Below are 246,644 nucleotides of genomic sequence, written 5' to 3'. Positions count from 1 at the left end.
GAACATGTCTACCAATCAATACTGCTTATTTTTTGTGAACTTATTTACACTATCAAATATGAGGCCTTTAGGTTTGAATCAATATAGGTAATATCTTGGTGGAAAGATTCTTGGAACAATACATAAAACTGTTCATCACAAAACAAGTTGACCATACATAATCTGCATCCATTTATGTGTAGATGAACATCTTTGCAGTGTGTTACGTTGGAATACAGTAGATTTGTCATACTGCACTCCTCATACTGCAGTGCTGTCACAGTGTCTTAGATGTGCTTGTGAAGGCTATTGGTCATGATGTTATGCTGGTGCTCTTAAGACAGGATAGAGCCAGTTGTCTGTAAACATGATATTGCAATTGGGATGAGTGCACATAGGCAATAACTTCCCTTCCCATGTGTTTTACTCCATTCCCTTTTCTGTATCTCTCCTTACCAAATGACATACCTTGTATATGCCCCAGATATGAAATCTAGAAAGACGTTTCGAGAGAACAGGGAAGAACAGCACAAGAAGCATCATTAGTGTATGGGAAGCTGTCATGCATGTATCTGTGGACCATGACTATTACATATTACTTGGCTAGCACAGCAGTGGTATGTGTATTAATGGAATATTCCAACAGAATATGGTATAGGTACACAATGAATAATATATACCAATAACAAAAATCAGTATAATGAAGTTACTAATGGGATTTTGAAAAGCCAAACATGTTTCTGTACCTAGAATTGGTGTTAGAGCCACAGCATCTGATTGTGAACTTCTGTTAATATTCTTTACTGATCAGAATTAGTCAAACCAAAGGCAGGGGGGGGGTAACTCCTTCAGATGTTAGGGTCTTGTGTGCATTTACATTCTTTCCTATTAACATTTTATTACAAAGCTGTTTGAAAGCATGATGGACAGAAAAAACCAATAACATGATAAATCTAAGCAATTGTTCACTGTTCCTTCTGAGCTGAGAAATATTTCTTAATACCTAATCAAAATGCTTAGTTTTTCCATTGGGGGACATCAGGGAAAACTTGGTTTCTAGTTTTTCAAATCTCTTATATTGGACTAGAAAAAAGAAGAATAATTCACTTTAACTTTCTTTTCCCCATGAATTACTCATATATAACAAATACTTTCTCTTAGATGATATTGTTTATGGTCTGTAGTAGGTTTCCAGGCATATATGCTATATACATTGCTATGTATAAATTTTAGAATTAATTGCAGAATGAAATTAAATTCCCTAAATTTTGGTGTAAATCCTGGTGGCTTCTGCAGCAGCAGAAGAGACAGATGTGCAATAGAAGTGTGGGAGGGACAGGGTTGTAAATGTATGCTGCTGTGCAGGTATTCACATCCTGTCACTAGGAAGAATGAAGAACAGATTATCTCTTAAATTTGTGTTGGAAAAAGTAAATTTAAGGCAAAAAAATTGCACATGGGTTAATCATTGTGCAGTGCTGTTGGCTGAGAAGCCACATGTACCATGACATTTTAATTTTAGAGTATTGCAATCTGTATAACAGATTTAATAAAAACAAAACAAACATGGTTCATGTCCATTTCCACTGTCATTTTTGAAGCACTACCCTTACATTCTGTTGGAAATGCCACTTATGCTAGAGTTCATGATATCATGATTTGTCTCTCTTCCAAACCCTTTCCACCACAGAAGCATGGTAACATTCATGCCAGTACTACCTTATGGCTCCATGCAGCAACCATTCCTTTCCCTCCTTCAGCCCATCTTCCACACTGATAAGCATGAAGTATTCTGAGCTCTATGTGGTATCAAGAATAAAAGTTTGCAACTATTTTTATTCATAAATTCAAAACATTTTATTCTCTTTTGTGGGGAGGAAGGAATTCTGAATATCCCTGCTATACTGGGCACATTTGCAGCATGTCTCTGTGCTGTGTTCAGAGTATAGAACTAAGTGTTTTTGCTTTTACATAACATCCACAATCCAGAGAGTATTTTTCATTCACAACAGGCTTTGAGACTTTTTAAGAGACTCTACACATTGGCCTCGAATATCCTTTGCAGAAATGCTGGACTTCCATCAACTCAACTGTTAAGAGAATATTCAAGTGTATGGTAATGTCAAATATATGTGTGTATATTATTTGTTACAGTTAACATTCTGCAGCTCAAGTTGCAAATTGCTTGCCAGTGACATCTGTTAATATTCATAGGGTTTTTTATACAGGAGTAAATTGGCTTCTTTTTTTGGGGCATATGCATTTTTTTCCACTGCTGCTTGGGATTTGTTCTGCAGTAGGTAGGAAGGAGGTTGCTTTAGATGGAATACCAATTGCTAAATTGATTGGTTTGTTCAGGAAGCAAGGCCTTTTTGGCAAATGGTCAGACTATTAATTTCTTTTTTTAAGGTCACAATTATATCAATTTTACATTTCCTGTGCTTAGGGGGACACGTAAAATCCCAGGTCACATTGATTACTTGAATCACGATTTGCAGGCACCAAGAACAATTCTGTAAATTAAATAAACATGTTAAAAGTTCAAGACAGTTTCAGCAGTCAATGAACGTGTGCCAGCACAGCACCATGCGTCCTCATGCCTTGAGGAATGCAGCGCATACCAGTGTGAAATCAGCTCAGAACATTCTCTGTTTCAAATTATGAAGACCATTTTTAGAGGCAAAACAATTCATTTTAAAATACAATCTAGTACTGCAAGATGTATATCACATGCATTATTTTTGAACTTCAGCACTATCACTAGAAATTACTATATTTGATTAATGTTACTTTAAACTATATTTTTCCCAACCCCAAACAGGTATATTCTGTGAAAGCATCTTGTTCTCAAAAATCTACTGACCCTAGAAACAAAGGGAAACACTTAAGATATGCTTGGCGTTTAGTACTGCCCGATACATGGCTCTCACTCCTTCTTTACTTTGCCATGCCTCCAGTGTGTGCTCCATCAAGCCTCACTTTTGCCATTGTGGGGGAAATTGCCCCAATGTGCAAAATGGTACTGTGCTCCTGTGGTGTATTTCTGCCTATCAATGTAAATGAAAAATAAGCTTAGAAATAAATGGGAATTGGACTTGCAGATTTTTTGTGAATTCCTACTACTTCAACAGGCTAGTATTGTGATCCTGGTAATTTTCTCCTGGGCGTTATAGTTTGAAAGAGCACAAAAATGTCTGTGGTTCTCTACCTGCTATGGTAATCAGGTTGTATGTACAAGCTGCACTATAATGTACCTTTTTGTAAAGTGATGTAAGTAGACAAGACGATTGTATAACCTGTAGAATTTCAAAATGTAAGAGAAACATGTTTTATACGCTCAAAAACATTCATGTTGTATGTCCAACACAAAAAACACCAAAGTATAAACTTTAGAATGATTTCCATTTAAGATTTAAGTCTACAATCCTGAAATTATTTACAGTGGTGTAAAGAACTTGAGGATAACCTTAGTATTAACAATATCCTCAAAACCAAGCTGGAATTAAAACTGTTCCCTATCAACTCAATAGGGAATAACCCTGGGGTGACTGAGCTACGGTTGACCACTGTATATGGAACTTAGAAATATGTTTGGGTTTTTTAAGTATCTGTTCTGGTTTAGACAATGTCTAAACTTTTATTGCTCTCAAGTATATAACACAATGCAGTTGTTTTAAGTAGATATATTATCCTTGAAATAATTTAAATACAATGTGTGTTGTATGACAGCTCTACCATCCCCCAATGACACCTTGTTGATATGGTAACTATCATGCAGTCATTTTATGCATTTTTTCATTTGTGCATATCACACTTAGTGTTTTCCACCTTTATAGAAATCTCTGGAGTTATAAGAGATCAAAATGCTTAATTTTTAAGAACTATATTTGTTAAAAAAAATCTCTATTGTGAATAAAGCCTTTTAATACATCTCTTTATTTTGGCAGTTAATTTTTTTATCAAGGTCACTGTGAATATAACGAAGTTGGATCATTGTTCCAATATAGCTGTCAGACTCAGGCGTCTGTCCCTAGCATCCCAAAAAGCACACACGCCCAGGCAGATGATCCTAAGCAATGCTACTTTATTAGGAGCAAAAAGACAGATTAAAAGAAGTTGACTGCCTCACACGCAGGTGAGGCTGCTAATAACTCTAGGTATGCGAAGTACAGGTTGTGTGTGTGTGTAAAGTGCCTTCAAGTCACAACCGACTTATGGCGACCCCTTTTTGGGGTTTTCATGGCAAGAGACTAACAGAGGTGGTTTGCCAGTGCCTTCCTCTGCACAGCAGCCCTGGTATTCCTTGGTGGTCTCCCATCCAAATACTACGAAGTACAAGTTAAAAGCATTCTAAGCAGAGAAAGCAAAACGGCGGTTCCCAGGGAGGGAAGCCATAACATCAAACATCTGAGATAACCAGAGGAACCGAAACTGTACACATGATTTGTGAGCAAGAGAAGCAGACCTTGGGAAGCAGCCAGGCTCTGGCCTTGAATGGAAGCCAGATCCTGGCCCACATGTGTCCAGAGCCTGTATTCCCGTAGGTAGCACGGGCCTGACATTAGCTCATATTGGCTTCACTAGCAGCAGCTCTGTTTCTGCTGCCTGCAATCATTTAATGGGAGTTGGCATGGAGGGAGGATTTGGTGGACAACCGGGAATGGGAGCTTCTGAATCTTGTACTTCACCCTCTGAGAAAGAACAAGGTGAAAAGCTACCCAATGGGGATGGCATTCTTGGAATGGAGGTTGCCTCCTTGAACAGTTCCAGCAGTGGTTTGTTTGGAACCGAGTCCTTAAATCGGTGCTGGGAAAGGGTGGACAACAATTTCAATTTTGGCTATGTGTCCAGGTGTTTGTGGCAAGCCTTCTTATGAGGCAGTTCTGAAGGACATGGGAGAAGAGCTTGTAGTCCTCCCTGACTTTCGTGTCTGACCCGGAGTGGTCAGGTTCAGCCTCAGAGCCATAGGAACCAATGAAGCTTGGATCTGGCCACCAGCAACAGAAGGTAGCGTATCGCTCAGGTTTTTCTCACAGGAAGCTCCAGACAAAGCCTTTTCCCAGAATGCTGCTTTTAAGCAGGAAGCTCTATCATGCCTAACTTTTGGAGCAAACTGGCAAGCAGCACGAGAAGCTTTGCTCTTCGCCAAGGCAAAGGAAGCATTTGTCATGGTTGGGAAGTTTTGACCCACAGGACCTGAAGAGCACTTCTTGTGCCATATTCTGGGCACTTGGCTCTAAGGAGGCAGAGTTTAAGGTAGAGTGCCACTAGGCATTTTTGAGCTTTTAAACATTCTTCACGGCAGGCCTGCGTGGTTGCAGTATGACTGCACAGGTGACCACTCAATGAATAACATTTACAGGTAAGTTCAACCCTGTTAAATGTATGCCCTCAGTGGCCATTGGTAGGCAACCACACAGTATTGCTGGCCTTCACACATTGGTTTTGGTAGTAAAAGGGCTGGGGAAGGGAGAGGGCTATTTCCAAGGGTGTCTTGGCCTTTGAGGGAGGAGGCAGGAACAGATTGGGAGTGAAAAAACAGCCTTGGAAAACACCCCCCAAGGGAGGAGGAGGAGGAGAAGATGATGCAGGGCGAAAATGCATGGTCGCTTTAGCCTCCTTTAGTCCCTGTTTCAGCCAGGATTGAACGCATGTGTTTTGCCGAACGTGCGTTGAATCCTGGCTGAATCCTGGCTGAAACGGAATAAAGGAGGCTAAAGCGACCATGTGTTTTCGCCTGCAGTCTGCCTCCCCCCGCCCAGGCCTGGAGCCCTTCAGTAGCCAGGCATCAGCTCCCCCACTTTGCCTCACATGGGGATTGAGTTCGACACACCATGTGGAGCTGGGGCTAGCCAGATGCAGCTCTTCTGCCAAAGGCCTGTCCCAGCCCAGGTGAGGTAGAGGCCATTGTAAGCACCACCCTGGTGCTTATAATGGCCTATCCGCCTCTGGGAGGCATTGTAGCCAGACCTGGCATCAGCAACTGAGCAACTTGCTACCGCACAACTTGGGTGACTTACCCAGGGCCAGCCGGTTGCTACCAATAGCAGCTACCCTGCAAAAGCCTATGTGGTATAGTGGTTAAAGGTTCATATCAGAATCTGGGAGACCCAGGTTCAAATCTCCATTCTGCCACAGAAGCTCATTCAGTGACTTTAGGCCAATCTCTCTCAGTCTAATCTACCTCACAAGGTCATTGTAAGGGTAAAACTGAAGAGAGGAGAATAAGCTGCTTTAGGTCCCTGTTGTGGAGAATGGGCATAAATCAAGAAAGATAGCTGAAGATGGGGAGCAAATAAAAGAGGAAATATTGTATGGAAGGGGATACACGGGAAATGAGGTGCCCTCTGCTAGTCCTTTAAGTTTCCCCACTTGCTTACTACTATAACATTACTAGTCTGAAACTAAATGCTACACTGGTTAGAGTAGGCTTTTGTGGGGTGGCTGCTGTTGAACAGTAGCAAACAGCCAGCCCTGGGTGTGTCATGCAAGTTGCACAATAGTTGGTGCTGGGCCTAGCCCTGATGAGTCCCCATGTATACACTTCCAGTGCTTAGGGATGCTGCTTCCTGAATGTTGATGAACACAGGGAGGGGAAATGCATGGATATTGCCTCCACATTTGAAAACACTTCCAGCAAGTGATTTTCAGGCCAAATGAAAGGTCTGATCGTGCCTCTGCAATCTCTTTTCCCTGGAATGGTCATTGAGCAGCTTGCCCCTATGGCACTTGGGGAAACAGACTGGATTTTGCATTACTTGCTTTCTCAAAAACTGCTTTTTTGCCAGCAGTTCCTTCCCAGGTCAAAGCGAGCAGTTCTGTTTCACACAACAGCATGCAGAAATGTCATGCACCTACTGGAAATGCAATGGCAGACACCAAGGCCTACTTTCACCAGTCTAGAGGATACATTATTTGGAGGGTATGTGTGAAAAAGATAAAAAGCAAACATTTTGCATATACCAATATGTCCTTTTTATGAGCCTGCTGTCTTATTTCATATGAACTCTACTCCAGATTCAAATCTAGATGGAGCATCTATGGATCCTTAAAGCGCAAACGTATCTGCAATATATGTAAGCCAAAAAAAAAGTTCTGGAAAATAGTGGGGTGCTCCTGGAGAAAGTAGCCACACATGCTTACTGGTTAGATTCAAGTCCAGTCGCACCTCAGAGACCAGCAAGATTTGGGGGGTGTAAGCTTTCCAGAGTCAAAGCCCCCTTTGTCAGATACTTGTGTTTACTAAGGTTTCTTCCCAGCTTTAAAAGAATGCATGCATGCTCCCAGAGAAATGCAGCAGAAATGACAGGTGGTGCAGGTAGTCCAGTAGTCTAGTGGTCTCCATTTCTTTGCCTAGCTACTTGTTCTGTCTGTGGTAAACAAAGCAGGACAAAAGATGCAATTATATTTCACATCATTTTTGCTGGTCGCAGAACAGAGGTGTCAGGGGAGATGCTCATTATGAACCCTTTACCTATGGCTACTTAATAGTGCACAAGCTTTGTACAGGCAAATTCAGATCTCTCCCTATGGACCAATTGAGATGAAACAAACTTGTGCTCTCAGCCAATCATTCAATGTAACTGCATGGTACAGTTTCTGGGTTTGTTCCGGACACCTCTCAATCAGACATGTGCTAGGAATTCCAGGGTGAAGCTTAGACTACCAGGCACGTTGAGGCCAATTCAGATTGGGACTGTTCCAACCTTATAGGCTCTTGTTAACTGCTATTTGCCCCACTGAGGAAATTTCCGTGTAACTCATTTATATGGGTATTATTATTTCATTTATACCCCACTTTTCTCTCCAGTCAGGACCCAAAGCGGCTTACTGATGTACCACACATTCTCTATTTTTTATTCTCACAACAACCATGTGTGGTAGGTTTGAAGGCAACAGCTCTCAAACTTTAGCAACCATTCAACTCCTGCTTTGTTTTAAACATTTTCAGACCCCAAAACACCTCCTTCCTAACTGGTAAGCACTTTTGACTAAGAACTGGTAGAGATAGAGGTTGACTGCTAGGTGGAAGGCAAAGGAGTCTTGACCAACTCCAAGCCATTTTCATAGTGCCTGAAGCAATCTGCAGTCACTTCATGGTGGCTTCTGTCTTCTCACAATAAGTTGGAGGTAATGTCTGCCACTAAAGATCGGGGGTCCCTTCCCCCCCCCCACATCTGCTCACTGGCTAGTTGTCTATGTGGAGAGAGAACAGCAGCAGCTAGCTTGGGTCAGAGAATGGCAGGGGGGTAATTTAGGTGTAAGTCGCTGGACCCCTCTCGCTAAAGGGTGCCATGAGGGCCCAGGGCCAAAGGCTGGCATGAAGAGCAAGACACTGCTCCAAACAAAATGGAGGCCTCTTACAGGAGTTTGGGATCCATCTTGTGTCTGACTTTGGCAGGAAGGCAGTTAGCATCTGTGCATTTTCCCTGGCTCAGGGTATGCCTGGCTGGACAATGGGGCTAGCTAATCTCCATTTCCTAACCTTAATGTGATTTAATCAGTATTCTGAGCAGACCATTAATTATCCCATCAGCACCCAACTCAGCAATAAATTAGTATTCGGGAGAATAGCACAGACATTCTCTTGGATCCTGATGACCTATCAAGCCTCTCCTTTCTTTTTGTTCGAACTCCAGAAAATCAATCAATTCTTTGTCTTTGGCCGGTTTTCCTGCCAGATTACCTCATATCGCCTCAGGACCCTTTTTAGGTATAGATATTGCTCCTTTGGCCATTCATAGTGTGTGTGTGTGTGTCCTGGATCCATGCATACCCCCACCCTTGCGTGTGGGCTCCTTCTTCACTTCTGGAAACTCTGGTCATTCCCCTCCTCAGCGCTGCTTTCTCTGGACATCTGAAATGGTAAATATCACCCATCCCTAAACTCTATCCAGCTTTCCACCCTTGTTTCCTTACATTTCTATAATTTGTGTGTTTTCCCCATTGCTTGAAAGGTGTATTCTTTATTATTTTATTCTTTAATAAAACTCATGTAATTGTACAACTGTCTGATTATTTGAGAGTTTCCCCCAGGATTTATCCTGGTATACATAGATTACAGATCCCATTTACCCCCTCTCGCTAGCTCTGTCTTGGCCGCTAATTCCCCCAACTAAAAGCGGAGACTGCCTAATTCGGGTAACATAGGCCTCTCTCCCTGTGTGCCGTGATCCAGACTGCTAACTGGTTTACTTTCTTTTCTTTTAGGCAATATTTAAAGCCACCTATTTTCTTCTCAGATATCAAAATTTCAAAACCTCTGAAACACTTAGAATAGAGAGTTCTCTTTAATGCAATCCATAACGAATTATGTGCATGTATTAAATTTCCTCCTCCAGCAGTCAAGAGCACTTGTCAAAAATGGTCAGCTGAAGCAGCATTCCTTTGCTTCATGCTACACAGCAAGCCAGTTGTCATAGCCCTGAACATAAAAGATCATATAGCAAAGTTTGTAGAATTTTTATATTTAAAGTCCATAAGCACAGCCATTTAGAGGCTTGTCTTTTCATTTAAAAGTAAACAAGCCTAAACATTCTCTTGCCAAGGACTTGTACTGTTGTACTCTTGTGCCAGAATTACGTTCTGCACTCTCTGTCCTTGAATGTTTCCCCTTTCTGAAATATTTTTTCCTTTGACCTTTTCACACTCCCAGGAACATATTTTGCTTATGACCTTATCCTTGTACTTAGTAATATTTTTGCTAACTGTGACCTAATAATGTAATGTAATAATGTAATGTGATTTTATATTGAGTTTTAAGGTTTTAATATGAAAGAATGGTCTTAGAAGATTAAGGAAAGATTCATTCTTATCGTGTTCTCCAGAGAATGAGAATGCTGGTAAAATCAAACATTATAGAAACATAACAAAGACACAAACTGTTTAGTTTGTGTGGCTGTGGTCAGAAAATGACCTGATGTGGACAGGAACTCCTTATATGGTAAGTTCAGAAAAACTGCTACCCCAAGGAACATACAGTTCATGTGCAGTTTTGCACAAACTCAGAGTATATCTCTCAAGGTCAGATAAAGCTGTAAAACTAAATCCTGCCAAGGGCAGAAGGATACTGATCTTGAAGGATATAAAAGGTGGAGCTTTCTAGCCAAGAGTTAGAGAGCCCCTTACAGGTTAGAACCCTCTGGCCTAGATGGATCTCTCCATCCCTTGCATGGGATGTAAGCTCTCAGACTTTGATCCTTCCGTGGATTGAGGCTCTTAGAGCTTTTCAGTCCTCATGGACTGGAGGAGCTTAGATCTTTCCAAGTCTTCCTTTACATATACTAGAGATTCTCAGAGACTCCAACAACAAATGGAGAGTCAGATCTCTCTGATAGACTGGGGAGGTTCACAGATGACATGATTGGGTAAAGTATGCCTATTTATTTTATGATATTCTAGATACTTTGAATTAAGATACTTTTAACTAAATCAGATCTTATTTATTGAACTAACCATTTTTACAAGATTTCTTTAACTGTTATATTTTCTGAATGAAATATTATTACTGAGTTAAGGTTTGAAACTCATATAGAGGTATAGAGATTGTTTAAGATTGCTTGCATACATGAACATGTTTAAGACTCATAATGTCTGAACTTTGTAACATTTTAAAGACTTTGTAACCATCTACATGCATACATACATATGATGTTAAGACTGTACATACATATACATATTTTACATATATTTTTGAGGCAATTCAATAAAAAGCTTACTCCGGTAAGAAAGCAGTTGAGTCCTGCTTATTAGCATCTAACTGAATAAGAAAACATACTTCTTCTCAGGAAGGGGTAGATTCTAAGAGCATAGGCACTGAAACGCACTGCCCTGCTTCACAGTGGCAAAGCCAACAACTGAGTCCAATCACCTCTTTTCCAGTCAGAATGCAATCTGATATTCTCATAACAACCCTCCAATGAGTGTCTCTGAGTGCTTTCAAAAGCAAGCTCTTTCTGTGAAACTTATGTAAAATGCAGGTCCTACACAGTGCAGTCCTAAGCAGAGATGCACCTTTCTAAATGCACTGAAGCCAGGAGAGTGAGAAGGATGTAACTCTGCTTAGGACGACACTAACAAAAGGGGAACTTGCAAACCTTTTGTGAAAGGCATGGCCCTGCAGTCACCCTGCCCCCTTTGCACACTAATTCCCCCCCCTTATTCCATGGTTTAAGGATGATATTGGCACTAGTGCTAAATTGCCTCTTGATTCCCTTGTAGCCATTGTCTGTAACACCCTCTTCAAATAATGTTGACCACTACTTTGTATCGGTGCTGTTCACATATCGGGTTGGAAAATGATGAAGTCTCGGCCTCCCGAGACTGTGGAGGGGCTGTGTCCCCTGAGCCAGTTTATTCCCAACACCACAGCGTAACGAATATTGGGGGCTATAGTGAAGTCAATTTGCTCCCAATGGTGGCCGATTCCCCTCGCCATTCCCCAAGTGTGACGATCCACTGGCCCACCCTTGAAATCACTGCCATCCATCTGGGCGAACTGAACGGGTGCCGGTAAAGGCACTGACTTAACTTTGAGTGCCTGAAACGTGGCCTCATTGATCAAAGAGCGGGCACATCCAGAGTCTATTAAAGCTTTAACTTGTAACTGGGGGCCCTTTCTATAATGTTGCAATATTACATCCACATTAAGGCTCACCATTAAGGGAGCCTTGGGTTTTGCAGAAGCATCTGCGGAGGACTGCGGTGTTGCTCCATTCACCGCAGACCCAGTCCATTTTTTGATTGATCCAGGGGAGACTCCAAGTTCAGAGCAGGGGGGTCCCAGTGGCTGCCTCCGACGAAGCAGAGCTGTCCCCTCCCAGGGCAATTGTAATCCGGGACCCCGGCGGGTCTGCTGGCGAAGGCTCGTTTGGAGACTCCTCGATGTGGAGGGCTGGGGGCGCTTTCTGTCCTGGAGCGATGCTGTGCTCAGCCACGGCACCTCTTCTACGAGCGCTTCCTCTCCCTCGAGGCGTCCCCTCCGGCCAGGGACTTGGAGCCAGTCATTCCGGACGCAATGGGCAGGCCGCAGTGAAGTGACCCATGGCACCACAAATGAGACAGGCTCCCCTTTGAAACCACAACGTTCGGTCTTGCAAGGGTTGAGCCGGTCTCCGCGGGGCAGGAGCTGTGGTCTTGGGAGGGTTTTTCTGGCCTCCCCCCTCCTTGGCCCGACTTCAGGCAAGAGAAATGAACTGGCGGCAGCTTTCTACTTCCTCCGCCAGTAGGATCCACTCCTCCAGGGTGGCTGGATCCCATTGCATATAAGCCCAGTTCAAAATCTCAGGGTGCAAGGCTTCTCGGAAGTAATGCACCTGGGTAGCCTCCGTCCAATTGACGATTTTACTAGCGAGTCTTTGAAACTCATCAGCAAACTCCCTGACTGACGACAATCCTTGCCGGAGTTGCAAAAGGGCAGCCTTGGCTTTCTCCCCCTGGAACGGGTCCTCGAAACATCTCCTTAACACTCGCATAAAGTCATTGAGCGAGCGAACGGATCGGGCCCAGGTATCAAACTGCAGGATCATCAACTCTGCAGCCTTCCCAGTCAGAAGAGAAGAAACGAACCTTACCCGGCTATCTTCCGTGGGGAATGCATGACCTTGTTCTCTCATATAGCTGTCCACTTGGTGTAGAAAACAGGGCAGCGCGTCTGCGGAGCAGTCGAAAGTTACACGTAGTCAGGGCTGCTGCCAAGGTACCACCGGTACCACCGGTTGAAGTGGGGCCCCTGGTTGAGCAGGCAGACCTGGGGGCAGCGCTGGTGGCGGTTGTCCCGGAGCCGGCTGCTGTCCCGGTACCGGCTGCTTTCCGGGTATTGGTTGCTGCCCCTGAACTGGCTGTTGTCCTGGGGGCGGTGGCTGTTGTACCGGAACCGGCACAGGCGGAGGCACGGTTTGGGCCTGATGCAAGCTTCCATACTCGCGCACTAGCACGTCCATCTGGTCTTGCATTTGGGCCATACGCTCTAACAGTTCCCAGTTTTGATACTTCAAAACGCATATCTCCTCCTCAGCCCCCCCAGTCCATCGGGCTTGGATAACACTGAGGTTTGTATTCCAATCTTCTGAGTCCTCCTCGTCAGGCTCCACATCCTCAAGATAATCCTGCATGTCAGAGGCGAAGGCGAGCCGCTATCGACGGGCCACATCCCGGGGCGGACAGGGTTCCGGGGAGAACAGGGGCCATTCTAGTCCCCCCCCCGCCTTTCGGTCATGCTCCGGTTGCCAAGGCCGCCCGCTCCAGGGCGGCCTTTAGGGCTGTTGATTTGTTTCGGCCCGAACTGAAAAACAGCCGAATTTCCCCTGATTCGGTGGTTTTTAGTTCAGGACGAACCGAACTCAAAAATGGAGGGCAACCAGGGGAGCCGAATTCAGCGAGTTCAGGAGTTCACGAATAAATCCGGCCAATTCGGGGCGGCAGTAAGCAGCATTTTCCTTCCCCGGCCAATCGGTGGCCAAGCTGGGTCTTCTTCTGGCCAATCAGTCAGGATTGAGTACTGGAGGAATCAGCTGATGTGCGGCCCGGCCGGGGAGAGAGAGAGAGAGAGGGAAATCCTCGTGTGTGTGTGTGTGTGGGTGGGTGCTTGTGCACATTCGCTCCTTTCTGTGGCTGCAGGGGGTGTATTTTTGGGGTACAGACCCCAAACTTTCAGCAGAGATTCAGACAAGCCTTCTTAAAAGACCAGCCAAGTTTTGTAAACATTGGGTCAGGGGGTCTCGAGATATGGGCTCCACCCCTTTTCCCTCCCCCCCTTTTCCATCTATGTGGCTGCAGGGGGCGCTTTTGTGGGGATACAGCCCCCAAACTTTCAGCATAGCTTCAGACAATCCTTCTTAAGATACCACCCAAGTTTTGTAAAGATGGGTTCAGTGGGGGCAGAAATATTGGCTCCCCCCTTTTCTCTTTCCGTGGCTGCAGGGGGCGCATTTATGGGGGTGCAGATCCCAAACTTTGAGCGGAGCTTCAGACAAGCCTTCTTAAGAGACCACCCAAGTTTTGTAAACATTGGGTCAGGGGGTCCCGAGATATGGGCTTTCCCCTTTCCCCTTTTCCCTATTGGGATGAATGGATCAGCTGATCCTGTATGCATCTCCAGAGCAAAACTTGGAATCTTCTTGGATTACAAGTCCTCCCCAGCCCCTCTTGATGGAACAGAAGACAGCCACAGTAAGACCCCTTTGGGGGCTTTAATCTATAATTTTTCTCCTGTGTGTGTGTGGGGGGGAAGCAGAGTCTGTGTGTGTGTGGGGAGGGAGCAGTTTCTGTGGGTGGGGGGGAAGCCAAAGGGGGCTTTTGCCAGTTCTGCCTGGGGGTGTGTTCCCCCTCGAGTCTCTCTCTCCCTGGTTTGAGGGGGGGTTTCAGTTGTGTGTCTTCAGGTTTTCCCTCATTCATAAGAGCGGTTAGGTCTATTTGGATGCTTGCTCAAAACTGGTTTTCAAATGGTGACTTAAAGAATGCATTTGGAGTCCCATGCAAAAGGGGAAATTCCACCCCTCCTGCTCATTATGCATAGCTAGCTGCCTCTGTCCCTTTCCATGGTTTGCAAACTCCCAGGTGTCAGGTGTTGCTTTGCACAGTTGCAAAGGTGTTGCTTACAAGGTTGTGTTGCTTTGCAGTCATGTTGCAATGCTTTGCAAACTTCTCAGCTGTTTGTCGGGGCTGGGAGCTTTGTGCGTGGGCGGCAAGGTCTGCTCAGACATGCACATTAAGGGTGGGGGGGTCCCTTACGGGGCCCATATCTCAGCCCCCCCTGACCCAATCTTTACAAAACTTGGGGGGTCTTTCAAGAAACGTCCTTTGAAGCTCTGCTGAAAGTTTGGGACCTCTACCCCCAAAAATGCCCCCCCAGAGCCACGGAAAGGCGCGGTTGTGTTTTTAATGGCTTTATTCGGCTAAATTTTTTTCCTGAACTTTGAATTCCCACCGAATTGCACAGACCCGAAGCGGGGGAGTTCGGACTTCGGCATATCCCGAATCTAAACGGGCCGAATTCAGCCGAATCCGAACTATACTGAATTTTTTAAAATTCAACAGCCCTAGCGGCCTTGTTCCGAGCAGCGGCCGCCTTGGCTAACAGCTGCTCTGCCACCCGTTGTTGAGCAGCCTGAGCCACTTCCGCCGCCACCAGCGGCTCAGCCGCTTGCTCCAGTACCAACTGAATTTCCTTATGCTTGCCCAGTAGTGGTAAAACCTTCCAGGCAAGCTCCATGGAGGTAGAACCAAACTCTGGATGTAGCACCCTAACCACATCGTCCTCCGACGCCATGTCTGGTGGTAAATCCATAAGGCAAATGATGAGAGAGAGGGCATCTTGGCCATCTTCTGGTCACTAGGGGTGTGGGGGGGAGGTAGTTGTGAATTTCCTGCACTGTGCAGGGGGTTGCTTGATGGCCCTGGTGGTCCCTTCCAACTCTATGATTCTATGATTCTATAAAGACGTGGAGCACAGGCAGGATGGTGCTGCTGCAGTCGTCTTGTTTGGGGGCTTCCTAGAGGTTGGCCACTGTGTGAACAGACTGCTGGACTTGATGGGCCTTGTTCTGATCCAGCAGGGCTTTTCTTATGTTCTTAAATGAAGTAAATAAATAAAATAATTAACCGCGATACAGGAAAGTTCTTACAGTACTCAAAAATAAATGCAGACTGTAAACAACCCCTTATGAAAGGCTCCTAATACAAGTTTTATTAATACCAAATGTAACAGTCCTGCAGTTACCTAAAAATCCAATTATAAGAAGGAGCAGATACAGAGAAAAACTAATGAAAAACTCCTGAATTGCCATGGTTAACCTCTGTGTCCGGAAGACCTTGTGTTGCAACAACTGAATGAATATTTATCCATTAAATTTTTGGGAATAGGTCTTTTCTATAATGAATAAACTTTTCTGTAATGAATACACACACACACACACACACACACACACACACACTAATATATATTTACACAAGAAAGGTATGGTTCTTTCAGATGGTATGGCTAAATTCACTTCAGGATGCAAGATCTTTGTTTTCACTAAGAGGCTTATTTTTGTTTGTCAGTTTCTTGTTTAGATTTCACTTGAGTTGACTTTAAAACACACTCCAGTTTCAGTTTCTAGAACTACACGGCACTCTTCACCAGTTTAACATCTAAACTGGACTGGGATTACTCAGGACTTTAGAGACTAATTCTCCTCAGCCTTACTTAGGGAATCACTCAATAAACCCAAGATGACTTCCCTCGCTCTGTTTTTTGAGAACTCTCTTTCCTTAGAGCTAACTCCCAATGTCAAAACCCAGGCACACTCTGTTCACTCAGAGTTATCATCCTTATGACCCAGTTGCTGAATCTGTATTAACCAAACAACTTAAAATCGTTCACAGTGGGTAGCCGTGCTAGTCTGTTTGCAGTAGTCAGAAAGCTCATACCCTACCAGAAAATATTTTTGTTAGTCTTTAAGGTGCTACTGGACTCTGGCCCTTTTTAACTTAAAATCGTGTTCCTTTATGTTTCTCCGTAGCCACTCCCAGGACTCCCTTTAGCTGTCAATCAACTGCCTCTAAGGCAAGAACAGCTTCCTGGTTTCTATTGCCTTCTTCACAGCTTCAGTCAGTGGAACAAAGCATGGGAGAGGGCAGGGATTAATTTTCCTTGCTCACGTGCTCCAGAAAATATAGGACCACCACCACTCACTTTCTTTACACATGAATGGGAGACTAATTGTAGCTAGAGGAAAATTTCTTTGGGGGAAGAAGGGGTGGGTGGCTGCTCAGTGCTTTTACATGAAACGAAAGGAAAGGTGGTGAGACGCCTCTGATTTTAAATTAGAATTTCACTCTCATATAGACCTTCTGATCCTGCCTCATGTTTATTTATTTATTAAAACATTTATATCCTTCCTTTCCTCGTGGTTCAAGGTGGCTGACAATAATCGTTTTAAAATCATTTTGTTAAAAACAAACATAATAAAGCAAGCCCCAAATCACTACCACCACCCCGAGATGCCTGCCATTCAAACCCTCAAAAGCCCTGACAGACAGACAGACCTTGTAGGGCCTTCTGAAGATCTCCAAGGAGGGGGGGCTCCCTCACCTCTTCAGGGAGCCAGAGCCGGAGCCACAATGGAAAAGGTTCCAATTCTGGTTGATGCCACCCTAAGTGGTGGGATAGTCAACAGATGGCTGCCTGATGACCTTAGCTGGCACACAGGGATATATGGAGGTAGATGATCTTTCAAATTACTTCTGATTACTTCTGCCTCACATGGTTTAGTATAGGCATTTAAATTGTTGGGGAAGGCACCCCCAAGCAGGAGGACTATCTAATTGAGGGAAGAAACACAGGATAGGGGGAGAGGGGCTAATTAACTTTCATGGTTGTCGTTTTTTCCTGCCAGAATTCACCATCATCCAGCCCAAGCTTTTATACCATCTGGGGAAATCTTACAAGTAGGGTTGCCAACCTCCAGGTGGTGGCTGGAGGTCTCCCACTATTACAAGAATAAGGAGCCCAAAAGGTAAGAAATCAACATGAAACTACGGGCTAATATTGATACAAGTGATTTTGTGAATAATATATATTTAATTTATTAATTTACTATATATTAGTCACAAAATCACTTGTGTCAATATTAGCCCATGGTTTCATGTTGATTCCTTACCTTTTGGGTACCTTATTCTAGTTTCATAAGCTTAAGGTTTTCCCCTTTGTTTTGTTGCGATCTCCTGCTATTACAACTGATGTCCAGGCAACAGAGATCAGTTCACCTGGAGAAAATGGCCATTTTGGCAATTGGATTCTATGGCATTGAAGTCCCTCCCATCTCCAAACCCCACCCTCCTCATGCCCCACCCTCAAAATCTCCAGGTATTTCCTAACCTGGAGCTGGCAACTCTACTTACAAGTATTCTTGAGCTGGCTCAAATGTTTTTGGGGATGTATGATTGTTATGATAAACTCTGAAATCATCTTTTCAAGGAAAAAAGCCCAAATGAACCTGAAAGGGGGGGGGGGTGAATCTATAACCAAATCTAACAGCCTGTGTCTAGACAATTAACAGAGCTTTCTAGAAATAGTAACCTAACAGGCCTGTTGTAAACATTGCAGAGATTTTGAACATGGAATATTCCATTTCTATATAAATTCTAAGTAGTAGTATTTGATTTCCTAAGCTGCGGGTTGCTTCTATTATGATTCCAATAAGGTTTAATCTTTTAAAAAACTGAAAAATATGTCCAGCAGATCAGTTTATTACTGTTTTCCTTTCACTGAAGACTAACCATCTTTATCTGTTTGATGGGGATGGAATCTTGGTAGACTTAAATACTTTTAAAAAACAAAATGCTTAGAAATATTGCCTCTTTCAGCTGTTGGCTAGAAAGGCTGAGTTTAATCAAGAATCCGGAGCAACCAGAGGATGCTGCTTGTTTTTCAAAAGAAAATCATTCATGAGGCCCACAAGGGAATAGAAAGCTTCAGAGTTCTCCTCTACCAGCTGGTCCATGAAGTTGCTTTTATTTCACTGCATGAGAAATCAACAAAGGTGTCGGGAGGACAGATGCTGAAAGGACAGGAGGGAAGGATGTGGCTTCGTAAGAATAATGGAATTAATTTAAAAATGTAAATTGAACAAATAGAGGAACAGATGTGAAGGGACTTAGAGTTCCTCTTTGGGTCATATCTTCTAACTTTTCTGTGTTCTCATTCAGTTTGAAATGCCACTATACTTCCATGTCGAAAATGTTATTAAGTGAGCAATAAAACACTACATGCATTCTATTCTTAACACTTATTTGCACAGTGTATGTGTTTGTGTTATTAAGGGTGGCACCACTTTAAGCTACCCTGAGGGTACTGTATAATCTACAGAAACAATTCCTTATATTTCTGTTTAATAGAACTATACAAGTGGGAACCTGCAAGGACTTGTGGGAGGCCTCTCATTTCCCTTCCCCCACTATTTCCTCTTTCCCTTTCCTGAAAGTCGTATAATGTCTTCCATTTTCCTGTTTCTTTCTCTCCTTCTAGGGTTGACAACCTTCAGGTGGGGCCTGAAGATCTTCTGGAATCAAAACAGGTCTCCCAACTACAGGGATCAGTTCCCCTTAAGTTTGGCAGCTCCAGGTTGGGCAGTTCCTGGAGATTTGGGGGTGGAGTCTTGGGAGGGTGAGGTTTGGGGAGGGAAGTGACCTCAGCAAGGTATAATGCTATATAGTCCATGCTCCAAAGCAGCTATTTTCTCCAGGAGAACTGATCTCTGTTATTTGGAGATCAGTTGTAATTTCAGGTGATCTCCAGCCCCCACCTGCAGTTTGGCAACCCTAGTTCCCCTGGAAGTAATGGCTGCTTTGGAGGGAAGAGTCTATTGCATTCTGTTCTTCTGAGGTCCCTCCTCTTCTCAAACGCCACCCTCCCTAGGCTCTACCCCTCAAATTTCCAGATATTTCCTAACCTGGAGTTGGCAACCCTATCTCCTTCCCACCAGACACCCAACCTACCTTTATCTGCCCCTCCATCTTCAGCTCTCCTCCACCACCACCACCCAGCAGCCTCTACCTAGGAAAACTGTGGCCCAGTTGTGTGGTGCCAGCTACTGGGCCAGGCCCACTTGCATGGTAGGGAACCCTCAAGGATTTGTGGGGTAGCACCTCACTTTCCCCTGTATCCCCCTCCCTGCACTATTTCCTCTTTCCTTCCTGCTGGCAACTGCCATATCCTCTCCCATTTTCCTGCCTCATTCTCTCCTTGTCAGCCATTCACCAATCTGGCACCTATCTTCAGCTATATTTATTATTTATTGACTTCATGAGACTTTAACTACTACACCACACTAGCTTTCATAGGGTGGCTGATGTGGAACAGTAGCAAGAAACCAGGTCTAGTTGAGTCATGGAAACCAGGACCATCAAGTCACCCAGAGGTTGCTTCCAGGCCTAGGGTGGCCAACCTTCAGGTGGGAATGTCAGGCACGGCCTGATGCCCGCCAACAGGGGAAACGGTGGACAGGCCACATGGCATTTTCAAGGTTGTTCTGTTTTTCTGTTTCACTTTGTTTTGACTCGCTGTTCTCTGAGAACGGAATCGTATGTTATCTTATGCTGTCGTTATCTTATGTTGCCATAGCAGCTAGAAGTCGTTCAGAAAGTTCTTTGTAACTATATATCTATTGTACTCTGCTTTTTACCCCCATTAGTCTCATTGCATTTTCCCAGTTGGATTCTGTAGCTGCTGTGTATTTTCCCATTAAACTAACTTTCTATGGAGAACATGCCTTGAGGTCGTTTGTGGGATTTATCTGGCAAACCCAGAGCTGATACTATCCCACATTCCCCTAGGCTGTTTCTGACCTGCTGAGCCTTCCACCTGCTCCAGGCAGTTTCCAGAGGTCACCCTTCTTTTTCCCTGTTTCCCATTGCCATCCAGATTGCCCCTGTCTGGCACCTTCTCTCCCCTACTCTGGCAGCCAAGGATGGTAACCTGTGGCTCCTGCTGCCACAGGAGGCTGCCCAGCACCACCACGGCAGGCTCTCTGGACTCCTCAGGAAGAGGGAAGTGTGAGGGCAGGAGGGACTCCATCCTCAGGTTAGCGTTGCCAACCTCCAGGTGATGGCTGGAGATCTCCTGGGATTACAACTGATCTTTAGGTGATAGAGATCAGTACACCGGGAGAAAAAGGCTACTTTGGAAGGTATGGCATTATGCCCCATCGAAGCTCCTCCCCTCCCCAAGCCCTGCCCACTTCAGCCTCCACTCCTAAAATCTCCAGGTATTTCCCCGGCAATGAACAGGCAACCCTGTTCATCATCATGGTACCTGTGAGGTCCCACATGGATTACTGTGCATGCACAGGACTGGCATGGAGAAATTTTGTGGCTCAAAATCTCTACAGGGCTCTCCTTTCCCCTCCCCATGCTGTTTTCTTGCCTTTTCCAGCAGGGGTTGGAGCCTCCCTCAGTTCCCTATACCACTGTGGAGAGGTTCTTCCTTTCAAAATTCCATTTGGAAGAACTACTGCCTTCAGGCCTTTCTTACTTCTGGCAAGTTCAGCTCTACTCATTATAAGGAAGATTTTAGAGCAAACAGCCTTAAATAATACATGGCCCCAAAAGTGCTCTTTAAGAAATGTATGTCTTGTGGGGCACAAATTCCCCATAGAGGCAATCATACGGTATGTCTACTATGCCTCAGTGAACAGCACAATGTCTCAAGTTGCACAGTATGTAGATAATTTACTCCCAAGGCGACACATGGCAGAGCATCGCACCTAAAAGCCACTCTATGGGCGAAAGCTTTGTCTGGTGCTGCTCTTGACAATCGTTCAGCCATGATACTGAGACCAGAGCCAGAGAGGCAGATCCAAACCTCATCAGTTCTGATGGATCTGAGACCAGTTGCAGACTCTCCAGCTCTGGCTACAATATCTAAAAGACTACCCCGGCATCTAGCAGTGTTACGCCAAATAAAGGGTCTCCTTTTATTGGGATAAATTAGCTAGGAGACTGGTACAGCTTTGTGAGAGGTTGTCGTAGGGAATCTTTGGACCTATTTTACAGGGATGAGTGCATCAGTGGAAAAGGTTCCCAATAAAGAAGCTTTTATTTAAAAAAATTAATTTTTTTTATTATTTTTCAAAATATATAATCAAACAGTTCAACAATTAATAAGTCATCAAAGAAAGGTAATAAACAATGAATTATTGTTGAAAATACAAATATAATTAAATGAAATATAAAGACTTCCCCTCCATCTCCTATCTTGTTATAAATTTATGTACTCTTTTGTATAAAATTCTAATCCTAATATTGTCACATATATGTAAATGATTTTTTTTCAAAATCAAATAAAATAGATTCATAATATCAAATCTTATATTCATCTTTACCTGTCTTAAAATCAATCTTGTTATAGTGACTATATATTTTAATATAAAAACATCCCTAATAATAGTAAAAATTGATTAGATCAATGAATAACCCTTAAATTCTCCCATTTGAAGTTCATTTTCACAATAAATTCTCCATGCCTCCCATTCACCCACAAATTGCGTATTGTCTTTTTGATTTATCAGTGCCATAAATTTAGCCATTTCCACCAGTTCCAACATTTTTTGTATCCAATCTTTTTTGTCTGGAATGTCTGTTGATTTCCATTTAGCTGCATAAATCAATCTTCCAGCAGTGGTGGCATAAATTAAGAATGGTATCTCAGTTAAAATAGAGTCTGGTATCATACTAAGTAACATCATCTCAGGTGTTTTAGGTATATTGTTCTGTATAATCAATCTTATTTTATTATAGATCATGTCCCAAAAATATTTTGCTTTATCACAAGTCAACCACATATGATGAAGATAATTCACAGTGGTATGATGAAATGTGCCTATTTCTATATTACACTTCCAGCACTTTGGGGACATTGATTTGTAGATCGTTGCCATCTTTTTAGGTGTTAAATACCACCTATACATCATTTTGTAAATATTTTCTCTTAATTATTGGGCATGTCTCTAGACCAAAGTCTTTCCCATTTATCCAATAATATATCATGGCCCAACGTTTGGGCCCAGGTAATCATAGTAGGTTTTATCCGTTCTTGCTCACAATAAATTTCTAATAATAATTTATACATCTTGGATATTAGGTGATCATTTGTATCCAATAAAAGTCTTTGAAAAGTTTATTTGTTTTTAGAAAACCCTGTTTTTAAGTCCTGAATATAAACAGAGTTAATCTGATGGTATTGAAACCAGGTCAAAAGATCCTTTACTTCCTCATAATCTTTCAGTGAGCATTTTTTACCTTCCCACTTTAAAAGATCTTGATACGTGATGAACTGTGCGGGCCTAAGTGGTCATAATGTCAACATTTCTTGTGATGATATCCACATCGGTGTCTTTGGTTCAAGAAAATGTTTATATTTCTGCCATGTTCTAAATAAAGAAGATTTGATTCTATGTTGCTGAAATGATGTATGCGTTTTAATTTTATCATACCACAAATAACCATGCCAACCACTTCTATTATCGAAACCCTCTAAGTCAAGTAAACGTGCATTAGAAAGTTCAATCCAGTCTTTTAGCCATACTAAAGCAGCCGCTTCAGTATACAGTTGAAAATTAGGAAGTGCAAAACCTCCTCTATCCTTGGAGTCCACTAAATATTGTAAGCAATTCTTTGGTTTTTCCCTTGCCAGATGAAATTCAGTAAATCTTTCCTCCAGACATTGAAATACTTTGCTTGGGAGGTAATAGGTAGATTCTGGAATAAAAATAATATCCTCGGTAAATGTTCATTTGAGTTGTCGAAATACGTCCCATAAAAGAAAGTTTTTTGTTGGACCAACTTAATATGTCTTTTTTAATTGTTTCCCATAGTTTAAGGTAATTATTAGTAATCAAATCTTTGTTCTTTATAGAAATCCAAACACCCAAGTATTTCACTTTATTTGTTTTCTCCCATCCTGTAGAAGAAGCTTTTATAAATTTTAAGGGTTTTATTTAAAATAATCAAATTTGTATACACATTCACTGGAAAACACACAAGTCCTGATACATACAAGAACTAGGAAAATAAAAGTAGGAGGGGTGGACACAAGGATTAGAGGTTCCCAGGGGAAAGTATATTTACCGATCCGGGGAGCAAGGTCCAGATAGAAGCAGCTGCGTGGAGACAAGTAACAACCAGGTTTCTTGTAAGGAAAGCGAAGGAAAACTGTACAGGCAAGTACAGGACTCACGTTTTTGGATCCAAGGAAAAATGATAACCATTTGCCATGGTGAATGGGGAGATATTCATACCCAAAAGAGGAGCTGGAGATATGGTCTCACTGTGCCTGGCAATGTCTGGTAATGGCCTGTCATTGCCAGTGAACAAAAGGTGTGGTTGTTCTTGATAAAATAAGGAGTAGGAGAGAGAAAAGGAGCAGGAGGTGAGGTAGATCAGAAACAATGCCTATGTACTTTTGGCTAACTACCCCTGAACATTGGCTATAGAGTTTTAGATGAAGACGAGGTCTGGGAAACTATCTGTGAGGGTGAGTCAGAGGGCTTGGCTAGCAACATGATGACTTTATTTGTGTCCATCTGGATTCTCTGAATGGAGTTCTGTCCCTGCAGAGATTTAGTGAGGTGTGCCCTATCTGCTGCAAGAGAGAGCTAAAAAAAATGCTGAAGAAGTCTGTCTTTTGTCCTTTTGTTTCCAAGTTATGGCAGATGTCATCTCCAGGGGGAAACAGATAAACAAGCCTGAGCTTGCTCATCAGCTCCGCAGTGTGGCACACAAGATGAATGCCAGGAGACCCCTTTTGCCTCTGGCTATACAGCAGTGTTCCATCCTTACACATTTACTTCAGTCCTCAACACCTTGCCTTGTGTACCAGGTACTCTAGGACTGTCAGGATGCCATAACAGCAGGAATAGTGCTTCAGAGCCTCCACCTAAAAAGGCTTGCAAAACACAAGCATGCTGACAAAGCTTCTTTGAAGTTATCCCAAGTCATCTTCTTCTCATAATTATGTTCAGGCATCTTCCTCTCACAGTTCGGGCACAGCCATTGATCGAACCTGTTGCCACTACTACACCAATTCCAAGAACTCCCTCACCATTGGGTCACTCCCCTTTGTCAGCTCTGTCAGTGGCAGAAGGTGAACTCATTGATTCCGGACCTCCGATTCTCTGTCATCATTGTCTCATCATTCAGATCTGATATGTCAGTCAGATCTGATGCCTCAGCCCCCTGCCTCTCCTCCAAGGCCCCATCCAGAAGACCATACAATGCATGCTATGATGACCACAATTGGGATCCATATGCCTCTCTCGGTTCTGATCCCATCAATTTTGATGGGGATCCTCCAATACCATCAAATTCCTCTGGTCCTAACTTTCCTCTCCAGAAGCAACACTCTGCCTCCCTCTGCCCCCTCTTTGGCATTGTGCTACTTTCTTCCTCCCTGGCCTGTCTGTGAAGCTCACCTTTTATTTCTCTCCTGGTTTCAGTCCCACCTCCTCTGTCCTTGAAGAGCCAGTAATCCACCCCTCCCTATTCACCCAATAGCCTCTACACCTGGATCTGCCCCAGCCTCACACTGTCTCCCTGGTCCAGATATCCTTCTTCAATCAGTTCCAGGACCTGTGGGGGGGGGGTTGAGTCTGAGTACAGGCTTGTGTCCAGACACCATGAAAGATGCAACAGTTGGAAAGGCAGTACTCCGACCGATATTCAACTAGGAGCCCATGCCCACTCCTCTCCTGTATGGGAAAAATATGGGGGAGTGGGATTCCTTCTGTGATTGCTCTTGGACCCCCAGCTTGTACTTCCTTACTAAGAGAGCCCTACATCCAACCTTTTTCTTTCACTGGAGGATGATAGGTATGTATCATATCACCCACAGTTCTGATAGACCCTTGGGATTTTGTATGTAGAGGAACTAGTGTGTGATTTAGGCCTTGTTCTCATAAATAGCAGATAAAGTTGAATCTATTTCCTGATTGTACCACTTCATGCTGTAAGTGGTGGATTCCGGTTATTGGATGGTCTTACATTGAAGTCATTCCACTGAATCTCTGGAGCATCTCCTTGGTCACTGTGGGACACTGGATGCCAGAACAGATGGGCCATTCTTCTGATCCAGCAGAGCCTACTCCGGAGCAAACATGCATAAGATCAGCTTCCTTTGATACTTCTGTCAATGGGGAACAGGAATAGTACCATTGACTCACAGATCAGGTTTGGGCTAGGGTTGTTTTTTGTTTGTTTTTACCCTTAACATCACAATTAAGTGCACTAATATATGCAAGACTGCAACATGGGCCAGTTATGCATGGCTGTTTCCTCACAGTAACCCAGTCGGCTACTTCAGGTCTTTGCCTTGATTATGCATGCATTTTTCGATCATTACAGGTCTCCTCGATCTCCTCTTGCATTTCCACACATTTTGTCTGCGTTTTCTGGATTCGTGTTTAGCCAGCATCCAGAATAGGGCCCACTCAAAATGGCTGAATAGTGCCCACTCAAAACGGCTGCCCACTCAAAATATTGAATCTTGCTAAAAAGACAGCACTTGCGTAAACTGGGATGGATAAGAAATCAATGCACGGGCAATGAGAATTTGAATATGTAAACCCAAAAAAAGCAGGAGAGCACACAGCGAGCACGGAAAGTAGTGCTGTTTAGGTCCCACTGGAACAATCCTTTTTTCGCTAGAGAGCAGGCTGTATAAAAAGACATAGTTAACAAAAGGGTATTTTCTAATCCTAGCCTCTGACATTTAGTATCTACATACCCACATCAGGGATTCAGATATGAATCCTTGGATAAGAAACTTAGAGGGCTACCCTCAGGAAGAGCAAAGAGAAATTTTAATCAACAGCTGAAAATTAAAGCCCATGCTTTTGCCTCCAGGGAATGAATCCCCAACTCTGCTCCAATAGCAATCCCTGCCACACAGTAAGGAGCACCCAGTAACTTTCTTAGAAACCTATGCAGAATAGCATCAAGATAAAGTGGCTCTCAAAGCAACACCATAAAGAAGCTGGGTAACTATTGTAGCTTCAAAGAGTGTAATAGCAGAAGGAATATACTGTCCACCTCTAGAAAAGATACTAATCATGCATATGCATACACACACACACAGACACATAATCTGGAAATCCCCGCCTTCCACATCTCCCTCTAGTTTCATGGTAGAGGGTGCAGTTGAACTCAAACCTCCACTACCCTCTTCTGAACCTAGCTCTGTTAACCTGTTACAGTGAATGTACATGTACATCAGTATATCTCTTTGTTTAAAAAAAAAAAGTAGTCTACATATATAGACTACTTTACAAATGAATTTAGGAACAAGCATAAATCTGGGGTTTAAATCATGCATTGAATGGAACATGAAAATTACTGAAAGCAACCCTAACAACCCTAGCACCAAAAGAAAATGACCTCTAAAAAAAACTACAGTATTAATTTATTTCATTTATGGTATGTATTTATTTACTTCATTTGGGGTCCCCATTGGGGACCCAAAGTGGCTTACATCATCTTCCTCTCCTCCATTTTATCCTCACAACAACCCTGTGAGGTAGGTTAGGCTAAGAGTGTGTGACTATCACAAGGTCACCCAGTAAGCTTCCATGGCAAAGTGGGGATTCAAACCTATGACCATCAGTTCTGATATAAAAAGAGATTCGGTGGAAGACTATTGGGAAGTGCAAAATGGAGGGACAAACTGAAAATCCCACACTATTCCTCTCTATAAATGTCCTTCTCCTCTGAGATTCTTTAAGCTTTTGGGAGGTTGATCAGGCTAATTTCCTCTCCTTTTTTCCCCTTCAACCAACTTACAACTGCTGTCATATTGATACTTCATCAGGCTATTTAGGTTCTTCCTTTTTCTTTTAGTTAATTTGCAAAGTCATGTTTTTTTTCTCAACTACCAAATTTACTATTAGATAGAATGATGATCTTGTCTCTCTGCCTTTGTTTTATCGCTCTCTCCAGGGGTTAGAATTGTAAAAATAGCTAAACACAAGTAAAGTGGTACAATTGATTTCAGAAGGTGAGAATTAAGCACAGGATGATACTACTAAAATCAATGAGACTTAAAAGGAACCCAGTTTTCTGGACCATGCTCAGACACAGCACACTTCAGAAAAGAAAAACGTTCTCAGATAAAGCACACTTTTTTTCAGGTTCAGCTATTCGCCTTTGCTCAGATGCATGGCTCTGTGCTTTCTCCCATTTTTCTATCTTTTTTTAATTGGTTTTGTTAGGGTCCCAACTATGGGCCCCAACTATGGGCCCAACTTTTGAGATCAGGGACGTGTTCTCACAGGTTATATAAATTCTCACAGGTTGTATCTGGTCATTTTATTCTGGCTTTTGCCATAAATAAATTAATTCATTCATTCAGGTCAGGGACGTGTAATCAGAGCCAACTTGGTCTGACCAACTATTCAGTGGGTTGATCTGGATCAAGCATAAGGTTTTTTTTTTTAAAGACGGGGCTCACCAAGTCCCATACAGAGGGATATACCCTCCAACTAAAAAGGACCGGCTTCAACAGCTGCTCACACCCCCAGGTGTTGGGCAATTGCAATTAGATTAAGTCATAATTTGGTCAATTTTAGTCTATTATAAATTATTTGGAAATTTTAATTAGGAATGTTTTTGGTTGAACTACTATAATTTTTTACCTTTTGTATAAATGACACCTGTGTTTTTACTGGCTTATGCTGTATTAATAATAAATTGGAATCGGAATCACCACTAGGCTTCCAAAGGAGACTCCCTCACCTGCGTAGAGGAGCAATCTCCTTCAGACAGCCCCCATGGTCAAGACTTCAACTTGCTCCAATATCACCCCCCCTGAAAGCCTGCTTTCAAACTGAAGGTCACCCCGAGTACAGGCTTTGTTTTCCTGCACCGTGACCATCTCTTGAAATCAGATTTTTGATGACCACAATAAAGGACTGTTCATAGGATGTCATTTGCCACCAAAAGAAATGTTTTCTGTGCCTTATTTTTTCTTGCATTTAAGCCTTTCCCCTCAGTTTGGAAGCTAATTTGCATGGACATCACACTATGTGCCCCAGATATGAAGGGAGCCCCCAGACTTTGAGATGCCAGCCTGCCAATCACCTCTTTCCTCCAGTCCTTGGCAATGCTGAACTCCTGAACCTGAAAACCGATGGACAGCTCAGCTCGCAAATGACTGACGGTTGGGGCGACCCCTTTGCAGGCCCATAAAACTGTCCCAAAGTTGCAGGCCCTGTCCCAAAGTTCACCAAACTTTGGTGACCGTCTAAGGAGAGTCCCTTGCAGCCACACTGCAAATTTGGCGACTCTACCTCCAAAAATGTCCCCACAGGAGCTTTGAAAAAATCCCCATAGACTATAATGGACCCAAATTTTTCGGTAAAGCCAAATACTAATATTTTCCAGAATGGGTATTCAGCTTATTCTGGGTTACTGAAAAAAACAAAACCAGGCTCAACAAACTCAATTTTTTTTTGGGGGGGGGGAGGACAACCCTAATCACAGAATACAATGTTCACTGTACTAGGTAAATTAACAGCTCTATGCTGCCACCTCCTGGCCTTGGAGCTTCAGCGCTACACTGATGATGAATTGATTCATATCAACAACCCCACATTCACAGCATCTATTAGGATTAAATCTATTTGATAAAAATGATGAATGACTTCCATAATTTGACTTAAATATACAGGGTCTTTTCCTAACATCCAATTACTATTGTGTTCGCACATGCAGTCCCTACTTTTTACAGTAAGAGTTGTTCGACAGTGGAATCAGCTAGGGAGGTGGTGAGGCTCCCCCTCACTGGCAGTCTTTAAGCAGAGGCTGGACAAACACTTGTCAGGGATGCTCTAGGCTGATCCTGCATCGAGCAGGGGGTTGGACTAGGTGGCCTGTATGGCCCCTTCCCACTCAATGATTCTATGATTCTACTTCGGATTCAGGTCTGTCATATATGGACAGGCAGTGGCATAGCATAAAAATACCCTTGCTGGTGATGTGGAAGGCCTGAAGGGAATTGAAAAGAGATGCAGATAGGTGGGAAATTGCCTGTCTGCTTAATTGGGGATGGGGGGTGGGAGTCAGAGAGCTGCCATTATCAGCTTTCCTCCACTAAGCAGTCCCTTCTGCCTCCAAAGATGGCAGAATGAAAAAAATTAAGTTTAGAAAGGGGAGATAACTGGCTTCTTGCCCCTGCAGGCCTTCCCTGCCATCCATTTTGATTCAGAAAATGATAAGAGTTGGGGGTTTTTTACCACTTTTCTCTACCAAAAGCAGCCTCAAAGCGTCTTACAATCACACCCCTGCCCCAACAGGCACCTTGTGAGATAGATGAGGCTGAGAGAGTTCTGAGAGAAGTGTGACTAGCCCAAGGTCACCCAGCAGGCTTTATGTGGAGGAGCAGGGAATCAAACCTGGTTCTCCAGATTAGAGCCAGCTGTTCTTAACCACTACACCATGCTGGCTCTCAGATGAAGGTGAGCCTTAAACTGAATACCAAACTGAGGATTTCTCAAGATTTTGGAAATTTTCCACTGAGGAAACTGCAAATGTTTCTTGAAATGATTTCACACTGCGTAAACCAAAGCAGCAGAGTACTTCATTATGTCACTGGCATGTTACAAAAACTCTAAGAACACATTTATAAAGTACCATTTAAAAATTACTTTGCAGTTGGAAATGGAGGCAAGAGATCATTGTAGGCCATCCATAATCCCTTTGCCCTTTTTGGTTACATTTTACCACCCCCTTTTCTCCTTGTGATTTGTCTATTTTTTCCCCTCACTCACTTTTTAAAAATTTGCCTGGCTTCCGCATTGCACTTATCTTGCCTTACGATGTTTGCAAGTCTTAAATTGCCCTTTCGCACTCATTCAGCTCTCAGTAGAAAATTGCTGTAAGTATAAAATGACTCATACTGCCAAAGCATCTAGTGTGACAGAAGAAAACGGCAGAAGTGCTTCGTGCCAGGGAAAACAGGAGGACATATGCTGACCCTTCCTTCACAGCACACAGGCAGTGTCAATTATTGGGCTGGACATCACCACAGAAGGCAAATGCAAAATTCCTTCAGGCCAACCCCATTGCTCTCGATCACAGGGAACAGGAAAAAAAGCTTTGCTTTTCTATGCTTCTCAGCTACCGTGGCCACATAAATTGATGCTATATTTTGGAAAGGGGTGGAACGGGGAGTCGTTTTTTGGATGTCTGAAGGGCATTTGCTCTGACAGGTCTGGTCAGCCCACAGTGAAACCATGTTCCGTTCATGAACACAGTGAAGCCGCTTCCCTCTTTCTGCTCTGGAAATCCTTCTCCCTAATCCAGGTCTTTGGGACCAGGCTGTTGCTGCTGCTGGATGGTGGACAAATATTTTGTACCTGAAGGCATTCTGTTATTATTTTTCATATAAGGTTGAGTACTGAAAACGGTTTCAAGCAGCTAAGCATAGGGAGCCTGGACTCAAATTAAACTCTGGAAGATGGACCGGCAAGCTCAGCAAGCTCTTTGAAAGGCAGCAAGAAAGCATGATTGGGAGAGGCTGTGGCTCAATGAAAAACCTCTGCTTTGCATGCAGAAAGTCCCAGGTTCAGTCCTCGGCATCTCCAGTTAAAGTGACCAAGATTTAACTTGGTTAAAGCCATGTAGAGTGGCTGCCAGTCTGAGTAGACAATACTGACTTTGATGGACCAATGGGTTGATTTAGTATAAAGCAGCTTCATGTGTGTTCGTGTGATGAAGGCTACTGACCTGCATGGCAGGCCTAATGGAACCACACAGTGCTTCCCTAGGCACTTTCACACATGCACACATTCACATAATGCACTTTCAATCCACTTTCAGTGCACTTTGCAGCTGGATTTTACTGTGTGAAATGGCAAAATCCACTTGAAAACTATTGTTAAAGTGCATTGAAAGTGGATTGAAAGTGCATTATTCAGCATGTGTGAAAGCACACCTATTCTCTACAATGTTGGAAACAGTTTTACATGCAGTTCCTTGTTATGGGATTCTGATACCTGGTGAGCCATCCCCCCTTTCAGTCCCCCTTTAAGCTACAAAATGACTCTGATCTTGCTATTAGAAGCCTGGATAAAACATTCTGCTCAATATGTAAAGAGAAGAAAGGTACCTTCTATCATGCCTGGTGGATGTGCGGAAAAATTAAAATTTTTTGGAAAAGGGTAATTATGGAAACGGGAATTTGATACAGAGTAAGATAAAGAAGAAACCAGAAACTTGTTTACTAGGTTTATTCCCGAAAGATTTTAAACAGGAAGATAAAGCAGTTTGTCAGTATAGTTTTGCAGCAGCGCGAATGATAATTGCTAAATCCTGGAAAGGGAAAAAAAACTATATGAAAGATTGGAGAGATAAATTGATTTACTGTATACAAATGGATAAAATTACATAGAGTTTGAAAGAAAAATATATAGAAGTATTTAAGAAACAATGGCAAAAACATTTAGATATTGGGCAAAAACAGCAAAGGTAGATTTTACAAAAATGAAGAAGGGGTTGTAAGCAAAATAAATAAATACAGGGTAAATTAAGTTAAAGTATAAATCTAAGAGATTAATCAACGGGAGTCGTTCATGGGTGAAGGGGGGTGATGGGAGATGGAGGGTTACAAAGTGGAGGTAATGGGTTAGCTGAGCATTACTATTTTCATTTCTTTTCTTGTTGTAATAATGAAATAATGTAATCCATCTTCTATGAAAACAATTTAAAAAAAAAACCACCATTCTGCTCAATATCAAACTGGAGGTTCCTGGAAGCAGCAGAAACACTCCAGGGTGCTCCCAGATGGCTTGTCTAACTGCTAGACAGTCCCCTTTTTCCAGGTTCCCCCCATAAACAACAGCTCATAGACAGGTAGCTTTACATAAAGGTTTTGCATTTGTTTATTGTACTGTCTCATTCTGCTATTCTGGCCTTTCACTTTTTCTATGTTGTATCTTGTTGGTGGGATAATGATATTCCTTATTTAAGAGCTATTTTCTCCCTCATTCATTTAGAGTGCTGCCCGATGTTGGGATCTGGTATTTATAGGCAGAAGATCTCAATGTCAATTTGCCCAGGTGATGTGTGTTGGTCTCACATTCATTCATACATTCATAAACCTTTAATGGCATATAAATTGTTACAATTATTATGAACAATGGTCATAAATCTTAAAACCGATAAGATAAAATCATAGCCAGTAACATCAGATATCAGAAGTTATACGTTTTTGGACATTTAGCACTTCTACTAAAAAATTGGCGACATCCACAGTAACCTCTGGAACTGAATCATTCATTAAAAATTGACATTTAACTTTATTAGACAGGTAAAACTTGGGATGTAACCAGTTTTTTAACCATTTTCTACGAGGTGTTTCATATAGAGGGCAATCACATAAAATATGTTCAATTGTATCCAAGGAATTTTAATTACAGGGGCAAGTCCGTTCATGAATTGGGATTTGATGGGACCTTCCATACAGTATCCTAGATGGGAAGGCATTGACCGTGTTGGTCTCACATATGTAAAGGGCACTTTGCATGTTATAGCCCCTGCATGGATACCTATTTGGGTAACAATTCTATGAATACAGCAATGGGCACAAATGGCAAAGTCCACGATAAGCAGAAGTTCCATGTGGAGAATGTTGTTGTTGTGGGTAGACAAATACCTTCTGAAGAAAGTTGGGTGGCTATCAGAGGCAGGGTCTTCTCTAGCAGCCCATTCCTGAAGGGGGGGCAGTTAGGCAGCAGCTGGGAGTGGCACAGCCATACCACCTCCACAGAGGCTTCCTGGCCACTGCAAAGAAAATAACAGGCATTTTGAAAAGAAAATAGGGGAAATGCCCGCATAGAGTTTAGTGAGGCTACGCCACCAAAAAAGGTAGCGTAGCAATGCCGCAGCTTGAGGGGGCATTCCCGAGGGGAAAGGGATTTGGAAGCTGATTAACTTCTGTTCCTCCCCTTGGAACACCCTGGGAATGCCCCCCCACCAAACACCAGCAGGGGCTTTCCCTTCTGGGAATTCCCTGCCGGTGTGGCTGCGCTGGTGGCGGGGGCCAATGCAGCTCTGCAGCTCACCGACACAAGCGTTTTTTGCCCCTGGGACAATGTAGGTGCCACTTTATTCCTTCATAAGATGGCATCTATGCTGGTGCAGGCTCACACCAGCTCCTCAGGAGCTTCTCCCCCCCCCCTTCAGGAATGCATGGTAAAATGGCACTCTTGACGCTGAAACTCTGTCCCCATAGCTGATTGCCTGGTGTAAGCGTACACTCCTTTTGGTACAGTGTCAAAAGTTCTCTTCAAGCTTTTGTTGAATTTTTTTGTTTTCCCTTCCCTTCACAGAAATGGGTCATTCGTTGCTTTTTAATTGCCAGTTTTTATAGAAACTTTTCAATCTTGTTCTATTTTTTCCCCACAACATCATTCTACTATTGTATGATGTCTAGTGTTTCTGTGTGTGTGTAAAGTGCCGTCAAGTCGCAGCCGACTTATGGTGACCCCTTTGGGGGTTTTCATGGCAAGAGACTAACAGAGGTGGTTTGCCAGTACCTTCCTTTGCACAGCAACCCTGGTATTTCTTGGTGGTCTCCCATCCAAATACTAACCAGGGCTGCCCCTGCTTAGCTTCTGAGATCTGACGAGATCAGGCTAGCCTGGGCCATCCAGGTCTAGTGTTTCTAGTAGAGGACTTCTACTAGTTTCTGGTTTCTAGTAGTTTACTAGAAGCCGCCACTGGATTATTTATACTGAAAGACAGGGTAATAAGAAGGGGGGAAAAGTCTCCCAGCTTCTTCAGCGGCTCTCTAGAGCATTCTGCATGCTACATGAGAATATTCAGCCAACAGGACATCATATGCCTGACAGCTTTATGGGCAAAGTCTCTATTTTTAGAAACAATAATCTAAATATCTTGTCAGAGAAAGCAGAGTTGGGTTCCAATCCCTATAATTTGTCTGCCTCCTGTCCCTTGTGAGAAGGTGGCCATTGAAGCAAGATTTCACTGTTATTAACAGACTACATGTCAATGCTGTTACACATTTAAAGACCGGAAAAAGAAAGGATGACAGAAGCAGCAGGAAGTGATGACTAAGGCAGCTAAATTGTATTTTGTGTGTTGCAGTGTATTGTTTAGCAACTAATAAGCAGCTTCCTAAATCAAATGTGGATTCCCCCAGCAACTGAATTAACACAATTTCATCTGAGGCTACAAGGAGAAAAATAGTTGTACATAGTATTTTCATTGGACTGTTAGATCTCGTTAGCAATCCTGTCAGACGCATGAATGCTTTTGCCATTCTGGACCACTGGAGAGATTCTGTAGTTTTTATCCATCCTTTTTGGTTGGCTTTGACAAATGTATTTTAGAACAACTTGGCTGAACTACACAGTTTGGTCACAACTTGGCAAAGAGATGGAAGCAAAAGATTTCAGCTTTTATAGTTATATTTAGTTTAAGCTTATAATTACCAAAAATATCCCTGATTATGATGGCCAAACCAACACTGAGGATATATCATACAAGTGGAAGTATGTTTTTCAAAGTTTATGAAAATGATGTTTTCTTTTGCTCTAAGGGTATTCCTTTCCTCATTTAGTGAATCCTAGCTGCACCTTTTCAGCTTGTTGCAGTCACTTACCATTGATCTGACTACCACATCTCTGGAAAGGTCAAGTACCACAAGGGATGTCTCTAGTGCTCTTTGAAAACACTCTTATTTCTATGCAGAAAAGACAATAACTCAGGTGGCAGGCTAATTAATTCAGTCTTTTTCAGATGGGATGAACCATTTGACATGTATACTTTGCAGAGGAAAATAAATGTAATATAATTCAGTCCTGTCTAAAAAGGTTACCATTTTCCCAGCCAAAAATCATGTATCACTACAGTATATTCAGTGTTATGTTGTATGTGTGTGTGTTAAGTGCCCTTAAGGAATCAAATGTTGTTGGCAGATTTGGGCTAGGAGCACGGAATGAAGCAGGAGAATGCTTCGTAGAATTCTGTGAAGACAACAATCTGTTCATTGCAAACACATGTTTCAGGCAACCAAATAGACGATTGTAAACATGGACATCACCAGACGGCCAGTATAGAAATCAAATAGATTACATAACTGGAAGCAGAAGATGAAGAAGGTCTATTCTCTCGGCCAAAACAAGACCAGGAGCCGACTGCGGTGCAGATCATGAATTGTTTATATTGAAAATCAAGATAAAGCTTAAGAAAAACACCAAAACATTCATAGCACCAAAATACAATTTAAGCAAAATTCCTGAAGAGTTTAAAGACCATGTAAGGAACAGATTTGCATTACTGAGTTCAAGTGACTGTAAACCTGAAGAACTATGGGTGGAAACTAGAGATATTATCAAGGAAGAATGTGCAAAGACTATTCCTGTAGCCAAAAGAAATGAAAAACCTCGATGGATGTCTGAGGAAACTCTTAAAATTGCCAAAGATAGACGAGAAGCAAAAGTAGAAGGTGACAAAAACAGAATCAAAAGTCTAAGTGCAACATTCCAGTGACTCACATGTAGAGACAAAGAGACCTATTATAATAACCAGTGTAAAAAAGTGTTATGTTAGCACTCACAAACTGTGTGTTTTTTATGCCCGTCTCACTTCATAAAACCAAAGATTGCAAGTGAATTTGAAAATATTATAAAATGAAAAGTAGAAAATGCTGCCGTGTCCTATAGAGACAGCTTCTGGGAAAACCACAACACTACTAGAATATAAGTGAAATCTCAGGGGGAAGAGGATTTACAATGTGTAGTCAAGAACATAAAGACAGCATTGCTGAATCAGACGAACTGTCCATATAGTGCAGAATCCTGTATCACACAATGGCCAGCCTGTTCCCCCAAAAGGCCTATTAGCAGACTCAGAGTCCAAAGTCTCCCTTTGTCATTGCCTCCCAGCTCTGATATTCAGAGGTTTACTGCCCTTGAACATGGAGGTGCCATGTCACAGGAAGCTGCCTTATACTGAATCAGACTATTGGTCCATCCAAGTCAGAATTGTCTACACAGACAATTCTCCAGGGACTCAGGCAGAGGTCTTTCAGATCATCTACTGCCAGATCTTTTAATTGGAGATGCCGGGGATCGAACCTGGGTCCTCTTGCATGCCAAGCAAATGTTCTACCACTGAGCCACAGTCCCGCCCATTTAGTCTTTGTGGCTAATGGCCATTGATGGACCTATTCTTTCATGAATTTGGATTGGTTTAGCCATCCATAATGAGGACTGATTATCCATCTGCACACTAACTACACTTTTAAGAAGGAAAAAGGTTTAACTCCTGTGCACTATCCTGAAGCAAATGTTACACGCCTAACACAAATATAATCCAAGCTTCTTACAGGCTTAACATCCATCTATATTGTTTTCCATCAATATATCTAATTCTCAACATGACCAAATCAGTGGAAACAAGACAAATCTTTCTGCAAACCTAAGAAACATCTGAAATATATATATAAAAAATTAAAATTATATTGTAGCTTAAAAGACCCTGAAATAACAGAAGCAGCACTATTTTATTTTTATTTTAAAATTTCTAACCCACCCTCCATTCCCGGCTGAAGCTGGGCTTAGGGGGGTGAACACCATCAAATACATAATAATATAATACTATGATAAAACCATAAAACATAGCAGCCTAATATCATTAAAATAACTTTTAAATCAATCCACTTCAGTGGATAAACAATTGGTGCAGCAAGAATAGGGCCATGGTAAGCCCAGGGACACTGTCAGGACCCCCACTTCAAATCAGTTATAACCCATTGGGTGGGCGACGGAGGCCAGATTTGATTAAACTGTTGCTGCCCTCAACTATAGGCCTGGCGGAATATCTCCATTTTGCAGGCCCTGTGGAATTCTTTGCAAAGAGATTTCCACCAGGCCGGGGCCATGGCCAAAAAAGCCTTGGCCCTAGTTGAGGTCAGCGGGATGCTCTTTGGGCCGGGACCACCAGTAGATTTCTGTTAGTAGAGCTTAATGCTCTCTGGGGGGTGTACCAGGAGAGGCAGTCCCACAAGTACAATGATGTAATAATATCAGCAGCCCCAACCTGCCTCAAGCCAGTTGTCATCGGAGATCATTTGTGAGGGTGGCCAATTCCAATGGCTTTTGCAACCCGGGAGGAACCGGGAGATCTCTGCTGAAGTGATTAACGTTCTGGAACAATAGGCGTGATCTCTGCAAACGCTGCTGCTGCTGCTGGGGATCGCTGCTGCATAGCTGGAGGAACGACTCATTGCTGATATCAGGATCGCTGCTGGTTGTCCATTAAGCTGCTGATGTTGCAATGGGAAAGGGAGGTGTTGACACTGACTACGTGACTGTCTGTTTTCCACGACATGGCTGCGGCTGGAGCAGAGTTTGCACAGGAACATGGAGTCTCTCAGGTTCACTGGAGGTTGCCCTTGCTTCTGCTTCTTAGCTGCCGGCTGCACGGAGGTCGCAGGAGCGGCTGTGTCAGTTTCAACAGAACACGCAGCGGCCATCCCAGTAGCATTTGGGGCGGGCGCATGGCTGGAACAGTAGTCGTGTGCCTGCATATCGGGTTGCCAGGTCCAGTCCGGGAGTTTAGGCGGCCCATATGCTTTCACTGTTCACAAGTTACTTTGAACGCATGTACAATCTAGCCCTGTTCACAAGTTACAATGAATGCATGTATAATCCATGTACACTGTAGTTTTTTGTTCTTTGTAATGTTCATATTATAGTTAATGAATATACACAAACCCCATATTTTTCGGATCCCCAGTTTTATTTATAAAGTGAACATGTAATGGCTCTTTCTTACAAACAGAAGCATGCACATACATGCAAGATGTGCATGCATGTGAACAAGAATTCTACAACTTAAATGAAGTTAGAGAGATGTTATTCTGTTTTGAATTGCACTGCATGACTCTTACAGAAGCCTGAAAAAGGCAATGTGACAGGGTTACAAAAAAGATTTTCTGCTTCTTTCTTCTGACAGATGCCAAAAATCAAAATCAGAGTAATTTTTCCATTGAAGACTAATCCAGATGGACATTTATATTTAGGATAGTGTACCTTTCATTCATGTACTTTTTACCAATTTCCTACGGGACTTGTTATGTCAGGAGGTCATGTCAGCTATACTGATGTAGAAAACTTCCAATTAAATGCCTGTCCTTTAAATACATATCCTAATATATTTGTGTGTCATTTCTGAAGAGTCTGGCACATGGAAATTTTGAGATAGCAGCAACTTCAGAAAACACACACCAAATCCCATTCTTTTTGTACATGACGTTATTCCAGAAAAGAGTATACTCTCTTCATTCAGAGTCACAAATAGTGATTGTACTTCCCATTCTAAACATTATGTCATGGAAAAAATATGAGGAAAATAACATCTGACTCTTTTAGTTTTCAATACAAGATACAAAATGGTGTGTCAAAGAGTAATTAATCTACATTAACCAGTCTTAACCATTAGTTGGTTACTGTAGCTGGAAATGAAATCGATCATTGAATAGGTGAGGCTTTTATGACACTGACTTTTTGATTATAATTTTTAAAAATTATAATGTAACTGTATTTCTTATATGGTTGATATATGTATTCAAATAAAACAGCCATACCAGTCACAGGAAATAAAAAATAAGGCCAAAGCCGATGGTGCAAAATATATTTTATTACTCAGATAAAATTCCCTATGCATTTCTCCCAAGAGACTTCTTCGGGGGAGCCTGTTAGTTTTGGGTTTTTGCCCCATTTTTAAAGGGTACAGAAAAGAAAGGGAAGGGAAAAAAACAAATAGGGAAAAAGAAATATCATTTCATTCCTTGTCCGTGCCCATAGTAATCTGTTTTCCCATTCTTACCCCCAGCTGTAATCTCTTATGAAAATACAAAATGCAGATAAAAACTCTTAACACATATTACTTCATTGGTTCTTGTAGGTTATCCGGGCTGTGTGACCGTGGTCTTGGTATTTTCTTTCCTGACATTTCGCTAGCAGCTGTGGCAGGCATCTTCAGAGGAGTAACACTGAAGGACAGTGAAGGACACTGAAGGAGACACTGTCCTTCAGTGTTACTACTCTGAAGATGCCTGCCACAGCTGCTGATGAAACGTCAGGAAAGAAAATACCAAGACCACAGTCACACAGCCCGGATAACCTACAAGAGCCAATGAACTCTGACCGTGAAAGCCGTCGACAACATATTACTTCATTTCTGTTCTGTGCCTCATCATTTATCAACCCATTTTACTTGAAATCTATTGTGTACTTGAACTATTCTATATTTAAACTTCAACTAAAGCCCGCCCCTATATTATACATACAGTCGTCAATTCTATATTATGTAACTTTTCAACTCTTATTTAAATCTGACATATTCATTCATTTCATAAACATATTTTATCATGCGTATCTATCAAAAATCAATTGCCATCTCTTCTTGTAATTGTCAATCGGCTTTCTTAGAAGCAAATTTGTTAAATTCAACATAGTAGCAAACTCGTGCATTTTTGTAATCCACTGGGGAGTCTGTTAGTTTTGCAGTGGTTTTTCAAAGAAGAGTGTAAGTTCAGTAGTATAAGTTCAGTAGTAGCTATATATATCAGAATCATCAGCAAATATCCACTCACAGTATTTTTCTAATATACATAGTTCATATGGTCAGCAGAGGGCAGCAAACCCCCAAGAATTAACTAGCCTTATTCTTGAAATGTCATCGATAAGCAGAAATTCACAAACTATAAATGGTTCCTAGCATTAGATGATAATGTAGCACTGGTAAAAATCACTCTCCCTCTTTGTAAAATAAGAAGTGGTCATGGTTACCTCAGCTGATCTGTAGTCATAAACAAACAAACAAATAAAATGAGTTATTGCAAGGAAAACATCCACATTCTAAAGCTTTCCATCTCTCTTCCACAGAAATCCAAAGTCATACACAGCTGGGAGACAGCAAAATGACAGTTTGAAAATCCTGATTGTTGGCATGTCTTTGCCTAATGCAATCATTTCATAGAATCATAGAATCATAGAGTTGGAAAGGACCACCAGGGTCATCAAGTCCAAGCCCCTGCACAATGCAGGAAATTCACAACTACCTCCCCCCTCCACACCCCTAGTGACCAGAAGATGGACAAGATGCCCTCCCTCTCATCATCTGCCTAAGGTCACAGAATCAGCATTGCTGACAGATGGCCATCTAACCTCTTCTTAAAAACCTCCAGGGAAGGAGAGCTTACCACCTCCCGAGGAAGCCTGTTCCACTGAGGAACCGCTCTGTTAGAAAATTCTTCCTAATGTCTAGACGGAAACTCTTTTGATTTAATTTCAACCCGTTGGTTCTGGTCCGACCTTCTTGAGCAACAGAAAACAACTCGGCACCCTCCTCTATATGACAGCCCTTCAGGTACTTGAACTTGGTTATCATATCCCCTCTCAGTCTTCTCGTCTTCAGGCTAAACATACCCAGCTCCTTCAACCTTTCCTCATAGGACTTGGTCTCCAGACCCCTTACCATCTTTGTTGCCCTTCTCTGGACATGTTCCAGCTTGTCTACATCTTTCTTAAATTGTGGTGTCCAAAACTGAACACAATACTCTAGCTGAGGTCTAACCAGAGCAGAGTAAAGCGATACCATCACTTTGCGTGATCTGGACACTATACTTCTGTTGATGCAACTTAAGACTGCATTTGCCTTTTTAGCTACTGCATCACACTGCTGACATGTTCAGTGTTTGGTCTACTAAGACCCGAAGATCCTTTTCACACACACTACTGCTCAAACAAGTCTCCCCCATCCTATAATTATGCATTTCATTTTTCCTACCTAAATGTAGAACTTTACATTTGTCTTTGTTGAAGTGCATTTTATTTGTTCTAGCCCATTTCTCCAGCCTGTCAAGATCATCCTGCATCTTGGTTCTGTCTTCTACCATATTTGCTACCCCTCCCAATTTAGTATCATCTGCAAATTTAATAAGCATCCCCTCTATTCCTTCATCCAAATCATTTATAAAGATGTTGAACAACACAGGGCCCAGCACAGATCCCTGAGGAACTCTACTAGTCACTAGTCTCCAAGTGGACGAGGAACCATTAACTAGCACTCTTTGGGTACGATCTGTCAACCAGTTGCAGATCCATCTAACAATAATAGGATTTAACCCACATTTTCCCAATTTGTCTACTAGAATACTATGTGGAACCTTGTCAACAGCCTTACTGAAATCTAGATAAACTATTTCTACAGCATTCCCCTGATCCAGCAAGGTAGTAACTTTCTCAAAAAAGGAGATAAGGTTAGTCTGACATGACTTATTCTTGAGAAACCCGTGCTAGCTCTTAGTGATCATATCCATCCTTTCTAAATGCTCAAGGACTGACTGCTTGATGATTTGTTCTAACACTTTTCCTGGTATAGAAGTCAAGCTGATGGGTCAGTAGTTACCCTGATCCTCCTTTTTCCCCTTCTTGAAGATGAGGACAACATTTGCCCGCCTCCAATCTTCTGGTACCTCACCTGTTTGCAAAGACTTTTCAAAAATAATGGACAGAGGTTCCAAAATTACATCTGCAAGTTCTTTGAGTACCCTTGGGTGCAATTCATCTGGCCCAGAGGATTTTGTTCCATTTAAATAAACCAGGTGTTTGTGCACTACCCCAATGCCAATTCTAGGCTGCAAATCCCTTCCCTCATCACATGTTCTGTTTATGCCATGTTGAGCACCACTTCCCTCACGAGAAAAGACTGAGGAAAAGTAGGAATTGAGGAGTTCTGCCCTCTCTTCATCTCCTGTTACAATTTCACTTTCCGGTCCATGCAATGGGCTTATCTTGTCCTTGTTCTTACTCTTACTCTGTACATAGGAAAAGAACCCTTTTTTGTTTGTTTAGCATCTCTCGCTAGCCTACGTTCATACTGAGCTTTAGCTTTCCTAACACTCTCCCTACAAGCACTAGTTATTTGTTTATATTCCTCTTTGGTTATAAGGCCCTCCTTCCACTTCCTAAATGAGTCTTTTTTATTTCTCAACTCTTTAAAAAGCTGTTTATGGAGCCGCCCTGGCCTCTTTAGGCTCCTCCCATTTTTCCTTCTCATAGGAATGGTTTGGGATTGTGCCTTCAGTATTTTATTTTTAAGAAACACCCACCCTTCTTGAACTCCCTTCTCCTTAAGTATTTCTGACCATGGGATTCTACCTAGCATAAGGTTAAGTTTGTTACAATTTGCTCTTTTGAAGTCCAACCTACATGTCTGACTACGTACAGGTTTTCCTCTCCCCAAGATTGTAAATTCCAAGAGTACGTGGTCACTACTACCCAGGATGCCTACTACTTTAACCTCATCAACCAGTTCTTCCCTGTTGGTGAGAATCAAGTCTAAGATAGCAGATCCCCTTGTTTCCCTGTCCACTTTCTGAAATCAGAAGTTGTCAGCAAGACAAGTCAGGAATTTATTGGATCTTGCATTTTTAGCAGGGTTGGACTTCCAATAGATATCCGGGTAATTAAAATCTCCCATGACCACCATGTCCCGTCTCTTTGAGAACTTTGTGATCTGGTCTAGGAGCGTCCCATCCAAGTCCTCTGCCTGGTTTGGTGGTCGATAGCAGACCCCCATGAGAATATCACAATTATTTCTTATTCCTCTTATGTTTACCCATAGTCTCTCGACTGCACTACCATGCTCAGATTCATGTACTTCTTCACAAGTGTACACATCTTTGACATACAGTACTACTCCTCCCCCCTTCCTTATCAGTCTATCCCTTTTAAACAAGTTGTACCCCTCAATCTTAATATTCCAATCATGAGTGACAACCCACCAAGTTTCAGAAATGCCGATTAGGTCAAAATCCCCTTCCGGTATTAGGGCTTCGGGTTCTTCCTGCTTGTTTCCCATACTCTGCGTATTAGTGTACAAGCATCGTAATCCGTGGTTTATGTGCCCTGAGGTTTTCGTTTCTGTACTTACCTGGAGGAGCATTGGAGTAATCTTAGCTATGTACACAAGTGCTGATCTGAGAGCCTACTTGTAGGTAATATGATCGTGGGTTCTTCAAACATCTTCTGTTTTCCATATATCTCAGCTTCATAAAGAGCAGGTAATGCCAAAAACTGGTGAATTTTACCACCACTGTACCAAAGGCTTACTGTCTTAAGTGGAAAGGAAATGCAGAGGGGGAGCAACACTTGTTTACTTTTTTGCAAAGAAGGAAGGTGGAAATTCCTTCACCAATATAGCCAGCAGAGAAAAGATCCTTCCCCACTGCAGGTCATTCAAAGCTTCAAAAGCTACACCACAGGAGAATTGAGTCTGGGTTTACATTTGCCGAAAGTATATTTCTTCAGTGACTCAAGGTCAGAGCAGGGGGGGGGAAGGCAGGGAGCGGGGATAGTTTGAACAGCTCAGGGAAACAAAACCGAAAGATGCTCTTGAACAGAAACGGGCCTAACTCATGTCAAGAGCCTGCCTGGACCGCACAACTGCTGACTCCTGACAATGATAATATCACCAGTCAATTGAACTAGGTGGCCCCTGTTCTAGTAATATGAGAAAGGGATAAAAGTTTATTTCTATCCACTCTCAATTCTCTTTTACAAACCTTTATATGCCCATGTTCAGTAGGTGTCTATCAGCGCATTCCTCAAATGCGCTGGCGGCCATGGCGAAAGGCCTCAGGAGGTCGATGAAGGCCTTCGCTGGCGCAGGGGCCCACACCGCCGGTGCCCAGATGGTGCACACCGGCATGAGTGGCCTCAGCACCGCCGTGCAGGCCTGGGCGCTGGTCCCCGGCCGCCGCCGCCGCAGCGCTGGACCCGGCCGCTGTTGCAGCCTCCCGCCAGCCTACGGCCACTGGCACAGGCTGCGGCGGCGAGCCAGGAGGTGTTTCAGCTCCCCAGGAGGCGTTCCCAGGGCGTTCCGGTGCCGGCCAGGGGGCGGGGCCGACGTTAGTCAGCCTCCTGAACCATTTTGGCTCCGGAACGCCCCTTTTTGTTTTTCACAAGATATGCCAGCTTTTTGCTGGCATATCTCCTGTGCAACTCTATGACTGGCATATCCCGTGCAACCCTTTTTGCTGGTGTATCTCCCATGCAATGTTACTACTCTGAAGATGCCTGCCACAGTTGCTGGCGAAACGTCAGGAAAGAAAATTCCAAGACCACGGTTACACAGCCCGGATAACCTACAAGAACCAATGAACTCTGACCGTGAAAGCCTTCAGCACTACAAAATGTTTACAGCTCAAAATACAACTGTAAATATCTGCTGGCCATATTTATAGGAGAGACATTACTGTGGTAGAGCATCAATTTAAATGGTAATCATAAGAAATGCCATAGATAGGAAATTTACTGTGGATCAATTAACAATAACATTTACCTTTGCAGGTTTATTTGGGAGTCAATAATGAGACATTTAAAAAACAATTTTGGCACAATAAAGATTTAATATGCATACTGGGACATACATTTCATAACCTACAGCCTGTTGCTTAGATGCATGAAATGGGTTGAAAATTTGATAAATTCATTGACACAGAAGTCTGCACCTGCTGGCAGAAAATGGCAACAGAAGGGAACAGATGAGACTCCCTGGAGAAAGAGTTCCAGAGTTTTAGGTGCCACTACAAAGAAGGCCCTCTCCTGGGTTGCCACCCGCCTAATCTCAGAAGGCAGGGGAGCCCAAAGCAGAGCCTCAGAAGATGACCCAAGTGGTCAGGTAAGTTCATAAGGGAGTAGGCAGCCCCATTCTTAAAGTACAAATAGGTATTTTGGAAATAAAATGGAGATGTGATTAAATAAATTTTCTTTTTGCATTGTCACTATAGATGTGATTGTGCATTTTAAGTCTTTGTAAACATCCTTTAGGATAATTAGCATCAATATAGTAAACAACTTTCTTTTTAAAATAACTGATAACTAACACTGTCTTTCCCCGGCTTTCCTCAGACCATCTAACACCTGGCAGGTTTTTTCCCCTTCAACTGCCATACCCTCAATATTTCAAATTCACAGCCCCTCCCCATCAGGGCAGCTGCCCACACAAGCTTGCAGTACCTTACATCTATATCATGCTATTGGATCATAAGCACTAGTACTTGTTCTAGCCCAAACTGACTGGACAAACAATTGGCTTTCATGCTGATAAAATCATTAAAAATATTCTATGTTTTCCACAGTCATATTTTGATAGGGACTGCAAGCCAGCCATTCTGGAGCTGCCTTGTCGACTTCCCATGGACTATTGTTCATAAAGAAGTTGTTAATTGTAGCATAATTTATCAGCTTTTGCCTGTAGAGTTTACTTATATGGCTTAGCACCATTTTGCTGTTCATTATCTGCTATGTCATTATGCTGTTTGTGCCCCCCCCCCCAAAAAAAGAGTTGATTTCTATTAAAAGTCCACAGTATGCTTCCGATTTTCAGGCAAATGTAGGTCACCTGAAACTGCAGCTAAGCCAACTGCACAGTTCCCTGCTTTTTCTCCTGGACATTACCTAAGGGAGTCTGTGATGCTAATGGAAAAGACATGTTATAGAGGAAATGGTGGTGAAACATACATTTTAAACCTTTGATCTCTGCATAAAAAACCACCAAGGTATAGTAGGAGTTAAACACAATAAAGGACATTATCTGCCAAAGGTATGGACTTAGCAGTCAGGGTATGTGTAGCCCCACAGAGGAGCAAATAGACCATCACACACACACACACACAACCAATTCAGCTCAGGGAAACAGTGTGGGATGCAAGGCTAAAGCCCATCCTCCTCCAATGTCACATTTCTGAGCTGAATAGGGTCCTGGCACAATTGGGAATGTTCGTTCCCCCAAGCAAAATGGAGATGCCAACTCCAGTTTAGGAAATTCCTGGATATTGGGGAGGTGGAGCCTAGGGGGTGGGGTTTGAGGAGGGGAGGAACCTCAGTGGGATATAATGCCATACCATCTACCCTCCCAAGCAGCCATTTTCTTCAGGGGAACTGATCTCTGCAGTCAGAAGATCAGTTGTAATTCCAAGACATCATCAGGCCCCACCTGGAGGTTGGCAACCCTATGTAAAAAAAACATCTAGTTTGGGCCTGAGGCTGTGATGAGTCCTATACTTAGGGTTGCCAACCTCCATGTACTAGCTGGAGATCTCCTGCTATTACAACTGATCTCCAGTCGATAGAGATCAATTCACCTGGAGAAAATGGCTGCTTTGGCAATTGGCCTCTATTGCATTGAAGTCCCTCCCCTCCCCAAACACCGCCCTCCTCAGGCTCTGCCCCTAAAACCTCCTGCCGATTGCCAAGCGGGATCTGGCAACCCTACCTATACTTCTTTAAACATTATCTTCATTACAAGTAAAATAGCTAAGCAGCTACACAATAAATCAACAACATGACAGTCCTTATCTTCTATAGTATCTCTTAACATCTCTGCACAACAAAAGCCAGGTATGTCGGGGATTGTAATAGGGAGGCGAAATGGATGAGATTGAGCTAAAAGATTGGCTGGATCCAATCCAAGGGTTACATTAGTTTCTCTGCCAAGTTTCAAGGACTACCATAATTCAGGGCAGTGATTCAACACAAAGGATGTCTGGAATGGCTCCTGTGCCTTCGTGAGCCTCTCCCAGGGGCCATGGAGAGACATGTCCCTAGCACAGCATTGATGTGAGTGGGTGGACTTGCCAGTTGGAAGCTGCCTGAGGCAGGATGCTCCAGAGGCCAGGCTGCAACTGGAGACTGAGCAGAGTGGCAGACACTGCACTGGTCATGCTCCGAGGTCTCTCTTGTGGAAGTAGCACCTGTAGAGATGCTGAACACTGTGCCTGCTGCAGTGCCATACCTGTGCCATACCTGTGGCGCATTGGCGGGGCCTGCAGTTCCACCCCTATAGGGGGGCTCCAGTTGCCATGGGACTCTCCCCAAGGCACTGCAGTAATAATCCAAATGACTTTAACTGATCCTGTGAGGAAGTGCTCTTCAATTGCAACGGCTCCATCAGCTCCTGCTGCTGCTGCATAGGGCTCCAATCCTGCAAGGCAGTGGGCCCCATGGTTGCTTGGCCAGCTGATCCAAAGAGCACAGTGGGGCAGATACTATGCACCCCAAACCACACTTGTGCCCTCTCCCTCACCTGGGAAGGAGTGCTAACAGCCCAGTACAGGTCTGCCAGAATCCTTGCACCCACCCTCATAGACAGCTCTTCTGGGTACACTTTCCTGGGAGTATGTCCATTGTATGACATGGGGCATGGGGCCAGCTGGCTGTGGCTTGGTTGCCTACACACACCACTAGCCTCAGGTGATGGAGCCAGCATTATCAAGGTGGTGCTCATGGGGTGGGGATGGAGGAGGGGAGTGCGGATTCCTAGCCGGAGCCACCTGGATTCCTACCCCTGCATACCTGTCAATAGATGATCGTCCCTTCAGATTGTGTCCCTGGAGATCAGGTAATTGTAATGGTTCTGAAGTGAAACATGTTAGCCACACAGCATGTTGTCCCCCTTGGGCGTTAATGCTCCCTCAGTGGTACTGTGCCTTTTCTGTGCCTCTCCTGTCACCAAAGTGCCATGCTGTGTGCTCTATGTATTCATTTCACAGACTCTGACACAGGCCCTTACTATGTGCCCAACCTACTGAACTTTGGGGTGTCCTGGCCAAGGTTTATGTCGTGCTGGGAGAGCTGTGATTTGGGGAGGCGGGCTGGCCACCACTGGGAGGGAGGTGATTGGCTGTGATACACCAGGATGTGTTATTGGGGATGCGCCTCTAGGGAGCATTTTGCTTTTTCATTGTATGGGCACCTATGAGCTATGCCGTGGCTTTGGCTGGCGTAATTTTCCACTGGTTCTGGGGAGGCTTAGGCAGATAATTGGAAGAGAAACCCCATTTAGACAAATGTTTCAAAAGAATGTATAATATATAAATGAAGAGAACTTTCCTGGAAAGCAAATGTGTTACACACTACAGCTGGTTTAAAGCGTCAGTGGCTAAATTGGATAAATGCTCAAGGAAAAATACAGCTTCTGTTGTACCAGGCTGCACAAATTGATACATATCAGTAACTGCATGGCTGTTGACTTCAAAGAGTCAGGATTGTATGCCAACTACATTATATCACACATTCACAGAATAGTCTCAAAAGAAAGAAAGAAAGAAAGAAAGCAGGAAAGGCCATTTGTGCGTGGTTACTTTGCCTTGCATTCTCTGCCAGACTTCTTTGGGGCTTTGCTGGAGTTATGCATGATTTTTCCGACCTTCAGAAGTCACTTTGCTCCCACCTCGTGCTTTTCCTGGGGTTTCAGAATGCTATTTTTATATTTCAGAGGTTTCTCAGGTTTGTAGAAAATCTGCCTTGTCTCCACTGATCTGGTCATGTTGAGAATTAAATATATTGATAGAAGACAGTATAGGTGGATGTTCAGCCTGTAAGAAACAATCATGTGAACATCACTTCACATAAAAATAGGATTTCACTTGATGAGGTGCTAATCTGTTAAAGCCCTATGACCTCTTTATAAGAGATTAATAATCAAATTGATCTTTTTAGTTATTTTTCATGATACAAACTCAATAATCAAAAAACCAAGATGATTCTATATAATGTGCCAAAGGATGAGAAACAAGAAATAACAAATACACTGCAATGTTCTCTAGCCAAGAAAAGTGTGACATATCTCGGAATTAATATTCCATCGGAAGGAGACACGTTCTATGACTTGAACTACAAAGTTTTATGGGACAGAATTGAACAGGCTGCAAATATCGTGGCTTGGTCAGATTGCAACCATTAAAATGAATATATTGCCTGGGATACAGCCCTGCCTTCTGAGTCAGACTTGGACCTTGAACCCTCTACCCCAGAGCCTGCTGCTAGATCTCTCATCCACTGGCATCTCAAAACCCTGAACCACCTCAGCCCCACCGTGGTACTCACCCCCCATAACAGGGGAAGGCATCTTTAAGTACCGGTAGCCTAATCCAGGAGGGGAGGGGCCTGTATCCCCACCTCCTTAAAAAAAGGGTTGAAGGCCACAGTTCACCTTCAGCCTATGCTGGAACAACAACCATGCTATAGTGTGGTTGACACCAGCACCCCACCTAGACTCCTGGAAATTAGCTTCAAGCAGGACATTGTTCCTAAAATGGTGCAACAAGTTAATACACCTAAGTATAAATCTATAGATATGACCAGCAAAGTATATATTATATCATGAAGATTTTGTGATTTCAAGACCTATACAGGCATAAATCTCAGCTGAAGGGATTAACTTCCAAACAGTCCAATGCAGCATCAGCAACAAGGTTGTTGGGTTTAAAAAAAAAATACAGGGCATGGTGAGTTCATTCCATAATAATGTTTCATCAGGGATTTTTAAGGATTATTGTATTAAAGCATGCTGAGTAGATATGTTTAAAATGTACTAGCATTTTAATGGTTTTAGGTTGTTCCTTTAAATAAAAAAGGTAAGCATAGCCACATGTGCTTTCTTAACAATGGGTGCTATCTTTTTAATGAATGATCAGGATAAATGTTTGTTTTTATACATTTTATATGGAGATTTATGGTGATCTGAAAAGACAAAAAACATAGGAAGCCAATTTACAGAATGAGTGATAATAATAATTTTTATTATTCAATTTGTCCTAGTAAAAATAAACTATAATAAATTCACCATCAATCTCTGCCTCAAACAATTTTTTTCCCAATGCATGCAATACAACTGCAAAATAGGCACACTCCAGCAAAGATCAGTCTTGGCAAAGACCCCTTAATACAATGGAATCACAGTTGGGTACAACTAATGTGCCCGACATTGAGTTCAACAGGAATTAGTCATAATTGGATTGATATTTAGTGTTATTTTCTGAACCTTGTGTAAATAGTTAATCATGTCAAGCTTATACTTCCATAGCAATACACACATGTGTACGTGGACAGACACAAAATGTTATTCTGTCAAAGATATTATAGATATTTAAAGGCCATTTCAAGTATCACAGAGGCAACTTCAAGTTTGCCATCAAACTCATAATCAACTGGGAGCAGCAGCAGACAATCATGGCTCCCTTTTGAATACCGTATTTTCCGGCGTATAAGACGACTTTTTAACCCAGGAAAATCTTCTCAAAAGTCGGGGGTCGTCTTATACGCCGGGTGTCGTCTTATAGGGCGGGTGCTGAAACCTCCGAGCCGGACTGGAGAATCTGCCTGGGGAGCCCCATCCGCTCTGTCCATGTCCACCAGAAGAGGGAGGGGAGGCGAGGCCGGCGAGGGAGCTCGCTGCCTGGCTGGGAGTCGGAGCCAGGCGCACCGGGGCGCACGGAGGGAAGAGCTCAGCCGCGCTCCGGCGGCGGCGCAAGGCAGGCAGGCAGCTGCTCTCCCCGCGTCCTTCTCTACCTCCTGGCTCCTGCCCACCAGCTCCAGCGTCGTGACTGCAGCCGCGCCGCGCTCCAGCCCAGACTGAGGGTGGTTCGGGGCTGAGCGAATGCGGGCGGGCGGCCTGCGTGCTCCTTCTCCTCCTCCTTGGCCCTCCCTGCCTCCCTCCCCGCCTGCGCGTTGGTGCGTCTGGCTCCGCTCTTTCAGCGCGGCCAAGAATGTGACCAACTCCCCAGGCGGGGCTCTTCCAGGAACAGGCCGTTTTTTTTAATTTTTATTTGGTGTGCGTTAGAAGAGGGGTAGTCTTATACAGCGAGTATATCCCAAACTCTGTATTTTAACTGGAAAAGTTGGGGGTCGTCTTATACGCCCAGTCATCTTATACGCCGGAAAATACGGTACATATGAGATTTAACTTGCATTTTAGCTTACTGCAGTGGTCGCCTTTTTCCTTGATAGGAGAAGGCTGCTGCCAAGGGTAAGGAAATGATGATGTCAGAGATACAGCAAGGAAGTGAGACCACAACTTGCCCCGGGACGCAACAGTCTTGAGTTTAACTTATAACCTGTGGCACAGGCTAACAGAGCTCTAGTGAAGATGGCTAAGGACACTGTTCTTCAAATAACAAGAACTGTGCCTTTTTAGGAGCTAAGAGATCTCTCCTAATTAAGGAATCTTGGTTGAACCCCAGACATCTGCTGATTGTAAGCCTGAGATAGGAGTTCCTCTAGGGAGCACCTCCCCAAAGTCACCTAAGGCATATAAGGCCCTTTGGTAATGTTAGTAGTGATCTGCTTGCCAGGGGTTTTTCCCCATCGGCCTTGACCAGTGACTCAGACATGTTGGGAGTGGTACTAGTTTGACTGAGGCTATTCATATGTGAAAACCTTAGAGCCCTAGGCTAAGATGCCTTGCTCTGGTTCCTCCCAAGTGAAGTAGTCAATCACTGTACTTTTGTGGCTAAGTTTTTAGATTTTGAGATTCACTAAAAACCGTGTTACCTTATATAACCAGCAACTGCAAGTGATGATACAACGTATTTTGAATTGAAAATCAATTCCTTTTTATTGTAAATACTTCAGAAAATAGTAAAATGGAAAGATATATGCACAATATATACAAGTTACAACAGAAGAATATAGATCTAAATAGAACACAGTTACAAATTAGTTACCAACCCAGTCACCAACCCATTAATGATCATGCCAGGAAGAATTCTCAAGACAGACAGCATGCAAGCATGCCTGGCAGAGAATTTCCCATTCAGACTGTTAGCAACAAGTCTGGGGGATAATGTCCCAATTTCTCTCAATTTTCAAGCCCTTTTTATACAATATTGGAGACTGGTGTTCCGGGAACCAATGAGATATCATTATGGGAATATTATAATTTTTCCAGACTTCAAAGGACTTGTGATACATGGAATCAGATTAAATGTCTGTTCTCAATCATATACTTTAACCTTGATGTCATAAATTGATGGATGGCATCAGGAAATATCATATAAACAACACTTTTCTCATAACATTCTCAAGTTTCACACGTATGTCTGCTCATTGTCTAGCTACTAAGTCTAAACATCCTCTAACCTTAAAGTTATATATAATTGCATCTTGATTACACTTCTAAAGCAAAATAATATCTTATAAATCTGTCTAGCCAGATAAAAAGGCAGAAAAGCCAAATGCAAAAGGTGTTTCATTTTTTCTTCTGTACTCTGTTATCTAGTCTGGCTTGCAGCCTAGACTCTCAGCTGTCCACTGATCTAGCTTTCTGTGGTTCCGTTTTCCCACAGACGCTTCATTATGTAGTCTAAACATGAATGAGAACTGAGAACAATGAACAAACTCTCCCAGTTTGATGTTCTATTTTTTACAGGAGAACAATTAATTAAAAGCCGTAATATGTCAGTATCTATAATCAATATATGAAAACCTACAATACAAGTCTAGAGTTTTCAACCAGATCTGTGCCTTAAGGGTTCTTCCCCAAGTCCAGCAGGGAATAATACTCTTCTACATAGAGAGACCGATTATTACACCTCAATTTGTCAGTTCGTCCCTTTGAAGGAACTTTTGTTTCCTCCTTTATCCCATCATGAGGGGGAAGGGGTCATACTGCACCACGTGGCTGGAGTGGGTGCCCAAAGGGATAAACTTCCTAGCCACCTTACTGGACCCTTATCCATGAAACTGGCCTTGATAAGCATGAGGTCCCATCCTGATCAGAAATTCCTTGAAGGGGGGACCTTGGGGAAGAACCCTGCATTCCCCTAATGAACGTGGAGGGGGGAAGGCAGTTGAGAAACTGCAACCCCTTCTCTAGGGCATTTATACAGTCACCGAAATTGGCGTGCAAAGCTGGGTGCCCCCTGGTGGCTGCTGCCGGAAGGTGGGTGATATGTTACCATTCAATGCAAAACTCAGCCGGAGTCATCTGCTTCACAGGTCTGCCCTCTGGACAGCCAGGTGAACTCTCAAGGCTACAAAGGATTGAGCTGTTAGCGGGGTGGGGGGGGGCTTTATTTGCCAGGCCTTTACTGGTTGCCACATCTGCGCTCTTTCCTATGGCCGCAGTCAGCTCACCTACGCTCTCCTCCATTTTGCCATGAAAACAGCTGCAGGAGGTTTCATCGCCCCTGGCATTGGCTCTCCTCCTCCATTGTGCCGTGAAAACGATTGCGGGAGGTTTAATCACTCCTAGCCCTGGCTCTCCTTTGTTCTTTGCCATGAAAACGGCTGTAGGTTTCGTCACTCCTCCGCGGCTAAGCTGCAAGTGAACCCATTTGGGTCTCCCTCTGAGATCTGTCTTCTGTGCTGCTGATCTGCCTTCTGTGCTGCTGATCTGCCATTTTGTTTTGGTGGGAGAAAAAATAGTGAGAGGGAAAGAGAAACAGCAGAGGAGGACAAGGTTGAGAGGAGAGAGAACATAACATAAGAACATAAGAAAGGCCCTGCTGGATCAGACCAAGGCTCATCAAGTCCAGCAGTCTGTTCACACAGTGGCCAACCAGGTGCCTCTAGGAAGCCACAAACAAGGCGAGTGCAGCAGCACCATCCTGCCTGTGTTCCATTGCATCCAAAATAATAGGCATGTTCCTCTGATACTAGAGAGAACAGGTATGCAGCATGACTAGTATCCATTCTAACTAATAGCCATGAATACCCCTCTCCTCCATGAATATGTCCACTTCCCTCTTAAAGCCCTTGAAGCTGGCAGCTATCACCACATCCTGGGGCAGGGAGTTCCACAATTTAAATATGCGTTGTGTGAAAAAATATTTCCTTTTATCTGTTTTGAATCTCTCGCCCTCCAGCTTCAGCAGATGACCCCGCGTTCTAGTATTATGGGAGAGGGAGAAAAACTTCTCCCTGTCCACTCTCTCCAAACCATGCATAATTTTATAGACTTCTATCATGTCTCCCCTTAGCAGCCTTCTTTCCAAGCTAAACAGCCCTAAGAGTCCTAACCGCTCCCATAGGACAGTTGCTCTAGTCCCTTAATCATTTTGGTTTCTCTTTTCTACACCTTCTCAAGCTCTGTAATATCCTTTTTTAGGTGTGGTGACACAGTATTCCAAGTGTGGTCTCACCATAGATTTGTATAAGGGCAGTATGATATCAGCAGTTTTATTTTCTATTCCTCGTCTAATTATGGCCAGCATAGAATTTGCCTTTTTTACAGCAGCCGCACACTGGGTTGACATCTTCATTGAGCTATCCACTACCACCCCAAGATCCCTTTCTTGGTCTGTCGCTGCCAGCACAGATCCCATCAGTGTATATGTGAAGCTGGGATTTTTTGCCCCAATATGCATCACTTTACACTTACTCACATTGAATCTCATTTGCCATTTTAATGCCCATTCTTCCAGTATGCAGAGATCCTTCTGGAGCTCTTCACAGTCCGATTTGGTTTTAACCACCCTAAATAATTTGGTGTCATCTGCAAACTTGGCTACTTCACTGTTTAACACCAACTCCAGGTCATTGATGAACAGGTTGAAAAGCACCGGTCCCAACACAGATCCCTGAGGCACCCCACTGCTCACATCCCGCCATTGGGAGAACTGACCATTGATTCCTACTCTCTGCTTCCTATTTTTCAGCCAGCTCTCAATCCATAAGAGGACTTGTCCTCTTATCCCATGACTATGAAGTTTGCTTAGCAGTCTTTGGTGGGGGACTTTGTCAAAAGCTTTTTGGAAATCCAAATACACAATATCCACAGGCTCATTCCTGTCCACATGCTTGTGAAGGCTTTCAAAAAACTCTAATAGGTTAGTGAGACAGGACCTACCCTTACAGAAACCTTGTTGGGTTTTGCCCAGCAGACCTTGCCCTTCTATATGCTTGACAATTCTATCTTTAATAATGCTTTCCACTAATTTACCCGGAACAGACGTTAAGCTAACTAGCCTGTAATTTCCTGGGGCCCCCTGGAACCTTTTTTATAAATGGGTGTTACATTGGCGAAAGCTAGCTCAGAGATGGGATTAGGAATGAAAGTAAGAATTTTAAAGAAAGGTTTCTTAAATTAAGAAAAGAGCTATTTGCAGCAGAGAGCAAAAGGAGAGAACAAAGTGAGTTTCCTAAAGTAAAAATGAAACTAATTTGCAGCAGAGAGCTGCTTTGCAGCTGCTCTCCCTGTGCTAGGCAGGAAACGAACTGAAGAAGGGGCGATTCCAGCCCAGGAGACAGGAAGTTGAAATTTGATCCTGTCTCCTTGAGCAACCAGTGGGAATCACCCAATGTTCCAAGATGCCCTCTTCCTCAGAGCGAGAATGAGGAAGGTGGGAGAAGCAAGGGCAGCAAGCAAGCACAGCAAACAAGCTGTGTTTATGCCCCATGCCGACAAATCACTTCTTAATCACAGTTTGTGGTGACATCTGAATACAGCCATTATTTCTTAACCTCTCACTCTTGCAAACAGAATACAGTTTGTAGAAAAACCTTTTGCAGAAGGAAGGGAATAAAGGTTCATGCCAAAAAACAGGACAGTGCAGCTGTCCCCTCTAACCCTCTCTCCCCTTCACAGATCAAGAGATACCATACAGACCATTTTGTGTAACCACCAGAGAATAAATATGCTGAAGGCTAACTCAAGACACTATGACTCTTGGAATAATGGGAAATCAAAATAATGTTCCTATATGGTATAGAGTAAAATTGGGCTGCAAGCCTTAACTGGTTTAATTGGTGGTAATCAATTAAAATTGCTTAATCAACTGACGGTCCTAGTAAGAATTTCAACAATAGACCTTTTGCTATCTCTTAATGCTCCCTCACATTTGCAACTGAGGCAACTGTCTCACTGGTTAGAGAAAAACAAATATCTCCTAATGATTCTCACATACATACCAAGTAGTATGTCGAAACAAACAATCAAACAAAAAAACCCAGAGATGTTAGTTGATCTGGGTTTTTTTGTGGGGGGGGGATCATTCAGATCATAGTGATAATTCAGAATCAAAACATAAGCAGAACCCATGCACTCAAACTTGTATCCTCCAAGCCAATTACTCTGATTCCCCCTCCTGATGCCTCATGCTATTCCTTAGAACCCCCCCCCATCCCCCAAGAGAAGCACTGAGATGGGTCTGCCATGGGAAGGAATAAATATGTAACAATCCCCCTTGTGCCCTGGGAAATTCTAAGTGGGATCCAAGCCTATGTATGTGTGAATAGTTTAAAAATGTATACGTGGGATAGGCTATGTCACAAATTTGTACTGACACTGTACAAATAATGCTTGGGCCCTGGCAAATCACCCAGTATCATACCTAGACTGTGAAAGTCCCTAATTAAGGCTTCCTATGAGAATATGTAAAGATACTACAAATACCCTGACAATAATACTGTGTTTTCTTTCAGTTCAGTATGTATAATGTTTATGAGTAGACTGTTTCCGTAGAAAATATGTGAAAATCTCTTACTTCCTATCTGTTCATAAAGAATGTGTCTTTATCTCCTTTAAGTCCTCCTTACATCTTCCAACTTTTTGGGTTTCTTACCAGTACTACCATTTTTCCTGTTTCATAAATGTTGTTTCTGAAGAAGTGCCTTCATCCATATTTAACCACCACTTTCTTGCCAAATCTGAGGTTGCAATATGATGTACATTTGTATACATCCTATTAAAGTTTTCTCCAGCCCTTTGACAGCAATATTTCTCAGTTAATAAGATGCATAAGTAAAGGTGCAGAATCTATAGGGAAAGCACACACTGTCAACAAAACACAGGAAACACCCCTTCATCTTTCACAGCTTAGTTAGACATTTTGGGGGTTATATAATAATAAAGTTCTTAAGGATGAAAGGTGGTCACTCTGTCCCTACGCTCTTAAATTATTTAGAGCAAAATCTCTGGCACAGCTTTTATATGGGTCATAATTGGGAGCTTCCCAACGCCAATTTTTGCCCTTAGAACGGGTACAGTCAAAATTCTTAAGAGCAGCATTGCAAGTCCCCAAATTTGTCTCAAATGCTAACATTAGGCTGGAGTTGGGCATGGTGAGGGTGGAGGCCAGAGTGAGCTTGGCCTCCCTTATTTTGTGGCTTAAGGTGACCACCAATCCACAGGGTCTGACCCCTCTGATATTGCAGAACAGTTTTAGATCTTCCTGGCTTCAGGCAGTCTATAGGAAAATGGATAGTCTGGGTATTGATTCACAGGCTGTGCAGAAGATGGCCTATGGCCAAGCCCAAAAGTTCATAAAACAAAGAATTTGGGACATTTAACAACAGGACGACCTGGGAAAATGCCCGGATTATAGGATCTCTTCAAACAATAAGTATAAAGTGGCTCCAGCATCCTATTTGTATCAGTTAGACCATCCAAGTCTTAGGAGAGCCTTCCCAATGACTCGCTTTCAAGCTTTCCCCTCAGCAATGGTAGAGGGGCGTTTTAAAAGGACCCCAATTAGTGACTGGCTTTGTCCGTGCGGAACTGGAGAAATGGAAACAGTGGCTCATGGGCTATTAAGATGTCCCTGGTATGAAGAGACGCGTTCCAGGTACATTCTCCCTTCGCTGAAGGGCCCTAGAGAGCCCTCAGAATCAGTAATATTGCAGACTCTTCTGGAGGGGAAAAAGAACAGGTTACCTTAGCTACAGCTAGGTTCTGTGCAATAGCACTTAAAGTTCGCCTCTCAAAGGTTTCCTCAAAGACAGGTCTAATTTTAACTTAGAGGGATAAGTAAAACCTAATTTGATGGATTTGTATTTTAAATTAATGTATAATCATGAACTGTGGATAGTTTTATTAAGTATTTTCAGAATGGCAACACCGTAATAACAACCATTTCTCAATATAAAGGGCTATACAATGCTGAAACAATCTTCTTTATGTAAGTGTTTCATCTTTCTAGAAAGAATATGTTTTCTGCAGGACAGGATGAGTTACCAGCCCACACTAAGACTGCCACATGTTGCACAGGCATTGAAATCTGCAGTGTGCATAGCCAGAAATAGGAGTCCCCCTGGGCCTGGCTATGGTACGGAGTCAGGCTTGTGTTTCTGCTTGTTTCTCCTGTGGCGTGCAGCTGTCTGCTTCCTGGCTCAGGAGGATTAGATAAGAGATAAAACCACACCACGGCACAAAGGGGGGAGGGAGAGCTGGTTATATACCACAGTGCACATGTTAAGAGCGGCATAATCATGCCCTCTATGAACTGAGCTAGTATAATTTTTTGTTGTTGTCCAGTTCTTATCTCCCTCCTCCCACACACTACTGTTCAAACCTTCACACCTGGATTGCACCAGAAAATAACACTCTTCTAATTTATTTCACAATAGACATGTTTATTTCCCTAAAGCATGTCTCTTATGAAAGAAATAAGAGAGATGTTATTTTCTAGTGCAATCTACACCATCAGGATTTGAATAGCTAAACTCAAAAGCTGACACAGAAAGCTGAATAGTCCCTTTATTAATATTCAATTATATTCTATGCGATTGACCCAAAACATTATTCACTGATTACAAAAATCAGTTTATGAAACATAACATTTGTCACCTGGGACAATAAGCTTGAGAGGCTGTTTTTCTCTCCCCGCTTCTCCAACCTCCACACATGTGCAGAAGTGAGTTGAAGTCTTGGGCGATATCAGGCACTTTCTTCTCACTTGTTTTGGCAGGTCATTTCTTTACCGTAAACCTTGTTACTCACCTGCGGCTCACGAAAGCTCCTACCCAACCAGAAAATATTTTTGTTAGTCTTTAAGGTGCTACTGGACTCTTGCCCTTTTCTACGTCTTTTCCAGTGACTCTTGTGGCTGTGGCTCACGAAAGCTCCTACCCTGCCAGAAAATATTTTTGTTAGTCTTTATGGTGCTACTGGACTCCCTTTTCTACAATGGAATAAAGCAGACTAACAAAAATATTTTCTGGCAAGAGTCAGATATTTAAGGTGCTTAAAAATATTTAAGGTGCTACTGGACTCTTGCCCTTTTCTACAATGGAATAAAGCAGACTAACAAAAATATTTTCTTGCAGGGTAGGAGCTTTCCTGTGGCTCACCAAAGCTCCTACCCTGCCAGAAAATATCCTTGTTAGTCTTTAAGGTGCTACTGGACTCTGGCCCTTTTTAAACATTTAACATTAATACTCAAGTTAATATTAATATCACGGCTCAGGAAAGCTCCTACCCTGCCAGAAAATATTCTTGTTAGTCTTTAAGGTGCTCCTGGACTCTGGCCCTTCTCTCACTACTGCAGACAGACGACTGTGTACAAGCGAGAATGAGGGAGAGCAACTGCCACATCCTAGCAACTGCCACCCTCTGCTGGGGCCGACCAAACCGTCGCCCCAGATGAGGAGGCACAGCTGGCGCGCCCCCCCCCGCGCGAAGTGGGCGGGGCCTCATCAGAGCAACGTCTATAGAACCGTCCCTTAGCCCCACCGCGTCCCGTCCTCAGCCGGCCTCAGGGTTCGCCCGTGCGCATGCGCCCACTGCCGGCGGGCTTGTCACCAAGCCCGGACGGTGTTTCAGCTTCTCTCCGAGGTTCTGAAAAGGGGCGGGGGCTACGGCCCGCAGCCGGAAATGACGCCATCAGCGCGGCGTAAACAGTTTGCCGAGCGCCTGGTAACCGAGGGTTCGTTCCTGTGGCGAGGAGGGCCGGGGGGGAGGGGCGGCTGCGGTAGCAACGGACGAGCGCCGCCGACGCCCGTTGGTCCAGCTTGGGGCGGCCGAGGAGGAGGAGGAGGGGGAGCCCCGTGGGTGCAGGAAGACGGCGGGGGGCGCTCCGCTCGGGCTCCCCCTCCCTCGCGGGCCCTGGAAAGGACCCCGGGGGTCTCGCTGCCCTGAGGGGAGAGCGGAACCGGGGGGTGCAGACCCTGCCGGGCCCTCTGACGCCTCCTTGCCGAGGAAGGCCACGGCAGCGGGGACCGTCGGAGGAGCTGGCGGCTCCGCATCGCCTCCCTGGAGGTGGAGGTGGTCGTCTCCCCTCCCCCATCCCCTCACCTGGACCGAAGGGGGAGCTTCTCCCCCATTAAAACAATGGTGCAGGAGCCGGAGGGAGGGAGGCAAGGCCGAGGGGTGATGGTTGGGGGTGGGGGGGAGATGAGCCTGTGAGTGTCAGGCGCTGAGCGGGTCTGTGAAGGGGGTGCCGGGAGGGGGCTCCCCCTTCTGCTTGCCGGAGCCACAGGCTTCCCATCCGGCCCTCCTTGGCATTTCCCTGTCCCCCTCCTCCTCCTCCTCCTGGCAGAGCTGTTGACAGGGCCTCTTAGCTGTGGAAGATGGCGACACCAGGGATGAGCTGGCAGCAGCATTATTACAGCGGCGGCTCCTCCACCAGTGCTGGGAAATTCACCGCCACCTCTTCCTCCTCAGCCACCTCCTCCCACCTCGGCATGGAATATAACCAGGATCTCCATCTCAAAATGAGCAAGAAAATAGCTCAGCTCACCAAGGTAGGAGGGTGCCCTCCATCCTCCAAGTCTCCCTCATGCATACTCCCTCCCCCACTGGCAGGGTGCTTATTTGTTTGTACATAGGTCATTCTTTTCGGAGTGTTCAATGAGAAAAAAAATTATCTCCATTTTGCCCTCTTAACTCTGGCTGGATTTGTTTATTGGAAAACTAGTTGTTTCACCATAGCTGCTTGGTCACTTTTTGCAGAGAGAGTACCTCTCTTTGGCATTATGCTGGTCCTTTCCTTCAATTCACTTAAATTACAGGGTGTATCATTTTTGGCACACATAGTTGATCCATTTTATACTTTAGGATACTAGCTTCAAAACCAGTGGGTGGAACTATGTTTTTCCATTCCTAATTTTGTGTACTTGATTGCATGTTGTAGTTGTAATTTTGTGTTCAGACCATCTGTTGTTGGTTTGTAAATGTATTTAGATTTTTCATTTATTCTAGCAGTGGTCTTTAGAATATTCTATTATGCCTTTGCATAATAGGTCTACAAAATGAATCACTCGAGTTGTAATTTAAATGGTACATTACGGTACCTATAATGTCTTTTAAATAATAAATTGACTAGTTTTGAATGTTTCAGGTACAAGTGGTGAGAGAACCTGATTACAAATTATTGATGCTGTAATAACACCCACTGCATTTTCCTTTCCTATCCAAACGGCTCAGACTTGGCTACAGTTTACCTTGTGTTCTCAACTAACCCTGTGAATATAGGTTGTGTTCTGCTTAACACAAGACTGGTTTCAGTTGTACACCTGTGACTGTACCTCTGAATTGAGGCAAGTGTGTCTAGAAGCATATGGTCATTCAGGAACAAATCAGAAATCCAGATTTAGTTGAACCTTCCTATCAGAAGTATACCCCTGAGTTGGTTATTACATAATGTGTGTACGAATGCCTTGTGCTTTAGTGTGATCCCAATACCACCCCAGTGAGTTCCAGAGCTCTGTGGATATGAGAATATGCCCATTTATGAATGCAACAGATTATCCATTGCATCACACTGGCTTCAGAACAGCATTAGTTCTGGCTTTCCCCACTCAGAATAGTGGCTGTATATGTAGTATAACTTTCTTCTTAAATTTTATACATTTCAAGGCCTTGAGCTACACATCACTTCTATGAAAATATAGAATCCTTTGAAAACACACACACACATCAAATGTTTGTTTTACTCTAAAATAGAACAATATGTGTAATAATTGTTTGGGGTTTTTTTAAGCAAACAAAAATTCTCAGAAGCCTACCTCTTTTTTGATGGAGTTGAGAAGGGAAGTTTATCAGGCTTATTTACAGTATAAATAAATTCTGTTGGAAATGCTATGGGAAGTCTTCCTGGCTTAACCATGGCCTGTGCTCACAAAGCAGTGAGTTGTCTAGTGTTGCTGGAAACTTCATGTGAAAAGGGGAACTCTGTAGAGTAACAGTTGAATCTGAACACATGAACACCATGAAGCTGCCTTATACTGAATCAGACCCTTGGTCCATCAAAGTCAGTATGGTCTACTCAGACTGGCAGTGGCTCTCCATGGTCTCAGGCAGAGGTCTTTCACATCACCTACCTTCCTAGTCCTTTTAACTGGAGATGCCAGGGATTGAACCTGGGAACATCTGCGTGCCAAGCAGATGCTCTACCACTGAGCCACAGCTCCTGCTAACTGTTATGTGTATGAGAAGTTAATGGCCATTTATGCATGGGCACTTTGCCTCTTGTTCTCTGCCAGACTGCTTCGGGGCTTTGTTGGAGTTATGCATGATTTTTCTGATCTTCAGAAGTCACTTTGCTCACACCTCATGCTTCCTCAGGGGTTTCAGGATGCTGATTTGCCATGAATTTAAAGTCTGTTCCAAGCCCAAATCACTGCAGATTGATGCCATTTCTGTGCATAGCTTTAAGTTCGGGTTTCTCTCCCCACGCCCATTCTCACTTGACCCTCCCTCACCAACCCTTCTCCTAGAAGCTATATTGGTGAGTTTCAGCAGCAACTATTTTAAGATCTTGGGGGTCAGAACCGGTGGTTTCCCCCCCCCCTCACCTCTGGTCAGTTTCAGCAGTGAGAGGGTTTTTGTTTTCTAGGGCAGGTTTATCAAGAGGATGCTTGGAACAAACAGCAAGTTCTTTTTAGTTTTCCAGTTTAAGACCCCTGCTTTGAGATAGCCAGTAACAAATTGGTTGTGGGGGTTCCTTCTCTGCTTTGGCTGTAAAATGGCCACTTGGTTCAAATCAAATGAAAGAATCCCACTGCGAGGCTGGTGGGGGCTGGTGACCCAGGGTTCCTCCCCCCGTTTTTTTTTTTCCTAGTGCAATTTTAGCAAAAAAATGCTGAGATTGTAAGTACAAGTGAAGTATTTTTTTGCTAAAATTACACCAGAAACAATACAAAATGGGGGGGGTTGCTGGCTGACCAGGACAAGATTTCCCACCCTCCCCTCATAAGCTTCCTCTTGGTCAGTTCCACAGTGCTTACAGACGCTGGGAACAAAAGAGCTAGGCTGATTTCCACCCCCCCTTCCTCTTGGTCAGTTTCACAGCGTGAGTTTTCTTATGATCCCTGCAATGAGATAGGCAGAAACAAATTGGTGCGTGTAGGGTTCCTTCTCTGATTTGGCTGTAAAATGGTCACTCGGTTCACTTAAAATGAAAGAATCCTGCTGTGGGACTGGCGGGGGCTGGTGACGTATTTGAAAAAAAAACCTCTACAGCCAGTTACAAAGCAGCGTTTTCAAGGGGAGGGACTTGGAAGCTCCAAATTTCGCTGGGAATGCATAATTGATCACAAGATACCCCTAGAATTTCTTCAGGACAAAAGGTTTTGAGAATTCGGATCCGAAAACTATCTGCAGAGCGGCAAACCCAACACAAACTTCCCATGCATAAATGGCCAATATTTGCCTCTTAGTAACAACACTTTCTTACGTTCATCCCAATGGCCATTGATATTTGTAGGACTTTGGGTGAGAAGAGTTGCAAGCAGGCACCCGTTGCAGAAATGGATAGAAGGTACATAAATGTGTTTCAAGTCTTTTGATTTCAGTTGGGGTAGAACAGTATCCATTAATAGTACTTTAGCTCCAAATAGAAGAACATTGTTGTTTGTTCAAAAATTCATACTTTATTGGGTTACTGCTATTCTTTCACAAATGTAAAAAATGTTAAATTGGCTCGGAAAACATTAACTTGGTAGCTGCTCTTCATCTCGAGAATACTTTGATATCTAGTTAACTTTAAAAATTAACTTTAAAAATGTTTAACGGTTCTATGTGTCACGGAAGGGAGCAATCTGATGTGCTGTGTGGGAAATGTAGTACAGGGTGTGTGTTTTTTGTGAGAAGTGTCATTTTGAAGGTGGTGTGAAAAAATTGTACTGAAATAATGAAGGGAAGTTTCAACATACTGTCAGGTCTCCCTTGTTCTCTAATCACACTGTCCTGAGTTTAAGCGTAGGCCTTCTGGCAAAGCCCCCTGCAGCACAGTGTACACTGCTCAGCTACAGTGACATTTCACCAACCCGTGTAGATCCAGGCAGGCTGTCTTTAGGGCTGACTTTCACACACAACACTCCTAATGAAGGAGTAGATCCATTTTACTTTCACTTGTTTTGGAGTGCTAAACAAAGAAGCAGATTCTTGTCTACCACCAATCACAGCAGCCAAGCTTGGCTGGAGGGATTTTAAGAACTGGCTTTCTCTAGCAGCCGCTAGTTCTCTTTTGGTTCTGTAATATATCACTTAATATAGGAGCTAACTACCTTTGCCCATGAGGACTGAGTAATTGATATCAGATTAAGGGGTGTACCAATATTATTTTAAAAGCACATTCCTATTGGGCAGCGCAATCCTGGGTGGGGGGAGCTGTGCCACAGCCATGGATGCCACAGCTGAGCCTCCTCCTAAGTGGCTTGGTGCACTGCAGCCAGCAACCCAACAGGGCTGTTCCCCCTACCCTTGTGGAACCACTTGTATGCAGCTCAATGGGCTGTGTCTATGTTATTGCCGGTGTAAGTTTGCACCGGCAAACGTAGGCATTCCTGTGCCGAAAGGGCTCAGGGAGCTGATTAACACCATCCCTGTCCCTGGGCATGCCCCCTTTGGTGTCAGCACAGCCCCCTGTGCCAAAGGTGCACCAGTGTCCATGGCTGTGCTGGCACCCATGAATGGCACTGCCACGCTGCTCCCCAGCACTGGCGTAAGTGCCCCGGCCCCATTGTAAATGCCCCTTATGCTGGCACAAGTGGCATTTATGTTGGCACCAGGGTCACGCCGCCTCCTCAGCACTCCCCCCTTGTGGATTGCACTGTAAGTGCTCCACATTATGGTTAAAAACTGATACTGCCCACTGCTTGGAATCTGAAAGAGGGAACTGGAAAAGGGGGGCACAAATTAAAAGAGAAGTACCTGTTTTATGACACTTACTGATTTTTTTTGTAAAACTAAAAAACCCAAAGTACAATTAAACCTATGTTTGCAGTCATTCCAACAATATAAAGCCATTATTAAATAAATGTATATTCTAGAAATTGTAGAAACAAATGTTTTAAATCTTTGTCCTGTGCTCTGGTTGTTAAACTGATTACCCAAAGGAATCTGTACATTTAATCCCCCCCCCCGATATTTCACTGTGGCTTATAATGGTTTTATTGTTCGTATATATCTATGTAAATCGCCTTGAATGCATTGCTGAGTAAAAACGGCGTAGAAATTTCATAAAATTGATGCATTTCCTATTCCAGGTCACTGGAGTATCTTGTGGTTTTGATTTGCAGACATCAAACTGGCTCAGAGTCAGTACTAGGAATTTTACTTATAAGTAAACTGTTAGGTGTGGGGACAATATATGTGCACTCTACATTGATTTTTGCTGTCCTTGGTAGCTAACTCGAATATGAGCTGTATTAGCTAGTGCTCCCTCTGTCCTGTTGCTCCACTGCTCAGTCATTCCAAGCCTTGTCAAAGCAACCAGAAAACTGTACATTTGAGCAGCAGTGCAGTTCTCTCATAATATATGTGCCTCAATTTTTAAATCTCTATGCCACAAATGTCTTTGGTACCCAGGCTTCCTCAACCTTTGCTGTCCTTATAGTTCTCTAAATATAAAATCTATTGAATATATTCAGGATGTGTTCTGTAATATGTTAACTTCAAATTCAAGCCTAAAGTCTCTTCAGTTTTGCTTACTGTCCCTCTTCCTGTCTTGAGGAAGGAGGGAATATGTGAATACTACTGTTGTTATAGAATAGAATCTTTGCTCCTACTACTACGGAATTCACTGGGCTGGAAACATTGGCAACTTGCCTAGAATGCAACCAACATGATTTCATATTGAGTAGCTTGTCTATATGAAAATGTTTAGGACTGAATTCTTTTACTTTTAGTAGATGGACACCTGTCCAAAATAAAATTTGGGAATTATTGCTGCAGTCTGCAAGTACCACACACATTATTATGGCATTTGGAGTTTTACACCAGGCTCACTCGTCAGATGAATGTATTGGATTGTAAAGATGGAATGTTATGGCTGTATACATTTTTCCATTGGTCATTGGAACCCAAGCAGACACATGCCTATGAAGCTCAGTTGGGAAATTCTTGGAGATTTGGGGGTGGAGCCTGGGGAGGGAGAGACTTCAGTATGGTATAAAGTCATAGAGTCCACCTCAAAAGCAGCACTTTTCTCCAGGGGAACTGATCTCTTTAGTCTGGAGATCTTCAGGCCCCACCTAGAGTTTGGCAACCCTAGTTACTTCAGCAGACCAGCCTACAGCATATGTTGCTCTAGAATATTTTATCTGAAATATTTTGTGCAAAAAGCTCTTGAGTGGGGAAGGAGAACTTGTGAAGAAAGAATTTACTTCCAATCCCATGCTAATTAAATTGATATTTTTGGCTTGATAAAATAGCTTTTATGTTACACTGCTGAAATGGTATTGATATGGGAATGGTCATTTGTATTCATCCTCTACACTTGTTGCATGTCTTTGCTAATGATGGAAAAGGCAACTGATGCTGATCAGCTGAACATTCTAAGGGGAATCTATTCACCACATATTAAAACAAAGGATTCTTAACTGTATGTTTTAAACAGCCATAACCTCAACATGTTTGGAAACAACCTGCATAAAATCCAGTGGTGCTATTAGAGAGTAAAAAATACAAGTTTAAATGGTTTATTTCTTGGCAAAAGTTTTCATATTGGCACAATGTTTAATATAGAGCTGAAAGTGCTGTTTTATATATATGTGTGTGTTCTCTCTGTGTGTGTAAAGTACTATCAAGTCACAGCTAACTCTGTAAGGTTTTCAAGGCAAGAGAGTAACAGAGATATCTGAAGAAGTGAGCTGTGACTCACGAAAGCTCATACCCTGCCAGAAATTTTGTTAGTCTTTAAGGTGCTACTAGATTCTTGCTCTTTTCTACTTGCATGAAGTTAGTTTGACTATCATCCCATTCCTGAGGTGGGGGCAGAAAGTGCTGTGGAGGCAGTGTGACCCCGCCACCAGCATAAGTGGCAGGGGCAGTTCCGTCTGCGCCTGGGCACCGTGGAGCTGCATGCCACTCCTCCAACACCGCAATATCTCCGGGACCTAAATTTCAGAAGAGAAATGCAGTGCCTGTGGCGGGGGGCATTCCTGGGTTGTTCCCGGGGCGGAGCTGATAGTAGTCAGCTTCCAAAGCCCCTCCAGCCCAGGAACGCCCCCTCCAACAAAAGTGTTGCTGTGCCAGGTTTATCCTGGCACAGCATCTGTTTTCAATGGGCCTTTCCCCCCATTTTTGAATTTTTTTTTTTTTTGAAGTGGTTTTTAAGCCTTTCAACGGCCAGGAAACTTCTTTGGAGGCAACACCTCGGCCGCGCCATCCCCGGTCACTGCAAGGCTCAGGAATGAGCTGTATATCTGTCTTGCATTTCCATTTTTACATGGTATAATGCAACATATATTCAGTAATACTCCCATAATGACTTCTATTGATCAAATCATATCTTACCTCCAAGTTGGAAGACTGCATCAGCTGGCCTTTTTTACTTGGCTGATAGAAATAAAAGCATCTTTTGATCTTACAGTCACTCTTGTGCTACGTCTTGCACAAAGGGAACTGCATTAAAGAAAGCTTCTCTTCCACTATTGCATGGTGGGATCCAACCCATGTTCTTTACAGTCAGTGTCCCTTACCACCATACTGATGACCTATATGTTTTTATTTGCAGTGATCACTGGCTCAGAGATCCACACCATTAAAGTATAACTTGTGGATACTGGTGAGCTAGTAACCTGCAGAAGAATGGAACTCTCTAGTGTCTGAAATGTTCTTGGATTTTAACAGTAAATCATTACTTCAAATTGGCATATAGGAAACTAACATGCATTCTACTCCTCTTATTCTCATAAGTTGCTGCTATATATGAGTAATTGTGTATAATGTCAAGAGTTGTCTGCAGATCCATGACTGCATAATAAATTAGAGTTAGTCTCACAACCTTAATGCCATGTTGACTGCTATGTTTTTCCAGACCAGTTATCAGCAACTAACAGCCCAATCCAACTGGTGTGTGTGTTAAGGTGCTGCCTCCAGAGTGGCTTGCTGCCAAGCACAGCAAGCCAAAAGGGCAATTTTGAAGAAAACCATGTGGAACTCTCCAAAGAGTTCCATGGGGAGGCGTAACTCGGTGCCTGCAAAAAAGGAGCATTCCTGGTCTGAAATGGCCCCGGGAATGCCCCCTTTGACACTGGGTCGAGTCCCTGTGCTGGGAAAATGCTGCTGTCGAGGCTGCACTTGCGCCGAAGCATGGTGTTGTTGCATGGCTCCCCAGAACTGGCATTAGTGTCCTTGCACCAGCATTAGTGCCACTTTAGCCAGTGCAAGTGTCACTAATGCTAGCGCAGAGGTCACGGCTCCTATCCCCTTTCACCCCTCCAATTAAGATTGGGCTGCCGGTGTATAAGTGATCAAAGAACCGCTCTTGATACACTCACATGCAATATCCCTCTGCACAGGTATCTCTGAAGTGAGCCTACTATATTTATTTTTCAAGTTATTGAACCAAATTCCTTTTTGTTTCTTATGGTAGTAGAGAAGTAAAATTGTCTGCGCTCAGAATTTTAATGAGATTGTATTTCCTTAGACTAGCTATCTCTTAATAGCTAAATATTCTGAAAGAATAAACTTCTATGGAAAGGAGATAAACACAAAGTAATATATTTTTAAAAAACTTGAAGCCTTTGTACACTTCTGTACTCTCTTGAAGTGATTGGGATGCTTATTTCCTCACACAAAGACAGGATTTGGATCCCAAAGCTCCCTTAAGGTATTAGCTTTTCCCTTCTGCAAATGGCTTTTTCTAGTATAGATAACTTCAGTGCTCAGAAGTCTTGTAGAAATAACTTGTATACAAACATGTGTAACTGTAAAATAGTATAGGTTCACAAAATATAATTGAGGCAGGAAATAACATATTAAAAACTAGCTCCAGTTAAAAATGGGACCATGGTCAATGTTACCAACTAGCAAAGCAGAGCCATGTGTATGAGAGCCAGTGTGCTGTAGTGATTAAAGTGTTGGACTAGGATCTGGGAAACTCGTTCAAATCACTGTGCTACCATTGAGGCTTACTGGGTGACCTTGGGCCAGTCATACACACTCAGTCTAAAGTACCTCACAGGGTTGTTGTGAGGATAAAACAGGAGAGGAGAACGATGTAAGCTGTTTTGGATCCCCATTTTGGAAGAAGGGCAGGATATAAATAAAAATATCTCATGGGTTCCCAAACCCTACAGCATAAATCCTAGTTCATTCTCCAACTAAGCTTGGAGGACATCTTATCAGCGTGTTTTATCGTCCTATGCTCAGGGAGGCAGGAGTTAAAATCTTCACTTCCCTTACTCCGGGCTAGGAGTGCCCCCTGCTTTCCAGTTTTTCTCCTGCCTTATAGGGAGCAGCAAGTTTAGCAACCAGCTCGACAGCTGGCTTGTGCCTATTTCTATATTTTTTCTATTTCCATTCCTATTCCATTCCTTCCCTTTGTATTGTTACTTACCTCACCCACGTCTGTTGCCTCCCTCCATTCCTCCTTCCCGACTCCAACCTTAGTGTGTGGATCATTGTGTGGCTCTCCTTCCCCCACCCCCGGTACGGCATTGAGGAGAATGGCAGCCAGCTAAGAGGGAACCCCAGAAGAACTTATGTCCGGGGACGAGGAGCAGGTCTCCGGACTCCTTTCGCCGTGACAGTCGCAAGGAATGGCTTCAAAGTCCGCAGGGAGAGTGGGCGATCGGGCAAGCCCGGCGTGGAGGCAGTGGTGGCCAGCAAAAAAGCGGTGCCAAGAAGGCGCATGAAGATAAAATGGCCACTGCAACTTCCCGTTCAGCCCAAGGGGGCGACGAGGGTGAGTCGGATCCCGGCATGTCAGGAGCTTGCCGAGAGGACGATGCAGGGTCCGGTAACGTACCAACCCCTCTGTTCCCCTGGTCTGTGGGAGGTGCGGGTGATTGGGCATGATCGATCTCGTGAGGCAAGCCCTTAGGGAAGAGTTCGCCCAAGCTGGGGATGTATCTTTCAGGGACATTGCCAGTTCCAGAGCCTCTTCTCCCGGGACCTCTGTATCAGCCCACTCGAGGCATAGGAGCGGGGGTGGTTCCAGAGGCACTAGCCATGCCTGGTCATCTAAGGCGGCTAAAAAAGCTACCCCCTCCACTAGCAAGACCAGTTCCCCCCCCATCTTCGGATGGGAGCGAGAGAGAAGGCGAGTTCTCCTCAGGAGAAGATGAGGGGGAGGGAGGAAGCTGCTTCCCAGGAATAGCGGTCTCATCTCTTTTCAGGGGAAGACTACCAGGCCCTCCTCTCCAAAGTCATGGCAACCCTAGACTTGCATGAGGATGAGGAGAATCAGGCAACAAAGAACAAAGCCAAATTCAGGGCAATAAGGAATTTTTTACCAGGCTAAGATCCCAGTCACGCTCTGTTCCTTTCCCTGAGTACTTTGAAGACCTAGTAAGGGCAGAATGGGAAAGACCGATGTGGGGCAGACAATTTCCTGCCTGCATCAAAAAACTATATTCCTTAGAACCCAGGGGGGCGAAACTTCTGCAAGGGCCCCTAGTGGAGGCCCCAGTGTTAGATTTACAGTCTGCAGGCTTGGTCTCCGAAGGTGGAGCAGGCAGTATCAGGGACCACCTGGATAGGAAGGCGGATTACGCCACTAAGAAAGCACATGAGGCCTCAGCTACCTCTATTCAAGCTTCAGCTACCGCAGCCCTAGTTGCACGGGCCTGCATTATGTGGTCCAGAAAACTAATTGATTTGGTCCCACAGGATAACAGAAGAGTGTTGGACAACTTAAACCATGCACTCAAAGCGGTAACGTTTCTGGCAGATGCCACCCTAGACTCGGTAATGTTATCAGCCAGGGCCTTAGCAGCAACCTCTGTAGCCCAGCAGGCCCTGTGGCTTAGACCCTGGTCGGCGGACAACGGGTCAAAATCAATTCTCCTGGGCTATCCCTTTGAGGGAAACCGTCTCTTAGGTTCTAGGCTCGATGAAATACTCATGGAAACAAAGGACAAGAAAAAGGCGCTTCCTAAGTACCTAAAGAAAGAAGGCAAACCTACATACTCGTCTTTTCGGCCCTTTCGGACTTCTCACATAATAGGAGAGGAAACTGGTCCTCCGGAAGAGGCTTTTTTCGCAGGGGGTCCAGATTCGGGAAATCATCCCAGTTCAACCAGGGACAAGAAAAGTCCAACAGGTTCAATAACAAATCCGGAAAGCAATGACTACGGTCACCTTCCGGTAGGCAGGAAACTCTAACATTTTGCCAAAGCCTGGGAGTCTACCCGACTGGATGCTTGGGTATAGAAGATCATACTCGAAGGCTACAGACTGGAGTTCCGGAATGTTCCCCCAGACTGCTTCATCATGTTTCATTCTGCCTGCAGACAAGAAAAACACACTCGGACGCAGGCGGCAATAGAACATCTGCTGGACATAAAAGCCATCAAATATGTTCCCCCACCAGAGCAATACGCAGGGGTATACTCCTACTTTTTCACAGTGCCCAAAAGAAACGGGAATTGGCGCTCAATTTTAGATCTGAAGCACGTAAACAAATCCATCCACCTCAAACGCTTCAGTATGGAGACCCTTCGTTCAATCATCTATGCTTTGCGCCCCCATGCATTCCTGACCTCCGTGGACCCGACGGAAGTGTACATGCACATACTGATCCATCCTCAGGACCGCAAGTACCTACGGTTCTCGTACAAAACTACCAGTTTCGGGCCCTCCCATTCAGCCTTTCTTCAGCCCCAAGGGTCTTCACAAAGGTGCTGGTGACCCTAGTGGCTCACCTTATCTGGATGACATCCTAGTGATGTCCCCGACAGAACACCTGTCCAGACAGCACACAACCGCAGTACTATCAACACTGGAACGACACGGCTTTATGGTGAACAGGAGCAAAAGCAACCTCACACCTACGCAGTCAATCTGGCACCTAGGGGTAATTATAGATACGGACCGAAGCATGATCTTCCTCCCAAAAGACAAGATTACCAACATAGCAGCGCTGACAAAGAAAGTGATCTCTTCCAGGTCCACCGGCCTGTCGACGCTAGTCAAGCTACAGGGACTAATGGTGTCGTGCATCGGCTCCGTTCCGTGGGTTCGACTTCACATGCGAAGGCTGCAGTGGTTTCTGAAGCCATACCAGGCGCAGATCATACTGAAGAGGAATCCAATCCTTCTCATGCCACCTCCATTAAAGATCAACCTGAGATGGTGGACCAAGCCTCACAACTTGGCCAAGAGCCAAACCTATTTCAGAGAGCGACTGTGCAACTTTTCACAGATACCACCCTAGAAGGTTGGGGAGCCACCCTTTTACAACACATGGCTCAAGCTCAGTGGACCAATGTGGAAAAACATCTCCACACCAACAAATTGGAATTGCGAGCGATACGAAACACTCTCCTTCGTTTTCAACCCCTAATAGAGAGTCAACATGTTCTCATTCGGATGAACAATATGACGGCAAAGGCTCATTTGAACTAGGAAGGAGGGTCTCGTTCCTCCTCCCTCCACTCAGAGGCCGAGAACATTCTATGCTGGGTGGAGATTCATCTCACGTCGCTCCGAGCAGAACATGTCAGGGGAGTATTGAACACTCAGGCGGACTGGCTGAGCTGACAACAGATAGACGAAGGGGAATGGTCCCTGAAGAGAGAAGTCTTCCTACAGATGTCAAAGAGATTCGGACACCCCGTGGTGGACTCATTTGCCGCATCAAACAATCACCAGACACCAAGGTACTTCTCAAGATTCAAGCACCCAGGAGCGGAGGGAATAGACGCGCTGGAATCGACATGGCCTCAGGGGCTACTGTTTGCCTTCCCTCCTCTTCCAGTCATTCCAAGGGTTCTTCGAAAGGTCAGACAAGAGAGAGCGCATGTCATCTTCATCGCCCCACATTGGCCCCGAAGACTGTGGTTCCCGATGCTGAGGGAACTCTCACAACAGGATCCCTGGCCCCTGCCCCTGAGCCAGGACCTTCTACACCAAGGTCCTCTATTGCATCCGGATCTGACCTGGCTGCAACTGACACCTGGGACTTGAAAGGCGACGGTTGTTAGCGTTGGGATACTCGACAGAAGTCGTCTCCACCATGCAAGCGGCAAGGAAAGAGTCTACCAAGCGAATTTACAACTTGGAGGGCGTTCACCTGGTGGTGCGGGCACAAACATCTAGATCCAAAGGTGATTGCATCTAGGCCCAGTAGACAAAAGGGATGGCAGGTACAGGCTTCACCTATGCCTGAGTCATCTTGGGAGGAGACATTCAGGCAAAGTTAGTAAAAGCAATCAAGCCTACCTGGTTGCTTGAGAATAATTAGATTTTGTGCTCAGGAAGACTTGCCCTTGCTGATTAAATTACATTGATAGATCTAGGTGGGTGCCTAGCTTTGCAAGTCGTCGTCCCATTCTCCCCCCCCCCCCACCGAAAATGGGTAGGCATGCATATGTCCTATCAGTGAATCAGTCTCCTGCCTAAAGTTTTGGCCACTCAGAAGCACCTTGACCTCACCTTCTCCAATCATGGCATTGCTAGCTCCTGAAATGGCTGCCAAAGTGAATTTAGCCAAGATGGAGTGAGAGCAGGCAGCACACATCCGGGAAGTGGGTTCCTAGTAACATACTCTTTCTGTCCCTTCTATTTCTTAATGTTATAAGGTAAGCCATGCATACAAGCAATATATACACAGAAACACTGTACATTTTATAGCTTGTGTTCGTATAATGTACAAGCATAAAAATTCATTTTATTTTAATGCAGTGATACTCATTCCACAGCTTGCAGAGAGTCACATCCATAATTTCCATCAACCAAAGGAGCCAAATGACTACTGTATATCTTCGCTTTACACCACCAAATATGCATGCAAGAAGATATTAATATTAAATGATAGATACAATAATATAAAGTTTTGTCGAAGGCTTTCACGGTCAGAGTTCATTGGTTCTTGTAGGTTATCCGGGCTGTGTGAACGTGGTCTTGGTATTTTCTTTCCTGACGTTTCGCCAGCAGCTGTGGCAGGCATCTTCAGAGGAGTCAGGAAAGAAAATACCAAGACCACGGTCACACAGCCCAGATAACCTACAAGAACCAATATAAAGTTTATTGATTTGTTGGCCTACTGTTGCCGACATTGGAATTCAAGGGACTGGCCTGCAGTATCTGATGTCTTTTTTCCAAGGCTGGGGACAGAGGGGAATGGACCTCAACCTGGCACCCACTAGTGCATGGGGTGCCACAGGAGGTGATCCTCCAATGCATTTCAATATCCATATGCGCCCTCTTGTCCAGCTAGTCTAGAGTTTCGGGCTGGGTTGCCGTCAATATGCAGATGACACCCAGCTTTTTCTGTTGATGGACAGCAACTGAGTACATACATCAGTGACTGAGTGCTATTCCGGATACCCTGGAGGCTGTGGTAATACAGTTAAAACAGAGCCGACTGAAATTAAATTCATCTAAGATAGAGGTCCTATGGCTTGGACAGGCAAACCAACTCCCAACTTTTGACAGAGTACAATTTATTCCATCCTTCTCCGTCAGGAGTTTGGGTGTGACTCTGTATGCCTCCCTTTCTTGGAGATCCAAGTCATCAGTGGGGCCAGGAAGGCTTCCGCCCTGATCTAGCTACAGTGATTCACACAACAATCACCTCCAGATTAGACTACTGTAACTCACTTTATGTAGGGCTGCTCTTGAGACTGCTCTAGAAGCTACAATTGATCTAATGTGCAGCTGCATGTGTCCTCACAAGTGCTCCTTAGAGGACGCATATACATCCTGTGCTCCAGCAGCTGCATTGGCTTCAGGATGATTTCTGGATCAAGTTCAAGGTGTTGGTACTTACCTTTAAAGCCCTACAGTCTGGGACCCTCATATTTATGGGACTGCTTCCCCTGATTTATCCCCAGAGAGCTTTATGCTCATCTTCTGACAACTTCTTGGTGACCCCTGGCTGTCCTCAACTAGGGCCAGAGCCTTTTCGGCTGTGGCGCCTACCTGGTGGAATTCTCTGTCCAAGGAGACCCTGGCCGTGAAAGATCTGGCCCAGTTTCAAAGAGCATGTAAAACAGATGTTCCACCAGGCTTATGGTTGAGTTATATAGAGACTGTAAGAATAATTGCTGGCTTGAGTCTTGGAACCCCCCCCCCCTTCCTGTTTCCTTTTGGCCAGTCTCCTCGCTGGCCTCCCAGACTGTCATCCAGGCCGTCTATGGTTTATTTTAGACTCCAAATCATTGCTTAGATTGTAATTGTATTACGTCTTCAGAATGGAGTGAAAGTATTTTTTGAGGTGACATCGTCCTTCAGTTTCTTGGTTGTTTTTAGATCAATTTTATTGGGACCTTAATGGGATTTTTAAATTATGCTGTGTTCCTTATATTTTATTAATTGTTATTAAATTTTATGATGTAAGCTGCTCTGAGCCCAGCCTGATGGATATAAGTATGATTAAATAAACATTCCCAAGTCCCTCAGCCTTTTCTCCAGGTTCCTGACCATCCTTGTTGCTTTCTTTTGCACCAGCTCCATTTTGTCCACATCATTTTTGAAGTGAGGCCTCCAGAACTGCACACACTCCTCCAGGTGTGGCCTGACCAATGCAGTGTACAGCAGGACTATGACATCTTGCAATTTAGTCTTTAAACTTCTGTTGATACACCCCAAGACTGCATTAGCCTTTTTGCCACTGCATCACAATTTTTTTAAAAAAATACATTGGATCAGTAGGCTATGCTGGCCGAATCAAGAAGAGAAGAAACATAAATGATACACAGCAGTCCTGGTAACAAGACCAACTTGCTTTGCCAAAATAAATGAGGACCTTTTCTTAATTTTGTTGGGTAAATTTCAAATTTCAGATACCTTTATTGGCATGGTACAATTTGCAGTATATAAAAGGAAATTTTGTTGGGTAGCTGTGGAACTGTATACTATTATCTGAAGTGCAGTTTCCACCCTGTTTGGAAACATGGCTTTTGGGTATCCCATCAGTGAAGGATGCCATCCACATCGGAGTGACTATGGAACATTGGATTTACCATGATTTTGTCTTCTATTCAATGATGTAGAGCATCCTTGATTGAGGGCACTTTCACACAGCCCAAATAATGCACTTTCAATCCACTTTCAATGCACTTGGAAGGTGGATTTTACTGTGTGAACTGGCAAAATCCTCTGCAAACAATCGTTAAGGTGCACTGAAAGTGGATTGAAAGTGCATTGTTTGGGCTGATTGAAAGTGCCCTTACACTGCTGTTAAGAAGGAGATTATTATGGTTGCCAACTAGGGAACATTTTGGAGTTATCTGCCATATGATTGGAGTTGCATTCACCTCTCCTTCACTGAATTGCTGATCTATTCCTGCTTGCTCTGTTCTGTACATAGTTAAATAAATACACTAGGGCCTAGCCATTTGTACCTAAAACATCAGGGTAACCAACCTCAAGGTGGGGCCTGCAGTTCTGGAATTACAGCTCAACTCCAGATTACAGAGATCAGTTCAACTGGCAGATACAGTCACTTCAGAGGGGAGATTCATATATACCATAGAGTCTAAGAAATGGAAGTCCTGGAGTGACATCACAGTCCCGCTGAGCTTCCTCTTCTCCCCCAAACTTCATCCTTCCCAAGCACTACCCCCAAATCTCCAGGAATTCCCTAAGCCAGAGTTGGCAACCATATACAAAATAGAAGTGCCAGATTGGACCCTGTCAAGGATCCACATATGCAAGGGGGAGGCCAATTTTTGCTTATTTCCCACCTCCCATGCAGCTGTTCATATCTCCCCTCATGCTGCTTCTAGACCAACCCCCCATATGCCAGGAGCAGCATTTTGAATGTCGTAATTTGTTGAGTTTGAAGCTCAACACATCCTACAAATTGTTAGGAGTGGTGATTGCAATTTCAGCACATGTTGATCCTTCTCAAAATTGGGTCACAAAATTTCTTGGAAAATGTATTTGCAGTAAAAGAGTATGTCATCCTTAATTTGTAATTGAATATTGTTAAGTGTGCTTCATCATACCATTTTCTTTATATTTCTAAATATTACTTGCTTGTTGGTATCATAGTCCTGTGTTTTGTCTAACAACTTGCCTAATTTTGTTCAGAGTGAGGAAGTCTGGTCAGTTTGTATTATCATGAAGTTTAATAAAGTCATTTGCCTACTGGTTAATAAAATTTTAGATTGAAGTATCCAGGAATATATGCCCAATGACCTCCAAATATGCAAGTAACCAAAGGCAGTTGTTCCAGAAATAACATTAAAAATAACTTAGCATACATAAATAGGCCAAGCTGTTCACCAACTTGGTCTGCTCTGCATACATTACCCTGATGCTTTTTTCCTTGGTTCCATTTTATCATTTAAAAAAAAGACGACTATGATCAAATTCCTTTGAATTGGCTTTCTTAACTAAAAACATTAAAATAGATGTAAAACTGTTTGTAAAAATGCCCTTAAATACAATTTTGTCTTTGTTGGCAGAGTAATTAACACAGCAGAGGTACACAACCTGATTAAAGTATAGATAAAGGTTTATTAAGTAACTAACATACTTGATAGGAGACTATGTCTCTACCCTTTACTAACTACATAACTAGCTGAGAGAGAGTGAGAGATTGACTGTGGAACTTCTGAGAAGAAAGAGGATATTGCCTTAAGAGTAGCAATCTGGAGACAGACAAGAAAAGACACTTAACAGGAGAGAAGGTGCTGCCCCTCACTATTCTATCTAACTGCCATCCTACAGGGTCTTTCTTCTCTTCTTTGTTCACCAGACATTGCCTATTCCAACAATCTTTTATTTACATACAGATTATGACCCTTTCTCTTCCCAAACATTGCCCTTATTGAGAATAAAATTCAAACAAAAATAAGTATGAGAGAGCACCAGTAGTTAGTGGGAATGTTGTATGTGAATTGTGTTATGTGGTTTTCTTACGCAATTGTTGAATATTGTTACTTTCTAATTATATAGATAATAATGGTCTCAATAAGGTTATCTTCAAAGCCATCTTTCCTGAGATGAGATACCTTCACATTAAGATCTTCCTTTCAATCCACTGTTGGAGGCATGATTATTTTGCTAGGCAAGGCCCTCAGTGCAACTCTTACTAGAAGGACTTCTTATATTTTAGAACTTGTATCTCAAGATGTAACACTTTTTCAAGGTATGAATACTCAGTGAATTAATATACAATGGCAAATAACAGTTGTACAGCCATACTTTGAACAGCATGCTCTTGGATCAATGCTTCAGATCAAAAGCTCCAGTTATGGGTTCAATTCAAAGCTGTTTTTGCCTGTGGAGGTGGTCTTCTGAAGGCACAAGAGGTTTCTAGTTTTTGCCATTTTCCCCTGCCCTACATGCATTCAGTGTTTTACCCCCATACTGTTCCTGTTAGTCCCTCAATCTTTAGGAACAGCATCTCAGGGGAGCACTATGGACTGCACTGCAGTAGGAAACGGGAAAGGAAAATTTTGTGACAGTGATTTAGATCAAACTCTTACTTCTTTTCAATTGTCTTTTGTTGATTTCTAAAGATGCTTTTTTAAAATTATTTTTGTCAGATGTCAAGTTAAATTTATAAATACAGGTTTTCAAATTTCTTTTTAAAAATCCAAGAAGCATAGATTTTTTCCTTCATGCATAAACTTTTCCTTTATGCATAGACTAGTCAGTTCTGAATGGGTCAGTATAATTCCATCGTTCACATTATAGTACTAATTAAAGTTTTATCAAAAGCAAAAAAATACCCAGTACTTCTTTTGGAAATAACAGAAGTGAAATGGTACAGCATTTGTTGATATGTGTGAGGCTCCTCCATGTCCCCTTGTACTTCCTGAGTTCCCGCCGTGGGGCCCACCATCACTGAAGTTCCCTGAAGGCCTCAGAATAGGAGAGGAAGGGGTTGTGCCATCTTGTTCCTTCTCTTCTGGGCTGGACTTGACCACGACACCCTTGATCAGTCAGCCTCCCTTCCTCACTGGCCTGTTTGGGTCCTTTTATTCCCCCTTTCTCCTCTCCAGCTATTCAAGGTTAGCCCATCCAGGTGCTGGGCTCTCCCATGCCAAGCTCTACATCCCCAGGAGGCTCAGGCCCAGCCCTGTGCCGCCCAAGTGATTTCCTCCCTGTTACCAGGTCTGCTTGCCTGGTCCTCTTGGCTGCCTGTGGCTTTGTGCCCTCTGTTGCCATTGCCCCAGCAGCTCCTGCCGGCCGCCTGCCTCTGCCCACTTCCCCCTGGCTTTCTGTGGGGTTCGACTGCCATTCCGGAGTCCCTTTTGGCCCAGTAAATTTCCTGGGGTCTCTGGCCTGCTGTGGTGTGCCAGGAAGCTGTTTCCGGGGCCCGAGGCAGTCTGGAGAAGGTGGGTGGGTGGGCTTCTTGCTTTCCCCTCCGACTCCAGGCATATGTAGTATTTGTATATATCTTGCATGATAGAAACCTGTAAGCTACTAAAGTTTTCTAATGGACCATGATATCTTGTCTCAGTTTATAGCCTTCAAACTTAAAGCTGAGCCTGAGGAGAAAATTGGTTTGGAACGAAATATGATATAAGCAGAACAGACTGTGATACCTAAAGCAATTTTCAGACGACTTTAAATAAATTTGAGCAAATGTTGCAAAAAGTGACAGCTAAGGGAACCTTGTTTACTTGGGGCAAAGATTTCCTTGCATTTAGGTAGACCATGCCTAGATAAATCCCTGGATAAAGCGGGAGGGGAGCATAGTAAACTGCACGAATCCATAAACCATGTTTTCTTATACAGTGGGAGAAACTGAATAAGACCTCAATTGGTAAGAATCTGCTCTTTCTTATCCAGAAACTGCATTTCTCAACCAGGTGCCAAGTTCGATATGGCCCTCAAAGTGAACTAACTAGAGAGATTGCTACAAATCGAGGTGTGAAACAGGGAAGTGTATTGGCCCCATATCTTTTCAACCTTTTCATAAATGATCTTGCACTAACTTTAAGAACAGTAGATGACCATTTCCCCAAATTGGGTCCTTCTTCCATCCCCTTATTACTCTATGCCGATGATACTGTGGTATTATCACTAACACAGAAGGGCTTAAGACGTTTGCTGTCTATGTGAGCTACTGCGATTCTAATCTATTATCTATACATTTTAGGAAATCTAAAATTCTGTTTTTTTCCAAAACTTGGAGGAGCCACTGTTAGAAAATTAATGGACGTGGAATTGAACAAGTAAAACAATTTAGATATCTGGGACTGAGCTTCCAATATAATACCAATTGGACATTCCATAGAAACTGTATTTTGTCCCTAGCCAAATGTAGTATTGAGGCCATAATTCGTTTTTTCTACGTTCATGGTCATCAAATAGTTGCTGCTGTCTTACATGTGTTCAAGGCTAAATCTATGGCCCAACTTCTATACGGAATTCCTATCTGGGTAAGTGCCTTTAACCAGGGCACTGAGTTTTTCTGTGTCCAGTTTTCTTTTCTGTGTCGCATTTTAAGTGTCCCTAGTTGTGTTGGGTATGCAGCTCTGTGCCTTGAAACCGGGCAAGCTTTCTTGGAAGCCAAGGCCTGGATTCAGACCATTAAGTTGTGGTCGTGTTTGCATTTTCTAACTGAGCATCCCAATTATATCTCTGCCTTGCTCTCAGACTCCTATATGAGTAAGTGGTTGAAGTTAATTAATAGGAAAATAATATCTATTGTTATTTCTTTTTACTCTCTTTTGCTGCTTGGAAAAGAGCAGGCCTTAAGATTGCTGCATCAGCACTTGCTTGATATAGAAACGCAAACTTTATTCTCTTTAGTGAACAGACATTGTTCTCCCATGTTTCATGGTGTTGTTCCGAATTATGGAACTGTAGCTGCTTACTTATCTCATTTGGAATTACCTGATGTCTGCAGAGCATTTATGTTTGCCAGATTCAATATTCTTCCATCAGCCATTTTATATGGTAGATATAAGAGAATTCCTCTCAGTGACAGGTGTTGTCCATCCATGGTTGGGGTACCTGAACACTAAATTCATGTTACTGCATTGTAAGTTTTACTTGTGGCCAAGGAACATTTAGATCAGACCTTTGTTGTCGAGTGCTCAGTTTCTCAGACCAGCAGTTGGTGGTGTATCTTTTATCAGAAAGAAATTCTTTTATTACTCAGCAAGTTGCCAGATACCTGCTAGCTTTATCAAGGAAACGTGAACTGCTTGTACTCACTCCTAGATAATGTTACTAACAATGTTATTTTAATGTTTTGGTAGACTATTTGGTTTTTGTAAACTTGTTTTATAACTATGGTGTGGTAAATGTCTAATAATAGTGGTAATGATAATGTTTTCTTAATATACCTATTTTGAAACACTAATTAGTAAAAATACCCACACGCTTCCTCACACTTGAGTTCTTAGTCTTCCTGGAAAACCATCACCATATTCTATTGACACTTTACATTGATAAAGTAATTTACATTGTTGGCCTAGGATATTGTTCACATTTGATGGAACCTGATAAATTGCTACAGACATTTTAATGTAGAGATTCTGCCACCTTGTTCACATCTGTATGTTCCTTTTTAAGGATGTATAGGCACCATATAGACATATGGTGAGTTGGTAATATGGGAAACACTAAGGAAATGTTTGGTACCAAAAGGGTGGTGGCCCTGTTTCAGGAAGATGTAATGAAGAAGCTTATTCACCAGAGCAGGAGGAAGTGATGTGCATCCTCTTGGTTATGTTCAAAAACATCTGTGAAGTTGTGGGAGACTTCCATCCTTCTTGTAAAGAAGGTTGGGAACTTTCAGAGTCTCACCTTATATTGGAGGAAACGTGCATATGAAAAATAAGGGATTGTGTAAATTTTCAGTGTAGTCGAATCCACCTTTTGTGGCTTTTCATCAAGTACTAAGCCTATGTGCTTGCAGTTATGTAGCCGTTTAGACATAATAAATTAATTGATAGATTGACATTACAGTGTAATGTGCCTTGTGTCCTAGATTATGCATGGAAGAGTTTTGTGTAAATATTGATCCCCTCCCCCCTCAACACTGCACAAAAGGCACTTTCACTCGTTCTGTACCTGCAGACCCCCACAATTTCATTTTTCCCCTTTCTAGAACTTATCTGATCTTCAAGAATGGCTGGTAGGCCATGGAAGGCTACAGTACAAAAGGAGATATATGAAATATTTATTATATACATTTAACTTTTCTATGTGTAATGGAATATTAATTTTGCACTTTTACTACACTTTGTAGTAACAGAGGACATTCCATTATATTTAACTGGGAAACAAATCATGTTTGTTTGACTTCCTAAATCTTTTGGGTATAGTATAAGGTATCATAATGGTCATCATTACCTTTGGTAAAAGTTGTCATATATATAGCATTCTTTAGAACTAAGATCTAATGCAGGTATGATGGAGCAAAGGGAGACTTGGATTTTTTGGGGGAAATTAGGTCTGTCAGAAATTTGATGGCACACAGGCTTGTGATAATAGTTCAAAACAACAGGAATTTATTTATAACCGAAAGGTAGGATGAGGGTTTAGGCAAGTAAATTTGGATTTCAGAAAGGAATTAGGATATTCCAAAAACAAACAGAGAGTAAGCACTTCACAATAGTATATATTTACACCAAGAGATTTGGTTCTTTTAGATGGTATTCACTTCAGGATGCGAGATCTTTGTTTTCACTAAGAGGCTTTTTTTTTTTTGTCAGTTTCTTGTTTAGATTTCACTTGAGTTGACTTTAAAACACACTCCAGTTTCAGTTTCTAGAACTACACAGCACTCTTCACCAGTTTAACATCTAAACTGGACTGGGATTACTCAGGTCTCTAGCGACTAATTCTCCTCAACCTTAGTTAGGGATCACTCAGTATACATGAGATGACTTCCCTCTCCCTGGTTTTTGAGAACTCTCTTTTTTTTCAGAGCTAACTCCCAATGTCAAAACCCAGACACACACTATTCACTCAGAGTTAACATTCTTATGACCCAGTTGCTGATACTGTATTAATAAAAATAAAAAAAAATGTGTTCCTTTATGTTTCACTCATGAGGACTAATCCCTACACAGCACACAGCTGCCACTAGCTTCTCAGAGCTCTGTCCCTCTCACTGACTGAGAGCTGAATGTAACACTTTCACTAGCCACTCCCAGGACTCCCTTTAGCTGTCAATCAACTGCCTCTAAGGCAAGAACAACTTCTTGGTTTCTATTGCCTTCTTCACAGCAGGGGTGTCAAATATACCACCCCAGGGGCCGATCTCGCCCCTTGAGAGCTCTTATCCAGCCCTTGAGCCAGGTAAGGCAGCAACCCCCTCCCCCCTGGTCCTGATCGGGGCTGGCAAGCTCGCTGCAGGTTCGCCAGCTGAAGTAGTCACACACACACACACACCCAATATGGGCTGGCGAGACATGGGCTGGCCCAACCAAGTGACACTTATGTCATATCCGGTCCTTGTAACAAATGAGTTTGACAGCCCTGATCTAATGTCGTGTATACTGCCCAGCAGGAACTCAAATAATTTATGTGCTCATATTACTACTTGTATCAAAGATGCAGCAGCATGAACTTGGTGATTATCTGCCAATCCATGTATTAAAATAGTATTGAAATGCAGCAATTGCATGTAAGAATGTCATCTTTGTTATCAAGAATAACAATCTATGCAAATAGAAAATGATTTGAAAGTAGTAGGAAAATGTAGATAGCGTTTTATCTGTATTATAGCACAATTAATGCTATAAGATGCTATAATTTTTAGGAAATTTTAACATCACATAATAAAGCCATGATGTAGCTCCTGGCATCTTTTGAAGAGTGCAAGAACAGGCACTGAATACGGAAAAGGATCTTGAAAAATGGGTACGCAGTGCTCCCGTTATCTGCTTCTATTAGATCCATGTAGGGTTGTGCAAAAAAAAAAAAAATTCAGTAAATTTCGGGTTTGGCTTTATTGGGCTCAAGTTTTTTCAGTAAACCCAGAATAAGCCAAATATCCATACCAGTAAAGGGGTATTTCAGCTTCATTTCCAGGTTTACCAAAAAATTTGGGTCCATTGTGGTCTTTGGGGATTTTTTAAAGCTTCTGTGGGTGTATTTTTGGAGATAGAGTCACCAAATTTGAAGTGTGGCTGCAAATTTGAAGTGTGGCTGCTTGAATTGAACCTTTAAAAAAAACCCTGTCAGCTCATGTAGCTTTTTAAAAATGGGTAACATGTTTCCATTGGCTAGCTCCTGACCAGAATTGGGCTGCTGCAGTCTGGGCTGGTTGCAGGCAGGGCTGAATCAGCGTACTCCTCCAGGTGCAAGCAATTAAAACTAAAGTATTTCCTTCTCATCCTTTTTTACTCTGAGTGTTTTCAGATAGGCTGATCTCACTGAAAATAGGCAGGCAGGTACTGCCAGGAGGACTAGATGGCTCAGTCTCTCCTTCCTCCTCTAGGCTGCCAGGACGACTGCAGGCACTCGGCTTTTTCAGCAAGAGGACTGCAAAGCACAAGATCCAGCATGACACCTGTATGGCCACTTGTAGATAAATTATACTGGAAACAGGTTACTGTGGCTCAAGCCAGTTCTGAAGATTTGGTTGTTGTAAGAATGTAAAGTACTTCAGAACATCTGGCTAACAACTGCAATCCAACTTCTTGAATGTAAGATTAAGGAAACAATATAGCAACACAATCCACAGCTTGTCCAAATGTTAAGAGACGACTGTTACATTGTGTTTACTTTTGCATTCTGTTATGTACAACTAAAAACATTTACACTTAATTAGAATTAACACTCTAATTCTGGAACTGCTGCGTTGATGCTTTTGAAACAAACAAAACTTACCCAGACAGAGGGCACCTAGGATCGGAAGCACTTTCTGTTTTATTATTCACATTTTTAATGGTCAGGTTACTCAAGGTTGTTAAATTATACAGTGCAGGCTTTTATCATTCATTTTTAGATGGGTTGGAAGTAAGTAAGTGGAGAGTGCGTTCTTTTTCTGCGGGCCAATATGTAGAGCTGATTCTGAACTGAGGTGGGGGGGAAATCTCCCATCATGACTTAAATTGTTCTTAATCTTTCTCTTGGGGTGTGTGCATATAAGTAAACATACAGTGCCAAGTTATATTTTTATTTCTTATGCCTTAAGCAGATCTATGTCCATGTTAAGCCTGAGCCTGGAACTCATAATGTAAACCATTACTATTGTTGTCTAAATTGATTTTTAGTCCACTCTGGTTCCTTTTTATCCCAGATGTTTTTGTACTAATCAACATAATGGAAATGAATGGAAAAATGAAAACAAATGAGAAACTAATGAAATTTTAATTTGATTTATTATGAATGGGAAAACCTGGTTTTATTTGATCGACTGCTTGGTGATATGCCAATAAAGGTATTGAAACTGAAATTGAAATTAAATGGAAAAACCCAATGAGAATCCTATAGGATATACACCACTGGCAATACACAGTAATGCAGTGGAGGCATTTTATATTGGCCATATAAGAGGAAACAGCATGTTTACAAAAGTTTCTAGTTTAGTTTATTGCTCATTAACCAAGTCATAAGCAAATACATAAACAAATACATACAGAAGTGTTACAGGAAGGAAGGAAGGAAGGAAGGAAACAGTGTAACTGACAGGCTTTCCCTCTGCATCTATGAGGTAACAAGGGAAATCCTATGGGCAGAAGCTTGGTTGGATCTCTCATTGAAATCAATGAGAATCTATGTGATTCCCTTTTAAATTGCTTCTTAAGTGGACACCCTTTGTTTTATCTCTCTGAGATTAGGCTGGTATGATTCCCTGAGGGAGCAGTGTAAAGCCAAACCATTTGGTTGTCAAATACCATTACAGGTGTGAGGTTGATTCTCCCATTAAAACCAATAGGGAATGAGAATGGCAGAAACCAAAATGAATGATCTCATACTTGTGATAAATGAAATCAATGTAACTGAAACAAATGGAGACGTGAAAATGGAAACAAATGGAGAAATTAAATGGGTATCTACTGAAAATTGTGCAGCTACTGGGAGACTGTATCTGTGGAGACGGTGAATCACATATTACTTTCTGCATAAGCATCCATTTCTGGGAATGTAATGTACCGACTTAGTTATCCATTGGTTACTGTTATCCATGAGTTAGTGTTAAGATAAAATTCATATTATCTTTGCAAGTCCTCAGTAAAGAGAATTTAGAGTGCTTGCATTCCCAAATGTTTATGTAAAATGCCAGTTGAATAAAAGCTATTCCTGTGCTCCCTTTGGAAACCAATAATGGCTTATTTTTAAAAAGCGTTTAAATCAGAAGCTGGCAAAATACACAGCCGGTAACAACTAACAACTATATCACACAAAGTTGCCTTAAACCAAGTGAGACCATTGGTCTACCAAAGTCAGTATTTGTCTGCTCTGCCTGACAATGTCTCTCCAAAGTCTCAGCCAGATGTCTTTCACATCACCTACTACCTGATCCTTTTAAGCGGAGATAACAAGGATTGGACTTGGGAACTTCTGCAAGCAAAGCAGATGCTCTACCACTAAGCTATGGCCCCTCCCTAAATCCATCAGATTACTATGGAAGTCTTTGTCATAAATGCAGAAACTGGGCTGTGTTTATCTAATAAATATTACATGTTTGTACTTGCAGGTAATATATGCTTTGAACACCAAGAATGATGAACATGAAGCAGCTATCCAAGCCCTCAAGGATGCCCATGAAGAAGAAATCCAACAAATTCTTGCAGAAACCAGAGAAAAGATTCTACAGTACAAGAGTAAAGTTTCTGAGGAAATAGATTTGAAGAGAAAGATCCAAGTTTTAGAAGAGTCATTGGAGGACCATAAAAAGATGAAGCATCAAGCCCTAACAGAATTTGAAGCTTATAAGGACAGAGTTGAGGATATGCAGCTTTGTGCAGAAGCCCAGCATGTACAACGTGTAGTAACTATGTCGCGGGAAGTGGAAGAGATTAGGAAAAAGTTTGAGGAGCGGTTACGAAGCTTTATACAATTACAAGTACAGTTTGAGAAGGATAAGCGTTCAGCTCTTGAAGAGTTGAGAGCTGCACATAGGCTTGAGGTTCAAGAACTTATGAAGACACATCAGAGTCAGAATGCTACTTTAAGTAAGGGACAGGAAAAGTTGGAAGAGCTGCACAGACGGGATGTGGAAGAATTGAATGCTAAAGTTGAAGATCTAAGACTGGAAAGAAAAAAACTCATTGAGGACTACGAAAGTAAACTCAGCAAAGCTCAATCTTTCTATGAACATGAACTTGATACTATGAAAAGGTCCCAACTGTTTACAGCTGAAAGTCTGAAAGCTTGCAAAGAGAAAGAAGTGGAACTAAGAAAAGAATTCCAAAGCCAAGAAACTATTTTACGGAAAAACCTGGGGAAACTAAAGACTGAATTGCAGATGGTACAAGATGAAGCAGGCAGTCTACGAGAAAAGTGTCAGAAGCTTCAGATAGCATTAAATACAGCAGAAAACAATGTACAGGTGAGATTACCATTGTTAAATAATTAATTTGCTTAAAAGAAAATGAACTTAAAAATGAAAAGTACTGTTCAGTTAGTCAGTATATGGATTGCTTATGAAGTCTTAAGTCTTTATCACTACCATTTAGCTGACAGTTTTTTTCCTCTTCTTTGGTGGGTTCCATGTAGGGATTTTGTCCCATGTGGCCAGAGGGATGTTCACACTTTTTTTCAGACCCTCCAAATAAAGCCATGCTTATTTTTATGAAAATTTATGGAGTTCCTGGGACTTCCCCCTTTAAGATGGAACAAAGGAAAAACCTTTGTTCCAATTTAAAGGCTGTTGGCAGGGCCTCCATAGGGAAGCTCTGCCCATAGCCAGTCTGGAGAGGGGGCAGAGCTGATGTCTGCCATCTCTGTGTGATGTAGTGGTATGAATTTCAGACTATGATCTGGGAAACCCAGGTTCAAATCCTCACTGTGTCATGGAAGCTTGCTAGGTGAACTTGGGCAAGTCACACATTCTCAGCCTAACCTACCTCCCACTGGAGAGGAAAGACAGAATTAAAATGAAGTAAATAAAAAGGTGAAGCTAAGCTTTATTTTTTCTCTCCCTCCCTTCAGCGCTTAGTACTTTTTGGGAGGACTCTTGAGGGGGTGTGGGGTTCACAGCTGAACCATGGTGTCCCTTTAACTATGGCTCTGCTATGAAGGGGAAAGGGGTGGGTTGCTTCTGAGGTGACATGATGAATTGCAAAAGGGAGAAACAGGATGGTGGAAGCAAAGACATCAATCAGTGAGTGGGCCTGTGGTTAGGGCTGTGAGAAAGCCATCCCCACTGTCTCCACCCTTCTCACAGATGCTTCTACAGCAAGGTGTGCTGTTTCACACCTTTGTATACAATGTTTCTTTGTTGTCTTCTTGATAAACCGCTTCTTAAAAGCTGAACCTCAAGAGAGTTTATCGTGTCCTACACAAAGAACTTCTCTGTATGAAATAGCATGAAAAATACTTGTCTGTATCATGTGGGAGGTGCATAGTACGCATGTTTTTAGTATACACGCAGGTACAGGTTGTTCTTAGGGTAGCAAGTGTAACGGCTTTGGGATTGCTGCCACAATGTAACGTTTGTGGTGAGCAAGAAGAATATAGAGATCACTAAGGCAGGAGTATTGTAGAGAGCCATTGTGATATAGTGGTTAAGGTGTTGGACTAGGATCTTGGAAACCCAGGTTCAAATCCCCATTCTGCCATGGAAACTTGCTGAGTGACCTTGGGCCAATCACACACTTTGAGCCTTGACCATGGCAAGTATTTGGATGGGAGACCTCCAAGGAATACCAGGAGTATGAGTCCCATCTTTATCTTTACATTTCCAACAGCTACTATCATATGATTCATTCATCTTTTTAATGTACATTGGTGTTATATACCATCTGAAAAACTGCTTATACCAGTTCTCCCTTAGGTTTTCACTGGCTGTAAATTGAATTGATTTAGTCCAAAGTCTTTCCCATTGTTCCATCGAAATCTCTTTCTTAAAATTCTGCATCCATTTGACCATACATGTTGTTTTGACTTGTTCTTGTTCTGTCTCATATTTGAGCAACAGTTTTTATATTTTTCCCAAGATATGATCCACTTCTTTACTTATCAAAGTTTCAAACTCTGTGTTTTCTTTTAGTCTGTCTTGTTGATAGCAATCTTGTTTAAGTTTCTGAATCATTTGATTTTATGTTAGCCATCCTATTTTCTTATTTTCTCTCTTTATTCCAGGGTTTTATTTTGTTTTGTTTGTCTAACATGTCCTGATATCTTATAAAGTCTGTCTTCCCCTTTCTCCTTGGTTCAGATAAGCATCTGTTGGAGACATCACTAAAGCTGGCGAAGGGCTTAGTCTTCTTTTGTTTCTAATCCAAGTCTTCATCAGTCCTTCGATAATTACATGTTTATGTACAAATATCTCTGATTTCTTTGCTTTCCATAAGTAATAGTGAAAGCCACAGTCCCATATTACTTTTCCATCTTCAGTGCTTTTTGCTCTTTTATCCAATCCAGGATAGTCCCGCCGCTTGATGGTAAAGCTTCAGGTTAGGGAGGGCCTTCCCTCCCCCTTTTTTTCAACTTGCATGACTTTAAAATTAATTCTTGGTTTTTTTCCCGTTCCAGATAAATTTATTCATTAATAACCTTTGCCAATCTGCAATCATTTTTTCTTCTATATGTATAGGTAGCATTTGGGGAAAAAAGATAAATCTTGGTAGTATGTTCATTTTTACCACAGCTATTCTCCCCATCCATGACAATTTCAATTTAGACCATCTCAGCAAATCATTCTGTATTGCCAGCCAGGTCTTCTGATAATTATCCTTAAACAATGTATGATTCTTCCCAGTAAAATTAACTCCCAAATATCCCACTGGCTCTTCTGTTATCTTACATCCTGTTTTAAACCGTATGTCGTGTCTTTCTGCATCATCTAAGTTTTCTAGTATAATCTTGGTCTTATTCTTATTTATTCTATATCCAGAAAGTTGTCCATAATGTTCGATTTGTTCCATAAGGTGTTCTATTGAACTTGTAGGGTTTTCTAAGGTCAGGACCATGTTGTCTGCATAGCACTTCAACTTGAACTCCTCTCCAGGAATTTTCAGTCCATTGATTCTCTCATCCCGTCTTAGACTAGTCGCCAATACTTCGAAAACTAGGTTAAATAACAGCGGAGTCAGTGGACAGCCTTGTCTAGTACCTTAATTAATTGTGAATTTCTCTGTTAGCTTTCCATTAATCACCAAAGATAAAAACACGGCCCTCTTCTGGCGACTCACCTCAGGTCAAGCCTCGAAAGACACTTCTCCTCTAGACTCCCTGATTCCCCCTGATAGATGGACCTCCTTCTTTCAGAATATGTATGCCGATGAGGAACCACCGATTCTCTCTACGTTAGAGCTAATAAAATATCCATCATGGCCTCCTGTCTCGCTAAAAGAGATAAAATCACTTATCGGCCAGCTAAAAGGGGGCAAAGCACCAGGCCAGGATGGTATTCCCCCAGAGTTTTTCAAAGAAAACATTGAATGGTGGAGCCCTTTTCTATCATCACTTTTTACCTATATTGATACAACAGGCCAAATCCCAAGGGACTGGGGGTTGGCTGTAGTGGTCCCATTTTTTAAGAAGGGCAGGAGAGATGATCCTTCGAATTATAGACCCATTAGCCTCCTGAACATTATAAGTAAAATATATGCAAGACACCTATTAGAAAAAATTGTCAGCTGGCTCGATCAAGAGGATATAATAGTTCAGGAACAGGCTGGATTTAGGGAAGGTAGATCTACAATAGACCATTGCCTTACCCTTCAACACCTTATAGAAAATTACTCCTCAAATGGAAAGCCCTCTTTATATGCCACCTTTATCAACTTAAAGGTGGCATTTGACTCTTATTTCCAGATCTCTATTATGGGCCAAATTGGAATCCTCTTCCATTGACAGGAGGCTTCTTTTTCTCATATGTGCCCTTCATAATCAGACCACATTAAGAGTAAAATGTAATAGAAAAGGACACCTCACAGATGCAGTCAATACCTATAAGGGAGTCAGGCAGGGCTGTCTTTTAGCCCCTGCACTATTTAGCTATTACATAAACAACATCCCAAATTGCCTAAACGCAACCGACCTGCACCCGCCCAAATTGGCGCATAGACATATCTCAGTATTATTGTATGCTGATGATACTGTTATATTATCCAGGACCCCTATAGGTCTTAGAAGAGCCCTTACCAGGTTTGCCATATATATTGTGATAATGTGAGCTCTGTGTTTGTTGACAAACCCATAAACAGACTCCATAGGCAGGAAATCCTAAGAAAGCTGGTTTATTGGAAAATACAACAATTTGCAGAAGCCATAAAACTTAGAAGGACTCTAATGGGGATGCAGGCTACAGAGGATCATATATAAAGAAGAAAACCTACAAAGTCAGGCCACCCCTAGTTGCTAGGGCAACCATTCAGTTCTCACGGAAGTTAGACTACACCCACAACTCTTGAAACATTAGCATAACAGTTGCGACCTTGGGTTAGCACCTGGCTAAACCACAATACTCCATTCTCAGGCCAGATCAGTCCTGACAGATAATGAAAAGCTAACCATAAATTATCAAAAAACAAAGATAATGGCCTTTGGCAACCGTCCAAAATCTAGAGTCGGGCGTATAAAAGGGCATAGGTTGGAGCAGGTGAACAGCTTTAGGTATTTGGGAGTAGTTATGCAGGCTTCAGGATCAAAGCTGGCCCAGAGCAATCACGTGGCCAGTCTAGGTGACAGATCAGCCTATAGTATAATCAAATTCCTCCGTACGAAGGGGGCGCATTTTATTCCAGCAGCCCTCAAGCTTTACTAGGCCAAAACAATGGCACAATTGCTTTATGGAACACATCTTGGACCCTCCTCTTCCTGTTTCACACCTTTGGAACGAGTCCAGTCCAAGTTTCTCAGACTGGCTCTTCAGGTCCCCAGATGCGTATCAAATTCTTTGGCATGTCTAGAAACGGGTATGTTGAGAGTAGAAGCTAGAGTATGTATATCATCTTTCCTTCTATGGCTAAGGACGATATCCAATCCCCATGGCCTTCTTCCTCTGATCTTAATTGACAACTTTGAATCTAAGTGGCAAAAGACTGTGGGAAGCAAGTTGGAGAGTCTTGGTCTCTCCCCACAGGCCTTACTAGAGATGGGTAGAGACCAAGCAAAGAAAATCATAATTCAAAGAGTCAAAGATACTGAACGGCAGTATGATCTGTCAAAATCACCTGTATTCATGTCTGCCCCTATGACTAGATACATTCCTGCCCCAGCTGCTTATCTTTCTTCTTTAGAAGTTTATAGCCATAGGAGGGTGTTTACCTTAGCCAGGTGTTTGGCTTTACCCTCGGCAGTTCTACATGGGAGATTTAATAAGACTCCAAGTTTAGAGAGATTTTGTCCATGTAATTCTGGCCAAGTCGACACACTGGAACATGTGTTTTTCCGATGCTCATTTTATAAGGTAACCCGTTTTAAACTAATTCGACCTCTGGCAGATAAAATTTCAGGATACTCTGACAAACTTCGGATCAGAAAGCTTCTTTTGGATGAGAATACATACCTAACTAGTGAGGTTGCCAAATTCTGTGCTACAATTTATAAAATTCGTCAAAGTCTTGTTAGGTGAACTCCCAAAGAAATTGTTAAATTTAACCTGCAAATAGTGCGCAAATGGATATTGTATTCTATTTTACCACAAAACAGTTTAAATGTATGTTTCTTTTTAAACTATTATGATATAATCTATATAGTTTTTAAGTTACCTTCTGAAATATCTTTGTATCTTTTGTTTTAACTTTCTATTGGCGAAATGCCGCAATAAATTTTTACTGCGACTAGCACCATGGACATTTTCAGTCTGTCTCTATGCATTTTAAATACTTATCAATTTTCTATGACTGTCATCTAACAGCTTATGGCTTGGAAAAAATGTAAAAATTATATATTGCATATGCATAACACATGACATTGATTTGCACACAATGAGAGATAGCTTAGTCATTCCCTTTTTCTTGTTGTTTGTAAATTGCTTGTAAAATTGACATCTTTTTTTCCATTAAAGCTCGTTTTGGTAACAAGAGTATACTATCTCTAGTTAAGCTACATATTTACTTGTCATATAAAATTAACTTTTGTTAGGACACAATGCCAACATGTTTATAATACTACCAGATTATTTATTGTCATTGAGGTTTTTTAAAAATTGTGGTTGTTAAAAGCAAATGATTAAATTGTTTTCTAAGGTCATTTTACGGGGGGAAAGGTCAGTGGCTATTTTCATGTAACAGGAGCAGATCTTTCCCCATCTTTCTGTTCTTCCAGCAGCCTTATAAAACCCCAGAAAAGCTGATGCTGGAGGTTGAGAGAGCCACATGGAGAAATTGCCACAAGACACATGAGTTGCAGTTAGGAGCAGGAATTGGATGAAGTCATCCCCTCTTTTTTTGGCATAGAAAGAACGGCAAAGCAATCTGTCCTGCCCCTCAGTGCCTTGTGACATTTTGTCCTTGAGGTTCTCTTGATCCCATCACCTGCTTTTGGGTTTTTTTTAGGGGGCTGCTGAGTAGAGTTGCTAGCCAATGGCTGGCACCTGGCATGAGATGGGGACAGGGACATGGGGGGGGGGGCACTGTCAGCATGACAGTGTCAGCATGACATAAGGGAGGCACTGTCAGAATGACATAAGGGAGGGGCTGTGGTTCAGTGGTAGATCCTCTGCTTGGCATGCAGAAGGTCCCAGGTTCAATCCCTGGCATCTCCAGTTAAAAAGACTAGGCAAGTAGGTGATGTGAAAGACCTCCGCCTGAGACCCTGGAGAGCCGCTGCCGGTCTGAGTAGACAATACTGACTTTGATGGACCAAGGGTCTGATTCAGTATAAGGCAGCTTCATGTGTTCATGTGACAGTGTGACATCACTTGCGGGGGGAAACTGGAAGTAACATCACACCACTCTAGAAATCACTGGAAATGCAACCATAGAGTGTCTGGCAATTCTCAGAGTGATATGATGTCACTTCCTGGTTTTCCCCAAAAGTGATGTTGCACTAACAGCAAATTTTTAAAATTAATTTTTCTCCTGCTGGCCAAAGGAGCAGCAGTGGGAGGCAGAGGTTGGGTGGTGCCATAGTGCCTGGCAACCCTACTGTTGAGGGGCAGGGAAGGAGGTACTCATGGTTCATAGGATCAAATCCAATGTGCCATCAAGTATGTATATTTGGAGTGGAATATCTGCAAGTCTTTCTTTTGAAATAGTAAAGACGTAAACAAATCAAATTTGTTTGCAAAAGCCATGTATGAACTTGTGAAAATTAAAGAATTCTCTTAGTAAAGCACTGACTGCACACATGTCCAGGCAAGGAGGTGATTAACTGTCTTTGTTTGATAAATTGGGTAATAATCCTTCAGTGCTAAAATGTTATCTGAATTGGTACATTTAATTCATATTTGCTCAATTTGTTTGATTGTGTTCCTTTACTAACGTAATGTGTTCTTGTAGGCTCTTCAGAAACAGCTAGATGATGTCAAAGAAGAAGAAATGTCTTTGTTAAGTAAACACAAGGAGGTTGAAAGTGAACTAGCTGCTGCTAGAGAACGCTTACAGCAACAGGCCACAGACCTTGTACTAAAAGCCAGTATGTATGATTTTTATGTCCTAAAATGTAATCTGCATGAAGTATTTATTCAGAATGACAGTTTTTGTTCAGTATGTAAAATGCATGGTGAGTTTTATACATTTTCTATTTTTTAAAATCTTAACTTTTCATTTTTATTGAAAGTAAGTTGTGACACATCTGCGTTTTTGAAATCCATTTTGTTTTTCAGTCTCTCTCCATCATTTTAATGAAATATCGTTTTATGACCAAAAAGAACAAACTTTTGAGAAATTGGGGGGTGGGGACAATCTCCTCGACATTGTGTCATTGTTTCCTTTCCAGTGCAAAACTGGACATGACTTCATCATGTTAGTGTGATGCTGTAGGATTCTCCTTCAACTAGTTTTGGGCAAATCCTAGAGTGACACTTCCAATTTTATGCTGGAAGTGAGGAGGAGATTGTTACATTTTTCCACCACTGTTATTTCAAATGGTGGCAGGGAACAGGGAACCAAGGATAGCAAGTCTCCCATTGTAGCAGGAGACCTCCCCACCCACATTTGAACTAAAAGCTCATAGTGTAACACATTCTTTTCTCCGTAACTTGAAAATTTTCCAGTATTTGCATGAAATACAGAGAAAAAGATATGTTGCTAAGGTCTAGTGAAGAGGCAAGAATATGCACTAAAAGAGTGTATCCAAAACACTCTCGTAGTAATGCAGCATTGATTTCTATATAACTGCCACAATTTAGAGGCCTTGTTGCAATTTTTAAAGATTTTTTATTTATTTATTTATTTATCAAATTTATACCCCATCACTCTCTTGACGAGTGAGGCTCAGGCTGGCTTACATCAAAGTAAAATACAATTCCATAAACAGTCTTAAAAGCAGTAATAATAGTAAATATATAACACTTTCAAATAAACTATATAAATATCCTATTGAACATGGCTGCATCCAACAACCCAACAGTAAAATGATCTGATGGAAACAATACAACAATTGCAAGACATATGCAATTAAACGCAGTTGGAAGAACTCTGTTTTGCAAGCCCTGCAGAAGCTAACAAGGTCCCACATGACACATGTGTCCTCTGATAAAGAAGGCCCTCACCCTAGTAGAGAAGAGGTGAGCCACTCAAAGGCCGGGTGTCATCAAAAGATTGCATGCTAAAGAATGCAGGCAACATGCGGGCTTGCAGCCAGAGAGGCAGTCCTTCAGGTATGATGGTCCCAGACCATTTAGGGCTTTAAAGGTTAAAATCAGCATCTTGAATTTGATACAGAAGTCAATTGGCAACCAATGCAGTTCCTCAGTATTGGCTGTATGTGTGTAGACCAAGATGTGTCAGTCAAAAGTCTAGTGCCTGCATTCTGCATAACCTAAAGCTTCCAGTGCATCTTCAAGGGAAGCCCTGCATAGAATGAACTGCAATAGTCCAATCTAGAGGTGACCATGGTATGAATTACTGTGGCCAAATCCGAATGAGACAGATAGGGGACTAGCTTATGGGCCTGGCAAAGATAGAAGAATGCACATCTTGCCACTGTAGACACCTGTTTGTCCAGAGAAAATGAGGCATCAAGCCATACAGTAAAGCAGGGGTGTCACGGATATGCCCCCGGGCAGGATGAGGCCCGCGGAGGGCTTTTATGTGACCCTCGGAGGCAAGGGAGCCCCCTCCACTCTCCCCCACTCTGGGCTGGAGCATGCAAACCACCCCAAGCCTGCAAACGGCTCAACTTACATGCTGCAGCCCAGGGTGAGGGAGAGCGGGGAGCTGGCTGTGCTGGAGAGGGAGGAACCTTCCCAAGCTGCTGCACGTGCCACGCGTACTCTGCCTGGGCTCTGCCAGCACAATGAGGCTGCATGTGGTGCTGTGCTTCGCACTTACTCAGTTGCAGGGTTGCACCAGGGAGAAGAATTGTGGCCAAGCCACCCAGTTTAGTGTTGCTGTCCCCCTTCTCATTGTCGCTTATCACCAGCTCTGCCGCCTCCTTGCTCTTTGGGACAGCTGCAGAAGTGAGTCTCTCCTGTCCTCCTCCCCCCTGGCAGTGAGTAGGGGGTGGGGGGCAGGCAAGCTTTGGCATCCCTGGGTCCAGGGCTGGTCCTAGGATGCGATTATTGGGGGGGGGTTCAAGGGTTCCTGGCCAAGCGTTCTTTCTCTTTCTCCCTCCTCTCTCTCTCTCTCTCTCTCCCCCCCCTTTTTCTCCTTTGTCTCTCTGTTTTTTCTCTCCCTTTCATTTCTTTCTTTTCTCCTCTCTCTATCCCTCTCTTTCTCCCTGTTTCTCTCTGTGTTTCTCTCTCTCCCCCACCCTCTTTCTGGTTCTCTCTTTATCTTTCTCCCTTTCTTTCTCCCTTTCTCGCTCTCTCTCTCTCCCTTTCTCTCTCTGATTCTCTGATTCTCTCTTTCTTTCTTTCTTTCTTTCTTTCTTTCTTTCTTTCTTTCTTTCTTGTTTGTTTCTTTTTCTTTCTTTTTGTTTGTTTCTCTTTCTTTCTTTCTTTTTCTTTCTTTCTTTCTTTCTTTCTTTCTTTCTCTCTCTCTCTCTCTCTCTCTCTCTCTCCCCTCCCCTTTGCTTCCCTCTTTCTCCCTTTCTTTCTCCCTTTCTTTCTCTCTCTCTCTCCCCTCCCCTTTGCTTCCCTCTTTCTCCCTTTCTTTCTCCCTTTCTTTCTCTCTCTCTCTCCCCTCCCCTTTGCTTCCCTCTTTCTCCCTTTCTTTCTCCCTTTCTTTCTCTCTCTTTCTCCCCCTCCCTCTTTCTCTCTCTCTTTCCTTTCTCTGTCTGTTCCTGAAAAAAGGATTGACCCCTCCACTGGGCTTGCAAGTCCGCTGCGGGCTCACCAGCCCCCCCAGTTTAAAATTAAAATAATAATAATACCAGGGATCTGAGATACAAACTTTATAGAAGACACAGGCAAAGCCAATTAATGCTATTGTTTTTTTACTTTATTTTTTACTTAAAATTCAAGCAATCTTAAAACAGTAACACTCTTATAGCATTTTCTTTTATTGAAGTGTTATTAAGCATGTTTGTATTTTAATTGGCTTTGCCTGTGTCTTCTGTAAACTTTGTATCTTTGGTATCTGGCATTAAATTTTATGGTACACATGGACCAGCCCGACCAAGTGACATTTATGTCATATCTGGTCTTCGCAACAAATTAGTTCGACACTTCTGCATGAAAGCTCTTCATGGAGCCCACTAGTGACAGTAGTACCCTGTCAAGAGCCAGAAGTTGTAACCCCCATATTGACCTAGCCTTTCCCAGCCACATGATTTCTGTCTTGGATAGATTCAGCTTCAACCAGCTGTCTCTCAACCATCCGACCAAGTCATGCAGGCACTGGCTCAAGGCCAAGAGAGCTGTCTCTGGTTGCTTATCCAGCAGGAGGAAGAGTTGAGTATCATCAGCATATTGATGGCACCCAACCCTAAACCTCCTGATGAGTTCCACTGAAGGGCACATATATATATTAAACAACATTGGGGACAAAATCAAATCCTGCAGAACTCAACAATCTAGTGCTTGCATGGAAGACCTTTGGTCCCTGATGGCAACCTTCCAAGAGCATCTCTGGAAGAATAAAGAAAACCACCTCAAGGCACTACCCTGTACTCCCAGAGAGGCCAGACGGTTGACCAGGACCAAATGGTCAACTGTGTCAAATGCTGCCGACAGATCTATTAGGATCAGGAGTGATCCAATTGAAGCTGGAGGTCATCCACCAGAGCAGGAAGCTCTGTCAGTCACGAAACCAGACCTCAAGCTGAACTGGAAAGGTTCAAATGTGGAGGTCTCATCCAGGAAAACCTGGAGTTGCTCATCCACTGCTCACTCTATTACCTTTCCCAAGAATGGCAAATTAGATAAAGGGCGATAGTTGGCTAGGCTGTTCCAGACACTGGTGAGTCCTGGGTAGGCCATGTGTCTGCTATTACACATACTCATATGTGCAACCATGCATGATATGCTTGTTTCCCATGATATTTCCACATTTAACAACGTGAATGGATTGCAGATGTTGGGTGAATCACATGTATTGATGTATTTACATGTTTGAATCACATTTCACAGTATTGTAAATGAATCATCAATGTATGAAACTGCCTGAAATACTGTCCTTAGAACCTAAAAATATTAGAAGTTTTAAATATTTTGATCCAAAATTTTAAAATGAATATGATTTAAAATAAACTTCACCAAACCAAAATTGCTGCTTCTTAATTGTGCATCTGAGGGCTTAAATGGAACACTAAATCAGAATATCTTGCTCTCTTGAGAGCGCTTAGTTTCTTCTGACCATATGTCTTCCAGTGGTAGGGTTGCCAACCCTGGAGATCTCATGGAATTAGAACTGATCTCCAGGTCCCCTGGAGAAAATGGCAGCTCTGGAGGGTGGCATCTGGGGCATTATACTTTGCTGAGGTCCCTCCCCTCCCCAAACCCCACCCTCCCTAGACTCCACCCCAAATCTTCATGAGTTTCCTAACCCTGAGTTGGCGACCCTTTCCAGTGACATAGCTGAATAACTGTAGATCCTTGAAGATGTAATCAGGCTTATTGTGAATTCTGATACTCTTGTAACAGCCTTTTATGCAATAAAACTGAACCTGAATTCTGATACAGCAGTTTCCTGATGGTGTCTCCCTTTGAACTTCTTTTGTTGGAATATGTTATCCTTTAGATCAGCAACAGTGCATCCTGGGAGACGGAAATGTTCTCTGAATGCTTTCTGATTTAGAGATACCATTTTTCAAGGATTTAGCAAGATACTGGGATTCCTCAGCAATTATAGATACTACACAGTTTTAAAAAACTAGGGAGCTTGCATTATCTCTGTTCTTGTGAATTGTGACAGGCCTTTTTTCATACTGAGGGGACACACACAGCCTTTTATGATTTTTGGAGATCTAGTTTTGTTTTAAACTGTAAACCTCCTCCTCAGTTACCAGGTATTCTAAAGGTAGCAAGTGTATAGGCTTTGGGTTTTCTGACTTGAGGTACATTTTGTGGTGCACAAGGAGATTATTGAGATCACTGAGACAGGAACTAAGAAAATTTATTTGTTTACAGGTTGGTTTAAAGGAACAAATCAGCAGCACAGGTCTCCAAGTAGACATAGGAGAAACCTGGCTGAGGCACATAAATTTAAACTAATTACGGCTTCAGAGAATGGTTAAGAACATAAGAAAGGCCATGCTGGATCAGACCAAGGCCCATCAAGTCCAGCAGTCTGTTCACACATTGGGCAACCAGGTGCCTCTAGGAAGCCCACAAGCAAGACAACTGCAGCAGCATTATCCTGCATGTGTTCCACCTCACCTAATAGAATAGGCATGCTCCTCTAAGACTGGAGATAATAGGTATGCATCATGACTAGTAGCCATTTTTACTAGTAGCCATGAATAGTCCTCTCCTCCAGCATTTCCAGGAGCATAAGAGAAACCAGTTAAAAGCCTTTGCTAGACCCACAGCTCTCCCATAGATAACCAGACCGAACCGTCTTTGTATGAAAGTTACACCCTTGGCTGAATTATGTAGAATGGGAACAAACGGACTGAAGGTTATGCTGGAAAGAAGACTGCTCACCAACACCATATCATTATCTGATTAAATGAGCTGGAAAGTTGTTGATTCAGAGCGAAGCCCCAACATCTGTCTGTATTTTCAGGAAGTATGTACATCACTACTGCCTAGCTTAACAGAACGGAACCACGGGCCTAGCCTTGAAAGACACTTCCCTCTTAACATCCACTGTGAAAGCCCTCTTACACTCCTGAAAAATATTGTTAATAATGCATAACTTAATAAGAATTTATTCATTGTGTATGAAGCAGAACCTGAAAAAATAAGAATTGGTTTAAAGATTGGCAAAGCACTTCTTTTGTGGGAATGATGCAGACATATAATTTCTCACAGAGATACCTAACAAAATCTAGGAAAACCACTGAAATACAGAGCTGGATGGGCAACTGTACCCACAAGCCATCTGTATCTGGGTTAACAGGGAACCACAAACACCTTTGCCATCCAGCTGATTGCAAGTTAGAAGTTTCTTTAAAGCTTTCAGTCACAAACAGGCCACTAACCACTAGGTTGGATCCTCTCACTAACTCAGGATTCCACCCACACCACCTGCCTTTTCTCAAGGGTCAGACTAAATTTAAACTGGTTATAACTTCAATAAGCAGTCAGACATTTCTACAGTGCTTTTTAAAATATATATTTTTTATTTTTTCATAAAAGGGAATACAAAGGAAAAAAGGGGAAGGAGAGGTTTCAGCATTATAAATAAAAGGAAAAAAATCAAACATATTACATTGCCATACTTATTCAGCACAGTTATACTGTCTAAAAGGCCTTCCAGCTTGAAGAAAGAGCTTTAACATTATAAATAAAGCAATATAATACTAATCACCTTGTCATACATATTTTATGGTTACACAGTCAAAATAATATTTCAGGTTTAAAGTTAATTAGGGTTTCGTAACCCAATAATCACTATAGTCAGTCCTTGCTGGTCAAATGACTGTAAATAAACTAAACTGAAACTGAAAACTGAAACAGCACTATAGTCAGTTGGCATCTACTTTCTTACCCTTTATTTTTATTGTTAAACCTTAACATATTGATGGGAAAAAATCCATTTTTCATAGAACTGCTCATAATTTTTATCACTATTTGCCATATTGGTCATTTTAGCCATGATTGCATATTCCAACAGCTTTTCTTTCCATTCTTCTATGTCTAGGAGGAGTGCCTGCTTCTATTTCCTTGCTAGAGCCGTTCTCGCAGCAGTTGTAGCATATTTAAATAGTTCTTTAAGTTGTGGAGGTAGTGCTGATGGTGTAATGCCTGACAGCATATTCTTTGGATCTAAAGAAAATTTTAGTTGAAAAATCTTTTGAAGCTCATGGTGTATATTCTTCCAATACAATTGCAGCTTCGGACAGGTCCACCAAACATGAAAATAAGATCCATCTGATGCATTACATTTCCAACAAACCGCTTGGTTGGTATTGTGCATCTTTTGTAACACTTTTGGAGTGAAATGCCATCTATAAAACATCTTGTACCAATTTTCACGTATATCCTGGCTAACTGTAAACTTTAATTCTTTGGTACATAGTGATTCCCATTTTTCCATTGTGATCATTTCTCCAAAATTTCTACAATGGTTTTAGGCACAGACTTTTATTGTCTAGCCACTAGGTTGGATCCTTTCTCACATACAGGATTCCACCCACACCAGCCTGCCCTTTCCCCAGAGTCAGATTAAATGGTACAAGGTCTGCTTATCACCAGAGACAGGCCTAACAATCAAGCACTCTCTTGTCTCCCAGAGATAGAGCTGAACCACTCTGCCACACTACCAGGCAGAGCTAACCTTCACTCGGTCTGCTCTTTTTCCTGAGCCAGACCTGAGCAGTCACTGCTCTCTCCCTGAGGCAGAACTCCACTCCCTCTTCTCCTGTGTTCCCTCCATCTCATCCCCCTTCATTGGATGCTGGAGCAGCACTCCTATAGGCTCAGCTGAGTGGCTGTTTTTCCCTTCAGGGGCAGGACAGCCTCCTGTCTGTCAAATGCATGATCTCTGATTACATTTAAGTTTTATATAATTGCATCTCGCCCTATACTTCCTGTATAGCCTTGGCATTGCTGTTTACAACTTTTTTTGTAAACGTGTGTGTATTTATATATGTGTCTTATAAGTAGACCCACTACTTGGTCTGATGGAGTGAGCTCTAGTCCATGAAAAATTATGCTAGAATAAAACCTTTTTATTTGTAAAGGTGCCAAAACATTCCTATTTATATTTTGCTGCAATAGACTAATGTAGCTACCTTTCTGGAAGCAGAGAATATATTAATGATTTCTTGAAGATAGTATTCTATTCAAATAGTTTATTAAAGTTGGCTATTGAGTAGTTATGTATGGAGAGAGCTGACTGCTAAATAGCTTAAATATATTCTAATAGTCAAGTGTGGCCCAATCTGTGGATATCTAAATCTGCAGACTGAAGCCAGATTGACTATAAGCAGATAGTTCACCAGTGTGGCTTCTGGGCAGGCACACAAGGGTACTGTGCATGCGCAGGCCAACCGCAGAGAAATTTATGCTGGCAAGCTTCTAGAAACTTTGCGCCGCTCACTCCCCTCCCCGTCTAACGGCTCTTCCTGCTGAAACAGTCATGTGACGGGGAGGGGCGAGCGGCCGTCCCTCCAGTTCTTTCTTCGCCGCCACGTGAGTTAGAACGTGTTTGGTGAGCTCTTACCTTTTCTTGTTCCTTCTTTCATGGAGAGCGATATGGCACTTTAAAAAAAGTGTTCTTGTGGCATAAAGATGTCCTAGATAGCCGAACACAGTGAGTGCATTTATTGTTTGGGAGAAGGGCACATTGTGGCATCCTGCAAACACTGCAGCTCGCTCACCCAAAGGGCTAGACAAGACAGAGCGCTGAAGCTTAAGGCGCATTTGTATGAACAGTCCCTAGCCTCCTTTTTTGGTAGTTCTTCTAAAAAATCCTCTCCCTCATCTCCTTCCAAAAAGAAGAAAAAATCTGAGACCAAGACCTTCTCCGGGTCTAAGAAATCGAGCAATTCCAAAGCTTCAACCTCAAAGAACAAAGGGCCCGCTGAGAAATCGCCTTCTCCGAAGCGGAATAAGTCCCCCCGACATCGTGTCTCCCCGGCGTTGAAGAATGGCTCGACGTAGAAGGAAACCCAGAGCCGCAAACATCCGTCGCTGACGTCGGCCTTTAAGGGGACCCTGCTACTGTCTCCTATCAGGACATCGGAGCGTGGAGAATGCAGCAAACAGAGCAGCGTCAGCCACTCCCCACCTAAACCGAGCGAGACTAAGATGCATTCTCCAGCCTCCTCCAAGGGACACCATAGTTGAGCTCCTTCCAGAGAGGACACCCCAGCCGTCGGCAGTCTGTCTTCCCCAGGAGAAGTCACAACTCGCCACGAGAGGAATGGATGTACTTCTCACCCTCCGAACAAGATGTGATAGTCATTCCAGACTTTCACTCCGACGTCAAGATACTTTCTCGGGCTTCCGCAGACTCACACCGCAGCGGTTGCTACCGGTCCCACAGATATTGGGATCAGAGGGGCCAATGTTAATTTTGCTGATCACCATCCCCCTGACGTCAAGGGGAAGACAGACACCAAGAACGGTTTCCCCTCTAACACCAGGATACCGATCGACGTTGTCTGTCACCACGTGAGGAGCAATGCCGACACACGCCCTCTCCTCGATGTCGTGAGGAACACCGGCACCAAAACCGCTCCAGATCAAAGGAACGTACATCACTGAAGGGACAGTCTGATCCACCTAGGGAGTGGCATCAGGTGGCGTCGACGTCAAGAGACACGGCACCACGAGCATCTGCTCATCAAGATTCGTCAAGGCAGGTGTTCCACTCAGATACCTTGGATTCTGAGGACAATTTCAGAGTCTTCAAACGGGGCTCTGAAACATCTTCTTGGCCCTCTCCAGATGTTGTTGTGGGCAACCCTTTTCCAGTCTTCCCATCCAAAGATATTAGGGCCTATAATGAACAGCTGGCCAGGATGGCCAGGGCTCTGGGGCTCAGTGTCAATCCCTCTGAGCCCAAAGAGGAGGATCCTATCATGGATGTCCTTTACTCCCTTGACGCCAAGCCAGTAGCCATCCCCATGGTCAAAGGTATTAGGGAGATCGCCCTGTCCAACTCGGCTAAATCAGCATCATACCCCCTAATCCGCAGGAAGGTGGATAATCTCTATAGGGTGCAGGAACAGGAGCACCGCTGTTTATATCAGCACCCCCAGAGCAGCTCCCTCGTAGCCGACACTCTCCTGGCCAGGGGCAAACCAGGCTCTCATGCCTTGCCCTCTGATAAGGAGGGTAGGAAACTAGATCTTATGAGTCATAGATTGTACTCTACAGGTTCGTTGGGTCTGAGGTTAGCTAGTCATGGCGCCCTGATGGCCCGATACCAAATACTCCTTTGGGAGCATGCCATGCCTACGTTCCCGAGGAGAAGAAAACTGTAGTGAGGACCATGCAGTCAGAGGGTTACAGGTTGGGATGTCACCAACTCTACTCAGCCTGACACGCTGCCGATGCCGCCAGTAAAACTATGGCGTCCCGTATTGCTCTATGGCATTTTTCCTGGTTGTGGTCATCCAACCTGCCCCAAGAGGCTAAGAATAGGTTGGAGGACATGCCTTTCGATGAGCGGGCTCTTTTCAATGAGGCATCTGACGAATACCTCCACAAATATAAGAAAGACGGCCGTGGCTAAATTGTTGGGCATTACGCCACCTACCCCTTCCTCATCTAGGTTTAGATTGAGGTATAGGCCAAGGCAAACTCCTTCCTATTATAATAGGGGTTAATGTTTCACCCCTTATCAATACCAATCCCAAGGGAGACAGACATTTAACCCTTCAGAGCAAAAGAGGTTCCCCTCTAAGAATAGGAACAAATGGGAAGATAGATCCCCACAAAATAGACCCAATCCTAAGAAAGGGTCGCAATGACTGACCGTTGTCAATTCACCTGTTGCTGCTTTCTGTTTTTTGGACCGGTTGTCCAAGTTCTATTCCAGTTGGTGTTCCATTTCTTCTGATGGTTGGGTTTTGTCAATAATAAAAGAAGGTTATTTCTTGGAATGGCATGAGTGTGTTCCTTCCCATCATCCTCCCCAAAGGGACGTACAAGCTTTAAGCAGAGCTTTAAGCTGAGGCTGGATGGCCATCTGTCGGGAGTGCTTTGATTGTTGGATCCTGCATGGTGGGGGGAGGGTTGGGGTCACTGGGGATGTGGGGGGGAGGTAGTTGTTAATTTCCTGCATTGGGCAGGGGGTTGGACTAGATGACCCTGGTGGTCTCTTCCAGCTCTATGATTCTGTGATTCTATGATTCTAAGCTCCCCAAGAGTTGAAGGCAGAGATAGCGGAATTGCTCCAAAAAGGGGCGATTAGCCCTGTTCCCGATGACCAGATTGGTCGGGGCTTTTACTCAATATATTTCTTGGTGGACAAAAAGGGGGAAAAGAGGCCCATTCTTGACCTCAGGAATTTGAATAAGTTCATCCGTGTCAGATCTTTTCATATTACTTCAATCCAAGAGGTGTTCAATCCTGACAGTAGGCATGTTTTTTGGGGTCTTAGACCTCAAAGATGCCTACTTCCACATAGCCATACACAAATTGTGTAGAAAGTTCCTCCAATTTACCTGTGAGGGATTGCATTTCCAGTACAATGTCTTACCTTTCTGGTTGACTACGGTTCCTCGTGTCTTCTCCAAGTGTGTAGGCGAGGTAGTAGACCACCTGGCAACCAAGGGTATTGCCATCTTTCCTTACCTGGATGACTGGTTGGTGGTTGGCTCTTCCCCCAATGAGGTCCAGGATAGCATTGGTACTATGCTGCAATTACTGGAAAATCTTGGTTTAATTATCAATGATGTTAAATCAAGGCTGGAACCTACACAGAGGGCAGAGTTTATAGGAGCAGTATTAGACTCCAGAGCTGCTAGGATGTTTTCACCACTGCAGAGGGTACAAACCATTCAATCAATGGTAGAGGCCTTCCAGAGGAACCGATTCCAAAAGGCGGTTCGAATTCAGAAACTATTGGGCCTTATGGCGTCTACCACGGCAGTGGTCCCTATGGCTTGGCTAAGAATGAGACCATTACAGTTATGGTTTTTGCAACACTTCTGATTAAATGTTGATTATCAAGGGGAAATGTTATCTATTCCCAGAGCGGTTGTTAAGTCCCTATCTTGGTGAAGTCAGGATCGCAACCTACTTGCGGAAGTGCAGTTTGGCATGCAAACGCACAATATCCAGATATTTACGGATACTTCCCTAGAGGGATGGGGCACCCATTGTGATTCCTTGCAAGTGAAGGGTAGGTGGTCTGTTGAGGAATCCCAAATGCATATTAACCTACTGGAGCTCAGGGCTATAAAGTACGCACTGATCTCTTTCACAGGAATCATTCGAGGAAGGAGGATCCTGGTTGCCACAGACAACGTGGTCATGAAGTACTACATAAGCAGGGTGGCACCGGGTCATGGAGGCTCTGCGAGGAAGCCATCCAAATTTGGGAATGGGCAATTGAGCATTACACTATGTTATTGTCGCAGAACAGATTAATGTGGTAGCGGACGCCCTAAGCAGAGATTCGGACATGCAGCACGAATGGTTCTTAAAGGATCAACTGTTTCACCAGGTTACCAGTTGGTGGGGTTCCCCATCCATAGACTTGTTCGCTACAAGGGACAATTCAAAATGCCCAGTTTTCTGTTCAAGGGCCACAAGGGAGGTGGAATCCATAGGGGATGCATTTCAGATGGGGCGCTGATGTATGCATTCCCACCGACCCCCCTTCTGCACAGAGTAATCAGGAAAATAGTAGCCAACAGAGCACAAATTATCCTTGTGGCTCCATTCTGGCCAAAGAGGCTGTGGTTCCTGACACTGTGGAAACTGGCCCAGGGCCAGTTTTGGGAATTCGCAGATATTCTGGATGTCATATCCATAGGGAATGTATGACATAACAATCCATCAGCTCTCCACCTGATGGCGTGGTTAATCAAGGGTAGGAGACTTCTCAGGGAAAGTAACCGAGGTACTAGTGGCATCTAGGAAACCTTCTACTAGGTGCTCCGATAGTAGCAAGTGGAAGGCATTCACATCCTGAGCGAATGGGAGGGGGGGGTCGACCCGGGAACATGCTCCCTAGCCAACATCTTTAAATATTTGTTATCCCTAAAGGAAAGAGGTCTAGCTAACTCATCCATAAAGGTAATTTGGCAGCCATATCAGCGCTGCATGAAGGTGTGGGGTCTCATTCCCTATTTTCTCACCCCTTGTGCAAAAAGTTTTTGAAAGGCCTTAACAATTTGTTTCCCCCTGTTAAAGCACTGGCGCCCCAATGGAGTCTCTCTTTAGTATTGTCATATTTGATGTCTAAACCCTTCGAGCCACTCGCCTCTTGTGACCTGCATTTTCTGAGCTGTAAAGTAGCTTTTTTGGTGGCCATCACTTTGGCCAGACAGGTCAGTGATCTGTCAGCGTTGCGCCATGATCCTCCCTTCCTAAAGGTACACAGCGATAAGGTTGTCCTTCGTACAAGCATGGACTACTTGCTGAAGGTGGTTTTGAGGTTCCACACCTTGCAGGATATAGTTCTGCCCACCTTCTTCCTGAACTCACAGTCCAACAAAGAGATGTCTCTGCACACTCTAGATGTAAGAAGGGTGCTTTTATTCTATTTACATAGGACACAATCCTGTAGACAGGATGACAATCTGTTTGTCTGTTTCTTTGGTCCAAAGAAGGGGTGTAGGGCATCGGCCCAAACTATCGCCAGATGGGTTACCAGAGCCATCGCCATTGCATATGAGAAAGCGGGAAAGGTATGTCCAATGGGGCGTAAAGCACATTCCACCAGGGCAGTGGCTTCTTCTGTGGTCTTTCAAGGGGCAGTAAGTTTGACAGATCTGTAAAGTGGCCAAATGGTCCAGTCCAGTTACATTTATCCGCCATTACACAGTGGATGTTGATGCCAATGTTGACGCAGCTGTTGGTAGGGCGGTACTGCAGTTGGTGCTGTAAAGACATAATAAAGGTTGGTTAAAGTTGCAATCTCACTCCCGCCTCCTGTGGTGTGTAGTGTGCTATTCTCCCATGTGGGACTGCACAGAAGCCATGCCGATGAAAAACAGTGTTGCTTACCTGTACGTGTTGTTCATCTAGTGGTCTTCTGTGCAGGCGCACATCCCTCCCTCCATCCCGGCTGTGGGTTGTTCCCTCTTAGGGTAGTGCCGTGGCGGCGAGGCGGAGAACTGGAGAGACGGCCGCTCGCCCCTCCTCGTCACATGACCGTTTCAGCGAGAAGAGCCATTAGATGGGGAGGGGAGAAGCTTGCCAGCATAAATTTCTCTGCGGTTGGCCTGCGCATGCGTACTACCCATGTGTGCCTGCACAGAACAACAATTCTGAGCAGAACAACAGTTACAGGTAAGCAACACTGGTTTTTTGCTTACAAACTTGGGGGACCTTCCCAATTTTGCGGAAAAATCTGAAAACTTAAGAAATACATTTGGGCATTTAAATCCCCCCAACAAAATAAAATAACATTGTCTGAGCATGCACACACAAAGTACTTATCTTGGTTCTGAAGAGACCTGGCGGAGTCCAGGAGCCACTCCAGGCCCAGTGGTGCCACTCTGCTGGCCCCTGGGGGCCTTGCTGCCAACATGGCAGCCCAAAGGGGCCTTGCTATTAATGCATCAGCTTCCAAGAACCTTGCTGCTGAGGCTCTGAGAGCAAGGGCAGCCCTGAGAAGGACAGCCCCAGCAGCCGAAGAGGATGTCAGTGTAAGGAGGGGGAGGGGGAAGAAATAAAGATGTGAATATTGATAGAGAGGGGGATGGGGGGAGATTGTCAGAGAAGGGGATGGGGAGAGAAAGGGCAGATTGACAAGGGGGAAGAAAGGGGGAAGAGTGTCAGAGAAGGGAGGAGAGGGCAGGAAGCAAAGGTGGGGGGCTGGTCCCCATTTGTAGAAGTACTATGAGTGATGTTATGTAATGTAACTTTAGATTTTTGTAATGTCAGAAAATGTGCTTTTTAACAATAAACATAATATGGCATGATTTTGTATGCATTAGATTATGATTTTGATAGGTTCAGTGTGTTTAAATAATACTTGGACCTTATGAATTCATTCATTCTAACTCAGAAAGTACAAGAATCCCAAGATTCTAAATTAGTGCTTTATTTTTGCAGGTCACATTGGAATGCTACAAGCTACTCAAATGACCCAGGAAGTTACAATAAGGGATTTAGAATCTGAAAAGTCCAGATTAAGGGAGAAGCTATCTCAGATGGAAGAAGAAAGAAATCTATTGCAAAGCAAAACACAAAGTCTAGATGAAAGACAAAGGCAGCAAATTCTTGCCCTGGAGAAGGTGAATGTCCCGTCCCGCCCCCGCCCCCACCCCCCAGACCAACTGTAGTTTCTAACTGATACTATGGCTCTACTGAGATGTCACAAACAAACTCAGAGATATTGGTGGTAAGAACAAACCTGGTTTATTCCTTTGGTCTCCTCTCATGCAGAGTCAAGATTGAAGACTTCCAGATTTTCTTCAATCAAATCACAATTTATTAAGATTTCTGAATTCAGGTACTTCATCAAATTGGGGTTGTTTCTTGACTATAAACAGGGATTTTAAACAATGATTAAACCACAGTTTAGGATCTCAGTTTGTACTCAGTCATAAATTTGTTGAAGCACCTACATTTGGATGTCCCATCAAATTATAGTTAGGTTACATGCTTCTTAAATTAAAAATCTTCATTCACAGTTCCGTTTTTGAAGAAAGACTCTTTTTCACTCACTCAGAGTCCCTACCACCCTTCACAACCTTTGCTTTACAGGTTCAGGGTTACAGGTAGGTCAGGCAGTCACAGTTCACCACCCATCTTGCCTCTTTTAAAACATATGGAGAGCCATGACTATTTTACATACCAGGTCCTCTGTTTCACTCACAGAGACACCACCAGACAGGGTAGCCCAATCATTTTCATTCATAGCCTTATTTATTGGCATAGTAGCTAAAACATCAAGTACAAAAATGGGACATCCAGTACAAAATACAGGACATCCAATACAAAATACAGGGCAGTTATAAAATGGCCAGACTTTGGCCAGACCTATACAAATAATAACTGCAAACAGCTTTAATGCTCTGTATAGAGGCCAGGGAGACCATTATATAACCTGAATCCTTCGTTCATTAAGTACATTCAGTATTACTCCAAAGTAACAGTAAGAAATTTAGCAACCGCTTCAGAGAGCTGCGAGTTATGATCCTTCAGTAGCCGATGGGCTAGCCGTCTACTTTTATTGTCCTCACCATTTTTTATCCATGGTGTAATTAACTTCTCTCGCTTTCCCTGAGACTTTAAACAACCAGCCCACAGGGTTAAACAAACAAGGACTTAAATTTTATTAACTGTTTGAACATAACTTTATTTACGGGTTGAACATAACTTTGGAGTAAATCAGATAGAGGTTACAAAGTTTCTTTTCAGTTGAACTTCTGAACTAGTTCCATATTCAGGCATTTGGGATTCTTCATTACAACTTGACCTTTTCCCAGTCAGTACTAAGCTGCTCTTCTGTCACATGCTTCACTCAGCCAGTCTGACTCTCCTAATGCCTGTTTTCAGCTGTCCATCTCACCATTCTGTCAGCTCCAGTTGGTTGCTCTTAGGGAGAGGTGGAACCTGACCTGTCCATCACATATAAGCTCAAGAATAAACGAAACTTGATCACATCATAGACAAAGCAGAATTTGTTGATGTCTGAATTACAGCCATACAATCAGAGGTAGCAAGTTTTAATTATACACCTTTCCCGTAGTAGCTATAGAGTTGGTAACAAATCCAGATTACATACCTAACAAGAATGTATTATGAATGAAGTGAGGAGAGTGAGGGAAAAGCCAAATCACACAAAACTTAACTGAATTTTTGTGAAATATTCCTGTCTTTGTCTTATTGGATACAAAATAACAGTTTAGGTTGTATCCATAGAAGTGATTTTTTTCCCCATAGAAGTGATTTTTTTTTCTTTCCCTCCAAAGAATCTCACAAAAAGCCCCTCCTGAGAGCAGGGAGACCCTCAAGAACAGCATGAGATGCAGCACAGGGGACTGCAGCAAGAGGGTGGAAATTGTCAGAAACTGTTACTTCCTGCTGTTGTGCAAAAGGAGCTGAAGCTCAAACAAGAAAGAGTTTCTTTTCCCCTCACTGTGTATCCTCCGGATCACTTCTATTACTGTTCCTGAGCAGTCCCTGACTCTCCAGACTAGCATGGTTTGGGGTTGCTGGTGGGGTTGCTGGTGAAGGGCAACAAAACTCCTTTCTATGAACTCGCTCTGTTTTCCTGACATTGGCTGTTTTCGAACCAAGTATTTACAATGTTTAATGAAATGTTGTATTTTGACTTGTCTACACCATTTTGCCTCCGTTTGGTGTTGAAACCATCTTGCAATAGCTGAATGTCTATGACTTCTACAACCACTTTTACAGCATTCTATTCTTTACCTCCGATTCAAATACAACTTCCCAGAGGGTGTGGACATGTTTGCAATGTTCATTTCTCTGCCCCCTCACGTGGCTCCTCCCCTCACCTCCCACTTTCCATTTCCCAGCGTTTTATTATAATTTTTTAACAAATGCATTTGTACCAATGAAGATACACTGGAGCATTTGCATGGAGGCGGAGGACAGAGGAACTGTGATTGTATTTGTCTCTATGATTATGTGCAAGAATCCTAAGGAGGAGAATATACCAGCGCGGGAGGGTCCCCTCCCTTCCCTCTGGTCTTCCGCCTCTCTCCAGTCTTCCCTTCCTTTGCACGCAGCCAGCCTGCCACCAACAACCCAGAGTGGGGGCTCTCCCCCCTCCTTTGAAGCTGCACCAGGAGAAATCACCATGATTATGCTGGGTCACTTGGAGCCAGGGAAGAGTGGTCTCGGCTGGCAAGGCTGTTTTTTGAACTAGCAAAGGGATATTAGATTGTTAGATCATTAGTATATCCCTCCCCGCTGATTTGCACAGAGGTGGATGATGGAGGGTGCTGTGGGAGGGGATGTACCTGATTGGAGGATTGCAGATCGGGTCGTGGCATCCATTTCGTGTAATATGGGAAAGTGCAGACAGAGTGAAATGGAAGGAATAGGACAATGTGGACAGAAAATTGGAATTCACTGCTAAACCTTTGGGATCAACCTCGAGGATATTCTGATGTAAGTCATTGGTGCAGAAATGGCCATTGTTGTTATTTCAGTGGCATCAGTGTATCTTCTCGGTTTCAGGAGCAAAAAGATACTTTTTCCCAGGAGCTTGCCATTTTTGACAGTGAGAAAGAGAAGTAAGTAAGGAGAAGCAAGGAACTGTGAAACAGAAATAAGCGTGCAGAAAGGGATGAATACTTGGGTTTAGTTGCTGCCGAGATAACACTGAGGCATAAAGGTTAAGAGAATTTGAGAAAGGGACCAAGGAAGAAAAAGGAGGATACTACCTACATGTCCAGGGAAGGAGTTCCAGGCATAACGGGCAGCAAGAAAGTTGTGGACAGGCACTATGGGTCAAGTCACATGTTGCAAAGTCCATGTGGTAAACAAGTGATCTTCACAAGGACTTTGGGTAGGGTGTAGTGCTAGAATTCTGTGCTGGCAGGCACATACAGGCCCAGTTTGGTTTGGGACCATGAAGAGAAGGGCCTTAAGCCTTCCTTCCCTCTTGTTTTGTTTTCTTGACCTGAAGGGCCTTATGGACCTGCTATTTGTCTCACTGGGGAAGCTTTTGTGTAGCCATTGGTACATGTAAGTTTCTCCAGCAGGCAAATAGCAGTTCCCCAGGGCTTTTTCCTGTCAGGAGAACAGCTTGGAGGAGAAAGCTAAAGCTCCTTGTGTGCTACAATCCTGATTTAAATCAGTTCCCAGCAGAGTCTCCAGAGTGTGACTGTTACAGTCCCCGTTGGGGAAGTGTGGACTTCGTAATGTGTGAATGAGACCTAAGACTACAGTAATTCCTGACATAACAGATGAGTTCAAATGTATGTGACTTTTGGGAATGTGTTTAATTTTGAAATACTTCTATTATTTTGGATTAACAGAAAGTGAATGAAGCAAGGGAAACACAAAGAGAATATTACGAGAAGGAGCTGATAAAACTGCAAGCCAGACTAGAAGGAGAAGCTGCACAGCTAAATGAGGCTCATTCTAAGACCTTGGAGGAGTTGGCATGGAAACATCATAATGCTCTTGAGGCAGCTCATAGCAATACTAACAAGGAAAAAAAGAAACTGCAAATGGTAAGTGATCCATAATGTGAGGAGTATTTTTGTGTTTGCTTTGTAAAGGTATTTTGAGCAAATTTTAACACATTGTAATTGTACCAAACTTTTTCACTTATAAGATTGACAAAATCTTTACCTACTCAAATTATTTCAGGTAAAAGAGAGACTCTGGGTATTAATCTCCTTCTGCTCCAACATCTTGTTCTGGTGGTGATGAACAGATAGAAGGAACTGGCTTTCTCATCTTTTCAGAAAACTGTCTAGAACAGTGGTTCTCAAACTGTGCTCCATGGAGCACTTGGTGCTCTGTGAAACATCTCCTAGTGCTCTGTGAAGAGGTAGGAAAGAAAAATACTATTGTTATTCGGTTTAGTATATAGGTGCTAGGTGAAAATTAGTGCTAGGTGAAAATTAATTTTCTCTCCTGAAAAGTGCTCCATAACTCAAAAAGTTTGGGAACTGCTGGTCTAGAACATTCTACTTTCAAGTTTTTACATCTTTCCCAGGAGAAGCTGGAAGACTAACATATAGGACTGTGGGTTCACCATTTATTTGTAACCAGTGGAGGGCCCATGAGACTTGTGGGAGGGAATCCCATCTCCTCCCCCCTCCCACTGCCAAGCATAGCACAGCTCCAGGCCCCCTTACTCATTTTGGAGCCTGGCTGCTGTGACGACAGTGTCTGGGAGCTAGAGCGGCTCCGGGTGTCTGCCACTGGGCCAAGCGTGGCTTCTGGTGTTCACTGCTGGGCCCAGCACAGCTCTCAGCAATGTTGCCAGACTCCATGGCCAGACCCCAAGCAGCTCCCGGAGTCTGCTGGAGCTGGGTCCAGAGCAACTCTCAGAGTCTGCTGCCATGGCCAGTCCTGGAGTGGTTTTTGGAGCAGCTCCCAGAGTGTGCGGCCACCATGGCCAGGACCAGAACAGCTCCCTGCATCTGCCACCACCAGCTCTTGTGCTTAAATGATATTTTATTTTGGACAGAGTTTGCAGGGAAATTGATTTCGTGTCAGTGTGGGCCCAATCCACAGATTTAGATACCCATAGATTGGGGCCACACTTGAGAAATAGATATATAGATAGGAAAGTGGCATATAAATTTAAATGTTTAAAACAATAGTGCTCACAACAATAGGAGAACAGCCCAATCCAGCATGGCAACTTGCACATGGAAGTAGCCTTTTTCATGCACAATCCTCTCCTCAATCTGGAACTATATCCTCAGAGAAGCATTATACTTACACTTCTTAGAATTGGATCTATGTATCCAGTTCATGGGCCTGAATGTGTATATGCATTTATTCATCATCGTGGACTTTGTGTAGTCCCACATGGGACGCTCCCCCCTCCCCTCTTCCCGTGCACCGCTGCGGCCAACGGCTTTTCCTGCCGAAACAGCCATATGACAGAGGGGCAGGGGAGTGGCCTTCCCTCAGTTCTCTCTTTGCCACCATGGAGAGAGGACGTGTGGAGAGCGTCTGCCGAATTTACCTCACAAACTTACTGACAGGCTTTTGCCTTTGCTTTTCTTCTTCAAGTTGCTAATTGCAAGTGTTGTCGCGTTTTTTGCGGTTGCGATGGCACTTTTCAAGAATGTATTAACTGTGGGACCAAAATGACGAGCACAATGAGTGCTTGTACTGCCTGGATGAGGGGCATATCACCTCCTCCTGCAGGGCTTGTGGCCTTTTTACTCCTAAGGACCGGCAAGAATGAACTCCGAGGTTTAAAGCGGCTCTCTATGAAAAAACCTTAAGACACCCCCCCTCCCAGCAGGACGATTGGGTGAAAAGGAGGCCATTCACCATCCTCAGCCTCAGCACTTCCAGCACCCTCAAAGGGTGATCAGGGCTCAGCTGTCCCGATGAAAAGGGTGGCCTCAGAGCCACCGGACAAAAAGGCTCAGAAGAAAGCCAAACATTCCTTGGAAAAGGGCTCTGTGTCTTTACCGAGGGGTAGCCTGGAGCTGTCAACTTCAAAGGATGTTGGCACCGATCGTCGGACCCATTTCCCTCGACACCATGACTCACCGTCAAGAACATCAACAGGCAAAGACAAGGAATGTGAGCATTCGGTGCCATGTCATCGCACCCCATCTCCACAGCAGACCACCACAGTCTCAAAGGAGAAAGAGAGAGAGAGATAGCATTTGGTGTCACACTGCTGTACTACATCTCCACAAGAGGAGACTAGAGAATGTTGTTCATCGAGACGAACCTGCACGCCATTTAGAGACCATCCTTCACCTCAGCGCCAACACTCTCCTTCTCTGAAAGGGTTGAAGTAACGGGAACTGGCTGATCAAGTCGCGTACCACTTTGCCTTCGGCAGAGGTTCTTTCCTTCTCGTCCTGTGAGGGAGATGTCTTTGAGGTACCTAACATTTTCTCTGATGCCAAGTCCTATGCCTCCAGGGACTCCTATTGCGGTTGATGTGAGAGATCCCATTATCATTGGGAACCTTGCCACCAGTGTTCCGGCTGCTTGCCACCGCCAACACATAGCTGCTGCATCTGCAATCCTTCAGAGAGGGCTTCTCATCTGGGGCAGTCGTTAGTGCTGAGTACTTCTAAGCCTTCTTTGAAGTCGAGTAAGCAGGTGCAACCATCCCTCGAAGTCGAGTCCAGCTCCAAAGACCAGGCTAGGGAATTGGATGGGGACTCTAATACTACCTTTCTTTCCTCACCTGATGACATCATTGGGGTCCCTTCCCCAGTGTCGCCAATGGAGGACATTAAAGCATATAATGAACAATTAGTCCAGATGGCTACAGCGTTGGGCATTGTTGTTACCCCCTTGGAACCGAGGGAGGCCGATCCAGTTATGGAACTTTTGTATGCTGCGGAAACTGCCCCATGCACATTCCTGTGGTTAAAGGCATTAGATCCATTCCATTAGCTAACTTGGGGCCAAGCCAGCATCTCATGCACCAGTGGCACATTAGGTGGACAATCTTTATAAGGTCCAAGAACAGGGTTCACAATTTTTATGTCAGCACCCGCAAAACAGCTCGTTGGTTGCAGAAACCCTGCCCTCTAAGGGCAAATCTGGCCCCCACTCTGCCCCCTTGGATAAGGAGGACAGAAAATTAGACATGCTGGGTAGAAAGCTCTACTCAGCTGAGTCCTTGGGTCTCCACATCTCCACCTTTGCTGCCTTGATGGTGAGGTATCAAATGTTTCTGTGGGATAGATTCTCACAGCTTGTTGGATACCTTCCAGGGGGAAGGCAATGCAAGCTGAGGGCTGTTGCCTAGGTAGCCATCAGCTGTACACAGTCCGCCATTCATTGGATGCCACTAGCAAAACCATGACCTCCAGCATACTTTTGAGGTGCCATTCGTGGCTCTGGTCTTCCACCTTACCACCTAATGCTAAACCGTGACTCGAGGACATGGCTTTTGATGAGAAAGCCTTGTTTCATGAGTCCATAGATTAATTCCTTCACAGATTCTGGAAGGACAGAATCATGGCCAGGTCTTTGGGTGTGATCCAACAAGCTCCTGCAACAACTGGAAAACCAGCATAGCCAAGGCCCAACATACTGTCAGCCCAAGGGATATAATTTCCACTTTGCCCCATATAGTAAGTAAATAGTAAGTAAATATTTATTTGTAGATAGCCAAAGGCCTTTACAAGGTATATTAAACTATAAAACAAGAAGATACTCTGCCCCATATAGCTACCAATCCCAGTCTAAGCCTTACTGTGCTCAACAGTAGCACAAAAGACTCCAACCTAAAGCCAAAGGTATAAAATCTGATTGTTCCTTCCCAACTCAGGCATCGTTAAAAAAGTCGATGGCATGACTAGTCTCAGATGTGGCCAAGGGGACTGAATTAATGTTTTATAAACATTTGAACAACTATGGTGCAACTTGGGCTAATGTTACCAATGATTTCTGGGTCCTCTCAATAATAAAGTCTGGTTATTTTCTGGAATAGTCTTGTATCCTTACATGTGGTCCTCTGTTGTGTTCACCTTTATGGGGACCTCCTGAGTTGCTCTAGGAAATTTCTGAGTTGCTTTCTAAAGATACTATATCTAAAGTACCCCCATCAAGTCCATGAAAGTTTTTATTCAAGGTATTTTTTCATAGATAAAAAGGAGGTGAAAAGAGACCCATCCTGGAGCTCCGAGCTTTGAATAATGTTTTACGGGTCAGGTCCTTTCAAATGGTCTCTATACCTGAAATTTCAGCTCTGTTGGTCTCTAACATGTACGCTGTTCTTAACCTTAAGGATGCATACTTTCCTGTGCATCTACAAATCATGTAGAAAGTACTTCAGGTTTACATGTGACAACAAACACTACTAGTAAAATGTGTTACCATTTGTTCTGGCTACAGCGCCCAGAGTCTTTTCCAAGTGTGTAGGGGAGGTTGTGGGATAACTTGCAACACAAGGTTGCACAATATTTCCCTACCTACTGATTGTTGCCTGCGGAGTCCAGTGAAGCCTTACTTGCCAATGTCCATACCACAATTTACTTACTAAAACATTTAGGTTTTGTCCTCAACCATAAGAAATCCAGAAAGAAAACCATAAGAAATTCATTCAGCCAATGAAAACAGTCAATTTTACTGGAGCACTGTTAGAGTCACAAGCAGGCACGCTCTTCCCACGACTTCAGAGGGTTAAGGCCATTCAGGTGTTGGTGGCAACCTTTAAATGGCACAGATACCAAAGAGCCATTAAGACCTAGAAGTTGTTAGGACTAATGGCTTCCATTACTGCTGTAGTGCCCTATGCGTGGCTATGTATGTGCCCACTCCAAAACTAGTTCATTAGGCACTTCAAAATCAATGTTGACCCTCAATGGAAAAAGTTGTCCATTCCCCGTTCCCTTTTGAAATCCTTGTATTGGTGGGAACTCAAGAGCAATCTCCTGGTTGGTGTATCATTTGGAGTACAATCTCATAAATGTCAGTTATTTACAGACGCTTCCTTGGGGGGGATGGGGAGCCCACTACAAGGGTAGATGGTCTGAATCAGAATCTGCCTTGCATATCAATATGCTAGGAGCTACCCACTATAAGGTATGCACTTGTTTCTTTTGCAGAACTCATTAGTGGCAAGATGCTGCTCATTGCAACAGACAAAACAGTCACAAAATATTACCTGAACAAGCAGAGAGGCACAGGTTCTATTGCACTGTGCAGCGAAGCCACCCTGATTTAAGAATGGGTGATCCAGCACAAGGTGGCCATGTCTACCATTCATGTAGCTGGGGCTTCCAACATCACCACAGACACCCTCAGCCGGGATGTTACCACCCACCACAAGTGGTTGCTGGATCTACAGTACCTTCAGCCCATTTTAACTGAGTGGGGTACTCCAACTACAGATCTCTTTGCCACGGAAGAGAACGCAAAAGGCACACAGTTCTGCTCCAGAGCTCAGTGGACCCCTGGTCCATAGGGGATGCATTCCAACTACATTGGCATGATTCCCTCCTTTACGCTTTCCCCCCAATTCTGTTACTGCACAAAGTCGTAAGGAAGATAGTGGCAGAACAGGCATCCGTGATCCTAACTGCTTCTTTTTGGCCCAAGAGGCCTTGGTTCCCCACTCTATGGATGGCCAAGGGAAATTACATCCCACTCCCTCTAGCATCAGATTTACTCACAATGGGCCCTATACAGCACCACAACATTCTGTCCCCCCATCTGACGCCTGGTTAATTGTCTCTTGAATCTTTTCTTTGACAGAGTAGCAAATGTGCTCCTGACTTCACGTAAACCTTCAACCAGTAAATCTTGTTATTTTTAATGGCTTAGGTTTGTGTCATGAGCTTCTGGAAGAGTGATCAACCCTCACTCTTGCCCTTTGTTCCAAGTTTTCAAGTATTTGTCATATTTGAAAGATGATGATTAAAGTTCTCTTTGATTAAAGTTTACCTCACTGCCTTGTCAGCATTCCATGACTGAATTAACTCGTTTTCTTTATTTGCCCATCCACTTTGTAAAAATTTTCTTAAAGGTCTCAATAATTTATTCCCACCAGTCAAAGTACTGGTGGCTCAGTGGAGCCTCACCTTGGTGCTGACACAACTTATGATTAAGCCCTTTGAAGCGTTAGCTACATGCAATGTCACTCAGTTGTCCTATAAAGTAGCGTTCCTAGTGACCATTACCTTGACTAAAAGGGTCAGTGACTTAAGAGCACTATGACATGACCCACCTTTCATTAGGTTCCATGCAGATAAAGTGGTTCTGCAAACTAGCCTAGAACATCTGCCAAAGGTTGTCTCGAAGTTTCACACTTCCCAGGACATCGAATTACCTGTTCATTTTCCAGACTCTCAATCCTCTAAAGACAAATCTCTGCACACTTTGGATCTTAGAAGGTCTTTGTTGTTTTATTTGAATCATACACAAGTCTTCAGAAAAGATCCTAATCTTTTTATTTGCTTTCATGGACCCAAAAAGGGGATATTGTGTCCTCTCAGACTCTCTCACAATGGGTTACATGGGCCATCCAGATGGCACACAGTGCAGCAGGATGAGACTATCCTTTGAAAATACATACTCCATGAGAGCTCAAGCATTGTCAACTGCGTTCTCAGTGACAGTGGACATATAGGACATCTGCAGGGTGGCTACCTAGCTTCATTTATGACCTTTATCCATCACTGTTCCATCGTTGTAGACACTGGGTCTGAGGCAGCTGTTGGGAGAGCAGAGTTACAATCAATACTTTTAATAATATTTACCGCTGAGCAGCCATACTCCCACCTCCTGAGTAGTGAGCTTGCCATTCTCCCATGTGGGACTGCACAGAGACTATGACAATGAAAAAACAGTGTTGCACTTGCCTGTAACTGTTGTTCATCGAGTAGTCTTCGGTACAGGCACACATCCCTCCCTCCTTTCCCCTCTGTGGGCTGTTTCAGCTCTCTATTCTGAGGCTCTTCCATGGCAGAACTGAGTTCTTCCAGAACTGAGGGATGGCCATTCCCCTGCCCCTCTGTAACATGGCCGTTTCAGTGGGATGAGCCATTGCCCATGGCAGCAAGCAGACAGATGGGAGGGGGGAAGCATCCCTTGTAGAAGCTTTCTACCTTGAAAGTTCTCCGCAGCTGGCTGGCACATGCCCATGTGTGCCTGCATGGAAGACCACTCGATGAACAAATTACAAGCAAATGCAATGCTGTTTTTATTCAGTTAGAATATTTCTATGCTGCCTCTTCAGAGTCCTGCTTGAAGCAGCTTACAATTAAAAACCACAGTGTTAAAACTCAAGCTGTTAAAACACAAGCCATTTGGCATAAGCAGCATAAAAATTACCCTTAAAACAGAAGCAACCCTTTAAAAAGCTGATGAAATAAAACACCTAATTTAAAGTCTGTGTAAAAAGATGTGTTTTAGCCTTGGGATTAAAGAAGTGATGCTGGCACCAAGAGGGAGGGTGTTCCAAAGGCGAGGTGCCACCACAGAAAATGTGCTGTCTCTAGTAGCCACCTGCCTCACCTCTGAAGATGGGGGCACAGAGAGCAGGACTAGAGAGGCAGATCTTAACAGGTGGGCTGGATAGAATGGGAGGAGACAGTCCTTCAGGTCCCCTTCCCTCAAGCCATGCCCTACACAGTGCATCTTCCCATCCTTTCATCCATGTGGGCAGCCATCTGGAAGACCGGAGAAGCTGTTTGCAGACATGTCAGTGGCACTATGGCCCCAGCAGTCCTCCCCCTTCTGCACTGATGGCAGTAGAGGCTGGTGTACCCAGAGGTGGCCCTGGGTGCTGGAAGGTGCCCCCATTGCAGAGCACTGGACACTCATGGTCAGTCCCATGTCCCTGAGGTGGCACATGGTGACGTGTGGGCATGCATCTAGTGATGGTGTGCAGAGTGGTCAGGACCCTTTCTCCTTTTTTATGCTCTTGCCTCTGTTCTGCTTGGTGGAGGCCTGTGCCTTTAAAGGGGTGGGGTGAGGGTTCCTGGCACATCACGGTGCTATGTGGGCCTGTTCCTCTCTTCTCACATGTACCCAGGGCTGACTCCCTCTGACTTCTGGTTGGTTCTCCCCTGTCCATCATACCCATGCTGTCAACATTCCTATGATGTCTTGGGAATGCAGTGGTGTGGTTGCTGGAGACGCTGGCACAGCCCAGCTCATACGGTCCTGTGTGTAAAGTGCCTTCAAGTCGCAGCCGACGTATGGAGACCCCTTTTGGGGTTTTCATGGCAAGAGACTTAACAGAGGTGGTTTGCCAGTGTCTTCCTCTGCACAGCAACCCTGGTATTCCTTGGTGGTCTCCCATCCAAATACTAACCAGGGCTGACCCTGCTTAGCTTCTGAGATCTGACGAGATCAGACTAGCCTGGGCCATCCAAGTCAAGGCCATATGGTCCTACTGTGCAGGTATTTGCCTGGTCCCCAGCCTGTGCAGTTTCCCCTTAGGTAAAGAGCCAGCGGCTCTGCCATTACATCAGCCATCAGCCTCTTCCACCGCTGCTGCCCTCAGGATTGTGCTGCTCAAGACATTTTTGTTTAATCTGTCACTTATGAAATTTAGCATAAGCATCATTTTTAAAAAATTTGGAATGACCCTAACATGCAAGATTTTGTTAAATGTTATGAATTTGCTGACTTCGCTAGCCCAGGCTAGCCCAATCTCAGAAACAAAGAAGGGTCGGGCCTGGTTAGTATTTGGATGAGCAAGCAATGGCAAACCACCTCTGAACATCTCTTGCCCTGAAAATCCTATGGGGTCGCCGTAACTAGACTGCGGGGATGGCAAAAAAATAGTTTTTTAAAAATTGCTAGTATTTTGTCATTTGTGATATTATGCTCAGGTATTAGATATGGGGAAAGAGAGTTGGTATTTATTTACTTATTTTATTTGTTGGATTTTTATCCCGCTCTCCCCAAACAAGTTGGGTTCAGAGCGGCTAACAATATTCCACGGCATAACAAACATACATGCAACATATTTATAGCACTAGGACTAATTATTTCACAACAAGAAGCCTTTTCATTTATTTTATGAATATGTAACTCTCACAATTTGGAACCCCATGGCGCAGAGTGGTATGCTGCAGTACTGCAGTCCAAGCTCTGCTCACAACCTGAGTTCGATCCCAACAGAAGTTGGTTTCAGGTAGCCGGCTCATGGTTGACTCAGCCTTCCATCCTTCTGAGGTCTGTTAAATGAGTACCCAGCTTGCTGGGGGTAAAGGGAAGATGACTGGGGAAAGGCACTGGCAAACCACCCCGTAAACAAAGTCTGCCTAGTAAACGTTGGGATGTGACGTCACCCCATGGGTCAGGAATCACCCCATGCTTGCACAGGGAACCTTTACCTTTACAGAAGGGGGAGGACTCACAATTACAGCAGTCAGGGCCTGCAGACAACAAACCAGCATTCTTTGTGTTAAAATTGTACCAGTCCCAGTAAAGTCCTGCACTCAATTTATTTGTACAGTTCTTTTATAAGCATGTGTTGTGTTGAGTGGGAATCTGAACCCAGGTCTGCCTAGCCCAAGTCCAGTACCCTAACAACTACACCACTCTATTTCTAATATGAATATTGAATCAGCATGACATGTTCTAGTCTGTGTTTCATTTTCTTTAGGAGTTGAAGCAGCATTTTGAAAAAGAGAAGCTACATTTAGAAGATGAAAAGAATCAGCTTCGACAGCAGTTGGAAAACCTGAGGGAAGAACTGACAGCCAAGCTGACAGCATCCAATCAGGAGGCAAGGATCAACGTTGTCTTTTCAGCTAACTGTCATGTGCATTAGACCATATTTAATCAATAATGATGTTATTCTTAGTTGATGTTTTAGGTTTGTATATTAAGCTTTGGTCAGTGCTTTTCAGTATAGAGTGAACAGTCTTCAAACTTTTTTACATATACAATGTTATATTATCCTACAAAAGATGTGGTAATGGCCACTAGCATGGGGTATCACAGGCCCAGTTCAGCAGTGTGCCTGGTAATCAAAATCACTGTTTACTAGTTACTGGCCATAACCTCTATTTAGCATTTGTAACTGGTAACTACACATTCCTTGTTGTTTGAACAGCGTTAAAAGCATGTCTTCAGAAATAAAGCCAAGAATCTATATATTTAATTTCCAAGTCTGGCCCCTGCCTGTGGAATCTTAAACCCACAGATAGGGAGCAGACTGACCCATACAGATGTTTCAGCAGAAACACGTGTGTGTGTGTAAATTTCTCCAATTTAAAAAGTAGCGTTGTCTGCGCATGTGCAGACAAACTCTTACCATTTGAGCTGGTGGTGGCAGAGATCCTCTTCAGCCCAGCCACCGTGTCTGGCTTCGCCCTTCAGGTGGGGAGGAGAAGCCAGGGGCTGCAGTGGTCCCAGCAGCATCACCCTTTTTGTGGGGGGAGCCTAGGAGCATGGCGGAACTCAAGAGCAGCAGGGGAACCAGGCAGGCCCGACCCCCCATCACTGTAAGATAAGCGATGGAAGGGAAAATGGAATTTCCCCTCCTCCATGAATTTTGCAGGCCCCCAACTTGTATCAGTATAGGGATGGATACATAAACTGAAAAATCCATCTTGTTCAAACCTGTGCTGCATTTGCACACTAGCACTCCTTCATAACTGGCTTTTTCTTTCACAATTCAGGATGTGAATGATTGTTCCCGTTCAGTGATAGTGCAGAATCCAATGACATGCAGATGCAGCCATGGAGACATTAACCTGACTAATCTGGGGTATAAGTGGGCCAAGTAACAGATGGCTTTTCCCGCTCTGAAGTAAGGTCAGCTTGAAGTGTTGGGTGTTTCTCGTCCCATTGCTTGGAGAGGCAGGACTAAAAATTAAACTGTTTCCTGTCTCGGGGCAAGGAACGCCCACACACTTCCAGTTTTACCTCCTGCCTTGCTGGAGAGAGGACGTTAGCTGCCATAGCAGGATTCTTTTCTCTTAGACAGCCTTAAAAAAGCTACCTTCGTTTTTCTTTCCCTGCCTTTTACCTTACCTTAATTACCTTGTGTGTTCAGTCTTTGTCTGTGTTACCCTCCCGTCCCGAGCCCTTCGCAGCGGCCTCGCCGCTTGCCTAGTCGGCCGTCACGCTGCAAAGCGAGGGAGAGAGAGAAAGTTTTAAAATGGCCACTGCAGCTCTTCGTTCCGAGGAGGTTGAGCTCCTCTCAGATGCAGACCAGGACAAGGCTCTTTTGGAAAAAGCCATGGCTGCTCCCACCGCTGGCCGCTTCGGCGGACTAACGGACAGGGAGCAGGGAGAAAGCCCCCTTCCCGAAGGAGGAGAAAGCCGCGGACGGCAAAGAAGTGGCAAAGGCGGCCGCGGTCGGCGCCAAAAAGAGCGGGGAAAGGATGGGGCGCAAATGACATCAAAGATCGAGTTCTGCCTCGACCTCTAAGGTCCCTGCCGGTTCCTCATCTAAGGACAAGCGCAGTATCAAGACGGCGAAGGGTAAGCCAACCCCATCCTCGACTGAGAGTGGGGCCCCTTCCAACCCTCCCTTGACGGAAGAGAGAGTTAATGACCTCATACAGAATACCTTTGAGAGCCACTTCCAAAAGCTTCAAGCTTTGGTGCTCTCTACTCAAAATCCTGACAGAGAATCAAAATCAGCTTCCCAGTCCTCTATCTTTTCTGATCCCATTCAGGGAACAAGCGGCAACCAGGCACTCTCTACCAGACAGTGGCTGACTAAGGCTGCCATGAAGTCCAATCCCACTAGGCAAGAAATGACCTTGGGGGAGGAGGCCTCCTCTGCTGGTCGGAATTCCAATTCTGAGGATAGAGAGGAGGGCAAATTTGTGTCAGACGAAGAGCTCCCAGTTGTCCAAGAGCAACAGCCCAGGCTTTTTAACGGTGATGACTACCAGTCACTACTAGCCAAGGCTCTATTCACTCTAGATCTGCTCAGTGAACCAGTCTTCTGAAGAACCTAAGTCCAAGGCCAAACGCAAGGGCTCTAAGGACTACTTTCCTCAGAGTGATTCCCAACCTATTAAGGTGCCACTCCCAGAGCATTTTGAAAATCTCATAAGATCAGAGTGGGACAAGCCCCTACATAACAAGCAGTACTCTGGGGCGGCAAGGAAGTTATATGACATGGCCCCCTATGCCATGGACATGCTAGAGCTGCCAGTAGTTGATGCAGCCGTTACTGCACTCCAGTCATCTGACTTTTTCACAGAAGATGGGGGGCGGGGCTTTATCAAGGATATGCTGGATAGGAAAATGGATTTCCTTTCCAGAAAGGTACACGAGGCCTCCGCCTTAGCCATCCAGGCTAACACCACTACGGCCTTAATAGCTAGGGCCACAAATGCGTGGACCAAGAAGCTTATTAAGCTCTTACCTACAGCTGATAAAAGAGTAACCGAAGGCCTTTCTAGGGTACTGCAAGCATCCTCCTTTATGGCTGACGCCTCACTAGACGCCCTGATATGTGCTTCCAGAGTGGTAGCTTCAAATACAGCCATTCGAAGAGCGCTATGGCTCAGGCCATGGCAAGTTGATTACAGTCTAAAGCCATTCTCCTAGCTCATCCCTTCAAGGGACACAAGCTCTTTGGTGAGAGACTTGATCAAATGCTGATAGACACCAAAGACAAGAATAAGTATTTGCTGAAGAATCAGAAGAAGGAGTTCAGAAGCAATCAGTACCCTCAAACCTTCCGATCCTCCCATACCCTGTCCAGATTCAGACAGGATCACAGGCACCCCAACTGGCAGCCACAATGTGGGTCCTTTCGGAGGTTTAATAAATTCAGTCGTTTCCCACCATACCAACCATTCAAGGGAGACAAATTCGACAAGTTTCCCAAAGGGAACAAACAGTGACGCCAAGATAGCACTAGTGGGGGAAGATTACAACAATTCCTCCCACATTGGAGCAGAACCCAGACGGATGCCTGGGTTCTACAGCTGATCCAGATACTTGATAGAGTTCAAGGCAACACCACTAGACAGGTTTTTCCCATTACCACAGTTCCACAACAAGGCCAAACACAACAGGTCACTCAAAGCAATATCACATCTCCTGGACATAGGAGCCATAGAAGAAGTGCCTCTTCTGGAACGATATACAGGAGTCTACTCCGTATTCTTTACAGTCCCAAAAAAGAACGGGACTGGCGGTCAATACTCGACCTAAAGTTTGTCAATCATTACGTTCAGAAGAGGCATTTCCTCATGGAGACTATACGTTCCATCATAGAAGCACTACGAAGGGACACTCACATGACATCAGTAGACCTCACGGAGGCGTACCTACATGTGCCAATCCATATGTCACACCGCAGGTTCCTGCGATTGAACTACTTGGAACTACACTATCAATTCTAGGCCCTCCCATTCGGCCTTGCCTCCGCTCCCCGGGTCTTTTCCAAGGTCCTGATCACCATTGTGGCATCGTTGAGACAGCAGGGGATTCAGCTACATTCCTATCTCGACGACCTAATATGCGCCCCTACCATCGAGAGGGCCGCAGAACACACCGACCGAGTAATACAATCCTTGGAGGACCACGGGTTCTTGATAAACCGAGCCAAGAGCTCCTTGGTGCCTACTCAGCGAATTCTTCATCTCAGAACCATCATAGATTCTCGTCAGAACAAGGTCTTCCTCCCATAGGACAAGGCCTTCAAAATAGCCAACGTGGCCAGGATCCATGTCAAGGCCCCGCACCACCGACTCATGGCGCTAGCGGGACTCCTTGGTTCCATGATCTCCTGCATAGGCTTAGGTCCCTGGATTCGTCTTCACTCCAGACCGCTTCAGAAAGCACTTCAGCCCTTTCAATTACTCATAGTGCACAAGATAGACAAACGCATCTCCTTGGACGCATCCATCAGAACCAGCCTTCTGAGGTGGGCCAAGACACAGAATCTCACTTCAGGTCAAGCCTATCTGCACGAGACGCCTGTACAAGTATTCACCGACTCCAGTCTCTAGGGTTGGGGGGCCACGGTCCAAGGCTCCTTTGCCCAGGGAACATGGTCTCCCTCAGAAACCAAGCTCCACATCAACATACTGGAGCTGAGGGCAATACACCTGGCTCTCCTACAATTCCAACAAACCCTGAGAAACCATCACGTCTTGATCCGCACGGACAATGTGGCATCGAAAGCTTATATCAACAAGCAGGGCGGATCCAGAGCCAAGCTTCTCAGTCAGGAGGCATCGATCATATTGAATTGGGCGGAAAAGAACCTAATATCCCTAAGAGCAGAGCACATCAGAGGCATTCACAACCTGGAGGCAGATTGGCTGAGCCGACAAAGGGTCACAGACAGGTTTGGAGTCCCGTTAGTGGATCTCTTTGCTACGGCACAGAATCGACAGGTAGCGCGATTCTTCTCCAGATACTACCACACGTGGGCCGAGCAGGTGGACACCCTCCTGATGCCATGGCCCAACGGACTGATGTATGCATTCCCTCCTCTACCAACCCTTCCGAAGGTCATCCGGAAGATCAGGATGGAGAAAGCAGAAATCATTCTGATAGCACTGAACTGGCCCCGCAGACCATGGTTCCCAGCTCTGATGGAGATGTCAATATGCACCCCATGGCAGTTACCAGCGAGTCCAGATCTCCTGAGGAAGGGGCCTATATGACATCCGGACCCCGGATGGTTCCACTTGACCGCATGGAGATTGAGAGGGCTAGGCTCCTAGGCCTGGGCCTTTCACAGCAGGTGACATCTACCATACTTCAGGCTAGAAGACCTTCCACACAAAGGATATATAACTACACCTGGAAAACCTTTGTTAGATAGTGCAACCGCAAGTTGGCCAACCCCACGTCGCCTTCCTTACCACACCTATTGGAATTTCTTCACAACGGAGTGCGACAAAATCTCAGACCAGCCACTCTCAGAAAACAGATCGCAGCTATAGCCTCGGTATGCCCATCAATAGACGGCTATGCAATATCTTCTCATCCTCAGGTAAAAGCCTTCATTAAGGGAGTTGAAAAGACTGCAGAGCCAGTAGTACATCGCTTCCCTACCTGGAGATTGAACACAGTGCTCACAGCGTTAACAAACAGACCATTTGAACCTTTACGTGAAGTCCCCATCAGAATACTTAGGATGTAGACTCTCTTTTTGACGGCCATCACATTGGCCCGCAGGGTATCAGAGCTCAAGGCGCTTTCCATACGCAAAGACTTGTGCATTTTTCACAAGGACAGAGTAGTTCTTCGAACAGACCCATCCTTTAACCCTAAGGTCCGCTCACGGTTTCACTTGGCCCAGGAAATAAACCTTCCCTCATTCTGTCCTAATCCTACCAATCCCAAAGAACGTAGCTGGCATACCTTGGATCTCCGCAGAGTATTACATATTTACATAGCTAGAACAGCGTCCATTAGGAAAACGGAATCCTTGTTCATATCTATAGCAGCACCCAACAAGGGTCTACCTATGTCTCGACAGTCAATCAGCTCGACCATACGAAACTGTATCAGAGAAGCTTACATTGCAAGCGGCCTACAGGCCCCTTCAGGCATCACCGCTCATTCACTTCGGAGTACTGCTACCTCGGCTGCTTTCTTCAAACAGGCATCAGCGGAAGAGATCTGCAAGGCCGCCACGTGGTCTAACCCGTCCACGTTCATTACCGTATCAACACCTTGGCATCCGCTAAGTCTGCTTTTGGAAGGCGGGTACTCCAACACGTGGTGGAAGAAGATGACAATTCAGAGTCCCACCCATAAGAATGGCTCTTGGACATCCCAACGCTTCAAGCTGACCTTCCTTCAGAGTGGGAAAGGGTCATTGTTTACTCACCAAGAAGGTCCTTTCCGCTCTGAAGTAGAAGGTCAGCTTGCCCACCCGAGAGTAGTCATCTTCTCAGGGTGGCTAGCAGAATTCTTCAGCCAACGTGAGCTCCAGATGAAGGCACAGTAGATGTAAAATATGGGACAACAAGGCGTTATCCTATTGTTCTTTCTTGTTAATGTTTCAACCAGTTTCCTGTGTTGTCAAGTTTGCGTGTTATTACAGTTATGCATTGTTATTGTTTTTTCCCTTGTCTCTACTAAGCTCGTTGTAGTTACAACTGGAAGTGTGTGGGCGTTCCTCGCCCTGAGACAGGAAACAGTTTAATTTTTAGTCCTGCCTCTCCAAGCAATGGGACGAGAAACACCCAATGCTTCAAGCTGACCTTCTACTTCAGAGCGGAAAGGACCTTCTCGGTGAGTAAACAATTACCCTTTTTAAAAACATCAAACAAATGTATAGCAGATAGGTCTGTAAGTAGCTATTTTATCTCAACACACCTCTACGTATATTAAGATCACTACTATGCTTCATTGATGAGTGGGAGTCTTCTCCAGCCCAGATTCAGTGCTCAAGTGCTGTTTCATTGTCCCCTTTCACAATTTTATGGGATCCTTTGAAAATCCTTCCAATACTGTGCCATAGATTTAAATTGTCTTGAGTAAATGTGTATCATCTGTCACCCATTTACTGTTTTTCTGTGCCATTTTTAAGCACATTACACTAAGGAGACCCTCACAGCCTGCCCTATTGTTCATTGATGAGTGGGAGTCTTCCCCAGCCCAGATTCAGTGCTCAAGTAGTTATGCCATGCTGGTTTTTTAATTTAATAAGCTATATTGATATGGCTGCATCAAACCACCTTTGGTATAATTTCATTTTGTAGATACCATGCAATCTGGAAGTTTGATTTCTTTTTATACTTGAGCGTACTCTTGGTCATTTTATATCTACCAGTAAATGATTCTAGATTTGTTTGTAAACTAAGGTTCTCCACCTGACACACACCTACACCCACCCCAAGTTATGGAGGCTTATGACTCGACCTAAGCCAGCTACTTACAGAGGCTTTCATACCATTGGTCCCAATCAAAAAAGATTGAACAGGTAGATCCCATGGAGTTTTCTTTTTTTGCTTTGAACAGTAGCCCACCATGACATACTGCAAAATGTTTTTAAAACACTCTGGATTCATAGATACTATTTTTTTAAAATGTTATTCTTTAGTAAGGCATAAAGTTCCAGAATATTTTATTGTTAGATAGCAGTGACCAACTGCTAAGACAAACCTTTCTAGGAAAGAACAAAAAGGATTTGTGTGGAAGGAAGTGCTTGGAAATGTATCTGAATTGTGCACTAGTCAGTTAATTGATTTACTGTTCAGTTCTTTTGTCAACCCTTGATCTTTACCAGTATTCATTAAATAATTGAGGTAACATTTCTCAAAGGGGATGGACCTTTAATATTACATTTGTAAAATAACCTTCATTTTTTGTCTATAGAAATGCAGTATCTAGTTATGTTTAAAGAGCTGGAACATTTTGGCAACAAAAAAAAGATGTAAGCCTAGTCATTAACTGAGAAAACTGAGAAACAATCTATTTGAGCTCAAAACTGATTGTGTACAATACTTGTCACTGTGTTTAGTGTTTGAATGTTCCACAGAATGCATACTGCAATAATTCAGAATTCTATAATCATAGATCGAAGGAATTTGATAGCACATTCTTGGAATAGTTTGGATGATACTTGCAGAATCTCACCTCTATACAGCAAGGCCAGGAGTGAGTTTTGGGTATGCCCACCACAATCCTCTTCCATGCTCTGCTTCCATTCAGAAGTCATCTTATTTTTCATAGAAATACAGGATCCTCCAGTTCAGGAATAATATTCTAGGAATAATATTCTATTCGAAAGAAAGTGTATGATCCTGAGAGAAGCTCCTGATCTTAGTATATGTAGAGCTGAGATCAGAACAGTGTAATCCAAATAGCCCAGGGGTGTCAAAGATACGGCCTGAGAGCTTTTATCTGGCCCACGGAGCCAAGGCAGCCACCCCTGCTCCTCCCCCCCCAGTTAGAACAGTGACCCACACACAAATATCTTTGAGTAGTTGAAGAAACTCTACCTACCAGATTGCAAGTGGTAAAGGAATAAGGGAACCCAAATAGGGTAGAAATCAGAAATTATTTGTAGTGGAGGAGGTAGAGTTATAACCAAAGCATACAATCTGGCCCCAGTGCAATGCTGCTTACATTGTGATAAAATTCTGTTTTGGGTCATTTATTAAGCTTCTATAAATACACAATAGGGTTCTGGCAGAATCTGGCCGTAGTAAATGACATCTGGTATTACTGGTTCAATCCCCGGTATCTCCAGTTAAAAGTATCAAGTAGCGGGTGATGTGAAAGTACCTGAGACCATGAAGGGTTGATGCCAGTCACAGCAGACAATGCTGACTCTGATGTACCAATGGTCCGATTCAGTATAATGCATCTTCATATGTTCATATTTGTACTGTAGCCACTGGCAGCCTTCTCCCTTTTATGTAACTGGGTTATTTTTAAAAAAACATTTGGAGTATACTCTAAGAATTTTGAAAATTTTGTTTTAAATATTGAGTGTATCACTTCTTTAATAATATATAATATTATAATAATATAATAACATGAACAGTGTGTTTTGCATTTTCTGCATCAAAGCTAAATGTAAAAATAGTTGTATGCATCTTCATTTTTAAAGGAGCCAAATAGTATTCAGAAACAAGTAAATAATCTTAAATCAATTTGGGTTATGCTATCTTTTTTTTTCTTTCCTTATTGTAGGTGTGTCGTCTACAAGACATGGTAAGGAAAAGTGAACAGGGCCTTGGTACTGCAGAAGGGCACATCTCCAGCCTCCAGGAAAACCAAGAAATACTACAAAAAGAACTAGAATTAACCAGGACAAGACTGAGGGAAACCACAGATTCTCTATATAATGTTGAGGTAACAGCATACCTCCTTGGCTTATTTGAACACCATCGCCTTGTTCCAGGTGCTTAAAGCAGGTGTGGGGAACCTTTTTTTTGCCAAGGGCCATTTGGATATTTATAACATCATTCGCGGGCCGCACATTCTGGCCCTGCCCCTTTTAACCTCTCCATTGTCGCCACTTCCATCCCCAGCCTTCTTGTAGTACAGAGGAAATACGTTTCTCCACAGCCCAGGTGGGAAAGGGTTAACATAGTTTCTTGGGTGGTCCTAGCAGCTCCATAGCTAACGACTCTTCTTCAAGGGGGAAAGAAGGTTCCTTTTCTCGGCAAAACAAACTCACATCCACCTTGAATCGAGGCTATTCCTGGCCGCTGGTGGGGGCGGATCACCAGACTTAGATCCTTCTGAGCTAGAGATCTGCCAGGACCCATGAAGGGCCAGACCAAATGATTTTGCGGGCCTTATATGGCCCCCGGGCCTGACGTTCCCCACCCCTGGCTTAAAGGATCTTGAGTGCATATGTAGTCTGAATTCAGACATCATAATAGCCTATAGTTTATAAACTGTGGCTAACTCCAATTAGTTATGGCATTCAAATGAAAAGTCCAGCAAACTGCTGTTTGGTGGTTAGCATCACATCAGGTTTTCAAGCTAGATTTTGTTGCACAAGCCATGGTTTATTGTGACATCTAAATGCAGTCATGGACTTCTTCCCAGTTTACTGCACTGTCAGAGACACCGTCACTTGTTTCTAACAAGCTTTAAGTCAGGATCTATGCCTTTATACATATTTCATTTCATTTTGACAGACTGTTGTGTTTGGGGTTTTTTGCCATCAAGTTGCAGCTGACTGATGGCTTCCCCGTAAGGTTTTCAAGGCAATAGATGTTCAGAGGTGGTTTGCCATTGCCTGCCTCTGCATAGTGACCCTGATATACCTTGGTGATCTCCCATCTAAATACTAACCAGGGCCAACCCTGCTTAGCTTCAGAGATTGGGCTAGTCTGGGCTATCCAGACTGTTAGCTGGGTACAAAACAACAATTTGTTGCTAAAATAATTTCTTTAGTTACCTAGAGTGATAGATCATTAGAGTTGGAAGGAATCTTGGAGGTCATCTAGTCCAACTCCCTGCTCAGTTCTGGAATATACAACTACAATATCCCCAATAGATGACCATCCATCCTCTGCATAAGACCTCCACTGAAGGATAGTCTGCCACATCCTGAGTCACTCTACTCAACTGTTGAGAAAGTTTCCTTGTAATTTCCATTCATTTGCTGTTGTGTCCACCAGTGGTGGAGAGCAACAGTCTGTTCCGCCATGTACATGACAGCCCTTCAGATACTTGAAGACAGTGACCATATCTCTTCTTTTAAATGCTTTGAAAACCTTTGTTCTTTGTAATGAATGGTTCACAAGAAAAAGAAGCCATCCATTTTGACAGTAGTCATTATATTAATTAAGTAAAAATACATTATCTCTGACTAGCCAGTTACAATTAATAGTGCTCCTGAATTTGGAAAATATACTAATGTTGCTTCAGACCAATACATTGGCATGGAACACATTTTTTGTATTTTAAATCTACATTGTGAGCTTTGTGTTTCTAGGGGGAATTAGAACAGGAAAGACAGCAACATGAGGCTATGATTGTAGCCATGAGAGAAGAGGAGAAATTCAAAGTTGACAGAATGGCCCATGACCTGGAAATTAAATGGACAGAAAACCTTCGGCAAGTATCTTCTCCTCTCCCCGCCCTTTCATCATAAAGGATGTATTAAATTTAATAATGTAGTACTTCTAGAATGTATTAAGAACATAAGAGCCCTGCTGGATCAGACCAGTGGTCCAACCATTTATTCTGGACAGCCAACAACAGGGCACAGAGGCAGAGTTCTTCCCCAGATGTTGCCTTTTGGCACTGGTATTAAGAGCTTTACTGGTTGTGAATGTGGAAGTTTCCTTTAGTCACCATGTCTAGTAGCCACTGATAGACCTCTCCTCCATGAATTTGTCAAATCCCGTTTTAAAGGTATCTACACTACAGTACATCACTACGTTATCTGACAGTAAATTCCCCATTTTAATCACTCATTTGTAAAGTAGTATTTCTTTTTGTCGATCCTGAATATACTACAGCTCTACTTTATTGGATGCCTTCAAGTTGCAGTATTTTGGGAGAGGGAAACAATTTCTCTCTGTCCACTGTCTCTCCACTGTGCATAATTTCATAAACCTGTATCATGTCTGTTTTCTAAACTGAAAAGTCCCAGACTCTTCAGCCTTTCCTTACAGGAAAGGTGCTCCAACCCCTTAGTCATCTTGATTGCTTTCTTCTGTACGTTTTCTTGCTCACCAATGTCCTTTTTGAGATAGGGTGACCAGAACTGCACACAGTATTCCAAATGAGGCTGCACCATAAGTCTATGCGGGGGCAATATAAAATTGGCTGTTTTATTTTAAATCCCTTTCCTAATAATACCTAGCATAAAGCTGGCCTTTTTCTGAACTGCAGCACACTGGGTTGACACTTCCATTGTGCTATCCACTATGACCCCAAGGTTCCTTTCCCTCTCAGTCTCAGCCAGTTCAGACTTCATTAGCATGTACTTGAAGTTGGGATATTTTGTTCCAATGTGCATCACCTAACATTTACCTTCACTTAACTTCATCTGCCACATGGTTTCTTTGTTTTTAAGTATTTTTTTATTTTGAAAACAACACAAAAAACATCCAAGACATAATACATGACAATCAATACACACTACACTTCATACTAAACACACAACAATACATTCACAGTCTGCCATCTCCATTTCTCTGGGTGAATCTATATCTTTTTGTACCTTCTATCTTACTCTGAATTATTATTTATAATTATTAAAAACTCATTCTAAACAAGAAATATCCATTGACCCATATTCTTTTTGCTCCTACCTTTCATAACTATTATAACTACTGCCTTATATAATAAGTAATTTCAATGCATAATTGATTATAGTGCAAATAAAGGATGCTTTAGCATTTCTGTCAATATGTAATATAATGCAAATAAATATATCTTTTTTTGTCTATTCTGCTTAGCTAAAGTAAGAAAAAAAATCATATTATTTCATATATGCTGACTGACTTTACTTATTCAATAGCACTTTTTAAAATACTGCTTAACAATAGTAACTATTCAATTTAAAAGCTCCTAAAACATGTTATACTATTCAAGGGACGTAATCGTAATAAAGTTTCCACTTCTTTTGGAATTCTTCCAAGGGTCTTTTGTTCACCATGTTTGTCAGCTTGGCCATCAAAGCATATTCAGCTAGCTTGTTTAGCAAATTATCTAATGTTGGTATTACTTCTTGTTTCCAATTAAAAGCAATTGCCACTCTTGCTGCGGTTATTATATATCTGAAAAGTTTTCCCCTACTTTTGTCTATTGCAGATAGTAGAATTCCCAATAGCATTGTTTTTTGGTCCAAAGGAAAGGTGATTTTCAGTATCTTTTGACTTTCTTGATGCACTCTGATCCAGAATTTCTTTACTTTTCTGCAAGACCACCAGCTATGAAAGAAAGTTCCGTCCACCTCTTTATATTTCCAGCAGTGGCCATGTATTTGTATTATATGCCAGTGTCTCCTGAAGATACTTTGTATGTGGCCAAATAAGTGGGTGCATTGCAAAGCAACCATAAGGGAATTCTTCTTAGTTCTATCCCATTTATAAAGTAAACCATCTCTGACAACCTCCTCAGCCCATTGTCTCACCTTAAGGATCACCCCATCCGGATATCCTCTCTGTTTCAGAGCTGCCATGACATTTGTAGCTGCTATATGGAAATCTTCCTATTTAGTATAATTCCATTTCATTCTTAAAAACTGCCGATATGGTAAATTATTCCTCAAATGGGCAGGGTGATGGGATCTAAAGTGTAATAGGGAGTTCCTGTCTGTAGGTTTCTTATGGATCCTGACCGCCAATTGATCCTGACCCAACTAATATACTATAGTGTCTAAGAATAGCATTTCCATGGAACTGCAAGTACCAGAGAACTTTAAATACGGAATGCACGAATTTAACCAATTAATAAAGGCGTGAAAGTCCAAATCAGGATGAAAAATAAAAATAAATCATCACTAAACCTTTTGTACCCAATAATACATGAACACATGAAGCTGCCTTATACTGAATCAGACCAATGGTCCATCAAAGTCAGTATTGTCTACTCAGACCGGCAGCTGCTCTCCAGGGTCTCAGTCTGAGGTCTTTCACATCACCTCCTTACCTAGTCCCTTTAACTGGAGATGCCAGGGATTGAACCTGGGACCTTCCGCTTGCCAAGCAGATGCTCTACCACTGAGCCACAGCCCCTCCCCAATAATCAATAAATGGATTATTATTGTAAATAAAGATATTTTCAAAATGAATCATAAATACATTTGCCACAAAGGGGGTGCAAGATGACCCCAAGACAATACCATTTACTTGCAAATCAATCTGATATTGAAACCTAAAAAAATTATGTTCAAACGTAATATCCAAAAGGTCTAAAAGAAAATGTGTAGGCGGTTGTTCCACTGGACGAGACAACAACAGTTGCTCTATAATCGTTCTAGTTTGTTCTGATGGTACATTTGTAAATAAAGCCAAGACATCGATAATAGCTAACAGACAGTTCTTGGGGACTCTGATCTGCTCAGTGTATACAATGAACTCCCATGTATCCTTAATATATGATTTTGTGTGACTGGCAAACTCCCTTAGATGAAAATCTTAAGTATTTTGTTAATGGCTCTAGGACTGAGTTGTTTCCGGAACGTCGCCTCCATGCAAATGTCCACAAGGGTGGCTGGGAGCAGCTAGCAGTGCGACTCTGAGCCATGCCCACTTGACCTCCCTTCTCGGTCCACAGCCACTGTGGGAGCTGGCCCTCCACTGAACCTCAGCCTCCCAAGGCTCCAGCTACCAAGCTCTGTCCCCCGTGGATATGGCAGCAGAAGTGCCCCTTCCACGAGCGCGCACATCCCTCTCTCAGATCTGGGAGTGCTTCGTCTGGCGTGGCAGCCCACCACCCTCCCACCACTCCCCTGCCACCAAGTGATGAGTCAGGAGACTCTGTCTTAAGTGAGATCATCTTTACTGGGAGGCACTGGGGGCTTGGGGAATAGGATCAACCAGAGGAAGGGGGTCGGGAAGATGGAGGAGAGCTGAGGTGCCACGGGCATGGTGCTGGGTGGGGTGGCCGCCGAGATGAGCACAGCCCCTCCATCCCACCCTTTCAGCCGACACCAGGCAGCCGGCAAGGAGCTTCTGTCAAAACCTTTTGGCCATTTATTCATGGAAGGCTTTGCATTGGATTTGGCACTCTTTAGATGCACTTTTCCCCTATCCATATTCTCAGAACTCAACAATAAGCCGCCTTGCAGAGTTTTGAGAATTCAGATGGGGAAAACGTGCATCTATAGAGTGACAAATCCAATGCAAAACCTTCCATGAATAAATGGCCTGTGAAAGTTCAAGTACATCATGTCTACTGGATCACTGTTATCTACCTGTTTATTCACTTTCTCTGAAAAGCTGGTGAGGCAGGACTCCCCTCTGCAGAAGCCATGTTGATTTTCCCTTAGCAGGCTTTGTTCCTTTATGTGCCTAATAATTCTATCTTTGATTACAGCTTCTACTAATTTGCCTGGGAGAGACATTAGGCTAACTGGCCTGTAATTTCCTGGTTCCCCTCTGGACCCCTTTTAAAAAATGGTTGAATTTAGTGATAAGTAACATATACGGGTTAGTAGAACAACAAATTCAACAAATGGTTGAATTTAGAGATAAGTAACAAACGGGTTAGTAGAGTTCCCTAAGAACTCTTGGGTGTATGCCATCAGGACTGGGACACTTTTTGGCTTTTAATTTCCCCAGTAGGTCTAGAACAGAGGTGTCGAACTCATTTGTTAGGAGGGCTGGATATGATATAAATGTCAGTTGGTAGGACCAGGCCATATGCACCAAATAAATAAATAAATAAATGCCATAATGTCATATAAATATATAATCAACAACTATTTTAAATGACAGAATAAATTGTGTTAACCTCTGTGAATTGTTAATTAACAATTACACTTTTTTGAGAGCTAATATAGTTTTAAATAATAAATCACAGCAACAGTTTACAGTCAACAGGCTTTCCGAAAAGACTAATGGTTAATCTGTCAAGACCAAATATCAGGATCTGTAAACTAACAGACAAGCTAAATTATGCTGGCAGAGTAACCTGCCCTAGCTAACCTTGGGAGGAGAAAGTTCAGCAGTGTTTCTGTATACGGGTCTCTTTATTCCAACACAGATCTTTAAAAAAACTGTTTCTCTAAAATTATGTTAAATCTTAAGGTTGGGCTACGTATACGAACAGTTCCATTTCCCCCCATCACACACATTTAGATATGTTGTTATGCCACTATACGGTGAAATTAACATAATCCAAAAAGCAAAAATACACAGTGACAGACATTTCCAAGATTGTGATATTTGGGGAAGCTGGAATTGTTGCAGTGTCTATTGATATCTTCCCCTCCATCCATGCAGTCATGTACATGCAGTCATACATGGTAGCACTGAGACAGAACAAAACATTGACTCAAATGTGTGAGACAGGAAGAAGGTAGGTTTCACACATTGGCATCAAAGCTGTGGACAGAAAAAATATCTGGGATGTACTAAAACAAATGATAGGATTGCCTATTAGAAACAAAGGGAGAGGCTGCACAGCCCATTGAAGATATTGGGAGCCAGGATTGCCAATTGACTTGCATGGGCTCCATTGAAATACATTACAGCACAAAAAGAGTTGCAAAGAAAATGTGGAATGGATTTACCATTATGGTCACTTGGCCCAGATACATTGGGACTGGAATGACAGCCCCCACAGTGGAATGATTGCCCCTGGGACTAGCAGAATTGTTCTGGGACTTAGCTCCACAGAAAAAAGCAATCGGGGGGGGGGGGGGATCTGGCCCGCGGGCCATAAATTTGACACCCCTGGTCTAGAACTTCATTTCTCATTACCATAATTTCACTCAGTTCTTCAGACTGATTCCTGAAAATAGTGGCTGTGTTCTGCGTACATACATACAGTGTTCTTTGTACAGTGAACACATATGGAAATAATTCATTTAGCTTCTCTGCCATCTTCCCATCTTCCTTTTGCCATCTTTTTATTCCTTAGTTATCCAAAGGAATTGTCATCCTTAATGCTTCTCTGGTTGGTTTCAAGTTCTGAATATATTTAAAGAAATTATTTTTTGTTTGTCTTGATGCTTTTAGCAATTATGCCCTAAAATTCTCTTTTTGCACGCATAGTTATTAACTTACACTTGTTTTGCCAGACCCTGTGCTGCCTTCTGTTCACTTCATTGGGAAAGAACTTCCATTTTTTTAAAGAAGCCTTTTTGCTTTTTATAGCTTTCTTGACTTGAGTCCTAAGTATGCAGACAGTCTTTTAGACTTGGCAGTACCTTTCCTAACCTGGTGGATGCATTCTATCTGGGCTAGAGCTAGTGTGATTTTAAATAGCTTCCAAGCATCCTCTAGGGATCTGACAGTGTTGTGTTTCCCTTTCAGCTTCCTTCTAACTTGTCCCCCTTTCAACTTCCTTCTAACTTGTCCCCCTTTCAGCTTCCTTCTAACTTGTCCCCCTTCTAACTTGTCCCCCTTATTTTGTAAAGTTCTCTCTTTTGAAATCAAATGTGTCTCTTTTGGACTTTAAGGGTAACTTTCCATTAACAAGAATGCTGAATTTAATAGCATTGTGGTCAACTGCTCTCAGTTGATACAACATCTACATCTCTCACCTGGTCTTGGGACCCACTCAGAACCATGTCCACCCTTTGGGTGACTCTGTGACCAAATGTTCCTGTTCACAGTCAATTATAATGTCCAGGAATCTCATTTCTACAGCATGACTCAAGCACATGTTTACCCAACTAATGTGAGGGTAGTTGAGGGTAAACAACCAGTATCACAACATTATCTGCTTTAGTCACTTCCCTTCATTTCAAAAACATTCTTGCTAGTTTTATAAAGACACGGTGTGTGTTTTAGTTCTGTTTTTTTCTTCTCAGCCAGGAATGTAGTAAACTTCGAGAAGAGCTGAGGCTTCAACATGAAGAAGATAAAAAGTCAGCAATGACTCAACTTTTGCAGCTGAAAGAGAGGGAAAAAAATGCTGCCAGAGATAGCTGGCAAAAGAAAGTAGAAGATCTGTTGGATCAGGTAACTGGAAGTATTTACAAATGCTATAATCTTTGATAAAATTTAAGAGAGATAAACTGCTGCAGAACTAATTAGTTTAAAATTTGTGTAATAAAAACATTCATAGAGATCGGTTCTTGTAGGTTATCTGGGCTGTGTGACCATGGTCTTGGTATTTTCTTTCCTGATGTTTCACCAGCAGCTGTGGCAGGCATCTTCAGAGGAGTAACACTGAAGGACAGTGTCTTCAGTGTTACTCCTCTGAAGATGCCTGCCACAGCTGCTGGCGAAATGTCAGGAAAGAAAATACCAAGACCATGGTCACACAGCCCGGATAACCTACAAGAACCAATGAACTCTGACCGTGAAAGCCTTTGACAATATTCATAGAGATCTTTGGCCATTGTGACACTAACTGACACTGTGTATATATATTAAGAAATACATCTGTTCCCTGCATCAGTGGCTAACTGGAAACATGCCTATGAAGGCTAAATCATGACATCTGCCCTCTCCAGTGTATAACTTTGGAACAGAAACCTGTGTGACCACCATGTTATTATCCACATTCATGGGGAATCCTGGGTCAAAATACCAGAAGAAGATTAAACACTAATCTATTTATTGTTGCCCCCTTCCAAAAAACAAACAAACCCAAAAGCTTAGGTTGCTCAGTGAATGAATAATAATAATACTCCCCCAAATTTAAAAAATATTTTAAATTAAACTATCATGGCCAATATAGCCTGCAAAAAATTTACACAGCCTAAGAATTTTACAGATAAGTGTGGAAAAAAAATTCACATCATGACCTTAATTCTGAACTTCCAAAAGCCATGTAGAATACACACAATTTCAAAAACTAAACCAAGATATAGACATGTGTTGAACTGAAGTTGTCAGGAATTAAGTGCAAGACATACAGAAAATCTGTTCGCATCAGAGGCTACCTGGTTTTGTATATGGAGTGCTTCATAACTACAAATAATACCTAAAAATTTCAAATCATTGTGGTAGGCTCTCTATAAGCAAATAAAGAAAAACACATTTTAACGTGTTCAACAGACAGCTGATCTACAGACACAGTTTAGAAGTACAAAAGTGAGACATAATTAAATAAAGGGAGGGAGTCCATGAGTGCCCTGAAAATCAAAGGAAAAATAATATGAGTGAAAAATGTCTTTAGAATATTAGTTCGCTTGGGTTTAGCATACTCATCAGAGGTGGCACTGAGTTGTTTCACTTGTTAGCTTTTGCCAGTACATGTTACTAGCAAAATTACTAACTTGCATACTTTTAAAATAATCATACATGTATCAGAACATATAAAAGAAAAAATAATAATGAAAAAGTCAAGTATATACACAGATACCAGGAAACAAGACACTATAAATAAAAATAAAATAATACACAGTGAGGAAAAAAAACAAATCTCAACAAATCAAATCCCACATTTTTCTTGAGACAAATCTTGTGTACTTTTTATTTCTTTATCAATTTATTAGAAAATGTTATCTGCCTTACTGCACATCCAAGGCAACTTTAGAAAAATTACTGGTGTTATACCAGAGTAAAACTCAGAACGATTAGCTGTTTTAAGACCCTCAAACCAATTTAAATTAAATTACACAAGCGTATCTAACTGTGCAATCCTAAGGGGGAGGGTGGAGCTGCATAGGAGACGGCATGACCCCTACACTGGCATCCATGCCTTTTGCGCCATGCAAAGTGGCACGGACGCCAGCGCAGGGTGACTTACACCAGACCCCAGGAATGGCACAGCTGTGTGGGCCTCAGGCACCAGCACTGCCTCCCCGGCAGCGTTGTCCTGGTGCTGGTGTCCAGGGGATGTTACCAAGGCATTCCCAGGGGCAGAGCTGAAGTTAGTCAGTGTCAAAACCCCTTTGGGCCCGAGAATGCCCCTTTATGCTGCCGCAGAGCTACGCCAACAAAATAGCTGACGTAGCCCCGTGAAACCTAATGGGGGAGTTTCATGAGGTTTTGTTCAAAAATTACTTTTTAATATTTTTTCTGGCTGGAAGGCAGTGCAGCTGTGCCATTCGCAGCCATTGCCTATCTACCCTCCTCTTCAGGACTGGGCTGCCCAAAAGCAAGAGATGTGAGACTGACTTTGTGATGGAGTATTTTAGAGTGGTTATATACTCCCCGTTTGGATTCCAGTATACAAGTTGGCATTGACATGAGTGCAGCAGAAGGCTGTCGTAGCTTCCAAGACATGTTTTGTGTAAACATGGGCATGTTTCATAGTCTAGGATTTCGGGAATTCATTCAACATTCAGCATTTTGAAGTCTGTAGTGCATGTCACAACTGCTGGAAAAAATGATTTTATTTGTGTGCTGCATTTGAATATTGAATCTTTCTTTTTGCACTATTAGATTTTGAAAAAATATTACTGATGCTTTAGCAAATAAATCGAGGAAGGCAAGGCCATAAAACTTTGAACAGCTCATTGATGCCCTTATTTGTTTAACAGATGAAACACTGATGGAAATTAATCTAAAATGACTGTGTCTGAACCATAAATCATATATCAAGCAATGAAATTACTCATCATTCACTTTTTACAATTGTAATAATCATATGTTATGCCTGATGTATGTGGTGATGTACCACTTATACATTCTGATAGTACATCTTCAGCTTGTTAGTAAATGGTGCTTTATTATTGTTATATATAATATAGTTTTGCTATAGATCTAAAAAAAATATTTAAAATATTTTTATGCTCCTTCCCACCCAATCAGGGTCCCCAAGGCAAAATCTTGAGGAAATGTTTCAGTAGAACTAAGAAGGGGCTGGTAATGAAAGAGGCTAACATACCATATCATGTTGTAATGCTGTTTAAAAACTACAGCAAAATGTATATGTCAGCTATTTCAGTAGTATAACTGAACATTTCATTTAAAATATTTAAAGTGATGCACCAAAACATTAAATCTGTAAGGCACTAGATGCTTGACCTTCCTGCCAGAGTGCATTTACTGAAGGATCAGATGCATCAATTAAGACCACAGCAAAAAAAAAATTAAATACAGGAAAATAATAAATTTCAGAGGTGTATACCAAGTTTTTTTTTTCTCTTTTCAATTTTTAACTTTAAAAAGGGACAAAACGTTCTATTTAATACATGTTATTTCCTTGTGTTTCACTGATTTATGTAAATAAACCATAGCAAAAATTTTGTGTCAGTTTCCCCCCAAACAACTTTCAGTATATTTTCCCTTGTGAGAGTAATATTAATGTTTTGTGTCTTACTGTCCCTTCTTTATCCCATCTTCTTAGTTATTTCTGAATGTTTCCCTTTATTCCTGTGATCTTTCCTTCATAGCGGCACTGTCTGGGTGAAGCTTTGCATAAATCTATCAGCAATGTAAGTGAGTTGCACTTACAATTTGTACATAAGGGCATGCTTGCACTTCTCAGCTTGTGTTCTGGCCAGTGCTGCTTCAAAGCATTAGCCTCTGAAATTTTTTAAAAAAATGATTTTCAAGGGAAGTTATTACACATTAATTTCATCTGAAGCTCTGTGCTGCATTCATTCATGTGTGTATATGTTCATATCATTCAACATCAAGCATCTCATAGTCATTTTATGTGATGTAAAAGCAAGCTTGCAGACAGTACATGTGCACATTATAAAGCTTTTTATGAAGCATGAAGTGTGTGGTTCTATGTTATAGTTGGCAATAAGTAGAAATGCATCCCAGTTATAGTTGAGGTGCTATATTTCCTTCCCTTGTTTCTACATACAGGGATCCAAATGAAAATGCACAGCACACTACATATTCACCAGTGCTTTTTTGCCCCCTTTCGTGAAATCCCTCACGCCCCCCTCCAAATGAGCTAGCCCTTGAGGGTCAAGGGACCCTCTGGAGCAGCATGCAGTGTCGCACAGGTAATGCCACTAAAGGGAGGGTAAATTAGTGACTCTTTGGTATCCATTTAGAAGTGCCTTGACTCTGAGACAGGGCAATTTGGAACCTAGCAAATATTTTAAGGTAATTTTCAGTAAAAATGCAACTATATTAATACCTGTTATTGCCAGTTCCAAAAAAGAGTTTGAAACCCTATGGCAGTGAATCATGATAGTAAAGAGTGTGAGGGTGAAGCTCTATGGGTATGCCACAGTTTGTTGATATAGCTACAGTGAATTCAGATATGGAACTACAATGGTCTGTTAGTGTCTCAGTGGGTAAAACCATGGGCAGGTTTGTAGGCATGGCCTACAGTTCTAGACAGCCTTAATAGTGGAAAAGCACAACTGCAGTGAGAACTGATTTATTGCAGCTGGTCCCCTATTAGATATGGCACAATGTTTTTGTTTAAAACAAGTTTTCCAATTCATTTGTGTGATCATCTCTAAGTAATGTCTGTAATGTCCCCAAATGTATGTTGAGTTGTAGCTCAGCAGTAAGCACATATCCAGTGATAACATACTTCATCTGAGGTCCCATGTGCAGTCTCTGTTGGCATCTCCTTTTAAAAGACTTCTTTGCCTAAAACCTTGGAGAAGAACTGCCAATCAGAATAGAAAATGCTGGGGCTAGATGGACCAATGATCTGAGTTAGTGTAAGGCAGCTTCTTTTGTCTTACTACCATCCTTTGTTATGGCTGTATAGGGCTGTTGACGTGGTGACTGATGAAAATATAAATGTAGCTTTTAAAAAGAGCTGTGACTATAAAGGAGGAAAAATTAATGCTCAAGATAATCATGCTGATTAACACCATTAGATTGTTTCTTTCATTGTTTTAGAGAAGTATCTCTTCTCTAAATCAATATATCTAATTCTCAACATGGCCCCATTTGTGAATATTTAAGTATGTGGATCAGGGCCATGGAGACAAAAGGGAGATTTTTCAGCAAACTTGGGGGACCTCCCAAGGTTTGCAGAAGAATTGAAAACTTTTTTTTTAAGTAGGGGGATTTAGAACCCCCCCAAACAGGAACACATCTGCACAAGTGCACACTATATCAACTTACAAGTCAATGGAAGGAGGAACCAGGTGATCCCACACGCCCTGATACAGCCCATATCCAGCTATCCTCTGCAAGCCAAATAGTGGGAGAAGATTGGGGGCCACCACCCCTACACCTTGCTAAAATCATCAATAAGGCAGCAGTGCATGAAGTGAGCAAAAGTTCCACCTCAGCTGAAACTGCCACTGATGTAGGTAGGCGAGGATGGGAAGCCTCTGCCACTGGATCCAGGAGGGAGCTGGGCAAGCAAATGGGGTGGGGGGCAGGGAGTCAACCAAGCAAAGCCTCACGAGACTGTTGGTGGGTGAGGGGAGGGTTTTTTTTAAAAAAACTTGATTAAATATAAATATTAATCATTAAAATGTTACAGATTGTAATGCCAAGACGTATCAGATTCTGGTAAATTAGTTGGCATGGTTAGACACATGATATTATTACTGATAACTGATAAAACTGAAAGAATACAGTTTTAAATTGTGGAAGTAGATTCCTTATATGCATTTTTGTCATATAAAAGACTAGGTACGTTTTGTCACTTAGACTACTTACTAAGTTAATTGAGTTTTCCTTGGTCATCTTTGTCTTCAAGTAAGTTTCTAAAACTGGTTTATACAACTTATTATATGAAACAACTAATTTCATGCATGTTCACATTGCACATAAAACATCTTAATCCTACCACTTTTTAAATATCTCTTTTGTAGCTTTGTTCACAAGAAAAAATATTTTTATATACCAGGTATGTTTCCTGATATGCTAAAAACAAGTAATAAATTCACTGAATAAATCTACACAGGATATATATTTGTGACTATACCATCTCTAAGCTTGGTCAGTGCTGAGTGGTCAGAAGCTGAATTGATGCCAAGAAGAAAGAATTTGATTACAGTGTCTAAAAGCCAAAAGTAGTCTCGGTTTATGCTGTGGACAGGAAATGTCTAAATCGAGAAGAACATCCTGGCAAAACACAACAAATTCATGGTGACCCCATCTGCAGGGCATTCCAAGCATGAGATGAGCAGAGGTGGTTGGGCATTGCTTTCCTCTGCATAGCAACCTCCACCTTTCTTTGTGGCCTCCCTTCCAACTACTGACCATGATCATCACTGTTTAGCTCCTAAGCCCTGACACAGTGAGTTCAAACTGGCTAATTGGGCTGCTAATGTATAAATCAGCTCCAGGGTCAATGCTGAGCAAGTGAACAAGGAATAAGCAAAAACTCCAACAAGGTGTGAAACAAGTATTAGGGCTTCTGGAAGAACTAGTAGTCAATGCTGAAACCACAAGAACTCAGACTTTACTCTAACTCAATATCAGCAGGACAGCCATTGCATTTTAACACATTCTGTACTCTTTAGAATGTTGGACATCCTAACCATTTATGAAGCTGGGGGCATGATGCAGCTCCTGGAACAATTATTTTTATTAGTAGCAATGTTAAGAATAAGCTGTTTACAATCCTTTGGGTGTTTGGACTCCTGCCATAAGCCCTAGGATCATGACTATGAGAACCCACAGAAACATACTGAAAATCAGGGTGATTTTTTTAAAGCTGAAGAATATTAATCAAATTAGTTGTAATAGCCTTTAAATTTGCTGATTATCTATTACATATAGGTATTATTTTCTAAATCTGTTTATAAAATTAGTATAAAGAGTAATATAGAAAATAGCTTAATTATTACTTAATTCTTTCACTTGTGTCATGTGGGTAAAATCTGTTTTAAATGTAGATTAACTTGCACATCTGCTTTAGCTTGTCTTTTTGAGAAATCAGCCATGATTGTAAAAAGTGCTATATATATTGTTGATATGCTGATCTGTCCTGCATTTTGGCTGGGAACTATTACAGACAAATTTAAAAGATATTAAGGATCACAATAATGTTTTAATCTAGTTTATTCAATATGGAGGACTATAATCCCTACTGCCAAGTTTTTGAAGGCCTGTATATGATGGGGCAGGGGGGGTCACTTGCAGGGAAGTATACCCAAACAGCATCTGGGCCACAGAATGGCAATACCGGGGGCGGGAGGGGGGGTTGATCTGGATGGCACCTGCACAAAGTGACATCACTGCAATGAACTTCCATTTTGGGGTGGGGGAAAATGCTACCTGGGTTCAAAATGATACCCAGTTATCTTGCCTGCTGATTTTTTTGTCCATACAACTTGTTCTAGGAGCAGCACTGCCCAGGTCACAATTAGTGTGTGTGACTTGCTTTTGACCTGACCAACCCCTATTCTGCCTCTCACCCCGCTTGTCAGTTAGGTTTGAGGGCAGTATAGGAAAAACTCTAGTGAGTTGTTCAAAGAGCTGCCAATTGGCAATCAGTGATCTAGAAAGGTGTGGAATATGCAACAAGGTCAATAATCTGGGCAAAAGAGATTACAGTTAAAGGAACATGGATTTTCTTTAAAAGCAAGAGAAAAATACTTCATTATTGGTTATGTTGATACACTGGCATTTATTAGATTCTGTTCAATTTAAAACTGTAAAACAGTCTGATAATTAATCTCTTGAACACAATGATGGAATGCTACCCTTTTAAAAATTACAGTTGATTTTGGTCCTGGGGTGGGGGATCTGTGGGACTCTCACAGAGACTAACAGTGCTGACGTAGTTTATAGAATGTAAATTGATGACCTGTTAGTCAACTTTTCTGCTGCTTTTAATTATAAAATGGTGTTATGTTTAATAACTTATTGGCTATATAGTGTTCCCAAAATTCTGTTAAAATGTGACAAAATAATCCGACAATTCTCTGATAGAATTTAAGGAAGTAGAAGAGCTTTTATTTTCCAGTGGCAAACCCTTGTCCTCACTCTCTCCAGACTAGCACATCCTTCCGCCATATCAGAAATTGTCTAATATAGTAGGAACATGCTGCTATTCGGCTGAGCAGGGGAGATAATCATAGAGAATAATAAGTACAGTCGTTTTCTAATTTGACAGTTGTACTAGTCTTTGCCTCTCTCTGAATTAGATCTCCCTGCTGAAGCAGAATCTAGAAATGCAGCTGTCTCAGTCTCAGAACTCAATGCAACAACTGCAGGCACAGTTCAGTCAGGAGCGACAGAGGCTTGCCCAGGAAATTGAAGAGCTAGAAGAAGAGCATGAGCAAAGGAATAAGTCCCTGAAAGAAGCGCACATGCTTGCATTTCAAGCTATGGATGAAACAAAAGAACAAGAGCAGAAGGTATGTTGATTTCAAGTTTTGAGACTTCTAACATAATTGAATGATTGAACAGAGTAAAAGTACAGAAGTTGATTCTTTATTTATAAATATTATTCAAAGAAAAATATTTGCCTTCTTTGGGCACCCATTAGGTTTTTCAGAAAAAGTAATTTTTTACATTCTGTATCTTACAGTGATCTCAGAAGCAATGTACCCTAAATATTGTGCTAACAAAATAGCAGACAGACATGGAGAAGGAACAGGTGCTGTGTTAAGTGCATGTGCTCCATCCTCTCCTCTCCTGACTAAGGTGATGATCATTGGGTTGTGTCCACTAGGCATTTTCTGGGGTCAGAAGCGCATGTCTGCCGGACTTCCGGTGGTGCCGTTGGAGAGAGCACTCCATTTCCCCAGGCTGTCCTGGGAGAAATCCAAGTTTGCGTTATTTTTGGGGTACATAGATACCCCAATCCGACCCTTGCAAGTGGGTTGGAAAGCAGGAACTCCCTGCAGCCCGCAAACGCGGTTTGACCTCCTAGGTACTCTGAGGGGGCTTTTTTAAGCCCCTCGGAGTCCTAGACGCCGGTCCTGCGAGGGCACTAGGGAAGGACATCGCCAAAACGCAACTCTGGCAGCAAGCTCTACCCTCCACCGCCTTAATACCAACATAAGGACTACATAAAGAAAAGAACCTCACCTCTTGACACCCAAGTGAGTACAAAAGAACTCTTCGTCTACTTACTAGAAATTTGAACAGACGGGGGGCTGATAAGAATATTTCTGGGACCCCCACCCCTCCATAATCCGAACTGAAAAAGTTTGATCTGAGTTAGTCATCGGGATTAGCGACAGGAGCCTTATCGGATCGATCAGCCTAAACCATAACAAAGAGTCGGAAGGATACCTTTTAGACTGACAAGAATTATCACCAATGAGAAGGTCCGAAGGAAGGGGAGGGTGATCTCTCTTCCTGATTTTCCGGCGAATTCCTGCCACGTTTGCAGTAAGGGAGTGCCTGGAACGGAAGACTCTCTATAACACCCTCTCTATCATTGGAACTAAAACAACAGGAAGTAGTCGCGGGACTGAATATCCGTCGCACTCGAGTTACTTTCAAATCATTCCTGAAGGAATAACCATCGAGAAGAGGCGATAGAAGGTCTGCAGCACTAGTAACTTCCTGTTTACTTCCTGATTAACCCGATCTAGAGCGACCGAAAAAACTCACTGGTATTTTAAAACTTTAAAATGCAATTTTAAAGCCAATTTCGACTCTTTTCAACCCGAAAAAATTATTAGGCTGATCTTTGAACTATCATCTTTTAACCAGCACCTTAAAGGCCCTGTCGGTGGACATGTATTTTACCAGCTTTTTTTGAATGTAAATGTCTCGACCCCGCTCTGGCTCACTACACAGCCCTGCCTATACTAAACTAAGGGACTCTTTACAAACCTCGACCATGGAAAAAAAGTTACAGGATATGCTAACTAAACAAACTGAGGCAACAAATAAACAGTTTGAACAGATGTCTACACAGATGGCACAGTTGACTTCTATGATGACAAATCTTGGTCAAGCATCCCAAGCTATTAATCAGAAGTTGGATGTGGTCACTGGAGACTTGAAAGAAGTAAAAACTCAAATGACTGTTATGAAGACAGATATGCAAGCGATGGATGTATCAATTAAGAAAGTGATGGATGAGCACAAGGACACAAAGAAAAAATTAACAAGCCAAGAAAAACAGATTGAAACAATACAAGCGGATCAGATGGCGGCAAAAAATCAAATGGCAATGATGGAGATGAGAGTGAGAGAGACCAACCTTCGTATACGCAATTTTCCAGATATGATGGGAGACAATAAAGAATCTGCAATACCAAATTTGGCCTACTTATTTCAGATAGATGAACAAGAATTAAAACAAGCCATTAATAGAATATACAGGATACCACTACCTGCTAGAATGAGAAGATCTAAGCCAAGAGATTTGATGATAGTGTTCTATGACACCAGAGTTAAAGATAAGATTATGAAGATTCATTATGAAAATCCAGTGTCAGCAGGAGATTCCTCTCTTATACTACTGAAGGATATTCCAAGGCATCTACTTTCACAGAGGAATAACTACAAAGACTTTGTGTCTATACTGAAAGCTAATGGTATCAAATACCGTTGGATTATGCCACAAGGTTTGGCTTTCACCTATAAGGAAGTGAAAACGACAATTCTATCCCAAGCAGATGTGGGGAAATTTCTGAGAAAATATAAAATGGACCTTAAAGAATTACCTGGAGAGAAGGAGGAAGAAGAAGAGGAAGAAGAAGAGGTACAGGGTGCAGAAGGTGGTACCAAACTATAGACTTTTTATTTTGCTAAAAAACACTACATTATGGCAAAAGCAATTTCTTGGAATGTAAATGGACTGAATGAGAAAACTAAAAGGGCCAGAATCTTCAAATATCTACAGAAATATAAATACTCCCTAATTTGCCTACAAGAAACCCATATAGCTTCAAAGCATAAAAAATACTTGGAGAAACAGGTGCTTGGACAAGCATTTATTGCTTCTGCTAAAACTAAAACAAAGGGAGTGGTAATCTATGCCCACCCCAGTCTCTGTCCAGAACTAGTATATAAAGACAATGAAGGAAGAATTGTAATTATCAGAACTAAAATATTGGGACAAAGGACAATAGTGGTTGGAATCTATGCACCCAATGAAGGGAAAAAATCCTTCTATGAAAAATTACACGATCTGATAGCCCAGTACGCAAAAGACCAAATTTTATTGATGGGCGACTTCAATGGAATTATTCTCCCATCTCTGGACAAAAAATCAAAAGCAAAAGATATCAATGATGGATGCTTGCCTAAAACTTTCTTTGCCATGGCTTCAGAATTAGAATTACAAGACATTTGGAGAACAATGAATACAACAGCTAAAGAATATACCTTTTATTCAGCAAGACATGATTCACACTCCAGAATCGATATGATATGGGCCAGTAAATCAATTTTCACGCAACTACGTAAAATTCATATTTTACCTAGAACTTTTTCTGATCACAATCCTGTTACCTTTGAGTGGAACAATAAACAAGCATTTAGATGGCGAATGAACGATAAACTTTTAAAAGACAACAAGATACAAAAGGAATTACAGGTTTTAATGAAAGACTTTTTTGAAATTAACCTTAATGGGGAAACTTCTTTAAATACAGTTTGGGACGCATTCAAAGCTGTTCTGAGAGGTTTTATGATACAGAAACACTCGGCCTGGAAGAAGACTCAATTGCAATTTACAAACAACATACTTTGGAATTTACAAAATTTGGAGCAGAAATTGGTAATGGTAACACAGGAAAAGGAGAGAAGAGAAATTCAAATACAGATTTCTGCATCTAAACACCAATTAAATTTGGTAATAATGGAGGAAATGAATAAAAATCTGAAACTTGCTAAACAAAAGTATTTTGAATATGCAAATAAACCAGGAAAATTTTTAGCAACACAACTGAAGGACTCATTTCAAAAGAAGATTATAACAAAAATCCAAACTGCTAAAGGACCAGTTTATTCAACTTCAGAAATTCAGAAAGAATTTGTTTCATTTTACTCTAAGTTATATCAGAAAGAAAATACTCCAAAACAGAAAATAGATAAATTTCTAAACTCAATACAGATGAAAGCTTTGTCAATGACCCAGAGAGAATGTATTGAAGCTCCAGTAACAAGGGAAGAAATACAAGAAGCAATACTGAGACAAAAAACGGATAAAACACCTGGACCAGATGGAATTACTGCACTATTTTATAGAACATTTAGTGACAATTTAGTTGGATTTTTTGGTTCACTTTACAATGCAATTTTGGACGAGGGAACATCCCCGGAGACTTGGTCACACGCATTTATATCACTGATACCCAAAGAAGGAAGAGATCCAGAAAAAACATCTAATTACAGACCTATATCGCTCTTAAATGTGGATTACAAAATTTTTGCTTCGGTTTTGGCATGTAGGATAAAGCAATTTATTAAGGATCTTATACATGAGGACCAAGCAGGTTTTATACCAGGAAGGCAAATAAAAGACAATGTAAGAATTTTACTAGATTCACTGGAATATTATGACCAGAATATTCAACAAACTGCGGCTTTTGTATTTTTGGATGCAGAAAAAGCCTTTGATATGGTCTCTTGGAACTTCTTGAAACGGATTTTGGATAAATTGAACTTTGGAGATCGTTTTCAGAAAGGTATATCGGCTATTTATACCTCCCAACAAGCTAAAATTTTGGTTAATGAATCAATGTCAGATAACTGCCAAATCACGAAAGGGACTAGACAGGGATGTCCCTTGTCTCCACTTTTATTTTTGTTGGTGTTGGAACCGCTATGTGTGAAACTAAGAAGTATGGAGGACATCCGCGGGCTAAGAATTAAAAAACATGAATTTAAGTTGAGAGCATTCGCGGATGACCTACTGCTAATTTTGGAAAACCCAACACAGTCAATGAATATACTTCAGGAGACTTTGGATGATTTTGGAAAAGTATCAGGCTTTAAAGTGAATCAAGAAAAAACAAAGATAATATTTAAAAATTTATCGGAAATACAACAACAGGAATTTATATCATATACTGGCTGGGAGAAAGCTAACAAAGTTAAATACCTGGGAATTTGGATCACTGCAAAGAATAAAGATCTGTTAACCAACAATTACCTCAAGTTATGGGGTAAGATTAAAACTGATATGATTATATGGTCAAACAAAAAATTGTCATTAATGGGACGTATCTCAACGATCCAAATGAATGTCTTACCGAGGATGTTCTTCTTATTCCAAAATTTACCAATAATATCACAAACAAAATATTTTGAAACTTGGAGGAAAGACATTTCAAACTTCATCTGGCAAGGAAAAAAACCAAGGACTGCTTATAAATACTTGGTGGATCTAAAAACTAGAGGAGGTTTAGCACTGCCTAATTTTCAACTCTATGCTGAAGCGGTAGCTTTAGTATGGCTAAAAGACTGGATGAATTTGTCAAATGTACGTTTGTTAGACTTGGAAGGTTATAATAACTTAAGTGGATGGCATGGTTATTTGTGGTATGATAAAATTAAATTACAAGCAACATTCCGTAATCATATAATCAGGTCCTCTCTATTTCGTATCTGGATGAGATATAAACACATTTTGGAACCAGAAACACCGATGTGGATATCGCCCCAAGAAATGCTAACTTTGCGCCCACTTAGACCAGACAAATTCATTACTTATCAAGATCTAATTAATTGGGAAGGAAAGAAATGCTCACTAAAAGACTTTCAACTTCTTAAGGATGATTTACAATGGCTTCAATATTACCAAATCAAATCAGTTTTTGTACAAGATGTAAAAAAAGGTTTCTCTAAAGAAAAATCTCCTTTTCAAAGGATTCTACTAGACAATAATACAAAGCTGATTTCTAAAATGTATAATCTCCTTTTAACAATATACTGTGAGCAGGACACGATTAAACCAACTATGATCGATTGGGCTCAAAATGTGGGACACGATATTGTTTTAAATAAATGGGAAAGATTATGGTCTAAAGATTTAAAAGGAATAAAAGCACAGTCAGTGCGAGAAAACATCTATAAAATGATGTATAGATGGTATCTAACACCCAAGAAAATTGCAAAGATTTATAAAACGATGTCCCCTACTTGTTGGAAATGTAACAAAGAAATTGGTTCCTTTTATCACATGTGGTGGACCTGTGACAAAGCCAAAGACTTCTGGGACATGATCTATAATGAATTGAGATTAATACTACAAAAGAATATACCCAAAACACCAGAAATGATGTTATTGAGTATGATTCCAGACGACTTAGCAACACAAAGAACCTTTTTGATTTATGCCACAACAGCTGCGAGACTGCTTTATGCAGCGAAATGGAAAGGGCTAGAAACTCCCGAGAAAAAAGACTGGATTGTTAAAATGTTTGAAGTGGCAGAAATGGCAAAACTCACAGCTATTCTAAATGAAGAAAATGATGTTCGGTTTTTGGGGGAATGGGGGGCGTGGATGCATTATTGTGAATATGAGTTAAAATTGGGAAGAATGGAAGAATATTTTCTAATCTGATCCAGAGGATTATTTTTGATTTTTTTTAAATATTGAATAAGCATAATTATATTTACTAACAGATTATGGTTTTTTATATATGGTATTGATATTTTATCAAGATTAGATTACCTACGACGGGATGAACTTTTTATTAAGAGGCAGATAGAGGTGATGGGGAAGTCAAAAAATTTTCCATTTCTTTTTTTTCTTTTTTCTTTTCTCTTTTTTATTATATGATATGGAATTATAACAACTTTAGGTTAGAATTGAAATTCGATATTGTTATAGATGTTGTTTAATGCAATGGAAAATTTCTATCATAAAACCCAATAAAATTTATATTAAAAAAAAAAAAAAAGAAGAAGCGCATGTCTGCCAACACAGTATACTCCTCCTACTGCAGATTACCAATGCTGTTCCTGGGGGTCCCTTGAACTCAGTGGACAGTCTGAGGCCTGCAGTAGACTGCAGTAAGAGGGGGGATGGCAGGAAAGTTCTGTTCCACTAGCAGAACACCACCTTCATAAGAACAGAACATGAGCCTTGCTGAATCAGAACAATGGTTCATCTAGTCCAGCATCCTGTTTCATGCAGTAGCCAACCATTGCCCTGGAGGGACAACAAATTTCTTTTTTTCTTTCTTTCTTTCTTTCTTTCTTTCTTTCTTTCTTTCTTTCTTTCTTTCTTTCTTTCTTTCTTTCTTTCTTTCTTTCTTTCTTTCTTTCTTTCTTTCTTTCTTTCTTTCTTTCTTTCTTTCTTTCTTTCTTTCTCTTCCTTCCTTCCTTCCTTCCTTCCTTCCTTCCTTCCTTCCTTCCTTCCTTCCTGAATATATTGCCCATTAGTTGGGTACCCCTGAGGTCTAGTACTATGAGACAGGGAGAAAAAAACAATCAGTCTATTTTCTCCACCCCATGCATAAACCTTTGTTATCTGCCTTATTTTTTTTTCTAAAATGAAAAACCCTAGACATTTTAGCCTTTCTTCACAAGAAAGGTGCTCTAACCTCTTAATCGTCTTATTTTGCTGCTCTACGATAATCTTGTATGAGTGACCAGAACTGTACACAGTGTCCCAAATGAGGCTGCACCATACTGGGGCGTTAAAATATTGGCCATTGTTTGTGTGTTAAACTGCCAGGAAAGTTGAAACCAATATGTGCATTAACAGATATTTTCTTGAGAGCCAACGAGGTGAAGTGGTTAAGAGCAGCGGACTCTAATCTGGAGAACAGGGTTTGATTTCCTGCTCCTCTGCATGTAGCCTGCTGGGTGGCCTTGGGCCTGTCACAGTTCTCTCAGAACTCTCTCAGCCTCACCTACCTTACAAGGTGCTTGTTGTGGGGAGATGAAGGGAAGGCAACTGTAAGCTGCTTTAAAGCTCCTTACAGTAGAGAAAAGTGTAGTATAAAAACCAACTCTTCTCCTTTACACATTTGATTTGGTTAGTTAGCTTTTGTCTGCTGAAATTTCATTCTGTTGACCATTGGCATGGCCAGATACTATTAATGAGAATATCACTTCATTGATATGGGATGTGTTGGTGTACAAATAAGACTTCTGAGGAAAAATTGCATACAGCCTCTCAAGTCTTGTCATTCGTATTCTATTCCTTTCTGTTCCTAAGGCAAAATTGGGAAGGAATTGGAATGCCATCCCTTGATCCATCTTCATGTAACATGTAAATAATGAGTAGAGGTGATTTAACAGTAATGGGATAACTAGATGAAAACCTCACCTATCTCATTGTTAAAATATTTTATATCTATATAGACAGCAATTCTTCTCCCAAATTTCTTAGGAACTTGAAGAACGTTTGCAGCAAAAGCATTCAGAGGAACTTCAGGCTCTAAAAGAAGCCCACAAACAAGCTATGGAAGCTTTCAAACTAGAAATGGAACAGGAACTGCAGACTCTTCGTTTTGAATTGGAAGATGAAGGGAAAGCTATGCTAGGTACAGTACTTTCATGTTGTTTAAATTTTTGCTTCTGGTCCAGCTGATAGATAATAATTGCTGTCCAATATATAAAAAGTATGGACTGTTTTCCATGTATTGGGAACAGCTAACCTTGTTCAATTGCAAACTGACTAGTTTCAGAGTGGTAATATATTCCCCACAGTGCCCCTTTATTTTTCAGTACAAGCTGTTTATATTTGTGCTGTTATCACCTATTCACAATAATGTTTTTTCTCCTTTAGCAGAAGCTAAACATAGAAATACAGAAACATAGAGCTGGAAGGGATCTCAAGGGTCATCTAGTCCAATCCCTTGCACAATGCGGGAAATTCACAACTATCTCCCCCCCTCACCCCCCAGTGACCCCTGCTCTGTGCCTAGAGGCAGGCAAAAAACCTCAGGATTCCTGGCTAGTCCGGCCTGGAGGAAAATTCCTTCCTGATCCCAGAGTGGCGGATCGGCATCTTTGCACTCAGAACTAAATTATCAGCATGCAGCAGCAATTGATCAACTGAGCATGTAAGAAAGAGCCACAAGAGCCAAGCACTGACGCAACCCTTCCTGCCCTCCCTCTCATAGGCCTAAAACACACGGCCACTTACCGCGGTTTCTGCCCAGGCTCCTCCCCGTTCCAGCCAGGATTAAATGAATCTGGGCCGGGGGAGTATCTGTACACATGACCCATGGCGAAACTGTGCGCTGCTCCATCCATGCAAACAGAAAACACGGGAGCAACGAACTTCCTGGTCGTCGAGCAACGCCCCCTCCCCCTGGTGATTGGTCGATTCACTCTCACTGACCAACCACAGCCTCTGGTGTCCACGCCCCGCTTCCGGGTATGTTGAACGAGCCAGGGATAACGTTTTGGCTCCTCGAGAGCAAATCCGGGTTCATTTTGGGTCGACACATCGCTCGGCCAGCAGCAAATCAAGTGCCGTTCGTTTGCGAGGATTTGATCCTGGGTGAAATTGGGAATCAACAGGGAGGAGCCTGGGCAGAAACCGCGGTAAGTGGCCGTGCGTTTTAGGCCATAGTCTGCCTAAGTTCACAGAATCAGCATTGCTGTCAGATGGCCATCTAGCCTCTGCTTAAAAACTTCCAAAGGAGAGCCAACCACCTCCCAAGGAAGCCTGTTCCATTGAAGTACCTGGCTATCTCATGATCTTACCTCAAAGTTCACCTCCATATTATTTTTCTTTTCTTTTTTTGGCACATTGTATCAAATGTATTCTGTTCTTGTATTCAGTGCAGCTGCACAAATTTAGAGTGGTTGGGGGGCAAAAGCCTGTGCCCACAATTCTAGAGAAGGGAAACATGTTTCTATGGGGGAAACATAATACCAAGACAAACCGGAAAGAACACTGGAAAAGCTGAGCCTGATAGTGTGAAATGGAAGACTAGTGAAAAACATATCTGTTGCTATAGCTGTGTTATATATCCCTTTCCAGTTGGTTAAACCACATTTTCCCCTTTTTTGCTGTACCCAGCTATCTTCACTCAATTCCCCTTATTTGAAATATGTCCTGTTAACAATTGAGAAGGGTTTCTTCACTACTGCTTGCCATGTTTTCAGAGGACAGTATGGGTGCTTCCTTGCATGTGTGATTGCAAAAACAAACAGTTGACCCTTAAATAAGTAAATAATATTTCTAAAATAAAACTTCTTAAAATATCACAAAATAGTATAAAATGTGTGAGGGAGCTATATTGCTTGCCACTAATGTTACAGGAAACAGTTACAGGAAATAGTGATACTTATGTAACTATATTTCACTCAGCAGTATCCATAAGTGCTACCTGGGAAGAAATCAAGATTATTTTTCCAACTGTAAATATTGCTTGCTGTTTTCCAGGAAAAGATTATCAGCCCTAGCACACATGCTACTTTGTAGAAAGGTAGCTGGACCTTGAAAGGCCCTGGAAAGCATGAGTGCTAAAAGACATTTAATATTTAATTTGACATGCAGCATCATTTCATTAAATGTATATTATCATTGTTATGTTGTAAAACCTTTTCATTGTATTAATTCATTCCTTTTCTTGCTGAAGTGACTACCATTTTCAACTAGGGGAGGGAAAATTCGCTGGATAAAAATTGGGTTATTTGCCCTTCCAAAAACCATGAGTACTATATTGTTGTAATGTAAATGCATTTAGTTTTGTTATGATTATTTGCAGTCATTCTGCTTAAAAAGTTCTGTTTGTTTCTATTTCCCAGCATCTTTACGCTCAGAACTAAATCATCAGCATGCAGCAGCAATTGATCAACTAAGGCATAATCATCAACAAGAACTGACAGCGGCTAAAATGGAACTTGAAAGAAGCATAGAGCTCAGCAGGCAACAGGTACATTCTTTCTATAGGGCCAAAACAGCATAAACGTGCTTTTATCTGCAGGTATATGTTATTTGTCCTCTATCTGTTTTACCAACAACAAAGGGGGGGAACTTAACCCTAAAAACAACAAAATTAAGTACCCAAAGTTAAAGAAAAAATCAACATCCAAGGCCAAAGGTTATACAATATAAAGGTTATGTCAATACAAAATATGTATATATTTATTACAGGCTAAAATCAATAACATCTATAAGGCCTTGCAATAGCCTACCAAACTAACTTGTGCGCATGAGCATGTTGGTTTGGTAGGCTATTGCAGGGCCTTATAGATGTTATTGATTTTAGCCTGTAATAAATATATACATACTTTGTATTGATATAACCTTTATATTGTATAACTTTTAGCCTTGGATGTTGATTTTTTTCTTGACCTTTGGGTACTTAATTCCTCTATCTGTCACCTAATCTAGTGCATTTTTATCCCACCCTTCCTTCAAAGAGCTCAGAAGAGTCTACATGTTTCTTCCTTCCTTATTTTACCTCCACAACAACCCTGTGAGGTAGGTTAGACTGTGTGACTGGCCCAAGGTCACCCATGTATTTATTGACTTCATTTATATCCCAAATGGCTTACAATATTCCCCCCCTTTCTTCATTTTATCTTCATGGCAAGGCTGGGAATGTGTGACTATCTTCCATGGCAGAGTGGGGATTTGAAGCTGAGTCTCCCAGATGATAGTCCCGATGCTCTGACTACTACAAAACACTGGCTATCTACTAAGTGATGATTCTAACTTCTCTAGTAAATCTGTTGGTACAGAATATAATATTCAGAGGTTCCTAGCCTCTTGCCAGTTCGTATTACATTTCCTTCAAGCTGGCTGTATTCATTAACTGGATTGTTTTTAGAGTTTGAACAAATTTGTTCTATTTATACCCAATTGCCAGCCATGTATAGGGGCTCGTGAAAAGGTGTGTCACCAGCTGTTTCTTTACCCTCAAAAGCTACCTGAGCTGGTTTCCCCCCACCGTTTTGGTATATTGAGAAATCCCAAGTGTCTAAAGCAGTCATGTCCAAAGTCCGGCCCGGGGGCCAATTGCGGCCCCTGGGCCGGTTTAATACGGCTCCCCAGCCCGTTTTGCAGAGAGAGAAAAGGGGGCACGTGGGGGCTGCACCTGTGCTTTGCATCCCCGACCGAGGGGGCGACGCTTGGGCGGAGGGTAGCCTCGATTGGCTGTCTCAGCCCCACCTCCCGGAATGAAGGCCAGCGAGTCTGAAACCCTAGAGAGGCCACTTCCTTCTTACCCAGAGCCCGCATGTTGTTCTGACGCGTGGAAAAGCAGCAGCAGCTCCTCCCGAGTGAGTCAAGGGGGATCCTGAGGATGGATTGAGGGGGACTCGAGGGTGGGAAAGGTGGTAGTGGGGAAGGGAAATGCAAGGGAGGTCAGAGGCTGGCCCCAATCTGGGAGAGGAAAGACACCCCCCCACACACAAACACCAAAAAGCCTGAGGGTGGGAGGGGCTGCTCCGTCTGGCTCTCCTCTTTCCTCCTTCCTCTCTGCAGAAGGCTGGGGTGGGGTGGGGGAGATGCAGCCCCTTCCCTGCATTGCAGAGGTCTCGCGAGGGATCCAGATTTGCAAGGTAGGTGGGAGGGAGGAGGGGAGAGACTGGATGGGTCTTGGGCGGGGGGATTGTGAGTCAAGGAAAGGCAGGGGGGAGAGGGGGCTGGATTTGGGGGCAGGGAGTGTTTGGAGTCAGACCCCCCAGCAGGTTCTCTCCAAGGCAAGTGGCTGCTTCGAAAGAAGGGATGGGGTGGGGGAAATAAATGACTCCTGGCATGTATCACGTTTGGAAACAAGGTGTGTTCAGATGGGGCTGAGTCTGCAGAGGACACCCGTGTTCATTCCAGAGGTCAAAGCCCCGAGCAGAGAGCAAAGAGGTCAGAAGGAAAGAAGAAAAGTTGGTTTTTATATTCCCACTTTCTCTACCACTTAAGGGTGGCTTACAATCGCCCTCCCCTTCCCCTCCCCACAACAGATACCCTGTGAGGTAGGTAAGGCTGAAAGAGCTGTGACTAGCTCAAGGTCACCCAGCTGGCTTCGTGTGTAGGAGCGGGATAAACAAATCCAGCTCACCAGATTAACCTCCACCGCTCGTGTGGAGGAGTGGGGGAATCAGACCCGGTTCTCCAGATCAGACTCCGCCGCTCTTAACCACTACACCACGCTGGCTCTCATGGGGAGAAAAACTCCACATTCCTCCCTGCACGGGAGATATCAGAGTGTTTGAATCTTGGACTCCATGAGAATGAAAACCAGTTTATTTCCTGGCTCAGATGAGGGGAGGACAGAATACCCCCGGCATTGTTGAAGGGAGATAGTCGACAGTCCCAGAGAGGCACATGAGTGGGGGGGAGGGGGGAGGAAGAGTTCCTGCTCCCTCCCTTCAGAAGGAAGGTTGGAGATTTAGAAGCTGGGGGGCGTCCGGTGAGCTGAAAGGGGCTTTGGGGAAAGGAAGGAATGTAGCCATGGTTTTTGTGGTGCAGTCTGTGGTTATGGGCATAATAAGTATGCCATTTGCAATAAACTTTGCATAAAATAGTTAATTTGCATTTAATTAATTTAATTAAGAATGTCAGGCAAAATGGTCGGCCCTCAGGCATGTTCACTTCATCAAATCTGGCTCTCTTTGAAAAAAGTTTGGACACCCCTGGTCTAAAGGGTAGGAATGGGTCTACCATTTCAGAAAAATAGTATGGGGTTGGAATGTCTCCATTTTGAGTGGAAATTATGGCCTGTATCCAATCACACACATAAGAAACTTGTGTCCTTAAGTTTTTTTTTATAAGAGGTGGTGGGAATTTTGTTCCTTCGGGTAAGTGGACCCTCAGAAACAACATAGTGGGAGTCTGCAGTAAGAGGGAAGAATTAGCAGAAATTACTGGTTCTGCTTAAGAAAGTGTGTTGAAGTTTTTTGAATGTGGCTGGATACAGGCATATGTGCGTGCACTTATAGGGAATATCCCTGGCAGTAGAGGCTGGATGTTGAGTAAACAAACTATATAGATGCTAGGCCTGGACCACAAGGCGGGGGAGGTGCAAGTTGATGAGAAGTCAGCATAACTCTCAGAGCTCAGGTCCCTCTCCTACAATCATTGCTTAGCCTTTCTTCCCCCTCCAAATGACTGCAGGTAAAGTGAGGAAACAGCTTTCTCATGATTAATTCATTGCATGATTAACTCATGATTAATTCATTGCAAGGGAAAGGAAGTCGGGGGCGGGGGGAAGGAGGAAGAAAATAATCCTCGGCCAGCCCAAAATTCCTTGTACTTGCATCTTTTCTAACTTTGTTTTGAATTTGTAACTAGAAAGATAAAGAACAAATGCACCACATAGAAATATTATAAAACATTATTTGTTTCTTGGTACTTTCTTACTAGGAAAATGAATTTGTGTGCCGGATATCAGATCTGCAGGATGAACTGAGGCATCGAGACCACCACATATCTGAACTGGATAAGGAGATACTTGCACTCCATGAAAACATAAGTGCGCTAACCAAGGAACTGGAGTTTAAAGGGAAGGAAGTTCTCAGAATACGTAGTGAATCCAACCAACAGATTAGGTATGAATATTTGCTTCATCAGGTAACATGCTCTAATTAATTAAGTAATCAATCCGGGACATGTGGCACTTGATTTTTGATATGTTGCATAGGATATTTTAGCAGACAGACTCAAAACTGTTGCATCTCTGTGAGTCATTTGATATCTGCTGACCTAAGCAATACAGTCTGAAGTTTGAATTTATCACTCACATGATACTACAACTTGCACAGTTCAGACACTAGCTGTTTATTCTGTTTATTGGTTTATTTGCAACATTTATATCCCACCTTTCTGCCCAGTCTTGGCTACCAAGGCAGCTAACAAAACCAAGTGGAACAAAAATACATCACAGAACTAATTGAAATCAAAACTAAAATACATTTATAAAACACAGACAGCAATGAAAACATAAGGCAAGAAGGAGGGCTCATTGAGGAGACAAAAAGGTCTTCACCTGCTGGCAGAAGACAGTGATTGAGGCAGATAGATAAATATCCTTGGTGAAGGGATATCACAACTTTGGCACCATGGTGAAGAAAGCCGTCTCTTGGGTTGCCACCTGTCTGACCTCAGACAGTTGGGGCACTAGAAGCAGGGTCTCAGAAGATGAGTGGTTGGGTAGGTTCGCATGGAAGTAGGCAATTCTTAAGATATGCTGGTCCCTAACCATGTAGGGCTTTAAAGTCACCAGCATACCGAACTGCGTCTGGAAACAAACTGGGAGCCAGTGTAGATTAATGATTTGGCCCCTATGAACCACTCCAGTCAACATCCTGGCTGTAGCATTCAGTACCATTTGAGATTTCTGAACACTTTTCAAGTGCAGCCCCACAAAGTGCAATGCAATAATGTTACCTAAATGTTACCAGGGTCATGTACCATAGTGGCCAGTCATTTCCTGCTCAGGGAAGTTTGCAGCTGGCTAACCAATGCAAGGTGGTTAAAGGCACTCCTGGTCACCACCACCAGCTGCTTATCCAGAAGTTGGCCCAAGTCCAGCAGTACCCCCAAGCTATGGACCCGCTCCTTCAAGGAGAGTATAACCCCATCCAGGACAACAGTCCTTCCACTTACAAGTAGGACTTTCATCTTGCTGGGATTTGGCTTCAGTTTCTTAGCCCTCATCCACCACAAAACTGCCTCCAGGCACCGGATGAGGCTTTCTACAGCCTCTCCCTGGGTTCAGCAGGACGTATGTCCATCCACATATTGGTGATAACCCAGCCCAAATCTCCAGATGACCTCACCCACTAATTTCATATAGATGTTAAGGAGCATGGGCAATAAAATGGAACCCTGCAGAACTCCATAGTTCACAGGCTGCTGCTGAAGCGCAATCTTAAAATACCCTTAAGAATATTTTTGTTTCAACACATTTGTTTGTTAAGCATTAAAGGAGATGATCTTTACTGAAATAAGCTAAAAAGCTAAAGAAATGTTCATAGCAGAACTGGATTTTGTAACCCTTATCAATGCTACTACTGAACAAAGCCTTGGCAAACATGGCAGGAAGTCAAGATGAACAAAGCTGATGTAAAAATAACTTTTTTTAACATAAAACAAATTAAACAGGCTGCATGAACAAGATTTATACGAGAAACATGAGAGAGAGCTGGATGTCATGACAGCAGACCACATCAGAGAGAAACAAAGCTTGCTGGCAGATTTTAATAAGACCCAAGAGCTGCTGAAGGAAATTAATTCAGCTTTGCAAGTTTCGTAAGTTTTATTACATTAACCAATTTCATATGTGGGCTGCATTTGAATGGAATTATCTATACATTAATAAATAATGACTGATATTTGAGAGGCTTACATATGTAGAATACCAAGCAAGAGAAGTTTAAGCCTCTTTTTAAAAAACAACAGCAACACTAGAACCCTAGTATAGCCACCAACTTCAGTGGAGACATTTGGGTCTAAAATGAGTGTATGATTGGACCCACAGACTGAGAATTGAGAAACAGCTGGCCTGTAAGCTCAGTCTTGTAAGCAGACCACCCTTTCTAGCCCCTGCAGTAAGGGACTGGAATGCTGCCCTGATTAACAGGCACTCTAATTCTGTATTGAAAGGACTGCTGTGTATTTAAAAACTTGTTTAAAATAACAGAAGTCAGTTTATAAGCTCCACAAACAGGAACAACCCAAATTCTTGGTGAGCCATCTTAATTATTAAATAATTATTGAGATGAATAGAAGGCTCGTCTTTAATACCTTAAAATGGGAAATTATTTGTATGTGTTTTCCCATTCTATCATTGTGAATTGATCAAAAGCAGTGTGGTAGTACTCATTTCCAAAGTATTTCTAGGGTTAAGGTTGATTTCACTGAAAGCTGTCTGGGAATGTATCTCTTTGGCTGCAGAGTCCTTTTTGTCCCTTTCATGTCGGTTTCTTTATCTCCTTCTCTGTCCTTGCCCCTGTGTTGTTGTCTTTGTCCTACTAGTGCAATAAAGAGTGGAAGGGAAAAAAGGATATTCTGATAGCTTTGCTTTTATACAGAAGAAGACTGTAGAAGGCAGAGCTCAGCGGTAGACTTTCCCTTCTTTAAAACAATTATTTTTCACATAAAAATATATTAAAACTGTCATTGCACATATAAAACATTTTGATTAATAGTTCAGCAAACAGGTATCATAGACTACTTTGTTTGTTCTCCCTCTCAGTTTATATTGTGATAATACAATGATATACATAAATTATATGTATATCATTATGTCATTATGTCTATGAGAATGGTAGGCTAGAACACTTTCAGGCATGCCAGATTTCAGTGGAGGGTTGTTTTTTTTTCATGGAACATTAAAAATTTGATTTCCCTCCATCACTATCTGTAGCCTAAAGGGAGCCCACCAACAATTCTATGTCATGGTCTGCCATTTCTGTAGAGTAGCTCTACATCATGGCAGAAGAGTCAATCACAAAGATCTGGCCTGTATCTATTGGGGTGTAAGTATATAGGCCATTAGAGCAGAACTTCCATTATATGGGTATGAGCTAGCGAAGACATGGGATGGGTACACTGGAGAGTGTGAAGAAGACAACTACAGTCCTGATTAACTACCACTACACCTAGGTTCCACCCACATTGGCCTAAGCCTCTGGTGTATGAATATGATCATTACTTCTCTAACAAAGCTATCCTAAGTGGGGGTAGTAGAGGGGCTCCCAGGGACGGCGCAGCCACACCGCCTGCTGAGCGGCTTGCTAGCCTTGCATAGCAGGCCGCAAATTTAATTCCCCCCAAGCCCTGTGGAACTGCCATGCCACCATTTTAGCCAGTGTAACTTTGTGCCGGCAAAAATGGGCATTCCTGGGGCAATAGAGCTTAGGGAGCTGATTAAAGTCAGCTGTATCCCCCAGGAATGCCCTGGGAATGCCCCTTTTGGTGCCAGTGGAGGCCTCTGTGCTGGAGGAGCACTGCCACCAAGACTGCACTGGAAGAGCACTGCTGCCGAGGCTGTGCTGGGGCCTGAGCCTTGCGCTGGTGCAAGTGGCCCTGTGCTGGTGTTAGTACCCATTTGCATGGCAAAAGTGGCACTAACGCCAGCGCAGGGGTCTTGCCAGCACCTAAGGGCATTCGCCCCTCCCCCCCAGTCAATTGCTCTGCCCATATTACTTCAAGAGCTTAATATAGTACAAAAGCCTACAATCCTTATTTTATAGCATGCAATCATTTGGAGATGTCTGTTAATTGTACCCTTTTAGAGGAAATATGGATAGTGATTAAACACATCACAGGTTATGAATCCTAAGATACTTTTGTTGGAATTCTTCAAGAACTATATTGTTTTGGCTGATACAGAACTAGTCAGTTTTATTCAGCAATTGGGAGTCAGTGTTACTGGGATCAGTGGAACTTTCTTCCTAGTAATTATATTGAGGCCTGTAGTGTTGTGTCTTTGGTATGCTCAGTGTTAAGTTGCTAGGAACAAACTGTTTAAAAATGGAAAAATGATCATTCAAATATTACATGTTTATAGATCAGTGTTGCATGCCAGTATCAAATGGAAGTAAGTAATCTATGATATGACTTTTAGTGTTAACTGAGGATATCAAACATCACATTATACACAGTAACCACATAACTGTTCCTTCACAGGCATTTTAAAATGTTTGCTTCCAGCACACACATTCTACACTGAATAGTTCAGGACTATTCTGTTTACACTGGGTTTCATTAAGTTTCCCCCTACTTTTCCAGAATGGATTTGGATCTTCGGTCTATTCAAAATCCATCATCTGGCCACATGGCACAAGGATAACTTGGCTTTATGCCCTGGGTTATGCCCTGATATTTCACCCTTTTTTATAACAGATATTAACTCTATGTTATGCCTTAATATATGTTTTTAAATGGGGACGTAATAAAAAAGAACCAGTCACAGCCTCGAACTACTGTAGGGATGCCTACTGAAAAAGCATGGAAATCAAAGAACCCTCCTTTAATAACAGTCTAGTATAAAAGGATATGGACAGTCACAAATTTAAATAAATTATTATAAAAGAGAAGCCAGTTAGATTTATAAAGAATTGGGGTTTGTTTATTGAATGTTGGAATGTAAATTTCTTGACTCAATGCAACTATATCCAATGTTTTCTTTGATATGAAAAGAGCTGTAGGAGTTATAAAACCTACACAAAGTGGCCCTTTTAAACTTTTCACACAGACTACCAGTTAGCCAGAGGATAACATCTTAGTGCTAGATTGTGAGATGCACTGAATAAACTGTTGCTCATCAACTATCATTCAGCTGAGCTTGAATCCTAGGAAGTAATATATGACAGAATCAAATATCTGCCTCTGAAAACTGCTCCTTTAAATATGTAAATTACATCTAGTTCAAGACTCTTTCAGAATAAAACTTGGGCTACCTAAATGCTAGGACTTTTCCAAGGCATTTCTCCTGCTTTACAGACTTTTTTGAAAATTGAAATAGTTTAAATGTTTGGTAGAAACAATTTTATTATGATAGCTTGGACAAGATTCATGGCACATAAGCACCACCTCATTCTTGTTTTCCCCCACCCCCGAATAACTTCATGTCCAGGGTCATGTGTGAACTACCCTTTAGACTTATGATGATCTGTAATTATGGCCCTTATGTTCCAATCAGTAATGTGATTTAGTACTAGAGAACTGCAGTTATATTCAAAAATTGTGTACCTTTCTGCAAATGCAAGGCTTAATTTTCTTGGGGTCTTCCGTATTGCTTTTTATGTAAATTTATGTGCTTATTTTTCTCTCTCCTTTAATGCTTCTTCGCTGTGTTTCATTCCTTTTCATTTTTCTTAATTGCGATTTTTCTTTAGTGTTGTACTGTTAGTGTTAAACAGATTCTCAAGTCAAAACATAGAGTGGTCTGATAGTCCAAATTTTATTGAAGACATAAATATTGCCTGCAGCTCAAAGGCCCAGGCATTTTCATAACTCCTGTTGCTGGTTATGACAGATGAAGCTGAGCCGACTATTTTGTTTGTCGTAGCCAACAAAGGGAGAGCCACTTTTGTATGTAAGAGGCTGCATCACAACCATTATTGTTTGTCTCTTTATTGAATGTATTTGATCATATACTATTACAGCATTATAGCTCAATTTTGCTTTATTATAAACCCATAGTTAATGTTTTTGTCTCCTATAAAGTTTAGAAGAAATGGAAGAAAAATATCAAAACAGAGAATCCAGGCCAGAAGACTTGCAGCTTATTGCAGAATTGAAAGACCTGATTGCTGAGAGGGATCAGCTGATAAAGAAACTGATTGTAAGACAGTTTGATGGTCTTTTCTGGTATGAGCATGCCAAAGGCTACTAACATTTGTCTAATCTCCTGAAAAATAAAGATTTCTTAACTTGAAGTTAAAGCAAAAATTTCCATAGAACATAGACTTTCTAGAGATTGCATATATCTGAAAGAAAAATCCAAATGATTGTTACTCAAAATATTTCAAATTTCATCCACATAAATGCCATACATCCCTTTGATTTTTATGTTAATTAAACCCAGTTAATTTACTAGATAATCATCTGGATCATATATAAAGAAATGAGGCTAAGCTGGAGCAAGAAACAAGACTTTTAATAATCTAATGGTCCCTGCTGTTGGGTTTAACATTTTAGGGGCCTTGGTAAGCACTCTAAAGGAGCCCTCTTAACATGAATGAGGTGGGATGCAAAAACTAACATTCTCTTACAGGGCCTCTGAATATCTGAATGCCCTGTTAAAAATGAAAATGGAAGCATTGTTGAGACTGGTGAGCCTTTTGCTCATCTAAGAGCTCCAGCAACGCGTGATTTCATCACCCATTTCTGTGAGCCCCTGCATCAGCAATAGTCACTGATACGCTTCTGTACTAAACTTCTGACACTAACAAAAGAATCACACTTGATGACCTAGAATCAGGACTCTATCCTAGTCCTCTACAGTGGCTATGGTTTTCCTCTTCTATGATAGTAAAGTAAGGCACAGTACAGGAGGGTGGATTGGGATATAGATGGTACCAGTAAGTAGGTTTCTAGAAGGAGTAGCCTACTTTTATACTTCACATTTTCATATGCAATTCAGTGCCTTCATATTTGAGGCTTGAGGGATTACTTTCATATTATCTGACCAGGGTGTCTTATTGTTTCCAATGGCTGATTCAGGATGTATGATTTGGGATAAGAAAAATGCCATTGATGGAATAATCTGATATTCTAAATAGATTTATGTTTACTAAATGGAAAGTTGAAGAACATAGAACAGAGCCAGCTGGGAATTCTTGTACACAACTGTCTTGGTGATATTTTAGCATCATTGATGCTTCTCAGGGTGCTTCCATGCTAGGGTGATTTTTCAGGATTGTCTGGTTGCTGATGCAATTCTGTGTGAAATCACCTTTGCATTGAATAATGAATGAATAATGCTGGATAGGGATAATGCAGTACCTTAAAAAAATTCTCCTGGCCAATCCCCTCCTCTCTGTCTAAAAGGTATGTTAATTTGTGAAGGGGAATGCCCCTTGCAGTCATCAACACTTGACAGAGTAATTGAGTAGCACTTGGATTACTACCCTTGGATTACAAGAGACTGCTTCTTATTAAATTCAAACAATGGTTCAAGCTGAGGCCTTGCTAAAAATTATGGAAGCATTTCTCGCTGAGTACTTAGTCAAGCTGCTTGTAGCTTCAAAGAGCCAAATAAGGGAGATGGGAGGCAATGCAAGTGTCAGTCAGGCCATTACGCCTGGCAGTTTCAAGGCCACAAGAATCTAGGAGGATACATTCAGGTCATGAGTGGGAAAAGGTGTTTGCTTAATTAGACCCGATAAAGCTGCAGCATATCTGGTCTAATGGGCAAACTCACCTGATTGGTTGAGTCACTTGGTTAGCAAAATATACTTGATTGGTCAAGTTACATAATTTGCTATACATTTGATTGGTCAACTAGAATCAGGCTAGTAGGGGACACTGAGCATAAAGGAAAGAGCTTTCATTCTAGTTATAAATTTACTGAGCATAGTTGAAACAGTTCCTATACCACCTCATGGTCATAAGGTCCTTTATATGGTGCACAATGACAAAATGCACAACCACGGAAATTAATTAATCAAAATCAGTAAAAACCAGTAAAACCTGCAGCAGTAATACCACTAAAATAATGAAAATTAAAGCAGGAACAACAACAGATTTGTAAAATGTGGTTAATTAGTTAAAATTCAGTGTGGTGTAGCTGTTAAAAGTGCTGGACTAGTAGCTGGGAGACCCAGATTCAAAACCCCACTGTGCTGTGAAAGCTCACTGGGTGACCTTGGGCCAGTCACACACTCTCAGCCTAGCCTACCTCACAGGGTTGTTGAGAGGATAAAATGGAGAAGAGGAGAATGATGTAAACCACTTTGGGTCCCTACTGGGGAGAAAGGTGGGGTATAAGTGAATTAAGTAAATAAATAGTTTTATTGTTTATTCTTTATCAGGATGACAAGAAATTCTATCAACTGGAACTAGTCAATAGGGAGACTAACTTCAACAAAGTATTTAATGCAAGTCCTAATGTTGGTGTTATTAATCCTCTGGTGAAGGTATGTATCACAAATTTAATGTTACACTTGTGAAGATGTTGATAATATTCCCTATAAAAATTTGCTCAAAATCCAGCTCAACTGTAACTCACAGTATTCAAATTAATTAGAAGTAGCAATAAGCTACCCAACTTCTTTCCAGAGCTTGTTAAGACTTAGTTCAGATAAATTAAGACTGCCCCTTTACTGCAAATCTTTGAGGAGCTCCTTTCTAATCTCTCCATTTGTCTTTTCTACACCTTGGTCTCAGTGCATTTCTAGATGAGCTCTGCATTGTGCAAGGAATATGCCATTATTACAAAGGTGTTATACGGGATCTAAATGCCTTTCTCCTAGCTCTAGTATGCCTGCATAGGGAAAATGTATTTTGGCTCGATATATAAAGAAGATAATTGTTCATTTTTGCAGAAGTGATAAATATTATCAGTGATACCACCAGCTCACCTTTCTGTAAGTCTCATTGTTAGTAAGAATACTTCACTTTGAAGCATAGATTCACACCTGCCATCTAGTGTGACGGTCTTATACTTCCTGGCAAGGAGCTGAAATAATGCTACCCTAAAACTAATACTGAGAGAAGGCAACAGAACTTGTAATATGAAAGGTTTCAGTTGCATTTTTCCACACAGGGTCGGTGAGCAACCTGTGGTTTCAATCCAAAGGGAAAAAAATTAAGATAAATGCTGCTTTTAAAAAATATATAAAATTAGAATTATCAAGCTTAACAACCCCTGAGCCATTTATATCATGACCCATTAATTGCTTGATAAACTACCTGTTGTTATAATCAGCCTGAGGATACAAGTCCAAGGTATGGCCTCAAAATTCATGGCTGGTTTGATTTAGATGATACTTCTGTCACCTGCACTGATGAAAGTAGCAAAATGTTGAGTGCTTTTTTAAAACAGGAAGAAGAATGTTCAACAAAAATGTAAAAGATGTTTTCCTCACTAACACAGTTGGTCCTGCTCTCTGCCCAACTTGATGCTGTTGACCTAGAATCAATCTTGGGCAATGCTGAAATGGTATGGGGATGGTGAAGTGATATAAGCCTCTTTCCTGCTCCATGCAGTTAACCTCCAGTGTGAACCAGACATTCTGTGGAAGTTCATGCAAATTCCACATCCTTTTTGAGCTGGAAGAATCACATGGACTGGACACTGCATGGATTGGAAGGCTTCACATCACACTGGAGGGAAGAGGTTCACTCCTCCAGTACAATAATTCATTGCTACTCTGGCGTAATGTATGATCTCAGGCATTGCCTTAGGAGCCACTGTGGCAACCTGTACGGCACTGCACTGAACAAATTAAAAAGCGTTTTACAGCAGAATTGATTAGATCAGGGAAATGATTTAAATTAAAATGAAGGTTTTAGTCTGATTTAAATATTTTGGGGGAAGTGTCCCTCCTTGTTTCTTCAAATCTCTTAGGAGTGAAATTTACTGCACCAGAAGCTGCTTGCAATCTGGTAAATTTTATCACCCTATAACATTATATGGGATTGGGGAAGTGGCTGCAATTAGACTTGGAATTAACTGGCTCCCTCCATCCCCACATGAGACCCATTATGTTTGTCATGCTACCAAGGTTGGTATCATTATGCCAGGACAAGTACCATGGGGAAGTAGCTCCATGGCTTTTCAGAAGTAATAATCTGTAGACAGCCTAAAACTCCTAATACAATTTAAAGCTAAGCAGGCAAACAGGTGGTAGCTTTCAAGCTTTCTGTAGAAAATAGTGTAACTTCAGCAGAGGCAGATTAAAAAACAAACAACTTAACCCTTATTACCAGGTATAAAAAAAACACACAGAGACAAAACCTCAAGCACTTTCCTCATCTGTACTAATGTATGGGCCCTTCCTTACATTTGTTATTTTTAATGCAGCAAAAGAAGAAGAATGATAAATCAGCAAACAGGTTTGTGAGTGTCCCCAATCTAAGTGCTCTGGAATCTAGTGGAGTGGGCAATGGACATCCTAACCGTCTGGACCCTATTCCTAATTCACCCATCCACGATATTGAGTTCAACAGCAGCAGACCACTTCCACAGCCAATACCACCCAAAGAGCCCAAGACGTTTTTGAGGTGAGCACTGCCTCACCAGTTCCCCCCCCCCAACCGTGAGAAATTTTTCAGTTTATTTTTAGCTGAACCACACATCTTAAGAACAGCTCATGAGTATAAATTTTATTGTGGGATTTTAATTTTCATATTATATTTTCAAACCTCTTTACAGTATTCCTTTCTATTGAAAAATTTGTTAAAATGTGAATTTTTCCTGCCTACGAAGCCTTGAATCCTTCTTTTAAATTGTAAGGAGCTAAACTATCAGTTTGGTTCATGTGTTTTCAATTGTTTACATTTATGAACAATTGTGTTAAATGTTTGTGTTATTGCTAGCTCTCCTTTAAGCAAATGTTGTAATCCCTTATTAAAACTTATTATTGTGTGATGGTGTTTCTTACCCAACAAAACAGTTCTATGTGTGATGAATGTATGTTCATTTACTCCCTTTCCTTACCTCAGATAAATTATTTATTTAAAGTAAGCTTAGAATTCAGGGGCTATGTGCATGCATTAGATGTTTAATGCTTCAGCATTCAAACACTAAAATTTGAGGGTTTTTAGTATTAGGAATAAGTAGACTAAAATAAATTAATAATGTTTTGTGTTTTGGAGAGAATAAAAGCTCTGTCCGACTTACTTTATAATTTTACTTTGATGCATTTGTCAAATACAGTTGGGGGAGGGGAGGTGTAATAAGGTTATAAAGTAATTAGGCTTTATTTCTAAAGGCAAAATACAGTTCCTTTAAATGTTTAATGTTCCTTATTTTTCCCTATGCATGTGATATGCATGTATATGCTCAGACATCATTAGCATGCATGTGCATGAATTTGTGGATTATGACGCTGGAGTTCCATTGCAAATTATTTCGTGCCTTGTATTGCCAAAATATCTGGTAGGGATTATTTTCATAATTTTTGTAACCAAAGAACTTAATTTTATTAAAGCATTAAAGTTCGTATAGAAAATAATTCATCAGCGTTTGCTTGGGAATTACATTTGTAGGTAAAAAGTGTGCTTGCTTTGCATTGAGTTCCTTGATATAATGTATCCATCCCATGTGCACGAAACTATAATTCAGTTTGAGTTACAGAACATTTAAAATGTCATTGTTCATTACTCATTAGTCTATTCAGCATGTCTTTTAAGAATATGATGCTTGCAATCATAATTCTGACAACTAATTTGACCAGAAGAAAAGGATGCTAAAAGAGGACCTTCAAAAAATCCAATGCTATTTTTTTTTTACTAAAGCAGCAACCCCATTCATTTTTTCTTCAAAATTTTTCCACCTTGTCATATGGCTTAGTGACTTTGTCTGTACTGCTGATGCTCTCTAATGGAGTGGATGATTGGAGGTAGAAAAAAAGGGACATTAAGCTACACCATATACTAGTTAGGTGCAGTACTTAATTTATGGACAATGTGTACTATGTCAGTTTCTCTGTGCTTTTTCCAGGCCTTTTGCATTTTCACTATTGGTTGCAGGTTAAATTTCTCTTTTATCTTTATGAATTTAGCCCTCTTCAGACTGAAGCTTCCCCCATGGCTTCGCCAGATCCCCAGCGCCAGGAATGGTTTGCCCGTTACTTCACATTCTGAGAGATTATTTTTGTGTGTGGCACAGCGTGGTGTGGAATGTTCATAAGAGCATGACCTTAAACTAAACCCTTATGTGAACAAGCTTTCCTGTAATATGTCAAACACTGTGAATGAGAAAGTATTTGTCTCTGATTTGAAAATGCACTGTATTTTACGTGATATTTGTTGGAATCACTTGACATGGTAAACAAATGTGCTTAATGACACTTATTTTTATTTAAAATGGAAGAGTCTCTAAACTTTGTAATTACTGCATAATAAATTTTCATAAAAGAAACTTAATGCTTCCCCCCTTTCCTTTCCTATAAATATGTATTTTCTTTGGTTTCAGGAAAGGTTTTCCCCTCCTAGCTCCCTTCTGAAATGCAATCAATTGCATGGTTATTGTATATCAAAATAAACTGTCAACAGTTTTACAAAAAACCAGACTGTTGCAAGATATGTTTAAACCCTTCTGTTTTTCTTTAGTTATCTTGTAGAACTGAACTTTGGAAATTGTGTTTATTCTAAAAGTGGTGAAGAATGCAAAATCAATAAGTCTATAGTAGCATAGCTGGTGGCCTTTAGAGCCGAGTGATTTTTGTTAAAACCGTAGTAACAAAAATGGCATCCTTATTTATTGTCCACAACTGATCTGCCCTCTAGTAATTATGATTAATATATTTTAATGTTGGATTTCATCACAACTTTGTCATAAATGTTTTATAAATACCTATAAAGACAATGCTGTTTAGAACATTTGGGGTACTAAACTATGTATTACTGTATGAATGAAAAATCACTTATGGAAATCTGCATTTTGAGGACATAATCATCCTTTGGGCAAAACTCAGGCTTTACAAAATAGTGCTAAACTAATTATGCATAATAAAGCATGTAAACCTTTCATTAAAGCTCCAGCATAGTTAATTTACTAAGAACAATGTTTTTCCACAATGAAATTAACCCAGGGACTACATGACCTTTTTCATAGGGAGAGTGAGCCTGATTTTCCACTCTTATTACACCTGTCTACAGTTGTGCAAATCCTCTGGCAGAATAGATGTAATATACCGGCAAATCTGGTTTACATACTTTTGTTGATGTTAATTCCAAGATTACCACAATGTTACCAACATTGGTAATCTCAGGGAAAAAATTTTGTTTTATGAATGTACTTTAAAACCTGATCTTTGTATCTTTAAGTGGGGAGGGGGTTGCTTGATTATTTTAAGTAAGATTTTTATCCTTAGAGAAAAAGATCGCTCTTAATTATTTCTGCTGATGCCATGACTGCGTCTTCCCATTATGCAAAAGCATAATTAACCAATCTAAGATACCATCACTAGTTACAATAGTAAGTTTTATATGTAGCATATGTATAAAATAATAATTTGTATGTTTTCATATAAAATATATTCTAAATCAAAATTTTAAAAATGTATCTCCTGTATACTCAGCCTGAAAATGTTTCAACGTTCTGCTGCTAATCTGAAGCAGCACTTGGCAGATACTCTATGGTTGATGGATTTAACTGTAGGTATATGCAGCCTTTACATTAGAAGAAAGCCATATTGAGTCAAAGTCAGATTTCTTGGCTGTTATCTGAAATAAAACACACTGGATAATTTTGATATGATTAAGTATTTCTTGTGTTTTGTTTGTTCTCTTATTGCATCATTTAATTATAATAGTATTGAGAGATTTTGCACTTAGAATTGGTAGATATATACTAATATTTAAATATATTGTCCACTTCAATATTCTTGGTGAGGAAAAAGAATGAAAAACCATTCTAGTAGAAGGTGTACCAGTGGAACCTGTGATTAAATAGTCATCTTCCATAGAGAGAAGAATCATCAGTTTTGTTCCCAGACTTACATCTACCATATTGTATTCTCAGAAATCTACCAGCTACACAGGACAGATTCTACTAATTATTTACATGTGATGCAAAGTTATTCCTATTTGCCAGTATTTTCATGTTCAAACTTATAAGAACTATACTCTTCTTTATTTTGCCCTTTTGTAAAGGTTTAATTGCAGTGTTCTTCAAGTTTCCTACCATAGCAAACCCTTTCCCACATACTTCTGTTTGGTGAGGAACCCCTGCACATCTGCCAATGGATCCCTGTGAGTTATGTCAGATTTTAGGCTATACTATTCATTTCCACTGCCTGACCTGTTTGGCATATTTATTTAGTACATTTTTATCCTGCCTTTCCTCCAAAGAGCTCATTAGTCTCCCGTCCTTGATCGTACCCTCACAACACCCCTGGTGATGCTGAGTGTGACTGACATAAGTTCACTCAGCAAGCTTCACAGCAGAGTGGGCATTCAAACCTGGGTCCCTAGTCCAACACTTGAACCACTATACTAAGAGGACACAGAAGTTGCCTTATACTCACAGTGACAGCATATATGAAAATGTGCCAAACATCTTTTCACACCTGCACACAGAAAAAGACTGGTGGCCATGTTGTCTTTTAATGAAATTGTCTGCTGTTCCTAATCTTCTGATTGAGGAACCCCTGCTAAGGTTCAAAAGAATCCCAAGGTTTCCACAGCTCAAAACCATCTTCTTTAAAGGCCAGATATATTACCCGTCTTCCAAAAAGCATAATTTCATACAAAGTACCATTCACATTGAAGACTTCCATGAAGTAGGTTGTTTTGTATTCTTGTTCACTAAATTAGTGAAGCTCACCACATTCTCCAAAGGAGAACATACACACTTTTAAACAAGATTTTCCACAGGCAACTCATTTTCTTTTTCATCATGCAAAAAGTTCACCCTCTTAACAGTTTTATACCCATCCATAATTTCTGTGATGCAGACATAAACTTGAAAGATATTGCCCTCTCCTCTTTGTAAGGGCTGTTCAGTGAGTCTGCAGATATATGCTGTTGGGTCACACAGAATGGATAAGACTTGCTGGCAAAAGTATGTGGAGCTGCACGATATGACACAGTGATAGAAAGAAGTTTGGCCACGAAAAACTGGACACTGCTGGTTTAGTTGGGGAGAAAAATACTCTTTTCTAATTCTCAAAACGTCACTAGTCAGGGTTGCAAGGTGTCTTCATAGTTGTGGTATGAACCTGTGACATATCGATATATCAGCAATATCCTGCCTTGTAACTTGTCTTTCCCCACGAAGTTGTCCATGAGTTTGCCCTTATTTTTAGGGGCTGCTCCTCCAAATCTAGGTCTTCTCTCTTTCAAACAATTATTTGTTTTCTCTTATGCTTGGAACTTGTTCTTTGAACACCTCTGAGGTGCCACTTCATTAGAATCACTCCTCAAAACTCCTTCCTTGGACATGTTTGATGGGCAGCTCATTCCTAAGTGGGGGGGGGAGTATTACGACGGTGGCCGTGTGTAGTGCTGCCACACTGCCTCCTCAGAGGCCTCCCTGCCACCAAAAAGGAATTTAACTCCTTTTGAAAATAAAAAATTAGAAAATGCCCCCACAGACATCAACAGGGCTAAGACACCAAAAAAGGTGTTGTAGCAATGCCGCTGAGGAAAGGGGCATTCCTGGGGCGAAAGGGGTTAGGAAGCTGCCTAAAGGCAGCTCCGCTCTCAGGAACGCCTCCCAGGCTGCCGGCATGGGGGCTTGCGCCACTGGGATACTGTCAGGAGGCAGTGCCTGAGCCAGGGCGTGGCATCCCGGTGCCAGAATGGTTGCCACCCGTGATGGCGTACGTGCCCTTTATCACTGATTAAATGGGCACTTACGCCGGCTTGGGGTCGCTCAGCTCCTAAGGGGCTTCACCCCCCCTTCAGGATTGCAGCCTTAATGTTTTAAATAACATTAAAATTTAAGTCAAACAAAAAATGCTTTGAGGAGAAATTAAGCTAAATTAAGTGCATTTGGTCACATTCATCCCATATTTTTTTATTTTACTTCCCCCCATTGTGCTTCCTATGCCATTGTCAAAATTGATAGTGTAAACTCAGAGCCATTTATAATGCTCTGTAGAACATTATGTATATTGATGGCACTAACAATAATTATATTTTTATTATTTTTTTCAGCCAAAATTGGCTCCCAAAGGAATAACAGGAATAAAATGTCAATGCAAATGACATTAAAACTCAATACAAATGTGTCTTGGGTGGAGGAGTCTCAGCTGAGCTGGATCCAGGCATGCAGGTGGGGTACTTCCTGCACACCCTTTCTGGTGTGATCCATGACAGTTAGAAGCGAAATCCAGGCACCGTGCTGCTATGCAAAGTGTCGTTAAAATGTAATTAAAGGAAACCTGATGGAATGCTGCAAATCTTGAGGCCCTTGTGCCAAATTTGCAATGTAAGCATGCATTGTAAAAACTCCCTTTGTATATATTAGGTACTATGTTTCTGAATTCTGCCATTGAACTCTGCTGTGCTTGCATATAAGCAAGCAGGAGTGGTAAATGTTGAAATATGCCAGTCAGAATGACAGTGACCATATTTAATGTAAGTAAGCTCAGTAGCTTAATAGAGTAACACATCATTTAATCCTCTTATGTGTGACATCTGAGAGCCAGCGTGGTGCAGTGGTCAAGGTGTGGGACTAGGCTCTGGGAAACCCAGGTACAAACCCCCAGTCTGCCATGGAAACGTCCTGGGTGACCTTGGGCCAGTCACACACTGTCAGCCTCGACCCCGGCAAGCATTTGGATGGGAGATCTCCAAGGAATACCAGGGGTGTGGTGTGGAGGCAGGCAGTGGCAAACCGCCTCTGAACGCCTCTTGCCTTGAAAACTCTGCAGTTGCAAACATTGTGAGCTGGACCATTCGTACAATCTGCAGGGCCTGGGACAAGCATGATGTAGGGGCCTGATGCTACCCCTTACAAGGAACAGAAAGAGTTTGACCCGTTCCTTCATGTATGCACACAAATGCTTCAAACAATCAATTAAGCTTCAAATTAGCACATATTACGTTTCACACTTAAGTTTGTATATTTACTTCACCATGACTGGCGATGGTCCCATTATGTCATAATTACCTTTTGCAATTCAGTGTAATTTTATAATGTAATATACCATTTCCTTGTGTTTGTGAGTGTGAAAACTTGAGACAAAACAGTTCTGGTGAACCATGTGAGGCGGCTAGGAAAGGGACTACTGGTAAGCACAGGGGTTGAGGCAGGGGCTTGGGACAAATTGCTTACCTCCCAGGCAACTCTGGTATAATCTGACATCTCACTAGAACTCTTCATCACATGGTAGTTGGTCCTAATGTTGCCACTGCACCAGCGAGACATAAACAGCGGTTACCAATGGTTTTGAACACCTTGCCTTTTTCAATGAGAAGAGGTTCAGGGGATGTTCAAGTCTCTGTCCAGTATCATATTCTATATGTGAATGGTGTGGTTGCAGAACGTAGTCTTGCATGCTGCTCAGGAAACCTGTGTAATGGCAATTCCCATGGCTCTTTGCCAATATATTTCTTCCATTCAATAGAAAAACCCCATATTGGGTTCTACTTCTTTTCAAAACCAGGCTGTTGGCCTGCTCTTTCCTTTGGAAATGTGAAAAAATATGGAAGTAGAGGTCTCTTTCTACATCTATAGGGAACATGTTTTCTTATGCCAGTTCTTATACAAGAACAAGCAATAGCCTGCAAGGACTTGCAGGAGGCATCTCCTTTCCCACTCCCACACTATTTCCTCTTTTCCTTCCCTGAAAGCCCCCATAGCCTTTCCCTTTTCCCTGCTTCCTTCCTTCTTAGGGTTGCCAACCTCCAGGTGGGGCCTGGAGATCACAACAGACTTGCAGGGTGGCACCTCAATTTCCCCCCTATCCCCCTCCCCCCTCTATTTTCTCTTTCCCTCCTCCTGACAACCCCCATATCCTCTCTCCTTTTCAGCCATTCACCAACCTACCCTTTATCTGCCTCCCCTCTTCAGCTATATTTATTATTTACTTTATTTATACCCCACCTTCCTCCACAGTGGGGACCAAAGCAGCTTACATTATTCTCCTTTATATCCTCACAACAACCCTATGAGGTAGGTTAGACTGAAAATATGTGACCGATCCAAAATCACCCAGTGAGCTTCTGCAGCAAGATGGGGATTCAAACCTGGATCTCCCAGACCCCACTCTGAAGCTCTAACACCTACACTAAACTGGCTTTTGTAGGGTGGCTGCTATTGAAGAGTAGCAAGCAGCCAGGCCTAGTTGAGTCATGCAAGTCGGGTGGTATCAAGTGACCCCCAGAGGTTGCATCCAGGCTTAGGCTTGTGACTGGTGGGACTTGGGGATCTCCCAGAATTACAACAGAGATCTGCCCCCCCCCCAAGGAAAATGACTGCTTTAGAGAGTGGACTCTATGTCATTATATTTGGTTGTGGCCTCCCCCCTGAAACCCTACCCTCTTCAGACTCTACCATTAATCTCCAGGAATTTCCCAACCTGGAACTGGCAACCCTAGCACACTTGGGCTTAATAAGTCCTCCTTCAAAGGGCCGAAAGGCCTGGAAAGGGCCCTGCCCCGTCCCCCTGCCTTTTACTCAAAGAAACTCCAAGCCTGAAGTGCTGTGGTTGCCTTGCTTAAAGCTACAGGCACTCCTTTTAGCATTTTTGGGTCTTTAAACCCCCCCCTTTTTTTTTTTTTAGATTTCACATTTTTCTGCAAATCTCAGGCCCTTTTCAGGTTTGTAGAAAGATCTATCTTGCCCATTCACAGCTCCAGTCACTGGATTTAAGTATCCTCAGACTTGACCGACTTCGCTATCATTATATAGATGATTATGATAATGATGTACAAAAGAATGGATGATGATGATGATGTACAAAAGAAGGGATACTCATGTCATCATCTGCTCTGTTATGACCAAATATCTTACAGTTACAAAAATTTGTACAAATTCATACAATCTGCCAAAACATAACGGGGTGGGAGAATTACCATTGGAACCTAACTGGCAGGATTCTGGCTTTCCTTACCAATCTACATTCACACCGTGAAAACCAATCTTTCAGTGGGAAGTGCCACCACACGAGGCTTTACTCAAAGTACCCACAAGTATATTTTGGAATCTTTTCATGTTAATTCAATAACATCTAGTTATTCAGCAGGGGACTGACACATATTTTTGTTTGTTATTGTAAGTAATTTTACAGATTTCAAATTATAAAGCGACTAAACAAGGAAAACAAAATACAACAAAAACACAACCCTCTTGTGCCACTGTCCCCAAGATTACTATATCCTGCCTAGAGAAATCTGGTATGGATACTTCAATAACTATTAGTCCATTCCTGAGCCTTCAGAAGCCAGGGATAGTGTGACCAAGGTGCCATCGCGGCACCTCCAAAGCCGTTCCCTGGCCGCCAAAAGGCTTTTAAAAGCCTTTAAAGTGTTTTTAGGGTTGGAAATGGGGCATTTTGCCCCACTGAAAACAGCGAGGCTGCAGACGGCATACTCAGGGTGAAAGGGGTCAGGAAGCTACCTACTGGTAGCTCCGCACCCTGGCATGCCCTAGGAAAGCCCTCCAGGATGCTGGTGTGGGGCATTGCACTGGTGGGACGCCGGCAGGAGGCCAAAGTGGCGTCCCTGGGCTATGCTGCTGTGGCAGTGCAGGGAGGCCAGTGTGAGCGGCCCAATGCCAGCATCCCAGCCTCTCGCTGCGGCGCAAGAGGCCCAGGTGCCAGTGCAAACAGCCCAGACGCCGGTGCAGGTACTTGCACTCCTCCTGAGCTCTTTCGGCCCAAGAGCTCAGGAATGGGCTGTATGGATCTGATACTTTTGTATCTAAACCAGGCACTTGTTCCTTGGCTGATCACAGGGGGTGTCTTTGTTTTTTCAGGTCTCTCTCCTCAACCCCACAAAACTTTCCCTAAATGCCAAACGGTCACAGAATTTTGTAACTTCCCCAAATTGTGCTTGTAGCTCACCAACCCAGCCCCAAATTGTGCTTGTAGCTCACCAACCAAGCCTATCATAGGCAAGCCAGGTAATAACCAATCCCCTCCAATTTCCATGCCTCCTTCAGCCAACAGGTAGAATTTTTGAAACTCTTTCCTTGTCTCTAAACTCCAATGTTTTTTTATCTTGAAACTCTGCCCGAAAACCAACAAAGGGAAAAAAAAGATGTGATGTGTCAGGTGACAGCTTTGTTGCCATGTAAAGCCCCTACATGTTTTGCTATATTGGCTTCATCAGGGGTATCTATAAAAACATAATTTTACAGTAAATATAACTAGTAGAACCACATCTTTAAAATATGCCATACTATTAATATTAATTAAAAAGACAGGATAAAATAAGCTCAAGAAAGAACACACATTAATGAGAAAAAGATAAATAATCCAGACATAAGACATGAAGCAAGACCATACAGATATATAAATATTAAAACAAATACTGATCAGAATTCCTTTTTGTTGAACCTTTCCATGACAATTGAGTTCTACCCCTACTGGGTTCTCATAAATCGCCTGCGCCTTGATGGCACTTTACACACACAGTTAAGAGTGTTGCCTATTAAACTTCACCGGGTGACCTTGAGCCTGTCACTCCCAGCCTAACCTAGGTTGCTGTGAAGATAATTCACAGTGGGTAGCCGTGTTAGTCTGTTTGAGGTAGTCAAAAAGGGCAAGAGTCCAGTAGCACCTTAAAGACTAACAAGAATATTTCCTGGCAGGGTAGGAGCTTTTGTGAGCCACAGCTCACTTCTTTAGATACAGCTAGAACGTGAATCCATCTGTCTTTAAGTAGAGGAACAGTATGTAAATGTGAATAGCAGGCTTGATGGGATTAGGTGTGATATGCAGAAGGGTCTGTGATGTCCAGGGGAGAGATGGGTGTGGAGAAATCAGCATTGGTAATGGGCCATGAATGCAAGGTCTTTATTCAGCCCAGGTAAATGCATTGACTTTAGTTTGAATATCAACTGGAATTCAGCAGCTTCTCTTTCCAATCTCCCTTTGAAATTCCTTTGTAAGAGAACTGCTACTCTTAAATCTGCAACAGAATGTCCTGGAAGGTTGAAATGTTCTCCCACTGGTTTTTGAATGTTGTGGTTTCTGATGTCACAGACTCTTCTGCAGACCACACCTAATCCTATCAAGCCTGCTATTCACATTTACATACTGTTCCTCTACCTAAAGACCGATGGATTCACATTCTAGCTGTATCTGAAGAAGTGAGCTGTGGCTCACGAAAGCTCCTACCCTGCCAGGAAATATTCTTGTTAGTCTTTAAGGTGCTCCTGGACTCTGGCCCTTTTTGACTATGCATGATTAGGCATACATCTACTTGCCCCATGAACATTGTCCCCGTACCTACTATTATTAATTTTACATAGGACCTATTATGGAATAAACGAGGATTAAAAAAAAATGCATGCATTAAAGACATATAGATTCTTTGCCGGACGTATCACGGGGCGGAGACCCCCGCGCCCCCGCCCCGCCCCGCCCCGCCGGAGAGACCTGGACCCGCCCCCGCCCTCCTTCCTCGGCCGCCTCCCGCCCCGCCAGGGCTGGGAAGCAAGCGCCGCCCCCCGCCCCGCCCCCGCCCCGCCCCCCGAGGCTCGTGGGCAGAGGCCCCGCCCCCGCCGCCCAGGCCCCGCTCCTGCAGGCGGGGGGGGGGGCGGGCCGAGCCGCCTCGCGCGCCTCCCCCGGCCGGCCCTTCGGCTGGGCGCCGCTCACGGTACGTGGCTCGTCCGCGCGCCTCCGCCCGCGTGGCCCGCCGCGCCTTGCAGCGGGAGCGCGCGGGGGGTCTCGCCTCGGGGGCGCCGCGCTCTGCACGCGCCGCTCCCCCCCTCGGCTGAAAATGCATGCTCGGGAAGACCCGGCACGCGTTTTGGGGGGCTCATGGCGGGGTTTTGGGAATGCGGCTGGGGGAAAGGCGCGTCCGGGGCGAAACGGGGGGCGCCCTGAGCGCGGGAGGCGGGGCCCCTCCACGCCCAGGGCGGCAAACTCCCCGGGACCGGCTCGTGGGGCCCCTCCCCCCTGCGGCTGCAAGCGCCCGCCTTTGCAGACGGGGAGGCGGCCGCCTCTGCCTCTCCCCCGTTCCCGCTCACGGCCCGTTTGCATTGCTCGTCCCCTAAAGATAACCCGGAGCGGGTCGCCGTGTTCGTCTGTCTGCAGCAGTAGGAAAGGGCCAGAGTCCAGGAGCACCTTCAAGACGAACAAGGATATTTCCTGGCAGGGTGTGAGCTTTCGTGAGCCGTGATATTAATATTAACTTGAGTATTAATATTAAATGTTTAAAAAGGGCCAGAGTCCAGGAGCACCTTAAAGACTAACAAGGATATTTCCTGGCAGGGTGTGAGCTTTCGTGAGCCACAGCTCGCTTCTTCAGATACAGCTAGAAAGTGAATCCATCTGTCTTTAATCCACACTGGGTAGCCGTGTTAGTCTGTCTGCAGTAGTAGGAAAGGGCCAGAGTCCAGGAGCACCTTAAAGACGAACAAGGATATTTTCTGGCAGGGTAGGAGCTTCCATGAGCCGCAGGCGAAATGTTAGTCTTTAAGGTTCTACTGGACTCTTGCCCTTTTTTAATATTTAACATTAATACTCAAGTTAATATTAGTATCATATCAATACTTGCTATTGTATCAGCTAAATAATCAAATACGTTTTATGACGTGATTCATGAAACAGTATATATGTATTCTCTAGGAAAGATAACTCAGTGGGTCGTCGTGTTCATCTGTCTGCAGTAGTGAGAGAAGGGCCAGAGTCCAGCAGCACCTTAAAGACTAACAAGGATATTTCCTGGCAGGGCGGTGAGCTTTCGTGAGCCACAGCTCGCTTCTTCAGATACAGCTAGAATGTGAATCCATCTGTCTTTAATCCACAGTGGGTCGCCGTGTTCGTCTGTCTGCAGCAGTAGAAAAGGGCCAGAGTCCAGCAGCACCTTAAAGACTAACAAGGATATTTCCTGGCAGGGCGGTGAGCTTTCGTGAGCCACAGCTCGCTTCTTCAGATACAGCTAGAATGTGAATCCATCTGTCTTTAATCCACAGTGGGTCGCCGTGTTCGTCTGTCTGCAGCAGTAGAAAAGGGCCAGAGTCCAGGAGCACCTTAAAGACTAACAAGGATATTTTCTGGCAGGGTAGGAGCTTCCATGAGCCGCAGGCGAAATGTTAGTCTTTAAGGTTCTACTGGACTCTTGCCCTTTTTTAATATTTAACATTAATACTCAAGTTAATATTAGTATCATATCAATACTTGCTATTGTATCAGCTAAATAATCAAATACGTTTTTGGCCGTGATTCATGAAACAGTATATATGTATTCTCTAGGAAAGATAACTCAGTGGGTCGTCGTGTTCATCTGTCTGCAGTAGTGAGAGAAGGGCCAGAGTCCGGGAGCACCTTAAAGACTAACAAGGATATTTCCTGGCAGGGCGGTGAGCTTTCGTGAGCCACAGCTCGCTTCTTCAGATACAGCTAGAATGTGAATCCATCTGTCTTTAATCCACAGTGGGTCGCCGTGTTCGTCTGTCTGCAGCAGTAGAAAAGGGCCAGAGTCCAGGAGCTCCTTAAATACTAACAAGGATATTTTCTGGCAGGCTGTACAAGTACAGTTTCTGCAAATAATCCACAGTGGGTAGCTGTGTTAGTCTGTCTGCAGTAGTAGAAAAGGGCCAGAGTCCAGTAGCACTTTAAAGACTAACAAGAATATTTCCTGGCAGGGCGTGAGCTTTCGTGAGCCACAGGCGAAATGTTAGTCTTTAAGGTTCTACTGGCCTCTTGCCCTTTTTTTAATATTTAACATTAATACTCAAGTTAATATTAGTATCATATCAATACTTGCTATTGTATCAGCTAAATAATCAAATACGTTTTATGATGTGATTCATGAAACAGTATATATGTATTCTCTAGGAAAGATAACTCACAGTGGGTCGCCGTGTTCGTCTCTGCAGTAGTGAGAGAAGGGCCAGAGTCCAGGAGCACCTTAAAGACTAACAAAGTAGTAGGAAAGGGCCAGAGTCCAGGAGCACCTTAAAGACTAACAAGGATATTTCCTGGCAGGGTGTGAGCTTTCGTGAGCCACAGCTCGCTTCTTCAGATACAGCTAGAAAGTGGATCCATCTATCTTTAATCCACAGTGGGTCGCCGTGTTAGTCTGTCTGCAGTAGTGAGAAAAGGGCAAGAGTCCAGGAGCACCTTAAAGACTAACAAAGATATTTCCTGGCATGGTGTGATGCGTGTCTGAATTCACTCTCCTCTACTTAAAGGCAGACGGATTCACATTCTAGCTGTATCTGAAGAAGTGAGCTGTGGCTCACAAAAGCTCCTACCCTGCCAGAAAATATCTTTGTTAGTCTTTAAGGTTCTACTGGACTCTTGCCCTTTTCGTCCCCTAAAGGGAATATTTCTTACATGCGTGTGCACACACACACACAGATAGAGAGAGAGCAGCAATGGTCTTTCCCCGACAAGATTTGAGCCAGACACGAAGAGTGCTTCTGGGCATGGGACCCAGCGCATTGCCTTACCCAAGCAGGTACCGTGCAAAAGCGCTCCAGGGCCTTTAACTGTAGCACCAACCAGGGAACTTGCGCAGGTCCAGCTTTTCTCGCTCCTGCAGAACAAACTACTATCCAATGGACTGGCTCCATCTAGCAAAGGTACAGCCACACCTGGGGGTCGGGAGTCAAGGCTCTGGCTAGGCCTCACCTAGAGTATTGTGTTCAGTTTTGGGCACCGCAATTTAAGAAGGTTGCAGACAAGCTGGGACGTGTCCAGAGGAGGGCAACAAAGATGGTGAGGGGTCTGGAGACCGAGTCCTATGAGGAAAGGTTGAAGGAGCTGGGTATGTTTAGCCTTAAAAGGAGAAGGCTGAGAGGTGATCTTGAGGAGCTGTCATAAGGAGGAGGGTGCCAAGTTGTTTTCTGTTAACCCAGAAGGTCAGACCAGAACCAACGGGTTGAAATTAAAAGAGTTTCCGTCTACACATTAGAAAGAACTTTCTAACAGAGCGGTTCCTCAGTGGAACAGGCCTCCTTGGGAGGTGGTGGGCTCTCTTTCCTGTGGTGGTGTAGTTAGAGTGCCAGATTAGGATCTGTGAGGTTTGAATCCCCATTCTGCTGAGGAAGCATGCTGGGTGGCCTTGGCCCAGTCACACTCTCTCAGTCTAACCTACCTTGCAGGGTTGTTGTGAGTATAAAATGCAGGAGAGGAGAATGTAAGCTGCTTGGGTCACCATTAAGGAGAAAGGTGGCATATAAATTAAGTAATTAAATGAAGTAAATAAATAAATACCTAAGAAATTACGCTGCATGGAAATCATAACACGTTCAACTGAAGTGGTTGGGGCTATTTGTTTGAAATTCTATTTGTGATCCACAAACAGTATAATGTTTTAAATCAATGAATTAAACAAAGTTAATATAATTTTGTCTGTCTTCTAATTGTAGGCTCATGATGCTTCTGAATACTGAGCAGGTGAATCTAATTGGACAGGTGTTTGAGTCATATATTTTGGAACACCACAAAAATGACCTCTTGCAAATTTTAAGAGAAAAAGACGATGATACTCATTACCCAATTATTGTTGATGCTCTGACACTTTTTGAGACCAACATGGAAATTGGGGAATATTTCAATGCATTTCCTAATGAGGTACTCCCCATTTTTGATAACGCATTGCGAAGGACAGCTTTGTCAGTTTTTCAGTCTTTCCCCCAAGCTCATGATGTCAGCATTAAGCAGAATCTTCATGCCAGAATCTCAGGTAAAATGCAGTTGCTTGCACTTTTTTTAAAAAAAATGTTTGTGATTGTCCATTATTTTCATATTGGAGCAAGATAATTATGAAAAGATGAAATAACAATGTAATTTACTGAACTGCCCTGTGGCGCAGAGTGGTTAGCAGTCAAAAGCTCTGCTCATGACCTGAGTTTGATCCCTACAGAAGTCAGTTTCAGGTAGCAGGCTTAAAGTTGACTCAGCCTTCCATCCTTCCAAGCTTGGTAAAATGAGTGGCCAGCTTGCTGGGGGTAAAGTGTAGATGACTGGGGAAGGCACAGGGGACTACCTTTACTTTATTGTAATCATGGGCATGAGTGCATGTCGGAAAAACAGTTCTGCAAAGAATAAAACAAGGCAGTCCCTTTCATTCTTTCACCACTGTCGTTTACTTTTGTATCCCAATTGATCTAATGTTTGTCTGACCGATGTGCAATAGCAAACTGAAGAGCTGATGTTTTCTCTGACTTGGAATATATTCACAGGCTTTAAGAACAGGCTCTGTTGAGCCTCTGACCACTCTCTGCAATAGGGAAATGGCCCAGGCTGTTGACATAATTGTCCCTAAGTGCCCCACCCCCCCGGACAGGGTCAAGCAATCTCCCTGGTTCACTGGGGAGCTGATGGCGATGAAACTAGAGGAACGATGGCAAGAACACCACTGGTGGAAATCTTAGAGTGAAGCTGATCAAACACAGCACAGAACCCCATATTAGAGCCTATTCTGTGGCAGTGATGATCGCAAAAAAGCAATATTTCTCTGCCACCATTGCATGTGCATGTAATCGTCCAGCTGAGCTGTTTTATGTGGTAAGGGACTTTTAAATCATAGCCTCAAGGGTTTGGACTGTGACCACACAACAACCTGCTGAGATCAATTTTCCACTTAGATAAAGGTAAAGGTCCACTGTGAAAGCACTGGGTGATTCCTGACCCATGGGGTGACGCCACATGCCGACGTTTCCTAGGCAGACTTTGTTTACGGGGTGGTTTGCCAGTGCCTTCCCCAGTCATCTTCCCTTTACCCTCAGCAAGCTGGGTACTCATTTGACCAACCTCCGAAGGATGGAAGGCTGAGTCAACCTTGAGCCGGCTACCTGAAACCAACTTCCGTTGGGATCGAACTCAGGTTGTGAGCAGAGCTTGGACTGCAGTACTGCAGTTTACCACTCTGCGCCACAGGGCTCCTGATTTGCCATTTACTTTGCAGATAAAATTGCTCAGATCCACTCTGGGTTAGATGCATATCCAGATGATGTATGTTTGGCATCTGTTTGTCTGATATATATATAGATATTTTCAGCTTGTGGATCCCAAGAATACAGACAAGATCCTTGGACAAGTGAGACCTACCAACTGTACTCTCAACTCTTGCCCTTCCTGGCTAATAAAAGCTGCCGGAGGGGAACTGGCTGAGTGAGTAACAGGAGTGGTAAATACTTTCTTGAGAGTGGGAGTTGTGCTGCCCATGCTCAAGAAGGCAGTGATTAGATCTGGGTTTTTTTTTGGGGGGGGGGAACTACTCCCTGAGCACTACTGTGTTAGAAAATTTTCAGCCAGTCTCCTTTGAACTAACTTCCTCTGCACTGAAGACATTGGGGAGGGACTGGGAGACAGGATCCTTTTATAAAGGTCCCACACAGAGATTACGTTATTAATTGTGAAATTATCTTTATTATATACCTGACTCCTTGTTAACGAGCTAGCCCAGGGGAAGGTCCTTAGTGGCATTCTCACAAAGAATTGCTGAACTAGAGTTTCATGGTTGTCCGGTTGGTTTTTGATCCATTTTGAGATGCAAGCTAACCTTGGTGCATCATAGTAGACCTTAAAATTAGGAATAAAGGTTTTACATTAATAAAATAATAGAGATGGTCATAGAGTTTAGGCCTGTAAATAGCAAAAGGGGTGCTGCAGGCAAAATTGTAAAAGAAGTATCATGGCTCTCTAGTTTTCTAGTTTGTATTATATCCAGAGTTACATAAAATAGAGATTTGTGCGTGCATTTAACAGTTATTCTGAGTGTTAAATGACACAAGGGAGCTTTTGTCCAAAAAATGTACAGTGTTTTTCTGGTCTAGTTTTTAAAAAAAAAAATCAGTAAAAGGTTCCCTCCTGTAACATGACGTGTGCCTCAAGTATACTGATGATTGTGGGAGTTCATAGATCTTTCTCATGACATACCCCATTGCTTCTGAATTTTTTGTGCAAAGGCAGTCAGGTAAAAGATTACCTCCAGCATGCAGTTCTGGACATGGCATATTAATTGATAGATGGATACAGATTAAAGGTCCTTTAGCAAATTTCTTGGCCTAATAATAACTTCACACCTCTCTTTCTCAGAACTGAAAAGATTGACCAGAATAATGAGATTGTTCTGGGCATATTCCAGAAATAACTGCCCACGATCATCCTTAGAGCTTTGAGACAGTTTTCCTTTTAGCACTGGAATTTACTGGCTTACTGAATTCTATACCAATGTGAAATAATTGTCAAAGATTGCATGTGCAAATATTAATTTACTTAGCTGGTGCTTTCAGACTAGGTTATAACGGTCATGCTTTAGATACAAAGATAATATGGGCATTTGTCCTAAGTGTGCATTTAAGGAAAAGAAGGAGTGAGATTTTTGCCAATTCTCCCCCTCTTGCTTCAACCCTACGGGGTTTTTTGCGGGACTATCGTCCCATAAGGGGAACAATTTCAGAGGGGAAAAAGTCACTGCTTAAGCCACTTACCTCTACTTGCACTGTATAGGACCCAGACATCTATTGTTAGTATGGCCAGTTCATGTTTTTCAGGTAAGAGATTCACAGTTGTGAAAACAATAGTAATAACAGTTTCAAATATACTTTGAAAAAAGACTTTAGGCTGCATTCCTATTCACACTTATTTGGGAATAAATCCACAGATTACAGTGATTGTTCATTTGCATTGATATCCTGCTTTTCTTCCATCATAGAAATTCAGGTGGGTTGCATGGGTTTCCCTGGAGGTGTCTTCTACAGGTACTGACCAGCCCCAGACTGGCTTACCTTCAGCAAGGCTGCTATATCATGTGCCCTCCAACCATGCCCAGTGGACCTTACTTCCAAGTAAACAAGCATAATTGAAGCTGTAATCTCTTGTAATTTACACGATATATATTTCCTGTATGTTGTACTAGGTTTGCCTGTTTGCCCAGAGCTAACAAGAGAAAACATCCCAAAGACCAAAGATGTGGGACACTTCCTGTCGGTCACTGGGACCGTTATTCGTACCAGCCTAGTGAAGGTCCTGGAGTTTGAACGAGACTACATGTGCAACAAGTGCAAACACGTGTTTGTGGTCAAGGCTGACTTCGAACAGTACTATACTTTCTGCCGTCCGTCAACCTGCCCTAGTGAAGAAGGCTGCAACTCATCTAAGTTCACTTGTCTCTCAGGAACATCATGCGCTCCCAACAGTTGCAGAGACTATCAAGAAATCAAGATTCAGGAGCAGGTTTCAAAAATACTTTTTTCTTTTCTGGGTACTAATTTGCTTTAGGAATTAATGGATAAGCTCAGCTTTCCCCTTTTTGACATTAGCTATGCCACAAGTCATCGTTCTGCACTGTGAAATCTGAGCTTGCTTGACAGAACCCATAGCTGGAGATGCTGCCTTTTCAACTGATGTGGGACATGGTTGCCCATCTACCCACCTTGAGAACTCAAGTTATGAGTGCTGGGTTTTAAAAACATAATTGCAAATCTAGGGAATTAGGAACTGACATTCAGGATTACTCAAATTGGCAAAGGGCCTAAACAAATTCTAATGCATTGATGGCTGCTTTGGCCAATGTACTAAATTGGATGTAAGCATAGAAATTACTCCAAATGCTGTTTGCCATGCAGTAAGCCTCAAATATACTGTGATGAAATGTAATTGAATTTTTCCTAAAGGATATAAGCAATACAACAATCATCACTGTATTCGTCGATAAGTATTTTTACTGCCGTGTGCATTTTATTCCCTTTCATTTGACATTTAGATTAAATCCTTATGCTTCAGCAAAATCACATTTTTGCATACTTTTAAGAACAGTGTTTTAATCTTTAAGTAGGCAACAGTACCTGGAGTAAACTGTTACTTCAAATGATTAGGAGTGCTTTAAGTAAGCTATGAATAACTTTATAACAAATATTGAAAAATGTGAATTAAATCATTCAATTTAATACACCTAAAATTCTTATGATTAAAGTTATGTCTCATTGTCACTATGGCCAAAATTTCATGGATCATTTGCATACTTTCTCTTAGAAAAAGATGGAGCTTTTCTTTCTATGCAGGAAAATAAAATGGTCATATTTAGGTAGCTTTGCATTAAAATATAGAATTCTCAGGCCAATAATGTGATGTAGGAAATCCATAACAAGAGCATAGTTTTGGAAACTACTTTTTGTAGTGCAAATCCAGGATCTGTTTGAAATGTAAATTAGTGTAAGGCAGGCTTATAAATAGGCACTTCTGTGGTCACCTCTGTGAGCAAGAAGAATCTTTTCCCAGTGACCAGGAATTACATTTTTACAATTTGGCCACAAATGACTAACACACACATTTATGAGCAGGCAAGGTAGCAGCTCCTATAGCAGGGATGGGGAACGTCTGGCCCAGTGGCCCTCGGGAGCTCCAGGGCCCAGCCGCGGAGGCACAGCACGGCCCTCCCCAAGGGTGTTCTTGGGGCCGTGGCACCCTTTGGACCTCCTCTCGTTGACTGTTGGTCGGCGGGGGGAGGGGGAGGGACACTTCCCCCAAGGCTGCCCCCTACAGTCGCGGCATGCAGGAATGCCGCGGCACACTGTAAGCCTCTCTCACTGCCTGTCAAGCAGCAAGGGGGGGGAGGCCGGTGGCTCCCGGCGGCGGAACATGAGTGCGGGAGCCGATCGCGCTTGGAGGGCCTTTTGTGGACTCGGGGTGGGGGGGCGTGGAGGCTGGGGCCTGGTCGCGCGGGACTGCGTGTGCTGCCGTGTGTGTGGTGGGGGAGGCAGGGAGCCTGGGGCCCGGTTGCGTGGGTGTGTGTGTGTGTGTGTGTGTGTGTGTGTGTGTGTGTGTGTGTGGGGTGAAAGGCTTTTCTCTCTTCCTCTTTTTCTGTCACTCTTCTTCCTCCCCCTCTCTCCCTCGTCTCTTTCTTTGTCTCCTTCCGTCCTTTTCTCCCCCTCCATTGTTGCAGTTAGGTATGGGTTAGAGACACACTTAGCAACAAAAACCACACAGAAGTCAGTAAGCACGTTAGTGCAAATCAGTATATTGTCAGTGAAAAACTATATACAGTCTACTTACTGAGTAGGTTATAGTCACCAAATCAAAATCGTAAATACAAAGTCAGAGTTCAGTTACACAGTCCTTAGTTCAGCATTAGCAATCCGTCTGTTAAAGGTTCTGGATAGCAATTGGTTTTCTGCAAAGAGAGAGAGCTCTTATCAGCTCACCACATTTATACTATGCTCAGTCAATCAGCACAATGCTGAGTCACTGTTGCAGCTGAGTTGCATCACCTGGCTAGAACTGGTTTGAGTCACCTAGTCATGCCCTGGCTTTCAGATCTAGCCTCCTGTCAAACACCATTGTTGCTCACAATCTTTTTTAGTCTTAACATCCATTTCTCTGTTTTCCTCCCTTCCTTCCCTAAGGATCGTCTGCGGGCTGCGCCCCCCCTGGCGCCTCGTTTGCTCAGGGCCCACCGCTGGCTGCCCCTCCCGCCTGGGAGGGGGGAGTGGGGGTGCCCTCCAGGCCTTCTCTGCGTGGCCTCCCCTGTGGTTGCCAACCTCCAGGTGGTGGCTGGAGATCTGGCAGCCCTACCCTTTTCTTCCCCCCCCCCCCACAGGAGATCTACACCTGGTTATGGCCCCTGAATGATGTTATAAATGAGCAAATGGCCCTTGGCAGGAAAAAGGTTCCCCACCCCTGTCCTATAGATTTATTTGCAAGGCTGGCATACAGGATGGCCAGCAGATTTCCTTTTAAAAATATTATTTTTGTCGTTAGGTTCAAAGGCTAGCAGTCGGCAGTATCCCTCGTTCTATGATGGTCGTTCTTGAAGATGACTTAGTTGACAGTTGTAAATCTGGTGAGCTCTTTGTCTGATGTCCATTATAAAATGTGTTTTTTTTCTAGGACTGTGCATATTTGGAGAAAGCAAAATAGTGCCTTTTCTAAATAGTGTTGTTACTATTGAGAATTTGTCTGACAGCATAAATGTTTATGTCATGTTACTTCATTGGTGTTAAAATCATTGTGTTCATATGACATGAAAATGTCATTGCATGAAATAATACAACTTTTGTTATTTGAAGTTTCCAAGCCCATACTGCCTATTATGAAATCTCTCACAGTTTACTTGGAAACATTCCCTGAGTATTATATCCACATTAAGACAAACATTATCACCCTTGTGGTGTGGTAAAAATCTTGGTTTCTCATATAGGATGAAATGCTGATTTTAAAAAAATATTTGCAAACATGCAAAGAATTTAAAAAATGGCACCTGAACCTTCTACATTAAAATTTATGAATAAAAGATTAATAATATTTTTCTAAAGAAAAGGCTGCAAAAAAATCTTTTGGTTTGAATATCATTTCATCGTTTTTTCACCAACTTGAGAGCATCTGCTTTCTTTAGCTGATAAGTAGATGTTAGCGGTCATCTACTAGAGTTCATCATAGGAGAGATGTAGCATTGTCTGCCAACTTGGAAGGCTTTAAGAGGGGAGTGGACATGTTCATGGAGGGCATGGGCACTAGTCAGAATGAATACTAGTCATGATGCATACCTATTCTCTCCAGTATCAGAGGAGCATGCCTATTATATTGGGTGCTGTGGAATATAGGCAGGATCCTGCTGCAGTCATTTGTGGGCGTCGTAGAGGCACCTGGTTGGCCATTGTGTGAACAGACTGCTGGACTTCATGGGCCTTGGTCTGATCCAAAATTGGCTTTTCTTATGTTCTTATATTCTGCAGAGCTACTGCCTGTCAGATGGACCAATGGTCTGACTCAGCATAAGGCAGCTTTTTGTGTTCTGGTTATGTGATCCCTTCAGTACTATTGTGACCAGCGTTGTCTTTATTCTCAGGTGATGACATAACAGTTTATGGAGTAGTAATGCAGAGGTGGAAACCATTTCACCAAGATGCACGCTGTGATGCAGAAATTGTCTTGAAGGCCAATTACATTGAAGTGAACAACGAGCAGCTGACAGGACTTATCATTGATGAGGATGTCCGCAAGGAATTTGCAGACTTTTGGGGAAAACATAGGAGTGATCCCTTAGCAGGTTTGTAGAAAAGGATAAAAAAATAGCGCACTCAGTTGAACACCACTTTTATGATGTTTTTCCCTTCCCTGTTGAGCTATATTCCCTGGTGATTTTAGATCTGATTTCTGGGGTGCCTGAATTTGTAAGGATTCATTTCTTACATCATAAGTTGGATCCTGCCTAATTTCTCAGAACCTGTCCAAATACAGTACTTGTACAAAGAAGCTCAGGAAAGTTAATACTCTTAGGGCTTTTCTGCACTATCAGTTGTTGGCTCCAATGTGCATGTTTGATTCCTGTTTGTTGAATGCTCTCTGCAAGCCATTTCTTAAAGGTAACAGGTTATGGGGATATCACAATTTCTGATTCATGGAGGATAGCTCCATCAGAGGCTGCTAGCCATGATTTATATATGCATGTGATAATATGTATAATATACTGCTGCAGCAATCTAGTCTTTCATGTGTCATCAGATATGCATATGGTGCTCTTCCACATACAGGAGTTCCCTTTCTCTTCAGAGGAGGGACCTCACCTGTGCAGACTTTCTTCCATTTAAAAGAATGGAGGGAAAAGCTCTTGATGGGAGAACTCTACATATGTGTCAGAGCTCCATCATCCGTAAAAACAGAGTTTCACTTACCTGTAACTGTTGTTCATCTGGTGGATCTTCTATGCAGGCACACATTGGGACTGCGCAGGCCAGCCACGGATAAGATTTGTCAGCTTCTAGCAAAATCTAAGAGAGTGCTCCCCCTCCCCTTGGGGCATGCAATCTTCCCGCCCCTCGGTCACATGACCCAAGGGGGAGGGAGCACTCTTCCCTCCAGTTCTCCAATCTGCTGCCACGGAATCAACCACTGGTCTAGCGGAGAGGTCCCACAGCGGGGGAGGGAGGGAGGGATGTGTGCCTGCATAGAAGATCCACCAGATGAACAACAGTTACAGGACTGAATGGCTATCGCCGAAGGGCGTCAGGAAGGATGGAAATTTGAGGGGATACACGATCCCAAAGGGAGTACTGATATCTGGCCATGACCGCAAGGAAGTTGGAAATGCAGAGGCCTACCGCACTAGAGGTATAAATTTTTCTAGCAAGGAGATCTAGCTTGCGACCCTCTCTATCCTGTGGAGAGGAATGTGCTCCTGACCTATATTTACCTGGCAAAGCCTCCACTATAACGGAATTAGGAGGGGGATGCTGGTAGAGGAATTCTCCACCTTCTCTGTGAATCTTATATAGATTCTCTACTCTTTTGGTGGAAGAGGGGACTAAGGCAGGCTTAGCCCAGTTGGTACGGACCACTTCGAGAATGTTTTTTTATCATAGGGAGGGCCACAGTGCCTACATCAGGGTTATGGAGAATATCCACTATATCATCGATAGGACCGGAATCCTCCGGTTTAAAATCAATTTTAAGAGCTTTCGCCATGTGGATTAGTTGTTCCGCGTATAAGCGAACGTCCCCCGTAGGAGAAACTGGTTTAGAGTCCCCAACAGTGTCCTTGGGTGAGGGAACTGAAGCGCAGGATTCCTCATCCTCATCAGGGGAGAAGGAGGCGTCATACTCGGATGGATCAGTGTCCCTTGACATAGAAGGAGACCTGGATAGAGGAGGCTTGCGAAGCGACGCTTGCCTTGGACGGACGGAATCCTTGGAATGATCATCAGGATGGTGAGACGGCGTGTGTCGACGCCGACAAGAGCCTCCAGAAGGCGAACGGGAGCACCGGTGACGACTACGGTCGACCGTAGAACCCGAGTAGACGGAAGGAGTAGGATATCGGCGTCGAGAAACATCTTGGTGCCGACAAGAGGGAGACCGGCTTCTAGAGGAGTAACGGCACCTCTGGATGGTCGGACTGAGTGAACAAAGTGAACGGCTATGACCGGAAGAAGACTGTCTGGATGAAGACCAATGAGATTGGGAGTGGCGAGAGGTAGATCGGCGCCAACAAATGGATCGGCTCCAATGAGACGAACGGCTCCAACGAGAGGAACGGCTCGGACGAGTATATCAGCTTCGACGAGAGGATGACCGGCGTCTGCGGGAAGCAGATCGACTCCGACGATCGGCTCGACGTTGAGAAGAGGATTGGCTCCGACGGGTAGAGCGGCGACAGCGCGAATTTGACTGACGCCGACTGGATCTAGACGAAGCCGGAGTTCGAGAGTGGCGTCGAGAAGTCGATCGATGCCGAGGCTGTTGGCCGGGTTCGAGATGGGATGAACCTTTCGGAGACTCCACTTGGTTCTTTTCGACAGACTGCTGGAAGTCTTGTTGAGTGCTCACAGGAGAAGGTGGTTGATCGGCACCGACCTGGCGCTCTGTAGGTTCTGCCTGAGGCCCTTTATCATCAGGCCGTGGGGACTTTGTAAGCACCGGAGGCACATCTTTATAGAGGTGAAGGAGGTGCTGTTTGAACTCAGCCGAGTATTCCTGGGCCCTGCTCGGACACGGAACCGAGGGGGTAGCCAGGGAATGAGGAGGCGAATCCTCGATGGTAATGGCTGCACAGCTACTTCGTAGGCGAGCGACGCCGATGGTTGAGACACTTTGGTTTGAGATTGGCGTCGAGGAGAAGCCGAGGATGATCGGCATCGAAGAGACTTTGGCGAAGGTGATCGGCGCCGAGGCAATCTGGTGCGGGACGCATGGTGCGAAGAGCCGCGGCCACGGCCATCTTGCGAACCCGGAGCAATAAATTTTGCCGGACTAACAACGACCGACGAGGGCTTCTTAGAAGGGCCACCCCGCTTGGATTTTTTTGTTGGGGGACCCGGTTCGGCTTACCGGTCGAAGGACCAGGCTCAGCAGATTGACCTCGTGGGTGAAGAGACTCCTTATAAAGATGAGAGAGCAGGCGAGTCGACCAAACCCTCAAGGCCTTGTTGGTGAGTTTGGAGCAACTTTTACAAGTTGCAGGAATATGGCCTTCCCCCAAACAAAGGAGGCATTCAAGGTGAGGATCATTCTTCGCCACCTTGGTACCACAGGAGGTACATTTCTTGAAAAGTGGAGCTTTCTTGGACTCCATGGCTAGAGACAAAACTAACGCGTACTCTCTCCGTGGCGGCAGAAAGAGAACTGGAGGGAAGAGTGCTCCCTCCCCCTTGGGTCATGTGACCGAGGGGCGGGAAGATTGCATGCCCCAAGGGGAGGGGGAGCACTCTCTTAGATTTTGCTAGAAGCTGACAAACCTTATCCGTGGCTGGCCTGCGCCTGCACAGTCCCAATGTGGGACTGCATAGAAGCCACGCAGATGAACTGTGATCTTTTCTCACCATCAATCAGAACTAACATTCAAAGACCATAATTTAGTAAATTAATCCAGTCTCTACAAGTTTATCAGTGGTACTAATTGGTTTTTTCATCTTTCCAGGAAGGAATGAAATTTTAGCAAGCTTGTGCCCTCAGGTGTTTGGGCTGTATCTTGTGAAGCTGGCTGTAGCCATGGTGCTTGCAGGAGGTGTTCAGAGAACAGATGCTGCAGGCACTCGAGTTAGAGGTCAGTATATAAAATCCCCTTCCTCTCTTGAGCTTGTTGTGGTCATGGTTTTCCTCTTCCTTCTTTTTCATATCATATGAGATCAACGTACAGCATGTTATAAAATACTTACAGTCAGCAGAAACCTTGATTCTTATAGCAATGAGAATCATGGCATTTTGATATAGGGACCTTCCCAGGGGGCTTAAAAGAGGCATTTTTTAATGAATTATAATAATGATTTTATCCTATTCTTTTATGCCTGCTGTATGGCGTGTTTTACTATTTCAAGATGCCAATAAAGGTATTGTATTGTAAAAGAGGCAGTGGTGCGTCCGCTTTTAAAGAAACCATCATTAGACCCTAGGGGTCTTTCCAACTACTGCCTAATGTTGAACCTCTCATACCTTGGTAAGGTAGTTGAGAGAGCGGCGGCTGAACAACTTCAGGCGTTTCTGGATGAAGCATCAATTCTTGACCATTTTCAGTCGCGTTTCCGCCCTGGCCATGGGACTGAGACGGCTCTGGTCGCCCTCACGGATGATCTCCTTCAACAGCTAGATCAAGGCGGGTTGGGGCTGTTGATATTATTAGCAGCCTTCGATATGGTTGACCACGATCTTTTAGACCACTGCCTCACTGACACTGTTATTCAGGGGTCAGCCCTTCGATGGATGCGCTCCTTTCTCCAAGGTTGGGGACAGAGAATGGTGCTTGTGGATGAGATATCACAGCAGCGCCCTTTGGTGTGTGGGGTGCCGCAAGGGGCGATTCTCTCCCCTATGCTGTTTAACGTCTATATGCGCTCTCTCGGCCAGCTTATCTGGAGTTTCAGGCTTTATCTGTTGAACACCCAGCTTTATCTGTTGATGGATGACCATCCGGACTCCGCCCTGGACACACTGGCCAGGTGCTTGGATGCTGTGATTGAATGGTTGAAGCAAAGCCGGCTGAAACTAAATCCATTGAAGACAGAGGTCCTGTGACTCAGCTGGGGCGGCCCTGGGGTGGGGTGCCAACTCCCTGCTCTTGACGGCGTACAATTAACACCTAAGTCTTTGGTCAGGTGCCTGAGTGGGACTCTTGATGCCTCCTTGTTAATGGAGGCTCGGCACAACCGTGGCCTGGTTGGCTTTTTACCACCTCCGCCGGGTCCAGCAGTTGGTGCCTTACTTCTCCTGCCCCAGCTATGGTGATCCATGCAACAGTCAGTTTGAGGCTAGATTACTGCAACTCGCTCTACGTAGAGCTGCCCCTGAGATTGACTCGGAAGCTCCAGACCCTCGTATCTGCGGGACCGCCTCTCCTGGTATGTGCCCCAGAGGACTTTACGATCATCTAATACCAACTTATTGATGGTCCCCAGCCCAAAGAGTGTTCAGCTGCGCTTGACCAGTTCTAGGGCTTTCTCTGCCCTGGCCCCTGCCTGGTGAAATAGCATCCCTAGTGAGACCAGGACCCTGCAGGACCTTAAAGAGTTCTGCAAGATGGAGCTATTCTGCCAGGCCTGTGGTTGAGGCCAGCCTTGGTATCTCTCTCTATAAATGCTAGCCTCCCTACCTACTTACCCCTGCCTGCTTACCCCTCATATCATTCTGTAGGGTTTTATTCTCCAGCATGCCTTCCTGTAGTTACCAGTAAATTAAGGGCGCCATTCAAATGCGTGTTATTTATTGATGTTCTAGGGCTGGTTTTTAATTGTTGTTTTAAAATATTTTAATCCTTGCTTTTATTGTATATGTTATGGTTTCTGTAAGCTGCTCTGAGCCTGGCTTTGGCCGAAGAGGGCGGGGTAGAAACTTGACAAAATAAATAAATTTGCATTGTAACTGACAACTAGAAATCCTTACCTAGCAAAACTGGAGTTTAAATACTGCAGGTTATGGATCTACACTTGTCCGGTTCTATACATGTATGTGCATACTGCACTTTACACACAAGCCATGTAGGCAAGTCTGGTCTAGGGAGAAATGAATGGATATGATCTTTTCTACCACAATGTGCATCAAAAAATACAAGTCCAAGTACACACGAAAAGGGTTTTTATTTCTACAATAGGATGTCGATGGGCAAGACTTCAGATTTCTGCAGCTTTACTGTGTCTTGTTTGTGATACTAAATTAGTGATTTCGTATAGTTATCAATTTAGCAAACATGTCTGCATTTTTTTCTCTGGAAGGTGAATCTCATCTTTTATTGGTTGGAGACCCTGGGACAGGGAAATCTCAGTTTCTGAAATACGCAGTAAAGATTACTCCACGATCTGTACTTACAGCAGGAATTGGATCCACAAGTGCAGGTAAATGGTGATTATGCAGAGGGAGCATATACTAAAATGGGTGGGGAGAACAATCCCCCGTCCCCAGCACATGAACAAGGGCCACATTTGTAATTTTGCACACCAAAACCCCACCCGTTCTGGAGGGAAGTGATCAGTATTTAAATTCTAAAAATATCTCACACCATCTAGCCCCAACATATGCTACTTTTTCATGGCCTGCTAAAATCCTGTCACAACAACCAGTGTGGTCCCCCCCACCCTTTTTCAGCTCTTCCCCCAGTTGGAGAACTCAATTGCTACTGGACCTCAGCTGCCCCACAGTTTTCTAGCGTGAATATCTCCATTATTCTCCATTTCTCATTCTCACCCTCTCCGTAGCTGAAAGTTGTCAGATTCTACATCCTGCCGGTTTCTTGGCACCTGTGCTTGTCTTAAAATGGGGTTGGGGAGAAGCTGCTGCTGGAGGCACTGGTTGATCAGCCTGTTCTGCTAAAAGCGGAGTTCCCTTGTCTTGAAAGTGGTTCAGTAATCAGTGCAAAAGGGTGCCAGACTGCATTTGAGGTCCTTCATGCCTTTTGTTTGACAGCCCTTTATATTAAATGTGCCACTTTAACTAGTTGATTTTTAGCTAACCAGGGAGCAGAGCAGTATAGTGCTTGCCTAGTAGCTCAGTGGGAAACAACATGGGCTCAAGTACTGCTGATGGAAGAAGTTGAAGGTGACCCCTGTAAAGCCATATATATGTGGAGAAATCATTGCTTAAAAGAAGAAATGCTTTGCAAGTAGAAAGTGTCTTTTTTCACCCAATAATACCCTTTTCAGTTTTGAGAAAAATATTGGAGAATTGCTGCCAATAGAACTATGCTTGCTAGATCAGCAGTGTATAGTGGCCTGTCGGGGGCTTAACCCACAATTTGGAGGCTGGGAAAAAAGGGAGGTCACTCACTCGGCAGACCACAGTATGTGGCTTGTAGGCTGTATTCAGCTTGATAAGTTGTGCTGCCCTGGTCAAACTGAGAACCATGCAAGAACTTCTGGGTAAAAACCAGAGTTGGGCTGATGTGGTGAATCCAACCATTTTGCTCAGCAAAGTTTGAAGCCTTCCTCCAGCTTGTAGCTTTTCTGTTGGAGGAAAAGCTATTGAAGTTGGAAGAAGGCTTCCGATTTTGCTCAGTGTTTTTCTTGTGGCTAGGATCTAAAGAGCCACACACCTGTGTCTGTGTGCCCAGGGAGATTTGGAGCTTGTTTCTCAGTCTTCTTCCTGTCCCCCCTCTGAGCTCTTTATACCTTACTGCCATTAATGAGGGAGGGCACTGTTACCCCAGTACACACATAGAAGATGGCCATGTGGATCCTAAAATAAATTACATGTTTTAAAAATGGGTGTTTTAACCACAGACCCTTACAGGTATTTACTATCTTCAGAATAGTTGCCATTTATATTTACATGGAGCATACACATTTTCATAAGATTAGTATGGACTCAACAAAACATCAGTAAATTACTTAAAAATAGTTTTATTTATACATCCACTCAAATACTTTCCTTATAAACTTTCTACAGGATATGGGTTTTTATTAAACAAAGTCTTCACATTTTTTGAATATGTAACTTAAATGTAACTTCCGGAAAGAGGTTCTGGTGCTGGTTGGAGACAGACCGTGTATGGTATGGGCTTTTTAAAAACACAATTTAACACGTACATAGCAATGAAGGGTAAGGGTAGTCAGTCACATGCAGTCCATATGAGATTCTAACATAACATTTAGTGAGTTTTCTGATGTTGACCACCCTTTTGACGCAGAAGGCAATGCATCTGTAGAAAGGAGTGACTGGAGGTTTGGGTTGCTGCTCTCTGCATCTGTCAGCTTTTCAGTGTTATCCTCCCAGTTAATGTGGAATCTTGTGACCCTGGGGTTGGATGCCAAAATGTTCCTCTGTAGCTGGAAAACAAGGTTAATCGATATTTCAGAATTACAGTAAGTATTCATAATTTTAAAGCAGTCATAGAAATTTCAGGACTGGGAAAGGAAAATTAACCTCTTGCCATTTTAAAATGGTACTGCTTTGAATCTTCAGCTCTGAAGTAAACAGTCTCATATACAGCTTTACAGAAAATGCTGAAAGCCCAGCAGAGACTATTCTTCCCTGTCACGCTGTTCTGTGGTATATAAAGTAGAAAATAGAAATGACTTACACAGGAATGAGTACTGTCACCTTCTAACCACATGAAACCCAGTTGTCTGGCCTCATTTCAATCCGACAGTCCTTTAGTACAGCTATCATATAGCAAACTACTGGAAACACAATTGTGTGAGGTTTCCCCCAAGAGGCAGTGCCACTCAGGATGTTCCGCAGTTCCAAGCTAATAAAGCACTTCACAGCTGGTGGCTGTAGCATAGTGGGAATCCTCATAGTGAGCCACAAGCTAAGGGTAGTGAGCCACAAGCTAAGGACTGAGAGTCCTGTGGCTTGTGTTTCTGGCCCCGTCCAGGTTTTAAATTATCTGCAGAGTTCATAAATTACCTAGAACAGAAAGAGAGGAGAAGAGGCTTCCAACTATAGCACGTGTGAAGCTGAATTGGTGGGTGCCTCTTGCAATGAGATCTTTGCTCCCCAGCTGCTGTCTGGAGCTTCTCACTGCAAATGAGGTTCAAAATCTTGCTTCAGTCATCAGAAGCAGGAAGCAAATGAGTTTATCTGCTCTTATTTATTTATTTACAAAATTTATATCCCACCTTTCTGCCCTCACAAGGGCCACGAAGGTTGCTAATAATTTAAAACATATTAAATCTTAACAATGTTTTGATAATTTGAGGCAGTCCTTGAAATTTAATCTGTTCTATTTTAGAATGTTCTATCAATAAAAGAAGCCACAGCCCTCAATTTGCAACACCTGAGCAAGGCTGTCAAAGATAGGACATTTTGGAGGACTTTGATTCATAGGGTCGCCATGAGTTAGAAGCGACTTGACGGCACTTAACACACACCTTAGAATGCGCAGCTCCACAAGACACAATCCCTTCACCCTATGCCCCTTGTTTTTGTTGTTTTGATTTAGATCTTCTGAATGCTTCTTTTCCTTAGTGTTTTATGGCTCAGATCTTCACACTTCAACAAACAGACAGCAATGTTCTAATATGTGAACTCATGTTACACACAACTGTTAAACCAATTATGGAGGAGCTATTTGATAGAGCTTTCTGTCTAAGTTCTTCTATCAAACATTTTAGCTTTCCTAAATGAGTTATCTTTTAACAATTCTTTAAGGGGTTGTCTGCTTGTCAGAATGTAAACTCCACATTTTCAGTACATATTTTCAAGACATACTTTCACAATTAGTGTAGTCATTTTAAAGGATAGTACACTTATTTAGTATGCAGTCAAGCAATATGATTGCTATACTCTTACTTGGAACAAATAGGAAAAGCAGAATGGTTTAGGCATCCAGCTGTAAGTTACTGTTAAGTAGGTCAGATTTTCACGTTACTGGAGAATTAACACATTTCAGCATGCAATCTGAAACATTAACGTTTGGAGAACAAAGAAGCGTTAAATCAGATAATGCTTCTAAAGAAAGCAGTGGTGGTGAAAAGTGCTGTCAAGTCAAAGCGAGGGTTTTCAAGACAAGAGACACTTAAGGGGTTACTGCACTTTGTATTCCCAGCGATGTATTAAGATATTGTCGAAGGCTTTCACGGTCAGAGTTCATTGGTTCTTGTAGGTTATCCGGGCTGTGTAACCGTGATCTTGGAATTTTCTTTCCTGACGTTTCGCCAGCAACTGTGGCAGGCATCTTCAGAGTAGTAACACTGAAGGACAGTGTCCTTCAGTGTTACTACTCTGAAGATGCCTGCCACAGTTGCTGGCGAAACGTCAGGAAAGAAAATTCCAAGATCACGGTTACAACAGCCCGGATAACCTACAAGAACCGATGTATTAAGAGTTTGAAAATGTTATAAAAAACATCGCTTTAAAAGGGTTTTTGGATACCACGGCTTATAAATGGTCGGAAGACATCTTCACAGCTAAAGGGGCCAAACAAAGTGCGAACAGTATTTTTTATAACGTTTTCAAACTCTTAATACATCGCTGGGAATATATAAAGTGCGAGCAGTATTTTTTATAACATTTTCAAACTCTTAATACATCGCTGGGAATACAAGTGCGGTAACCCTCTTAGATGCTGCCTTTCTCGTGAGCCTGGACTTCCTCAGTGGTTTCCTACCCAAATACTAACTAGAGCTGACCATGCTTAGTTTCTGAGATCTGATGAGATCAGGCTAGCCTGGGCTATCTAAGTCAGGCCAAAAGAAAGTAGTACCCAGTCTTCAACCTGCACAGAAGCCCGTCCATCCCATAATTTCCAATTCATATTTATTTTGCAAGGAATGTATACCATTTGTTATACAGGCTCAATGGTACAGATTTCTGGACTGAACCCAGTATTAATACATTGTTGGGGGCTGAGCATGGAGTCAAATTCAGCTGAACTACCAGAATTATACTGATTAGTTGCTAAGGGTTCACTCCTATGTTGGTCTACTCAGAAGTAAGGCCCGTGTTATTCAATGGAACTTACTACTGGAAAAATATCCTTAGGATTGCAGGCTAAATTCAGTAAATAGGCAAATACGGTAAGATGACTATGGGTTTAAAGACTTTGCAGCAGCAGTTATCCAATGCTGGTATGTAGGGACACAGCCATCCTAGTAACTGATGGCTGAAGAGGACCCAAAATATAGCAGTGTCACTAATTAACAACCCAAGATGAATTCAGGTTAACACAGTCCCTCTCTGATTTCTTAGTCAGATCACTCCTTTTTTTCTTCGCATATATGATTTGTCAAGTGTTTGTGTTATTTGATTTAGCTTCTGGTTTTATATGGCTTGCTGATTATATTCAGTTTGTTTTCACATTTGCCAAAACAGAGCATGTCCTACCTTTGAAAAATCTGGTTTTACAGGAGGATTTTCTCTCAATTCTGTTTCAGTATATTCATTGTTTACATAATAGCCGACTCTAATAAATTCTTGACCTCTGTAGGTGCAGGTGATTAATACAACTGTAACTCCTACAGCATCTGCATCAGGAATGAGTCCTGGATTAGGAGCATCTGCCTGCAGGAAAAAAAGGAAAGCAGTCAAGGACCTCCCACTTTAAAAAAATCAAAGCATTATATACTTCTAGTTAAGGAGATTTTCAGTGCAACCATAAGCAGAGTTATACCTTTCAAAGCCCATTGACTTCAATAGACTAAGAAGTGTGTAACTGCTTAAGGTGGCACTGTTGACATAGTACATAAATCATCAAGTGGATAAGTAGCACGCATGTTCAAATATAGAAAACATTTCAATTAAGTTTCAATCAGCATTGTCCTTTTATTTTTGCAGGTCCTAGATTTACTGAGTTCAGTCTTAAACTTTGTGAGGATTTGCTTTTCAATTCATCCCCCCTACTCCTCTATAGAAGAGCCCCGTGGCGCAGAGTGGTAAGCTGCAGTATTGCAGTCCAAGCTCTGCTCATGACCTGAGTTTGATCCCAACGGAAGTTGGTTTCAGGCAGCCGGCTCAAGGTTGACTCAGCCTTCCATCCTTCCGAGGTCGGTAAAATGAGTACCCAGCTTGCTGGGAGTAAAGGGAAGATGACTGAGGAAGGCACTGGAAAACCACCCCATAAAAACAAAGTCTGCCTAGTAAATGTCAGGATGTGACATAACCCCATGGGTCAGGAATGACCCGGTGCTTGCACAGGGGACCTTTACCTTTTTACTCCTTTATAAAATATCTTGAGTACAAGATTAGGTACACACGTTCATATTTGGCAAGCATGCTATTTTAGCCCATTCTGCCTTAATTCTTCAGCAGCCATCTCACACACAGAACTATGGTGTGGGATAGGTCCAGTCACAAGCCACAAAACTAGTTAATGTCAAACGTAAGACCAAGCTAGCCAGGTCCCTGAATATGTATAATTTGACGTTAAAAAGCAGCCATATGTGCAATCTGGATCAAGGCCAGAGTAATGGAGAAGTATTAGTCATACAGCACCTAAAGTTATTTCAAGACAGTTTCAAAGACATATTATCTTGTCCTTTTTCATGTTAAATACAGATAAGCCCAAGTAGTGTCACGGAACCTTAAAAATGGTACTCTTTATTATATACGTTTCAGATAAAATAATTCATTTAACAGTTAGTTGGAGTTTGTCTCAAATCAATGAGTTCTCAAAGATCTCGCTCTCACAGCACTTTTAAAAAATAACCTCAAAACTCATACCTGTGCCTTTAAACAGTGCAGATGCTGTTACTACTTTAACTAGCTCCGCACCAGTTGCAGTTAGGGTTGCCAATTGCCAGGTGGAGGCTGGAGATCTCCTGCTATTACAACTGATCTCCAGGCAACAGAGATCAGTTCACCTGGAGAAAATGGCTGCTTTGGAAGGTAGACTCTGTGGCATTATACCCCATTGAAGCCCCTCCCCAAACCCCACCTTCCTCAGGCTCCACCCACAAAATCTCCAGGTATTTCCCAACCCGGAGCTGGCAAACCTAGTTCCAGTACATGTAAGAATTTGTGTGATTTACTGTCAGATTAATATACCAAGCAATTAACACCTAGCTCCCTCATGTGCATGGCATATAATAAAGCCAGTGAGAGCCAGTGTAGTGTTAAGAGTGTCAGACTAGTATCTGGAAGACCCACATTCAAATCCCCACACATACCATGGAAGCTTGTTGGGTGATCTTGGGCCGGTCACACTCTCTCAACCTAACCTATCTCATAGGGTGATTGTGAGGATTCAGTGGAGGAGGAGAATGGTTTAAGTTCCTTTAGGTCCCCATTGGGGAGAAAGGTGGGGTATAAATGAAGTAAATGAATAAAAACAGCATCCCAGACAATGTGACTAGAAGCTTTTATACATACTCATCCAGGGTATTTACAGCATACAGCCTGGTAAAATATATGTATGAGAGTGAGTCTTTTTCCTTCTGGAGGAATGTCACTAATCTCTCCCTCTTGTGACCAATGCCCCTGTATGGTTTGTCAGAGGGCCAGAGATTTGTGTTCTTTAATAGCACAACCTCTTACAGCTATATCTGCAGTTTTGGTGGCTTACATATTGGAAGCACTCTGCCCATTTAGACAGCCACTCATCCCCTTCCCACCCAACCTGTACATGCAACATAGTTGGCCTAATTCAAAGAGGTGGGGTAGGGTTTGGTTGGTGGGCCATATGGAGAAGGACTATTTTAACCTCTCTGGGGGACAGATCGATATGTGGAAGAATTCTAAGGTTTATCTGTGGAGAGATTGGTTAGTAGTTAACTATAACATATATAAGGAACACCTGGAAAGCACAAGGGAGAGAGGCCATGTAAGAGTATTGTAATAAACTCTGTTCAAGTGTTATAGTGAATGAATGTACATCCTGCATGTATGTGCATACACCTGTTTGTAAGAAAAAGCCAACATGCATTTACTTTTCAAATAAAACTGAGAACCATTACCTCAATAAACATGGTTTAAATCACAAGTTCAGTTGTATATGCACTGAATGTTACAGGAGAGCTACTCAACCCACATATAAAGAAAAATCAAGTGTGCAGTGCAAACTGTACATGCATTCACTGCAACGTGTGAACAGGGCTAGATTGTATGCATGTTTGATGTAACTTGTGAACAGGGCTACAGTAGTCAGCCATTCCTGTTTCAGACAGAAAAGGTTTGTGCTCCAAACTCTCAATCACGAGCATCTCTGCTACTGAAGATACTGTTAATAACCGGTCCATATCTGAGATGGAATGAGTATACCTTGCTTTTGTGAAAACGTTCCTTGTCACCACGTATGCCCCTACAAATATCACAGTATAACAGCTTCTGTTGTGAACAGTTTATATCGGCCAAATCAGATCACTTTCCTTTTACAATCTACATCGGCAGATGTCTCCATACTAGTGCCATACTGCTTCTCAACCTTATGAGAAGCAGCTATTTGTGTACACTTGTCACAAAATTGGAAATGGATGTCAAGGAAGTTGACCAGCTTTGAGCTAAAGCTTTGACTTTCCGACTTCTTAAGCAAGTGACGTTGCTGATCTTCACTGACATTTACAGTGTTAGGATTTGTGACTACTTACAATGGATGATTTAAAAAAAAAAAAAACAGCAGTATCCAAACATAAGCAGCACTGGTAGTATTTGCAGTGTTTAAACAAAGAGACTTACCTGAAATACAAACATATGTCTTCCTGCAGGAACAGGGCCCACCAAAACAGAATCTAAAACTTGATCATACTCCTCACTTTCTGCTGAGCCCACATAAATAATTTTCCATTCCAAATCTACATTAAAAGAAAAGCTTTACAGTACACAGGCACTATGTAAATACTTTTACTCAACCCCCCTCCAAATCATGTGGTACCTTCCAACTCCCCATTCTCAATTATTTTTTGTATTTAGGTCTCAAAATTAGACATAATCATACACTTAGAATCAACTATTGTACAAATCAGAAGAATTTACTACCAAGTAAATGTTTTACCACTGAAGTGCTGATTAGTTTCCCAAGCCACAGTGGTGTAGGTGCTAACAACGGAAAGGCCCTGTCTTAACAATGTCTCCCCAATATCAGAGGAGCATGCCTATTATCTTAGGTGCTGTGGAACACAGGCAGGATGGTGCCGCTGCAGTCGTCTTGTTTGGGGCTTCCTAGAGGCACCTGTTTGGCCCCTGTGCGAACAGACTGCTGGACTTCATGGGCCTTGGTCTGATCCAGCAGGGCTTTTCTTATGTTCTAATGCAGGATGACTTGCAAGACAACCTCACTTTATTTTCACACCAACATGTGAAGCAAATTAGGTTGAGGGATGCTGCTTCAGTCAAGATCATCCACTGAGCTTCATAGCCAAGTATGGATTTTATGCAAAATGTTTTGGCGATACCATATATTGATAATCTGTAATAGTATGAGAGAATCAGTAGTTGTAGGCATCTATTACTATAAAAACCTTTAATGCTGTGAAATGTCAATTCCACCCCCCACCCCCAATTCTGCTCTTTCATTAAGCTCTTCTGTCAATTTCATGTAGCAATCTCTTTTAAAATGTTTTTCTAAAACCACACTGGACAGCCTTTTATTATGTCTAAGCCATTAACAGCCAGGTCTCTTAACCATTTTGAAGATGCTGGGATGAATAGATTAAAGTGAATAGATTAAAATGAGCTCAAGTAACCAAGTATTTGGCCCAGCTGGGCTGTGGATGAGGTTCCAGTCCAATAAAAAGGAAGGGGACAAGAATAGAACAATTAATCCCTTCTACCACCTTTCCTAATATTAGAATTAATATAGACATTCCTTTCAGTTTTCCCACTGTTGTCAGTAAATGAGCATGAAAGCACACCACAAATCCAGTAAACTCACAGATCCTCCGTTAAGTTACAAGACAATGTTTTGGGGTAGCCCCATCCACAGCTTAGTTTCATCTTGAACAGGGTCAGCATTGGCTGAGGTGAGGCAGGGCCCAGGATTTCCTGCAGGGCCCATGGCTGCTGCCACATGTCTGCCCCCTACCAATACCTACCTGCTTGCTTTTCCTCCCACCTGCCTGCTCACCACTCACTCTCCCAACTGCATGTGCTGTCAGGAGAAGGGCATGCATGTGGTGTGTGCACAGGGGATGGGAGGGCTGGCAAGCAAGCTAAAGGATGCACAGGTTGGGGGGCACAAACAGGATGCATGGCTGCAGGCAAGGTCTTGGGCACTCTCAGCTCAGGGCCCCTCCACCCAAAACCTGGAACCATACCTGATTTTGCACAATTTGATTTCAGGGGAAAGGGCATACTCATTCTTTTCCTAACTTTCCCCGCTCCAGATGACTGAATCTGGCTCCCAATTACTAGGTTTTCTTTTTACATTTATTATTGCTTCTAACTAACTCTGGGTATAAGTAAGAGGTCTTTGTGCTACCACTGGGCAGCTTTTCTCTATTGTCACTGTGAATATAGGGGCACTTGCAGTGGCAACAAAGCACCCGCAAGGTAGTTTTTCTTGTGTACTTTTGTGTTTAGTAATATCTCCTGTCAGATTCCTGAATGGGTGGGAGGATGGATGGTTCAGCCCATCCTGGGCCTGAAGCGACAGTGGCTGACCTCACTGTGGGCTCCAGCACATCCCACTTTTCTGGGGAAACAACACTCCAGAGTGGACAATAATATGTTACTCTAGAGCAGTAGTTCCCAAACTTTTCGGGCCACAGCCCCCTTGGTTCCACAAACTCAACCCCAGCGCCCCCTACCCTACCCTATAAAAAGCATTACTCAAAATAGGGGTTTGCATGACGCACTAAAGAACGATAAAATTTAAAAACAGAAACAATTAACTGCACATCTATTCAAAACCAAATTAAAACTTTTTAGTTGAAATTTATTCAACAAAACCGATTAACTTGATCCAGTGGTACCAGCTCTTCAACGTCTGGGGAAAAATTCTGACAGTTTCCACCAAATTTGCCAGCAGGGTGCCATAGCTTGATCTATTGCAAACTAGTGAACCACACAGTTGAAGGGGACCCACCTCTAGCGCCAACCTGCCTCTTAGTGCCCCCCATGGTAATCCCACTGACACCCCCCCCCGGGGGTGGTACCGCCCACTTTGGGAACCACTGCTCCAGAGTCTTTTTAAATGTCTAAAAACACATTCTCTAGAATGGATATATTGTGAGCGTGTGTGTGTGTGTGTAACGTGCATTCAAGTCGCAGCCGACTTATGGCGACCCCTTTGGGGGTTTTCATGGCAAGAGACTAGCAGAGGTGGTTGGCCAGTGCCTTCCTCTGCACAGCAACCCTGGTCTTCCTTGGTGGTCTCCCATCCAAATACTAACCCTGCTTAGCTTCTGAGATCTGATGAGATCAGGCTAGCCTGGGCCATCCAGGTCAGGGCAATGGATACATCAAGAGCTATAAAAGCAAAATTTTCAAACAGCACCAAAATTGTGACTATAAAGTAATCCACTGCAGCACCCTTGTGGAGGGATGGCTGGCTTTCAGCTCCACGTGTAGGAAAGAGCAAGAGTCCAGTAGCACCTTAAAGACTAACAAAGTAGTAGGAAAGAGCAAGGCCATTTATCCATGGAAGGTTTTGCATTGGATTTGCCACTCTATAGATGCACCTTTTCCCCATCTGAATTCTCAAAACTCTGCATGGTGGCTTATTTTTGAGTTTTGAGAATATGGATGGGGAAAAAGTGCATCTAAAGAGTGGCAAATCCAATGCAAAACCTTCCATGAATAAATGGCCCAAGAGTCCAGGAGCACCTTAAAGCCTAACAAAGTAGTAGGAAAGAGCAAGAGTCCAGTAGCACCTTAAAGACTAACAAAGTAGTAGGAAAGAGCAAGGGTCCAGTAGCACCTTAAAGCCTAACAAAGTAGTAGGAAAGAGCAAGAGTCCAGGAGCACCTTAAAGCCTAACAAAGTAGTAGGAAAGAGCAAGGCCATTTATCCATGGAAGGTTTTGCATTGGATTTGCCACTCTATAGATGCACCTTTTCCCCATCTGAATTCTCAAAACTCTGCATGGTGGCTTATTTTTGAGTTTTGAGAATATGGATGGGGAAAAAGTGCATCTAAAGAGTGGCAAATCCAATGCAAAACCTTCCATGAATAAATGGCCCAAGAGTCCAGGAGCACCTTAAAGCCTAACAAAGTAGTAGGAAAGAGCAAGAGTCCAGTAGCACCTTAAAGACTAACAAAGTAGTAGGAAAGAGCAAGGGTCCAGTAGCACCTTAAAGCCTAACAAAGTAGTAGGAAAGAGCAAGAGTCCAGGAGCACCTTAAAGCCTAACAAAGTAGTAGGAAAGAGCAAGGCCATTTATCCATGGAAGGTTTTGCATTGGATTTGTCACTCTATAGATGCACCTTTTCCCCATCTGAATTCTCAAAACTCTGCATGGTGGCTTATTTTTGAGTTTTGAGAATATTGATGGGGGGAAAGTGCATCTAAAGAGTGGCAAATCCAATGCAAAACCTTCCATGAATAAATGGCCCAAGAGTCCAGTAGCACCTTAAAGCCTAACAAAGTAGTAGGAAAGAGCAAGGGTCCAGTAGCACCTTAAAGCCTAACAAAGTAGTAGGAAAGAGCAAGGGTCCAGGAGCACCTTAAAGCCTAACAAAGTAGTAGGAAAGAGCAAGAGTCCAGGAGCGCCTTAATGACTAACAAAAATATTTTCTGGCAGGGTAGGAGCTTTCGTGAGCCTACCCTGCCAGAAAATATTTTTGTTAGGCTTTAAGGTGCTCCTGGACTCTTGCTCTTGCCTACTACTGCAGAAGTGAGCTGTGGCTCACCCCCTGCCAGGAAACCTTTTTGTTGGTCTTTAAGGTGCTCCTGCTGGACTCTGGCCCTTTTCTACTCCTGCAGACCGACTAACACGGCGACCCACTGCGAATCAGCTCCACGTGTAGCCTTTTACAAGTCCTCTGGGGATGGTTCAGAAACAGAGAGAGGGAGGGGGAGAGAGAAAGCGCGCTCCTCTCCAGCACCCTGCTCCAATGCAGCCTGAACTAGGCAACATGGCTGCTCTCCCCAGCTCAGACAAGTTCCTTGCAACTTCATGCTTCCTCCTTCCCCGAGCAGCGCGCCCGGGCCTGGGGGGCTGCGCCTCGCTCGCGCCGCCCAGGGCCCCCAGGAGCCCTGCACCCGGGGACCCCCCCCCACCCCCCACACACGCCTTGCACGCGGCGGAGGCGAAAACTGTTGCAGCAGCAGCAGCAGCAGCAGCACGAGCAGGCCTTTGCAAAGTTTAAAGCCCGGGCAGGGCTCGCGCGGCGGCTCACCTTCCGACAGGTCCTCGATGCACTCGAAGGTGATTTCGAACTGGAAAGGGTTGTAGAAGGGGGAAGGGTTGTCCAGCACCACCACGTTGTTCACCTGCACCTTTGCCATGGTTGGGGGTTGGGGGGGGGTTGGAGAGGGTCTCGAACAATAGTTGCCGCCGCCCTGCAAAGTCCGAAGGGCTCCCCCTTCTGCAGAGCGCGCGCCAGCAAAGCAGCAAGCGTGCAAAGGGGGGCGAGTTGCAGAACTTTTGCACCCTCTCGTCGTGCTTTTTTTTTTTCCCCCTTTTCTTTTTTTTGGGGGGGCCCCTCGTTTTGCTCTTTTTGGAAAATGTCTCGCGCGACCCCCCCTCCCTCCTCCACCCCGCACTGTTTTTGCAGCTTTCCTATTCCACTCAACTGCAGCCCGTTCTGCTCCGTGAACTGGCAGCAGCGGCGGCGCCCATTGGCTGCGCGCGGAGCTCGCGCCCGCCTCTTGCAGGCGACGCTTCCCTGCCGGAGCAAGAGGGGCTTCCGCAGCCGGGCCGGGGAGTCTTGGCTGGCGCTCCACCTGCTGGACCAGAGGCGGGCGGAGAGGCACAGCCACGGAGAAACTCATGCAATATTTTTTTGGGAGGGGGGAATAATTCTTCCCACTGCAAAAGGTGGCTGCTTGCTGTTTTCTCTTTAAGATCTGGGGGCTTTCGTTTAATTATTTTCCAGCTTGCAAATGAAACAATTCCAAAAAATATTAGCCTGTAGCAGCAGAAATAAGCAGGGTTTAGTTTAATGATTTTCCAGCTTGCAAATGAAACAATTCCAAAAAATATTAGCCTGTAGCAGCAAAAAGAAGCAGGGTTTAGTTTAACCTACGAGGACCAAAGTTTAGTTTAATTATTTTCCAGTTTGCAAATGAAATGATTCCAAAAAATATTAGCCTGTAGCAGCAAAAATAAGCAGGGTTTAGTTTAACCTACGAGAACCAAAGTTTAGTTTATTTATTTTCCAGTTTGCAAATAAAATGATTCCAAAAAAATATTAGCCTGTAGCAGCAGAAATAAGCAGGGTTTAGTTTAACTATTTTCCAGCTTGCAAATGAAATAATTCCAAAAAAATATTAGCCTGTAGCAGCAGAAATAAGCAGGGTTTAGTTTAACCTACGAGAACCAAAGTTTAGTTTATTTATTTTCCAGTTTGCAAATAAAATGATTCCAAAAAAATATTAGCCTGTAGCAGCAGAAATAAGCAGGGTTTAGTTTAATTATTTTCCAGCTTGCAAATGAAATAATTCCAAAAAATATTAGCGTGTAGCAGCAGAAACAAGCAGGGTTTAGTTTAATTATTTTCCAGATTGCAAATAAAATAATTCCAAAAAATATTGGCCTGTAGCAGCAAAAATAAGCAGGGTTTAGTTTAATTATTTTCCAGATTGCAAATAAAATAATTCCAAAAAATAGTAGCCTGTAGCAGCAGAAATAAGCAGGGTTTAGTTTAATTCTTTTCCAGCTTGCAAATGAAATAATTCCAAAAAATATTAGCCTGTAGCAGCAAAAATAAGCAGGGTTTAGTTTAATTATTTTCCAGTTTGCAAATGAAATAATTCCAAAAAATATTAGCCTGTAGCAGCAAAAATAAGCAGGGTTTAGTTTAATTCTTTTCCAGATTGCAAATAAAATAATTCCAAAAAATATTAGCCTGTAGTAGCAGAAATAAGCAGGGATCTTGTGACACCTTAGAGACTAAAGAGATGTGTCATTCCAACATCCGTTTTTGTAGGCTTGAGCCCATTTCATAATGTGATGTGTATGCCTTTAAGTGAGCCCTGACAAACTAGTTTCTGTTAATCCTAACAAGGCCTGTACAGGAGGGTTCTCATTTAGTTCTAGTCCTGAGTGTGTATTTTATAGTTCCAAGTGTGCGTGTGAAGTAATAAAAGAAGCCGGTTGCTGAAGTTGCCAGGTCTCCTGTGTGCTAACCGGATAGGTGAGCTATGCTTCCAATAAGGTGCCACAACTCTCCTAAATAGCTGTGTGCGGTGCTTAGTATTGATCATGCGACCATTACTGAAAAAGTTTGTCGTGCTAGTTTCTGATTGTTTAGGTGTGCTTTTCTGGCACGTGAGAACATAGCTGTTATGGTCTTTAATCTGGTAAAGTGTGCAAATAGCATGGCAGCCCATGTAAATTTTCTGTGTAAGTCATGTGCCTTTTTAAGGCATACTGTTATACGCACCCCACTTGCCTGAGCAGTGAGACATCTCGGGGGACTTACCCAGTGTGGTTCCCTTTGTAAGAAAGATCACTGGAGACTGACAGTGTTGTTGTTTTTAATAGTAGTTCCTTTATTTATAGATATACAAGTAAAGCACAGATGGGAGGCAAAGAGGCTGGGCAGCAGATCTGCTATCCACATCAGATCCCCAGAGGAAAAGAGAGCGCCTGCACCCCCTGGTGCCACCTTCCCGCCTCCCTTGGGATGAGGGGAGGAGGGCGGGCACCATCTTTCTGCCTCCACGTGGGGTGGGGTGGGGTGACACCCTACAATTGTTAGGAAACAATATCATTCCTTTTGTCATGTAGAATAGACTGATTCACAGTGACCAGAATCCAAACCTGCTTCAATGTGCTTCCAGTAGCAGAGTGGAAGCTGTTGCAGCTTGATTGTTCTGAAGCTATTACAATAACCTTTTCAAGAAAATTGTACCAAGTTTTTGAACTAGAGAGATGCGTGTCCTCCTTTAATTTTTGTAATGATCCCTTTGGCAGCTGTTTTTAAAAAGCTGCAGGGCTGGTCGATTTCATTAAATGTCATTTCCTCCATAACTCAAACACTGAATTAAACTAACTGAGGGCCCATGAAGAATTGGAGGGTGGGTAGGTGATGGAGAATTTTCCACTGACCCAAGTCTTTCCCTCCAGGATGTCTGAGACGCAAGCAGGGCTCTGGGTCTCTTTTCCTCTCACCCCTCCCTTCCCCCTCTCTCAATTGCCTGCAATATTCCTTGTCTCCTGGAAGACAATGAGCATGCTCATCCATACAATAATTGGGATACAGAATAGCACCGGGTATGTAATTGTCACCTTGAATGAAGAAGAATCGAGTAATTGCATTACTGGTGAATCTAGCTTTTTCCATAGCACTAGTCAGATGGGCATTCCAGCACAAATTTGATTAAATTGCTTTACCTGTTCAATTGGTTATCCATTTATGAACCACATATATACTGGGGGGGTATAGGATTTTTAAAACACAATTTTTTATTTTTGCTTATTTATAACTATTCCTTCTTTTACGCAGTATTCCGAAATTCTTTAAATAGTTTACGTAAACCAAGAAGAGTGTGTGATAATATAAGTGTATCATCTGCATACAGCAAAAGTGGCAATTTCTGTCCTGCCAGCGCTGGCTCGTGTGTTATGTAACTGGACAGATGAGGGACCAAATCATTTAGACATATATTAAATAAGAGTGGAGCCAATAAACAACACTGTCTCACCTCTTTATAATATGATTTCCATTTATCTAGAAATTCTGTGACTCATCTATTATTAACATAACTAGTTAATTTTGCCATTACTGCATACTCTGCTATTCAGGGTATTACTTTCCCAGGTCTTCCCGCTGTGGACAATCATCTGCTTTCCATTTTGTTACAAATATCACTCTGGCCACTGTTAGAACAAAGCTAGTAAAATGTGGGCTGGACACTGCTACTGTTAGGTGGATTGGTAATTGGTTGACCAACCAAACCCAAAGGGTGCTCATTAATGGCATGACTTCATCCTCGAGAGGGGTGCCACAGGGGTCTGTCCTGGGACTAGTACTATTTAATATTTTTATAAATGACTTGGATGATGGGATAGAGAGCATGCTAATCAAATTTGCAGATGACACCAAGTTAGGAGGGGTAGTTAATACCTCGGAGGATAGAGTCAGAGTTCAGAATGACCTTGATAGACTGGAGAGCTGAGCCATCTTTCTTCTATATATATATATAGAAATTCTTTAAGTATATTAGGAGTGGGAAACCAGCTAGGGAAGCGGTTGGACCATTGGATGACAATGGGAGTAAAGGAACTGTAAGGGAGGATAAAGCAATTGCTGAAAAACTAAATGAATTATTCTCATCTGTCTTCACTGTTGAAGATACAGGGCAGATTCCTTCTCCTGAAAATGAGGAACTGAGGCAAATAGTGGTAACAAGGCAGGAAGTCCTAGAACCGTGTTGGCGAACCTATGGCACGCATGCTGGACTTGACACGTTGAGCCCTCTCTGTGGGCACACGCAATCAAAAGTACAAAGTACAAAGAGAGTTTAATACGGTCCAAGACCAGCATAAAAACATACTAGATATACATACATAACATAACACATATAAAAGTGCATCAAGGCAGTCGCGTCTGCCTTCCCTGGACTCCCCGCCGCCCAGTTGGGCGGCGGGGGCTTTGAACTGCTCTGCGCTGCCTGCAAAGCGCCCCCCCTTCCCTGGACTCCCCGCCACCCAGCTGGGAGTAACCCGCCGCCTGCCCCCCTTCCCCGGACTCCCCGCTGCCCAGCCGTGATGGCACTTTGCAATAAATAAGTGGGTTTTGGGTTGCAGTTTGGGCACTCGGTCTCTAAAAGGTTCACCATCACTGTCCTAGAACGTCTAGACAAACTGCAAACTAACAAGTCACAGGGACCAGGCGGTATTCATCCTAGAGTTCTTCAAGAACTAAAATGGGAAATTGCTGAACTTCTAACAAAGATATGTAATATGTCCCTTCAATCAGCCTCTGTACCAGAGGACTGGAGAGTGGCCAATGTAACACCCATTTATAAAAAAGGTTCCAGGGGGGCCCAGGAAATTACAGGCAGTTAGCTTAACGTCTGTTCCGGGTAAATTAGTGGAAAGCATTATTAAAGATAGAATTGTCAAGCATATAGAAGGGCAAGGTCTGCTGGGCAAAACCCAACATGGCTTCTGTAAGGGTAGGTCCTGTCTCACTAACCTATTAGAGTTTTTTGAAAGCGTCAATAAGCATGTGGACAGGAATGAGCCTGTGGATATTGTGTGTTTGGATTTCCAAAAAGCTTTTGACAAAGTCCCCCACCAAAGACTGCTAAGCAAACTTCATAGTCATGGGATAAGAGGACAAGTCCTCTTATGGATTGAGAGCTGGCTGAAAAATAGGAAGCAGAGAGTAGGAATCAATGGTCAGTTCTCACAATGGCGGGATGTGAGCAGTGGGTGCCTCAGGGATCTGTGTTGGGACCGGTGCTTTTCAACCTGTTCATCAATGACCTGGAGTTGGGGTTAAACAGTGAAGTAGCCAAGTTTGCAGATGACACCAAATTATTTAGGGTGGTTAAAACCAAATCGGACTGTGAAGAGCTCCAGAAGGATCTCTGCGTACTGGAAGAATGGGCATTAAAATGGCAAATGAGATTCAATGTGAGTAAGTGTAAAGTGATGCATATTGGGGCAAAAAATCCCAACTTCACATATACACTGATGGGATCTGTGCTGGCAGCGACAGACCAAGAAAGGGATCTTGGGGTGGTAGTGGATAGCTCAATGAAGATGTCAACCCAGTATGCGGCTGCTGTAAAAAAGGCAAATTCTATTCTGGCCATAATTAGACGAGGAATAGAGAATAAAACTGCTGATATCATACTGCCCTTGTACAAATCTATGGTGAGACCACACTTGGAATACTGTGTACAGTTCTGGTCACCACACCTAAAAAAGGATATCCAGAGCTTGAGAAGGTGCAGAAAAGAGAAACCAAAATGATTAAGGGACTAGAGCAACTGTCCTATGGGAGCGGTTAGGACTCTTAGGGCTGTTTAGCTTGGAAAGAAGGCTGCTAAGGGGAGACATGATAGAAGTCTATAAAATTATGCATGGTTTGGAGAGAGTGGGCAGGGAGAAGTTTTTCTCCCTCTCCCATAATACTAGAACACGGGGTCATCTGCTAAAGCTGGAGGGCGAGAGATTCAAAACAGATAAAAGGAAATATTTTTTCACACAGCGCATATTTAAATTGTGGAACTCCCTGCCCCAGGATGTGGTGATGGCTGCCAGCTTGGAGGGCTTTAAGAGGGGAGTGGACATATTCATGGAGGAGAGGGGTATTCATGGCTATTAGTTAGAATGGATACTAGTCATGCTGCATACCTGTTCTCTCTAGTATCAGAGGAACATGCCTATTATTTTGGATGCGGTGGAACACAGGCAGGATGGTGCTGCAGCAGTCGTCTTGTTTGTGGCTTCCTGGAGGCACCTGGTTGGCCACTATGTGAACAGACTGCTGGACTTGATGGGCCTTGGTCTGATCCAGCAGGGCCTTTCTTATGTTCTTATATTATGTTCAGCCAGTTATCAATGTCTACAGACAACTTTCCCTGCAAACTTGCAGAACTTTTTTTTTCTGTGTTCAACCTTAGAAAGTAAAGGACTGAACTCAGTGAGGGCTCTTTCAAGTAATCCCTGCTACTGTCAGCATGTTGTATTGGTCTTCACTCATGCTTACTAGCACTGCAATTTTCACATATTCTGAAGCTGAGCCTTGGTAAGCTTTGCTCAAACGAAACTCTAAGTCAGCCTGTTTTGTCTTTTTTTGTGTCTTACATAAATTCATTCATTACATTCAGGCTTTAAAAAGAAACATTTTTATTTGGAAGGTCTGACAGTAACTGCTGTGAAGGACTCTGGAGAATGGAATTTGGAAGCAGGGGCACTGGTGCTGGCTGATGGAGGCCTTTGTTGTATCGATGAATTTAACAGCATCAAGGAACATGACAGAACCAGCATTCACGAGGCGATGGAACAACAAACCATCAGTGTAGCCAAGGCAGGGTAAGTCGTTTTTGAATTAACATCTGTAGCCTATTTTTGATCTTTTCATTCCCCTGTGCAGAGGCTGTGTTTTGCTTGCTCGCCAAAGTCAGAGATAACTTGATGAAACATCTAAGTAAGAGAGAAGGCCTATAATTTTGCAGATGTGGTCTGAGTGGTGTTGCCTGCACACACACCACACACACACACACACACGAGTCAGACTGTACCTACAAACAATATTTATGTGCCACACTTGCTTAGAAATGTACAGGTAGGAGGAATTTAAGAAATGCCAATTAATTAAAAAAAACCACCCTACAAATAAAAACAAGGGAAATGGAGCCACAGCACTTGAATTGCAAAATTATAAATAGCAAGAGCTGTTGTCCCCCCACCCCATCCTGAGTTTTTGATTAAAACAAAGAACTGTGTGTGCCTGTAAGACTGATGACTTACACATTATTTGACTCCATTTACTATGGTGTACACTTTTTGTTTATTCTATTAAAATATTTATACTTCACCTTTCTCTTGGTTCAAAGCAGGTTGAGTGTGTGAGTGTATAGTGCCGTCAAGTCGCAGCCAACGTATGGTGATCCCATAGGGTTTTGAAGGCAAGAGGTGGTTTGCCATTGCCTGACTACATGTGGGCTGAGAGAGTTCTGAGAGAACTGTGGCTAGCCCAAGGTCACCCAGCAGGCTCCATGCAGAGGAGTGGGGAATCCAACCTGGTTCTCCAGATTAGAGCCCGCTGCTCTTAACTGCTACACCATGCTGGCTCCCTCAAGGCAGCTTATTAATGATAATTTTAAAATTACATATTAAAACCAAATAAAACCCCTCAAATACCTCCCCCTTGTTCCTGTGCCTCCTCTGTAAAAGCAGGTTTGGCAGTGGTTCGAAATAATACAAAACCTGACAGAGCTCATTCAGTGAAGGAAAAAATGTGATGCTTGTTGTGCACACCACAAAGAGTAATCCTTCCTTCAGACTGTCTTCAGCTCTCTGGGGAAAATAGCCCTGTCAGACTGCAGCCTGATAAGCATAAGCACATGAAACCAGGAAGTGAAAGGGGGGTAAAACGATGCCCCTGCTGAATCCTGTTCTGCTCCACATCCAAGAACCCCAGTGTGTTGTTTGTACTCAGCCACCACCACTTTGTGTCAAGCTTCCTACTGTTGCAAGGACTGGCATCAGGGGGTGGCATCATCAGGCAGTTGCCAGAGCCGCAGGAAGGCCTTCTGCCAGATCCTAACCTAGTCATGCAGCTGGAGACATCATTGCCCATCTTCTGTCTCTGGGAAACAGCAGCATCTGTGCCATTGGGACCTTCAAAGGGATTGGGCCCTCCTGCCTCCCTTTTGCTCTTCCACCTAGGGTTGCCAGGTCCTTTTTCGCCACCGGTGGGAGATTTTTGGGGCGGAGCCTGGGGAGGGTGGGGTTTGGGGAGGGAAGGGACTTCAGTGCCATAGAGTTCAATTGCCAAAGCGGCCATTTTTCTCCAGGTGATCTGATCTCTATTGGCTGAATTGGCAGGAGATCTCCTGCTATTACCTGGCAGTTGGCAACCCTACTTCCACCCCTTGCCATTCATTAGAGGAGGGGAGAAGGCGCAGTGGCTTTGCAAGTGGGTCCCAAAAAGCAAAGTAAGTTTAGAAGTGGATCCCACTTCAAAAAGCTTGAAAACCACTGGCATTACTATGCTTTGGTGGTGGATACCATCTATCACAATCCGTGTGTACTGAGTGAGAGAGAGAGAAAGCAGTCTAATGTGACTAGCACATTACTTTTGCAGGACAATGACTCAGCTCAAACCCAACCTCTTTCTGACTATATATTACTCTTCCTACACACTTGACACTGAGAGACACTGTCCTTCAGTGTTAATTCTCTGAAGATGCCTGCCACAGTTGCTGGCGAAACGTCAGGAAAGAAAATTCCAAGACCACGGTTACACAGCCCGGATAACCTACAAGAACCAATGAACTCTGACCGTGAAAGCCTTCGACAATATTTAGAAAGCAGTCTCTCTCTGCTTTCCAAAATGTTCAGTTGGAGTTTTAATTTTTCTCCTTAGTCCCTTTACTTAGTTTACCTCAGTAGAAATGAGACATCAGGGACTTTTTCAAAAACAACCAGGTAACAGATTTATTAAACACCGCACAAGGGATGGACTTGGAGGGGAAATGGTAGGTAGGGAAAGTATAGAACCAGAGCTAGTTTTAAAGTTTTACTGCAGAGAAGGCATAGGTCTTAGATGGCTTAGTTGGTACAGAATAACAATTCTTAAATTAAGTTCCCAAATTCAGTTCACAGAACTTCCTATAGATGTTCCTATTCAGACTCTGCTGCCTAGCTAACAGGGAAGTATGGAGATTATACAATCTCTCCCCCCACCCCGCCCGAGAACAAAGAAGTATGGAGGTTGTTCCTCAAATCTCTCTTCCAGTTCTCTCTATAGATCTACCCCACTTTTGTGGCAGTAATCCCTTAACAAAACCCCGTATCTGGAATATCTCCTTCCCAGACCCTTTCAGTGACCTGAGATCTCCCGATCTCCACCTGTCACTCCACAGGAGTTGTTTCACAACTGTTTAGGCAAACCCGAAGCCTCAGGTTCCCAGCTACTGAGCAAGCAGGTTATCAAAAACAGACCCCCTCCCTTTTTTTAGGAAAGAGAGAGTGACCTTAGCTCCGCCCACTCCCGGCCAGTCCCCCCCCCCCCCCAGTTTCTCTCAAAGATTAACTTTTTGTTCTCCACACCATCCATGCTTAGATCTGGACCGGGAAGTGGGATGGATTCTTTTTATTGGCTATTTGCTTCTTTCTGCTTCATCATCTTCCCAGCATGTAGCAGCACACTGATGAAACTTCTATCAACAGTAAAAAAAAGAAGAAGAGTTAGTTTTTATATGCCGACTTTCTCTGCCACTTAAGGGAGAATCAAACCGGCTTACAATCACCTTCCCCTCCCCACAATAGACACCCTGTGAGGTAGGTGAGGCTGAGAGAGCTGTGACTAGCCCAAGGTCACCCAGCTGGCTTCGTGTGTAGGAGTGGGGAAACATGTCCAGTTCACCAGATTAGCCTCCACATCTCACGTGAAGGAGTGGGGAATCAAACCTCGTTCTCCAGATCAGAATCCACCGCGCCAAACCACCGCTCTTAACCACTACACCACGCTGGCTCTTTGATTTGCGGTAACTGAATGATGTACACAGGCTGCATAAATGGGAACAAATAATATTACTTGACTTGATGTTTATATCTTCCTTGTACTAAAATAAGAGTAGACACGAGCACAGCCTGAAATTGGTCTTAATTTGGAACTATTTTCAGTGGAAATGGCAAACTGCTTTTAGCCAGGAGAGCCTAGAAACAGTTGTTTTGTGTTGCTGAGGGAATATGAGACCCTTCTTCCATTCCAAGTACGTGCGTCTGAGGCTGCATCCTTTCATTCCCATATTTAGAAATCCTTAAGGCATTACAGAGTGGGGGCTATAGGGATGATGTCTTTTTTTCCAATTTCTGTTGTTACTGGCTTAGAGTCAAAATACTTTTTCGCATGTAACAGGCTACAAATATGAAAGGAAAGATTCTCGTGCCAGGCTTGTTGCCTCTCAATACATGAAGTAAGAGCTAAGATGGTGCCAAGTGATCTGGAAATAGATCACTTATAAGTCAGATTTTGAACAGGTGTGTAGATAAGCCACATTGAAAGGGTTGGGGTGTGTCTACTTAGAGCTCTGAAAACAACCCTCAGTTCAAGTGCAAATAAATTAAGGAGGGGGGAAATGTTGCACTGTGGTGAGTTCTCACAGACACCCCTCCTGTGAGCAGAACTGTTTCTACAGTGTGTGATGTATATGTGTGTGCACATCTGTATATGTGTGAATTAGTGCCCATGCATCAAATAGACAGCTAGCCAGCATATGTATGTGTGAATGTCAGTGAATGTCAGTGATCAGGGTGACACAGAGCCTGCACATGCATTTGTGGGACAAGCGTACGCTTAGTATTAATGTGCTAGTTCAATTTACTAGCTTTTGATTAAAAAACAAACAAAAACCCTACTGGACCTCTAGGTAAGAACCTTGTGGGCTGGAGTGGAGTGAAGATGAAATTTGTGTTACTTGACAAACAATTGTATTGGTCAGATCAGTAAAATAGTAGCTGATTGGCACTAACGTGACCCTCTAGTACAAACATAGTCCCCTATCCCTGCCTATATTGGTGGTCCTCTACATACAAACATGCCACACTCTGCATCAATTACCACCTATCACGTCACCTATCAGCCCTTCAGGAATCATCAACATGAAAGACATTCTGCCTTGACGCTGATATGTTCAGTTTTGTATGCCTAAAATTTAGCTGTTGGGTCAAATGGAATTAATTGTAGATCATCTCTCTCTCTCTTCAGCATAGTGTGCAAACTAAACACAAGGACCACTATACTGGCAGCAACCAATCCAAAGGGGCAGTATGACCCTAACGAATCTGTTTCTGTGAACATCGCACTTGGCAGTCCTCTTCTTAGCAGGTTTGACCTCATTTTGGTATTGCTGGATACAAGAAACGAAGAATGGGATCGTGTAATCTCTTCTTTCATACTAGAAAATAAAGGTAAAGGTGGGCTTTAATTTGATAGGATGCATCTCAGTCTGTACACTGAAAAAGGCTGTTTCTTGTGGTGCTCAAAGAGAATATTCCCAAAATATAGACCTCCCCCCAAACATCAGAAATAACTAACAAAGCAAACAAAGAATACATTTTGAAATAGCCAACCAAGGAGATCTTGCTAGTTTTCATATTCCTAAATATTTAGTGTGCCATTACTACTTGAAACTGACGTTTGGTTAAAAAATTATTAACCATTTTATGTTCATTGGAAGTGGAATACACAAGATTACACAGACTCAGGCTTAAACTACAGGATATGTCTATTGCATTTGAACCCTGACCTGATCTGCTTTCCCTGCATATTTCCTTATAGAGTTTTTAGCAACTGACTCTTGGTGTTAGATGAATGTGGACTAAATTATGGGTTCAAGTAATATATATTTGTGTAAACCTTTGCTTTCATAGATCCTGTCATTATTGAAATATTAAAAAATACTTAGTGATGCCAGTAGGGACCAAATGATACAAAATGTTGAGTAACCAGTTGCCTCAGGGTCCCTCTGACCTGACTAATTTTCCTGTAGCCACACTGTAGCCGTGGGGAACTTACTTCCCCGAGTGCCAGAGGGCCTGATTCAAATTGGAACCATGGTGCCTGGGACGAGGGGCTCCAGCTTCCCTACACAACCGTGTTCCTGAGCCAAAAAGCCGGTCTGGGTAGACAATACTGACCTTCATAGATAAATGGTCTGACTTGGTATAGGACAATTTTATGCATTCATTATGTGGATGTATGAGTTCCCCAGACCCAACTCTTTGTCCAACGTTGCACAGCAGCTACAGAGAACAGCATTTTAAAGGTCTGCGGGGGTCCAATTTGGGTCAGTGCTGCAGTGTGGAGGGAGGAAGAGCTCCTGCCTTCTCCTCACTATTTTTCAGAAGCCAAAGCAGCCCTCAGGGGAGATATTTTCCCCATTTTGGAGCTGTACATAACATGTTTAGGCCAGTCAGGAGGCAGTGGGGGTCCCCCTGGGAGAGATTATCAAGTTGCCCTTTAGTATTGGGACCTTCCTGGGGGGTTTAAAGGAGGCAGTTCTGTGTCCGCTCTTTAAAAAACCATCATTAGATTCTAGAGAACTGGCCAGCTACCAGCCAGTGTTGAATCTTTCATACCTGGGTAAGGTAGTTGAGAGAGCAGCAGCTGAGCAGCTTCAGGCCTTTCTGGACAAAGCATCGGTCCTAGACCCATTTCAGTCAGGCTTCCGCCCTGGTCATGGGATGGCAACGGCTCCGGTCACCCTCACTGATGATCTCCTTTAACAGGGCTGCTGATATTATTAGATCTGTCGACAGCCTTCGACATGGTCGATCATGATTTTTTACACCACTGCCTTGCCGAGATTGGGATCTGGGGTTCAGCCCTTCAATGGCTGCGCTCCTTTCTCCAGGGCGGGGACAGAGAATAGCACTGGGGGGGGGAATGTTGCAGCAACACCTTTTGGTGTGTGGGGTACCACAAGGTGCAATCCTCTATATGCGCCCTCTCGCCCAGATTGTCTGGAAATTCAGGCTAGGGTTGTCATCAGTACACTGATGACACCCAGCTTTACCTGTTGATGGACAGTTATCCGGACTTCGCCCCGGACACACTGGCCAGGTGTTTGGATGCTGTGACTGAATGGTTGAAGCAAAGCCGGCTGAAATTAAATCCATCAAAGATGGCATTCCTGTGGCCCAGCCGGGGCGGATCTGGGATGGGGTGCCAACTCCCGGTTCTTGATGGCATGCATTTAACACCTATCCCTGTGGTCAGGAGCCTGGGTGTGACCCTTGACGTCTCCTTTTCAGTGGAGGCACAGGTCACAGCCATGGCCCCGATGGCTTTTTACCATCTCCGTTGGGCCCCACAGTTGGTGCCTTACCTCTCCCACCCAAACTTGGCCACAGTGATCCATGCAACAGTCACGTGCAGACTAGATTACTGCAACTCAGTCTTCATGGGGCTGCCCTTGAGCCTGATCCAGAAACTCCAACTGGTGCAGAACGCTGCAGCATGGCTCCTTAACTGGGACCCCACTGCAGGCACATATTAAGCCAGTTATCTACCATCTGCACTGGCTCCAGCTGGAGTATTGGATCTAATTTAAGGTGCTGGTGATGACCTTTAAAGCCTTATATGGGCTGGGACCTTCATATCTGTGGGACCACCTCTCCTGGTATGCTCCCCAGAGAACACTACAATCTTCAAACACAAATCTGCTGGTGATCCCCAGCCCAAAGAGTGTCCAGCTAGACTCAACCAGGGCCAGGGCTTTTTCTGCCCTGTCCCCTGTCTGGTGGAATAACCTCTCAAGTGAGACTAGGGCCCTGTGGAACCTTCGGGATTTCCGCAGGGCCTGCAAGACAGAGCTATTCCACCAGGCCTGTGGTTGAGGCCAGCTACGGGTTTCTCCATCAAGGCTGGGCTCCCTACCCTGCACACACACACACACACACACACCCCATCTTTGGTGGATGTGTAATACAGCAGACTGCTGCGGCCATATATCACACTAGCTGCGCCTTTTTAGAATATACTATTGCTGAGGATTGTATGATTGTTTTATTATGTTTCATGATATCATTATATGATGTGAGTCACTCTGAGTTTGGCTCTTAGACTGCATTAACTCTGCGTAGGATTGCACCATTAAGCTCAATTCTGACATCACATGAAACCAAGGTCTATATTACCTGTGGTTAATTTGTGAAACCAGGGTTCATTTGTTACTTAAATCCTGGTTTGCCTCAACAAATGTTTTCATTATCTTTTCTCTGTAGCCTAGGAGGGCATTATTGGGGAACAAGCCAGGATTAAGTCAGGATGTCTGCATTTGTACATCATGAAAAGTTATAGTTAAGACTAAATGGTTTCTTAACCACAGTTAGCCTAAACTGTGATTTTTCATGGTGTAAAAATTCAGACATCTTGACTTAATCTTGGTTTGTTCCATGGTGATCTTGGTTTCGTATCCTGGGTTGATGGACCCCAACTAAACATAGTGGAGTGGCCTACATTCCGACAATTATTTTAAGTATTAAGTACATATTAATACATATTAAGTATGTATTTCTTAACATAGTTTCTTTTTAAAACCATTTTTACAGGTTGTCCAAGTGTGTCTGAAAAGCTGTGGACCATGGAAAAAATGAAAACCTATTTCTGTCTCATAAAGAACCTACAGCCAGTGTTGACAGACAAAAGCAACCTCATTCTTGTCCGCTATTACCAGATGCAGCGGCAAAGCGATTGTAGAAATGCTGCCCGCACTACCATCCGCTTATTGGAAAGTTTGATACGATTAGCTGAAGGTGAGACCTTGGTATTTTTTTCTCCTTTTCCAACAGTTGTACTGGGCAAAATATATTATTAAAGATTTTGGGGAAGAGATGGAGCCAACAGTTGATGCAGCTTTTTAGACTATCTCTTAAATACAAGTTTGATACAATTGAAACCTACTTTGAATATTGTATGGAGACCACAGAAAAAGCACTTAAGTGTGATGACACTTCATAGGCTAGGTATAGCATCTGGAAGGTTCTTGATGAATATTTGTACACTTATGCCCCTGCCAACGTTGTTGTACATTCCAGGCAGTGACCACACTGACTTACATAGGCATGAACTGGTGCAAAGACTAAGATGTTTTTAATGCCTGCCTCATGAAGCTTGGGCAAGTACTTTTCTATGGAAATGAATTACACCTGGAAGTGAGGCCATTCTAGACACAGTCCTTGAGAGTTCCAGGCACCACCCCACCTTGGGTGGCCTTTCAGCCGATGGAAGGATTTCTGACAGTGAAATGTAACTTCCTCAGGTCCCTCCTCCTACTACAGCCCCAAATGTCCCCCAGAATGCTGTTCTGGGTGGGGGGGAGGCCTATCCGCAGAAGCAGCATTTGGGGGACAATTTGTGCTGAAGCAGGAGGGAAAAGCAAGGAGGTTGCTAGAATGTCTGCATTTGTACATCCTTTAAAATCTGTCAGCAGAAAAACTGTGGGACCCAAGCCATGACACTTACTTTTGCTTCTAAGTAGGTCCTAGACCCTCCAAGAAGATGAGTGGAAGGCCTCAAGTTGTTGTGTTATATAAAATGAGGGATTCTGTGCCGTGCTCTCTGAACACCAAAATTGTGCTCTGAATCAGTCATAAAAACCAGAAAATATTATCAGCATATCCAACTATTGCCACCCATGGGAAACAATTGCCATTTTCTCTGAAGGGCTGCTGTTTTTCTGCATTCTTGTACATTAAAACGTATTAAAGATTTGGGGGGAGGTGTTTTGTTTTTGCTAGTTAAAACAATTATTGTTAGAATAATGCCACCTTGGGATTTCTGAGTGGGCAACAGTTATTCAGTTTTGCTCTTCAATTTTACTGATCTGTTGTTTAATTTTTGAACACACTATTAGCTCATGCCCGATTGATGTTTAGGGATAGTGTGACTGTGGAAGATGCAGTAACTGTGGTTTCAGTGATGGAGTCTTCTATGCAAGTAAGTTTCTTTATACATATTGTAACAGTCCCGTGTAGAACATGTGACCACAAGCACAAGGAGCCATGCCCACAATTTTGAGAACTCCTTAAGTGACGTGCCAGTGCTTGTGCATTTGAGCCTGTGAATAAGATGCTTCTGTATCCTGCTCTGGTCACACTCATGACCTTTCATGGGAGGTTTTTTTTTCATATATAGCAGTGATCTGTTTTCCTTAAGTGGCTTTGTAAGGTAAGATTTATACAGTGCTAGGGTGTCCTAGAAGCTGTACAGAAATGACATGATCTATACCAGAATGTGGTGGGACATACAGGCCAGACATTGGATAGAATTGTTGGAGCTCGGCATTTGGACAGAGATCAGGGATTGATACCAGGTAGCAGGGATGATCATGGAAGAGAAAGGTAAGGTTAGAATAATTCTGGAAATGATTTGTTATGAAATGTGTTTTTAGAAAGTCGTCTTTTTCAGGAACCAAGCCTTTTGAAAAGTGCCATTTTGTTTGAGCATATGTGGCCGTGTGGCTCAATGCTTGTTGTCATGTTTCCAATCTCATGACTATAATTAAGAGATCAATAGTACTCAGGGTTTGCATGCCCCTGCCTTTCCCTCCTTCCTCCTAAGGACTGCCTCTTACAGATCCCTTCTTTCCTCTTCCTCTCAGGTTTCTGTTTCCTTCCCACCCTTAGAATTACCATTCCATCTGCACAGCAATGGACATTCATCATAGTTAATTTCAGACCAGTATTTGATTCCACCATCTAACCAAGGTTTCATACTTTGGTTTAAAACAAAAGATGGATCAAAGTAAACATGCAAGTAGCAGCTCTGCATGTTTAAATAAGAACAGCCAATCCATGAGGGTGGATCAGTTTTTAAAAGGGACATATGCAGGTGAGGAGTGCCAAACCTCCCACTAGCCACAGCTCCCTTCCCACTGCCTGCATCCCAACATAGGAAGTGATCTTGACTGTAAAACAGAGCATTTGGACGACATGGTTCTCCTGCTAATCTCACTACTGGTAGGTCACGTAACTGTGATTAGCATAATAACTATCCCACTGGAATCCGGGTGTCATGTCTATGTTCTAGGGATGAAGTTGTCTGAAATACAGGAACAGTATTTGTAAAAATGGTGTGGTCACTTTATAAGACCCCTACAGAATGGAGTGTTTTCACGTTATTTTTCTATGTTTGTAAAACTGGGATAACAATATCTGCCTGGCTGTTAAGAGATTAATTAACTTTTGACATCTTCGTTTGGAATGCAGCTATCCAAACAGTGTTATAAAACATATCTTCATTATATGGAAAGTAAGATGTACTATAGGCACAATATATTCATATGCAGCTCCTTATGGTTAACAGGATGATCCCCATTTTCAAACACCATGATGTCGAAAGTTAATTAATCTTTTAACAGCCAGGCAGATGTTATTATCCCAGTTTTACAAACATAGAAAATTAGTGACAGAAAAGCAGAATCGCAGTAATTTAGAAAAAGTGGCATAGAACCTGAACAGACCCTCCCTTCTATTCCTTTGTTTTTACTGTAAGCCAAGCTTCTTTTCACCCCTTTTAGCATTATCAAATGTATTCATAAAGAAGCTAGAATTTCTTCAGGGTCTTCAGAGACTTTTCTCTGTTAACGCTTCTTTTCAGTAGTTAAGGATAATTTTATTCATTGCTAAAAAATATGCAAGTTGTACAGCTGTTTAAGTTAATTCATGGATTTCAAACAATGAGCCCAATTATAGGGTGTTTTTTTAACCCCCTTTAGGGGGGCGCACTTCTTGGAGGTGTCAACGCACTGCACACTTCATTTCCTGAAAACCCAATAGAACAATATCGAATGCAGTGTGCACTGATCTTGGAGAAGCTGGAGCTGCAAGACATTCTGTGTGAGGAACTCCAAAGACTTGATAGGTGAGAAACATTTACCTGGGAGGGAAAGAGGGAGAAAGAGAGAAATATTTAAAGTGGTGCTGTTACAGGCAATGCAGTTTTACATGATGACCATCATCTTACTAAGCACTGGCTGTATCCACATGGCCAGGAAATCTAAAGAAAGATCTGACTGCATAATGAAGCTGTTGTGCTGGCCAATGGCCGTAACAATAAATGTAAATAATGAAGCTGCATCCCTCATACTGTGTGAAAATGTGGGAGTAACAGGGGAATATTAAACCCTCTTCATTACATGCCCAGTTACTGCAAATGGCCAGCTTCTGAAGAAGAAGTAGCTTTCACATACAAAATTTAGAAGTAGCAGCTATGCAGAAGCATCTGAATCTACCCAAAGAACTTTTATGACTCTGGTATGAAAGCAAGCAAGAGTAATCCTATCATGCATTCTTGGACAACCTATACACACACACTGTTTTTGGATTGAAAGTAACATCTGGCCATATTCAGCTCATGCTGGCTTCACATATCTATACGAGCCGCTACATCCCATAGAATAAAGGATGCTTCAAAAGTGATTAATGGCACACATAGAGACTACAAATTTCTAGCTGGTTATTTGTTAGCAAGAGGACCCAGCTGACTGATTCATCCCACGTGTGTGGCACTGATTTTGTATCATTGAGAGCAAATACGTTAAAAATGGATAAATGTCTTGGCATGTAAAATGAACAACCCAAAGAAATAACCCTGGAATTGCATTTTTTAAGTTAATATTCCTAACATGATTTGGCAGGGTATGCTACAAAACCCTTTAGAAGTAACTGATTTACTATTGAGTTATTAGTGTATGGTCATTATGTATTTACTTTACATTTTTAAAAACGTCATACTTTGCCTGCATTATAGTAGTATCAAATTGTCCTTATAACTACCTAATAGTCCATAGTATTGAAATTACTGTTTAAAAATGAAATATATCCACCAAAATCAAACTCTGCATTTAATCTAACTAAAATATGGTTTGCATAGGATTTTTTTGTATTGGCACATAAAATATTCTGTTAATTTGCTGTAAAATAAAAATTCTGGTTTTAACTTTCTTAAATGTGCTAAGTTGTAAAATTGCCATTTTCTGAGTCTCTGAAATGCAGGAAATTTGGGGCTGGAACCCAACTGCTAAATATTCAAAGAATGTAAGCTTGAGGTCACAAAACAAAATAAAATTTTTTGACTTTTATAAAATTATATTTATAAAATGTTTTTTTATTCTGTAGATTACAGCATGAAAATCCATGCCATTTTCATCCCTCTCAGGAGGCAAGGGACAATGGTCCTGAGGCATCTTTTAGCAATAACACACTTGAAAAACCAGAAGAATCATCTCATCAGCAGTATTCAGATGGAGCAGACAATACTCAAGTCCAGCCTCACTCAGCCAGAAGACACCCTGAAGATGCTGAGCACCCAGGAGGATTCTTAAGCAGCCAAACCTCCAATGCACCACCACAGCAGAACAAACATAGCGAGAACACCAGTGATGGTGGCTTACGCTGGTTTGACAGTATAGTGGGTGGCAGTGAAACTGAGAAGAGCATTTGTGAGCCTCCATTTGCCAGCACCTCTCGAGATAGTTTGACTTTGAAAGCACCAAACAACAAACCCTATTCTAAAGATAGAAATTATTTAATAGAAACCAAGCATGCTGAGATGGGAGAATCACTGACAAGAACAGCTCCAAGGGATACATGCAGACAGGTAGTTGTTTCTGGCCTGGAGGGGGGAAAGAAAGAAAAGCCTCCAAGTTTCTCTTCTGGAGCAAGCAACAAAGACTCAGGTGCAGCATTTCCGACACTACCTGATTCGGTGGTTACCCAAGTGGCCTCTAAGAAATGGCAGCGTGTAAACATCAAAAAGGTGCGTGGGTTTTGTGCAATTACACCAGATCCTAAGGCTGCCGGTGCTCTTGCTCCATTTTCTCCCCATCCAACAGTTGCTCCACAGTTTCCTGCAAATGATTTGGGTGTTCTCCCATCACACAATGTGTCAATAGATCAGAGCTTGGTGACTTCAACCAGGAAACGAAGTAGAGATCACCTCAATAAAGGAGGCGTGACAGGATGTTTTGATGAGTCTGATATCCAAGAGATAGCTGGACAAAAAGTTGCTAAACTAGCTACATTTGTATTTAGGCAGAAGCCAAAGCTTGCTAACTCTTCTGAAAATGAGAATTGTGCCAGATTGCTGGGAACAGTTTGCAGCCCTCAAAGTATTCCTAGAAATGTATCAAAGAGAGAAAGGGCCAAGGAGGAAGATTCTGAGACATACCAGAAAGAATGCAATATTATCAATGGTAATAAGAGTATGGAGGAAAGCCCCTGTAATAACAACAGAGAGGAGCAGCAGCAAAGGAAAGTGTTATCCCCACCTTACACAAAAGCAAAAGGAATGGGAGAAAAAATTGCAGAAGGACTCAATACAAAGAAAGTGTGCCCCAGTACATTGGCCAAATTATCCAGGTTTTCCTTCGTACCAGCTGCTGAATCCAAACCAGAGCGTGCACCTTCCTTAACTGTTGCCAGCAGTGACATGGAAATGCAGAGACTGCCACTGAAGAACCATACTGAAAGTGCCAGCCACTCAAGGAAGTGCTTTGAGGTGGGAGAAGTCAGCAAAGTTACAGGGAAATCTTTGTTTTCATTACCAGATTTTGATGAAGCAGCTCTGGACTTTGATTGGGATGAAAAGGTTAAGAAAAACCCCAAACCTTAAAAACTTCTGCTACCTCCTCAATTTTTAAAAATAATTTTATTATCAATTTAATTTTTGTGTGTAGCAGAAGGCCATAAATAACATAAAATCTAACCTTGCATAAAAGAATAGGATAATGAATGGGCTCTGTACAAATATCTTCTACTTCTGCTGGAGTTTAAAAACAGTGTATTTCTCAATCTAGGTGACCTAAAATGGAGTACTTGAGTCCAGTACAACAGCGTCTGACCCACAAAAACTGCACCCCACAGCTGAAGCCTCCACAGCAGTCCCACTCCCTTGAGTAGGTTTTTTTTTTTCTAGTTGAGGATAACTATCTGAACTGTGTAAAAAGTACTCCATTTAAGGTCTGATTCCATGAGATATCTTGCAGAATAATTATGATGATGCAGAGTTTTTCTGTTTTTGTATTTCTATAAGTTTAAACAAAATCACAGTTGTAAAATGTGCTTATGTGGATTTTTTCCCATCTTCCATAAATGTAACCCTCAAATTGCCTGTCACAGATATGGTTACATTGCAAAAAGCAGCTTTAAGTCTGTGGAATTTTTTTTAAAGCAATAAAATTTTCTCATTTCTGTAGTTGCTGTGCAGCTTTTCATGCAGAGAATGTGAGAGTAAAATCTAGTAAAACAGAACAAACTAAAGCTTCTTAGTTCCACAGAACTTTATTTCTTTCTGTTACAACTATTGCAAGTATGTTTTACTACCATACTTCAATTTTTAAAAACACTCTCCATTTCTTTCATTTCATTGACTATTATGTTCCTTCATGGCTTTGATCCAAGTATTTAATGTACAAACAGTTTAATATTTCTGTGTATGAGAGGGGAAAAGATTAGGTATTGCACAGATGTCTTGAAGAAAGAGAGTTGTTCTTGTTAACAAGCATAGATGACCATTGCCCAAATAATAGCATATGTAAGTAGGGATGTTTGCTTGTGGGGAAAAGTACTTTTCACATTTGGCTTTCAAATAGGGCAAAAAATACCAGAATTCAGGGGTATTTAGGTCCCCCAATACTGTTTTGGGATTTGAGTTTCTTCTGGAATTATTCAGGTTCCATTATTCTCTGTGAGGGACTGGGGAGGTGGGGTTGGTGTGGCTGTATTTCATCCAGATGACATCAAAATTACAGGAGCTCTAGTTCTGCCTGTCCTAAAGAGTCTCCCCCCATCCAAGTTTCAAGAAAATTGGACCAAGGTGTCCAGTTCTATGGGCCTTTGAACAGGGTGCTTCCAGCCATCCTACTTGTCTCCATGGTATCATATCATGTTTTCTCCAGGGCAAAACCAATAGCCAAATGCACAAGAGCAAGCAAACACTGCCCAAAAGCTTCCATATGCAAACAAGGGAATCCCAGCAGACCCAGGGGGCAGTGTTCTTGGGCTTCATTTAGCCATAGCTTGACTGAGCCCTGATCCTGTGAAGTGCTGAGTGCAGTTTGGCAGTGCACTTTGCTCAGTAGATGGAACACCGGCTGCCAGCCAGGATATTCTCTGTTGTAGAATTGCCTCCTCATGGGCCTGATGTCTCTGTTGCACTAACCGGGTGGGGAGAGAACTTGGGGGAGTGGTTGTCCAGTAGCTGGCCCTACAAGGCAGGGACTGGCTGCCCCAGATTCTGGCTTGTTGGTAGCATTACCTGGAGGGGTCGGTCCTTTGACTGAGGCCTCGGGATCCAGGGCTCTGTGTCTGGAAGATGCTTGGGGCCTGGAGGGTGTCAGGTGTCCCCTGAGCTTCCTGGTCATCTCTCAGAATGGCCTCTGGCTCCTCCTGATCATCACCTGAGGAATCTGCCCCTTGATGGCAGCAGAGATGTTGGCTGGCATGTTTGCCTAGTCTGGTGCCTCAGCATGAAGCAAAGCCAGGCAGTAGCTGGCCTGGGGACCCCTCTCACCATGCTTAGCACCAGTGTGGCACAAGCTGGGATTGTATACCAGAGATAGGCATCTTGGAGCTGTATCTGACTTTCTAGCCTAAAAGCTCACTAATTTTTTGTAACTACAAGCTGACATGTAAGTATGGAACTCTTTTTTTAAAAGCATCTTATTTTTTCCCCCTAGCCTACAGATAAAGCCTAATTTAGTTAAATAAAATAAATAAATAAGCTAATCCCTAATCTTTCTGAAAACCCAACTTCAGTTTTTTGGAAGACAAAGATCAGCCTAAATCCTGTTGTTGTTTTTCCAACCACCGGGCTTCAATTGTTTTGAAACCCATCTCAGTCTAATAATTCCTTTTAAAGCAAACCTATGCTCCATTAAAAAAAAAAAAACCCCACTACAAGACAGAGAAGGCCCTCTCTCAAGTTGCCACACACCTAATCTCAAAAGGCAGGTGGACCCAAAGCAGGGCCTCTGAACCCAACTCATGTTTAAAGTGTGACAGGCACTCACCTTCAAAACGGTGTGTGGGGAAATGGGTTTCCAAGTGCATGCTCAGTGGCTTCGTCATTCCCTGTCTTCCATAAAGCATGCCTTTGCCGATAAAAAAGGGCCATGGGGGGCAGGCTGTTTGTCTTACTGCCAGCTCCACATGTCTCCTGGACAGGCATGTGGAATCAGCAGTAAGATAAACCTGTCCCCCCCACCCCCATGACCCTTTTCTGTCTGCAAAAGCGCACTGGGTGGAAGGCAGGGAATGATGAATCTTCGTGTGCATCTGTGCATGCGTTCAGGAGCCCATTTCCCTCCCCCCCACCACAGGGCCGGATTTAGGTTCGATGAGGCCCTAAGCTCTTGAAGGTAATGGGGCCCTTTATATGTCCAGCTATCCTTTGGCAACAACAAATTGTCGCTGTTTTTTGTGTTGAATATAGGCTATATGGTAATTTATGGACCTAATAGGTATCTAAAGCCATTTGCACATAACAAAATATGTTATGCAGAATGTAGGCACACTATATATAGAAATGAGCAAACCAGTGATATTTTAGGGAGCAGGCTAGCAGGCGGGGCCCATTACTTATATCATAGGAGCCTACACAACACAAAACACTTGCTGTATGTAGGTTTTATTTTATTTGTTTTTTATCTTATATTTTGGAAATGTACATCCAGGTGTTTTTTCCTGTAAATTTTTTTGGGGCCCCCAAGAGAGTGGGGCCTTAAGCGATAGCTTGTTTAGCTTATACATAAATCCGGCACTGCCCACACACCTGTTTGAAGACATGTTGAACACATGTTGGTTTGGGATTTCCCCTATTTCCCCTGTTCCAGCTCATGTAAGCACAAAGATGCTATGTGCCAAAATCTGCTTTTGGACACAGAACCCAGAACAAAGCTATTTCATGCTCTAATTAATCTGCTTTTTGCAAAATACTTTTGCTGTTATGAGTGGGAGGCCTAGTTTGAGAATGCCCACTGTTTTAAAAGCATTTTCAAGACAATGATGCTTTCTAGGGAATACCCTGTAGTCAACCGCTCAGAGAATCCAGGTTAGGATTTGAGGAGGCCATTCAGTGCCATGTGCAGACCAGCTCTAACATTTCTAACGCATACATAAATGGACTAACAGCTTTAAAAAAAAAGAGTCAAGTACATTATAGGCATTTTGACCACAGGATGGAGCAGGGTAGTACTTGCCCTGTTCTCCTTTTATTGTCCAGGCTTTCTTCTGGAGTTCCTAATTGTTTTATGACCTTCTGTATCAAAAAGTGGTCTCTGCTGTTAATTTAGAAATAAATGAAGCTCTCAGAGGCATGACAGCCTGACACTTGGATCACTTGGTCAGCACAAGACCCTTTAATGGGCAGAGGTGTCCACAAGTAGAGGGCATTGCTGATTGTGTAGCAGGCTTAAAGACAAAGCTAGAATTCTTAGCCGATTAATAAAATATTAATTTGGTCTCCCAAGTGCTGCTGAGCAGTATTGCGTAACATAGGATATGCATTTATTGATGGAAAAGAGAGTATTAAGTGCTCAGTGTTGGTTGCAATAAAATCACGAATGTCATTAATAATAAATACTGATTGCTTTAAAAAAAAAACCTGGGTTTGCTAATGTTACCTGTACTAACCACTTTCAGAACAGATATTTTTCTATTGTGCATGAGAACTGAAGCTATTCTCCTTAGAACTGATATTGTTCCCTTATACCAGAAATTCTAGTCCTCTGAGATCTTATCTGCATTAAGTTTGTCCAGTAAATCCTTGCGCTTGAAATGTCTGGATGCTCCATGAACTTTTCTTGTATGTCCTCTCCATAACATAGAGCATCATTGTGGTGTATCAGTGAAAATTTTGGACTAGGATCAGGGACATCCAAGTTTGAATTCCCATACTGCCAGGGAAGCTTACTGGGTGCTCTTGAGCCACATACACACTCTTAGCCTGACCTACCTCACAGGGTTGTTGTGAAATTAAAATGGAAGAGAGGAGAATGCTTTAATAAGCTGCTTTGGGTCCCCATTAGGGAGAAAGGCGGGGAATAAATTAAGTAAATAAATCAACAAACATGGTTTTGTGTTTGCATCTGCCCATTTATGGCTGCAATCCAACTTTGAAGTAAGCACCATTAAACAAACTTCTGAGTGAGCATGCATAAGCCTAGGCGACAGAACATTTTTCAGAGTGAAGTTTGTAGGGTGCATGTTTTCCTACAGGCCATCTCTAAAACTAAGACTGAAGAGCCACTTCGGCTGCCTTCCACACAGCTAGTAAAGGCACAAGAAGTTCTTCAAGGATAAAATGGAGGAGAGGATTTCCACGCAGATACTGAGCTCCTTGGACAAAAGGTAGGATTTAAAAGTATTAAATAAATACTCTATCTGGAACGTATAACTTCTGCACTGTGTTTGCTTATGGACCCAGTTTTTAAAAATGGTTCTTATTTTTAAAGCCCTCGCTGCTCTGTGACCCTCCATCCCTAATGGCCTACATCTCCAAATATACTCCTGTTTGCCAACAGCATTCCTCAGATCTACTCCTTGTTCCTCTCTTTGATTGATTCCTCCGCTTGGGCAAAGGCACTTTCAGTTGTAGGACCCCTGGTTTGATAAGGAAGTCTGGAGGGCACCGTCACTTTCTGTCTTCTGTAGTGCATGTAAAGGTATCCTATTTCAGAGAGTATTTGGAGTGGCAGGGGGAGACGAATGAAGCAGTAGATGACTGTAAAGGGCTGCTGTGTGTTTTTAGGCTGTCTCGACCAGCTGTAGCTGTTGATGGAATTATTGTGTTGGTTTTATTGTCTTGGGTCTTCAAGAAGAAGGTGGAGTGTAAATGTTTTATTAAGTAGGTAGGTGTGGGTGTATTGCAGCCCTATAATTACGATCAATCATCAGTTTTGGAAATTATCAATGCTGTACAACGGAGTTATTTTCTGGCCACCAGAGGGCACTCTGATGTTTGCAGTCCCATCTCTGCATTTTGGTGTTGGGCTGCTATGTAAAAAAAAGGGGGGGGGGAGATCAGGTCTACTTAGAACCCTACTTCGGTCTAGTGAGGGATCAGTATGACATTAGAGAGACTTTTTTTGATCAAGTGTTAGTTGTGTTTTCAGTGGGAGGCTTCCAGTTTTTCGCTGCTTGTTTTCAGCATGCCAAGGGTGCAGCCTGGTACTAGAGCCCCCCACCCCCAGACCCAATGAAGTCAGCAAAGCATTCTATATAGGATGCTGACAAAGAGGATTTAAGATTATGGCCTGAGAGGTCCCCCCCGCTCTCTGTTTTCATTTTTTAACCTGCACCCTGATGAACAGTTCTAGAGAACTTGGTATCTTGCACACTGTGTCAAGTTATTTTGGCTGGTCCAAATAAATGGTCTTACATGGATTTTGCTATGGACTAATGCGACTACCTACTTCTTTTGTTAATTTCTCGCCTGAAGTGAAAGGTTGTTTGTCTGTTAACAGTGGGGGTCTAAAGATTTTCTTCCTTTCGATCTCATTCCTTTCCTCAAACAGTTCAAAGTTTTTTCCCCAAAAAAGATTGATTGCTAATCAATCTTTGAATTACATGTAATAGTTTCTGTTATAAGATTATCTTGGCCTGCATCCTTTAAGAGTGTTGCTCTGTTTCTAACAATACCCATTCAAACAATTGTTTCTGAACAACCCCACCCTCACACACACACATTTATATACCGATGAAATTCTGCTAACAATTCAAATCAACACCGGTTCAGAGCTTTGTTCCTATGTTACAGAAATCAAAGCCATTGTACCCCTTGACTTTTGTGCATGTGGAAACATGGAGAAATTAGTAACATGCAATGTTATGTAGAGTTACTCTGCATAGGACTGCACTATAATCACCACACACATCTACATCACGACATAGTAGCATTCAGGAGTTGTTGAAATCTGGAAAGCATATGCGGCCTTTTAATAGTTCCCTACCAGTGACAGACAAGTTTTTCCATTTCTACTTCTCGTCTCATCCCTCCATTCGTCCCCTCTTCCAGTCTACTCTTGAACCAATGCTCACTGCAACAGATAGGAAGAAATGGAGGGCAGGTGATGGGACTAAGGGAGAAGCAACAGTTGTCTTGTCTTTTGTAACCAGAGAGGTATAATCCTCAGAAATCAGCAGATGAAACATTTCGGGAGTTACCTGAAACTTTTACGGAGTCTTCTGATAATTGCTGTAGATCAGTGGCTGCTAAAGGCAAAACTGAAGGGGTCTGTTCAAAAGTTGGCACCCTGAGTATTTACAAATCACACTTACCAGAGAAAATGTACCTAATGTCTTTAACCAAGAGTTGTACTTTATCAAAGAGTTATATGTGAACTACCTGTTGAAGTATTCCAACTCAGTGTGAATATTTCTTCCTCTCTGCTTAAGTATAGTTAATAATGTATTAATACTATAGTTTGGATTTGCCATCCTCCAGGTGGCAGCTGGAGATCTTTCAAATTACAACAGACCTCCAGGTAAGAGATCAACTTCCCTGGAGGAAACATCAGCTTTGGAGGGCAGACTCTATGGAATCATATCCCCAAAGAATTCCCTCCCCTCCCCAAATTCTGCCTTCCTCAGGCTCCGCCCCCAAATCTCCAGGAATTTCCCAAGCCAGAGATGGCAATGGTACATTACTAATTAATTACCAGGATTTTGTCTGCTTTAGGGAATACCTAATTTTAGCCTTTCAGAAAGGGACTCCTGGCAGAAGATAGTCTCTACTGCCTAATTATGGAAATTTGTCTGGGGGGAGAGAGAGAGACCCACCAATTGACTGGTAATGACTCCACCCCTAGTGCATAAGGGATAGCTGCTATCAGTTTTGTACTCTGTGCACCAACTAAATTAATCCCCCGCTTGGCTAATATAAAACCTGCCATGTCTACTTCTGCTTTCTGTCCTTCCAGTAAACTGCATGTTCCAATTAATGCTGAAGATAGCTCTGAACAACTGCTGACAAGTGCATTTTCAAAGGGAGAGTGGTCAGCCTTTTGCAGCTGGAGGTCTTTCACTCCAAGAACAAGTTAATCAGAGTCTGCAAAGTGCTGCATGAGACACCATCTTAAAATTCCCATGTATTGAGGACGGGGTGTCCACCATGGCCTTTCCCAGCAAAATGTTTTCTCCCTTGCAGCTATTTTTGTTTAACAAGACTGACTTTTACATGGTCCTGATAAAAGTACAGTATCATGCTGCTGTAATTCTCTTAAGAATTTTTTTGTAATAACTGCTACAAAGTCAAAGATAGAGAACAACGTTTAAGTTGATGAAGCAGCCAAAAATTGCTTTTAGCTCTAGAAAAGAGACTGGTCCTCACCTCCTATCTAGAATAGACAAGAGCTCAGCTTGGATCTGCCAAAACAAAACCAATTCAAAGAATTGCCCCCTCCCTCCTCCCCCACTTTGTCCAAGGAGAAAGTGTCATTGAATTACGTTTACTTTGCCTGTGCCGGCATAAAAAGATCTCCCCTGCTACAGAGCAGAAACTGCTGAAACAGGTGCTTTTTTCCCTTGTAATCTAGCTCGAGATCACTTTCAGCTCTCCTTGTAGTCGTGTCATCAGAAACCTTGATGAATCCCCACTGCCTGAGATTGGTGGGGAAGGAAGGAATGAGAAAGTGGCAAACTGGCAGAAGGGCAACAAAAAGCAGCCCCTAGGAAAATGCCCTCTGCTTGCACGTAGTGCAAGAGGCAGACTGACAGCACAGGCGACAGCATTTGCCTTCGGGTGGCAGAAACACCTCCCGTCAATGCCAGAGTTCTTCTCGTCTTATGTCCGAGAGAATTTTGCCCCTCACGAAACTAGACATGGACACCCTGGCACCAACACCAGAGTTTGGAAGGAAGGAAGGGACGAAAGAAGGAAGGAAGGGACGAAAGAAGGAAGGAAGGGAGGAGGAGGAGGAGTCTGTTTTTATATGCCAACTTTCTCTACCACTTAAGGGAGAATCAAACTGGCTTACAATCACCTTCCCTTTCCCTCCCCACAACAGACACCCTGTGAGGTAGGTGGGGCTGAGAGAGCTCTTAATAGAACTGTAACTTGCCCAAGGTCACCCAACTGGCTTCGTGTGGAGGAGTGGGGAAACAAATCCAGTTCACCAGATTAGCCTCCGCTGCTCATGTGGAGGAGTGGGGAATCAAACCCGGTTCTCCAGATCAGAGCCCACCACTGCAAACCACCGCTCTTAACCACTACACCACGCTGGCAGTTCAAGTGTATTATCGTCGTCCTATACATACGTGTGTCTTTGTGTGGTGGGAGCTTTTGTATTAAAACACACCCTTTCCTGGCCAGTAATTTGCCCATCAAGTGCATTGTCTCAGTGCTGTAAGTCTTTTTGATTTAAAAGCTCTTAGCCACCCACAATCCATTGTGCTGCTAATGTTCACTGGAGCAAATGCAACATAGAGCCTTTTCACAAAGGAATATCTTCTTGGTGCCTCTGGCAAGGGACTAGAATTATCTACTTCTAGCTAGATCTTGTTTCCCCAGTACCAACTGACACACAGAATCAGATCTGAGCAGACATAATAAATGCAATCTGTATAATCTGGCATGCATTACATTGTGTTTGTTAATATGCTTCAGTGCCGCTGAAAGCCCATGTTTGCAGCAACCCAGCATCCTAGTTGCCTACAGGTTTTCAACACGAACTTTTCATCTTGTTGGATTCTGATCTAGAAAGCAGTGAAATGAAAAGAAAGGTTGTCCTTAATTTTTGATATTGGCATTGAACACTGCTTTACGTAGTGCTGCTTTACACAGCAGTTACACTGAGGAACACTTCTAGTGGGTGGCTAGATGTGTAACATGAAAGCCATAATATGGTTGGAGTGGGAGAGTAGGAGGGCAGGCAGTGGTTCCTATCCCTACTCTCTGCCATGAATCATGCCAGGTGACCTCAGGCCAGTCACTCTTTCTCTTTCCCTTCCTGTTGGGGAAGGGCCGTAGCTCAGTGGTAGAGTATCTGCTTGGCATGCAAGGGTCTGATTCAGTATAAGGCAGCTTCATGTGTTCATGTGCTCATCTACTTTTCAAGGTAGTTCTGAGAATAAAGGGGGGAGGGCTAAAGTACCGTGTACACCTTAACGTGGTGAGGGGGTTGGTGTGTCAGGGAAGCTGAGAGCAATACTGTAAGGGGTCTAGACTCTTATCAAGAGACTAAACTCCTAGCAGAGTCAATCAAGACAGAATGGTCACAGCTGAGACACCAGACAAAGATGCATCCACCCCCTTAAGGGATCAATGGCCCTTAAGGGGGTGGATGGGGGCGGAGGAATCCTTGAAGGTTAGCTACTGGGCAGCAGCAGTAGTGGAAAGTGACACTGGTGGAAGATCTTTCTTAGAAAACGGCAGTGCCATTACAACTAACCCTGGTTAGTAGTGCACAGAAGAATGCAATGGCAAACCACTTCTGACCAAACCTTACCTTGAAAACCCTATGATGAGACAATCCAAACTGAAAAAAAGATATAGTGCTGGAAGATGGAACCCCAGGTCGAATGGCACTCAGTCAGCTACTGGGGAAGAACAGAGGACAAGTACGAGTAGTGCTGTTCTTAATGATGCAATTGGACTAAAGCCAAAAGGATGTTCAGTGGTTGACATGAATGGATGCAAAAGGAAAGTCCAAAGCTGTTCAATGCATATAACAGGAACATGGAATGAATCAAGCATGAATGAATCAAGCATGCATCAAGAGAAGCATGAATCAAGATAAGCTGGAAATTGTAAGACAAGAAATGGAACATTTAAACATTTCAATCCTGGGAGTAAGTGAACTAAAGTAGACTGGATCAGGACATTTTCAATCAGGAAATCACAAAGTGTTTTACTTGAGGAATGATAAAAACAGAAGAAATGGAGTTGCTTTAATAGTGAGGCAAGATGTAGCAATAGCAAAGGCAGTCAGGAGCTATAATGTAAAGTCTGGCCGAATAATATCAGTCAGACTTCAGGGAAAGCCTATCAACATTACCATCATTTATGTTTATGCCCCAACTACAGATGCTGATGAGGAAGAAACTGAAAGTTTTTATGCAAGTGTTCAGAAAGAAATTGATCACACGCCTAAACAAGTTATGCTGATTATCATAGGTGACTGGAATGCAAAAGTAGGAAACAAAGCAGATTAAAATGTTGTTGGCAGATTTGGGCTAGGAGCACAGAATGAAGTAGGAGAACAACTCATAGAATTCTGTGAATACAACAATTTGTTCTTTGCAAACGCATGTTTCAGGCAGCCAAATAGACAATTGTATACATGGACATCACCAGACGGCCAGTATAGAAATCAAATAGATTACATAATTGGAAGCAGAAGATGGAGAAGCTCTATTCTCTCTGCTAAAAGAAGACCAGGAGCCAACTGTGGTACAGATCATGAATTGTTAATATCAAAAATCAAGATAATATACCTTACTGTAATTATACCTTACTGTAATCCCTTCCCTTCCCAAATCCTGCACCCAAAAAATTTCCAGGTATTGCCAAATCCAGAGCTGGCTACCCTAATCCAGAGCTAGCTACCCTAGACTTGGGGAGGATCCCCACAGGAAAGGCTGGTTTTCCTGAGGACAAAATGAATCCCCCTTAGCCTCTGAGCAGGGTTCCACCTCATTTGCCTGCTTACTAGCTGGTTGCACAAGCCAGGAGAGGTCACCTGTAAGACCCCAGGGTGGAAGATGCTTCAGCCATAATGCAAGAAGTAGTCCTAAATCATGCCCTTAATGCAACCTCAAAGCAAGCTACTTTCTACCGAAGCATATTTAATTTTGTTTGATTTATTCCCTAGCAGTTTACTTGTAAGGGATTAATTCACAGGACAGCTACTAACATCCAGACTGGAGTGTGCCAAACTATTTTTATTTCACATCTTTGAATTACTTTTGCTGTTCTTTATGCAAAGTCCAACAACAGAGTCCAAAGCAACATAGATACCCAAGATTTGCATTGAAGCTTATAAGTGGCCAGCAAATCCAACGTTTTAAACTTTTGATTGATCTGGTTTTTAAACAACTGATTAATGCAGTTGTTTTCAAGCTTGCCACCATTAGAGGACACTCTTCACGTTGACTCAGTGGCCAAGGAAACCCCCTCCCCCCATATTCACCACAGGTGCCTTCATGGTGCATGTGCTGCCCCAGCAGAAGAGGAATGGCTTGTTCTAGGGCTGGGCCTGCGAGACACCACCATTGTGTTACATGCATGCAGAATGTGCCCTGTGATCCACCAAGCAGTCCCCTGCATCTGCAAGTGACA

General features: G+C 42.8%; 3 protein-coding genes across 4 annotated transcripts; 2 read left to right on the top strand and 1 right to left on the bottom strand.

The window, feature by feature from the left end:
- Positions 1 to 60,575: 60,575 nt before the first annotated feature.
- Positions 60,576 to 175,618, top strand: FAM184A (family with sequence similarity 184 member A). The gene is made up of 18 exons (XM_056856950.1): positions 60,576 to 60,788; positions 87,008 to 87,862; positions 94,926 to 95,061; positions 109,820 to 110,001; positions 113,725 to 113,922; positions 123,480 to 123,602; positions 132,458 to 132,619; positions 134,220 to 134,345; positions 140,725 to 140,871; positions 148,839 to 149,051; positions 156,950 to 157,103; positions 159,325 to 159,452; positions 162,884 to 163,068; positions 164,624 to 164,770; positions 168,695 to 168,812; positions 171,004 to 171,108; positions 172,998 to 173,197; positions 174,700 to 175,618. Exons 1-18 carry the CDS (start codon positions 60,615 to 60,617, stop codon positions 174,779 to 174,781), a joined length of 3,435 nt encoding a protein of 1,144 aa, XP_056712928.1. The 5' UTR covers positions 60,576 to 60,614; the 3' UTR covers positions 174,782 to 175,618.
- Positions 175,619 to 188,142: 12,524 nt separating this feature from the next.
- MCM9 (minichromosome maintenance 9 homologous recombination repair factor) lies at positions 188,143 to 234,988 on the top strand. 2 transcript variants are annotated; one of them, XM_056856633.1, is made up of 12 exons: positions 188,143 to 188,455; positions 191,636 to 191,952; positions 194,476 to 194,557; positions 195,563 to 195,763; positions 199,130 to 199,255; positions 201,414 to 201,533; positions 220,990 to 221,164; positions 225,570 to 225,772; positions 228,917 to 229,120; positions 230,221 to 230,303; positions 232,084 to 232,229; positions 233,486 to 234,988. In XM_056856633.1, the coding sequence occupies exons 1-12, from the start codon at positions 188,143 to 188,145 to the stop codon at positions 234,978 to 234,980; spliced, it is 3,465 nt and encodes a 1,154-aa protein (XP_056712611.1). In that variant the 3' UTR covers positions 234,981 to 234,988. The 2 variants fall into 2 exon arrangements, 1 of the variants encoding a protein (XP_056712611.1); XR_008933672.1 differs by lacking the exon at positions 230,221 to 230,303 and having other exon boundaries at positions 233,486 to 233,615.
- ASF1A (anti-silencing function 1A histone chaperone) lies at positions 203,050 to 214,458 on the bottom strand. Its single transcript, XM_056856634.1, has 4 exons — positions 214,347 to 214,458; positions 209,746 to 209,861; positions 206,461 to 206,637; positions 203,050 to 203,459 (listed from the first exon to the last, which is right to left on the bottom strand). The coding sequence occupies exons 1-4, from the start codon at positions 214,453 to 214,455 to the stop codon at positions 203,247 to 203,249; spliced, it is 615 nt and encodes a 204-aa protein (XP_056712612.1). The 5' UTR covers positions 214,456 to 214,458; the 3' UTR covers positions 203,050 to 203,246.
- Positions 234,989 to 246,644: the final 11,656 nt, after the last annotated feature.

The sequence above is a fragment of the Euleptes europaea genome, chromosome 10 (genome assembly GCF_029931775.1).
Source record: "Euleptes europaea isolate rEulEur1 chromosome 10, rEulEur1.hap1, whole genome shotgun sequence".
NCBI classification, from domain to species: domain Eukaryota; kingdom Metazoa; phylum Chordata; class Lepidosauria; order Squamata; family Sphaerodactylidae; genus Euleptes; species Euleptes europaea.
This window is presented reverse-complemented; position numbering and strand designations above follow the sequence as displayed.

Bases quoted from the DNA above. Each gene is read 5' to 3' on its own strand.
- FAM184A (XM_056856950.1), top strand. From the start codon at position 60,615: ATGGCGACACCAGGGATGAGCTGGCAGCAGCATTATTACAGCGGCGGC. The intron at 110,002-113,724 runs GTGAATGTCCCG...TTGGATTAACAG, and splicing joins AAATTCTTGCCCTGGAGAAG to AAAGTGAATGAAGCAAGGGA. The intron at 163,069-164,623 runs GTATGAATATTT...CAAATTAAACAG, and splicing joins GAATCCAACCAACAGATTAG to GCTGCATGAACAAGATTTAT.
- MCM9 (XM_056856633.1), top strand. From the start codon at position 188,143: ATGATGCTTCTGAATACTGAGCAGGTGAATCTAATTGGACAGGTGTTT. The intron at 201,534-220,989 runs GTAAATGGTGAT...TTTATTTGGAAG, and splicing joins AATTGGATCCACAAGTGCAG to GTCTGACAGTAACTGCTGTG. The intron at 225,773-228,916 runs GTAAAGGTGGGC...CCATTTTTACAG, and splicing joins TTTCATACTAGAAAATAAAG to GTTGTCCAAGTGTGTCTGAA.
- ASF1A (XM_056856634.1), bottom strand. From the start codon at position 214,455: ATGGCAAAGGTGCAGGTGAACAACGTGGTGGTGCTGGACAACCCTTCC. The intron at 209,862-214,346 runs GTGAGCCGCCGC...CTTTTAATGTAG, and splicing joins CATCGAGGACCTGTCGGAAG to ATTTGGAATGGAAAATTATT. The intron at 206,638-209,745 runs GTAAGTCTCTTT...TTTTTCCTGCAG, and splicing joins GACATATGTTTGTATTTCAG to GCAGATGCTCCTAATCCAGG.